The sequence below is a fragment of the Mesocricetus auratus genome, unplaced genomic scaffold, assembly GCF_017639785.1.
Source record: "Mesocricetus auratus isolate SY011 unplaced genomic scaffold, BCM_Maur_2.0 Super-Scaffold_100018, whole genome shotgun sequence".
Taxonomy (NCBI): domain Eukaryota; kingdom Metazoa; phylum Chordata; class Mammalia; order Rodentia; family Cricetidae; genus Mesocricetus; species Mesocricetus auratus.
In genome coordinates, this window is record NW_024429199.1 from 39,869,744 (window position 1) to 40,124,412 (window position 254,669).

Sequence of the window (254,669 nt, forward strand, 5' to 3'; positions counted from 1 at the left end):
TAATAGTTGAGCTGTGAGTTATCTGTTTTCAAGATGAATGTCTAAAAGTAAAATTGGAATCACCTGTTCCTTCTAAGCTTGCTTTCCACAGTCTGTGAGAATACAGTTAAACTTTCCACAATCAATCAAGCCCATTTAGTTTCAATGTTTATCATTTTAAACTATGGATATACACAAGAATATGCATGCACAGGGATGAAAAGAAGAAAGCACACTGCTGTCAACTTTAAAATTGTATTGCATTTGTGAAGTTAGACATGAGATCAAAAAATTGTTAATACATCCTTGTTCCTCAGTGGTCATGTTTGAGCTATGTCACCATCAAAGGAGCCGTGTGCCTCTTTTTTTTTGTAATCTCTACAAAAGAAAGAATACAACAGTGCAATTTCTGCTTCACTCAGTAGCCTTCTCCCCAGAAGCTTGTGAGCATGAAGGAAGTGTAAAAGCTAAAGGATAACTCTTTCTAAGCAGGTCCATGAGAGTGGCCGTGTGATCATTAGTGGATCTTACTGGGTATCACCCCTCCTCCCTCATTTCTGTAATGTGTTCTTGTACTTCCTCTTCTCTGGGATAAATTCAGATGCAAGGGGGCCATCTAATCTAAGATACATTGAGAGAATGGGGGCACAAGAAATAGGCATCCTTCACAATTTTTTCTTTTTCAGAGAAAGATCATTGGTGCTTTGAATAGATTTGTAGGGTTGAAAAGTTAAGAAACTGGAGTTATAATTTTTTGCTTCAGATACAGGGATCTAAGTAAAGAAGGACAAACATAGTGGGTCTCCAGTCCCAAATAGTTGCATTGGGGAGTTGAGTGGGAAGAATATTGGAGTTTAAGGGTCACTGAGATCATAACAGATCAATGACTTTCCTGCCTGATTAGAAAAGGAAAAACAGCGCTGGAAAAAAATGGGCATTGAAATCCTCTACCTTATGCATCCTTGTTGAAAAAAAAAACCTTAACTGCCTCTCTTCCCACTTTTCTCTGCCACGTCCGTTTCTGCCCCTCCTAACCCACTATACACACTCGTTTTACTTGGAAGTGCATGGAGACAGGGAGACTGACTCTGAGTTGCTTTGCGCAAAATCCACGCCTTCTCTCCTCCCTCCTCTCCAGCCTCTGGATCCCTCACAGTGCGCTCCCTCCCTTCCACCCAGAGAGCAGTGCTTTGGGATGCTAAGGACTGCTCTGTGTACTTCTAAGGTGGGAGGGGGTTACAAGCAGAGGAGAATATCAGACGCTCAGGCGTTCCCTTCTGGCTGACGCTTTTCTCTGGTTTATGCCAGGGCTTGTCTGTTTAAGAAACGGACGGAGCTGAGGCAGCTGGGAGAGGAAGAGGCTGGGGATCCCGAAATACAAAAAGTCTTGGAGCTCTCAGTTACTGCCCTCATCGAGCCCACAGCAGGCCTTCAGCACCATGGACAGCCGCGCTGAACCTGGAAATACCAGCGACTGTTCTGACCCCTTGGCTCCTGCAAGTTGCTACCCAGCACCTGCCTCCTGGCTCAACTTGTCCCATGTAGATGGCAACCAGTCCGACCCATGCGGTCTGAACCGCACCGGGCTTGGCGGGAGCGACAGCCTGTGCTCTTCGGCCGGCAGTCCTTCAATGATCACAGCAATAACCATCATGGCCATCTATTCTATAGTGTGCGTAGTGGGCCTCTTCGGAAACTTCCTGGTCATGTATGTGATTGTCAGGTAAGGAATGCCCCGAGCACCGGAGCTCCGCAAAAGGGGTGGGGGGAGGAGACAAAGTCTGTGAGTAACAGAGAAGTAAACAGGATACAACGAGGGGGTGACTTGGATAGAGCATTTGCTATTTGTGTGTGAAATTTTGCTGCTCTGGGTATTTCTCCCTCCCTTAATAAAGGAGTGTTCAAAATTCCAAAACCAAGAAGTTTCTTTGGGCAAAGCTTTTAAGATGTGGGTGTGGGTGAGGGGGCTGCATCTTAGATCTCCTTCTTATTCTAAGCTAAGAGGGACTTTGAAACATGTCTTAAAGTCAGTCATCCCTGTGCATGAGCTGTGAAAAGTGAGAGGAAAAAAATCTAGTTAGCTTTCCCTAATTGACGGGCAGAGGCTTCTCAGTAGGTTAAAGAGATGAACTCACTAACTTTCTTAGCAAGTGTAGGCTGGACCACAGCCCCACCCATTCTCCTGTGCTGGGGGAGTCTTATGTTACTCTTCTTCCATCCTGAGGCTGCCCCAGATGGAGGAAGCTTCCATGGCATCTTCCCAGGGCAGGGTGGCTCGGATGGAGCATGCATACTGTTGTGATGTTTAACCCAGTTTGCACTTTCTTCCTGCAGATCTGCTCAGGGGGCCCTGAGTGGCATCTCGAATTGCTGGGTAGCTCGGGGCATCTACAGGGCATAACCATTTTTCAGTGCTTGCAAACGTGGGAGTCAATTAGGGATCATAATAGCAGCAACACTGTATTACTGGGAGCTGTTCAGGATGTTCTGGAGAGGAAAGTATCTCTACCTTCCAAAGAGTTTGAGGTCTACTTTCTGTTGTTTGGGGTGCTCTAGATGAATTTGACTGAACAGGGTCTCAGTACTGAGAGTGATGTTGAGTGTGGTGGCATTGAGTCACGTGTTCCAATTCTGCCTGTTAGTGTGGAATACTCACCTATGGACTTCTGCTAAAGTAGATGGATATCCCAGCACGTTAAAATGGCTCCTGATTTGAGTCCTTCTTCCCAGTGGGGTTATGTGGCATCATGAGCATGGCATTGTTCAGGTTTAGTTACAATATTTGCTTCACCTATTCAGCACACATGTCACAGCTTCCACAAAGTGCTCAAGTCGTTGAAAGATCATTTCCCTCATTATGCTTTTGTTCCCAAGGTACTGCAAATTGCTTGTCTGATTTCTTTAATTAATGATTGTTTAAAGTAAAACTGATTTCTCTGATCTTTGGGTGAGGAATATGTCTCTGAGAAAAGAGCACCATCTATTGAGAGGAAGGCTAACAGCAGAAGGGAAAATACACGAAGGAGATCAATAGGAAAATGTATGCTTTAAAATGTTTACTTGCTATAATTCAGCCCAGAGATGGATTCAAATGAGAGATTAAAAGTCAGTCTCATTCCACAGGTAAGGCTGTAATTTAAAGATGGCTTCCAATAAGGAAAATATGATGTTCATTGTTCCTGGAGGGAAAAAAATCACAGAATCATAAAATGAAAGAACTAAAATGAACTGGGTATTATCCATGCCTGACAAGTGAACCAATACAAAAGAAAATCAATTGTTTATCCAAGAAAATATATTCATTAGTTCACTTAGCTCACATAATTTTCTGTTTATTAGGATAGAAATTGATTGTTTGAGTTAATTCTGTCGCTAGATCAACAGGGAAATCTTGGTTTACAGTAGTAATACTGAAATAACAAAATATCCCAAATTTATGGGTAGGTTCCTGGGTTTTAAAGGAGTGAAACCATTGCCAAAGCAACCAAGAGTCTTTTCTCCCTATTAGTCTGCAGTGTCTTCCTCTTTTTTTATCCCCTCTGGTTTCTATTTTCTATAAAGAGAACCAGTAGCACAAGGGCCAGCTGAGGCAGACAGTTTGGTCTTTTCCCAGTGCTGAGGAGGCTGCTGGCTGGGTGGATTCATTTCAAAGGCATTACCTCTCACTTGCTCACTTGGAGACACATGGTGACTCTGCCTTTCATTGAGAACATGGCATTATGCTTTATTCTCTGTACTGAAAGTTCTGACAAGCAGTTGGATTTAAAAGGTCAACCCAAACACCCACCTGTGGCAGAACAGGTGCTTAATTCCAAGGGCAGATAACCTTCTGGGAATGAGAATGTGAAAGAGAAAAATAGGCAGTTCGTTAACAGATGAACTGCTGGTGAAGCATCTTTGAGTTGAAGAAACTATACCTAGGTAGCTGAGCATATTTAACTGGATGTCTGGAGGCTGTAGTGTCCCAGATAATTTCACGGACTTCGTCACTCTGTTTGTTACAAAACAAAAGTACAGTGATGAGTCCATGAAATAGTGAGAGGGACTCACTATTATCCACCTGCTTGAAACAACAAACACAATTAAGTAGTCAAATAGCCACAGCTGCTAAAGGGATGAAGATAGTATCTTTGAGAATAGCTTAGGATGTTGAGTGAACCACAGATAGCTATAACAAAAACAGCAAGAAAAAAAATAATGTAATCCCAGATTAATGTCTCTTTTCTCAGGACCATCCTCATTATCCCTTCAATACCATAAATGAGCAAACCTTAAGTAGGATTCTTATAAAAAATATGTTCTAAGGAATGTAAGAAATAAATGAGGATTCTATCCTAGGTCAAAGATGTGGATCACAAGCTTGACTCCATAGAACTATCATAGGTAGCCATCACCTAAGACGACTTTGGGTTTTAAAATGGGGAAAACTTCTCTGTTCATATACATAATTTTTCCCAAAGAGGAATCAGTATTGTGGATTGATACCAGCAATTGACAGTTCACATACACACAGAGATAAGCATATATGTGCATAAATATACATACAGCTTCATCAGCTTTGAATTGAGACAAGATTGCTGCTGTCACTTGCTACGGGAATAAAAAGGAAAAAGAAATGAATACAGAGGTTTTCATCATTCATCATAGTGTACTCTGCAAAGTTTCCATGACTACCATAGTATTGTTGTGAGCTCTGGTTGAGAAAGTTCATCAACCAATCGATACATAAACCTTTTCCATGTGTGTTTCTATTTAAGGGGGTCCTGTTTAATACACATTACTGATCAGTTTCCACTGAACTCACAGTCCATTGTGCATGTCTGAAATCATGTTTACACAAAGTCTAACATGCATACTTTCTATAGAAAGCACTTAGTACTTTCTTTGTTTTTGGATCCTAGACAGCATTTTGTCACTATACATGAGGGCATTTCAAACAGCAACATTGCAGTGGCTGGTGAAGACTAGGAAAGTCTCAGAGACCAAATTGGCACCTCTATCTAGTGTCTCCCACTTCCTGTCATGATCAGAGAAATAATTCACAGAGGAAAAAAAGCAAAGACTTAGAATAAGGAGGAAATTTCCTTACAAAGCAAAAGTAAACCACCAAGAGGAAGGGAGGGCTTCTTGGGAGAATGTAGCAGCACCAGAATTTTGGGCCACTCAGTCTTATAGACAAAAACATTTATAGGGGAGAGAATTACTCATGAAAAAAGGTGAGGAATTCCAGGAAAGGGGTGGGATTTTCCTGGAATAGGGTTCTTCTAGCCTTATATGGAGTTTGGGGGTGTGTCATAGCATTAGATGCATGATGAAAACATCAAATTCTGGAAGGCTAGGAATGAGGTACCATACTGAAGCATAGTACTGTTAGTGGGGGACTTAGTCAGTTGTGTTGGTCTCAGCCAGTTTGGAAAGTCTCCATTTTTACTGTTTGAGCAATCCCATCACACCCAGCTCTGTCACATAGCTCCCTCCTTCAGACTTATAAACAAAACCTCCTAAGAAACAAATGAGGCAAAGCCTGGTCTTCAGAAGAGATGCTGGCTCACAGTATGAGAGCTCAGAGACAGAGCATCACCTTCTTTAGAGTCACCTGGGAATTTACAAACAGGGCCCTTCAGGTAAAGCACAGTTCTCTACAAACCCACATAAACCCTAGAGAGGATGCAAAAGCCCACAGTACATTTTGTAAGGCCAAATAGTTTCAGTTATGTCTCCTCTACAATTTCCTCCTGGAATAAGGATTGATGGCAAGCATAGCAATCTTCAAGGAAATAGTGTCAACTCTTGGTATCCAAAGGGAATTTGGCCCTAGGACTCCCATAAATACCAAGCGCAGAAGCTCAAGTCTTTGTGTTTAATGGTCCATTATTTGCCTTCAACTTTGATTCATTAAATCATATCTTGATTGCTTAGCATCTTAACATAATGGAAATGCTGTGCAAATTGATGAAGTGCTGCACTTTTTTAGGGAATAACAACAAGAAAAGAAGTCTGTTCCTGCTGAGTACAGTACAAAATCTCCCAAACGCCTTTGAACTGCAGTTGCTTAAGTCTACAGATGCAGGATTCTCTGGTACTCAGAAGTGACACAAATAAGACAACCAAGAGGTTCGACTGTGTTAAACACAACAGCGAGTTCACCACACAAAGACGAGTTCCACACTCTGAGCATACACTACCATCAAACGGAATAGCATGACAGCAAGGTGAATACCCATAATTCCCTCAGCAGTTCAGTACCAGATATCTAGGTGTACCACACACACTCAGAAACAGACATGGAATATTTTATTTTATATATTGGAATAAAACTGTCAAATTTAAATTGATTTCCATGTATTTCTAAAGACAGGGGTTAAGTAGAACTAAAATTGTGTGATGGGCATACAGAATGTCTGAAGAACATAATTTAGGATTCAGTTCCATTGTTTGAATCCTTGCCCTTCATTTCCAAAGCAGTTCTAAAATAAAAGGGGCAATTACCTAATAAATAGTAACTGGTCTATAGCTACACCATCACAATGATTTGATACTTACATTTAGAAAATTTTAGAAGCCATTTTAAGCAACAAAATCTTTATTCTAGTGTTTAATGCTTCACTTATCAGGGCTCTGCCTACAACTTAATGACTCTAGGTCTGTAAATCTGTCTGCTCTCTCCAGCACTGAAGATGGTAGGAGTGCACAATCAGCTACAGATTCAATCTGGAACATTAAAACCTAACTTAATACCTTAAATGCTTTCATAATATAAAGTAAAATATGAATTTAAACTACTCCAAGTATGGCTCACCTTGCTTTCAGAGCACTCAGATGCACACAGGACTTCTGCCCATGATATGAAGAATAGATAGCCATCTTGTCAAGCATTTCTTATAAAAGCCTAGAAAGTAAATGCTTTGTTCCACCAACCAAATGATCCCTGGTCTAATGACTGAGCTCTGTGATCAGAGCTTAGAAGAAGCCAAAGACATTGTGTGTAAATAAGTAGAAACAATTCTGTCTCAGTAAAACTTCATAGGGGCACCAAAGTTTGAACTTCCATATTGGATTCATATGCCTAAAAATACTTTTCTTTTGAATTATTTTTCAACCACTTAAAAAAAATCACAAAATCACTATTTGTTAACAAATCACAGAAACAGTCAGCTAGATTTGGCCCACAAGATCTCATTAGTCAAAGGCTGCTGAGAAGGTATAAAATTTTATGTTCAGGCAATGACCATGATCATAATAGATACAGAGAATTTTGCTGAAGTAACACATTTTTAAGCTCAGGAAAAATAGAAATAGGAAGTCAATACGCACAGCAAAATTGCCACAGATGGCGGCAGCATTGCCTTTCCCAAATTAATGCTAATGCTGTCTTCTAGTAGTAGCCACACAGGATTGCCTCCATTTCTCCCCAGACTTCCATGTGTCCATTGGTCCAAATGATTATCAACATTCCTGACTACCCTTGCCAGTGGTTAAGGGTGAGTGCTAAGAAAGAAGGATTTCTGAAAGTTACCCTCTCTTAAATGTGCTCATCTTGATTCCAGGCAGTTTTCTAGGCTTTTGCACAGCATTTTCACCTCCAATCACTCAGAGGCTTTTGGGAATAACTGAAATTGCCATGAGTGAATTCATAACAACTTCTTAGCGCATACCAAATCTATCCTCAAAATCAGGTATGCCTGCACACCAGCCATGCTGAACGCACCATGCCCAGCCTGATAATGATGGAAAGCTTCTGGGTGTCACCCTGGTTTTAAAAAAATTGATTTATTTCATTATTGATAAATATTTAAGCCCTGCTCCCCCAAGATTTTACATATGTTGTTCATGCATAAGGTGGGTTTCATTATGACATTTTTCATAAAGCATGTCAATCATATGCCCCTTACCCTCTCCTGTTTCTTTCCCCACCCACTGATTTTTTATAGTGACCCATTTGATGTCATTTGTGTTGCTTACACAAGCATTGACAATATTTTAGTGGCTACCCCACTTGAATAAAATGTCTCCCCCTCCCTCATCAACCAATAACTGCCTTTAGTTCCTCAGGGTAGGGTGGGGCCCTCTGAGCCTATCAACATCTTTATGACATTTGAAATACAAAAATTGTTTTTTTTTCTTTCTGACTTACGTAACACAGTTGCATTTTAAAAGTTTGATGACTATAGTTCCCAAAACTTGTTTTGAACACTGTCACTCTCTACTTCTGTCTTTCCAACTGGCTGAGAGGGACTGTTAGAGGAATCCCAGGTGTCCTGAGGCTATATGAGATTCTTGACTTCTGTCCATGGTTTTTTCATTGACTCTGTACACATTGTTTGAAATCCCCTCCCTAACCTCATTTCTGTACCTTGATGCAACTTCGTCCATCCACATCTAAATTAAAGGGGTGAGCAAAGTAAATTTGAGAATTCCATGCCCCCTCTCCCTACTATTGATATTAGAGGATAGTTTACACCTGTTAGTGTTAGTTTTCAATTATTTTAGGGTTGGGGTTGGAAGTAGGTGTTCAGATTTGGACATCCCTTTCAGATAAGTTTAAAATTTAGATGGGATAGATATGTTTAGCTTAGGATATAAGTAGATTATAACTTACTTATCACCCTCTATGTATATATGTTGAATATGTTTGAGTTTGTATCAAATTTAAATCTTCTATTCAGACTAAGAGGGGAATTATAGGAGTGAGCTCCACAAAGCTATCTGCCCATAAGGGCGGGGATAGGGAAATTTAGCACAGGTTAGAATAAAAGGAAGTGAAAGAGAAAACGAATCTCTCTTCTCTTCTCCTCGATTGGAAGCCTGCCACACTTCTGACTTCCCAGATTGTGTGTAAGTTCGTATTCTGGTAAATAAATATATTATATTCCATATTGCATTGACCTTCCACATCACTAAATGATCGATCCTCCAATCAGCCTTGCCCAGTCAACATCTCCTTGTAGGTGCCACAGCTCTTTAGCTTACTCAGATGGCTACCAGGCACTATCTGTGCACAGAGATAAATTTAAGTAGAGTTGTAGCTTGGCAACATCGAGCCCACTAAAAGCCAAACTCTTTCTCAAACATTCTTCAGTGAGAACTGAATCTAAGTTCTAGTGAGGAACCCAGCCTATATAAAAAGAACAATAAGATTTGATTTTCCTTTTAACCAACCATGGAGCATCCTACCCATTGCACAAAACCTTACAACACTCTTAAGCACATGGGAGAAGCTTTCCAGAGCTTCTAGAACAATGGTTCCTACTCTTGGTTACAAACTAACACAATCTAAGAAGTTCTTTTTGAAAAGAAGTTGGAATAGGAGGAAAAGGAGAAGATGGGGAGAAGGAGGAGGACAAGGACAAGGAGGACAAGGAGAGGCCACTATTCATAGAGGGCTAATTAATTTACAGTCTCAGAGAACTGGTCCTGAGAATTGGCATACAGAAAACTCTTCCGGCCTTCTAATGCACATCTGAGCTCCTACTGCTCTAGTCTGATCTACCTTGCTGGTCTTATGAATAAGAAACTGAGTCCTGTTTTAAGGAAGTATAAAAAATATTAACTCTAAGAGATGAGGTTGTGTGTAGTACGTCTAGTAAACTAACTTCCAGGAGGGTTAAAGCCTAAGAGGCTGTAAGTTTTTTCTTACATATGGCCTAGCATTTCTTCAGAATAGACACAGTAGACGGAGCTACCAAACCTGAAGCAAATAGCGTTTGAGTCTCTGCCCATTAGTAAATGTTTGTGCCAACTTCCTACCCAAACTACTTGAATCTTATTAGTGAGTGTTTGGTGAAGAATACTAACCGTGTTCAAGTTCACATGGATTTCAGATCTAAGTTAGATACTATAGCAAAAATCTTTGCTTACTCTGAAGTGCTCTGCAAAAGAAAAAAGATTTGTTGATTGCTTTCAAATTTCTTCACACTATAACCCACATGACACAGGCCATCATTATCAGCAGAGTGACATGCACCCGGAGTCTTTACCTACACTAGATCATAATTTTTATCTGTTAAAATGTATTTAGCTATCGATTACCTTTTCAGCCTATAGAAACAAAGAGAAGTGTCACATGGGTATCACTATGGTCAATCTTCTTGTACTTCCTATTAACTCTTTCTCAAGGCATTGGGTGACTCCAAACCCACCTTGTTGAAGTGAAGAAGTTCTGCAGATAGATTATGCATTTAGTTCCCTGTTGGTGAATCTTTTCATGTTGCCTAATACTTTAGAAGGGGGGAATACAAACAAACTCTTTGGACAAAATAGGTCCATGAATTCAAAGCCAGCTTGGGCAGCGTGATGAGTTCCAGGCCAGATGGAAAAACTGTCTCCAAAAATATCAAGCCAATATTCGATAACTTGATATTTAAATATTTCACTCAGATTTGTGCGGTAATGAAAGGTGAGTCCTGACTTTCATTTACCCAAGACTTGTTCATTCGCATCAGAAGAAATTACTTCTACCCACAGCTCTATCTGCATGTAAGCTATGGAAGTTTAGGCACTTACAACTTCATCCCAGTGAAGAGTCACCCTGACTTTTGTTGAGTCTGATTGTCTAATCAAAGTGAAATAGGTCAAAAGATGGAGTGCTTCTATGAGATAGTGGAGGCTCTGTGACTCCAACTGTCTGCTTGTTCCAAATGCCTGGACAATGGATTTTTCTAAGACTTGAAAACAGTGTCTGTCACCTGCCAACATCAAGGCAGCAACCCCTGCAAATAAAGCGAGCACTGAATGCGGTACAGAATGATACTCCTGAAGCACACGGTGCCCTCTCAGAATGAAGACTGTGAGGAACAGCAGAGCGATGGAAGGGACAGCTTTCTTTGTTTCTCAACATTCCTCCATTGAAATGCTGGGTTCCATGCCAGGGGGAAGCTGAACTTTCTGTGGGGGAAGATTAAATGTTAATTGAAAAATGCTGCCAGCAGTACAACCTGAACATCAGCACCTAACTGTGCTTGCCAAGAAGAATAAAGGAAATTATTACTGACGGTATTTCATTCTTATTCATCCCCCATCCGCTGTGGAAAGAAAAACACACGGGTTGAGTGAAATTAAATGCATGTGTTTTTTTCCTATGATGGGCTAAAGTTGCTATAATAAGTGACTGTATTAAAAGCAGATGGCACTGTTAAGGAGCCTTCTAAGGTTTTTTTTTCCTTCTGATGAAAAATGATTAACTCCTTTGTAATATAAAACATATATCTAAGGATTAAAGCTGGTACCTTTAAATTGTGTGGATTTTAAAGTCTTCATTATATTGAATAATGGAGTTCTCACACAATGTAACTATAATCAGGGGAGGAGAGGTTTGAGGGAGAGTTGCTTGAGAAGGCTCTCGTGTAACCAGGCTGGCCTCGAATTTTCTTTGCAATTCAAGGATGGCCTTGAATCCTGATCCTCCTGCCCACCTTTCCCACATACAGGTATTACAAATTTGTAATTTTGTGGCCACACCAGGTAGAAAGTTTTTACTTTACCATGGTGCTTTAAATAAGACTGTCCCCCACAGGCTCAGATGTTTGAACACTTTGTCCCTGGTTGATGGAACTCTTCATGCATGTTCAAAAGGTTCAGTTTTGCTGAAGGAACCTTGTCACTGAGGGTTGCCTTGAAACATTCCATTCTCTCTGTGTCTCTGTCTATTTCTCTGTCTCTCTTTCTCTGTGTCTCTCCCTGTGTCTCTGTCTCTCTCTGTCTCTCTCTGTCTCTCTGTCTCTCTGTCTCTCTGTCTCTGTCTCTCTGTCTCTCTGTCTCTCTGTCTCTCTCTGTCTCTGTCTCTGTCTCTCTGTCTCTGTCTCTCTCTGTCTCTCTCTCTCTCTCTCTCTCTCTCTCTCTCTCTCTCTCCCTGTGTCCTTGTGGCTTGAGATGTGCGCTCTCACCATGCTGCTCCAGCTTCTGTGACTGCTACTTGCCCATAATGGTCCCTCTAGAACCATAGGCCCCCAAGAAACTCTTCCTTCTGCAAGTTGCCTTGGTTATAGTGCTTTATGACAGTCACAGAAAAGAAACTTAAGATACGGAGTGATATAAAGAATATGAAACCTGGTCATTATGTTCATTGAGCACTATGGACAAAGTACTATCTTTGATGCGCCAGATTTAGCTCAGGGTGGCCAAATTATATGGCATCCTTCTTCTTACCCAAAGTCCAGTCCACAGAAGAACCATTTCACCAGCACTGCTTTGTCAGCAATTTAGAAGTTCCAAATAATATCAGGTGAAGCAAAGAATGAACATACCCTCTATGTGCCTTTGTTTTTGAACACCTTCAAAATGTGTCTGACATAAGGACATGTATTCTAAGCTATTAAAATCACTCTGACTCTGGAGCAAGGACAAAACCAGTATTTTCCAGTGCACCTGTTTAATTTTTCCCCACATAGATTTTTTAATTCTAAGTTGGTACACAAAATGCAATGTATTGATTAGCATTCTAGTTGGAATAGACAAAGTCATAGAACTGAAGAACTAAAGCGTTTTGGAACAATAGTTGCTCAAAGAAACGCTTTGAGAATGGTTGTGTTTTGAAAAAAACTATGGGTCAGGATGCCTATTATCTTTATTATCCATGAGCAACATCTAGAATCGATGTAAGGAAAAGCAAAAGTAGTCCTTTAGTACATCATAAACACAAGCCCAGAATAACAAACATGAGCAAAACAGAACATGTGGTCCCTAGAAATCTGTCCTCCAGAATAGTATCCCCATTATTAAAGCTGAATACCATAGGTATTATAATTACCGTTGTCTCCATTATTGGTATTTTCTGGATGTTACAATGTCCTCAGTTCCCTACTAGACATCCTAAATTACACTACTGTTTTGTACATTCCCAGATTTATATCAACAGATCAAGGAAAATGTAACATTTTCCAAACTTCATAGGTGATAAACTTATTAAGTCCAAATCTATCTTGCTAAAAAATTGACAGACCTAATATTTGAGTGAAATTCTATATGGCACTTAACTTTCCAGTCTTTAAAACTTCTGCACTCAACTGCATTGAGGATGGATGTGCGAGCCAGAAATTGAGGGCTCCTTTGAATGCCTACCTGGTATATTCTCCTCATTGCTGTCTTCCCAGACTATTCCCTAAGTAACAACCTACTGGTTACTATTTTGTTACTGGTAGACCCAAGGAAGTAGGTGATCTGGTCCCTGACAAGTCTGTATGTGCAGGGTTTTTACACTATGACATTTTCACTTAGCCTTTTTTTCTCAGGCCAGCTGGGTCTAGTCTAGTTTTCTGAGTCTGTTTCCTTTCAGCTTGGAAAAATAGACTCCATTAATAATTTGTGGACTTTTACTTGCAAAAGCCCAATATGATCTGAAGATAGTTCCACACATTATCGCTGCCAGTGTTTCATATCTGTGACCAGCAAAGTGGATACTCATGTCAATAAATGATCAGGAGACAGTCACTGTGCCAGACTCAGCTTTGTAAATCTATTATTCAGCCAAGAGCCATGGCTTTTTCCATAATTCCAATGTAAGGCACACACATGCACATGTGGTGATACCTTGTTTGTGCAAAGAAAGAGTGTCTGAAGATCAGAGGGTGAATCACACACACACACAGACACACACACACACACACACACACACACACACACACACACACACACCAGAAATTTACTATTTGGTGAAAGCAGGTTTCTTAAGAACAAAGACTGCCTTTCTTATCTTTCCCCTCTTATATTTAAACCCAGCAGGTCATGGGATGTAAAACAGCTGAACTGTTTCAGTATAATCTATTATAATATTTTAGTTAATTTTATTACATTTATTATTTTAAAATAAAAACACCACATATCAACATCAACCAGATCTGAAATCTATATAATTAAATAAGTTCTATACACTTAGACTTGGCATTTTAAATGGGAGCTGTACAGCTTCATGTTGGATTTTACATTTTACTATCAAATGTATTTTATTCACTTATCCATCACCTCCACCCTCCAAAAGATAACTAGAACTAGAGGACCAATTAGCTTCATCTCCACTTTCATAACTCGGGTCCATTACCTGCATTCAGTCCTTCCTCATTCCCTTATATTTAATATTTAGCCATTCTTGTTCTTTTTATTCATGTTATAGTATACCCATATGTATGTACATTCACTATGTATGTATATATGTATATATATATACATTATTGGCCAGATTATATTATGTTAATGTTACAATAATTTTTTGCCCTTTGCTTTTCAGTGTCCTGTTCTGTTTTGTGAAAAGAGCAGTGCTGGGCTGAGAATACAGTTCAGTGATAGGAAGCCTGGAAGGCAACTATGAGGCCCTGGGTTCAATTCCCAGCACTATCAAGAAAGAAAGAAGGAAAGAAAGAAAGAAAGAAAGGAAGGAAGGAAGGAAGGAAGGAAGGAAGGAAGGAAAGAAGGAAGGAAGGAAGGAAGGAAGGAAGGAAGGAAGGAAGGAAGAACAATTTTTAAGAGGGCTGCTTCTAAGCAGATAATGACTAAAAGAAACTTTAAATCCTCAAAGGTAAATTCTTGGGGCTAGAGAGAGGGCTCAGTGGTTAAGAGCGCATTCTGAGGACCCAGATTGGGTTCCCAGCACCCATGTTGGGTAGCTTACAACTACCTGTAACTCCGTTTCTAGAATATCTGATGTATTTGGCATCTTTGGGCCACACACACACACACACACACACACACACACACACACACACACACTCACTCACTCACTCACAGGCGCATAACCACACACAGACACACATGCATACACATAATTAAAACTAATTAAATAAATATTGTAAAGATAAAGTTCTTATAAAAGGAGTTTGCCACATTTGGTTTGGAAAGGTATTTTCCACATTTAGGTTGAAATGAGAATGCTGACCTACAGAGTATTTGCTCTATTTCATTGTCCAAAGACCCATGAAGAGAATCCATAGAAGCTAATAGTGACTAATAGGAGTTGAATCTGGAAGAATCACATCTGAAAGTACGTTTTAAAAGAAAACTATCTGGATGAAGAGGAACACTCCAGGATTTTGCTAAAGCACCCACCCAATTAAATAAAAAGACAAACCATTCTATTCTGTGTCTGCATCTCCCTACTGAAACACCAATGGGGAGGCTCTGGGAAGGTTATCTACATCACAGCTAACTCCAGGTCACAGACATGCCTGTGTGGGTCTAGAGACCCCGAGTCAGTAAGCAGATGACAAGACTAATAAGATCCTCTATTCACTCTTGCTCTATCTAGGATTCTCCTCCTCCTCCTCCCCTTCCTCCTCTTCCTCCTTCTTTTTCTACTTCTTCTTCTTCTACTGGTGGAGTCATTCATGAATAGCATGACAATAGAACCTCCTCATATCCCACACAGATTTCTTTTCATTCCACATTCCATCACTTAGAAGCAGATTGGAAAAACAAGGTATCACAATAAATCTTCAGTAAGTGAGATTCTGCTTTGTTGGTGGTAGACTACAAGCTAACATTGAGAGAAGAATTCCTAGCTTTGAGATTTTACCTGAAAACAAAATGCATATTTGCCTCAATAGAACAAAGAAGTTGAAACGGCAGAGGTGAACAGGAGAGGACTTCTTCCACAGGAAGCAGGAAGATATCACAAGGAAATGCATGAATGAGAGATGTGCACTGGAATGAGAGGTGTGCCCCACAGGAGTTTCTGTGAGGTGATGTCAGCTCTCCCCATTTCTGCTGAATGCCCAGCACTTCACAAATACCTGATGGAACACACTTGGGGCAAAAGGAAGTGCTACTTCAGAGAAAAGACAATGCCGTGGCCACAAAATTACTAAAAGTTCCCTGTCTGTAAAACTGAGTAATAAAATTTGTAAATTCCACTGCTTTTAACAGAGGTTTGTGTTTGACTTCAGAAAATGTAAAAGCCATCTGCTATGCAAGTTAGACTAACATGTGTTTCTGGAAAAACAGCAATAAACAGTTCAATGTAGGGCTAACCCTAAACTAATGGCTTTCAGTCACCATCAGAGACAAAACACTTGGCAAGCTGAAGCCAAGAAGATAACCCCAGATACACATCTATCATTTTCTTGGGTGTTCTCATCTACTCAAACACATTTTAATAACTACCATATCCAACCACTTAAATGCTAAATCATTGTCTTTTCACCACCACCACCACCACCACACACACATACACTTTGCCATCATATCTACCTTTCCATTTTAAAACAGTGTGGTTCTTGAAGGTTACTCCAAGGCAGATGTATCTCATGGGACTCCATACTTACCAAAACAGAATATGAGAATGCCTTATGTGATTGTATGTTACTGTGTCAACCACTCAGCAGATATTTGATGGGGGAACAAAGTAATCATGAAAAATGTATATTTTTTTGAAAACTTAAAATACAAATTTGGGTATCAAGATGCTATAAAGCAAAGTCCCATAAAATCTGCACCTAAAGCCTAATGACATTTTTCTTTTTAGCTAAAAGAAGCTGCGAAATATGTCATTTTTAATCACAGAGGATATTAAATACACCAAACTGTCCTCAGAGGTGCCTATCTACATTGATGGTGATTTATATTGTAGCATATACATACATACAGATCTTCAAACTCATCAGATTTTTTAAATAAACTATATGGTTGGGACAAAAAGTTATTAATACAAAACTAAAAGGAGAAGTTTCAAAAATAGTAGATGATCCCAAAAGCAATACAATACTGCATAGAGAGCTTTCACCGGAAAGAGTAAATCATCTTTGTGCTTGGTGTTTTCCTATTAAAACCACACTTGCACTCCTTATTTGTGACTGAAACATTGTTAGTGCCAAGGGAGTCCATTCCAAGTTGGAAGCCAACCCTGCATTGGTTTAATAACCCCATTACACTGTAAGACTAAACTTCCAGCCTCTAAAAACTAATGGGACTTCCTTGCTTTGCCAAATTACTCGTTTATTCATGAATCATATTTTCCCCTAACAAATGCTATTGAATTCTCCACAGGAGAAGGAAAATACCTTCCAAAAACTCTTTGCCTGAAAATACTTAGAAGAAAAACAAGCTCAATAAGCTGCTTTCTGCTTCCTAGAAAAAGTCCAGGTCAGAATGATATTTAAGTTCAAGAAAATTATGTAATTATTGGATGGAAAACAGTGGTCATAAATATGCAATTTTATGTAAATCGGGACCCCAGGGAGCTAAATTGCATTACTTTTATTTTTCTTTCAATTTGTCCTGAAAGCTACTATTGCAGGTACTGATGAAATGCTAAACTACTTAGGTAGCAGCAGGTATCTGGGCACACTGAAAGGGTAAGAAAGGAATGCCCAGCTGCAGTTTTGAGAAATGGGTGTTCAAATTAAATTGCCATGAGCATTAATCAAATTACTTTTGAAAATTTAGCAACTGTCAGAACAGCTTTTTTCCCCCACATTTAATTCCTCTCATTCTGAAACCTGCTGCATAGTTCTGTTTTATTTTACTATTTCAAACTGCATGTTGTTATAGTTCCAAAAATACCTAATTTCATAATTATAAACTCCAGACAACAAATAAAATAAATCCTAATTATTCACATCTTCTATTGGCCTAACAAAGAACATCAACATATTTCTAATTGCAGTGTTAGTTTCCTGTCTGAAATGTGTTAGGAATCTCAGTGGTATTTAAGCTATAGGCTTGCCACTGCTACCAGGGATTTTGTGAGCAACTATTTACACAAACATGGGTTGAGATGTTTTTGAACCTTTATAACCTTGGTGGAATCAATTATCATGCAGATAGTTCATGTTTTGGGTGTGTATGTTTTATCAGTGAAGTGTAGAGCTGAGAAGGCCAGACTTCACAACAAACAGATAACAGCTATAAATTCTGTCTTGATTATTCCTTTTACTCTGATTCATTTTTTCTTTCAAGTAATACTGGCACAGTATAGAAATTTATCATTTTATTTTTAGTTTTGTGTGTGTGTGTGTGTGTGTGTGTGTGTGTGTGTGTGTGTGTGTCACAGCACTTGAATACAATTTTCTGGAATTGGCTCTCTCCCTCCCTCCATCCTAGGTCATGAGGATCAAACTCATGTCCTTGAACTTGAACAGCAAGTGCTTTACCTACTGAGTCATTTTGCCAAGTGTAGTACGATATCCACCCCCCATCCCACCCCTCCCCCGCACATGTAGTGTTGACCACACCCATTTGGGCGTGGTCACAGGTGGGGACATGACAGAGTATAGGACTAGGTCTGGGGTCTAGAGCCCAGCTTGAGCTCTTCCTTCCCATTGGGTCACAGAGAGCAGCCTGGGTGGATCCTTGGAGTGGGAACTTGCAGTAGTCATCCATTTCTTGTGTAAGTTCCTTCTTCCCAAATAAAAATTACATTAACCTATATTGAGCCTAGTCCTGTGAATCTTGATCCGTGCATCCATAGCCAAGCCTATTTTAATTGTTTTTATAGATCTATTTTATTAGTCTTTGTGTGCATGTATGTACGTGTGTGTACAGGTGCCCACAGATGCCAGAAGAGGGCATCAGAATCCCTGGACTAACACGACATATCTATTGTTCACTGCAAATCCTGTTTGACAACGTTTTATTTAGAACTTTTGTGTCAGCTTTTCATGAGTTTATTTGCACATAGGTTGAATTTCTTTGCTGGCAGTGATTTTTCAAATGATGTCAAATCAGTTCTAGCCTCCTGAAAAGAATGAAGTGTTTATTTTCTCTTCTTCAAGACTTTAAACACATTTGATGGCTGGTAGCAGGTCTATCTAGATGTCTGACGTGCAAAGGTTTTATTTATTGGAAGAGTTTGATGGTTATTGACTCGTTCTCTTATTATTTATCAATCTAGTCATAATTCCTGCTTCCTGGTGGTATTTTTAAGGCATTGGCATCTTGTGTAGAAAACAAAATGTGGACTTCGAAAGCAAAGTTAGAGAAATATTATCTTTTAGACTGACATTTTCGCTGTCTTAGTTATGTAACTCATGAAGAAAACAGCAGTGTGTAGCTACAAACCGCTAATATAATAATGCCTGCTTTTATAATTGCCTGTTAGTTTTCTGTTAGTGAGAGCTTATCTTCATATGGCCTCAAAGTGTTATCAACTATATTTTCATTTCATCCTACAAGACCCCCTTTAGGATGTCTTGAAATGCAAGGTTAACAAATTTAATCAATTTTTGTTTACCTAGAAATGTCTTAATTTATCCCTCACATTTAGAGAAATTTGGTCAGTGTATTCTAGCTTCCAACATTTCTGATGAGAAATCTGCTACAGTAAATCCTTACATGTAATTAAAGCTTGATGCTTTTAAGCTTTACTTTGTCTTTGGGCAGGTTCCCTGTGCATCTCAAAATAAGCCTCTGACTCCATCCTTCCTAGGGTTGTCATCTTCCTGGATGCTTGTCTATTCACATCATCCTCCAGGTTAAGGAGTGCCTGACACTGTTTCAAACACCATCTCTTCTTTCTCTCTTTCTATCGTGTGTCTTAGTCCTCTTTGTAGTTCCCCCTCATCCCTTAGGTTCTCTGTTCTTCATACTTTCTGTTCTTCAACTCGGAGGACCCTCAGCACACTGATCCTTCTGCTCATTTAAATCTGCCGGAATATCCCTCTTGCTAATTTCCATTTTAGTTACCATAATTGCCAGCTCTAGGATTTCCCTCTGGTTTACGTTATCTGTTTCACCTCCATCCAATATCCTGCTCACTCATTCTTTTCCTGACTTTTCCATGTTAGTCCATCACTCTGTGGATCATCGTTAGGACTTGTTTTAAAGGTTGTTGTTTCCCCTACTTGGTCTAACACCCTCCCTCTTTCAGTGACAGCTTCTGCTCAATTTCTCTCCCCCCTCTGTTCTCCTCCTTCTCAACAGTCAACACTTCCCTGTGTCTGTGCCTTATGGTATTTTTGGCAGATATCTAGCTTAAATACAATAACATGTTAAATCTGGGAACCAGATTCTCTCCTTTCTCTGAGGTCCATAGGTATTTGTTTGGGTTTGGGTTTTAAATCACTTTGATCATCATCTGTTCCAAGCCTCAGCCAGAGATGAAAATTTATTGTCTTTCCTTTCTGAGTCTGTACTTTTCACTGGCCATAAATAGTCACTTTCTCATTTTCTTTATATATGCACTTTCTGTTGGCTGTCTTAATCTTTCATGTCTGTCTTCCAAAAAACAGTGGTTTAAAAAAAAGGAAGTGAGAGGGAAAATCCCAGGACCTTTATATTTCCCTGAAGTCCCTTCAGCTATAGGAGGAGGGATTTGCACCTTTGAAGGGATTTCACCAGTGTTCCATGCCCCTGTGCCTGTACACGTGGGACCAGAACACACACATTGATGCTTGCAGATGGGGATTTTGCTGCTTACCTTGCTTGGAGCTTACACACAGTGTGCCAATTGCTTGTGTATGTCTTGCCACTGGGCTGAGCATGGGGGTGGCCATTCAATGAGTGAAAACCGACCCAAATTAACTGATGCTCACTGCCCCCAAACGTTCCTATGGAAGCTGTAAGACTTTGATGTACTCCAAAGTGCCAAAATATTTGCTTCAGACAGATTCTGCCAGTGCAAGCATAGCTCAGTGGGGAGACAGACTCTTAGAACTTCCTACTCAGCCATCTGCTCTGATTCCTTGCCTTGGTTGTTCCTGGGTGGGTTATTCAGCCTCCATGAATCCTAGATTATTCATCTGCCAAGAAATAGTGATACATGTCTTTGAAGTTTGTTATGAAGATTGAGAAAAGTCCAAGAAACCTTCTTAGAATGACTCCTATAGGGCAGAGGGTGAGCAGGTCATACCTGCTGGCTGTCACTGAAATTCACAGGATTGCAGTGTGTAGCTCCACTATCTTTTTATTTGGTTCAGCAGGCATCTTTATTGGTAACAGAATCAATTATTTATAATGTGGATATCAAGGTTCAGTCACACAATTAAGGCCACAGACAAGGTTCTCGGACCTATAGGTCCTAATTCTCAGCACAATGTCCCTATCAGGCTATGCCTGAATGTTTACTTCTAACTTGATAAAGCATGAAAATTAAAAGAAATTAACAGAATCAAGAAAGTTTCTCTTACTCATTGGTCTATAGGTTTATAGCCCTTGAGTGGGGTTAGATTTGTTCTTAGGACAGTTGTTCAGGCATTCAAGGTGTTGCTGCACCTAAGATTTTTAACTCAGAGAATACGACACACTCATTGTAAAAGTAAATTATCCCTAAAGATATGAAAGCACCCACTATAGATACAAATCAGTTCATTGTAATTAAATAGCTCTCTGCTTTGAAGGCATATAGAATTAAAGTTTGGTTTGGGGTTTTGTTGTTGCTGGTTGTGTGTGTGTTTGCCTTGGCTACGATTTGAAGAAGTGAGAGGTATCTTATAGGTAGAGATAACCTAAAGTGTGGTAAAGATCTGGCTATGGGCACAGTGAATGGCCAGAGGTTCTGAAAAAGGGAGACAGGGCTGACAACATGGTGAGATGGAGAAAAATCCTTGCCTCCATAATTGCCTAGCTCCATCTGGAGAAGATATTTCCTATTCTACAGACACTGCTGAGTGCACATGCCAAAGCGTTAGTAGTACAGCAGCTGCCATAGTTATAGGGGCCCCCGCCCCCAGTGGCCTGTTCTCATCTGTTCGCATCACTGGAGAGTTTCTAATACCTCTCTCCATCACTGATTTTCTTTTGTCTCCTGGTGATGGTACAACCTCCTAATTTATGTTACTATGAACAAGCACACTCCATAATCGATGTACATGAGCCCCAAAACAGCATGGATATGTCTGTGATTCAAAAAAATAGAGATTTAATAAGCTTGCTATGCTAAGAAAGAGAGAACGTCATAAAAATTTGAGGTTGGTTATTGCAAGAGAATTCAAAGAATCAGGAGGAGTTTGTCTGAATGGATGTGCAAAGGTAACTTGATAAAAAGGCATCAATAACTTTGTATGTAGGAAGTATAGTTAAAATGTAAGGATGATGTTGTCTGCTTGAGAAACAGTTTTCGTGTTGATCTGGAGATGTTTCATGTTTTTCTGGTTGTGGGCAGATTCTACTTTATCTCTGTTATAAACAAGCTTATAAAGTCATTTTTTTGGTGTATGGGGCTTTTGGTGGTAGTGGTTTGTTTGTTTGTTGCATCATGGAAAATCTTCGTATGATGTTGATACCCAGTGAAACTCTGTTCCACACAGAGAACCCCATTGATTACAGCTAAACTACTTCTTTGAACCCTGTCTGGAGCCCTTCACTACTATTGCATCTCACTGTCACTTCTTCAGCAGCAATGAGAGAACTTAAGCATCAGAACTGATATGGGAACGGTAAGGTGACGTAGTGAGTACATTTTGTTCCCATAGGAGTGAAGTCTTTGAAAACTTTTATGACCCCATATGGTGGCCAAAACTGTCATAATTGATGATACTATACATGTGAACATCAGAGAAACCTTACAGGCTACCGAGGTTAAGCAAAGCACAACAGTCAGAACATTGCAAACTGCAGACAGCTCTGGAACATAGCAAACACCAACAGAGCAGCCAACATTCTGATGGACATTACTCATTTTCAGTGGAACTGTTTTCATGTGTGAGCATAAGGAATTTGAAATGGATTCTCAAGTCCATGGATAACACAAGATTTGCCTTTATTTGATTTTCCGTACTGTTTGAGGTAAATTCAATCTTTATTTTTAATGTGGTCCACTATGAATAACCAAAAAATTCTATTGCCTGCCCCTGTATCCAGACTACCTTAGAAATTGTTTCTGAAAGAACATAAGTAAATAGCATATCAATGGATGTCCACACATGAATTTATGAAAACAGTAAAATTCTTATTGGATACTGTATTAGATTAAGGAGTCCAATTTAAGTGTCACTGTTTATTTTCCAATGGGTTAACAGGTGAAGAAGGAGTATCATTGTCCTTGCTACTGATCAATACGATTGTGGTGGATGTGACTGTATCCTACTATCTTTCTGTTTCTAATCCAGACTGAAACACCAGCCTTCTCACAAACCTAAACTGGTGACATCTTTACAAGAGGAAGGGCCATTTAAGCCTTATGAAACAAAGATGTGGGACAAAAGGTGAATTTCCATTTGGAAGTCAAATCTCACAGAGAGGAAGATAAAGGAAAACTACACCCATGCAATTTTCTTTACCTTATACTAAAGATGGGTGTTTTTAATCCTTCTTTTTAAGGGGGCAAGTAAGAGGACTGAAAACACTGAAACTGTTAGAGCCATGGAGTTTGAAGGAAGAATGTTCTCCTAGGCAGACAAATAGATAGCCTGGATGAAGAGTTAGAACTAGAAGTGACCATCTAAGACCCAGGCTGTAGAGGAAACACCAATGTCATTACAGTATGAAAAGGGGTTCCACATAGTGGCAGTAACTGTGTCAGCTGACACTGTTGTCTTCTAGTTCCCAGACTGGACGAAAGCAACGGTGCAGTGATTGGGGCAGAAATGCTAGGCTGCATCTGGGAGATAGCAATGCTCTGGAGGATTAGAAGGCACTTAAAGTCAGATTAGTAGTCCTGAGCATATCAGGTGTTAATAATGCCCATCCCATCCACGACACATACTAAATAATTCCAGCCATGACTCCAGACAGGCTGCAATGATATTGACTTCAAAGATCTCCCTCAAATCTGTAGTCACTGTACTGCTCATGTCTGGCAGTATTACACCAAGAAGGAGACAAGTGGGGGCACAACCCAAAGAAGTCACAAAAAGCCATCATACAATGATTTTAAAATATTTAATATTTTCAAACGAGTAAAATCAATGCTTCCATGAAACGGGAAGAATCACATGAAATTGGACATGAGTAGATACCAAAGGCTGATAGTATCTACTGGAAACATGACCAGAGGGCTGCAAGACAGGCAGTATTTGTTGAAACAACTGCCCACGCATCCTGAACTGGACAGGTTGCCAGGTACCACATACAATGCATTTTTCAAATAAACAGACATTTTAAATAAAGAAAATTTAAAATACTGTAGGAAAGGAAACTATGAAAGCTGTATTTCTTAGGTCAATGAGTCTATTTCAATATGATCAGAGAAAAAAAGCAGTGAATAGACTACAGTCAAACCAAATGAAAACTACAGTGACTACAAAGTCAACTGGATGGCCTCTAGACTGCATCCTCAACATATGTGGGGTGCTTTTATTAGTTGTATTAAGTGAACAACAGCACCATCAGTACAAAATGAAGTGGAGAAAATGGGGCTGATGTTTTATCACAAGGAAGCTCTCATTTATTTATTTATTTATTTATTTTCTGCTCCTGAATGTTTTGCTTGGTGCCCACAGAGGTCAGAAGAAGGTGTCGGTTCCCTTTGAACTGGCATTATGGGTGGCTGCTAACCACCATGTTAACTGGGAACTTAGCTCAGGTCCTTGGGGAGATCAATGAGAGTTCTCAACTGTTGAGCCATCCCTGCAGCCCCAATCTTATTTTTGTATCACTGATATAGAATTCTGAGTGTCTGCTATGTACTGAAGAAATCTAAGACTCAATCCTGCTTTGGTTCCCTCTGTGTTAGAGGTGGACAGAGGGGAGCTACAAGCAGACCCCCATGAAATTCCATTTTATGATTTATTGGTGTTACTACTGAGGTCATTTTAATGACCGCAGAGTAAGGAAAGTATGAATGACATGCATATACTCACATACATACACAGATGCACACACACATAAACATGCACACTTGCACTCACAGATGACATGCATACATACACACACATGCAAACACGAATGTGCAAACAAATGCACACATGCACACACATATTCACAGGCACACATATTTGCACACACACACACACACACACCATGGGAAACTGATTTCAGTGATACCCTAAGAAAATACACCTTTGCAAAGAAAATAAATGTTTTCCACAGTTACCCTGATTTACTGAACCATGAGCAGAGATTTTCAGGGGCAAAGTGTTTTATAACCTTGTTGGCAAAGCACTCATAAATATGCAAGGACCACAAGGCAGTACAGTGGGGACATTTCAGTTCCCAGTGCAGTCTGGAGAAATGGAGCAGAGAGGACACTCTCACACTACCAGCTCTCTGTGCCTTGGGTCCTTTCCCATAACACAGGGTGTTCAACAATGTGGTCTTGAAATATTCTACCTCAGACTTATTCCATGAGCTTCTGTGACAAATGCAGTTGATGTCTTTGTAAGCTTTGATGATGAATTAGCCAGACAAAAATAAATACTCTCTACTCATTTTATTTCAAATTTTCTGCATTGCTAAGAAAACTGCTCGTATCACAACCGCTATACTCCTGTTCCTTTATGCAACCCCTTTCAACAAGCATCTGTTGCGTTGTTTTCTTTTAAAGGGTAGAAAATTTTTGTGTCGATTTCTATTGCCTTTTTTCCTTCTCTGTGTCACTGTTCAACTCCTCCTCATACTTGCTGACTACAACATCACCAAATTACCACCAAAAATAAGATCAGTAAACATCACCAAAAGTTCAGATGAGACATTAAACCTATTGAGCTTATTTCAAAAGAAAATTATTTACCAATAGCCTATGTTCTCTTTAGAACTTTACTTGTACATATACAAGGCTTTATATGATTCTACAATTTAGTTATCTAATATTGAAACTGACATTTGTTTCCAAAGTGTAGTAATAATGTTGACATTGTTTTATCAAATTTCAGAGTTCTCTTCATAGTTCCTTCAATATTAAAGGAACGTATATAGACACACCATTATTTGAAGTTATCAGATTCTATGCATTGTGGGTGCATAGAACACATTTCCTTTCCTCTCAGAAGCTCTGAATTTGAAAGCCATACAACGTTACTGTTCATGAACCAAAAAGCTGTAGCTCTGAAATAGATGGTCTGATGATGTTTTCAAAGTGTTTGTGTTGAGGGGGGTGTTGAGTGTATGTTCTGTTTATTAGCAAACAAAAGTTCTAGGTTACAGATGGGAAATTTTTATTAAATTCTAACTATTTATATCATACAATGCAACAAAGTAATGCTTCTCTAAAATATACATTTATCATAGAATCAAAAACTTCTTTAAGAAAAACCATGTTTTTTTCTTGTAAATTTAGGGTGTGACAGTCACACCAATGGCCCTGGTTAATCTTGGTGTGTCACAAAATAAAACAAAGAAATATGAATATGAGAGATGGACAGACAGACAGACATAGAGACAAAAACACAGCTTTGTGGAGAAGAGAAGTACACAAGAGTGTAAAGAGGTGAGGATGCAGTCAGTTTGCACTGTACACATGTAATTTAAAAATTAACAAAAATGTGCTCAGTAAAATAGAAAATTGCAGAAAAGAAGAAGTCAAACTTTCACTATTTGCAGATGATATGATAGTGTACATAAGTGACCCAAAAAACTCCGCAAGGGAACTCCTAGAGCTGATAAACACCTTCAGTGACGTGGCAGGATACAAGATAAACTAAAAAAAAATCAGTGGCCCTATTATATACAGATGATGAAGTGACTGAGAAAGAAATCAGAGAAACATCACCCTTTACAACAGCCATAAACAGTATCAAATATTTGGGGATAATGTTAACCAAGGAAGTAAAAGACCTGTATATCAAGAACTTTGAGTCTTTAAAGAAAGAAATCAAAGAGGATGCCAGAAAATGGAAAGATCTCCCATGCTCTTGGATTGGTAGGATCAACATAATAAAAATGGCAATCTTGCCAAAAGCAGTCTACAGATTCAATGCAATCCCTATCAAAATTCCATCACAATTCTTCAAGGACCTGGAAAGAACAATAATAAACTTTGTATGGAAAAACAAAAGGCCCAGGATAGCCAAAATAACCCTATACAATAAAGGAACTTCAGGAGGCATCACCATACCTGACTTCAAGCTCTATTATAGAGCTATAGTCCTGAAAACAGCTTGGTATTGGCACAAAAATAGGCAGGTAGACCAATGGAACCGAATTGAAAACTCTAATTTTAACCCACACACCTATGAACACTTGATTTTTTACAAAGAAGCTAAAACTATACAATGGAAAAAAGAAAGCATCTTCAACAAATGGTGCTGGCATAACAGAGTACTGGTATGCAGGAGACTGCAGATAGATCCATGTTTATCACCTTGTACAAAACTTAAGTCCAAATGGATCAAAGATCTCAACATAAATCCAGCCACACTAAAACTTTTAGAAGAGAAAGTGGGAGATACTCATCAATGAGTTGGTACAGGAGACCACTTCCTGAACATAACACCAGTGGCACAAACACTGAGATCGACAATTAACAAATGGGACCTCCTGAAACTAAAAAGCTTCTGTAAGACAAAGGACACAGTCAACAAGACAAAAAGGCAGTCTACAGAATGGGAAAAGATATTCACTAACCCCACATCTGACAGAGGGCTAATCTCCAAAATTTACAAAGAACTCAAGAAGCAAGTCTCCAAAACACCAAAGGATCCAATTAAAAGGTGGGGTACAGAACTAAATAGAGAATTCTCAATAGAGGAGGCTAAAATGACTGAGAGACACTTAAGAAAGTGCTCAACATCCTTAGCCATCAGGGAAATGCAAATCAAAACAACTCTACCATCTTACTCCTGTCAGAATGGCTAAAATCAAAAACACCGAAGACAACTTATGCTGGAGAGGATGTGAAGAGAGGGGAACACTCCTCCACTGCTGGTGGGAGTGCCAACTCATACAGCCATTTTGCAAAGCAGTATGGAGATTCCTCAGAAAAATGGGAATCAATCTACCGCAAGACCCAGCAATTCCACTCTTAGGCATATATCCAAATGAGGCAAATTCATACAACAAGGGCATCTGCTCCACTATGTTCATAGGAGCATTATTTGTAATAGCCAGAACCTGGAAGCAACCTAGATGCCCCTCATCTGAAGAGTGGATAGAGAAAATGTGGTACATTTACCCAATGGAGTATTACTCAGCAGAAAAAAAAACAATGGAATCTTGGAATTTGCAGGTAAATGGATAGCACTGGAAGAAACCATCCTGAGTGAGGTAACCCAGGAGCAAAAAGACAAACATGGTATGTACTCACTCATATATGGATTTTAGACATGGATCAGGATAGTGCCAGTCTGCACTTCCACTGATAGAGAGTCTGGGAAACAGGAAAGAACCTAAAAAATATGCATAGTACCCAAGAGAAGAGGAATGAGGCAAGATCCTCTGAACAGATGGGGAACACAGTGAGGGTGGGGGGAGTGGGAGCTGGGAAGAAGAGAGAGGGAGAAGAGGAAGAGATAGTAGGTCATGGGGGAACAGGAAGGTTGAGTGGGGGGGGTAGAATAGGGGGAAAAGGGAATCACAGGTTAGAAGACAGATCAGGCACCAGAGTGACCTCGAGTGATCTAAAGGGATGACACCAATTGGCAAGCTAAGCAATAGTGGAGAAATCATCTCGAATGCCCATTCCTGATAATGAACTTGATGTCTATAACCATCCTGGAGCCTTCATCCAGTGACTGATGGAAGCAGAGGCAAACACCCACAGTTAAACACTAAACTGAACCCAAGTAACCCAGTGACAGAGAGAGAGAGGAGCGATCAGCAAATTGGCAAAGAATGGGCTGGCAAAACCAGTAGAGACAGCTGATCTGAACAGGGGAGAGCTCTTGGACCCCAGACCGACAGCTGGGAGGCCAGCATGGGACTGATCTGGACCCCCCAAATGTGAGTGTCAGTGAGGAGGCCTGGGCAACCTATGGGGCCCTGAGCAGTGGATCAGTGTTTATCCCTGGCATACAAACAGACATCGTGTGTCCATAGCACAAAGAGGGATGCTCTCTCAGCCTGGACTCTTAGGGGAGTGCCTGGACCCTACCCTGAGTGAAATGACAGACTCTAGATATCCCCTATGTGGATGGAATTGGCAATAGGGTGGGAGGCTGGGGGGGGTGGGGTGCGGGAGGAGGGAGGGAGAAGGAACTGGGATTGACATGTAAAACAAGCTATTTAAAATTAAAATAAAAAATTTTAAATAGAAAATTGCAAACAGCCAAATAGAAAGTAAAATTAAATAAAATGAAGACTAGTATTAGTAAGAAACTTAGAACAATAGAAATGCATCCCCATTAGACTTCAAGCAATAGGAGTTATGCACTTAACTCTGACTTTATTAGCCCCAGTGGTAAGAGTAAAATTAATGTCAATTATTCATTTTAATTTTTCTATGCATAAAGCTCACCAACGCTCCAAGAAAGTAAAACTTTATGTAAGTCTGCCCGAATGATTTTTTGCTCATGACATCACTGGGGGAATCGGAGGTTGGAAAAAAGTAGATAAACATGTACAGAGTACGTGGGTAAAGTGAGGGTGAACTCAAGCAAGGGCTCCTACGGTCCCTTATTCTAGGGACACATGGAGAACTGCTAATTCGCCACTGGAAGGTTATGCTTCTTTAATTTTCTGGAAACTTCCATCTGTCTTCTCTTGGGGTCAAAGTGACAAATCAATCACCTTTCCGAGGTCACTGGACTATACTCTGCTAGTACTGACTTGTGGGAAACGGGATCAATAGCCATGGACCATGACTGTAGAAGATACAAATGAAATGCTTAAGCATTTTACAGAGGGATCTCTGTTTCCTCCTTAACTGAGGTAGTAGAAATAGTAAACTACCATATGTCCTCTTTCTAGTCATGGAAAACTATAGTTTTTCCTTTGTGACTTATTATAGAATTCCTCTCCCCCGCCTCATTTCCTGCCTCTCCTCAGCCCCATCCACTCATACACATTCCAGCCTGAATAATAATGGAGAAATTTAGGCAGGTGTTCACTCGACAGTGTCTCCGCTTGCATGATTACCTGCAATGTAGGACAAACACTTTTATTTCATTTGACTTGCCTCATTCATCATGAGATTGAAAGGGTTTCATTAGAGTGTTTCCTCCTCCATTAAAAATATGGATTTCTATGTGGGAGATATGGACACAAAGGTCACACCATCACAAGGAGGCTTTTCCAATTCCATGCCAAATTTACAAAAGAAACTCACCAGGCCTTGTTGAATTAAACCTCTTCCTTCCTTGCTCAAATTGATAAAATGTTAGAAGGGACCCAAGGCAAGGAGACTTTTCTTCTACAAATCTCATGGGCTTTACTGCAAATACCTAAAGCATGATGGGGGAATGGGTGAGCTCTGTGAAGGATGTAAGATAAAAGTGACATGAAGTCATCAAACCCAACTGGAAAATACATTCTCCCTGATTTCAGACTTCCTTTGTTGGTTCTGCTTCTGAACCAAGAGTCATCACAATTTGAAGAATTAACTCAAAAACAAAAACAGAAGAAAGATTGGCCAAGGTCACTGGTAGATCATCACACAGGTAGTTAAATTGCTGCAGTTTCTTTTACCCTTATTGAACTGAAATCAGTGAGGTCTTACAAAGTAGCAATAATTGGGGAAATGACATGAAGAACGCATGTAGCAACATATAGTAGCTGCTTTATAACCACATACAAAGGATAGACACTTACAAACAAAAGACATGCATGTGCCATGTGAGAGTAGAAATGTACCAATAAAAGAGACTTTGAAATGCCTCATCCCAACCTAGTACCTGGGTTGTATAGACAGATACGCTGGTAGTCAAACATTGATGGTCCTAAGATGAGCACAATATTTGAAGCAATTTTGTTTACATTTACAGAACATAGACAATCAATCATTTACAATACATGTTTTAAGTATTTATTATGAAACTTCTAACAAGATGACTAGAGAGACGGTATCTAGGTCACTGTTTAGTAGAGAAAGGTGCAGCCATCATCAAGAAGGGTCCAGAAGACAGTCTCCCAGGCCATATACCTTGCTCAGTCACCTTGAGTACCTGCTCATTTCCTTCACTTCACTCCCATTCACTTTGCACAGTAAGAAGCAGAAACATTAAAGGATGGAGAAGAGATTATATTAATCCCCTATGTTCTGTCAAAGGCAACGGCAAAGACAGTCCTTTATTTAGCTTCTTTCTTTGTCTGCTTACTAATTCTGGTTTGTTTACTCCTTATGCCATCTCGTGTGTGTCTAGTAATTCCTTTAAGTTTCTTGGGACCACGTTCATTCTATGCCTTTGCTGAGTAGCAATACCTTGCCCAAGCAAGCCATCTCTCCAGATGAAGTACGTTGAAGGCATCACCAAACCTCCAGGCTCTATAAATCTCTTTCATACATTTAGAAAGCTAGTGATAGGATTCAAAGAATGAGTAACTGGTATCAAAATTCCAGGTCCCTTCAGAGGAAGGATCTACAGACATAGCAAGAAAAATTAAATACCAGTGTTCCCATAAAATGCCAATGGAGAGATCTTTATAATATTTGCTTTGCTCCATTTAATTGACAGGTCATATTGCAGGTATTAACCACATAACATTTGATACTGTGATATGCATAGGCATTGTGGGATGGAAAAATTAATATACCCTCCTGTCACTTCTCTTTTCAGGATAAATGCTAATCAAATTTTGTTTCACAAACACCTCATTCCAAGGGAGGAAATGATTTTTTAACTGAAATAAACTATGCATTCTAAGTAGCTGGTGATCAAATAAGTTTAAAGAAAACGCTGAGAGTTTAATGAGTCAGGAAACTGCCGTAAGGTCCTCTCTCTAGAGTGTGACTAATGTCATAAGGTATGCCTTTGAATCACAAGCCTGTCATCAATAGTTTATCTTAAAAAATCATTTTCTGCCTTGGGGAAAATCTTTCCATATATCAAAACATCAAAACTGTTTCAATTTCTTGAACATCAAAGTGAGTGGTTTTCAAAGCTTAGAATCGCTATTATAATTTGATTTCCATAATGGTTGCTTCTGTTGAAATTATCTACTTTATGTTTGTCAGGTACGTGGTCTTTACTGAATCACACGGACTTATCTCAAGTTAACCAGCTGTCTCTACCCTTGCATAATTAAAACCCTTTCAGGAAGTGGTGGTTCTACAGCAACTCAGGGTAGCCTTGCCTCTGAAATCCCCCAGTCATTCTGCAAGTTCTGCAGAGGGAACCAGGTGTCCAAAGTGCAACTCAGGAAATGGTCTCAGCTGGTTGGTCCTGGTGATGTCTGGGAAATTGTCTAAAGGTTCAGTTTCCTGCTGTTCATGGAGACTAAAACAGTTTTGGAACATTGAATTAAGGCCCTCTACCCGAGGTTTTATAATACCATATCCCACAGAAATCAACTGTTTGGAGCTGAATGAGTTAGATTTCTAACCTCACCTGACAGAAAACCTCGAAGCACAAACTGAAATTTGGAAGGAGTTACCATCTCCTATAAATAAAAAGTTCAAGGAAGCCCTTGCTTCGAAGATTGCATTCTCTTGTGTTCTTTAAAATCCTTAGACAGGGTCTTTGAAAACCTGTTTTCAAATGAGTTTTCCCAACTATAGACTATAATATCTCTCAGGGTTGATTCCCTATTTTTTAAGCCTTCCTTCATGGGGGCGGGGGAGAGGAAACTCTAGCTATTGAATTAGCTCATTTCCCATATTTATGGAAAAATAACTTAGGCTTGATAATATACAACAGAAGGAGGTCTATGCAGATCACAACGTTAGAGGCCAAAATTCCAAATAGCATGACCCCAGCTCTGGTGAGAGCTCTTCTTTGTGTCATGTCAAGGCTGATGTTCATGCTAGAGGAAGGTACCGCAATGGCCAGAGGAAGCCCAGAAAGATGCTGGGCAGGGGTCATTCCTGCCCTTTTATAACACTCGTCTCTCAAGCACCAACCAGGGATAGAATGACTAGGTCAATTCATTTTGAGAAAAAAACCTGAACACATAGCCTAAAGATCTCTGCTACTCTTGTCTCTTAAAATACCCCTCACTATTACACACCATCACACTGGATGCCAAAGTGAACAAAGTAAAAAAACAAAATCAAACATCGTTGTTCCATTGAAACCCAAGGCCATCTCTCCTTCCTGTGACCCTCCATCTCTTAACATCTCCATGCCCTGAACTAATAACATAGCTCACAGATAGAGAATGGGAAAGGAGTCTTTCTCCAGAGTAAAGCTGGGATGCTACTGATGAATCTGACTATGTAAACACTAAATGGGAGAAACAATAGGTGGTAACTATATACAGGAAGTGTTCTGCCATCAATCTAATTTATTATTGTAAATGCTTCTGCACAGCATTCTGACCTCGTCATTCAACTTTCTGTAGGTTTTCAAGACAAACAACACTCCCAGTATATTAATATACTATAGCCAAAAGCTGTATGCCCATCACTTCCTGTTGATAAATGATTGAATGAAGAAGTTGGGGTATGGTCACGCAATGAAAAACTTCTTAGCAATATAGCATGGTTTTTATGCATGCAACCACACACTGATTTTGATGACAGTTATTTCACAGATACATGTATGTCAGAACTTACCAAATTTGTACCCACTATGTATAATTTCTTCCATGTCAATAACAATTCAATAAACACCTTAAACATAAAGCAAAAATCTTAAATTTCTATCACTACCAGGTGAAGGCTTATTTATCACAACACATTTCCCCTACTTCCTGGTCTCTGTATTACTCCCCCCTCACCATACTCACTGCCATTTCCTGGTAGAATTTCATGCATTGGCATGTCAAATATATTTATTGCACCATTTCAACTCTACCCCTTGGCTGGAGTTCTTGTTCTTCTAGAATGGTCTATTCATACCACCATGTTCTTACCTGAGCTGTAAGAGAAAATGTGTGCTTCTGGAATGTTTTCGCCTTACCAGCCCCTCACCTGTCCCATTCAACACCAATGATCATTTCCACACTCCTTAGCAGCCAGTACATGGATGTGCCTACGATGTGTATCTATGTGCGTGTAGAGAAACACACATCCTTATGCTATAAACAGTATTCAATGATTTACAATCTACCCATACATCTAAAATGTTCTCTTACATGTTTAGAATCACAACCCTCTCTCTGGTAGTTCCCCATTATAATTGCATCAGTCACATTGGTTGCCACATTAAAAAAAAAACAAGGAAACAAGCTAAGTGCAGCACTGCACACTTACGATCGCAGAACTTGGGAGTTATAGGTAGGAGGGTCATGAGTTCAAGACTAGCCATGCCATATAGCAGGTGCAAGGTCAGTCTGAGATATATGAGACTGTCTCGAGTAAATAAACAACAGCAACAATTGCCATGTTTTCTATTGTAGTAACTATTTTATAGAAAGGAAAAATTTTAATTAGGGAAATTTCTATTTATCTCATGGGTACTTAGTTGTAAACAGTCAACTATTACTTTGAGGTCTTCCATTAACAATTGATGTTTTCTTAAGGGAATGACACCTGTCTCTCAGGTGGTGTCTCTAATAACCCCTCCACTATTCTCCTGTTTCCTAGATACACCAAGATGAAGACAGCCACCAACATCTACATTTTCAATCTTGCTCTGGCAGATGCCTTAGCGACCAGTACACTGCCCTTCCAGAGTGTCAACTACCTGATGGGAACATGGCCCTTCGGAACTATCCTGTGCAAGATTGTGATCTCAATAGATTACTACAACATGTTCACCAGCATCTTTACCCTCTGCACCATGAGCGTGGACCGCTACATCGCTGTCTGCCACCCAGTCAAGGCCCTGGATTTCCGTACCCCCCGAAACGCCAAAATTGTCAATGTCTGCAACTGGATCATCTCTTCTGCCATTGGTCTGCCTGTAATGTTCATGGCAACCACAAAATACAGGCATGGTAAGGGTGAACATGGCCTGAGTCAGGGATGGGGATATATTTATAGTCTGATATGTTGGTGATGTCCTGAGCCAAGAAAAATTCATGGTACAATATCTTTGTCAAACTACACAATGAATTAGGAAATTAGTTAGTTAATTAAGAAAAAGAAAATGTCTTTAAATATACTGGCACAGGAAGATTTCTCTGTAATTATAGGCCTTCTGGGTATTTTAATAAGAACAAAGTCTGTACAGTGATGATTTCTCTGAACTTATTTCATCAAAATATTGAATAAATGGGAGCATAGCTTCTCCAAAAGTAGCTAAAGCCTAAAGAATGTTTCACTGAGGCTTGCTCTTAATTTCCAAAATTTGCCTGTCTTGACTTAACAACAGCTGCCATCCTGACATGGAAGGGAGACAGTCATTAGCAGGAAATTCCTGGACATCTTGGATAATGGTTACAGCTTTTGTAACAGCATAAACCCCACAAATGTCTGATTCATTGTGGAATGCACATAACTTCTGACTTCACAAAATCTTAATGTGATCCAACTGGGCAGAAAAAATGGGAAATGTAGGAGAGGAAGGAAAAAGGAAGTAAATTCTCTGTAACCTGCTGATGAGTTTCTTCCTTAATTTCGTTCATTCTTTCCTTGCCCGTCTGTGTAAGCAACAACCTTCATTTAGCTCAGATCAAAGGTATTAGTAGGCAACTCCAGTAATAGCATAATGAAATGTTGCTGCTAATTTTTCTTGAAAATTCTTTTCTTCCAGGGTCGATAGATTGCACCCTCACGTTCTCGCACCCCACCTGGTACTGGGAGAACCTGCTCAAAATCTGTGTCTTCATCTTCGCCTTCATCATGCCAGTCCTCATCATCACCGTATGTTATGGACTGATGATCCTGCGACTCAAGAGTGTCCGCATGCTGTCTGGCTCCAAAGAAAAGGACAGGAACCTACGCAGGATCACAAGGATGGTGCTGGTGGTCGTGGCTGTGTTTATCGTCTGCTGGACCCCGATTCACATCTACGTCATCATCAAGGCCCTGATCACGATCCCAGAGACCACCTTTCAGACGGTTTCCTGGCACTTCTGCATCGCCCTGGGTTACACAAACAGCTGCCTGAACCCGGTTCTGTACGCGTTCCTGGACGAAAACTTCAAACGATGCTTCAGGGAATTCTGCATCCCGACCCCCTCCACGATCGAACAGCAGAACTCCACTCGAATCCGTCAGAACACTAGAGACCACCCCTCCACGGCTAATACAGTGGATCGAACGAACCATCAGGTACTTGCTTTCTAGAATTACACGTAGTTTATAAAAAATAAAGCACCCGGTACTAGTCCAAGATTTAAATCCTTTAGGAGATCAGTAACTGGGGAATTGAGGCCACACCCATGAATAGGGAGGAGGGGAGCGAATTCTGCTCTTGGTGTCAGAAAGATGTGTCACATAAATGTGCTCAGTGTAAGTGTATATGTTCACCTAGGCATAAAGATATGATGACTGACAATCTACCAAGCTGCTAAAAGTTACTGTCCTCATAGCCTTGGCTTCGTGCCAAAATTAATAGTTTTAGCACAGCATGTAATCCTACTTTGGAGTCTTTGTTTCACACAAAAACTTTCTGTATCCCAACAACATCACCCTAATGTCTCTGCCACTTAAAAGCCAACTCTACTCCATTTCTGTGGTTAAAGAGCCTTGTCCACTGTGGTCACAGATAACAAAATATTCCCCAAAATCAGTGTCATGGCAAAAGAGAAAAGACAAACAACAAAAAAGTGTAGCCATCCCTATGTTTGTTAAGGCTTTGGTTTGTAGAGTCTGGTGTCTGAACACTAGAACAAAAACCAGCATGTTACCTAGCTAATATGTTAAAATCAATTTTAAACACTCCCTGTGCTAATCCCAATCCTATCCCCAATACTCTCAAAACTCCCTAATTCACCACCTTGTAATAATTCGACATCTAGCCTAATACGGCAGTACACATATGTCTTACTTATTAATACAAATTTAAATTAGTAAGTGTTCCAAAAATGTCTCCCACATCTAAAAATCAGTGTATATAATTTTATAACACAGAGTTGGAGTTCAAGCCTCCGGTGAAGTAAACACATGGGTCCACACTTCGGGTCCAGTTCCTGTTCTCAGGGGGCGGGGCTGTGAGGGCAGAAGCTTCCTACACAAAGACTCCAGAGGCCAGCTGAGGAGCAGCTAGAGGAAGACTTTGGGCAGAGGAGCAGCTAGGGGAAGACCTTGGGCGGAGGAGCAGCTAGGGGAAGACCTTGGGCGAGGAGCAGCTAGGGGAAGACCTTGGGCGGAGGAGCAGCTAGGGGAAGACCTTGGCCACTACAGTGGCAGCCGCTCCCACTTGCTGACTCAGCATCATGCTCATCTCTCACTGTCCGTTTTTAACCCCAGCTATGGCTACCCAGCCTAGCCAGGGCTCAGACTTTCTAACTGACCTCATAGTCGTGGAATACAGCCATGAGTCTACCTCAGGAGACATGAACGCACATACCTAACGGAGACAACGTGGCTAACACAAACATGTGAGCCAGTTCCCCTGGAGCACATGGGACGCTGGTAGCAGATCCATCCCCATCTCAAAGGCAAATATTAGCAAATTCATCTCCCTGCTTCCAGCTCAGAAATCGAAGCCAAAAATGAACCGGGTGTCTCCTCTGTCCCGCCCACCTCTCTCGTTGTCATCCACATTGGCATATCGCCTGAACCTTTTTTCTAAGTCCCTCATTTTTTAGTGGCTTTCAAACTCTTACAGGTCACTTTAAAAGGGTAAGGATTTAAAACTGATTTTTCCCCCTCAAACCTAAGGGTAACCTACTAGAGAACACAATTTGAAACCATTTAAAACCACCTGTCCCAAGCTGGGCCTCAAATTCTTTGCAGTGATATATTTTACTTTCATTCCAGGAAAGGATGAGAATAAGGAAACTTGGGATCTTCCTCCCCTCCCTAAATGTCACGCTGTGTCTTCCCTCCCAGGCTTACAGGGGTGTGGCTGCTTGGTAACTTCACTCTAGGACATGGTTGAGCCTTTCGACCCTGCCTGACCCACCCTGACCCCTCCTCTAAGGAAAGCACAGCCCCCACCTCTCTGGTTCAGCCCTTGGCTGCCTTAAACAGCTTCTCCAAGGCTGCCTCCGACTCCCCTCCAAATGCAGTGTTTGCACATCAGTGTAGTTCTTGCACAGCCAGAGAGTAGAGGGGGAGCTAATTGTCCTAAGCAACTAAAAGGTTTGCTTTAAAAATACATCCAATTAGCACTTATCATTACCACTGTGTAGCAGCCTCAGATAACACAGAAGCACATTAGCCTGGAACTGGCTACTTCCCAGGGGCCCAGCTGGGAGAGCTGGACCCAGAAGAGAAGCTGCAAGGAGCAGAAAGGATGCCCTGACACTTGAAAATTGACGCCCATCTCTACAGGCGTGCCCTGCTTTAGGGGTAAGGCAGTCAGGTGAAGGTGTCTGGAACGATGGGAAATCCCATGCTGGCCATTTTCAGGCAGACATTCCCAATCTGATCCGAAGGAGGTCGGGCCATGTGGCCAATGGGAATTATTAGATTCACTCAGAGTCCCAATCTGATGAGCAGGTGTGGTGTGGCTGTGGGTTCTCGTGTTTATTCATTCGTTCATTTGTTTAAAATAGCCACCCTGTTAGGAAGCGATGCTAGTTGGATTGGTGGGAACTTTTTAGTTACAAGTATGAGAAGTTTGTCATGGTGATCAATGTTTATGTTCTGTCTGTTTGTGTTTTCTCCAAAATACATATAAATTATATGCCACGTGTCACACGTCAAGCACATTAGTCAACTTCTGCAGACCAGAGACCCAATGTCAAACCTCCCCAGGGTGTCTATATTGTGACAGCTGAGCATTGAGGCCATGTCCACACAGCTCAAAGTGACGTTGACGATTTGGCAGTTACCAAGGTAATTTGATAAACCCTACAGGAAAGCTCTATGCTCAGCATAAACCTGGGGTCACACATTCCAGCTGAAGGCATCTAATTAGCTTTTCATATGCAACAAAGTATTCCAATACCTAGAGTCTAGAAGCAGCCATCTATGCAGACTACAACTCTATGGTCCATCAATTATTTGGGCCAGGCTTGCCCGTGCTTTGAGTTTTAGCTGTTTTCACTCAAGCCCACCACCGTCAGGCTATCAGTCACCTGATCTAAGACAGTTACAGCCAGAATGACTGGATCCACAGACTCTCTTCCTCAGGAATGTTATCACAAACTTGTTTTTATCCCGGCCACAGGTTCTAAAGAAGAGAAAAGAGAACAGGCCTTTTTAGGCCCGGTGACAGAAATAGACAAAGTGGCCAGGGCAAAAGTACTTGCTACACGGGCATGAGAACCAGAGCTCAGATCTTCAGAGTCCATGTGAATGCTGAGGGATGGGGGAGCAACTGTGGGAAAGCATGAGACAGGGGATCCCCAGAGGAAGCGGGCTGGGGAAACCAGCCATGCCAGTGAGCTCTAGGCTCAACTGAGAGACCCTACCTCTATTAGCAAGGTGGAAAGTGATGGAGAAGGACTCCCAATATGAACCTCAGGTCTCTGCATGCACGTGCACCCACCCACACACGCATAGTTCCTAAAGTAAATGACAAAGTGACACCCATGCTTACGATGCACCAAAACAACCCATCAGCCTGGGTTCGAATGGGCGGGAGGGAAAGACTCTGCCCCGTGATGACAGTAGCTGTGGTCACCTTGTGAAGAGATGGAGCAAGGGGAGTGCAAAGGTCACTGTGGTCACAGTCACTCACGCTGCGGTAAACAGCTACCCCATTGCTCCCTGACAGTAGGAACACATTCATCTTGCTTCTTCTTGTGCCTCTGGGATCTACCTAGCCCAGTCCCTGACACATTGGAAAGCACTTCACAGATATCTACAGAATGGCTGAGTAAGAGAAGAACTATGGTATTTTAGATATAGAGGTATATGAAAGACCTATTTCCAGTGTAACTGACTGACATTTCATGACCCATAATACTGATATTTTCTTAACTGGCTGACAACTCAAATGCCCCCATAACACTGAAATTTGGGGTCCACTGTAGGAAGTGATTTAGGACTCCGCCATTAGCCACGTGGCGCTCTAGAGACACATACAGTAAGCTTCCTCCACCCCAGGCTGTGGTGTTCTGATCAGAAGTTATACTCTGCAATTTGTTGTCTAATTTGATTTTTTAACAAGATGCTTTAAAAGGCCAAGGCCTGAACTCACTGCCCTGAAGAAGTCTTGTCATCACTGACAATGAGGCAAGGGTAACGTTCTCTGGATTTCTGGATTTTGTTCCTCCCAGGCTCAGCTTCCTGTCCCCTCTGCAGTGCCCATGGTGGCTTTATGTTCAGTGTGTCGTCTTTACGGCTTTTTTATCTTGCTTAGGTGGAGTCCAGAGAAAGCACTTGTATCCCATCTGTTCCTGTTACAATTGAGTTTCCACACCCACGTAGCATCCTGCTGTCCTGCTGAATTAGGCTTTGCTTCAGAACACTTCCCACTATGGACTCTAAGCAACATGAGTCTCATTCACACCTGAGATGTCACTGTCCACTCAATGCCTTTCCTGCCTGGTTTTTACCCCAACCTTACCCTTTAAAGCACTTTCTATTGATACCTGGGTGATTTTGAGAATGTTTAACATCATATAAGGACAGGGAGTGACTCTGTTAAGTCAGCATGCTACTGTTTAAATACAGAAACTGTAACCACAGTAGAATACTATGATACTTTCCTACACCATCATACAAACTAAAAGGTGACTATGTGTGGTCCAGCACATCTCTTTCCCATAACAGCTCTGACAGATAATCATGACAACGCAAATGCCCATGGAGGTCGAACAATCATACAACTCCCAGTAACCAGTAACAGGCACACTCCAGGCAAGCACCACTGGTTTTAAGAATAACTGGGAGCTGTTCTCTTCTGACCCCCAATCCCAATGTTATGCCTCTTTCAGTAAGTGTGGCATGACCATATCCAGATATTCTCAGCCTCCTTGGTGACCTCCAGACAATGCAAGCTCTGTAAGATTATCCCTCATCGTGTGGGTCCAAGAATCCATATTTTAAATAAAAGACAATACCCAAGTTTCTGATTTAAATAATAGGAAAGATGCTTGCTACACGAGCACAAAGATCTGAGTCTGCATCCTTAGCACCCACATAAAACTCCAGGCACATATCGGTAATCTACAGGTCACATGGCATGTACCTATAATCTCAGCACTAGGGATAGAGAGGCAGGCAGAGAGCTGAAATTGCAAGTTTCCAGTTCAGTGAGAGGCCCTATCCCAAAAGATGAATTGAAGAGAAATAGAGGAAGAGTGGAAGACACCTGAACTCAACAACTGGCCCACACACACACACACACACACACACACACACACACACACACACACACACACACACACACGTGTCCACATAGCATGCACATGCATTCATAGGACATACACACATATGCATATACAGTAGATAAATTGTACCTTTTTCCTCAACTACTATCGTATTTGATGAGCAACTGTCATATGCTTTTCTCACCAAAGGAAAACATCAGATTTAGGAAATAATATAGTCAACAAGCAGTCACTTTTAGCAATGAGCCTTACAGGGTTAAGGCCTGCATCATCAGTAAAGCTAACATCATGCTAATTTCTTCTCATTGGCATAGCAAGGCCATTCCTAAACCATTTTCTTGGCATCGCAATCCAAGGAGCAGGCCTAGCATTTTATAGAATCAACTATAAAACTATAAAACTACAGTCTTCCCAGAGAAGGAAATGCAAAAGCCAGACCTTTAAAACGAACTACATCACTCTCAAAAACTGGATTCATGGTTTTTTTTTTTTTTTGTAAGACATCTGTGGAGAGCTAATTTGGGAAGGAAATGATTTCAGTTCCACAACAAAAAATGCCAAATGAGAATAGCTCACAAAATTATGGTACTGGACGACATTAATGCATTCTTTGTGAATGAAACCCAAATGGCTTTTCTTTTAGCTCTTTGGTTCAAAAGGAAAATGGTCTAATCATCGTGTGTGCATGCGGGCAAGCATGTGTGTGTGCGCATATGTATGTGTGTGAGATGAATGAGCATATTTATATAGTCTGAAATTAGCTATCTAGGCTTACATGAAGGTATACCACAGATAAAAGAAGCAGCTAGTATATTCCATCATTTAACTATAATAATAATAAAATATTGTTTAATTAGAAATGGGTCTATTTACACACTTGGCTTTAATAACATTTACTGATATGTTTGTATCTGGGTATGTATATATTATTTAATCATATGCAATATAACCTATGACCTCTATAGTTGTGGAAAACAATGTTTGTGGAAGAATTTAGCCAGTGTCATAATTAAAATTCAGTGACTGAGAATTAACTAAATTACAATTAATTTTATGACCCAGGCTGTTAATCAATGTGTTAATCAATCAATCAACTTCCTGGCTCTCTAGGTTTTGTTTTGTGGTGATTTTGATGTGTCTTTTTCTTTTGGCAGAGAGAGTTTTAAAGGTTAGATAAACTAAGCCAGGCAGTGGTGGCACACGCCTTTAATCCCAGCACTCGGGAGGCAGAGGCAGGCGGATCTCTGTGAGTTCAAGGCCAGGCTGGACCGACAGCCTCCAAAACAAGCAGAGAAACCCTGTCTCGTAAAACAAAATAAAACAAAACAAAAAAAGGTTAGATAAACTGATATTAATAACATCTAATTCCCTTGTGCTTATTTTTCCCATTATTGTACATAACTCTTAAAAGGTAGCAAGTATTTATCTTTTTAAAACTATTATTGAATTAGATGTTATCATACTTGGCTAAACTTAAATGGTAAATTCTTAATTTGTAGTCATCTTTGATGAAAATATTCTCATTTATGAGATGTACTATTTTGAAAATTTTTAAATTGTGTGTGTGTGTGTGTATTACTGTATGTGACTGCTATGCATGCCAAGGCCAGAAGATGGCATCAGACCTTCAGGAAATGACTTCTCATTATGCTGAACTAGGTGCCCTCAAGATAGGTGATGGGCAAGCAGAGTTTATGGAAGATAACTTTAAGAAATAATATCTTAATCAAGAAAAAGTCTTGTTTTAATTTTTGACAAAATCCAATTAATCAATTACAGAATTAATAAATATGGAATTGGATATGACTTACGAATTTGACACTAAATCAACTTACAGCTAAGAATATATTGCTGCATTTTCTTCCCTGTGATTTCAGCTAAAATGCCATCATATCCAAAATACCCTAAATATAACTAAAAGCAGTCTCATTCGGGTCCCATAGACGTAATATTACTTTGAGTTTCTCCTTCAGAGAAAACGGCCTACAGCCTTAAGCACCATTCAGAAAGAATTAAAGACCAAGCAAAGTGTGTTTTTAGTGTTGGGAAGGTTTGAATGAGGCCAAACCTCCTGGTGATAGTAAAACCTTGAAATACTTGATGAAATATAACTCACAAAGTATAACTTATAACCCAAGAAGGAGAGAGTCTCTGGAATATCAGTGAAATTGGTGTTCCAAGATTAGTGGAGAAGAACTGAATGCCCACAAAATATCTAGCATTGTAAAGTTGTCCCAGACCTAGGGTGCTCAGAGAGAAGCAGGTACCTCTGAGAAACAAGATTGCCTATGGCAAAGTTATAGAAAATGTAATTAACTACTGAATGGCACAGTTGGGAAAACTCAACAGCCAGTGTTTTAAGAAGATTTGAAAACCAATCTCTATAACCCTATACTATGTTTAGTTCTGATCTGAATTTAATGATGTCATGACATAGCTTTATAAAATTTTATCTCATTGTATTCTTAAGAGCCTCAACCAGTAGAGAAATATTGTGAATAATCCTACTATTAGACAAGGTTCCAAGAACACTAGAATACAAAACAAGAAATATAGAGGTTACTAGAGAAAATTTGTAGTCCAAAAATTCAATTACAGAAACAAAACAAGTGTGAGAGTAGATATTTTAAGAGCATATAGAGGTTTTGTTTCATGATAAGCAACATGAAGCAAGGCACCTAAACCATGGTTGCTAGACTAGAAAGACGATTCTAGCATCTGGGACTGAAGAAATATAAGCCTCATACAGACAGACCTTCAGTAATGATAATGAAATTAGATATGCAAGCAAAATAGTGAAGGGAGTCAAAATATCTTCACATAGTTACCTGAAATATCTTCACATATCACCTGGAATGCACATGTCAGGAAAAGGCATGACTGCAAACGGCCTGGTAGTTACCATATACTTGGAGCAATGTGAGCAGTGGACTGGCCTTATCCAGTATCACTCCACTAATAAAGCCAAGAGGAAAGTTACAGGCGAGGTATTCCAGTATAACCAAAGAAATTATTTTTTAAAAAGCTTTTATTGGCATGTTACTGAGAGATAAAAAGCTGCAACTAATTCATATGTACAATTTGTTGAGTTTAGAAAAAAGAAATATTTCCAAGCTTTGAGACTCTGATATGTCCTTGTTACTGGAAGTTTCAGATAGTGAGAGGTGTGCCTTGCGCCTACATTCAAGAGACACTGATAGACTCTTCATGTTGAGACTTGAGGATTAGGGCAGCACAGGGAATGGCGATCTAATTAGGATGGTGTGTTTTGCTAGTTTGTCAGGTTCTTGTAGAACACTCCTATGGTGAACTGTTAGTACCATCTTTAAGAAAAAAACGAAAGGAAAATAAAAGCTCAACAGACAAATGCCAGGATATGTAACTTATTTTTGATGTAGAAATAATGCAATGTGTACAACCTATAGTCAGAAAAGCACCTTGCACTAATGACAGACCCAACATAGGTCATCAGGCCTGAAGCTGTGAATCCATTTGCAGTCCAAAGTTTCAAGAAAATAAATAGCAATGTCTCAGAATTCCAGACATTCACCAGAATTCTAAAATTGATTGTTGAAGCTCTCATGCTTGTCCACTTGAATGAGTTTCCTGAATACATCTGTATACTAACAAAATGATAAACTTTATTTCTCTGAAAGTGGGGCAGGTTGTGCTTTGTTTGGGTTTTCATTTTTGTTTTGCTTTGTTTTGGAGTTTACAAGTCTCTGGCTATAATTGTGAGTGAAACAGTCTGTGTAGCTTTAGGATATGTTTTTTATCTAATTAAATTGCATGTTGCTAAGAGTAACCCTTATAAGTGACACATTCATGTGTTTTGGATACAGTATCTTTACAGAAAATAGATCTATTTTGAAAAGGCACATACACAGAGCTGGGAGAAGCAGGCCAAAGATGCTATATCTCCTTATGGCAAATGCAAGCATGAAAAACAGGTGTCATTATTCTAGTGTCAACCCCACTGACAACCACTAACCTGAGTACATCGTGTGCTGGTAGCTATTGAAGGGACCTCTTTGTGACCAGAAGGTCACTGGCCTCATTTGCCCTAGTTGATGTCATCATTCAGAGTCTGGGGCCACCTCTCGGTGAACAAAAACCATCACTTAAGCTTTCCCCCACTGCCGAAAAGGTGCAGTGCGCAGGACAAATTCCATTCCACACTAAAAGCGTGAGGGACATCGGGAACATCACCTGTGGATCCTCTGACCCACTAGGTTCTCCTCTACTCCTTTACCACATTTGGTTAAAATGCTACTGCATTTTTTTACCCATCCGTATTAGAAATTTCATAACAAAGACTGTTATGAAAACTATGCAGTTGGCAATGTGCTTACCTTGCAAGCATGAAGACCCCAGTTCAGACCCCAAAACCCATGCAAAAAGGCTGGACATGAAGGTGTGCACTCTGGAAAGGTGGCCAGATGGGTTCCCTGGGAATTGTTAGCCATCCATGATGACCTAATAGGTTGACTTGAGGATCCCTGAGAGACTCTGCCTCAAGGAACAGTGGACAGCACCTGAGGAATGACACCGAAAGTTGCCCTCTGGGCTTCACATGCATGTGCACGTGTTCTTACATACACAGACAGAGACAGACAGAGGTGCTTAAACAATTTTCTTGCCCCATGCTGCATTAGACCCAGTGTGGAATGAGTGGTAGTAAAAGCAAACCTAGGGAATTTAGAGGAAAGACGCATCACACATAAACTTCTCCGGGAATGGAATGTTCTGCGCAAATCCCATCTGCATCAGTGTGCTTTAGAAATACCATACGAAGCTTCTTGCCCCCATCTCTGATATAAACCTATACTGCACAATCAGAAATAAGCTGAAATCCCACTATGCCTGACTCAGGCAATGAGCCTTGAAGAAAGGATGGGCTCCTGTTACTTAGGAATGCTGAGATCTTTGCCTATGAGTCATCAACTCCAAATGGTTTTGTGTGAATCTGTTATGATTTCTCTAATGAATGGGGTTTTAGAAGTCTATTACAGACAAAAGCTGATCAGTGACCGACTTGGTTACTGACTTTGGTTGCAACTTTAGATGGTTTTGCAAATAGAGAAGAGAAAGTAGGAGAGTAGAAGAGGATTGCAAAATCAAATATTAAATCAGCATTTTCATCCAATGTGCATGGGTGCATCCCTTCCCTGCTCAGGGGTGAATTCCTTCGTGTACACTGACAAAGTTGAGAAACGTAATCTCTCACATTTTCTCCAGTCCTAAAACTTCGGGAAATACTTCAACCTTTATATGGAGAGGAACTAAACTTCCTTAAATAAGCTTCACCTTGAAGCCTAAAAGCTTTTCAAACATTTTTAAATAGAGTAAAACAGAACTGAATGGGATTTTTCTAGTTGACTTCCTACACAAGTTACAGTTTAACAGACTGTCAATAGAAAATGAAAAATTAACAGAGAATTATATCTATGCCACTGATGTATGAATCTAAGCAACTGCCAGCTCCATGGACATGTGTGACTGCAAGGTCCTTCTTGTCAGGAAGAAGCTCAGCTACAGAGTTCTGATGGTGATGTCTGAGCAAGAGGTTTCCACAGATCTAAGGATGCTAGGAACAGATGCAGGGAAGCCAAGAAGACAGCAGAGCCACAAGCATGGTAGTGCAGTCCCCTTGCCCTGTGTCTCACTGTATGACAGTGAGACCAGACCACTGTCACACATGGTGAGCTTCACCACCACAGCTTGGAAACCCAGAGCAACAGGTTCTGTATATTTTATAGCAAGTAAAAAATAGCCTGATCTTCCTTCCCCGAGAACAAGCATCACAGAGCTATCCTGTTGTAATCCTTGTGTTGTTGGACAGTGATGGTTCTAAACTATGTGACTAGCTGTCACCACTCAGAATCACCAGGATTTGCAGCCTCACACAGTAAGCAAAGACTGACAGAGATGCTTAGGGTACTGCATCTCCCCAAGTCCACCTAACAATCTGCCATCTTCTAAGGCTGACATGCCCACATGGTCATGCCACACCATCAACAACTGAGACTGGATGGTTGCAAATGCTCAGACAGATCTGTCCCCATTGATTTCAATCAACACTTGATCAGAATCACTGTCAACAGAGTGCCATCCACAGAATGAGGCCTATGGGTAGCACTGAACTTAACTATGTACTGCAGTACACCAGGCAGATTCAACTACACCCCAGAGAAGATGAGTAGGTCTAATTTCAGATAACCATTTAGCTTCCTTACTCATAGTTTGTATATATTGTGCCAGCATGCTGTGGGTACTAATATAAAAAGGAAAAACGACAAGAAAAGCATTTGGAAGCCATATTAACCCTCCTGTTCAGCCAGAATATGGGTTAAGGCCAATCAGTGACCCATCCACCATCAAAGAATGTCAGTTGTGATGCAACTGCTCATTTCTGTGGTTCTTTCCATCTCATTGGCTAGAGTCTGTAGAGTGAAACAGATTCTTGAGTTGTCTCCAGAATCTGAACTCTGATATGAGGGACAGTGTTGGGGAAGTCTTATGCCAATAAAGCACTGTCTGGCCAATAGGGAATCTAGATAGGAGGGGCTAGGAGTCCAGGAGGATTCTGGGAAGGAGAAACAGAGAGTGTCGAGATGTAACGCCATTGGTGTAGGAAGCCCGGAAACCTCTCCGGTAAGAGAAATACTTAGATTAACAATTATGGGGTAATTGCTTAAAGCAGAGCTAGCCAGGAAGAAACAAGCAAGGCCAACAGCTTTATAATTAATACAGCGTCTTGTGTGTTTATTTGGGGACTACAAAGCGGCAGAGCCCAGGCAACTGGCAGGGAAAAACCAAAGCGGCTAGCAAGGAAGAAGCTTCTCTTAACAGGACAGTCCTCACAATGCTGTATGGAAGAAGGAAACAATATATTCACTGATATTTATTCTCCACCTGGGGTCTCAGTTAAAAGAAAATATACACAGAGTGTACCATACCACTGGTGAGGTCATTAAAAATGAACTTGAGTTTGAGGACATAGTTTGATGCATAAAGTGCTTGCTAAACAAACATGAGGACATGAGTTTGGATCCCAGTATCCATATAAAAGCCAGGCCCAGCAGGGACATCTGCAACCCTAGCACTGGAGGGCAGGGTGAACAGCCAGACAGCCAGCTTAATCAAATCATTGAACTTGGGATTCAATGTCTCACAAATAAGGTAGAGAACAAGAGAGGAAGTTAACACATGTTGACTTGCCTTCTACATGCAAGGACATACACACAAAAATTAATGATCCCAAGAGCAATCTTGCCCTGGAAGAGAAACCATATGGGCTCTCTGTCTTTCATATAAACATACAACAGAATGGAGTGGGGGTTACCCTTCTCATGATCCACTGATAAACTTGATTTGGATAGTCATTGCATTTGTTTGGTTAAGCCAGATGGCTGTGGTCTACACATATATACTTATGTTTGCATACATGTGTATGTATGTATGTATGTATGTATATACATTTGTTTATTTCCAGGGAAACTAAGTTGTCAAGAGAGGCATAAGAATATGAGAATAGTCCTGAGCATAACAAACATAACTCTCTGTAAGTTCACATACAAGAGGAGTTCGCTGTCTAGAGCTGCCTCTAATAACATCAGACACAGCAGGATCATTTAGGGCCAAGTCTGCCAACAGCAGCTCTTCTGCTCCCACAGCAGGTGGACAGAGGTGGTAAATGCAGCAATAGCACACTTGGCAGGCCGCAGCTTATTTCTGGTGAGTCATGAGTTTGTTCGGCCAGGCTGAAGCTGTGAGATAACAGGAATGTTATTATGTCCTCCCTATACCTCCAGGGTCTAAGGTGTACCTTCCACCGATGAAGTGGTTAGAGGCAGGGGTCAGGGCATCTGGGTTTACAATACCAATGGGTATTGCTGGCTAGGAGCTGCTTCCATTCCCAGAGACCTGAAATTCAAAAGGGTCTTTGGCTGATCTATTGGGATAGCTTCCAATGTCACCTGCTACTTCAGTTTCCAGCCAAATTTGATCAAACTCTCATTTAATTCAGCAGAATGGATACGCAGATAACACCTGAACAGTCCCACTTAGTGACAGGCTTCCTTTCTGATAGTGGCAAGCCAAGGTTAGGAATGATTTCATTGATGTCTCTAGGACTAGACCATGTTTTTTTCTAAGGTCTCTGACATAAATGGTTTATCGCTGTGTCTTATCAGAGCTAATGAGCTTCCCAAGACCATTTACCAGGAGCCTATGAACACAAAATCATCAATGTAATGGTGCCAGCTCAGGTTTGGATAAATGGGATTGGCTTGTGTTTTGATTCTCCAATACGGTGGCAAATAGCAGGAGAATCCAAACAGTACTTCATGGGCTGGAGAGATGGCTGAATGGCTAAGACCATATACCCACTGCTCTCAGTTACCAGGACACACATGGAGTGACTCACAACTGTCCATAACTCTAGTGTTTTGACTGCACAATAGCATGATTTAGAGTCTTGGGTAGGGAAAAAGTCATCTTTGGTAGTCAATAGGCTTGAGAAAAAATACAAGATGGAAGCTGTGGTGGTTTGAATAAGAACAGCCCGATAGGCTTGTATAGTTGAATGCTTGGTCCCTGGTTGATAGAATTTTTTAGGGGAAGGGTTATAAAGTGTTGCCTTAGAAGAGGTATCTCCCTGCGGTGGGCTTTGGGTTACAAAAGCCCAGTCTCTCTCTGTCTGTCTGTCTCTGTCTCTCCCTCTGTCTCTCTCTGTCTCTCTCTTTGTCTCTGTCTGTCTGTCTGTCTCTCTCTCTCTCTGTGTGTGTGTGTGTGTGTGTGTGTGTGTGTGTGTGTGTGTGTGTGTCTTCCTCCTGCTTGTAGACCATATTAAGCTTTCAGACACTGCTCCAGTGCCAGGCCTGTCTGCCTGTTACATGCTTCCTGCCATGGTGGTCATGAACTAACCCTCTGAAACTGTAACCAAACTCCCAAATGCTTTCTTTTATAAGTTGTCATGGTCTCTTCATGGCAGTATAAAAGTAACTAAGACAGAAGTCCAATGAAGCATAGCATGTGCTATCACAGTCAGTTGATTCGTTTACAATCACAGTGCCCAGGACTACAGGCTTTAGAGCAGCAGCCAGTGCTATCATGTTAACTGAATTCACTTGGCGACCATCCACTGTAAACTTCCAGATCCCATTAGCTTTTGTCACTAGCCACACAGAGTGATTATATTGAGATGTTGCATTTTTCATTAGTCTTGTCGTGTTAGCATGCTTTCATCAAGGCTGTGGTTTCCTATTCTCTTCCTAGAAATTCTAAATTGTTTCCTTTTAAAACATAGAAGAGAACCAGAAGATGAGCTATGCCTTCCTCGTACATCTCCCACAGTCAGATCTCTACAAGTGCTCTTACAGAAGAGAAAAATCTCCCTGCTTGAACATTGCAAGCATTCATAAGACAAACATGTCAATTATCAGTAGAAAGAGAGACTGTGGTGCTATGCAAAGGGTCCAATCGGGCTCACTCATGCTCACAATTACTCCATGTCCTATCATACTATTTAAAAATCTATCTGATTGAGTGTATGAGCCTAGTCCCACAAGAGAACCTAGTGCTTAGTGATCAGGTATATTTCAAAAAGAGATAGAGGTTCATCTTCTCTCCAACCCCTCTTGCCTATCTCCATTGTACATTTCACTGGAGGAGTCCTCTGGTCTCCCAAGGTCAGCAAGAAGAGCTATAAAGAAGCGATTGCTCTAAGACAGCCACGCATTCTGCCCTAACTGTTCTGGTGATCTTTACAAGGGAATCGTGTCCCATAGAAGTAAGGCTTTAGCCTGTGACAGCCATCTTCTGTTTTCTCAGAGCATGGGGGTCATGGAGCAATGACTGAACTGTGCTTCTCTCTGGTGCTTGTTCAAATGACTCTTCTTTGGATATATCAGTCTTCATGGGCATACCCACCTGGCCTTGGGTGTTTGTGGATGGGTTGGATGTTCCCCATTCTGGGCTCTGTTTTGGGATTTCAGGGGTGTCCCGTGACTTAGAGTGGTGCCTTCCTCCTGGGCAGCTTATAGCCCTAAGTGAGCATATTATCAGTGTAAGATGTAGCAAGAATAGTTGTGTGAAGGATTTGACTTTTCAGAGGGAAGGGCAATTTTATAAACTCAATAGTTATATGCCTAGGGAGGGAAGGTCTTTCCATTCAGCACTGAGTGAATTGAGAGTGTATTATCAGTCTTCACATTTAAAATAGCTTCTCCGTGGAATCATGCAGAGAAGCTGTCTCATGCTGGTCATAGGTAGTGATTAAAACAGAAATTCAGAGTAGTCATCAAGAGTCATCTTCACTGTAGGAAGTGAATCTGTCTTGATAATAGTCACTCTCCTTAAATACGGGTCTCATGTGAGGTAGTCTGTGTGCTCCTAGTGGCCTGTAAAAGTGTAATCTTTGTCCAGTCATCCTCACAATGATGGCAAACCAACAGCTCACAGTGTATATCCTACTAATCATAGCATTCCTTGTCTTCCTGGCTTTCCCTATCAGTACTGGTTTGGATCATAGCTCTCTCTTGAGGAATATGCTGACCTTCAGATGTTTCCACTTGCAACTTAGGTCTCCATATACCTGATAGGATTCACAATATGTGCCCCCAGGTGACAACTATAAACACTTGTTAAATTTCACCCCTCTTTCATCAGCCTTCATCCATTATCCCAACTTGTTTTTATCTGTTCCAGTCCTTGTCCTCTCCTATGCCACATTTCTACCAGCCACAAAAAAAATTTCAAAATGTGCCTGAACACAGACCACAGACCTTTGTCTTTTCTTTATTTACCTTGACATCCTGAATCTTGTATTACTTTGGGGGCTGAAACCCAACTTCTTAGAAGATGGCAAAAAGTAACAAGACTCCAAAGGAGATGATGACTAAGCAAGCAGGTGGCTTCGCCACAGTCACCCTACAGATTGTAGCAGGAAGATAATAGGACTCAGTTCATTACAATGCAGCAAACGACAGACCGTGAGCATGTTGGTGCCACTTTCTCTATCCACGAATCCCACAGAGTAATCCAAAGAGGCCAGATGGCAGCTCACACACAGTGGGTTCTGTCACAGTTGACAGACACAAAGCCGAAGTCTCAGCACATGAGGGAGCAATAACACAGCCTCCTCAAGAGCAAGCACCAACGTAGTGGTCAGAGTTGTACTTGTCTGTACTATCTCAGCTGCCTATGTGACAAATCACAGAAATGGTCAGCTCAGGGAAGGCTATGTCCTGGCACAAGCAGCAACAGTGTTCATTGACTTCTGGCCCATGGTGTGCTGCCCCACCTGATGGTGACATCAATCTGAAATGGTCTTCATTCTCAGGACATGTATACTGTCATGACATTGAATGGTTAAAAACACAGCATGCATGGATGCATGTACACACACAGACAAAAGGAGAGAAAGCCTATGGGATAACTGTTAGTAAATGCATCTGTGAAACTGGTGAACAAACATCCTTTGTGCCATTCAACATTTGCACCTTTCCTGAAGTTTGAAACATACTCAAACACATTAATTTTTGTAAAAGAAAAAAAAACAAGCAAAAAAAAACAAAAAACCTTGCAACCCTTTATGCTTACCACGCAAACACCTTCATACCTCGCCAGTTACAACAGGAGAAACAATAACTTGCTTCATAGCAAGGCATTCCATTCTCATAATCCTCTTAGCTTATTTGAAAATGCCACACAGCATTCTCACTTACCCAGGCGGAATTCATGCTGCTGCTCAATGGACATGCTTCATGGCCGGAGCTGAATGGTAATGTACTCCACACCCACTACTTGAAAGGAAAATAAAATGTTTTCATCTAGAAATGAATTGTAAAAGAAAGTCATTTAATTTTTTTTTGAGTTTTTGGTCCGGTCATTAATGACGTAATAGGAAAGGAAAATGTAAATAGAACAAGAGAAAGAGTTTTATTTAAAATGCATTTTCCTTTTTTTTCAAAAAATTTTTTAATTCTTGAATTATTTAAAATTCTAGCTAAAGAAATATAAATAAATTTTTCAAGAAAGACTATCAGTTACAGCTTTACAATGAGCAGTGTATGTACAAACATATTTATAATGACCCAAAAGACATTTATAATAACTACAATATTAATCAATGTCTGAGCACTTAACAAAGATGTGTCGCAGATGAAGATACAGACGACAGTGTTCAGCACAGTTCTTCTGTCCAGAAGATAACTATAAATGTATCCTGTGACCATTCCCCAAGTACTCACTGTCTTTGTTCTCTCTCTTCTTTCAGCTAGAAAATCTGGAAGCAGAAACTGCTCCATTGCCCTAACTGGGTCCCATGCCATCCAGAACCTTGCTGAGCTTGGAGGCCACCATCTCCTTGGAATCAGGTTGCTGTCGGGGTGTGTAGGAGGCTCTGGTTTCCTAGGAAACCTCCTGATCCTGCATCATTCAAAGTCTGTCCTCTCTGGCTACTTCACTTTGCACAGGAGAGACACTCATAGTGCAACAAGCACTCAGAAGGAAGAGATTATATGACACTACTGAGTCCAGCTTGTGTATAGAACCACCAGAAAAACACATGCAGTGGACCACAATACTCTGTGGTATGTGAATTGGGGTCGTCATAGAAGATGACCCTTCTGTATGTAGAATTTCTATTTTCAAGAAAATACTTATGACCTTATCAAAGAAAAACCATCAATTGTTAAATTCACTGTAGTAACCCATAAAGTAAATGCTACCTCTGACCTCTGACCCAGTCACCTTCTATGGAAAGTTCCAGTCTTTCTAGTCTTCTGTGAGGGAATACATTATGTTTGACCCATAGTGTTCACCTTGAAATCCTTGTCTAATTGAGACATGGATGGCACCTCCATTTCTTGGTTTTGTGTTGTTTGAAAGAACACAACCTATTTCTCCCCTGGCTCCATAATGAAAATGGAAGGGATGTAAAATCCAGTGTCAATGGCAGAATGGTTGATTCTCACACAAAAAGGACTTCCTGGGAGTTACAACATGGCGATGGTCCTTCCTAATTCCCTTGCTGTCCCCCAAGTGCTCACAAAGTTACCCAATGAGCTATGCCACCCAAGACAGAAGCCAAGAGTTTTACTACCTTCATTTCTCCGTAATTTCTCCACACTGCATGCTCTCTTCTATGTTATTTTATCAGATGCCCTCTGAATCAGCATGATAAAACAACAGATATTAGCATTAGGTGCCAGGAAAGTATAAGCGTTTTTTAAAAATATGAACCCAATAAATGTGATTACAAGACAGACTCAAACAACCATGTAGAAAAATATGTGATCCATTTTTCAATCCTATGTAGTTAACAAACATGAAATATTAACAATACCCCAAACCACTTTCCCTAAGAATTTGTCATAATCATTATCCTCATCTTTTTTGTTCTTGGATAAATATCAAGATTTCCTTGATAAGATGTCAATCTTCAATGTAGTGTCTCTAAGAAAAGCCCTGTCTGACTAGTTTTTGTGGACGTGACATGCACTGAGATTTAACAGTCTCCTATTTTTAGATCTGGAAGAATGGCCAGTCAGATGGCCCATGCAACGGGGAGTTCTCTACTTTGAACTTTTGTCAGCACTGACTAAATGAACTGAGTCTTTTGTCATCTTCTATGATGACAGAAGTAGAAAACGGGGCCCTGATCCTCCCACCCACCATACGGTTCCAGACTCTGCATGCAGCTGGCAGGTACCACTGTAAAATGTGCATCCCTTCGTCTATCCAACAAGACACAAATATGCCCACAGTTTCTGGAAGACAACTGTCAGAGATCAGAATAGCTGGATTTACTGTCTCAGATCTAATTGGCTATAATTGCATGGACCCAGCCATGCATCCATCCATTAGAAGAGGGGGAAAAATCCAAGTTAAGTGTTTTAATGTTTTTCTTCCAGTGATGCCTCTAATAACCTCCATTTCTCAGACACTGCATGCCAGGACAGATGGGCACTGTGTTGCAGTTTTTACATTTTCTGGTAGAAGTAATTAAAACCAAAATCTTAAAAAGAGTCAGAATTTTAAAATGGATAACACAAACGAGACTCACTAGGGAGAACGAAACATCTCCATGTAAGTACTGAGGAAGAACATTCTTGCTTCCAGTGTGCTGTTTGACACGCGCTCTCTCAAGGGGTAGCACAGTGTTGTCCCTGCTCACGGGCTTCTTTACGGCCATCACTGTTTCTGTATAAGGACCCACTCTTGGTGTGAGTCATCTGGCATGTGGCTGAGAGCAACTTGCACTTGACGTAGGACTTGACCCATGATTGTTTCCTACAAGCATCATATGTGTGTGCACACAGCTCTTCCATGTCATCTCTTAGCAGCTACAAAAAACACACAATGGAAGGGTTCATTTAAAAACAAAACACATTCTAAAGCCAGAAAGGCATCGCCAGGAGTTTTTATGGAAAGCCACTTTCAATGCATGTATGCTAGAACTAACTTGCAACTCAGTGGCGCGGAGAAGCGAGAGCCCACAGTCTGGCAGAGTTAATTTTCTATTGTGATCTAAAGGTAAATAAAATGATGAGCAAAAAGAAAAATTAGGATTAAATTATACAATGTTTTTAAAAAAATAATTTTGGCCTGTCTTACACTAAATGTTTTCTATTATAAATGAAAACTATCGATGTTGAAACAAAACAGTGACTGTGGGAAGCTTAGGAGCTTCACTGATTATATCCACCTTTGGGATAACATGAACACATCTTTGTTCCCTGCTTAGCGATGCCTTTCTGGCTGTGTCTTGGGCAGAAGAAGTCTGATGCTTAGAAATAGGACTATAAAAAGTGGGTGGGTGGTTGGACCCTTGGTGGGACACAGCAAGAGAAAGCAGTGACCTCCTGCCTTCCTCTGTGAGACACGTAAGTGCAGCCACAAGTACAGACTTACTGAACTTCTCAGTACCAGCTTACAGGAAGCACAAAGTGATCTGGTAAAGTCTGTTATTAAACCTATATTAAGTGTGCAATGAGAAGAATCTTGGAAAAAAATAGCTCTTTCTCAGAAAAATGTGCCCAGTGTCTAAAAGCATCTAACATATAACCACTTTCACTGATAGGTATATTTCCTTTCAAGGTTTTTCAACTTTACACAGTATTCATTGGATATTATCTGACAGGATACAGCTTTGGCCCAACCACCCCACACTCTTTCTTTTCCTTTCTCATTTCTCACTTCTTCCCAAGACAGGTTCATGGGCTGGGCTGTCCTCCAGCTCACGGTATAACCCCAGCTGGCCTTCAACTTAGGATCCCTAAGCCTGCTTCAGCCTATGGGTGCACACACCTGGAAGAAGAAGAAAAAAAACAAACTGTGTTGGTACAGTACAAACACAATGCTACTCCTTCATTCATCTAAACCACTCAGTGTTAACCAGGACCGTCCTGTATGGTCCAACATAAATGCAGATATATTTATAATGGTCAAATGACACTTTATCATTTCTGGTTCTAAAAGAATGGTAGCATTGATCCTATCTCACAAGAAGTTGTCTGCTTCTCTCAATGAGCTGCTGCCATCCAGAGCTGTAGCAACAGAGTTTGTTTTCATGGCGCACTCATACTCATGAAATCTAAGATTTGCTTAAAATCCCCCTAAGGACATTAGGCTTTCAGCAGTATATGCAACTCCTATGTAGAAAATGCATGTCTCTTTTGTGATTTCACAGAGGCAGAACAGAGGCCCTTTTGGAGAGAGGGGGCACATTTTTATCTCAACATTGTCACACGCACCATAATAGGAATATTTAGCAGCCAAAAATATCTTTCAGGAAGAGTGTTCTTAAAGGCTGTCTCTGAGTTCCTTCTTCCCACCTCTCTATTTTAATCAAAAAATCCTGAGTCTCAAAAGCAGGCTGTAATATTCCAATTCCTTCCAAACCTCTTGAAAGAAACTTCTGTTGTTTGGCCTCAAACATGAAGATGTTTTATTTTATTGGCATTATCCACTAATGTTGGGAAACTTTCCATGAACACAAAGTTACCAAATGCCAAATGGAAACACAAAGAGAAGTAGTGTATGCTGAGGGAGCCCCAAGAAGAGAAAGGGAAGACATGAAGGCGGTGGTAATTTCCCTAAGAATCGGTTTGGAACTGAACAGTCCCATACACGCAACAGCAGTGGCAAGCCGGGTGATCTAAGCACATTTAAACTAACGCACACCAGAGAGAAGGCAGAGGTTATGTTCGCTTGACTTTTGGGAGACGATCTCTCAAACATGTCAAAGCAGAGGACTCTGGGATTTTCTCCGTTTCAAGGAGAGCAGAAACACCACACCACGATACCTCACAATGTCTGAATCCAGTGTCTGATGCTTTCCGTGCCCTGGATCCCCCTAGTCTGCAGAGATTCTTTGTGGATCTGGTACAACGGCAGTATCATCATTTGGTGTGGCAGCCAAACAACCGAGTCTCAAATTCAATGCCTGTCTCCTCTAGGCTGCAAGTGCCTAGGTAGGCTCAGCTCGGCTGCCAGCATCCTCAGGAAAGCTCAGTGCAGGTGGCCAGCCCTTAGTGCACCCTCCAAAGATCTCCAGAAAGAGGTGAGCCCACAGATCCTGCTGGAATTCTTAGGGTCCTGGGACAAGAATGTGCCATTTGCATTGGTTTTCTTTCTAGAGCGCAGTGCTGAGAAGGAGTGTGTTGGACTGTGTTCTTTCTGTTAGGATAGCAGCACATGAGACTTTTCTTTTGCTGTGGATAAATATATTCATACCTTGAGTATCCTCTTAGGATTCTACCAGACACTTTCAAAAGACAGAAGGTTCTGTGGAGGTCAAATGTGGCCAAACTGGCCCACAAGTGTTTGTGAAGCCTGGTTCCCCTTCGCCCACTTGCTAAGAAATTCAGGCTGTTGCTATTTGATTGTTTGTTTTCTGGTTGGGGGATATGTTACTTGTCATTATTGTTCATCTTTTGTTGTGTTTGGGTCTTTCATTTCTGCCCAAAACGTGTCATTACACAGATGCACTCTCCATAGAAAGAACCTCACCCACCATCTCCCCCTCTGCCTTCTGGCCTAGATGGGTTTCCTTTTGTAATGGCCCCTTTCCGCCCTCCCTGCTTATAGTCCTGAACTCCCAGCCTGACTTCTTGGCTGGCCACTCCCCTTCGCTGTGTCTATTAATGGCTTGCAGGGCTCTATCATGTTAAATATAGAACCATTTAGCATTTAGTGTCTGATGTCTGTCCTTCCAACCCAGAACCCAATCAGCTGGTTCTTGTTCCCCTGAAGCTCTGCAGGTGGCAAAGCCGATTCCTGCTGCCTGCTCCTCCCTCTGCAGGGGTCCATACAGAAAACCTGAAAAATCACAAGGCTTCTTGTTACTCTCTAGAGCTGTAATACAATTTGTTCCCTCCTGCCCCCAGGCTCACCCCTGCTCTTACTCAGTGGGGAGCTGCTACTGATCAGGCTGTATTAACTCACAACTTGTTTGCTCTATGGAAATTCTGGGCTTTTTTTTCTCAGGGGAATAGAGAAACTCAACAGGCCTCCTACCCAGCTGCTTCTTTCCATGCAAGCTATTGAATCTATACAAATTAGATTCAAGTGACAGGTTATTTTAGGGATTTATAATCTCTGTACTGCTGATAGTAATCTGACAAGTGTTCCCAGAGTCCCATTTGTCTGTGACTCAACCACTCAACTTAAGACATGAACTGGAGCAAAATAAGAAACTTCTGAGTTAACCTGAGGAACTGTCAGTGGCTTTAGGTTCTGTTTGTTGGGTTCTGTTGGTTGTTTGGGAGAGGTTTTGTTTGTTGTTGTTGTTATTTTGTCCTGTCTGTTTTTTGAGATAGGGTCTCACTCTACATTCCACAGCATTCTGATGCTCACTCTATATCATAGGCTAACCTTGAATCTTGAACTCTTGGAGCTCCTTCTGACTTAGCCTCCTGAGTTCCAGGGTTACTGGCAAGAGCTACCAGGTTGTTTCCAGTTGGTTTTTGTTGTTTGTTTTTTATAAAACCTATCCATCTATTGAAGGAACCAAATGAAAATGACATTAATCCCAATGACACACGCCTAGTGACCTTTATAATGAATGCCTTCCTCCCAATCAAATATTTTAAATAATCTGAAGACAAAATTATACAAAATAATTCCCAGTAGTGGATGTTCCATCCCTATAATGTTCAATACAACAAACCCCAGTAAAATCTAGGCACTGGGATTGCCCATCGTGGCAATCTGTACGAAAAGACAGCATGGGTGTACATATAAAAACTGGTGTGACTCTTGTGGAGGGCTGATGTTCTAACAGCAAGACTGTAACTTTGAGTAAATAATTGAAAAATCAATTAGGTTACTGTTTTCTTATTGATTCTGAAGACAGAGGAAACATCCTGCTGGCTATTTTCTAACTAGCCTGGCTTCTCGGAGTCGGCCGGAAGCCAGCAGTCACGGACACCATGAAGAGAAGAGTTACCTGAAGAACTGAAGGAGAGAGGAGTCCAGTGAGTGGCAACTGCCAGGGAGTGGCTGGCTATCTCTGACATAAATTTTAAGTCAGGTCATCTTTCTGGCTCACATTTGCTTGGTGTTTGGACATCTCTGTAGAGAAAGTTAGGAAAATAATATTAGTTCGGCTGTCTATACAAAAGTCAGCGTGGCTCTGTCATGTTAAAAGAACAGAGGAGCTTAGACCTAGTTCTGCCTTTTATAATATTTTAAAGGATAACAACTTCATGTCAACATCATGTAAAGTCAGAGATTCCCACACAGAGAAATACAATTTGCATTTTACTGCACACTTCGAGAAAATCAATCACAAAAACTAACCAGAACTGTTTAAATATTAATATATATGTATGTATATGTGTATATATATATATCCCTATTACATGGCAATTATATAGGGATCATAGCATTAAAAATGCCATTATATGGAACCCTATATGCCTTTAGGAACATATCTACAATATAAAAGAAGCATATGAACAGGTAGTAATGATATTTTAATTTGATTAGAATAAAAAATGAAATGACACTTTCTACTTGGCAATACATTCCTGAGCTTTTCACCTAATTAGTAGTTATAATTTTAAATGTGCAATGGTCTTGTTCTCATCTCATTATGTTCCATGGAATATAAGTAAATAAGTTTGCAAATGGATCTTCTAAAAATGCATTGAACAACATCTATCAAATATAACAAATAAACAAGTTTTCATTTTTTTAAGGAAAAGCAGAAAAGCTTAAGTCTAAACATCTGGTGTGTTTTAATAACACCTACAGTGCATTCTTGATATCCAAAGACAATTTCTGCTAGAAAAAAGGAAAAAGTTGAACTTCATAGTTTTAATTACACTTGAAATTCTGGTAACCAATGACAGTGTTCAAAAATAACCCATAATGCTACAGAGGAGAAAAAGAACATATATGATAATGAATCTGGTTAGATTCTCATGCAGTTAAGTTCAAATATTTTAAGTAGATCATCACCTGGGAGCTGCATTTCTCTCCAGCTGCAGAAGTGGAGGCAGATACCCTTCTTTGGACCATAGCATCATTGAGTCTACTCTAATTGGAGTGTCTAGCCTCCCACCCATGCATCTCCTCCTGGCGCTCCGGGGTATGGAAGAAGACTGCAACTGACTCCTTTCTTCAAGTTCAGAGGTGAAATGAATCTGGAACCCTGCCACTCAGCATATGAGGTCAGCTTCTATAATAATAGAACATTTTAATTTATGGAGAAATGTCAGCAAGTAGCACACACAAAAACAGAAGTGTGACAGAGTTCGTGCTTTCCAGATTTTTGTGTCCATGTAAGTGAAAGCACAACCATATCTTCCAAAACTGCGTGTGAAATCCACGGGCACAGCAGTGAACACAGCATGCCGTCTAGCTGGGTTCTTTTCAGCAATCTCCCAACACACATCCACACATGCACTTTCATGCGCACACACACATGCACACACACACACCTCCCAAAAGTATGTTTCCCTAGGAATCTGTGTCATACCTCTTTGCCCCTGCCAGAGACACATGGTTTGCTGTAACGGTGCGCAGAGGAATGGTCAAAGGCATGCAGCATTCTTTCCTGGGAATCCCTCCTTTAGTGTTTGCTTATTTGTTTACATCATTATGCTGGCCCTACAATAATGTTACTATTAAAAAACAAACACCCTCACTTGCAGAAAAGAATAAGCTATCATTCCCTCCTTTGTGTGTATTTCCATGTAGGAAAAGATGATCAAATGTAGCTTTTCCAAAAATTATCTGAGATATCACAGTGACTTCTATATAGATTAAAGTATTGACTAGTACATCAAGCATTAAAAACATTGCTGAATTCTTTTTGCAGCATTCCTATTTGACTGTTTAATGGAAGTTGTGTGTAAAAACAACATGCAAACTCTTGCACTGTGTTACTCTTGATGTGCCAGACTCCATAAACATTTTGGGCTGTATTGTGATTTTTCTTGCATGTAATGTATGATTATCTGACTAATAAAGAAAACTTACTAGCTAAGCAAATATAATTTGTCTTTTTTTATTCTCAAATGATAACAGGTATGTTTGAAGTCATTAGTCTCATGAGGACCTGTGTTCAATCTCCAGCACCTTTGTTAATAAATAAATAAATAAAAGCCAAGTATGATGATATGCACTTGTAATTCCAGAGTTAGGAAGGTGAAGGTATGCATATCCCCACAGATCACTAGCCAGCCTTCCTAATACATGAGCTCTAGGTCCTAGTAAAAGACCTTGTCTCAAAAAATAAGGTAGACATCACTTGAGGAATTATAACCTAGTTGATTTCTGGCCTCTGCATGCATACATATCTGCATACACACATGTACCCACATATAGGCAAATGTGCACACACGCACACATACGCACACACAAATAATATATTGTATATTCTCCAGATAAATGTTGCAATGTAGGCTTAAGCTAAAGGATTATACTAATTGTATATTAATAACTAAAATCTTTTAAACAATATTAACTTTGGTATGCAAAGAAATGAAAGAAGTAGGATTCTGTCTTCACAATTTCTTATTTTAGAATCAGAGTAGCCCCAAACCTCAACAAATATAGTTTTATTAGATGAAATTGTCAATCAAGCCAAATAGCAAAACAGCAACAAAAATTCTCTGTTGTAAACTACAGAGTTGAAAATATGAATCACTAAAGTCATTCCTGATATGCTTTCTAAAAATAAGCATGTTATTGATAGACACTAAGCAATAACGTTCTTTGTAAGAAATAAGGGCTTCAATAGGTGAAGTGGAGAGCACATTTACTGGTTAGGTGTTATTTTGAATGTACCATGCTTGTACATTTAGTGAGAAAATAAACTACTTCAATACCTGGAAGACTTCATATTTTTTATTTACAGAGACTGCTATCTGTTCCTGTGTGGATTCTATAGACCACCACCAGATGCAGCTCCCTGACACATGCTTTTGTCACTCTTCTACTGCTCAAAGAGAGTTTCACTGGTGCCCATTCCCTAACAGTTAAGGACCAATCCTACCCATGACCTCCAACAGCCTTCATACTCATAGGAAATATACCAAAATAGACATCTGGGCTCCTCCCAATCTTAGCACCATTAGCAATCCTCATATGTACACATCTGGTTCACATGAGACAACCATTTCCCTTTACATTTCCCCAAAAACATTAGAATTCTTCCTTTTATAATATGCCTACATAAATATTTTATCTGTTCTTTACTAGGCTGTGTATTATGCTCAAATGGCTTATAGTTGTTTATATTTTCTCACTGGAGATATACACAGATAGACATGTGTATATATAACTGTGTGCATGTGTAGATATAGAATAGGGATATACCACTTAATTCTGTTCAGATGCCTACTGAAAATGAAGAGTTGCGTTGTTACCCAAAGACTAGAAATGAGCTACCCTTTCCGAAAGCCTGAAGCAGAGATGTTCCATCCAAAGGATTGGCAAAGAGCCTCATGGGATAGAGTCGACTTGTCAACACGCTATCCCTTTCTAATTACCAACATTCAATCCAAGCCTGTGTGTGTGTGTGTGTGTGTGTGTTATCCAGAAGGAAAGAGCTCAGATTTACAGGGTACAGATCTGATGATTGCAGCAGATACAACATCCCTGAATAACCCACCCTCAGCTGCTGGAACACTCCTACTCCCTCAAGGAGTAGCTGAGAAAGGTAGCATTCTAGGCAGTGAAAACACCGGAGATATAACATACCAGGAACTACACATCATATTCAGGACAGCAACATGTTAAAAGATATTAGCCATGACTCAGAAACTCCCTCCCCAAACTGCTGACCCAGATAGCAGGAGTAATCAGGTCACCCTGAACAAATATCCTTCCAGAAATTGGCCAGCTGAGGAGATTATTTAAAAATTCATGTTCATTTTCAGGGTAGAGTTGAAGAGAAACACTATTCAAGAGCTGAAAGTGAGAAGAGCTAACCCAGTTATCAAAAATAAGTGATAGAAATGGCTCATTGAAATGAGAGTTCATGTTGGGAAGAGAAAACTTTGGCCTTAAATTATCCAACACTTGTAATGGGGTCATAGGACTCCCAGGGGCAGGCTTGTGGATAGGCAAATCTCAGACCATTTCCCATGTCTTGATAAACTTCTTTATTGTTTCCTTTTTCACTGCATGTAATTAATTGAGGATAGATTTTGCAAAGACAAAATAGGTTATAATAATAAGATGTATATGAGAGCCACATTGTCCCTCCGGTTAGTAGGCTATGTATCCATGCCTGAAGATACTGTTACACTTGATCTCTGTCTACATAAGGGCAATGTTAGCTGCTATTACTTCTGTCTTCTCCCTAGTGACAGAACCCATGGCCAGAGCTGAACAATCGCAATACTGGTCTCTCTGGTTTGCTTGAGACTGAGGTCCTGAAGTATAGGCCTTTCCCAACCCTGCAGAGACCTGGAGCCCAAAAAAAATGAAGTCAGTAGCTACGGACACCCTCCAAAATTTCCCTAACGGAGCCTGGCATTTATGGTTGTCCTTGTTGAAAAGAAGTGCGTGTTTTCTAAGAGAAAACTCAAAGCAAGTATGCTAAACACTTCAAGACAGAGAAAGAAAATTAAAAGAATGTGATATGAAATATTCTCTAGAGCAGTAAACATAAACACACCTGACAGGTGGCATCTACGGCTGCTTTCTATACTGCGTCCTAAAGTGTGGGAGGGGCTGTTGTTTAGAAAGGATCCCAACATGTTGCTTGTGACGGAAGGGTGGAAGAGGGAACCAAGCAAAAAGTCAGTAGCTGCCACCTCTGCCAAAAGAAAACTCCTTTATTGCCATAACACAAAGACAAGATCATCAATACCAGCGGCCTATTGAGTGGTGCTTGGTCACACTCCCATCCTCACTCACGTGACCAGCGTGCCAGCAAACCCTCTGATGTGCGGGCCCTGAGGGTTCCATATCAAGTTCACAATTATCTTTCAGGTAAAAAAGGAATTGCTGTGGCGGCTGCTGCTTATGCAACCACAAATCCATGGTATATTTTCAGATAGCTGGTATATTTTCAGAGAAGAAATCGGAGAGAAAGACACTTAGGGACTCTGGCAAGTGTGAGCAGCCACTTCAGTCAACCCCTAGCATGCATCCAACTTGCAAGGAATGTTATCACATGCTTATTGCTCCTTTATTGTGTATATAAGGAAAGCTACAACGCAAAGGCCTCCCCAAAGTTCCCAGGGAGGTGTCACTGACAGAAATCCCACTTGAATTCATTGAACCCCAGAACAGTTGAGGAGGCAAGTGAGTGTACAGACTCCAACAAGACATCCCCTGATTTAGACACAAAATCAGCTCAGAGAGCCTGTGACATCAAGACGCAAGGCACTTTGGGGTTGTGAGTCAGTTTTCTTCTCCAGGCAATTAGCAGTTACCAGCATTTATTCAGTGAACGGGAGTCAGGCAAACAGACAGATGCTGACAGTCTGTCATTACCACACAAAAGAACTGCAGCTTTTATCCTCTCTGAGGAAGGAAGACTTTAAGAACTTCTCAACTTTCGGGCTCACACGCTCCCCAGCCCTATGATTTATTGCATCATCGACCTTAAAAATAATATAAAGCTCAGCCATTTCTATTTGAGGAGCTGCTTGCAGGTGCACCCCCCCCCCAAGGCTCCTGTGGAGCTCACAGAGACTGTTGACAGAGACTGGGGAGCATGGAGGCACTGAGTCAGCAGCCCACAGAGGGCGCCAGGCTACACCCCTCAGGCTGGCTCATTCCTAGGAAGGGCCCCCTTTCTAGTCTCATTGGTGTTGCTGCGGTTGAAAAGAAAACGCAACCTCGTAGAGGAAGAGTTACAGTCCATCGCTGAGGAAAAGTCAAAGCAGGAACTTTGAACAGCTAGTCACACAGCTTCCACAGTCAAGAGAAGAGGGGAAAGTTAAAGCATGCAGGCATACTCGCTAGCAAGCTGCCTTGCTTGAGGTGTCTGAGTTCTCCACCCACGCAACTCAGGCCCCCTGGCTAAGGAATAGTGCTGCCCACAGTGGACTGACTCATCGCACATTAATTAGCCTAATTGGATAATGCCCCACAGATATGCTCACGGGCCAACCCAATGTAGACAATTCCTCATCGAGCTCCTCTTCACAAACGCCTCTGTTTTGTGTCACGATGACAATAAAAGCTGGCTGCCCCAGCACCCTGCCTGCGTGTGTCCTTCCCTCACTATGCCGATTGTGTTTCCATGTGATCAGAACATACACAAGACCTGCTTGCCATGTGCCAGTCGTGAGTCAGCACTAGATACTTATAGAAGCCAAAATGAATGGATCATCTACCCAGGGACCTGGCTCTCTTCCGCCATAGACTTTCGGTTTGACCAAAAACTGAGGAAGGAAGCCAAGAGCAATTAGTCTGATAAAGTTACCATCCAGCACCATCTAACCACAGTCTTGTCTACCTTCAATGCTGGTGGGAGCATAGTTTGGAGAAACACTATTGCTGTCTCGGGGGTGGGGGGGCAGCCTCTAGCAGCACAGGGCTTTGACAGGAATCCAAGTAGTCACGAGGCTAAACTTTTCTATCTGAGGGGTTAGGGAAAAAGGCGCTCATAAACTCTCTGGATGGTTTCCTTCTTTATTCTCTTCTCTCTTTGTTTTTTACCTTTATTCTCTCTCTTTGCTCTCTCTCTCTTTGTTCTCTCTCTCTCTTTCCACACATGTTTTTTCACAGCTTTTATACCCCAACGGAATCTTCCAGAGAGTACAAGAGTCAAAAAAGTTGCATTTCATATCTCAAGTGAATGAATGATTATGGGTAAAAATATGTTTTTCGCCTCCCTCACATTATTAAACATTTTGTGTACTATAGGTAGAATACAAATTATCTCAAGAACCCACATACATTCATACCCAAGCAACTTATTATAGATTAACTGTGTGGGCAAGCAAGGTGTTCTTGTTAGGTCTTTTTACTGGCAGGCTGCATTTTGCAGTTACAAAGAAAGGATCAATTACTTTATTACTTTTCTTGAAAGGTAATCTTATAAGGAATTTCAAAGGAATCACAAACCTAAACTTTCATATATGAAAAAGAATCAGTCAACTCTACTTTAAATCTTTAGTGTATGCATCCATTCTTTAATAGATTTTTATATCAGGAGACTGGGGGCAAAAATGGGTATAAGGAATTAATCACCACCTTTGATCATCAACCAAAGCTAGCAAGGAGAGTACATCAGCCAGTAATAATTGGGCTTCTTTGTTCTTGTTCTCTGACCTTAAAGAGTTCCACATTTAACCATGTGCCTTGCTAAAACTTTAGATTGTCATCTTGGAGCCGGGCGCTGGTGGTGCACACCTTTAATCCCAGCACTCAGGAGGCAGAGGCAGGCGGATCTCTGTGAGTTCAAGGCCAGGGTGGACCGACAGCCTCCAAAACAATACAGAGAAACCCTGTCTGGAAAAACGAAAAAAAAAAAAAGAATAGATTGTCATCTTGGGTTTTTCACCTCAAAGTTATTTAACAAAAACAACTTAGTCTAACTTTATTATTTTCAAAGCTTTGTTTCAGCTGTGATGCATTCTGAGATCTGTGAACATATCCCCCGACATTAAGTTTAAAAATTTTAAACTAACTGGGCTACTGGGACTCAATTGCCAATCTTTAACTTGAGCTACAATCCCTGCAGATCCTTGGGTGAAACTCACAGACCCTGGCTGTGAAACATATCCTTGTACTTATTTCATCAAAACTCTGTATAAACCATCATTGTTATTATCAAATTAGACAGTACAGATAAGGGAGGGATCATCTTCTTGACAACCAACAAGCAAAAATGCACAGCAGAATGGAATGTTTCCAAGAGATCAGCACACTACATTACAGGCAGTGGAGATCTCCCCAGGTCCAGCTGCAAAGTCGTAGAGGTACAGCAGAAGCAAAAGACATTCCAGGGTCTGCAGCCCTGTGGCCTTGCCTAAATGAGATGGACCCCTCATAGGATTTCCTTCTGTGGGCTTTCACCTGCAACTTCAATTGCAACTCACTGCTTCACTGGCATGGTCACCAGCAAAAAGCGTTTAATCTTCCAGACTCGGTTCTGCTTTCTTATTTGACACAATCATCAAATCTTCCTCACGGGAAATTGAGATGCTGCTCAGAAAGCATGCTCCCGTGCTCACGATGATACGTGGGGAACACAAACAGGTATTAAAGGTAAGAGCTCAGCCTGCTATTTGTGAGCCAGTAGTAAAATATCCTTACCGTCGAGTCTGAGTGCTCTGTCCCCAAAACCTTAGTGTACAAAACTCCCAGTCCTTCCTATCCTTCACACCTGAATAATTGCCTTTTCGCGGGCCTCCGCGAGAACGGAACTCCAGGCAGGCCTGCGATCTGGTGCCCTCCAGAGCACCACACAGTTTTCTAAACCCAGGATCCTCTTGCTACTTCTCTCACTCCTGCCAGGGCCCATTTTTCCATAAAGGATTCCATGTAAACCGTGGCATCTGAAATACTATGATTATCTTCTTTGCAGCATGTTTGGACACTTAAAACATAGGGGGAAAATGCCAGTGTTCCTCCCCACCTGCTGTCATTCTGGCCCTGTGATCTGTCTCTTTCAGCCCATAGCCTTCTCTAGAGACTTCAGGTCTTAGAGTCCCACACTCTGTTACCTCTGTCACCCTGAACCCCCACAGATAGGTGATTGACAGTTGAGTCTGAAAGAACCTAGCATAATGAGCTGTGTGTGTGTGTGTGTGTGTGTGTGTGTGTGTGATTCACCCTCTGATCTTCAGACACTCTTTCTTTGCACAAACAAGGTATCACCACATTGGAATTATGGGAAAAGCCATGGCTCTTGGCTGAATAATAGATTTACAAAGCTGAGTCTGGCACAGTGACTGTCTCCTGATCATTTATTGACACTTTGCTGGTCACAGATATGAAACGCTGGCAGCGATAATGTGTGGAACTATCTTCAGATCATATTGGGCTTTTGCAAGTAAAAGTCCACAAATTATTTTTTTTAATTTTATTTTCCAGTTTAAATTTAGATAAGAAACAAGGTTTCTTCACAAGTCAGTTCCAGGTCCCTCTCCCATTCCCTCCCTTCCTCCCGAGCCCTCCCCCCCCCCCGTTATCCCCTCATTTCCCCAGGGAGGGTGAGGCCCTCCATGGGGGTGTGCATAGTCTGTCATTTCATATAGGGCATGGCCTAGACCCTTCCCCAAGAGTTCGGGGTGAGAGTGCACCTCACATTGTTCTATGGGAGTCCAAAGTCCGTGTGTATACTTGGGATGGGTACTGATCTGCTGCCCAAGGCTCAATAGATTCCCTAAAAGTCCACAAATTATTAATGGAGTCTATTTTTCCAAGCTGAAAGGAAACAGATAAGCATGTCCTATCAGACGTTTGTATCAGCTATTTCCACAATAATGCCGTGTGACAAACACAAAGGATCTCAGTAGCCTACAGTTCTTTTCATGCATCCACAGAGGTGCAGGTAGACTGGGATTCTGTCCAGCTGATTGGTTCTGCTTTTTGCTGCAGGACCCACATCTCCTGCAGCACCTCTGCTACGTGGCAATTCCTACTTGTGTCTGCAAACCCTCCAGAGGAAGAAAGAACATGAGGCATGGCTTTCACTTGCCATACATCAAAACAACATACCAAGATGCTAAACACATTCCTCTTACAGTGAAGCAATTACAATGGGGTAAAGAAAAGAATTAGGGACTCAGTCTACCATGCAGCCCCAGTGTATGTAGTCGGATATAAAAATCAATACAATGAGATGATAACTAGAAGCCAGGCATCCGTGGTTTTACTCTACTACAGGGCAGCTTTAAGGAAAACATTTCTGTTACAACCTCTAAACTAAAAGTGTTAGACCAAGTACATCTTACATCGACTTTAATAAGTTCTCACAGCTTTTAACCCCCATCTTATTTATGTGATCATGCAACATAGATCATCTATAGGACAGTCAAAATAATAATCATCTACCTCCCCCTTCTCTCTGAAAGTAGATGCCAACCTATTTTCCCCAACAAGTCAATGCATTAAAGTGGAAGAGGAGAATTTGACTCAGGAAGGCTGACTCACAGCATCTGGTCTAAATAGTCGCACACACTGCCTCTTCCGTGTGTATTTTCCTAAACCAAACTCTACTTAAATCTTCCTCTTCTGTTTGTTTTCATAATCGACAACTCCACTCTTCCTGTTGCATAGGTGATTCTCCCGTGCGAGAGCTCCAGTCTCAGCCAGACTTTGTCCAGTTTTGGAGTTTCCCTTTGCCGTAGGGTTTGATGGGTGAAAGAGACCTCCAGCCCCACTCTCCTCCTCCTCCCATAAAGAGGAGAGGGCAGAGGGCCCAGTGGTGTGTCCCAAGGCTGGCTTTGCCTGGGGAAGGGGTCAAAAATTCCCTGGGAAAATAATGGAAGTTGGAAGAAATCAATAAAAATCAGACCAAAAAAAAAAAAAAAAAAAAAAAGAATACCCACAAAGCTCTTCACTTCTCCCCTTTCTGTGTGTATAACAGTCTCCAGGTTCTATGGCTTCTGCCTTAGTTAGGGCTTGTTTTGCTGCGATAAAGCATCATAACCAAAGAGCAAGTTGGGGAGGAAAGGGTTTATTTGGCTTACACTTCAGCATCGCTGTTCATCACCGAGGGAAGTCAGGACAGGAACTCAAACAGGGCAGGATCCTGGAGGCAGGAGCTGATGCAGAGGCCATGGAGGGGAGTTGCTTACTGGCTTACTTTTTATGGTTTGCTCTGCCTGCCTTCTTATAGAATCCAGGACCAGCAGTCCAGGAATGGCACCACCCACCATGGGCTGGGCCCTCCGACATTGATTACTAAATGAGAAAATGCCTTCCAGCTGGATCTCAAGGAGGCATTTCCTCAGCTGAGGCTCCTTCCTCTGATGACTCTACAGCTTGTATCAAGTTGACATACAGAACCACCCAGTACGGCTTCCATGATTTTGAGATGCATTATATATCTACCCAATTCTGTCTACACCATCGTCTCCACCACATGCCCACCTCTATGTCCAATAGACAATTGCCAAGGGCCTTAAATTGCATTCCCTGCTTCAAGGCTTGTAGCCATCAAATCTGTTGTTCTCCTGCTCAAAGCTCAGTGGCTCCCAGTTTGGCCCTTGAATTCAGACTCTTTCACGTGACGTGTGATGTTTTCCATAGTCCGGTCCCTGATTAAGGCCATAGACTCACTCCTTATCATCTCACCTAAAACACAGACTATTGGCTCCAGCCACAAAATTCCTTGTTATTTTTCTTACATGCCATGTTTCTCCTGCTCGTGAGTGTCCTTCATTGCTTCCCATTCATTGAATCTGTTGCTTTTGTTTTCACATTTTTAAAAATGGTGTTACCACCTCTAGATCGCACTCTATGGTACCAGGTCCTGCTTGGTGTTCCCCAAAATACCCTGTACTTTTTCTTATCATGACACTTGGCATAATAAATTAGACATTTCCTTTCTAGATGGTTACAGCCACAATTTAGACTCCTTGAAATCAGGAAGAGTTCAACACCATAAGGTTATTTCAGCCAAACGAAGTCTCACAAAACACTATTTCCAGGAAGATGGCATAGATGCACTACTTTTCCCACAAAATGTAACTAAAAGTTGAGCACAAACACAATACATAAAATCACTTAAATTAAATTTTAATAGTGTAAACAGTAATTTGCAAGTCTCTAGCAAGACTGAAAAAGAAGAGTAAAGACACATTACTGAAATCTGTGATTAAAACAAGGGTTATCAGTACAGACCCCGCAGGCATAAAAATATAGTAATTACATAAAACAACAAAATTAAATATGGCAACTTCAGTGAATTGGGATAGCTCCTTCAAAATCACAAAGTAATACAAATTAGAAAACATGAAATAGGTAATGCAAGTATCCTAAATAAGATTTCTTGCTTAAATTTTCTCAAAGACAGGTATTCCCATGCCAAATTTTTTGCTATGGAATTCGACCACAGAGTAAAGAAATTAAATCAGTTCTACACAGTCTTTCCAAGAAAAGAGGAGAGACCTTTATAATTCATTTTCTAAAATGACTACTATACCACTGGAAAAAAGGCATACTATAAAATAAAACTACAGAACAACACCTCTCATGAATATAGAAGTGAAATTCTTACCAATATATCAGCCAATTAGATGAGCAATGCATAAAACAATCATTACACCAAGACCAAAACTAGTTTGATATTCAAAAACAAATTTAAAAAAAATTATTTCATATCAGTAGCCAAAAAAATCATGAATTTTACCAAATTCAGTATCTGTTCTTGACTAGAACATGAAAAAGAATAAGAAAAAAGTAGAAAGAAGAAAATTATTCAACTTGTTAAGAAATATCCACCAAATGCCCATCCCCGCCATTTCACTTGCTAGTGAAATGCTGAATGTTTTATTCCTAAAACTGGAAACAGGAGATATGCACTCTAATCACACTGACTAAGCCCGACATTGGAAATAATAGTCAAAGAAGCAAGACAAAATAAGTGGATAGGTCTAAAGGCATATGGCTTAGATAAGGAAAAACAAATTCCTCTGTTTGTAAATTACATAGTTGTCTAGAAAATTCTTAGAACTATTAAGAAAATATTTGTGTCCTAGCATTGATAAGGGACTTCTAAAAAAATCAAATGACTCAAGATAAAATATCCCCCAGATGACTATATTTCTATATATTTACAATGGACATGTAGATACTAAAATTAAATATACAATTCTATTTTAGTAGCTCAAAATATGTTGGACATTTATCTACCAAAAATACATAGGCTATATATGCTTAAAATATAAATCATTGATGACAAAAATCAGAGATTGAAAGACATATTTGTTTATAGATTGAGAGAACCAATATATTAAAGGTGTCAGATTGCCTTAAAATGGTTGTTATGTAGTTCCCATCAAACTCTTGGCAAGGTCTGCTTTACAAAGAGATATAGAGGAGATTATTCTAAACTTGACACTTAAACACAACAGAGTAAAATAGCTAAGGCATTTTGAAAAGGAAGAAGAAAGTGAGAAGAAGCAATTGGCCTATTATGGTAATTATTTATATAGATAGCTCCAACCATCAAAGATCCTAGTAGTAACAAATAGAGTTGTAGATCTAATGAATAGAGTAAAAACCAGAAAAAGACTCACAAGCATGCCAGCCTTGTTTGTGACAAAGGCTCGAAGGTGACTCAGTGAGAAAGGTGAGCATTGTCAACAAATGGAGGTGGAGTCATTGGACATTCATATGCACCAGAACAAGAGCCATGACTCATAAGGCCAAGAGCATCGCCCCTTACCTAAACCACCTACTCCAAGGCACTCCTAGGACAGAAGCTCACTCTAGTTTGTTTCTCTGCCGCTATTACAACACATTGACCAGAAGCAGCTTAGTGTGAGAGAGGGCATACTTTTTTTTCATCTTCCTTGCTATAGTCGATCATGGAGGGAAGCCAAGACAGGAACTGAAGCAGAAGGCATGGGGAAATGCTGTTACTGGCTCACTTCCGCTGCTTGCTCAACTAATTTCCTCAAATGAAATCCCCTCTTCCCGGGTGTCCTAGTTTGCTTCCCTGTTGCTGTAATAAGCTCTGGCCAAAACCAACTTAGTGGAAGGAAGAGTTCATTTGACTTACGCATTCCAGTCCATCAGTGCCACAAGCCCGGACAGCAGTACAAGGCAGGAACCCGGAGGCAGGAACCCAGAGACAGAGACCGCTGAGAAACACTTCTCACTGGCTTGCTCCGCATGGCTTGCTCCCCATGATCTACTCAGCCTGCTTTCTCACAACACCCAGTACCACCTTCTGAGGAGTGGTATTGCTCATCATGGGCCGGGACCTCCCCGTCAACCACTAGTGAAGAAAATGCCTTCACCGACTTACCTACAGGTCAAACATATGGATGCAATTCCTCCATTAAGGTACCCTCACTTGTGAGGAGTTAACTATGCAATCAGCATTTCTGCAAGGCAGCGACTCTTTGGAGAGGTGTTTGCTTCACTCGAGTGTCTTCAATTCCAACAAAAGCCTGTGAGCGCATAATAAAGCATTTTGTGCATAATATCTAAAATAAATGTTATAGCGTGCGTGTAATTGCTGGCCAGAGACTCTGAGATTCACTCATAGGCTCATTCACAGGAGAAGCTGTGAAAAGGGAGAGTCTGCACCGTGATTTCATTCTCAGGGCTGGAAACCTACAGAACGAAAGAGGATATGATGTCATCTTCATCGTGCTATGACTCCCGGGGCACCTTTATGAAACATGGGCAGAAGGACTCCCTTCTCCCATGCGGAGTCACTTAACTGTCCTAGGTTAGGTGTCACTAAAATAGAGTCAATCACGGAGACCTCTGTTGACGTGGTGATTTGAGGAAGGGGCAGAGGGTACAAAGGACAGTGGCAGAGGAAGGAGGTGACTGACAAGGTGAGCTAGATAGAAAGCAGCTCAAGTTACTCTCAAGGAAGATCTGGGGTTCATGGTGGGCACTTAGCCTCAGAGCTGGTCCAATCCTAAGACACAGGAAACCTCCTACAGAAAACAGTTTCTGATCTCCTACTGCTGGGGGTGGGATGGGCAAGAAGAGAGAGATGATGGACACCCTCTCCAGAGAGACAACTGTTCCTCAGCCATTGGTAAAGCTCTAGACAAAGGGGAAGGGGGGGGGACTGTTTGTAGGCATCATTTGCTGGGCATTTGGCCCATCTGCCTGAATAAAGAGACTCAAACAAGGCACTCATATCCAGTGGAACTACCTCACGTGCTGTTGACACCCTCTTAACTTTTCATATCAGGTTTTCTGCACAAGTGCAAGCTGTCTGCCCGCAATCACATCCTCTGAACAACCGCAACAGGCAAGTGAGGGGTGGTGAACATTGTGTTTCACTGCTCTTCAGGCATTAAAGACACATAGTCTCCCTCTACTTCTCCACATGCTGGATTCCTGTTTGGGTCTCAGACCTTCACCCCAGGACAGCTAAGCCCCTAGTTATCATTAACCTACCAGTCTGGTGGCTGTGCTTCTCTCTAACTACATAGGTAGTTATACCAGGGCCTGGGAGTACCAAGAAATGCCCCCAGCAAATCTGTCACATTTGTCACTCTTCTACGAGGAAGCAGCCATCCTCTCTCCTTGCTACCATAATCATCAGTGTCTCCCATACGGTACGTAATTTTGACGCCTCCTGTTCTCCTAGTTTGAAGAACCCAAAATGCCCAGTTAGTAGGCTTCACTCTAGATTAATCTAGATTCTCACTGTACCCTTTGGTAGAAGCAGGATCTATGAGTTCACAGAGTCTAAATTTTGGGGGAGAGAAACCATAAATCCTTAAGTGGATTCTGCAGGGTGATGGCAAACAAACTGAGCCTATCCTATGTTCACCTCTCAGTCCCCTGAACTGTGCAACTCAGTCTTCCGTGAACAGGATAGCCAATGGTGGCCACTTTTTAAATGCACTGTATTTGGGGCTGAAGAGGCAGTACAGTTGGCAAACTGCTTTCTGTGTGAGCATGAGGACCTGAGTTTAATCCCAACTACCCACAAGTAAAGATCCAGGTGTGGCTGCCCATGCTTGAAATTCCATAGCTAGAGAGGCAGACATAGGTAGATCCTTGGGACTTACTGACTAGGCAGCCTAGCCAGATCAGTGAGTTCTGAGCCAATGAAAGACACTCTCAAAGAAACAAAGCAGATATCCAGGGCTGACCTCTGACCTCAACACAAACATTTTTGCACACCCACACCACTTGAACAAGCATGCACAAACACATAAGAAGGAAGGAAATAAATGTAACTAACAATTTTAAAAATAAAGTCTATTGCTTGAAGGATGGGCCTTCATCAGCATCAGGGATCGTCCAATGAAAGTTCCTTCAGCTGCAGTGAGACCTTTGCCAGGTTTTTTCTAGACCAGAAACTGCAGAATAGAGCAGAGCAGAGCAGAGCAGAGCAGAGCAGAACGTGCTTGGTTCTCACAGACATTGCTCTGTGCCCCACATTCTTGCTATACTCAGGGATGTCGTCCAAACTGACACTGTGTGGAGTCCCGTGTGTGGACCAGATGGTCTGTAAGCCCTTGAACAGTAATGTTGACTGAGGCACTATGCAAAGGAAGGACTTAGACATAGGTGGGATTCTACTTGTTGGGTAAAATCCTGCCTTTTCTTAGATAAAAGATGCCATTCTAATCAACTTGGGGCAAATGACGGATTGGTTTTCCCGGAATAAAATACATTATTGGAACTTGGATGTTTTGTAATTGTTGCTTGCAGACAAGGTTCAGCGGCTATAATAGTTTTCACCCCTAGCTAGCATGCTAGCACGAACATGCTTGGGGACATGCACGGTAGCTTCTGTCTCTGCAGCTGAGGCTCCTCTGCTCATGAGCATGATGCAGAAGCCCTGAGGTAATCACCTACAAAAACTAGGAGACATTCCTTGGCTGACTTCTGAGCACTTGACTGCTCAGTGCGTCTCCTAGAATGCACACTGTCTGGCAGGTATTAAAATCAAAAGACAAGGATTGGGTCTTAGCACATGGTACTACTGACACGGATTCATGCTTTTCTCTTTCCCCTTAGTACACTGGTGTGCCTTTGGCTACTTCTCTCTCCACACAAAATGGATGGTCAGGTGTGGTATACAAGGCTCTATTCCCCCAGGAGAGCTTTTCTTCTACAGTGTCACCCATAGATAAGACTATAAGGCAATACTCATCCATTGCATAGCAAGTCAACCATTAGAGAATTCAGCTTCAGCATTTTCTTCCTCTGTCAAACAATGAGAAATGTTGCAGAATATTTGTTTACACTGTACATAGATATGTCACTGTTACTGGTCTAATAGAGTTGAATGACCAGTAGCTAGACAGGCAGGACTTCCAGGGAAAGAGAGAACTATGGGAAGAAGAATGGTGGGGATTTGCCAGCAGACTCGGAGCAAGTCGGGTGTTCCGTACTGAGCAGAAGCAACCAAGCCACATGGCAGAATGTAGATTTAAAAAAAATATGGGTTCGTTAAGTTATAAGAGCTAGTTGGAAATAAGTGTAAGCTAGATGCCAAGCTTTCATAATTAATAAGAAGACCCCATGTCATCGTTTGTGGGCTGGCAGTCCTGACCAGAAATTACTCCTACAGAGAAATGCCCCATGACGTCAAACATGTAAAGTGAGTCTTAAGTAAGTGTGCAGAAGGGAGTGTGATACCTGACAGAGGTGCCTGGGCCACCTGGTCACCCATTTTCTTTGTGCCCCCTTAGGTACTTAAGCCAATATTGAATGGACCATTTCCACTTTGTAATGGATTGCATCTGGGCTACCTCAAATTGCTGCAAGCAGTGCCTAGATCTTGAGAATTCTGGCTGCAAAGTTACCGACGCCCCTGCCTGGACACCCTACCAAGGCTAAGTAACACGCCAGAGACACGTTTTAGCGGCTGCCCTTTCTTTCTTGATGATGTCGTCTCACTCCAGAACCTTTGCTGTCTGTGCGGTAGCCCTCCTTGTAAGGCTGACTTCCAGGGAGTCCACACTGTGGCTTCCTGTACTATGTGCGTCTCTCCTACTAGACAATCTGAGACGTGCACCACTGGCTCCTGCCACACAGTCCGTGCTCGTTCAGAAGTGGAATCTTTTCATACCACAATTAAGGGAGTCAGAAAGCTCTCCGGTGTAGAATGCGTTCCCTGGAGGGCTTGGGCAGGCTTCACCAAGCACTGTGCTTCACTCTTACTGGCGGAAATGCAAGGTGCAGTAATTTGCCCTTTGAGAGACAGAGCCCGGCTTGCCCCGTCTCACTGGACCCTGATGTTTCACATAATTAATGGGCCCCTGAATCTTCACAGCACTTAATTCTCATTCTCTAAAGTTAGGTATCTAACCTTAGTCTCTACATTATCAACCTGATGGCTAGAGCCCCTTGTATCTTCCCATATCCTATTGTACTGGCAATTTCCCAATACCACAATTGATGACAACCTTGACCCTGACTATTGTTTCCAGACCTGGTTGCCATTACAGTAATTCTGACTCAATTGCTTCGACTGTTAAGTGTGGCCATCTGGTCTCCTCTCCTAGGATCCTATCATCCGCATTGCTACTAAACAGCGCATACATATGCTCCGTGGCAACCTCTAGTGATAGCTCCAACCTCCAGCAACAGCCAAGAAGCTTTTCGGAGGGTCTAGTAGGTAGCTCCTTGCCGCCTTGTCACTGGAGAAGACTGCATTGCCTCATATGAACATTTAATCTGAGAAGCCATCAGATGTGAGGGGCTGGGGGCTTCCACCTACCACCAAGGGGGCAAGAACTTCATACAGTCTGCTGCTTCCGAACACCTCAGGCATCCCCACCTCAAGTTGTAGGCTCATGTTCTTTCTCTCAGAATCTTTTGTCTTCTTTGAAATTCTGTCAAGTTTCCAGTTTAGTCCTGAGTCTGGCTTTTCCCTCTCTTCCTGCCCTCCGACTGTTTCTTTGGAGACTGCCAAACAACCTAACTGCATGCACTCAGCCGCTACCCACCACTAGAGTCTGTCAAACACCAACAGCGCCGGCCTTCCTGTCCTTGCAGGCAGACACTGTGAACAGCTGATGTGGCTACTCAACAGCTGTGGCTGCCTTTGTGTCTGTATACCTGTGATGGTTAAAAAAAAAAAAAAAGGAAGGGGTATTCCCAGCCAGGAACACACTTGGATGGACTTTCAAGCTTGCTACAGCTTTGAAAGCCCAGACTTTCTGGCAGATGTCAATGGTCTACGGGGGCACCCCACAAGATATTTGAAACGAACATTTGTGGCAAACGCCAAAAACTGGAACCTGTGAGCAGGCTGTGCGGGAGAACGGAAGACAGATGAATGTTAGAAGTGTAAATCAAAGGATCTTCAGACAGGGTGGCCTAGGTTATTCCTAAAGATCCATCAGGACCGCAAGTCTACTGGGAAAAATCAGCCTGAGGAAGATGTCATTCAAAAGGCACAAAGAAATAAGACACCACTGACTAGGAAGACAGGGGGAGCAGACAAAGGCGAGGGACACGGTGACTTCTGAGAGCTGTAGGGAATAACTCCTCCCAGCCTCCACAAAACGTGCCTGACCTTAGACGGGGAACCCCCGAGGTAGCTTCCCAACCTCAGAACCGTGAGGTGACAAACGTTCGTGATCTGTTGATGCTAATAATCTGCTACAGCAGCACTTGGAAACCCAGAGGTTGTTCTAGAAGAAGCAGCGCACTTATGCCATTTGCTAATCCTTTTCCTATGCCTTTTGCTAATACCTTTTTTTGTCTTTTTGGGGAGACCGGGTCTTGTGTAGTCCAGGCTGCAATCCGACCCAGAGGGTAACACTGAACTCATGGTCTTCCCATCACCATGTGAGTACATCCCCATGCCCACTCTAAGCAGCCCAAGGAGTCAAACCCAGGCCCTCACGAATGCTGGGCAAGCAACCTACCTTTGAACTCCATCCCCAGCCTCGATCCTTTCGGCCCAAAATAGCGTTACTGCTTCTGGTTGGGTGGGGGCAGGGGTGCTCAGAAATACCTGAAGACAGGATGGAGCTGAAGGGGAACGGTGCTAGACTGAAAAGGAGGGAACTGTGGGAGAGGAAGGGAAACAGGAAACTACGCCATCTGTGGACACCGCAACCCGGGATGTGTGAAACAGGTCTAAATGCAGGCCTGCTTCCTGTGGTCGGTGGGGGCAGGCAGAAAGCAATCTATTCTCCTATTTTTGCTATAATCTTTGTTTGTATTTTAATAAGCTTGTAACTCTTTTAAATCTGCATTTTAAAATTTCTCTAGACAGTGTAGATGGCCAATAATGTTATGTGATCGAATAGACAAGTCAGATTTTGTGGACCAATGACAAATTTTTAAATAATTGTACTAATCTGCCTGCAAAATGAAAGGCATTGACAAAGACGGCAAAGGTTTGTGTAGAAAAAAAGGTCCCCAGCATAACATTTTCATTTTAAAATCACCTCAACTCTGGAATCTGTTATCTTTATCTTGGCCACCAGAGGGCGCAATAACCTTTGTTGAAGCTCAAAACCCAGCTACAGGGTAGCGGTTTTTTGCTCTGTTGTTAGTTTGTCTACTTGATTTGGGTTTGTTTATTTCAGTCTTCAAAAAGGAAGAAATAATACAAGGCAGAAAATAAACACCAGTAGTGTATTTTGAATATTATTTTTTCATACCATTTTACTAGACAGTTCATTTTTATCGTTATCTTACAAGTTATCCAGGGAACGGGGCACAGGAGAAATGAGGCATGCCTCGTGTTTTCAGTTTAGTCAAAACAGACAGGTGACAAAGACCAAAAGCACAATGACAGTTAAGATATCAACCCCACGTTAACATCTTGTCTCGATACCATGCACTGTTGAACCCCATCCCCACCATGCAGGTATCAGAGCATGTGGTGACATAAACCATGGTTTTTATTACAGGATGTTAAATGTCTCCCCGGGGTATGCTTCCCTTTGGACTAAAGCTAAAGAGACATCAGTACAAAGCAATTAAGTTTCTTTACAACAGGAGATATGGAAAACCTTTTTTTAATGCACAATCCATTTTAATGTGCTCCACGTGGCATGGTGTGGCTGAGACACTTGGCTTTCTGTGAATGGAACATCCCCTCCCCTGCCCATTTTACAGAGACTGGAATAAAATCTAGTAAAAGGGGCTTTTACTATTATGTGTGACAAAACCTTAGGCAGGCAGTCACCCCCTACATCTAGGACTGAATTTCTCTTGTGGGTGAGTATAAAAAAGTATTTGAAAGGAAATAAACTGGAAATCTCCTTCATACAGCCCATTCTGTTTGCTGGAAACAGAAATACATTCTAAAACTGCATTTGGACACAGCAGCTCCTCAACATAATGTGACATTTGGACAGTCACCCTCTCTCTGTACCTAAATTATTTGTATTACTATATCAAAATATTGTCTTTCTTTTTTACAAAGAAGTCTGTGTCCATAAGATTAAATATGGCTTTTACTGGTAGAGTGCCTCTCCTCAGAAGACTTAAAAATATTTTTCTTTTAATTTGTTTCATCTCTATGACGATATGATCTGAAGTCTCCCTGAGGAAATAAACATCATTATAATCACGTGAGATGTAATTAAGAACTGAGAACAAGGGAATTCACTCCTAACCACTAACTCTCTTGTATCTTACATAACAGAGCTCAAAAGGAAAAAAAACATAAGAAAATAAATGTTTTCCATCTCTTTAAAGATACTGCTTTCCCCAGCTCTGACATTCTCAGAGTAGAAACAACTAGTGTCTTTAATAGATGGGAATAAATGGAAAAAAATCACCCTACAGATTGGCCAAGGGATTTCATGGACTAATGTTGCCATTAGACCTGAATGTCACTGAAGGAATTTACATCCGAAGGTCAGTTGAACACATATTAATGAGAAGCCTAAATAAAACACGTAAATACAGCAATAAGGCCAGATAAAAAGTGTTTGGGGCAGGGGCGTCGTGGGGCAGGGGCGTCGTGGGGCAGGAGGGTGACGGAAACGTGTAGATTGATGTCGCAAATAAAGAAGGGGATGAAGATTTTTTTCCCCAGGGCTAAGATTTGCCCCAATGCTAATTCACCTTCCTTTGGTGTTTCCTTACACTGTGGGTCCTGAGGTTGAGGCATCAGCCCCTCGAACTGCGTGCTGCCCAGATGGAGGAGACAGCGTGTCCTTTCCCGGCTCATCTTGAGACCTGGCCCCTCAACTAGAATCTTCTGGTTCCTCTTGCTTCTTGGTTAACTTTCCCTTTCTTGTGGCAAGGATTATTTTCTTTTCATTTCAGTGAACAAAACATCTTGGTAAAGTACAGGGAAATACAAGACATTACATTTACTGTGTAGATGTAGATCAGGTAGCTACTTCTCTTTGAATTTGTCAAACCACATTTGATGCTACGGAACGAGTGTTTATGTCAGCAACATGCAAAGGGTTCTTAGCAATTTGCAGTTATTTTTTGTAGTTTATTTATATCCCAGAAAATGGACTTGACTCAAATAATGGTTATTTTTATTATGAGACAATATCATTGTGACTAATATATTGTTTCTCTATGAGATTATTTGGGAATTATATTGCTTATATTTCATTTGGTCCAAGATTTCATGAGATGTGTTCCTTTGGGTCTACAATTTATAGCATAAATGTCATAAACTTTAAACTTCGTGAGTAGAAATAAGGTTCAAGTTAAGGAAATGATGTATAGTAGGCATTGAAATTTAAGAGCTCTGGAGCTGGAGGGGAGAGTCAGGAATAGAAGGAAAGCATTCAGAAAATGAATAATTATCAATACATGCTCCCATAGGTTTTTCATGGGATTTCCTGAGCATTCCTCACATACTATAGTGCAACACAACTTCAGTAAGTCACTAGTATGACTATAATTCTCAAGCAAAAATGATATGCTTCTAGAATATATGTATATATATATTGAACAACACAATAGTACACTGTCTTTCAAAACACTATAATTTGACTTCTATAAATACATTTAAATAAGAAACATAGATAGCTATTCACATTTCACACTATTTGATACATTAAACGTACAAAAATAAAACAATCCTGTTTAACTGTTTTGTTGGTCTAGGTTCTTTTCCAAGTTCAGAGCAATTCATAAATAACCATGAGAATTTGGATCCCGAGAAAACTGGATATAAATTCATACTGGGTTAGGCACCACTGACAAGGATGAACACAGTATACCATTCCTTGCAATGGGGATTACTATCTGCTACCACTGTTCAGAGAGGCTGGGTGTGGAAGACAAAGGTCTCCAACTGTCGTGCATAGTCTCTCCTAGACATTGTGAGGAAGGGCCACCTTAATCGGATCCCCCACCCCAGGCAAAGCGTGAACATAAGAAGATGTCCTCTGAGTGGAACAGAAAGCATGCCTTCTCCCTGGACTCCCCACTTTCCACTCCACTAAGCCAAACTCTTCAAATAAGTGCTCAGCGAGTCAAAAAGGCACCGCTCTCTGTACCAAAGGCAAGGAGAGCCTTGTGTCCCACAATTGCCAACACATGTCCAGCTCCAGAAGCTACTGCAGGAGGAATGCTTCCACTTGAAATGTTTTACAGAACTCTGCCGTCCACCAAAGGGGATTCTATATGTTTCTTTTGCAAAATGGAAATGTTCCTATGAATTATTATCCCTAGTAAAGTCAGGACTTCTGTCTATGGTAGATGGTAATTCTCTTGAAAGCAAAGGAGGAGTTACCCTTTCATATCCCACCTAGAGCCTAGCATTCCTACCTGCTCCTAGTGGGAGTACAGAAGATACACATGCTCAAATGAACTCCGTAACTCCAATATTGATGGATGCAACACATGGAAGCCAGGGCTTCCATCGCATCAGAACTGGCATGGCCTTGGTTTCGTCCTTAGCAGGGAGGGATGAAGCTCAGGAACTGGGTTTGGGGTTTCCTTGTAAGCAAAATGCATGCCCTGGCAGCGTCTTGTAGAACGTCACAGTCACAAGGAAGGGAGCAGTCCTGGCTTCTGCTCAAAGAGAATTTTCAACACAGTCAGAAGAGCTGGGGTTCTTGGGTTCCTGGGTGGTGACTTCAGGGTCCTGAGGTACCTGCTGCGGGTGATAGATGTCCTGGATCAGCAGTGTGTTCATGACCTTCCACTGTCTGTACTTCCTGGCTGTCAGCTTAGGGTCATCCAGCAGCTGGTTGATCATGGCCAGATCATGTTCTTTGCACTGGCCAAGAAGAAAACCAGTGTCAGAAAGGGAGAACTGATGGGCAAAGGAGTTTACCTGGGCTGGTTTAACCCACAGAAACAGTTGACCTGAACAAGGGGAAGCTCTTGGACCCCAGATTGATGGCTGTGTGGAAAACATGGGACTGACCCAGACCCCCTGAATGTGGGTGTCAGTGAGGAGGCCTAGGTAATATATGGGACCTTGGGTAGTATTTATGGGATGCTGTCTCAGCCTGGACTCTTGGGGGGAGGGCCTAGGCCCCGCCCTGGATGAAATGACAGTCACTGGAGATCCACCATGGAGGGCCTCACCCTCCCTGGGGATCAGAGTAGAGACTGGGTGGGGGACTGGGGGACCAGGTGGGAAAGCGGGGGAGGAGGGGGGGAGGAGGAGGAGAGGAGGAAGAGGGAGCTGGGATTGCCATGTGAAACAAGCTTGTTTCTAACTTAAATAAAAAAATTAAAAAAAAAGAAAACAGGAAGGAAGGGCATCATGAGTACATGAGGATCTGAACTCCTGTGAGTCAACTTCCTCAGCCCTTTCGCAGACACACGGACCCATCCACCGCAACAGGACAGAAGTGGTTTTGCACATTAACATTCTAATCTCTCCACATGCCTGAGGTCCGGCACAATATCCCCTCACATGTGGAAGCCACTAAGAAGCTGTGTATATTCACCCCCCCACACACTAGTGAAGGAACAGAGTGTCTTCTGTGCTGGCCCCTTGACCCGACTAAGACCCCACACAGCAGGGTGACTCGATCACAGTGTGTCGCTGCCCACCCTGAAGCTTGGTTAGCTCTACACGCGGGCACCTCATTGAACGTCCGAACTCCACTAAGTAAAACTGGAACATAGTGCTTTACCTAAGGCATAAGGTAACAAAACATCTTCTTAAATTTCGTAGATTTTTTAAATGATTTTAGCTAAGTCATATTCTATTAACATACGTATTTATATATGAAAACTATGGTTTCCCCTTTTATTCAAAGATGAGATTCCTACCTTCCAGCAGAACAGCGTGTGTGCCAGTATAAGATAACCTATCAACGCTGCTTCCTCAGCTCCACTGACAGTCAGTCATCTATTCACATTTAAGTGAAAGAATAGAGTAAAAGTGTCGTCAGGATCTAAAAAAGTGGATCACTCTGCTCTGACAATTGTTGGGTTTGGTCTGGGACTGGGTGTTTGTTTCAAGGTGACACTGAGACAGGTTTCTAGGGACTAAGGAGTTTATTAGGAGACTTGTAACACCATAGACAGACAGACGGACGGACGGACGGACGGACGGACGGACGAGCAACTGCATGGCAGGGAATCTGGCCGTACCAGAGAGACAGTTTGGAGGGTTCTCTGTAGAGAACCAGAGCCCGCGTGAGAGAAGTGGCGCTCCTCTCTTTTTACAGCTCTTTGAGGATGGAGGAGGTCTCAGCAGGAGGCGGGAGGCAGTGGAGGGGCGGGGAAGAGCATGTGCGTGGCCAGTACCAGATTCGGTATTAATTCACTTCCCAGGCGAGAAATCCTGTCTGTTAGCAAAGGCCTTGCAACGACCGAGTAGAGTGTCTGTCGGGATCTCTAAGAAGCAGCCTGAGCAGAGGCCTAGATCTAACCGTGCACTCTTAGAATGATTTCGCCACACATGACTCTTCTCCGTCTCTGGAATCATGGTGCTAACTGGGTTTGTGCAGTCCGGTGAGTCGCCCTGGTGCAGTGCTGCCCCAGCCCGCCAGGAGGCGCTCACCTCTGGTCCTCTACTTTAGAGCCACGGTCTGTATGGAAATACTGGAACCCTCCTCTGTGCTGAGCCTTCTTCATGGCTTCCCTGGCCATGCAAGGCTCTCGAGAACCTCAGCTGCATGCTGCTTCCTGGTAGAATAGTACTGACCCAAGTTTTCACGCACACACAATGCTGGTTTACACCTCCAAAATGCTGAGCTACCTGGAGCACCTCCCTTAACTTATGCTTCCTGCCAGCTATGATGTCCGGTAGAAAACTGTGAGCCCCCAACTTGAACAACTTGAACTGTCTTGTCTTATTTTCATGCTCTCGTGCCATCCGGTGCAGAGCCTAGAATTCCCTGTAGTCTACTTTGACATCTGACCCCCAATGCTCAAAAGGGGCTGGAGAGACAGATCTGTGGGTAACGGCACCTTGCTGTGCAATCTTGAGGGTTTGTGCACTGGCTAATTTTATTTCAATTTGACACAAACTAAATTTATCAGAAAAGAAGGGAGCCTCAATCAATAACTTGCTTCCAGAATATCAGACTTAGGCAAATTCATAGGGCATTTTCTTATTTAGCGACTAATGTTGGAGGGCCCAATCCATTGTGGATGGGGCCACACCCGGGTTCTGTAAGAAAACAAACTGAGCAAGCCAGTAAGCAGTACTCCTCCGTGGCCTCTGCATCGGCTCCTGCCTCTAGGTTCCTGCCGTGTTTGAGTTCCTATCCTGACTTCCTTAGTGATGAACAGGGGTGTGGACGTGTGAGCCACATAAACCTTTTCCTCCCCAAGTTGCTTTTAGGTCAGGGTGTTTCATCTCAGCAATAGTCACCCTGACTAAGGCAATCTGAGTCTGAACCAGCAGCACCTACATAAAAGGTCAGGATAGTGGCATGTGCCTGTAATCTCAGAATTGCAGAGACAGGTGGATCTGGAGGGCTCCTGGTACAGTCAGCCTCCCGGAAAGGCCCCTTCTCATTCAGTGAGTGGCCCTGCCTGAGGGCAACAAGGCATAAACTGATAGAGAAAGACATGTCACTTCTGGCTTCCACATGAGTACGCATGAGCGACCCACATGCATGCAACACACACACACACACACACACACACACACACACACACACTTGGTTAATTAATTAACCTAAGACTAAAGAAGATGATGAAAACACATTTCCTCCCTCCTTAAATTCTTGGTTCATAACACAATGCCAAGTACCATGTGGACAGTAAGAACCTATTTACCATCTTACCCATCTCTGCCACCCCCATGCAAGCATATGCACAGCTCAAATGTCACTCACAGTCATACTCGCTGCTCTCAACTCAAGTTCACGACCATCAACCATCATTCTCACCCCAAAATGTCAGGGGGTTACACTTTTGTCTCCCCCTTCTGAACTGAAAGCCCGTGATGACTGACAGGTTTGTCTGAAGGGCCACTGGCCCCCCATGCCTGAGAGAATGACTGACAGTGTACATTCTTATCATACTTGTTTAAAACCTGACTACAGGTTTTACATACAGCCATGAAGAAGAAGGGAATACTGTCGTTCAAGGCACAGAACTAGAAGGTATTGGGCTAAATGAAAACAAAGCAAATAAACACAAACATCCCATGCTCTCCATCATATGTAAAATTCTGTAAGAAACCAACATGAGAGTAAAAGAGCAATTTCTAAGGATTGGGAAGGCTGTTAGGAGGGAGGGGCAACCAGGTAACAAGAGCAGAAAGGTGGACGTCCATGGTGAATGTATAATGTGTAGATGTGAAGGATATCACATAGGATCATGCGGCATTAATTAATAGGTGTTAATATTAATAAAGCTGTCCTCCATGCCTCTATTACTAATCTCCAAGGAGAGAAGGGTTGAAAGGACAGTCACCAAGAGTCATCCAGTAATCACACTCCTCCTTTTTCTCTCTCCGCCTCTCCAAATGACTATTGGAAACTCCCTCAGGTTGGAAGAAGGCTCAGCGTGTAAAGAGCTGCATACCAGCCACAGAAGGATAAAGACCTGAGTTTGGACCCTGAGACCCATATAGAGCCAGACATGGGAGCGTGTAACCATGATGCTTGTGTTCCTAGAGTGAGACGGGGAGCAGAGGCAGGAGAGTCCCTGGAAGCCAGCAGGCCAGCTAGCCGGAAGAGACAAAAATGAGCAGAGACCTGTCTCAAACAGGTTCTCTGACCTCTGCATAGGCACTGTTGTACATACATGCCCACACTCAGACACACAAACATGTTCACACACACGTGTATATGCACATACAAAAATCAGAAAAGAAGAAAGCCCTTCTTATTGTATTTCAAACCTCCTTGTCATCATCACTCATTGCTGATAACCTTGTTCTGCATTTTTGGAAGAAATGAAAGCGACCAGAAAAGCACTCTCAAGCTTTTCGTGCCCACTACCCACACCAGCAAGAACACACGCTGCCTTCCTTCCTGTTTGTGCAGGTAAAGGTCTGTGCTCTGAGCGTAGGCTACCCTCTCCACCCAGCACCATGGCTTCTGCTCTCGTGATCAGGACACTGGCTCATTAGTCTCCCATCTCCACTGGGGTCTTCTCACGGACACACATGTGCCATGTTATTTCTTCTACCTTGGAAGTTCTCTCTGTCTAGGTCAGGTTCCACGCTCTGCCTTGTCCTCAGTGACCATTGCTTCATAGTCTTACTTCTGGTCCACCGGGCTTTCATCCCCACCACTTCACCAAACCAGGGATGCTCATCAGTAACCTCCATGTTGGCTCATCCAATGGTTAATTATCCATCTTCATATTCATCGACACACCTAAAACTGCTGGTCATTGTCAAACCTTGAACATGTCTCCCTAGTTGTTTCTCTAAGAGACTCTCTTGACTTTCCTTGTCCCTTGACAGTCACCTTACTGGTTCCTCATTAGTCAAACTCTTGACACTGGAGTGTTCAAGAGTGCCATTCTTTGTCCGTGCCTATGTTCTCTGAGTGTTCACACTCTTGGTGGCCTCCTGTAATCTCTTCTACTTCTGTATGATCCCATGTTTATATCTCCCCTAAACTGCATTAGCTCTGGTTAAACAGCTAATTGTCATGTCAAATACAACAGGTGTGAACCTGAGGTCATTTTTCCTACCTGACACCTTTAGGTGTCCACACTCTAGACTTCAAGTATCTCTAAATAAACATTTCATCCAAATGCAGCCCATGTGAAGAAAATTGCACAAAGGGAAAGTTTTGTGCATGAGAAATTATCTCAAAGTGAACACATCTCCATAACCAACTCCAAAGTCAAGAAAAGGCCCTTGCCCTGTGCCCCCCTCACAAGCTCCCCTTTCTCAATAGCTAAGAAATAATTATGATAGCCTTGCTCATGACTACACACACATACACACAATAATCCAGTCAATAAGTTACAGCTTATTTTCGCTTCTTGTTCAAGGGAGCCGTAGTATTTTGTTGTTGTCATTTTTGTTTGGCTTGCAGTACTGTGGGGTTGGACTTAGACCTGTGTACATGCTATGCACACACTCTACCATAGAGCTGCATACCTACCCTTTGTTGATATTTTTTCAACACAGCCACTGTTCACACGACAGGGGCTTGCTGCCCGTTGAGGATCACTAGGCAACATAGCGTGAGCTACAGGTCATGGGCCTCCAGCACTGCATTTCTCTGAAGCCTAAGTGAACCATGGAAGGAGTACTTTCTACAGAGCAGAGAGCAATAGACTGGGTGTGAGATGACCCTTGAGGTGAACCCTGCCATTCCCTGCCTCCTGAGATTCATCTGCCTGTGGAATCCTCCTCTGGGTTATTGGCTGACCTGATGCTCTGCTTCTGTCCAGCAGAGCATCACAGAAGGAAGGCGGCTTAGCTGTGGGGACTGGGTTGTCACTCACTATCACTATCTTCTTACTTGTGAGCTGCCCCACAGAGTCTACTTGACAAGAACCTGAGATCCGCTCCACGCATCAGGCATGCCCAGAGCCACAGGATACAAGGTGCTGAATGCTGTCAATGCCACCATGGGGACTGAGAAGCCGTGGAGAAATGAACAGGCTGGAGTTCACACACTCACACAAGAGCTAATGGAAGAATCTCGTGTCCAGGCCATGCCCAGACAGTAGATCCACAGAAATTCTAATGGAATAAATGTTTCTCACTTGACACTCCTGAATCTTAATGGTGAGGACTACTCTACTAAGAGAAAAGAAGTCACTGGGGTCATTCATTACATGACCTAACTATGAAGAACAAGAATTCACAGGAAACCAGAGAGGCTGGCAAAAGCCTCTGTTCCTTTTGTCAGAGCGCACAGGGTGTTGTCAGGCCTAGAATCTTCAGTCTGTTGCTCTATGGAATCTGGAGTCACAGTCTTCCTCTATAATATCATTAACTATCAATAACCCCACTGGCTTCTACTTCCTGCTACTCTCAACTTGAAACAAAACAGGTCATCCTCCAGTAGATGTTCTATGTCCCTGAGGGCCTTTTCCTTATCCCAACCTGAAACAAAACAGGTCGTCCTCCAGTAGATGTTCTATGTCCCTGAGGGCCTTTTCCTTACCTTTCCCATAGTCTAACTTCTTACTTATGGACCAGCTGTCGGCTAAACATAGACAGACACTCAGTCACTTCCATCCTCTGGGCTATTACAGCTCTCAAAGCTTGCACCCACTATGTCTTCATTGTCCTGAGCATCCCACTCCATGGTCACAGTGACCTAGGATGGTGCCTGGTACACAGTAATATTCAGGAAATAGCTCTCCAATAATGAAGTCATTCATCCTGCTAGATGGTAAAGTCTCAACCTTCTCTGGCATATTACACTGAATAACCCAACACATTAATCAGCTCTGAACACACCACAAAACGAGTGCTAATGATATTTTTTCATCTTTAACTATTAGAGAATTTCTCTGAACCTGGGGATTCTTTGTAGAACTGAACCATTCTTTCCCTTGCCCTTTCCAGCCTTATTGTTGCAGCTTTTTGTGGTGCCTGGTTTTTCTCTTGACTAGCTGGGACACCTGATTACCAGTACCCACTCAGCTGTCTCAGTATTGTCCTCATGATTGGTGACATTTCTTCCTGGAAAAGGACTCGGATTTTTAACATGAAAGGACAATACACACTTCAGAATTAGATCGCAGACTCCAGTGGGGCTTTTCAGAGCCTATGAATCTTCTGCGAATTTAAGATGTCTGCAGAGCGCCCTGCCTGCTGGTGTTGTAGTCCAAATGTGAAATTAAGATGCCCCTGTTGTGAGGAATCCTTCGTTAGGGGGAGCTCTGAAAATAGCATCAGTGCATCCTGCACAAGGTCCTCTATTCCCATGTGACAACATCTGTTGGTTTATTGCCACAGAATGTGTTCCTGTTGCCTGGACCTCACCATGCTTCTCAGCTGTAGTGACTACAGCTGACAATTAGAAAACAGTCTGTTGGCCAAGTAGTGGTGGCACATACCTTTAATGCCAGCACTCAGGAGGCAGAGGCAGGTGGATCTCTGAGTTCAAGGCCACCATGGTCTACATAGGACAGCCAGGTCAACACTGAGAAACCCAGCTTCAGAGAGAGAGAGAGAGAGAGACAGAGACAGAGAGAGAGAGAGACAGAGAGAGAGAGAGAGACAGAGAGAGAGAGAGAGAGAGAGAGAGAGAGAGAGAGAGAGAGAGAGAGAGAGAGAGAGAGAGAATTCTCCTGATCTAATAACACACAGGGATAGTACCCTTGAATGAGTCAGGTGAAACCCTTATTTCTATTACTGTCTGTTTTTGCCAAAGGTTGCTACCTGTTGCTAATGAGCAAACGCTTGTAAGAGCCAGTGATGGTGGGTGTCTGCAAGGAAAGAGTACTTTCTGGACGTGAACACATAAAGTAACAGTGACTGGACTCTATGCATAAGACCCCAACAAGATCAAGCTGAGGCCAGATCCCATCATGGCCCTAGAAGGGGCTCGTGCATTCCACCCCTAGCTGAAAAGGTTGATTGCTGAGGTGGCAGGAGGGATAGTTAAGCTTGCTTCAGGGACATGGCCCTGAGCGGCTACCCATGCTGCAGTTGATGGTCCTACCCCATGCACATACAGGCAGCACTAACGACACTTGGTGGGTTTTAAGACAGGAGATAAAAAAAGAACACACAAAGTTGAGTGGGAAGAGTGGTGGGGGAGAGGCAAGGGGAGGGAATGGGCGTGGGTTTTGACCAAAATATATTGCATGCACGTATGAAATTCTCCAACAATTAAAAGCCTTTAGAGCCAAGTATTGTGCTAGACACAAAATTACCAAACCAAATCACACACAGTCCTTGCCATCTGGGATTTGGGAATTCAGACTTTGAATCAGACTCAACGTAGAATTGAAGCCTGTTATGGACGGACGCTGCTGTGTGAAGGACCTGGTGCTTTTAAAAGGTCATAGTCATCCCACTGAGAAGACGGTACTTTCTCTGCTCCATCCTCCTCCCACACAAACACTCTGAGATGGCCATGAATCTCTCTCTCTGCAACCAGCCAGACAAAGAGTCTGCCTCCCCTCCAGCCTCTAGGCAGCACAGTCTGAGACTGCTTCTCTCCCCTCCCCAGGCAGCACAGTCTGAGACGGCCCCCCCCCAGCATAGTCTGAGACTGTCTCCCCTTCCACAGGTAGCATAGTCTAAGACTGACTCCCCTTCCTCTCCCAGCTTTCACAGTCTGAGACTGCCTCCCCTCCCCCCCAGGTAGGCCAGGCTGAGACTGTCTCTGCGTGCCCCCCCAGCCCCGCCCCCCAGGTAGCACAATCTGAGACCACTTTACCTTTAATGTGCTATTCAAGGTTCTGATCTTGTGAAGCTTCTCATTGATGGATGGGTTTTTGCACCGCTTCACAAAAGACTTTCTCAATTCCTTCTTGGTTGAAGGTCGACGGTCCCCGAGAGGAGACAAACTAGCTTGCTCCAATGATTTGTAGAGTTTCTCCATCTCATCATCTTCAGACACTTTCATTTCTTCTGTTTAGAAAAAACAGTATCCACAAACCCAGTTAAAACTGAAAAGTGAACATCAGAGAGCAGGATCCTAAAGCATTCCTGTCCACACCTTCATCTCTGACTTCTGGTCTCTAGAAGAGTAAGGTGGTAGCGTTCTGTTGTCTAGCTACTCATGTCATGCTACTTGGCTACTCAAGAGATCATGAACCATTTATCAACGTATGATTGTGACCTATTCTAGTAAGGTCACATGCTGACCTATTGCATGGAGAGTTTGGGGGTACAGTATAGGACTTTAATGCTGCAAATTTTTGTGGGACACAATTCACTTCTAACCCCTTAAAATCCATCTCCTCGCCAGGCAGTGGTGGCGCACGCCTTTAATCCCAGCACTCGGGAGGCAGAGGCAGGCGGATATCTGTGAGTTCGAGGCCAGGCTGGACCGATAGCCTCCAAAACAATACAGAGAAACCCTGTCTCGGAAAAACCAAAAAAAAAAAATCCATCTCCTCCTCACACACGCATCTCATTTCCACACCTCCTTAAGTAGCAAATCCTTTCCACATCAACTCTGAGATGAGTATCATATCCACATATCCTTAGAGTTAGAAACTGAGAGGTTCAGAGATAATTCATCTAGGTACAGCATTCCTCTACGTTCCTGAACCTGTGAAGAAGAGAAGCTACCTCATAGGCAAGCCCTGTAAGCTAATGTTTACCATAAAGTCTCAGCACCTACTGCCCTGGTGCCTCCCTGTGTTTTCTGGGGAAGAAGCCTGCCTGTTTCCTGGTGATAGAAGACAGTATTTCTCATCCTGCCAAACACTATCTGCCCCTTTTTACTCCACCTATCTGGTCTCAGCCCTCCAGAGTCTAGAGAGCAATGAACCCCTGCAGACTACTAAGGGATAGGCACATGACTCAGGTAGGACAGTTGGAACCACTAAGATTCCATCCTAGAACACTTGTTTAGGGGTGTCAGAGAGTCTTTCTACATAGCTACTAATAATAGCATTGTTCAGGAGGGAAAAGGAGAACATAATGATGAGTGGATGGAGGGAACGAAAGTAAGTTTTCATCAGTGGGTGAGTGGGTGGAGGGAATGTGGTGTACACACACTGGAGCACTAGCCAACAATTTAATGGAGTGCTAAATCACCCACCTCATTACAACATGGATTAAACCTGGAATCATGATTCTGACCAAAGAAAAATCAGTCACAAAAGACCACAGATTCTGTCACATGAACTGTTCAGAACAAGCGAGTTCATGGAGACGGAAAGCTTTCACCTGGGATGATAAGGATGCAGACAGTAATGAGGAATGCCAGTGATGGGTAGGGCTTTGTTTCGTGGGGCAGAATGTTCTCTAGCCATGCTGTGATGATATCTGCACAGGTATATGAGCAAACTACAAGCCACAGAACTATAAATCTAAGGCTATATGAAGTATGTCACCATAGTGATAAAAACTAAAGTAGGCTCTTACAAGGTATTATGATAGCAGGTGATGTGTCCACAGAACAACCGCTAAGTTCTAGAGACAATCTAGAGGCAGGGCAAAGTCTTAAAAAAAATAACAACAATAAATGGAGGCAGACACTGTGATCCTAGCAGTTGGGAGGTAGAGACCGGAAAATATCAACTTCAAGGTCAGCCTGGGCTATGTGGAAGATTGTATTTCACAGAAACAAAGGCAGAGACATACACCTCGTGAAGCATTAGGGTTGGGAACTTGTCACAAACATAAGGACAAATCACCTGTTATGACATCTTTTTCACAGCCAAGAAGGTAGTACTCTACTTGAAAACCCCTAACTGTACTTATTTCACAAACAACATCTGCAGAACAAACTTTAAGGAACAAGCAAACATATGAAAAACCTAAATAAAAAATTGTTTCATTGAATTGCCTTGTACTCACCAAAGAGTAGTTACTAAAGTCAGCAATAAAAACACAATTTGTTTTCCATTAATATATCATGTGCATAATTATGCCAGGATGAAATTGTAGTAAGATAATTCATCCAGCAGAGCGGTGGTAACACATGCCTTTAATCCAGTACTTGGAGGGCAAAGGCAGGTGGATCCCTGTGAGTTCGAAACCAGCCTAGTCTACAAGAGTTAGTTCCAGGACAGCCTCCAAAGCCACAGAGAAATCCTGTCTCAGAAAAACCAAAAACAAACAAACAAAAATAATTCATCTGGTTCAACTGATATTGAATCACAAAGATAAAATAACCTTAAACCTTAGAGGTCAGGGATGACAAGGCACTGAGTGTGTTCTCCAAATTAAAAAAAAATGAATAGGATTTATTTTTCAGGTCCTTTTTATTTTCTTTTAACATATTTGCATAAAATATGTGTTTATGTTAAAAATATCAGAAGCTGCATCCATGACCCCCCACACACACACAACACACACATACACATTTCTTTCCCTAGTTTAGACTTTGGGTTGTTAGTTATGTAGGTATTAATTAGCTTGTGTGTGTACATGTGCATGTATGTGTGTATATGTGTGTAAAAGCTAATACCCGGTTCTCTGGAAGTCATCTGCAATATCTGAAAGATAACCACTTTCTGCTTCAACCCATCCAGAACAACACCAGTAAGGAGTTGGCGTGTCCAGTTAAAGACCACTGGAAAATGAAAACAAATCAGCAATTAGCTGCTTCTTCTTCAGCAGAAACCAGAACCTGAAAGATGAAATGTCAGTCCTCTAATAACACAATTCTGAGGTGACTCACAAACTTACAGAAAATGAAAGAGCAGACAGTACCGTTGGGAGTAAAGAAAATACCTCATTGGCGTTCCAGTGTGTCCTATTCTAGGAGAGGTACAGTGTGTTACCAGACACCCAGGAGACATGTCTGTGACTCAACCAAGTCCACAGCCTGGACAGGGGATTTGTATCATTTTTACTGGTGTTAGCGGCTAGTGTTTAGGTCGTTGTGGACCATAAAGTGAAAATCTAGCAACCACAGACACAGGTGATAATGGAAACATAGGATAAAGGGGAGCCCAAAGCTACACATGAGTGGCAATTCAGCCCCTGACCATGAAGTAGAGGAGAGATGAGTCCTTCTAACCCGGATACCTGCTGTAACGCCCCTGGGTCACCCTCTCCAGGCACTGCTGTACCGTGACCTGATTGATCTCTGTATGAGTTCAGGCTTTGCCAGTTAAGCCTCTCTGGATTAGGATTTTAGCATCTTCTTAATATCTATTTATTTTATTTTATGGGTAAGAGTGCTTTGCCTGCATGTCTGTATATACACCGTGTGCATACATGCCAGGTGCCAGCCGAGGTCAGAAGAGGGCATCAGATCCTCTGGAGTTGTAGACAGTTGTGAGCCCCCATGTGGATGCTGGAAACCTAGCCCAGATCCTCTGCAAGAGCAATCACTAGTACCCTGAACCACTGAGGCATGTCACCAGACCCTCTGCATTAGTCTCGTAGTGAAATAAATTTAACAACCCTTTCTGAGTACACATAGTTCTTTTCTGAATTATCATTCCATTGTAGAGAGCACCAATGTATCTTTCTTGTCTTACCAGATTGCAAAGACAAAGAGGAGAGGGTTGGCAGGAAACATCCCTCATCTCTCTCTCCCATTGGAAATGGAAGCCAAGTGAGTTATTTCCGCCTCCCTTATCTCCCAAGACAAAAACAAATGAAATTTTTTCTGACAGTGAAGTGTCTCCTCTCAAGTGTGTATCATAGTCTTCCCATGTGGGACAGAATGACTTCAACTCCCATTGATACATGGGCATCTTGTGGCCTATTGACTCTCAAGTCACTAGTGCTTTGTCAAGGTTAAAGGCATTATCATATAGATGAGGAAAGTAGACAGTCTTGAAAAACAGTCCGTGATGTTCCCCCAACTGCCAATTAGTGGTGGGTACTAAAAATAAAAGCTCCATTCTGTGTGGGCCCATGTGTTTCTAAACCATTCTTCACAAATTTGAACAGAGAAACAGTCTCCCGGGGAGCTTAGGAAAATTCAGGCTCTGCTTCAACCATCTGGGATGGCACTCATACTGTGTGTGTGTGTGTGTGTGTGTGTGTGTGTGTGTGTGTGTGTGGTGTGTGGTGTGTGTATGCATGAGTCTGTGCCTATGGATGTGTATGATGAGTGTAGGCACATGTGCACGTGTATGTAGATGAATGCATGTGTGTATGCGTAAGTGTGCATGCATGTGGGTATGTACGTGTGTGTGCACATGCACACGTGTGTGCTCTTGTATATACTGGTGCATTGAACATTTGCATTCCAGTATATAGAGGCCAGATGTCAATTTTGATTGTCATTCCTCAGGCCACAACCATTTTGGTTTTGGATTTGAAATCTTTCAAAGGGATCTGAGACTCATAGAGTAGCCTAGGGTGGCTGGTGAGTCACAGAACACCTCTCTCTACCTCTTCAGGCCTGGGATAACAAACAATCCACTACAAATGGATTTTCACAGGGGCACTAGGGATCAAATCCAGGTCTTTGTATTTGCACAGTTATTTCCCCAGCCCTTTTAACCTTCTAGATTTTTGGCAAGCTCTTAGGTCCATTGACTATACTTTGAGTAGCAAAATTGGACCACCTACTGGCAAAATCTCATCAGCCTGGATTCATTGGAGGGGAGTGGGGCTTGAATGACAACCAGAAAATTGAGACTAGTCCACAAAACTGCCATGGCATGGCTGTCTCTGGGCGATATACTAATCAAAGAGAAAGGAAAATAACCCAGCTTTGTTCAAATGAAGTACACCTGAAACCAGTGCCAGAAAGCACCTCACGCTACAGGGTGAAGAGAAAGGAACTTAAATAACTGTTGGTGACCCTCCCTGTCAGCTAGACCAACTTAGGATATGTCAAAGACTTTCTCCAGATTTGAGTCAGTTAGAGTCAGAAATGGATGGCATGCATAGCTCCCAGGTCCTTAGGGCTCAGTGCTTAACAGCACTTGTTGCAGTTAGAGAGGACCAGGGTTCAATTCCCAGCACCCACATGGTGACTCACAGCCATCTATAACTCCAGTTCCAGTAGATCCCGCCCCAGGAAATCTTCTGACCTCAAAAGCACCAGGCACACATGGTGCACACACATACAGGCATGCAAAACACTCATATACATAAAACGAAATGAATAGATCTTAAAAAAATACAGTAACTACATCCAGGTCCTTTATAGCAAGACTGAAGATATACCAATGTTTTAACTAAGGCTTACAAGTTCTCTCCTTCCCAAGACTGTGCTAAATGAATGTGTGGCTCCCTCCTCCTCATCCTCCTCCTATGTGCCATCCTATTGTCTGCTTCTGGCAGGACAGGACAGCTCCTGGAGGCCCAGAATTTGCCTGTCGAGAGCACTGTATGCAGATTACCCCTTGAAATACCGTGTTTTCAACTCTGCCTCCCCCACTATCTTATTTTTGGTCTTCCTTGTGCTTTCTAGAATGAGGCTGTTTATTTTCTATTTAGAACATAAAGGCTGGCTTCAGAAGACAGAAGAGAAATTCATACACCAGATTTCATGCCAGGGTTTGAAAAAGAAACCTTTGTAGAGAGCTGAAAAGTCCAAATAACGTTCCAAGGGAGATCATTTTAACCTTCAAATGAAATGAATTTAGAAAGTACTGGGGAGGGAAAAAAAAAACCACTGTTAAGTTCCACATACCGTGTTCTAGTGTTCAACAACAACAAAAAGGCCACGGAAGACACCTGTCACCAACAAAGCAAGCAAGAGAATGGTGATCTGTGCATACTGCATATCCTGAAAATGATATTTCGCATATAGCACCTGATGTCTACAGATTAAAAGGCTTTTATGGCCATTCTTTATGTGGTAATTTGACAGTCCTACAACACAGCAAGGCTTGAATTACAGCATACTTCAATTTACTCAAAGAACAACTCTGAACAACTAATTTGAAAATAAAAGTGTTTCTGACCAAGCACATGACAGCAGAGCATGCCACTGAGGGACAAGTCTCCAGTCTCTGCCACTGTGCGTGTGGAGAGCTACCATGCACGGTGTTTTCCTTCTGTGACAGGCACTGCATTAAGGGTTCCACCAACAGTCCCCAGGGTCTTCCCACAGCCCCGTGAGGCAGCCTCATCAGCACTGACATCAAGGAGAGAAGATCAACATAATGAATGATCACAGAGCTTGACCACAGGCACAAGGAGACAAATGTAGGTTATGATAGCCTGTAAACACGACATGGTACAAACAGGGGTTTTATACCCAAGGTTATCATTCCCTATATTATGATATCCTGTGAATACAGTCTGGACAGTGCAGTCTAATCACATAAAGCTCAATAGAGATTCTTGAGTCAGACAATCTGCAGATATTGGAACAGTAGCTGAATACTCAGCCCCCTGCTTTTGCTATTCCTCCTGCAAAAGAAAAAGGCCTACTCAGAGCTTTGGATGTTGAGGTGCCCACACTTCCTGCTTAAAGGATAGGAAGTGCATAGGATGGCCACAATCTAGGACCACTCCATCTGACCTTGGCAGACAGGATAAGGAAGCACTTCCATTCTGCACCAGGAGAGTTGCGTGCACAGCCCGTGTGTGTTAGCAGCAGATGGGAATACAATAAAGGCATGAGTGATTAGAAATGAGAATGAGGCTGCTAAATGCATGGTTCAGTGAGCAAGCATGAGGACCTGAGACCAATCCAGAGAAACCGTGTAAAAAGGAGAGCTATGGGGTTCACACTTGCCAGCCCACTGCTGGGGAAGGAGAGATAATGTAAGCTCCCCACAGGTGCGGCTATGGAACAGACGGTGACACGGGTGATACAAGCTTCTAGTGTTCATTTCCCACTGTGCTTACTCTCACACAGGAAGATGTATATCCCTTTCAAATGTCTGAGAATAATTCCAACAGTCACTTTGCATTTTCATGCCCAAGGGTTAAGGTGTGGATTGCAGTGGGCCCCAGGTGCCACCACTCAACCCCAGACACCAAAGGCCTGTTAAAAATAGGGTCATATGGCTTAAGATCTCACTTGTCTGGGTGGTACCACATGTAGCATATCAATAAGTATGGACATGAAATGGACAACATTACAGATTGTCTTTGTGTTCTAATCCAAAATATCTCAGATGCTTTTGACAAACACACAATATCAAGTTCCGTATTACATTGCACCTCTTCCCAATCCTTAGTCTGTTGAGATAGAAACAGTAACGCCTTTCCTGGCTTAGCCTGTAACATTTGACCTTTCATTTCTTCTAAAGATTCTGGGAGTCCTATTCAGTCTGAGCACTGCTGGGGGGAACCCCAGAGCTCAGAGCAAGACTGAAACAGAACTACATTTCCTGGGGTATTCCCACCTTTAATACTTACATTACTGTTTGAAGCAGTTTACCCTATCACCTTAAATTCTGCTGTCTTCATTCGTAAAGAGAAAGTGAAAATACAATGCTCCTCTCTAAGTTTGTGGTGACAGAGAAACATTGCCTATGATATCAACCATGCCACAAAAATGTCCATTATACCACTTCCAGCCACATGGGCTGCACAGCCTTCCCAAAACATGAAAAATAAATAAGGCATATGCTGTCTGGAGATAAAAGAGCAAAACTTTCATCATTTACATAGACGTTAATATATATGCACATGGATTATTACAATGGAATATAAATATATTCATATAACAAAATATAATTGATTAATATAATAAAATACAAATATATGTGGGATATATATATATTTATATTTACAGAGACATAAATACAAGTAAGAGGTTTAAAAGAAAAAGTTGAAATTTTTACAAATGTGCTTCATTTTAAATGCACTTATGTAATCATGAATGAGTGTGTGGGGCAGACCGCCCAGTTAGCCTATGAAAGGCTGTGGGGTCAGTCATGAGCAGGGCAGCACATAAGCAAGGGAAACCAATTGCTCAACTCCATGTCTGTATACCAGTGATAAACAGTTACACAAGCAAAATAAAAACAGGCCTTAAAGTAGCATTTGAAATACAACCTGTAGAAATTAACACAATAGATTCATGGCTTCTGTAGAGAAAAGTAGAAATCATAAAGTTTTTCTACAAGATGTAAAAAAGGTTAAAAGAATAATTTCGTGAATTGAAAAAATTTAAATCATAGTAACTTATACTTCCCCCAGGTTGACTCTAAGGATACAGTAGTATAAAAAGTATCTGGACATTAAAATGATCAATGACATACCAAACTCTCTTTAAAAAGAACAAGGTAAAAGATGTTTTCCTAGATGTTAAGATTTCAATAAAAACTAAAAGAATAGTCTGGGGCAGGGCAGAAGAGCAACAGAATAGACAGAAGAAACAGACTGACAATAAAAGATGTCACTGAGGACTTAGGAGAACATCTGGGAGAAGGAGCATGTTTAAATAGAAGCTATTGAGGGGTGTGGGATTACACATGTGGATTGAGGAGGGGTGGGATTACAATGCGGATAAAGCGAGGCAGGACTGCATCTCGTTGACAGAGCACAGAGAGGTGATTTCAAACCATTTACCCAACAGGAAACAGTAGCCTCACAGAACGGGTACAAGCAGCTGGGGACTTGGCTCAGGTGGTAAGGTGCCCGGTGAGCAGGAATGAGGGTCTGAGTTTAGATCGACAGAATGCATAGAAAAAGCTGGGTTGGTAGGGCAAGACAAGCATCTGTAGCCCCAGCATGGGGTGAAGAGAGGGGTAATCTCTGAAGATCATTGGTGGGGGCAGCCTAGCCAAGCAGGGATCCAAGTTCAAGAAAGGAGTCTGTGTCAAAAGAGAGACTCAATATCAATCTCTGCTTCCTCATGCATGTGCATACATGCACCTTCACACAGACACACACACACACAACACAATAAGAACACATACAAACAACACTAGCACACATAATATTGGTGCTGAAAGGAGTTTCTTTTCTTTTTTTCCTTTTTTGTTTTTTTGAGACAGGGTTTCTCTGTATTGCTTTGGAGGCTGTCCTGGAACTCACTCTGGAGACCAGGGTGGCCTTGAACTCACAGAGATCTGCCTGCCTCTGGGATTAAATGAACCCGGCAGGAGTTTCTTATTTAAGATATAAAAACATTATTAACCCTTTAAATTGCTATAGGTCCCTAGCAAGCAATTTCCTCCCACTAGCTGCCCTCATCTCAAAGGTTCTACACCTCACAATATTGTCACAAGCTGGAGACTAAGCTTTAGCACATACGCTTCTGGGGAAATTTTATCCATGATACCAGACAACAGTAAATATTACTGAGCCTGAGAAGCCAAGGGAACTCTAACACATTGCTAGTGGGAATGTAAAACATCAATGACCTGGAAAACAGCAGTCTATCATTTCCTACCAAGTTCTTACTATACAACTCAGCAACGGCACACCTTAGTGTTAACCCAAAAGAGCTGGCATCATGTAACTGCACACAACTGCACACAGGTGTTAACCTGAAGCCTTTATTCTCATTTCAGAGACACAGAAGCAGCTCTGATGTCATTCATAGTTAAACAGATAAAATGAGATCAATCCGCACAATGGAATATTGTTCAGTAATTGTTTAAAAAGAAAACGACAGTTGGGTGGTGGTGGCACACACCTTTAATCCCAGCACTATGGAGGTAGAGGCAGGTGGATTTTTTGAGTTCCAGGACAGCAAGAATGTTACACAGAAAAACCCTATCTTGAAAAACAAAAAAACAAACAAACAAAAAGGACATATCAAGCCATGGAAAGACATGGGAATATCTTAAATTCCTACACCAGATGGGGGAAAATGTCCATCTGAAAAGGCTACATCTCTATGGCTGCAACCATGTAGACATCAGCAAAGGTAACACCAAAGAAATAATAAAAAATATTGACCAGGGCCGGGCAGTGGTGGCGCATGCCTTTAATCCCAGCACTCGGGAGGCAGAGGCAGGCGGATCTCTGTGAGTTCGAGGCCAGGCTGGACCGACAGCGTCCACTACAGAGAAACCCTGTCTCCTAAAACCAAAAATATATATACATATATATTGACCAGGAATCATGGTACATGCCAGTAACACCAGCATTCTTGGAAACTGAGACAGGAGGATTTACACAAGTTTGAGGCCGGCTGGACCACCTACTGAGTTTCACAAAAGCCTGGGCCATAATATGAGACACTGTCTCAGGAAAACTAAAAACAACCCCCAAAAGATTAGCAGTTGTCTGATGCTTGCAGAGGCAGAGAAGCATAGAGGATGCCAAAATGGTGGACCTCTGAGAGACACATGACATTACATATCATCGAATGCACAAAGATGTACAGCCAAGAGTGAACTGTCTGCTATAGACTTCAGTCCATACGAATGTATCTGTATTTCCGTGGGGTGCACAGCCCCAGTTGATACATCTATAATGCAACCCTCATGCCTGGGGCTCAGAGCACATTCCAGAGAGAGACACAGAAAGATTGTAAGCATGAGAGAACCAAGATGTCTGCTGTGAGGCAGTGTCTTTTACACAGGCGAGGGAGCTACCTCAACAAGACTTGCACAAATGACACCGACTGACATGCCAACATGGATGTCATAAGGCCCTACCCCTAGGTGCAAACTGTTAATAGCTGCTAAGATAAAAACAATCCATTTTCTCCAGGGATTCAGTAGGTTGAATATAAGCATGTATGTGTGTATATGTATATGTATAGGTATAGGTATATGTATATGTATAATACAACAATACTAATTGAAAAAGAGGCCATGAATTTGAGATGGAGTGAGGGGCACTCAGAAGGACTATCTCAATATTTGGCCTTGGCTGTGAAAAGTGAACCACACTCACGCAAAGAGTTGGACAACAAAGGATTGTAGGGGCAGGGAGGAAGGAAGGTACAGTGTATTCACTGCTCTGTTTCTGTACATGTGTAACATTGTTTTAAAAGCTAAGCCTATGAATTTGAAGTGTATGCTTCCACCAGCATTATATGTAGCAGCCCAAAGCTGGGTAAAATGTGTTCACCAGCAAATAAGACTTCTCATGGTTTTTTAAGACAACGGAGTGCTAGAAAGAAAGAAATTTCAATAACAGAGGAGAGGAAAGCTAAGATGGTGACTACTGTGTGTGGGGGTGTGTGTGTGTGTGTGATGTTATTCCATGTATATGATGCCTTCCACCATAACAAATTATCCTCAATATAGAAACACTAAATATATAAATGTGCAGAGAGACATGAAAAGAACTAGAAAACCAAACATGTATCCATACACAGAAGGAAGTGATAAGAAAAAAATGGAAATGACCTAGGACCATCGCAGTAATTCCCAAAGCCACTCATGTCCACTAGACCTTGTGATGAGCCAGTGACAACTTCTGCATAATTGATAGCCCAACAGTGAACTCAGAAATGACTCTACCATCAAGTAGCAAAATGTCCCCTAACTTCCCTTTCCGTGTGTTCTTCTAAACTCTATTCATAGAAAAACACAAAGGAAAGAAAAAGAAAATGTTCAACAGTAGTTGATAAGCCACAATCTGGGTAGGAGAGCCCTGAGAGGGATTTCCAGTATGATGCCCGTCAGAGGCTTCTCTTCTCTGGGGACTAAATTTGGTGTTCTGAGAAGGAGTCACAGCCATGAGCAGGGGTATATCTGGTATAGTTGGTGCCCAGAGATGACTTCTTCCAATGCACTTTTGAAATTCATGAAGGTACTTACATAAAACCTTTCCCTCTTAACGCTCCCTTTTCAACACAGGCATCCTCCTGCACCTTGGCCACGCATGCTTTCCTCTGGACACACCCATCCTCCACCTTTAACTACACCCTCTAACCGCACCTACTTCTCTCCAGCTGTCCCCTACTTTCCTGCTTCTGGGATCTAGACTTCACTCATCACCAGCTTCAGAACTCCTGTTCCAGTGAGTTCCCACAGCCTCCCACTTCCTTAGGAAGCACGGCAAGATGTATAAAACCAAGAAGAAATAAAAAAGGCGATAAAGATCCAAGTATCATAAATGACCTATTTATATGGTATGGATGGATTTGCAGACAACCGGATCAGTTTATTCTATGGTGATTAAGAGAGATCTTTGGCACTTAACTGGGAGCAATGAAAGATACAGTGAGTCAGTCATCCATGCCTGAGATCCGAGCCATGGCAGCCAACTGTCACATATACAAGATGTTCCTATTAGTAAATATTTATCACCAATCTAAGATCATTTCTCATCCTACTACAAAATAATATCACTTGGAAATACTCTATGAACTAAATTAAATTCTAAGTGCACAATGACTGACTGAGATGAGACAGGACAGAATCCTCCATCTGTCCTTTGTTTCCAGGATCTACTTTTACCCTGAGTACCACAAATCCTTCTTAGTTCCTGCCTCCCTTCATCCTAGGATAGCCTGTGATCTAAGACTAAAGGAACCCTTTGAAATCACAGGTTCATCTATGTTACATCAGGTACAAATGGTCATGCATTATCTGTTGGATAATGATGCCTAGTCCATCATTCAATATTGTCCCAATTCCCCTCCTGCCTCCCTTTCCTATGCCCCTCCTCCATGCACAGGGCTCCCTTACATGTGAGTGTATTCTATGTACCTGCTTTTGTAAGTCCTTGTATATCTCCTTTGTGACACTCTTCTGCCTTGCTTTCTTTTGTTAATCGTGTCTCATCCTCCCACTCAGTGAGTTCCCACAGCCTCCTACTTACTTCCTTAGCCACAGCAAGATGTATAAAACCAAGAAGAAATTTTAAAAAGGCAATAAAGGTCCAAGTACCATAAATGACCTATTTATATGGTATGGATGGATTTGCAGACAACCGGATCAGTTTATTCTATGGTGATTAAGAGAGATCTTTGGCACTTAACTGGGAGCCATGAAAGACACAGTGAGTCAGTCGCCCATGCCTGAGATCCGAGCCATGGCAGCCAACTGTCACATATACAAGACTGGATGTGAAGATGTCTTAGCACAGTCATCTTTAGATTTGAGTTGTGTTAGCACAAAGAACATGAGTACATGTTAGGACCATCTCCATAATAATAACAGAAATGCTGAACTGAGTGGAGTTCAGTGTTAGGCGTAGTTTCTTTTTAATCTGCTTGTTAGTCTTATATTTCATAGCAGTGTCAGAAAAATGTCCATAGTAAAACAGAAATGAGATGAGCACCGTTAGCCCCACCAGCTCCTTTGCAGCTCCACTGTACCGAAAGGCTTGTTGGAGAATCTCTAGAGTTGTGGCAATCTCAAAGTTGCAGTAGAGAAAGGCAAGTCAATGTCATTCGCATCCCCTCCCCTTTCTCTAGTGGCTTACATGATAGGAAGAAGTGTCTAAAAGGATATTTGGATTCAGAATAAAATTCTAGCAACCACAATTTTAATTGCATACCAACTGCAAAATATTTCTTCCATTGTCTAAATAAAAGAAAGGCTATAATACATGCTGTCTGCTTTTTTTTTCAGAGCTCGGTTATTAACCTCTAAGAGTCTTTCCAAGGATAAAATTCTCTTTCCCCAGAAAATGTGTCATGAGACTAGATCTTAATCTTCTAAAATTTTAACTCCTCTCATGGATGACACTGAAACTTCAAGTCTGTTCTAAAACCCTCAGCATAGTATTTTAGACACTGAAATTTCAGAGGTTCGTCCTCACATTGAAAAGTCAAAACAATAATTTTTAGAAGTCACACACAAAAAGCTACCTTCTTCACCAACAGGCAAACATATACATGTGCAACACCCAATTTGATTACTCAACAGCAAGTCACAGCAAACACAAGGGAAGATTGGGCTGCCGTTTCCATGGAGATGACTCGTTGTGGTTCAGCTCTTCTGGGAATGAAACCAAATCCCCAACAGCAGGAGAAAATCAGCAGCAAGAGTTCTCTAACATATGGCAACTGCCAACAAACCAGTGAGGGGAAAATACCTTCATTTTCTCCTCCTGTCTGCCCAGAGAAATACCTTTCCATCAGGCTGTTTGAAAAATCACCTAGATTTTGTTGGTCATTCTGTGTGATTACTACCAGGTCTCTTTATTCTTATATTAAAAGAGCTGTTGGCTCCCAGCTGGATCCTCAGCACATGAATTCCCAGGATGGCACTTAGACAAGGATGAGAAACACATGTATCTTCCCATGACTCTGTTTATAATCCTAAAGGGAAACTCAATCTGCACGGTTGTCTCTTGGGAAAGAATGCAAATGGAATTTTAATATCTCTGATGCTTTGGAAGTCTTCATTGTCACGGAGAGGAGGCAGTTATTTCTACATGTTTTGACACTTATTATTATTAATATTGCATGTATATGAGGTGTGGGTGTGCACATATGTACCATAATATATGTGCAGATAGATTTGAAGAACAACTTTTTGGAGTCAGTTTTTTTTCCACCTTTATGTTTGTACAGGGCTCAAAACTGAGTTGTCAGGCTTATATTACAAACACTTTGCCCACTAAGCCATCTTGTCAAGCCCTCTTTTATTTCTTCTTCTAATGGAATAGTTACAGTAAGTTCTTAAAGGAGAACAATAGTTTGTTTGAGTCCCCCATTCTTCAACAACTGTATCTTCTTTTTTACATTTATTTTCATTAATTTATTTATTCTGTGAGACTTTTGTACAGTGTTTCCATCATATTAATTTCCTCTTCCACAGCTCTTCCAAGTTCTACATCTTCATCCCCACCCTCCCAATTTTGTGTCCTTTAGAAACAAGCAAACAAAAACCTCCAATCTAATTTGTGCCGCCCATATATTCTTGGATGTGTGCAAGACCATATCTGCATCTTGTGAGCACCAAGCTGAAGGTCACTTAGGGTCAACACTTGAAAGTTCTTTGTGACCTCACAAGAGCAAAAAAGCTATCAATACTCTACACTCAATGAAAATGCCCTTCTTCAAAAGGATAAACACCTCCAATGACACGGACACAGGTGCACCTAGTTTATTTTGAACAGCTCATAGCTTCAAAAACATAAGTTTCTTAGCTCATGTTTAGACCTCTAATTTAATTATACCACTGATCTCAATTGCATAAGCAGAAGGAGATATAATTAAGCCCAATGCTTTGTTCGCACAACATCCCGTAGTGTATCTGTTGCCAGACAGACCACACGCCTTCCATCCTAGAACAACTCTCATCTCTGTGCTCTTCCTCGGCGGTGATGCTCCCTGTCTCTTGCACATCCTAATTACTCAACTACCTCTAGAAACTGCTCGGCTTGTCCAATAACTTCACTCCTTAGTGAAGGTTTTCTAATGAGAAGTCAGTAGTTGGCCCACATTGGAGGTATCAGTATAAAATACTATTTAATGTAAAGCATCCACAGAGAAAGTCATAGACAGCAATGACAACTGGGGTGACTTCGAGAATGAGTTACTACTAGCCTGGCTGTTCAAATTCACATATATTAAAATAACACACATGCACGCAAAATTGCACCCTAGCCTATGGCTGTGACCTCTGCCTAAATTATTCTCTTTGAAAAATTAAATTAATAGAGTGTATCTGAAAATTTGATACTTTTTTAAAGGATTGACATTATTATCCATGTGTGTATGTGTATGCCTCTCTCTCTCTCTCTCTCTCTGTGTGTGTGTGTGTGTGTGTGTGTGTGTGTGTGTGTGTGTGTAGGATATAAGATCCCCCTGGCTGGAGGTACAAGTGATACAAGTGATTGTAAGTCACCCAATGTGGGTGCTAGGAACGGAACTAAACCCTGGTCCTACAAAAGAACAGCAAGTACTGGGCCATCTCTCTAGCCCTGAAACTCAAGAACTTAAGGACAGCCTCCCTGCTTAGGGTAGGGGGGAAAGAGTCATCATTCATGTCATTGGGCAACTCCTGCAAGCTAGCACAGGAATTTGGCAAGCCCACTTTCAGCAGCACACTGAACACTTACAGTGCAAATCCACCATTCTCCAGTGGCTCACTGCCATATCAGATAACCTTGTTTGCAGCAGAACAAATGAGGCACAGTCAGAAAATACTTGTCATGAATGGACAATAATAGAGCCAAGTCTGTTCTAAATCAAATATGATGATTATCATAGAATATGTCTGATATTACTGATATCTATACACAACCGTTTCCTCGGTTAAGAGCAAACTGTTTTCCAGGAATCTAAGAAGTTGCCTCTTCTATAGTAAAGGTGCTTGTTGGGGGAAGTCCTGTGCATTTGTCAATAAAGCACTGCTGGCCTATAGGGAACCAAGAGAGGTGGGACTAGGAGTCCAGGAGGACTCTGGGAAGGAGAAACACAGGAGAGTCAACATGTAACGCCATGGGGTAGGAAGCCCGGAACTATTCTCCGGTAAGAAACATACTTAGAGTAACAATTATGGGTTAATTACTTAAGTCAGAGCTAGCCAGTAAGAAACAAGCAAGGCCAACAGCTTCATAATTAATATAGCCTCCTGTGTGTTTATTTGGGACTGATGCGGCTCTAGAACCAGGCTGGCGGGAAGGCTTCTCTCAAGGAAAAGGTTTCTCTTTACAGAGGTGCTGCCCTCCAAACTGCATTTGAAGTTTTGCCTTCCATTAACCACGCAGATCCCCTTAGGAGACCACTGATTGGCTCTCTACAATGGCTGCTCTAAACCCATTTGACAACATCCAAGTGATATAAATCCATCTCACCAATCCCTGGGTCTTAATTACCACAAACCCCCAGAGCATAGACTATGGAACCAAAATGTAAGCATTTGGAAGGTTGAAAACCACTGGTTGAAGCTTTTGGCTATTGACATTTACAACAGGCAATAACTAGTGCCAAGACAAGAGGAGCTACCATAGGCAAACTCTACAAAAGGAGTTAGAAGCTAAACCCCATGTGACTAATCAAATTGCCATTCATGGGTTTATACATTTTAGTTACAATTTATATCAGAGGTCTATAATACTCCCACAAACATTCACCATCTAAAGAAGAGCAAGCAGTTTCCTAGGTTACCTCTGTCCACCGTCCTTGGTCCAGCAGCTCTGTCTGGAACTGTCAGGTGGTCTTGATTGTTGCTCAATGAAGAAGTGTCATCGCTAGATAAAGAGTTCAAAAATCCACTTTCTGAAGTGATGGAGCTGTTTTCTGGGACCGGGCAATTGCTTGCCTCTGAGGATGCAGGTGTATGGACCTGTACAGTAAGTGCCAGGGGGTGCCCCACATCTTCAGCAGCAGGCGCACTGTTAACTATGTCGAGCCAGGACTGTCTTTCCTTAGATCCCGAGGAAGAAAACGGGCGGGGTGCCTTTACTGCACTTTCCAGGGAGGAGAAAGAGCACGATGAGTCCCTCAGTTTAGGGGAGGAAGACGACGCCCTCCGTGCAGCCTATTTTCCACAAGTGGAATCAGGAGGAAGAGGAAGAGGAAGAGAGACATTGTGATTAAATTATCATTCTCTTCATTTTGCTTTTATTAAAATTCCCCCAGAAATACTTGAAAAAGTGACCAGAAATAGAAAAAGTCAAAGGATAAACATATGACACTTGTTATTGTGTGGCAGCCACCAGGGACCAGTCTCTAGAACTGACTAGTGTCATTTTCAGTTCACCACATGACATCTGAAAAATCTCCATATCAAAAATTTTAAGCCTCTCCAACAATTCAAAGACTCTCTTACAACAATTTTTTATAATGCTTGTGGGTACAATGATAACTTGCCATTCACAATAAAATGAGCAAAAACTGAGGAAGGTAACTTATAGAAGGAAAGCAGAGGTTTGGGGTGTGGCCCAGTAGAAGAATACTTTCTAGCAGGTGCGAGACCATTGAGCAACATTTATGTATTCCTTAGCACATGGCCAAATATCCATCCGTAACTATCTAGGTTAAAAAATGCCAAACATAAATCACATAAAAAGTTTCAGCTACAGTTTTTCATGTTATCACTTTGTGACTAGGAGGAGGGAGTTCAGATACCACAGCATGCGTTAGAGGTCAGAGGAATCCATTTTCCCTTCCACTATGTGGGTTCCTTGTATTGAGCTCAGATCATCAGGCTTAACAGCAAGCATCATTACCTATGGCAGGCACTGTCTTGCCAGGCCCAATCACTTAAAAATTTTAGTATAGTTTCACTTAGTGAGACAAGAACATATTTATAGCCTCTGCATTCATGAGAGAGAAGCCAAGGCTGCCCCACTGATGGTGATAGGCAGGTTGCTTCAGCATCCTTCTTCAGATTCCTAGCATGCCCTCCAAGGGCAAATGACCGCCCTGAAGGACATTGCATCAATCCACAGACATAGTACCTAGGCCACAGCACCAATAAGGACAATCTCTTGACACAGACACCATTTATGCTGAGATTTTATATGTGTTCCATTTTAATGTTGCAATATTTTGAGAATTTGGACAAATGGTAGTATAAAAGCAGTTGTTTCAAGGGAGTTTACTTTTTTAATGCAATCCATCCAGACCAGGAAAAAGATCTGGCAATTTCTTCCATTTTTAACATGATTCATCAATAAAATGAAAATATCTAGACTCATTGTTCTCTGGGTTACTTTGTATCTACTATGGCATAAGACCGAGAAGGGAGTTTATGGTTCAGTTTCATGTCATCATCCTATTAGATGATCCTATCAGAGAAGTGGCATGATGGAGATTATTAAAAATACAAAACTGAAGAAAACATTTGGATCCTCTTCAAAGTCTCAGAAACATGGCAACCAAGTCAGAATGCTTGCCTATGTTCAAATTCAGTAAATTTCTGTGAATTTTAAAGGCCCTGTGCTCTGAGCATTTAATGGGAAAACTGTTACTAATATGTATCTTCTTCAGTGCTCAGTGAAAATAGACTACCAAATGTTCAATAAATCTCCTGTGCCCCATTTTCATAGGTATGTGTTGTACATGAGTGTAATGTGTATTTCCACATGTATTCCTGGAAGCCTGGGGATGATGTTGGGAATTGTCTTCAATCACTTTTCCACCTTAATCATTAAGACAGTGTCTCTCAATCAATCCCCTAGCTCAATGATATGGCTAGTCTCCATCTTCTAAAGCTAGAACTACAAGCAAGCCACCACAACTATCCATGTCTTCATGTTTTCACAGCAAACATGTTAACCACTGATCCAACTTTTCAGTCCAGAAATAAACCTACTTTGAATATTAACATGACACTAAAATGCCTAGATATAAGATATGAAATTTCATATCACAAGATATTAAATGAACACAGGCATGAAAATGTTTCATTTGGCCAAGTGTCAAATAGTTTGACAGTTGGCCATCTTAAGCCACCTAGACCAATTAGCAACTAAGAGATCCAAAATCTATAAATCCTGCTTCTCCAGGAGAGGAACATACAGGGCCCCACACTATCCAAATAAAAGCAGGTATATTTTACTCATAAGATAGATCTACAAAATAACTGTTAACCAAAAAGCACGCATGTTGCTCCAGTCCTGGCACGTTCTCCCATTGTGAGCTATTTTGTCAATCTCGCTTTCTGTTTGGTCAGCTTCTCTTTGTTACAGAGAAGCACATCGCCACACCAGGATTTTTAAATAGATTCTGAGAATCAGACTCAGGCCCTCATGCTTACAAACCAAGCCCTCTATCAACAGAGCCATCTCCCCTGCCCTAGATTTTATTTTAAAATAAAAAGAAAACAGGAGTGGATAATGAAACAGAAAGAAAAAATGAAAAGAATTAGGGAAGGTGGAAAACAAAATGAGAAGGGGAAAATTATGTGTGTTAGGTGTTGGAGGCCAATGAACCAGAAAGTGGGAGATTTGGAACGAATTGGACATGGAGTTCATTTCAAAAGACCCACATCTGGGACTACTTTTTGTAAGCAACACAGTACCAAAAACAAGGCTTATTATTTCTAATATTCTGTAGCTCTCAGTAGGCAACACTGGGCATGGCATCCTAGCCTTCTGTGAACCATCTATATCATATACTCACAAAGCAGCAGAGGAAATGAAGGCAGCAAGGCCTAGGTCCCTTCTCTCCTCCCCATCTCTGTCTGACTAAAGCCTCTCTCCCCCAGAGCCAGCTCACATGCCTGGTTCAGTGAGAAGTCTCCCCAATAGCGCCAGGGTGTGAAGTCACGATGCCTGATGCCTTCTTCTCCCAAACCAGAGGAACACCATTTTATTTGACAACTTATATTGCTAATGCTGATTGATTGCTAAGTCTTTTTTGGTGAGCTACTTGAGAACAGACTGTTTTTAGTCATTTTTACACTTCCATTTTTTTTTCTTGCATCCGTGCCCAACACACAGTTGACAATACATCACTGCCGGGAAAGAATGGGTCGGAGGACCAGCTCTGTGAAGAGAATCTCAGCACAGTAGTTGATCTCTTACTGAGGACCTCAGAGTTCCATCAACTTCCTGGATAGAATTGCTAACTTCAGAATAGAGAGGAATTACTACAGAAGATAGATCCACAGAGCATTTATAATCTCAATCAACATGGCTTCCTTTAGTGAGGGAATTGTTGGCAACATATGATTTAGTTCATTTCTGGATGTTTGAGTTTTAAATATTTTCAGTAAGGAAGCTGGAGTCATATTAATGTCATATTAATGACTGCAGCTTTTACTTATTACATTCATCTATGTCTCTGTGGGAGTAAGTACACACACACACACACACACACACACATACACACACACACATACACACACACCACACACACATACATACACACACACACATACACACACACATACACACACACATACACACACACATACACACACACATACACACACACACACATACATACACACACACCACACACACATACATACACACACACATACACACACACACCACACACACATACATACACACATACACACACACGCACACACGCACACACACACACACACACACACACAATTGGACATGGCCTCTGACTCTAATAATTTGGTAACTAGGGTCTAGAGAGATGGCTCAGAGATTAGGAGTGTTTATTACTCTTACAGAAGGTCCAGGTTTGGTTCCTGGAACCCACTTGACCTCCATAGGCTGCTTCATGCATGTGCCATACATATATACACTCAGACATACATACATACACATAAAACTGTAAACATGTTTAAATGAATGTGGTAACTATATAAATAACACAGACACATACAGCCCCAAGTACAAGGTCAATTATAGTAACAGTATGAAAAGGCATTTTTTAAAAAGTGTTCCAGAATCACAGAGAGAATTCAGAATAAGAACAAAGCAGAATGACATACGTATATGAAAACAGCACAATGAAACCCATTACTATGAATGCCAACTATAAGGATTAATAGAAAAAAAACCTAAAAGAGCAAATTTGTCATGGCTTGGATGGCAGGGAAGAGCTGCTTGAAGCAGACTAAAAGATTCCATTGACTGTGGAATTGTGGTGGCATCGGAACCAAACTTCCCAAGAGCTAAGAAGCTTTCTCCCTGCAGATGCAGAAGGCAAGCTTGGAAGACTCAGGGCAGAGCAGGCATTTTTTCCGCTGATGACAAAGGAGGGACTAGTGACAAGAATGTAGCAACAAATGTGAAATCTCAGTGGAGTAAAAGGCCAAAGAGTAGGGCCAGGCGTGGTGTCGCATGTCTTTAATCTTAGCACTTGGGAGGTAGAGGTAGGCAGAGCTCTGGGAGTTCAAGGCTAACCTGGTATGCATGGTGAGTTCTAGGCAAATCAGTGTTATTAAAAAGCATTTTTGAGGGTCATTTTAAGGAAAAGATAGACTAGACGCAGGGAAAGGAAGAGCCTGTTGTTGCAATGACTCAGGCAGGAGCTAATGAGGGGGTTGGAGTTGGTCTGTGGAAGCAGAAGGCAGGAAGGGGTGGCGGGACAGCCGCCATGCTGGCGGGCTGTGGAAAGGAACTGTTAAAGCAAGGGACAAAAATACATAACACCAAGGAATAGTGAAGTTTGAAAATCAGTTCAATTTCCAAACACAGAGCCTATGATTATTTTTCATATCCTGAGTAGAAAGGTGATTTTCCTTATCCCTACTTCTTGCATGTACATATATATTCTAGGTTTGGAATTATAAACTATATTTGCTGGTAAGTCTCCCTATAATGACTCACTTGCAAACATCTGTACCATTCAGTATAGCGGATATTGATTGGCTGAGTGACATTTGGTAGACAGCTATTGAAGACTTAGCCTGTTAGAATGAACTCAGTATTTCTAAAATTATCCTACCCGTGTTTGTTCAGCTTTGACTTCCTCCTCTAACCCTGGCCAGCGTGCCTCTTTTCAGAGCTTATTTTTACTTCCTGCTGCTTTGGTTTGCTTTAGATGGCTTGTTTCAACATTCTCAGGGACAAAAAGGAATTATTCTTCTGAATCATCGAAGTATGAGGACTGGATCATTCTATTAAAATAATCTGAATTATTAGCTGAGCTGCCTGAAGCTGGGGCTATACATATTTATGCCCCTCTTCATATCTGATCCAACTCTGGGTGTCTACATTCCAAGTGCACTCAAGTCCTGCTCACCTCACCTCCTCAACCGCCTGAGTGCCGTCCAGGAAAGCCCACCACCGCCTCACACCACAGAACAATGTACTCTGTCCTGCCTTCTGTGAAAATGTGCTTCTCACTGATGCACTAGGTGACTCCCATATACCAGCCTGGGTCTCCTCTTAAGTTCAAAACTGACTTCACAAGCCTTCTGCTTCTATCTCCCAAGTGTCCCCTGAATCACTCGGAACAGAGCATGAAAAACCTTAACCGGCTCACAAGCCCCATGTAGGATGGCAACCATTACCGTTACCCTGACTTTACATCCTATCTGTCTCATCCAGACTCAGGTGCTCCTGCTCCGGTGACATCTTGGCATCACTTCTCACTGATGAGAGACCTCGACTCTGTTTTCTGTGGTGTGAAACTCCTTCTCAATGGGTCACCCAGCTGACTCGAAGTATCTCTACAGACCTGTGCTCAGATCTACGCTGTGTGGGACCATTCTGACCCTGCACACCTGTCGGCTGCCACAGCCCACTCTCTAGTCCCATCTCCCCTGGTCTCCTCATCCATCCTTCTCTACTTCTACAGTACTAGATCTTCCACCGAGGATGGTCATCTGCATTTATTTCTTTGAACAGGAAGTTTCATCCCACAAAGAACATGAACCATTCACTGATGGATCCCAAGTTCTGAGAAGAGGGTTCACAATTTAAGTAAATCGGCATAACAGACCAGGTTATCAGACCATGCGTTTAAAATTAAGCTTGGAAAAAAATACATGGTGAAAACTTTAGTGCTATTAACAGCTCTTAACACACTTAGTAACTGATACTCTAAGACTTGACAAGTTGGTTCCTTTTGTTCTCTTTGAGAAATTAAAGAAATCCGAACAAACAATGAGATCTACAAATTATCTTTCTAAATGAAATGTACAGAACCGCCTTCTATTTTTAAACCTTTTTTAATAAGCCTCGGAAAACAGAACTAACATTTCCTTAAGAATCGGGTCATGTTGGGGCTGCCGAGATGGTTCAATGAACAATGTGCTTGTATTTCAAACTCGAGGATCTAAATTCAGAAATTGAGACCCCCCCAATAGAATGCAGAGCACAGCAGCAGGCAAGGGCATGCCTCAGCAGCTCTGGGGGACCCTCTGGAGCTTCCTGGCTAGCCACCCTAGGGTACCAGAGAGTCCTAGGTTCCCATGAGGAATGCTGAGGTCAGTTACTGAAGAATGACACCTGAGCTGGGCCTTAGCATGTATACCCGCATGCCCCACACAGGGACACACAGAGGGGAAAGTGAATGCCCTCCACTGTAATTCCCATGAGGCCTTTTCAGTTTGAAAGAACAGAATTGGAAACTTGTCTTCACTCATTCCAGATCCTATACTACGATCTCTTGTGGAGTTCAACCCCTTGTGATTCAGCCCACTAGAAGCACAAGTCCAAACTCTAGGGCACTGGAGATGAAGATAACATCTACTTTCTATATTTAAGCAAGCATAGACACTGAAATACTTACTCCAAACCTGGCAAGTTGTTGAGACAAGGACAACTTTCCAGAACAATGTTATTTTATTCTGTTGGGTTCTGCTTCAAGAGATAAAGTCATTGCCCAACTGAGAAAACTTGGAAAAAATTATTTTCACCCTAGGCTTGTGTATCTGATTCGTGGCTAGCCTATATCACATTGAGTGAAACACTAACTTGATTCATGCCCAGGTTAAAGTTACCCAGATTTTTTTCTTTTACTTCATCTGTTTAAATAGTATGCCTAATGCTATTTTAACCAAGTGTCTTACATGTCTGGTTTGTTTTTTTTCCAGAAACAAGAGAAAACAAAAACAAAATCTGCCCAGGAAATATGTGAGCAGAAGGAACATATTCTATTACTAGGAGAAAAAATTCTAACTGTTCAACATTTGCTTTTTGTTGCTGTAATAACCACCATGACCAAAAACAACTTGGGGGTGGTTTGCTGGTCTTACCGGTCACAGCCCATCATCAGGGTAAGCCAAGTCAGAGACTCAAAGCAGGAACCTAGAAGCAGAAACTGAACCAGAGGCCACAAAGGAACACTGCTTCCTGGCTTGCTCTCAGTGGCTTGCTCAGTCTGCTTTACTATGCCACCTGCCTAGGGATGGTGCCACCCACAGTGAGCTGGGCCCTCCCACATCAATCAACAAAATGCCCCCACCGGATTGCCTACAGGCTGTCTGATGTTCGTGTGTTCCTAATTTGCAGATACTCCATGAGATAACAGTAGCTTGTATTACGTTGATAAAACACTGCCAAGACATTTGTCTGACAATTTATCTTATAATACTTTAGAAAATGTCTGTTTTAAGTCATCCGCTTGCAACATTTTGTTTGTTTGGTTTTTTTTGTTGTTGTTTTTTGTTTTGTTTTGTTTTGAGACAGGGTTTCTCTATGCAACCCTGGCTGACCTGGTACTAGTTCTGTAGACCAGACTGTCCTCCTCAAACTCCCACCTCTGCCTCCCAAGTGCTGGGATTAGAGCCGTGCATTTCCACCACCAGCTGACGTACAACTTAAGAAGCAACATTTCAGGGCTGGGTAGTCAGCTTAGTTGGTAGTGTACTTGTCATGGGTTCAGTCCCCAGCACTACATAAAAACCAAGTATGGTGGTGTATGCCTATAATTGCAGTAATCGTAATGGGAGGGAGTGAATGAAGATAAGAAATGCAAAATCATCTTTGGATATATTGCAAATTCAAGGCCAGCTTGGGCCACATGAGACTCTGCCCTAAAAAAACAAACAACATTTGATTAACGACTTGGAAAAATATAGAGAATCATTCAAGTTTGATAATCTAATTTTTAGGTCTTAGGAGACTCCCTTCATATCTTTAAGTTTGAACATTCGAACATAGAATGCTGGACTTGAGGTCTGTGGTTGGGCAAATATCATGGTACAGTTCCAAAAAGGTTTTCTCTGTCCGGAAATGAGGACAGTAAGATCAACCTCCTCATGGTCTTGGGAAAGGAAGCAATTTTCAAAACCAGAAAATAAAATTGACACTAAGTTCAATTAAAAAAAAAGGCTGGGTAAATCTGAGCTATTAAACTCACAAACAGCCATTTATAAAAAGAAGCCATGAAAGCGTTGAAAAGAATGAAAAGTGAGAATGGCTCACTTTTAGCTGACAAGTATGCCTGACAAATCCGTGTTATTTCAGATACAGAGAGGGACAAACCGGGAGAGCCTGTCAATCAACAAGAACGAGCAGGAGGACCAGGGAGGGGAGGCAGGAAATACAAAGAGGAAATACAAATGGCTCTAAGCATAGAAAGGGGATTGGCCTCACGTGATCCACAGAGGGGAAATAAAACACTACTGTTTCTCTGGGCTGCTTGAAGAGTAAGTGATTTAAAGCACCTGGGACAAGATAGACCTAAAAGCTGAAATCCGGCTGTTTGTGTGGGTCAGATATAAAGCATATATTAGCATGCAGGAGGTCATGAGTTTCAAAGACATACACAAAATAATAATAATAATAATAATAATAATAATGGCCTGTTAATTAATTTAAATTTTTAAAAAATTATATCCTCAATGAGCCCAGTATGCCCCTTGCTAGGGACCATATATATCCAAACATGAAGCAATTCTCCAAAGCCTTGGCATCCATGACCGCCTGAACTTCCAAAGCTCAGCATACAACTTGGACCCTCCTTTGGGAACACACCACACCAGCCCATATGCAATCTTAATGAGAGGACCCAGGCTGCTGTCTCTATTTCTCTTTTTATGCTCTGTTTCTCATATCACTTTTAAATTCATTTTGCATGGTTGGATCACAGGCTCCTAGGCAAGGCACCTGACAGTCCTTCTGAAAATAAGTAGGGCATAATACGCACTGCAAAATCAGCCTCTGCGGGCGGCCTTTGCATCTCCGTACATCCTCTGACTGTGATGCAGACCATCTGTGGGTCATGAAAACATACATCAAGATTGTCATCCCTGTGGGTTGCTATGGAGAAGGCTCTACATCAGCACCCTGAGAACTTGACTTGCTCTCTGGAAGGCACCTTAAGTTGGTCGATTCTAAACATTTATTGGCCATGGTAGTCTCTGTATAACTGGAAGGAGTGACATCCACACATTGGATCAGTGACCAACAGGCTACTCACATCTACGCGTACCACAGGAGAGGAAGTTGCGGAAGCATATGGAGGGGGAGGTGTCTCCGAGGCTACTTCAGGGTCTTCCTGCTCACTCTCACTGTAACATTCTGTAACCGGAAGAAAAAAAAGATGCTTCAGGTTTCAAGGCTCTCATCACTCATTCCATAATGTATGAGCAAAGGTTTTTCTCCATCTGCCTATTACTATTTCAATCTAATTCAAAAAGAAAGCATCCAAAAAAAAGAAAGAAAGAAAGAAAGAAAGAAAGAAAGAAAGAAAGAAAGAAAGAAAGAAATCGACAGCATGACCTGATAAAAAGCAACTCAAGAATGGGAGAAACAAGTGTCCCACCCCCATGGCAGTTTCTGTTGTCAGACAGCATCTAGTATGCAAGATGGAGGCTACTGTGACTCAGAAAAATAAATAAATAAAAGAATTCATTTAAAATACGTGAGTCATTATAACACCATCTGCGGTGTAGATGAGAGCTGAGTGACTGATAACTCAGCCATGATTGGTATCCCCAAAACAGCGAGAGGAGGGCCAGGCTGAGCAAATGGGCCGAGCCACAAAAATGGAGATCCCCGAGGGCGATCCTGGAAGATGAAGCTTTAGAGGTATAGAGGCAACATCGCAAAAGGTCTTAAACACCATGATAAGTCCTTATATGCAGGTCTCTCTTCCCCAGTTGATAACCAATGGAAGCTTACCTTACGTCAAAGAGAACCAACATGGTAGTTAGATGTTAGCTTCACAGCATTGTAATGAATTCCCTCATTGGTTCACATTTGCCACTTTTCCATTTCTAAACTTCAGATTTCATCATAATCAAACACATAACTTTCTCCTTACGATGCCTGACTGTCCCGTGATCTGTGTGTTTCAGCACCAGTACATGTCAGTGACCCTGGTGTCTACAGCCCCTCTGTTCCCTACACTGAAGGCTAATAATATTACGAAGATGTAGACTCGTGAGGCCCAAACATGGTGTGTCTCCAGCCTGATCTTCAGGTTGCAAGAACAATTTCAAAGTCATTAATGTCAACACACACCCGTCAGAAAGGTTAAACTGTCAGAGGAAATGGTGGGATGCAAGTGATCTGACTAGATCATGACACATTCAGGTCCGTGAGTAAGCGCTCTGTAAGGAGGGCACTAAAGCATTTGCATTGGCAATTGTCTGAGTATCAGAGAAGCCTGCAGCTGCTCCAGTGTGGGTGAAGTGTGAAATCTATTCGAGTTGGCAGGGAGGCTCGGTTCCATGCTGAGTCTGTGTGACAATGGCTGTCTGCACCTTTTAGATCATTTCAAATGTCAAACTATGCTTCCCCAGGGTCAGCCTATGCATAGAACTGGAATTGTCCCTTTCTTCATCCTGACTCATTCTGTCCTAATATACTTGCTAAAATTTCAGAAATGTAAAACAGAACATACCTTCATCCTTTGTAGTGGACTCCTGGTGGATGACTGCAAATCCAAGTTTGTTTAACCACCTACGATTCAAATGGGAAGTAAGTGTTTGACCAAACAGCCCGTCTCCTCATCCACTCACTCTTCCCCTTAGACCCTGAAGCTGCTTCCTGCATCGGACTTTACAGTGAAATTCACTCCTTATTCTACACTTAGCCTGAATGTCTCCTAAAGCTTCGTGAGTTTGAAGCATGGAGACCTAAGATTTCTGGCTTCACAATACTTGGCTTTCCAGGAGTCTAGGTTGTAAGGGGAGCAGGGTGAAACATTATCCTGTGGTTAAAGCAGAAAGCTAAATAAGATATTTTAACTATGAACAAATGTGTCTTCTTTAGTAACTATATGTTTTAAATCTTCAGCCACCATCAAACCACTGGTCATCAAATTCACTTATTTGACCATCAAAGCTATATCTCTATCGATTTTAACATGTATTATCATTTATACACATGCACTATGTATTTGGAGGCCAGGAGACAACTTTGGGGAGTCATTTCTCTCTTTGTGCCTGTAAGTGGGTTCCAGGTGTTGAACTCAGGCCATCAGGCTTGTCTGGGAAGCTATTTTACCCATAAAGCCATTTAATAATGTCAATTGATTTCAGAAAAAGAAAAAAATATTCTTTGTTCAATAATTGTAATTGTTAATATCTATTTTGAAAGAAACATACCTTCATGTAGAAAGATGTTGTCAACAAGGCTTGTAACAGTAGAAAAAATTCCCTGAGTTAATAATTGTCCATTAACAAGATATCAGATATATAACAATCTAGATTATATGAATACAATGTTATCATGAAACTAATAAAAAAAATACTCACAAGTGAATTTGTAATGACTCAGGAAAAAAAGTACTGTTAGTTGAAAACAAGTCGAAAGCCATAAGTTTTGCCTGTCCTATATACGATAAATTCTCATGTATGTAATGAACTGGTAGATACATTCATACCTGTGCATGAACTAGTGCACACAGTGTGAGGAAAGAGAAGCGTCACATTGTCAAACGTGGATAACCCCTAGGGAGAAGCTAAATAGAAGGTGAATGTCAGAAATCTCATGTGTTTTCTATGTTTGTGTCATTTAATTTTTACATGATGCTGAATACATTGCCTAACTAAAATTTAAAGTACATAGTAGGAAACTGGGGAGATGGTTCCATAGGTAGAGATCTTGCCATACAATCATGAGGACCTGGTTTTGGGTTCCCAGCCCCCACATAATGAGGTGGACAGTGGCACTTGCCTGTAGCCCCAGCATTGGGGCAGTGGGCAGAGACAGACAGATCCATGAATCCCTCTGGCTAGCTAGTTCAGCCAAAGTGATGAGCTCCATGTTCAGTGAGGAATAATGTCTCAAACAATATTCCTCAAACAACAGAGGAAGGCACCCATGGTTGACCTCTGGCCTCCATACACAGAAACATACATGAACATCTGCATGCATATGTGCACACACATTCAGACATGTATGCTACAAAAACACACAAAAATCTTAAGCACATTTTAAAAATAAGATAAAACACAATATACATCATGGTTCGCTTTAAAAGGACTAACAGTTTTCAGTTTATATCTGATTTTATAATTATATAAAGCTGGTCCTTCCCTCCCCATAAACTAAGAGAATATAAAGGTAAAATATCAAAAAAATGAAAAGACAATGAAGAGTTTGAGTTGAGAGTAACTGAAACAAGCAAAGGTGTTTCTAAACTCCATTCCAGAGTATGAACATACATCAAAATAGAAACTCCACCCCTCCCCAAAACCCAAGTCCTTTCCTTGCCACTGTGAATTACTAGCTGTGATAATCTAATAATGGTTTAGACTTCTACTTAGAGCTCCTCCTCCATTAAGAACCTTCTGTAAACCTCGTGGAGTACCCAATAGTCTCCATTTCTGGATAAATGCATGTATACACAAGAGACTTTACATTGGCATGAAAGATAGCAGGTATTTCCTGAGAGTCTAGTGTATACTAACTTGTTGGGAATGTGTGTGTTGGATGAATACACGCGTGAGAATGTGGAGGCCCAAATAAGAGCTTTCTTCCTGCAAACACTACCTGAGACAGGCAGCAAGCCCACATCTTTGCTTAGAATTGACCTTTCCATTACTCGTGACAACTTACTCCTACATCTGGAAATTGAGAGTCATCGCAAAGTATGAGAGATTTCTACTAAACTGACTTCTCTGCTTATCACCCTTGAGAGAAATGTCACCCCCCCAAAAAATATAGTTAGCCAAAGAGGTGAATGACTGACAACTGAAAAGATTGCTCCTCCCTCCTGTCAGCCCCTCCCATAAGTCACTCCTAGATTCATTATTGACTAGTTTCAACAGGCTCCACCAAGAGAAAAAGGAAGCTTCAGGGGCCACTGATAAAAAACCATCTGCATAATCTTGTAAGAGAAAGGACAAGTTTGGTAGTCCAGAGAGGTTCTCCCTTGTTGGCTCTTGGAAGAATTGTCTTAATAATAAGAAAACTCAGGAATCGTGACCATTAACTTTGTGAGGTTGGCACAGCTTAGAGTCACCAGAACAGAGCATCTCAGTGAAGGCACTGCCTACATCAGGTTGGCCCATGGGCATGTCTCTGGAGCATTGTCTTGATTGTTACTGATGTAGGAAGACCCTGCCCACTGTGGGAAGCACCACTCCCTTGGCTGGGGTCCTGAACCGTGTAGGAATGAGGAAAATGAGCTAAGCAAAAGACAGCAAGGAAGCAAGGACCCAGGCACTTGCTGTCTCTGCTCCTCATTGTGGATAGGATGCTTGAAGTTCCCGCTGTGACTTCCCAACAACAATAGACTGGAACCTAGAACTGTAAGTACAGTAAACCATTTCCTCCTTAAGCTGCTTTCTGTCAGGACATTTTATGACAGAAGCAGAAATGAGACTAGGTCAACGGTATTACAAATATAAGAAATCATCATGTGTCCAGGCACAGGTAGATGGGTCATGCAGCCCTGAGTCAAGAAGCGAGCAATTTAAGGACTATGATTAAAATCATCCTTTAAAGTATAAATTTAAGTGGCAGATCTCTGTGACTTCAAGGCCAGCCTGCTCTACAGAGGGAGTTCCAGGACAACCTCCAAAGCAATACAGAGAAACCTTGTCTCGAAAAACCAAAAAAAAATTTTTTTAAATATAAAGGTAACTGGAGAGATTCAAAATCAGATCCCAGGCCACCCAGAATTCAGATTTCTATTTATAGCTTGTTTGTGGGTTGGAAAAGGACACACTAACAGAATTTCAAGCCAGTTAATGCTCTTCACAGTAAACACTGGCAATAAGATTTAACCTTGATTGTGGTGACAGGTGTTGAGTTACTAGCCAACAATGGAAAAGATATCTACAGCTAGAACTCATACTAGACTTGCCATTAAATAGGAACTGCACATGGATAGAAATCCAATAAAGAGTGAAGATGGAAACAAAGGCTGAGCTGGTGGCAGCCAGGGACAGGGAGCTAAATAGCCTTGATGTGTGACTTAGAGTGTCTGAAGTACAATGGATTCCAATAATCTCACAAGAGTCTGACCTCCTCTTATTTGAAAATGGATTGTTCTGTGTAAGAGACACTCGCTAGGTAGCAATGCACTCAGAACTATTTCTCTGGAATGCTTTCTTTCACTCAGCCCTTGTTGAGAAGATGAAAACTGTTTTGAAAGGACCAACCCCAAGGTGGGTGCGAAAGATGGTAACGGGGTAAAGCTAAAGATGCATGATGCCCAGGGTGCTGTTAGAGAAGCTATCGGGTGGGATGGTGGGCAGCCCTGTCTCCCTGCCAATGCAAGCCAGAGGCAGCCCTGTGAACCTCAGGAGTGACTCAGCTGCAGACTGGCAGTCACCATCTCTGGTTTGTAAGTACCCCTAGGTGAGAGAACTACCCTCTTCTGGACACTTGCAGAGCATGGGACTGCAAATCAGCTGGACTGAGTCATCAGCGCCATCGGAGATGAGTGATTGTATTTGAAGAATATGCGCCCTTTCTTGATGTGTCTGTTTTTCTTCCCCCTCAGATAGTTAAGAAAGGCAAGGGAGGAACAAAAGCTACAATAATAGAGAGTGTAGAAACAGACACTTTCTTTGTTTGTCAAAGGCATGTTTCAAAGACACTGTTATCAATTCCTTCTCTATAACGAACCCATGGTTTCCCAACTTCCTGCGAGCGATTTGTCCTCATCTACAGAGATGAGGTGAGGGTAAGCTAAGTGGGCATAACAAATAAGAAGGCTCCTAGACAGACAGTGCTGTAGAAGAGGTGACCTGAAGGGGGTTGGAGGTGTATGGTGGAAGACAGCTTCTACTTTATTTCATTTTGTGAAACAATAAGGCAAAGATCATGTATGGAAGATAAGCAATGAAATTCTCATATGCAATAGACAGCAGTGTTTCAGTATAAACTCTATGAATGGAGGAATTGTGGGGGTGGGGGAGTGTACCCCCTTGGCAATGGGGTATACTATAGATGCTCTGCAAGCATTAAATTATTATGTGGTGGTCTTGAAGACATCAATAACAGTCGTTTTAAGAGGGTGTCTCTGTTGCCTCAAGGCAGCCCCTCACAGGCCACTTCAGCCAAATTACAGCTGATGCAATGCATCTTCATCTAAACCAGGAGGGAATTGGGAATTGAGTGCATTGTCTTAACAGAGCAAGCTGGAAACAGAGCTAGGATATTTTTAAAGCCGGGTGCACTAGAAATAAATGTTCGGATGATACTCGGAGAAACAGGCGATAAGTCCATGAGCCTTTAGATAGTTACACAGCTCATCTAGAAGCTGCAGGTGGGAAGCTGGGAGACTGGTTCCTCAACTCCTTTGGGCCCTTCTCCTTGTGATGCAAATGTCCCGCATCACCACACCTTCTGTCTACTCTCTCCTGAGTGGCTCCTGCAGAAGACTCTTACAACTACGCCCTAAAACAGCCTTTAGATAGGTGCATGTCCCCAAATGACTACGCGTGCTAGAGGAGAAAGCAAGATGGTCTTATAGTTGCTAGGGGAATTAACGGAACAAACTTAAATAGCAGAAATAAATAGGACAATAGCTGACATGGTTGTTGGCTTTAAAATTCTGATGCCTGTCCGAAGTAAGCGGATTCTTTTAGGGACTGGATGCAGCAGTCTCCTCTACTTACATGTTCATTTCCTGCAAATTCTCTGCTGCAAAGTAGAAGGCTTTGATCTGTGGGTGGTTGATCTTGAATGCACTAGAAAGGAGAAAAGCACATGTGTTAGTGTTTTTAAAGTAATTATGTTAAATACCTATTATCTAGTCCCTAGTTCACTTAGTGAAGTGAGAGTCAATTTATCATGTCAGAACTGCATCTTAGCCACTCAGTAGTTTCCATTTAAATGTGTGTGTGTGTGTGTGTGTGTATGTATATATCTTTTTCACCTGCTAACTATTTAAAGGTGTAGAGACAGTACATTCAAGTTGAGAGTCCCTAAATTGCCACTGAACAGTATTTAGATCAATTCATTCAAGCAAGGCATTATTTAAATTCAATATACAGTAAAATTTTAGCTATATGAAAATAATTAGGTATGCATCTTCTACACCACATGACTCTTCAGAAGCCATAGAGATAAGGGGCTCTGTATTGGTAAAGGGAAAGTACAAGTAACATTAGCTAAAGGAAATCTGTGGCCCATGGGTGATAGCAAGCAAAATGTTTCCACTCACCCAGTCACACCAGAAGTTCCAAAGAACAGGACACAGTTGTTGTTTTGTTTAATGACCAGTCAAAAGCCACAAGCATCAACACAAGCAATGCAGAACAAGACACAGCTAGTACACCAGTATAGCAAAGAATAAAAGCTAACACTGGTTCCTAAGAAAACAATTGATTGCTTATCAGTGAAGAAATGCTCCTTTCCGGTAATAAAGGAGAAAACACTGAAGAAAGAATCACGGTGGGATGCGCTCTTGAAATGATCATGTGACCAGAGTAGATACCCAGCTCTCTATAGAGAGCTCTTGGCTGTTCCCAGGCCCTCCTTGTTCTCTTCTTAGCAGAACAAGAGCCATGGAATTGAGCCAACTTCAACCCCATCACTGTTCACACTTATTCTATAGCAGAGTACAACCCCACCCCAGATGCATCAGAGCACTGAATGGCAAGGCTGGTATTAATAATAGCACGAACCAAGATGACCTGGTCTTATTATAGGGTCTACAGCTCTGTCTGGTGACCCCTGCTTAGCTATTTGTTCTTTGCAAGGTCAAAACCTTGACATTGATTCCTTTGCTTTCGTGTGTATTGGGCACAGGGGGTAAGGTAGTTAAAACCCATCCACCCTCTGGGTTGACATGCCAGAAAATGAGAGGTTAACATTTCTATATACATTTTCTATGAGCACATATTTTACAGTGTCAACTCATAATGTTCAAAATTCCCAGACATTTGAATTGTACCTTCATCCACTTCCAAATCAACACATTTCTATGTGAACATTGAAAATGGCTACAATCCTGGCCCAGGGCTTTCGGGGGCAGGAAAAAGGAAAGACAAGACTCACTGTTTTTTCTTGCATTCGGAGGCTCTTTCCACTGTGAAATCTGGCAGGTTGACAAATCCGTCAGCTTTCTCTGCCTGAAACAAACACAGCACACACAGTAATAAATGTTCTGATGATAGACGTCCACATACTGGCAGCATGAACTAGAGAGGGTGTAAGTAAAATGAAGTAGAATGTCTGTGAAACAGCATTAACTAGCCATGAACATGGGTACACTGTTTATGGAAGAAATGAGTATTCTAAGAAGACAGAAACAGAAACTTTTCAAAGCAGTACCATGAGAGCCAAACAGTGGTGGTGCATGCCTTTAAGTCCCAGCACTCAGGAGGCAAAGGCAGGCAGATCTCTGAGTTCTAGACCAACCTGGTCTCCAGAGCGAGTTCCAGGAGAGCCAGGGCTATACAGAAAAACCCTATCTTTATAAATAAAAAATAGTAAAAAAGAAGTGACATGATACACCTTAGGTATGGCCAATATACAGCAGGTTCTGTGCCTGCCCCTGCTCCCTTCTGTCCTCAAGAAACCCACAAAGTTAACCCATCCTGCTTCCTGCTGAACCCAGAGGCGTGCTCAGCATCATTTCCCCGCCGCAGTGTGGCAAGCCACCAGCACAGGAGGCTAAACCTCAGCAGCAGCCTTGAGATGGTGGACAGAGCCCAGACCAAGAAGTTGGCAAACACACAGATACACATTGCTGGTTGTCAGGACTTGAGGGAGACCACATAAACACAGCACTTAACAGACACTCAACAGGAGTCGCTTCTTCCCCAAGTCTGTAGGCAGAGTTTGGAGGGTTCGGTAGAGCGGCATCTTGTAAAATCCTAGGGCCATGACTCTTGTAGAAGAAAGTCCCCAAGAAAGAATGACACAGCGGATGGCATAGGATGCATGTTGCTTTAAGTCAACAAAAACTTCACAGGAAATGTCACCAAGGCCCCACCTCTCTATGAGCCCGTTGGTCTATAACAAATGAATAAAAGTCAAAATGATCCACAAAGAAGTTGAGTCATTTGTCATGAATGGAGCTCGTCTCCTTTCAGGCACACTAATGTCCCTGAGCAGAGAAACACAATTAATAACCAAAATGTAAATGAGTTGGCAGATATTAGGAGACAGATACAATTTGATTTTGAAAACACAGTATTAATTTTAGAATGAGCTAGCTGTTAAATTTATTCCAGGGTGATCTTAGTTGATTTCATTATTTTGTCTCTTTTTCATATCCTTTTTTTTTTTTTTTTTTTTTTTTGGTTTTACGAGACAGGGTTTCTCTGTATTGTTTTGGAGGCTATTGGTCCAGCCTGGCCTCGAACTCACAGAGATCCGCCTGCCTCTGCCTCCCGAGTGCTGGGATTAAAGGCGTGCGTCACCACCGCCCGGCTCTTTTTCATATCCTTGAGAGAACAATTTATCTTTTCTTCAGAAAAATTAAACTGGTCAACTCCATTCCTAGCCTCTATCTACTAGATGTCTCATTTTATCAAGTATGTACCTACGTGTGCTCTTTTACAAGAACTAAACTTCAATTCTAGTGAGAACTTCTCTCTTTAAAATACACACACACACAAGTATACACTGAGTGCATATATAGACAATAGACTATTTAGTTGTCACATGGTTGTTTCAGCAACATCTTTAAAAACAAAAAATGCATAAAGTGTTCACAGAATATACAATGTTAGTTGGTATTTTATATAATTTTATATAACATACAATGTTTCCTGTGATTTTTCAATTACAATAATATGAATAAATGTACTTTTGGAAAACCTATATCTCATCAATTCCATGGCTAGAAACATACCTAAAGCAACCAAATACAGATGCTCAGGTGTATATGCACGGTCACAGAAGCACTCTTCACAACAGGCAACAGACCAAAACACAAGGTAACCATCAATAAACAAACTGTGTCGTAAATCCATACAGAGAAATATTATGAATAGCCATAAACCCTATGAAAGACTGACATATGCTGTATAGATAAAACTTGAAAACGTCTTTTTAAGTGTAATATTTTAGTCACAAATTGTTTGATTTCATGTATATGAAGTATTTGAAATAAAAAATACATAAAGAAAAAGATAGAGATATATTATAGGCCCCAGGGAATGAAGAATTGAGCACAACTGCTTGAAGAGGGTGAAGTTTTGTCTTGGAAATGTTTTGGAACTAGATAGAGATGGTTGTACAGTATTGTGAATGTACTAAATTTCCACTCAAGTATTGACTTCAAAATGGTTGATCTTATATAAAATAGCCATATTGATTATGCTATGTAACATCACTGTTATATCTCCCTAACATGTGTTTCTATGCCAACTGTTCTAGACTTATGAAACCTAAATACTTTATTGTTAAATTCCATCCAACTCTTCCATAAGTCCTGAGTCAGCACAATCCAATCCTCCCCTGTGCCTCCTATCTTGGCTTCCCTGATACACAACACTGCTGCTCACCTTCCCTCTAACCACCCCCTCTTCTGAAGCTTTCATGAGTTCTTCTGTTATTTCTCCAATATCAGGGTTCCTCGGAGTTTGGTCCATAAACCTTTATTCTCTCCATTTCAGCACATACACACACACACACACACACACACACACACACACACACACACACACACACACAGACATCCAAAATCTACAACATGAATTGAGATTCAACCCTGGAGTTCCTAGCCTAGATGTATAACAGCCTAGTGTGTTTATTCACATGGACAAATGATGAGCTCCTGAAGAATGACCCAAGCCAAGCATCGTCTTACTCCTAGGGTGCCTTCTCCTCTTCTGTGTTCTCTGCTTCAGTGAGTAACATGACACTGTCTATCGGGACATCAGAGAAAAGGAGGGTGGAGAAGGAGACAGGGAAGAATAAAGAAAGAGAGGACAGTAGAGAAAAAAGAAAAGTTCTCTTATCCTAGCTACATGTTTGGAAAGCATCTGTTACCATCAAACTTCATGCTGAGGCTTAGTCTCTGATAAGAAAGAACCAAGTCATTAAAAGTTAAGTGAATTGTCTTGTTAAATGGACAGTATCAAACCAACCTCTAAATTAATACCTCTGTAAAATGGCCCACACTGACTCATAGATTTGAATGCTTGATTCCGAAATGATGGAATTATTTGGGAAGGACTAGGAGGTGTGGTCTTGTTGGAGGAGATGTATCACTTAGGAGGTGGGCTTTGAAATTTTTTAAATTCCATTCCCAGTGTGCATGCTTTGTCTCTCCCTCTGCCTCCTGCTTGTGGCTCAAGGTGTGAGTTCTTGTGACTCAAGGTATGAGCTCTTGTGACTCAAGGTGTGAGCTCTCAGTTATTCTTACCACTATGCTCCACCGTCACAGACTCTGACCCTCTGAAGTTGTAAGCCCAATCAAATGCTTTCTTTTACAAGTTGCTTTTGGTCATGGTGTTTTATCACAGTAATAGAAAGCCTAAGTAAAACGGTTCCTGCACCCGTGGATTAATGCACCCGTGGGTTAATGCACCTGTGGGTTAATGCAGTGCTCAGACCTCACCAGAGAAGCTTCTTTTATATAATATATGGTGGTTAACACAGAAATTTACAACTGAGTAAGTCAGGGTAAAGAGACTAGGTGACCCAAGCAGAAATGAGCAGAAAGACTGTAGGAGTCAGAAGTCAGAGGTCAAGGAGGACTACAGCAAAAGTGTCTTTGAGACATGACAAAGCCATTTCACTCTTGAACTCAGAGCTGTGGTTGCCTACACAAGACCTGCACAAGATCAAGCCAGTCAGCATGGAGATGAGATGGCCTTGTAAGTCCCCACCCCTAACTGGGAAATGTTTTATCGCTAATGGCTTCTCAGGGAATGAGAGTCAGTCTTCTTCAAGGGTGTGGCCCCTAGTAGGTTAACCACCCCCAGGGAATGGTCTTACACCCTGAGTATCTGAACTGCAAAAACTGAGTTATTAAAAATAAGTAAAAGAGAACAGGAAGTTTGTTGGGAGTGGGGAGATAAAGGATTATATCAGAGGAGATAGTCATTCTCAAAGAATTAATAAGATCTTTTTTAAAAAATTGAAGTAAAAGCTAAATAAGTCATGACTAGAGAGATGACTTAAGAGATAAGAACATCCACTGTGTAAACATGACAGCATAATTTCAAATCTCAAACACCCACATGAAATGCTAGGCATAGTTTCGTGTATACCTATAACACTAGTGCTCTGGGAGACAAAGACAGGAGGTTCTCTGGGGCTATCTGGCAGTCATTCTAGCTCTAGGTTCTGTGAGAGACCCTGGCTCAAGAGAATAAGGGGAAAAGCAACGGAGTAGGACAGCTGAGACTCTCCTTTGGATCTCCATGTACAACGCACGAGACTGTACACTCCACAATGCTCACACAGGAGACTGCACACGCCACAAACACATGATGAGCAAATGAATGGAAATGTTAAATAAGTCACTGGGAACTAAGGTTTTTCTCATGAGAGTGAATTCTTATTTTCTGGAGGCTGGTTTCCCTGCTGAGTGAATAGGTTGTTGTAAGAAAGCACCTCACGTGTTGGGCTCCCTTTGCACACAACCACTATGCCTGCTGCTTCTCCATCATACAAGCTGTATGTGGTCCTTTTTGGAAGCCAAGCAGGTCCCAGCCCCAGGCTTCAGGGTTAGGAACTAAATAAGCACCCCCCTTCTTTATGAGCCACCAGCCTTCAGTATTTTGTTATAGAAGATGAACCAAGACAATCCTTCCCAGAATTCACGTGGGTAAACACAAAGTTGTGTTATGGTTGCATCTTCCACAGATGGTTCCTTCATCCATTCCTACTACGTAATGTCTTGTCCATTACCATTCTTTTAAATTACTGTGAAGGCCTCCAAAGCCAGTACCGCGCTTTCTAATTCTCTCCTATTTTTTTTTCTAATTCTCTCCTTTAACCCAATATAGAATCCAAATAACGGCCACAGCAGATCTCTACATCGCGAGCATGCTTCATGTCACTCCTCTAATTAAAGACTGTGTGGGTCCTACTTGCTCTTTGAATGAAGCCTAAGAATCTCAGCAGAAAGCCCTTTAAGACTGAGCCCTGATTAATTCCACAGTTTCACCTTCTCCAATAGCCCCGTCCTCTACTCAACCAAAAACAAACTGAAAAAACAAAGAAAACTATGTTCTTGTAGAGCTAAACTAGACACCCAATTCATGTCATGACATGTGCCCCTCGGCAATACCATGAGCTTAGTTCATGTGGAAATAACATAAAAATCAATTGAAAATGAATGGAACAGCAGCGGGTGAGGAGATGGCTCAGCTGTTAAAGTGTTTACCACATAAGCATGCAGATTTAGATTCAGCACCAAGAGCCCATGAAAAGAGCTGAGCATGGTGACTACATCCTGTCATCCAAGCACTGGGGAAGCAGAGACAGGAGGGTCCCTGAGCCTTGCAGACCTGGTCAGGGAAAGAACACACTCCTGCAAGCTGCCCTCTGACGTCCACAAGCACTCTGTGACATGCCCCCAATAAACAACGCAATTTTTAAACTACTGAAAGACAAACTATGTATCTTCATTTCCCTTTCTGCATAACTGAAAAGGTTGAGGTTCTTTCAAACAGAGATCCTAAGAAACTTGAGCGGGGCCACTGCACAAAGTTTCCCCAGGAACCCTCCCTCTCATACACAGCAGCTCCCTGTCACTATTCTGAAGACAGCTGAACTGTGCTCAATGTCACAGAAGCTGCGTCAAAAATGCCCCTTGCTTATTTAACCTGCAAGATAAAGTCTCAGAGGGGACGATCACAATGGGTAACTTCTCACGCAATGACAGCTTTCTTCTCCTCATCCTTGTCCTCCTCCTACCCTTTCAGATCTGTTCCTGCCTGATGCATTTTTTAAGTGACTTGAATGGTATCCTTCCCTTTAATGATTCCTAACTTTCTAAAAACTCACAGTCACGTAGTGGGACCGGCTAATTTCCCCAGAACCCTAGCGTGATCTCTAAGAGCCTTGTCCTCCGGCCACTGTGCAATCTCACCAGTCTTAAGGGAAGCAGCACATAGCACTGGGCCAGCTGTCGTAAGGTACTCTGTGGCTGCACACCAAACTGCCTTTTAAGTCAGCCTACCTACTTCCCCTGCCCACCCTCTACCCTGCAGCAGACCATTAGACAGAACCAGAGTCTTACTGTGCCAAAACTGGCAGAGTTCAAACATCAAGGACTGGAGCAAAGCTGCTGATCCTGCCTCCAGGGTCAATCTCTGTGTTCGCCTCTCCCTTAGACTCTCTCTTCTGTCTCACTGAAAGCTTCCATACATTCATCTAGTCAACAACTATCTTCAGAGCCTCCTCGCTGCGTCACATGTGTGAGGATAGAACAGCCAGCAAGGTAGAGACCTTGTCTCTTGAGAGAAAGGGGACAAGTTCAACATAAAGACGGCGATTACATCTTGAGGATGTGTAATCATGTAAGGCTGATTGGGTGAGCACCCCAACGGAACTGGGGGATTTGAGCAGGGCAGAGTGCCTGACGACACTAAACCCCACCACCTGGCCCTCTTATGTGACTTTCCAAGAGTCATAATGGATGGGCCCTGTTCCCACAAGTCGGGGACAGGTTCCCTCCTATTTGTCTTCAGAGCTGGGAGTGGGCTTCCTTCACAGCCCTCTCAGGGTGCTGTGATCTGACTCCCCTACAGATCAGAGTATCTTGAAGGAAGTAACTGTTTCATTTATATATTCTTTATTTATAAGGCAACTGTCCATTACGTGCGGAAAACCTATACGAGTGCTAGAAATGTGATTGAGTGACAGAACATGATTTTTATTTTCCCTTTGGCAATAAGGAAAATGTTAAAATGAGATGTGGAAACTGCTTTGGAAAATACTTCAGCATTTTCTAAAAATCACAAGCATATAGTTACCGCACAGCCCAGTAATTCCACTCCTGGACACCTACCCACCGCCCCCTCCCCCAAAATGAAAACTCATGCCCACGAAAAAGAGTTCCAGACAAATATTTACAGTATTTATAGACGCATTAGTCATAGTATCCCAAAGCAGGAAACAATCTGGATGTCCATCAGTAGGTAACCCAACAGCGTAATGTGTGCGTGCTCATGTGATAGAACGCTATCAACATTAGAAAGAAACAGGTATTCACAGTAAGCTGTACATAAGCCTTGAGAACGCCACACTGAATGACAGTACAAAAGACAATATGGCACTCTATGTCTCCATTTTTATGAGGGTCATGGAAGTAGAAAGTGAAGCAAAGGCTTGGGGTGGGATGTAGGATTAACGGTAAATGAGCCTAAGGAGTCACTCTGGTCCCAAACAGCAGATCTAAAATCAGTTTGTTATCATGGTTACATCTATGAGTGGATGTGAATGGAGCAGGTATTATGATAAAATAAACATGCCTCAAATAAGCTGAAAACATGAGGTGCAGCACAAGTTTGGGGTCTAAATACTGTAAAATCCCTCTTCTGTGGTTATTATCCTAAAACTCAGAAGGTGCAACCCAAGGCCCCTGAGGATCCCCTGGGACTGGATGAAACTGGCTCAAACATTCACACAGCACTGAGTCCATGCTCTTTGGGTTAAAGGCTAATCATGCAGTCAAGTCTGGATTGCAGGAACCCAACACAAAAATATTTTACATAAAGTTTGCCATACCTTAAAAGTTTAACTGAAATGGGTTATCAAATCCTGGTATTTAAATTTAAGGCCACAGAAGCTTTGGCAGGGTGGGGGGGGGTCAGTGAAAATATATTTTTATAATGAAGGGCCTACTTTTAATCCAAATTATGTTCAACATCGGGAATGAACACTAATATAAACTATGGCTTCTGCAGCCATCTATCTAACGACATGTCATAGCAGGATTGTTAACTGTAACTAATGTGATGATGTGTCATGGTAGGTTTGTCAGCCGTAACAAATGTGCCTCTCCACTGAGGACATAGATGCAGAGGGCTGGGCAGGAGTGTCTGTGTCTGCGTAGACTCCAGAGATGAGCGGGAAACAGTACCACCCACCCCTGAGGAACCACAAGCATGACGGTATGCAAGGAAAGTTTGTTTGGCTTGGTCCTCCTTCTTTCTATCTTCCTCTCTTCTCTCCCTTCCTCCTTGGTCTTCTAGATACAAGAAGTGTATCTAGAAGTGAGTGTGGCTGAAATACCTCAGGAATGTGCTTGACAGAAACAGCTAAGAGCTAGCATTGGCTGAGCACTAAGCATGAGAAGGTACCATTCTCTACCTTGCAGAGAAAGCTAATCCTATTCTCAGTATCAGAACTCATGAGGCAGGTGACCTTCCATCCCACAACACCCAACTGATGAAGAAATCGTACAGTACTCATACATTTCCAGAACACAGAACAGTCATTCTAACATGAGGCAGATGATCTTCCTCTGCCCTCCAAGGAGAGCTAAAGGAAAGAATCGAAGACTCCCGTTAACGCCTGGCACAGGAAACAGAACCCTGACTGGAATAGGACATCTATCGCCAAGCCACTCACTTACTGGCTGATCTTAGGCAGGCATGTGAGCTCCCCGAAAGAAATGTTTCCCAGTGAAATGACAGGCATAACCAGTGTCTTCAAGCTAAATGCAATCAACGTGCATGTATATTATATGGCAAGATAGTCCCGGCCATAGAATGTTAAGAGATTATTATCATTCATCCATAAGAAAAGGAAAAGGGATATAGCTCGGAAGGAGAAAGCTGGCATCAAACAAGCTTCTTGACTCCATCTCCTTTACTGATACCTGGAGCAGCTGTGTCTGTCTCAGTTTTTCCTTGTCATTTTTGTATCAGACCAATGACTGTGAGGAAAAAATTAAATTACTGGGAGCATAATTATGGTTGCCAGCTTGCTAATCTGTTTGTGTCCTATTTGTAGTGTATTTTATTAAAAATAATATTGCATTTGGGCTTATATGATATCATCCTATAAATATAATTAGATTTTGATCCCTAGAGGACTTCATTTCACAGATACCTAGAAATATGTATTCTACACAGAAAACAATTGGTAGATGTCTTTGGATAATAAATAAAAGCCACAAATTCTTGTGGAATACAGAGATTCTCAATGTATTCTGATTCTAAATGTTGACCAAGGTGATACCAGAAAGCCACAATGGTTCTGGGTTGCTAAGGTCCCATAAGAGAGAAAATCAATGGCTCTGGGGTAGGCAGATAATGGGCAATTGATGCTGCTGGTGACTCAGGGAACCCTAGCCAGACTTCCTACTGACAGCATTGCATCTCTTTGCTGGAAAGGCCTTCTAGGATGTGATTCCACTCTTCTGACTTGCAGAGAGATTCACAAACCAAAGCCCTGAATGGGCTCCCGGCTCATGACTGAGAGGACTTGGTGTATAAATAACCCAGTCATTGACCCTTGGCAATCAAACTCTGGGTTGTGTGTTTTTCAAAAATACTGAAATCCCCAGGTTGACTAAGCTTGGGTTACCTGCAGCTATCCTTGGCTACTCTCTGCTTTCTCCCATTTGTCATTGCCTTTCCAAGCCAGCTGTAACTCGTAAGAGCTACATGCACACATTGAACAGATCACCAACAATAAATATGCACAAAAGTGTCCATACCAAGCAAACACAAAATGTTCATGCCATTGTTCTCAAAATAATACAGTAGCAATCCCTCGATTAATCTTCACGTTGTATTGGGTATTATAAGTAATGTAGAGATGATTTAAGGAATAAAGGAGGATGTGTACAGATTGTATTCAAATGCTACACTGTTTTGAATCTGAGCATTCAAGGCTTTTGGTATCTCCGGGAATCCTGGACCTGGTCCACCACACAAACCAGGAAACAACCGCTTTTCCTACAGTCCTTCTCAAACAAGCAAGTACAGCCAAATCCTCTTCTTGGGGTCTGCTTCTGAGAAACCTAAACCAACTTGCCTTCCCCCACCCCAGGGGGGTTCCTACTCATAGTGACCAATTGTGATAACACAATTATCCTTACAGTCCCTCCTCATTATCACCTCCTAAGAAACACCCACCTCACTACCACAGTAGGTCCTCCTGGAGAGGGGACCATGAGGTAGCTGGTGTCGTATCGCATGTCCATCCCAGTTTTCCTGGCCGCTCCACTTAGAGTCACACGTTCTCTCCCCCATGGTGTCGGGGAATAAAGGAAAGCATGTTGCTCTTACAAAGGGATTCACTTCAGAAACGTTAAGATGGAACCTTCATCGTTTGAAAGATCAGCAACTGTTCTCTGCCATGAAAAAAATCTCAGTACATAATGCCCTTGCATAAGCTACCCCAGCCAGCCTCACCTGCTCCCTTAGAAGCCTCTAACCCAAGGGACACTTTTCCTTTTCATCAATGAAAGATAGCTTCTTCACCAGCGTAGCCCAACCAAAGTTAGGAAATAAAGGTGAAAGGGAAGTTTTTGAAAAAATTGGGTTGACTTCCATTATTATAGAATAAATAATATATCTTGATAGCTAATAAATTCAATGTGTCATCCATAGTTAAAGCAAAAATAGTGAAATAGTTGCCCACAGGACAGCCCTCAGTCAGTATTGCAGCTTGGGCAAAAGAGATATTTAGAAGACCTCACTCCTAGCTGAGAAGTTATCGATAATTGACGCCTCCTAGAGGAGGGAGAATCTGTTTTCTTTATGGGTGTGGCCTCTGATGGGTGAGCCACAAACCCATAAGTCTGTGACTAACACAAATTAGATTTGGGAGATACAGATATATTTATATATACACATATATATGTATATATTTATACTTAAGACAAAGTTAGGAAAGGGAGCATGGGGGATGAAAGGACTTAGGAGGAGTGAAAACAAATATAATCAATATATATTGTTTGCATGTATGCAGTTCTCAAATAATTAGTCAAAATTAAAGGAATTCATGTTCACATTGAAAAGACTAGCGAAGAAAAAAGGAACATCATATAAGATTTAAATGATGTGTGTATGTGTGTGTTGATACTAGAGAGATTTAGGAGCAATAAAAAATAAGTAATAGTAATAATGGTAATCCAGACAGGCGTTGGTGGCGCACACCTTTAATCCCAGCACTCAGGAGGCAGGCGGATCTCTGTGAGTTCGAGGCAAGCCTGGTCTACAGAGGGAATTCCAGGACAGCCTCCAAAATAATACAGAGAAACCCAGTCTCGAAAAACAAAAAAACAAAAACAAAATAATAAACGGTAATCCTTGAGACATCACAGTTATGAGATAGCACATAATCTGCCATCATACAATGTATATTCAATCTTCAATCTTTCCAATCTCCCTAGGCTGTTTTCCTGAATTCCGTGAATATCATTAAGATAATATTGAAGGCCAAGCAACAGAAACAACAGCTCGGCTTTTTAAAAAAAGAAGAAGAAACACTTATTTTAAAAGACAATACACACATGGACAATAAGTGTGCGGGAAACATGCTCATAGGGCATTAAGGAAATGGAATCCTAACCACAGTGAGATGTTTATCACCTCGAACTCATTAAGATAGCGAGTACCAAAAATAAACCAGTAATCTAATCTTGAGAGAGTTCTAGAAAAGCTGCAAGCCCTGTGCACTACGAGGAGGAAGGGAAGAGGGCAGTTACTACAGAAAACCATTCCTGCACAAACTAAAAAATATGATTATCCTGTAATCCTGTAATTTCACTCCTGCATATATACCTAGAAGAATTCAAAGCAGACCCTCAAAGACATATTTGCAGGTCGTTATACTAGGAACATTTGACAACAGATAAAAGGTAAGAATAACGAGTACTCATCAATGGACACAGACGGATGGCCAAATGCAACATGGGAGTGCACTAGGATGTCCTTAAGAAGAAAGGAAGTTGAAACTTGAAGGTGTTGTGCACTGTGAAACAAGCCAACCACAAATGAATAAATATAATGTGACCATACTTACTCTGTAGATATGCGGCAGTCAAATTCACACTCAGAAAATCTTTGGCAGTTGCAAGGGACCAGCAGAGAAGGGGGTTGGGGGAGAGTTTCAATTTGGCAAGATGAAAAGAGTTCAGGAGATGAAGGCTGGGGACAGCCGTGCAATACTGTGAATTATTTCATGCCACTGAAATGTACCCTTTGAATCGCTCAAGACACCTTGATGTGTGTGTGTTTGTAAATATATGTAGCCAATGTCTTAAAACAGTAACTTTTCAGATTTGCAGCCACTATTCTAAAGTCATTATTCTTCCATAGAGAATGGAAGTTGGATAAGATTCAAAGTGTGGAAACTTGAGAGGATCATGGGTTGATGATGGATACTACCTCACTATCTCTTTACTGGGATACAGACTCCTGTCCATTCTTCTCTGTAGTAGGGAAAGAAACTGAACCTCCAAAGAAGGTGTGTGCAGCATCATAGCATGACATGTCCCCCAACTTTGAGCCCAGGACCATCTTTCCTCCTCGGCATGCCATTTCCTTGTATCCTTCCTGAAGACGCTGCTTCAAATATTCAAATATTGTCCCTTAAATTCTGATCCCTTAAACATATTCAATCTTAGGTTCTTTTTTTTTTTTTTTTTTTTTTTTTGCTTGCATGGCTTCCTTCTGAAATACACTGTATAGAAGAGCCCAGTGACAAATGAGCTTAACTGCCAGGCTGTCTGTGGTATCAGCTGGTTCTGTCCCTTAAAGGGACTCCTGACCGTGGGTGATAAATCTTCAAGGAAAGCATTCTAAAGAATCCTCGGATCAGAGCACAAGTTCAGCTTCCACAGATCGCTTCTCCTGCCATCTAGGAAGCATACTTATGCCCACATCAGTCTCCCCTCCAGCCCCAGGTCACCTGACCGACTCCTCCAGAGGAGCTACCACCCTGTGGGAGAACACCTGAGACCTTCCGCCCCACCCACCTGTTGTGTAGCTGAGAATTAACCTTCATGTGAGTCAGTAGGTATCTTTTCAGGATAGGAGGCAGTCACCACCAGGAACTATTTCTGGGAACCAAAACTCCTTAGCAAAGCCCTGCATCCTAAAGCCACAATGCCCGAGCAGGTGTATTTCTGCTAAAGCATGCACAAAATAGTTGTTCTTTGTATGTGTTTCTTTCTTGTCTTTATGGTGCTTTTTATCTGCAGTCAAAGCTCTCAATTAGCTCAAACTAAAGATAGTGTTCTTGGTCGGTTTATTAAAAAAAGATGGATGCACATAGAGTTACTTCAATGAGCTCCCTGATGATACATATATTAATGTACATTAATACTTATAAATATGTATGATGCATATATATAAATAAACTATATATTAAATATATATCACTCCTTTAGGTGAGCGTGTGTTTGAGCTTTCCATCTGTTAGCGTGATTTTAGTAAAAAGCATTCTCCTTTTAAAACCTGTGGGTTGACATTAAATAAAAGAATCATCATGGTGTGGTCACCTGGTCACTAGAATGTCCTATGTAACTTTTACAAACTGTCAACATTACCTCTGTTCTAACACAAATTCTAGGCTGGCATAAAACACACCAGTTTCATGTCATTTAGTTTTCTCACGGTGGAAATGCTTCAAAACCCTGAAGTTTTCTTTGAGATGCACTCGGAAATGGACTTGCAGCTAAGACAATAAATGCAGAGTCCTGGCAGATGAGACACCTACAGTTCTCATTGTAATGAAACCTTGTCAGTGGAAATGTGAGAAAAATGTATCCAACTCATGGATAAGTAATGTAAAATTAAATAATCCCCCCAAATACTGGTATCTACTATGTATATTTTACTTTCAAACTTTAAAGAGACAGTTTAAATTACACAAATGGCCCAAGAAGATGACTCAGCCAATAAGGGTGCTTGGCACAAAATCCTGGCTACTTGAGTTCAAACCCAGCAGCCTATAAGAAAGTAGAAGGAGAGAACCATTTCCTCACATCTGTCCTCTAACTTCCCCATGCCCCAGGCTAAACACACACACATACACACACACACACACACACACACACACACACACACACACACACACCATGCATAATAACAAATAAAATAAAATATTTTTTTAAAAAATAAGCTACATAAGTAAAGAATGTGTCAATGAAAAAAAAAAACATTTTCCCGGCCTATGACAAATTCACTAAGATATTTTCTCAGAATTTATGTGTAGAGCCAATTACTCATAAAATTAATCGTGAAGGCCAGGATGATGCCCTCTTCCCAGTGAGAAACTAACCACTCTGTTTTTTTTTGACAGCTGAAAGAAAGGCTCTCCATATTCGCCAAAACATTCAAGACAGTTCTCTTATACATAGAGAAATTCTGGCTTTCAAGAATTCTGGAAGGGTCAATTCTGCTCTACCGAGGGATTAAAGCACAAAGAGAAAAGATTCTCTGCTTCCAAGAAAAGCGCTTCTGCATTTAAGCTCCTCTGAGAGCCACTTTTTTGTTCTCATGTGACACAGTTACCATGGTGCATTGTCAGTGCAACTGTATCGACATGTGGAAACAGCTACCTTTGCAGAGATAAGTGGGAGCCTCACAAGACCGAGAACTCTGCAAGGTGTCTGTTCCGCCAGACACTGCCCTGCAGAAGGCAGGAGTTGACCTGAAATTTCCATGAAACAGGGTCAGGTGGTTTACCCAACAGCCCCACAGCTCTCCTGATCTGTTGCTGCAGCAGCACAAATGACATCAATAATTAGTTGATCTATACAGCAACCCCCTCAAGTCTCTAGTAATTTTAGACAAAACATGGATAACACAAAAAATAAACCAAATATGTAGGCAACAATGAACTGATACAAAATTCTACATTTTGCCCACAAACTCTTCCTCAATTTTCCTGTTATTTTTCCAGGCACTAAGACTTGGAGATCAGTCTCTTTCTAGCCTCAACTACTACGTCCATACTCTCTAGGTGCTGCTACTTCTCGTGGGTGTGGTGTGTTCCAGCTCTCACTGCTAGGAGCCACATCTCAATGCTTGCATTTTCTGACTAGCTCCTAACCAGGTTTCCAGCGATACACTCCTTCATGGTTGATTGCTACTATGTTCAGACTATCACGTGCCCATTTCTTACCAATCTGAGAATCTTCCTTAGATTCTTACCCCACCTGTCTGGTAGTCCTGCCTATTTGTGAACAGTGTGTCTGAATTCCCTATTTACTGGGCCCAGGTCACCTGTCAATGGAGGAGTCACACAGATGACAGAAAAGAGCCCGACTCTGGTACTGGAATATTTCAGGGTTAATTCCAGCTCTGCCATTTACCTGTCCAGAGGCTCTGAGACTGTCCCTTCAGTTCTTGGTTTTTGGTAATTGGGACTACTAAAATCAATGTCAAGCAGTTATGTGAAAATTAGACATAATGTCTACAGTATATGTTGGTTCCCTTCACCTATGCAATCTATCCTGCCTTTGTTCACGTTAGACCTCTGACTCTGATGCTCACCCTTCCCCCATCTTCTACTCCCAAAGCTTCAAAGAAGGTGCTAATCAAGGATAAGAACAGCTATATGGGATATAGTACAGTATGGAGATCCTCTCGAGTAAACCCCAAATTAATTTTTTTAGTGTAGAAGTGGAAATCCCATTAATAGGAGATTATTTCCTGTCAAGAGAAACACTTGAATAAGATCTCATTTCTCATAATCCCCTCAGCAAAGCAAGCATCAATGATTCCTCATTCCCATTTGCTTGAGAAATCAACAAGCACTAACCAAGTACTTATAAAACACCAGACACTAAGGTACTAAAATTAAAACCCATGATCTTGCTATGTAGACATAATGAGCAATTACAAAAGACAGGAGTCTGACACACATTCAAAGAGAAGGATGTGTGTGACAATCAAACTATCATAAAATAATATAAAAGGAAGAAGAAGACGGAGCGGCTAAGTTAACTCAGAAGAGTCCACATGATAAATGCACATAGAAAATGTGCTATCAAATTCAAATGTGACTCTTAAGAAGAGGGGAAGACTTGCTGAAACTGGGCAGGAAAAAAAAGGCTTCCAGGACCAGAGACAAGTCTTTCTGAGCAGGATAGACAAAGGTGTGTGTAGAGCTGGTCACATCAATGGGAATCAAAAGTCCTATCACTACGGCTTAGGTTGGGTTAAGATGGAAAGTACGAAGAAGAAAGAAAAGGGACAGTGCCCCGAGCCAGGGAATGAGTTTGAACTTTATCCTAAGAGCACAGGAAACTGAGAGCGTGGTGTGTAATTCTAGGTCTTTCACTAGCTGAGATTTTTTGAGGCTTATATATGGTGGTGTAAAACTACATGTGCTCTGACACATTCTAAGCCATTGAAATGCTAAGTGAGAAATGGCTGGTGATCTTTCCTAAGGAAGCCTGAGTCCTGGTGTTGGGAGAAGCAATGTGAGCAAAAGGAGGTGAGCCATTCACTGACTGCCGGGAACCAACAACAGACAAGCACATAGGAAAGGATGGCAAAGTCCTCGGGCAATATCGACAGCAACAGGGATGAGCAAGCGTCTAATAGGATAGTTTGTACATCCACAGCAGAAAATTGTCACTTCTAGAGATGTTCTCTCAGTCTCCCTCTAGAATCAGGATATCATAATGTCATCATTTATCTTGACTCTCCCTGGGGACTTAGGACTCAAAGGGACCTGGACATGGAGAACTTTTTGTCCACTTCCTTCATGTATGACTCCAGCAGTTTGCCAACTTTTAAAGCATGCCTCAGATGTCTCAGCATCTCCATCTCTGTCTCTGTCTCTGACTCCCTCCATAGATTGAACCTTGGACCTCATGCATGCTAGGCAAGCATCCTATCACCGAGCTACATCCTCAGACTTTTTATGTTCCCTTTTCATTTTGAGATCGTGAGTCACTAAATTGACAGGACTGTGTTTGAACTTACTCTATAGCCCAGGTTGGCTTTGAACCTGCAGTCACCCTGCCTCAGCCTCCTGAGTGGCTAAGACTATAAGCCGACATACTCAGCTAGAGGTTTTTTGAAGAATAGGAAAGAGCCTGCGTGCAGAGTACCTAGAACATTCCTTGGCATATGGCAGATGTCCCACGGGATAGACTATCCTGATATACACAAAGTCACAAAGAACAGGGATGGCCCTCCAAGAAGAATAAGGAATAAAGAAAGGAAAAGAAATCAGTCAACTCTTAAGTGCCTTTGCTATTAAATCTAAATTCTTCAAGTGGAGACAGTAAGTGCCTATTTTTCTGTGAGGGCGTGTTTGACTGTTACTTTGCAGTTGGTGTTAACACAGATAACAGGAATATGACTGGTAATTAAATCTTCATTGATGTCTACCCACAACAAATATACAATTAAGATGTCAGGGATGAGGGTGGGAAAGAGAAAGCAAAGGAACATGAGAAATCTTCTATGAAAGACCCTTCCTTTGGTACACCATTAATAACCCTCTACTTCCCTGGCCAACTAAGCTTATTCTCAAACTGATGCTGCTAATGGTGCTAAAATACATGACCAGCATCCTGACATGTACTCTCTGCATCTGATAAAGGGACTCAGGGATGGTGAGCCTACAGGCATCTAAGACTCCATCTTTTCCTCTCTCTAGTCCAAGCCAACATGGCTGCTCCATGCAGAAGAGTGAGATTCCTGATGCCTAAAATTAGGAAGCTCCTATGCCTAAAAGTAGCTGGAGAAGCCAAAGTAGCCAAGTGGCAATTGTGTGGCTCCAGGAAGGACTTCTTTCATCTTCTACCAAGACAGAGACAGTGCCTTCTGGCCAAACGATGAGATGAATTGACTGCTTAATCCTGAGCCTGTTACATCCTGTAGATGCAACATGTTCCAGCAACACACAATCTATCCTGCAGGCTCAAGAAAGTCCTCAAGGCTGTTTACAGGGTAACTCAGATCAGCTCATTGTAAGAAAGATGCAGGTGACAATTACTTGTGATAACTACCAAAATGCCACAGCCTAAAATAATAGGAAATGGAAAGCTAGAGAGATGACTCAGGTGGTGAAGGTACTTGTTGCCATGGCTAACCACTTGAGTTAGAACCCAGGGACTCACATGATGGGAAAAAAAGAAACAAATCCCTCTTGAAAGTTGTCCTCTGACTTCCACTCATGACTGATAATACTTGTATACCCAAACACACACACACACACACAATGAGTAAATAAATATAACTCAATAACTAAAAATAAAATAACAGAAATCACTAAGTACTTATATCAACCTTAATTCCCCTTAAGAAGGAGGCTGTATTTGTTTGAAAGACCACGCAGTCCCAGGTTAGCTTAATTTAGTACTATTCCCTTAAATGATTAAACAAACCTTCTCTATCAGTCTTCCTTCCATCACAAAGGGACCCCAAACCTGCAGTGGCTTCCCATTACCCCAGAGTCAGTGACAGAACATCTGCCTACAAAGCTCTACAGATTACTTTTAACAACACCAATGTCCCTCTCAAAATATCTCCAGTCACAAAAGACAATACAAGAACATCATTCCCAGCTCGTTTTCAATAGTCAGTCCATGAAGCTGACCACAGTGCCGCGTGGCCATCAGAGGACAAACTCAGCAACCACCTCTGTGAGTATTGTCCTCACAATGCATATCTAAAGTCAACATGGAACAATGTCACCTGTCTCTACCCAAGGCTGGCATAGGGGTTAGCAATCCCAAACCAGCCCATACCTGCAAAGATCAGGAGGAGAGAAGACGGTGGGAGAAGGGATGGATATCGTGTCTCTGAACTGATAGATTTCCACCCTTAGTAAAGAGGGATGCTGAGTCCCTTTTTAATAAGCTCTTAGCAAGGCAAAGTTCCCAAAGCAAATGATATCCAGACAGATCGTGGAACTATGAGGATCTCATAGAACAATAACATCGGTAGAACCCCAACATCTCCTTCCTTAAGCAAGGATATAATTGGAGTCCCTTTTCCTTCTTCTCTAATAAGAATAGTAAAGCCAGATGGCTTCTCCCCGGAGCAGCACAGCTCACTAACCTACATAGTTCCTGGAGCAGAAATGAGTTCTCTATCAAATCTGCTGATTTGCTCTGCTCCAACTCCCAGAGATCAGGATCAACTTCCCCAAGGGGACGCCTGTTCTGTGCCCTGGAAGCCACTCTTTGGTAAAGAGGCTGGGGCAGGAGGAGGAGAGACCACTCACCATTTGATTGCTGTACCAGTACAGCGATGACCCCTTCAGCACCACCCAGAACTTTTTCCATTTGTTGCTCAGGAAAGTTCCCTTTTCCTTTTTCTTGTACAGCCAACCCTGGCAGTCAGCGTGGCCCAGATCTTTACACGATATCCTCCTCCGACTCATGGTGAAAAAACCTGCAACAGTTACGCGAACAGGTTAAGTGTGACCCGGTCTGAAAAAAAAAAGAAAAAGAAAGGGAAGGAGGTAGGGAGGAAGGGGAGAGAGAGAGAGAGAGAGAGAGAGAGAGAGAGAGAGAGAGAGAGAGAGAGAGAGAGAGAGAGAGAGAGAGAGAGAGAGAGAGAGAGAGAGAGAGAGAGAGGATCCCATATATCTGTTCTATTTTTAAACATTCATTCGGTACCTAGAAAACCCGGGCAAAGAGGCAGTGAGACTTATATGCAATCATAGGTCTGAAAACCTTAGTCAAAAAGAGTAAGTTGAAAACGTTCAACTCTCAGAACTAGCAAGCACATTGCAGCAGACACATGGGTCCTTCCCACAAGAACAGCGGCAGTTATGCAACAGACACGGAAGGGTTAAAGCCCACCTAGGACCCCTGGGGATGTCCTGACTCAGTGCCAGCTTCCCCATGCTCTGTGGACAAAGCACGAGGGACTAGTCCCAGTGAACAGCATGTCATTCCTTCTTAAAATCGGTCCAAAAGCAACCCAAAAAATTAATCTGCCATCCACCTCCAGATATTAAATTCAGACAGACAAGAATCTGATCCCTTCCCCAAGAAGGCACCCAGGAGAAAGGAAGAAAGAAAAAAAATCACAATCACAGGCACAAGAAAGGAATACAGGAACAAAAGGGATCTAATTACCTTGAGTTTTCTTCCTCGGCTTCTGACGCAAGGGAACCTGCTGGAAATGCAGGAAGGAAAGAAAAGAGGCAATTTCTGATTGTGTTGTAACATTTGTAAAGAGAGAAGAAGGGAGGGGGCGGCAGTGTTTATGAGCAGGGTGGATTCTAAAAAAAAAAGAAAGAAAGAAAGACAGAAGAAAGACTCTCCAAGCAGAGCTCAAGGGGAGCTACGAGCTGAGGCACAAAATGTGCTAATTGGAATCGATATACATCAAGCTGAACCTGGGAAAAGGTAACGGCATTCATCTGTAGGGCTTCCTGTTTCCTCCCACAAGCAACTCTCGCTACTACTTGGGTTACTGAGGGCACCGTGCTTGATGAAGTTTTAGAAAAATCATGAAATACTTTACCTACACATTTTTGTGAGAGAAGAAACGTCTCTTTTCTCTCTTGCTTTCTAAATGATGTTGATTATTTAAATAAACCCCGAGAATAATTGTTTCCATCTCAAGCTGTTAAATGTTCACAACAGACTAACTTCATGGTCCTGCTAATATACAGGGCATTAACCGCCTGAACCACAGGCATTAAATAGCCTTGAGAAAGAAATTCCTTATCGTTCTTGTGTGACCTCAGGGACTCTAAAGCCTCCTGATTGGGAATTTCTTATTCTCGGCCACATTTACATATCTTATTCTATCTTTATCTCTGAATATTTCTCACATGCTTTATAGATGATAAATATTCAAATATTCAAATCAGACATGACAATTTATATAAAATACACACATTTTCCACAACACATTCTCATCAAGTCATGTAAAGCCAGATTCCAAACAAAACTGGAAAACCCAAAGAAAAATTATGCTTGCAAAAGCCTTTCTCTCTCTCTCTCTCTCTCTCTCTCTCTCTCTCTCTCTCTCTCTCTCTCTCTCTCTCTCTCTCTCTCTCTCTCTCCCATCTCTCTCTCACTCTCACTCTCTGTGCAAATATTATAGAGAACTTTAGCTTTAAAAAGTTTCATTTTTCTTTTATAGCATCTAAGCTGAAATTTTTTGTTTACATAATTTACATTTATTGTTAGCAAGCAGAGACTTTAACGTTTAAACACGCAATTAAAAGTGGCTCTAAAAGTTGGTATGGTAGGTAATCTCATGAATTTTGTGATACTCTAGATGCATTTGACTAGTAGTCCACATTTCCAACTGCTGATGAATGGTGCATGTGACTCTGCTGTATGTTTGGCAAGGGAATATGATCTACAGTAGAACTCGGATAGAATTTTTAAAGCCACAGGCCCAGAATTAACAAGGAGATATACTACCCAAAGAAACTCACTCTAAGCCTATTTCCTCATTTGTAAAAGCAAGATATATACAAGAAATACTAAGGAGGCTGAGACAGTGGAATTATCACCTGACTAAGGGCAGAATGAACTATAGAGCAATACATATATATATATATATATATATGTGTGTGTGTGTGTGTGTGTGTGTGTGTGTGTGTGTGTGTGAATTCTAATCCCATAAGTCTTAAGGAGATCTGCCAAAATTTATTTGTGAAAATATTCTGATAAGCAAAACTCATGTTTCTGTGAATGCATCATGGAGATATGCAAAGATAAGCCAACACTTAATAAATGAAACTCATCGTTTTAGAGTAAGCATGATTTGTGTTTCCCTCAGTAGGGAAGATGGGGTTAAGGTCAAATTGTGTTTCTTCAGGGACACAAAACCTGTGCAATCATGACCTGGCTTTTTACTTTATGAACATCTTTTCTTCCTTTGGATCGCTGTTCTCTTTGAGAATAAATAATGCTTAAGCAAACTCAACATATGTCAATCATGGCATGCTACTTAAGTCTAAACATAAGACCCTGTTAAGGGGCTTATCTCCCTTCCCTCTCCCTAATATTTCCCACACTGCCAACTTCTCAGTCTAAGATCCTTACCACTCCTTAGTCTCTGGGCTTTCTTTGTTTCTTATTATACCAATATCCTGAGATCAGTAAACCCAATTAGTACCTACTGGTTATGTAATACAGTTCAATTGAGAGCTGGGGCTAAAGACCAAAAGAGTAAAGGTTTGATAGTCAGTAAGGGAAATCTGGAATCCCAAGGAGCAAAAGCAGCAACTGCGAGCAGGGGAAGGGAGAAAGCAGAGGTTATTCCTAGAAGTCTGGAGCCCCAGGTAAACAAGATGAAAGTACATTACTTGAGACAACACCAAAAGCTCTAAAAAAGAACAAGGAAATGGGAGGCAGTGCCTAGGGGACAGCTATGGAGTCCTGGGAGGAAAACACAGGGGTGACTTTCATTCCTTGGCTCCTCAGCCATGGAACAGGGAACTGAGTCTCAGCAGTCATTGGTGGTTGGCTCCCAGTGGCTCTACTTAGCTCTTTAGCTGCCATCAAGCCTATAGCGGTTTCCAGGGAAACCCCCAAGTCAAAATGTGTCTTCATTCATCCTAATATCAGCCCTAGATCTACAGCTGGGTTCTTGTACCTAGCCTGGGTTTAGGAGTTAGGAGTCCACATCAGGTCAGTGCAGCCCCCCTACCCCACCCAGGCAAAGTGTTCCATTCCTCCAAGCAAGCTCCTTGTTTGTGACTCAAGCCTGCTGATAGTCCTCCCACAAAGCCAGCTTACTGATGTTCAGTGTTTTCCCCTGGCCAGAGGCAGGCTGCACATTAGAGAAATAACAAATTACCAAGGGTTTCGGTTTCACTTGGTAGATGTGCATTTGAAACCCCAACCGCTCTACAAGAAGTCGTGAAAACAACCTCTGAGAGCTTTACTGAGTCTAAGACACATTTTCCTCCTCACAACAGGAAGTGGAACCCATGGACTAGTCAGTTTCAAGACCTTCATGTGGCTTTCTCACTGGGTAGGTGAAAACATTAACAGCCGCCTGAGCGTTTTAGTAGACGATTCCAACCGTCCCTGACATTTAGAGTTAAGTAAGATACTCCTCCCAACTTATTTTCTTCCTGTCTGGATGTTATAGAGAAAAGCGACGACTTATTCTAAAAATGTAAATTTTCCCTAGGATAGGTCTAAAATTTGGGGGGAAGTCTCATTGAAAACACATCCGTAGTTTTTATTGGAGGAAAGCATACTTTTCCTTTGGCCTTGGAAAGATGGCTCAAATGTTTCATTTGAGAGCTGAGACAACGGCTCAGTCAATGAAGTACTTGCTGTACAAGCATGAGGACCTAGAAATCATGCTAAAGAGCCAGCTATGGTGGTGTGCTTATAACGTCAGTGTTAGGGAGGCAGAAACAGGCAGATCCCTGGAACTTGCTAGCCCGCCAGACTAGCCTATTCAGCGAGTTTCAGGCCAGTGAACAACTCAGATAACAAGATGTATTGTTCCTGAGGAATAACACCTGAGGTTGACCTCTGACATACACATACACATCTATGCACATGTACATGCCTGCACACATGCATACTATGCTGATTAGTTTCATTTCTGTTACTGTGGTAAAACGCCATGGCAAAAAGCAGCTTGGGGGAGAGGGGTTTGTCTTGACCTGTCGTCACTGTGGAGGGAGTCACGATTGCAGGAACTTGAAACAGTTTGGTGACATCACATCCACAGTCAAGAGTAGAAAGAAAGAAATGTAGACAAGCTCACTGGCATCCTTGTGCTCAGCACACAGTTCAGGAACCCCTGCCTAGAGAACGGTGCCACCCACAGTTGGCTGGGTCTTGCCACATCAATTAACTTAAGGTGATGCCCCCCACATACATGCTCCAGGCCAGCCCAAAGCTCAACCCCTGATTGAGATTCTCTTCCCAGATAATTCTAGATTGTATTAAGTTGACAATTAAAGCTAACCATCAACTTGGACAAATGTTTCTTCATTTCTGGGAACACTGGCTTGCAGCATCTGCCACTTCTTGTGGCATTTTCCTCACATGCCTGACAATATATACTGCCATTACTAAGTGACAAAGGGTTTGGGGTTCTCTGGGCATTGGCGTCACACGCCTATAATCCCAGCACTCGGGAGGCAGAGGCAGGTGGATCTCTGTGAGTTCAAGACCAGCCTGGTCTACCAAGCAAGTTCCAGGACAGGCTCCAAAACAATACAGAGAAACCCTGTCTCAAAAAAAAAAGAGAGAGAGAGAGAGTTGGGGTTCTCCACAAATACTTGAAAACTCCACAAGTTTCTCTCTATATTGTTGGAAAACTAAACTTGACTTTTTAAAAGGAATTGAAAGGCATTTGATTAGTAAAAATTTACCTGTGGTAATACGCTTAAAACTAGGCTTAACTTTTTCTGGATGCCAACCACTTAAACACTATGCAATACCAAAATATGGAATGAAAATCTCTCTCTGATAGTGAATAACAGAGAAGGGCAGTGGGAGTTTGAGCTTGGGTATGATCTCCTGGAAAAGCTATAGAACGGCAAAGGCTAGCAATAAGAACCCAAAGGAAGACCAACACATGAACAGTAAAGCAATAAAAAAAAGGGTCACCTGAGGAAAAATAAACAGGAATACCCATGGTCAAACTCAGGAGAAGAGCATCGTGAGAGTAAGGGAGAGACTCTGGAGAAAAGTTGGTCCAAGCCACCAAATTCTGATGCTTTAAAGGGAAGGTTTATTAGAGATTTTCTGTATCATTATTTTTCTCACCACTGTGACACCATACCTAATAAGAGGAAACTGGGGGGGGGGAGAGGTTGTTTGGGCTCACACTGTTTCAGGAAATGCATCTTGATAGAGAACTACTGTCAGTGCAGTAGTGAGGTCTGGGGCAGCAGGAGCTTGAGGCCCTCACTTCAGGCCAGGAAACAAAGATCCAGGACAGGAAGCTGGCTCTCGCCCTCAAGGTTCACCCCAGAAGCCTACTGAGAGTGTGTAGGTCTTATGTCTCAAGGATTCTACAGCGTCACCAAACTGTGACCAGCTGGGGACCATGTGTTGAAGGACACAAGTCAGTGTGAGACACTTGAGATGTAGACCATCCCAGAAATCTTGACTACACAGTCTTTGGAGCCAGGAGACAAATTCCAGCAGGGTCTGGGAATAAGTGGGAGCTAAGGAAGTGTACGCAGTGTTGATGACTACAGGAAAGAGGAGATGACAGAAAGTGCCAGGCAGGCTCAAGGCTGGGATGGATAGAGCCATGTGCTTCCTCTCAAAGCAAGCTTTCTGCTTAAACTCACTGTGCCCAGTGAGTGACACACGGGACAGCAAGCTGACAGGTCAGTGCGAGGTGCCCCGGCTACACCACATCCTGAGTTACTGAATGCCATGTAACTCCTTTCCTATGGTTGACGTTTTTAAGAAAATAAAATATAAATACTGCAATCTCGCCAAGTGTCTTCCCTCATCCACTTCCCTCTCAGTAGCTCCGCCTTACTCTAACGTGAGCACGTTTTCGTTCCCACATACATCTTAATAACTGTAAGCAGTAGCTAAACGATAGCCCTAACGTGGACGCTTTCCCTTACTTCATTTTTTGAGGTTTTTTTTTCCATATTAATGCAGATAGCTATGGCTCATTTTCAGTGTGACAATGTGATTTCTTTATCCAGTCGCTTAATAATGAGCTTTACAGCTTTTACAGTTTTGCTATCAGCTATAAATCGGCAGTTAGCAACTCTGCTTAAGTGTATGCGTACACATTGTATGTATCTATGCATGTTACTATGGATTTGGTATTAATCTGAACTGGAATTACATGATAATAGGATATGTGTATCACCAAATGTTTAGTTATTTTCAGATTGCTTTCAGAGAGCCCATTTACAATCCCTCATGAAACATACAACTTTTAAGCTTTTTATTATGCCCATTTATTTGTGCGTGTGTGTGTGTGCGTGCGTATGCGTGTGTGTGTGTGCGTGTGCGTGCGCGTGCGTGCGTGCGTGCGTGTGCATGTGTGTGTGTGTGCGTGTGCGTGTGCGCGTGTGCGTGTGCGTGCGCGTGCGTGCGTGTGTGTGTGTGTGTGTGTGTGTGCGTGTAAACAAGGACAACTTGCAGATGTCAGTTTTCTCCTCTGCCGTGTGGAATCCAGGGACGAAACTCCAGCTGTCGGGTTTGGTAGCAAACCTGTAATGGTTGGCTGAGGAGAGAGCTCGGTCTATGAACTACTTACTTTGTAAGCATGGGGTCCTCAGCTCGATCGCTGCTACCCACGTAAAACTCTGCCATGGTAGCATGTGCCTACAATCTCCATCGTGTGCAGAGGGAGACAAAAGGTATCTGAGGCTTGTTGATAATGAGGCAGGCCTACTTGGTGAGCTCCAGGACAGTGGGAGGCAGCTCCTGAGGATTGACACTCAAGGTTGACTTCCATGTGCACACACACACACACAGAGAGAGAGAGAGAGAGAGAGAGAGAGAGAGAGAGAGAGAGAGAGAGAGAGAGAGAGAGAGAGAGAGAGAGAGAGAAGTTCAATGTTGATTTTATCTCATATATTGAGCTTTCTAATTTAAGAATTATATCTCCTTTTTAATATTACTAAATAATTTCAAGATTCGTTTATACTTTTCCATTTGGATCAAGGTTTTGAAAGCCTCCAAAATATTTTTTTTAAAAAAAAAGATTCTTAGATCCCCATCCTTGATTTTTTTTCCATTAGAGATTAAAACTCTTAACTCATTGGGGGGGGGGGCTGCATGCCTTCAATCCCAGCACTCAGGAAGCAGAGGCAGGCAGATCTCTGTGAGTTTGAGGCCAACCTGGTCACTCAACAGAGTGAGTTCCAGGACAGCCAGGCTGTTACACAGAGAAACCCTGTCTCAAAAGTAAAAAAAAGAAAGAAAGAAGGAAGGAAAGAAAGGAATTCTTGGCTTAACATGGCATCTCCTTTTTTATTGTATATCCTGTCTTTCTTGGCATTATTTTAAATGTGTTTTAAATTTTTTCTTAGTCAAAGTGGACTGCTATAACAGAAAACCACAGACTGGGTGACTTAAAAAAATATATCATCTTGGTTCTAGAAGCTGGGATAGGTACAGTCAAGTTGCTGACATGGCGATGACCTCTTTCTGACTTGCAGACAGCTATGATCTTAATGTATACTCACATGGCCACTAAGAAATTAATCTTCAGGTAAGGGAGCACATGCATGAGGGCACCATCCTCATGACCTTTCAACACATTGCTTAGCAGCATCCCGTCTTGAATTGGATTGGGACTTCAGCATATGAATGTGGCAGAGAGAGGAGACACACATACCCGTCACTTACCAAAAAATGTCTATAAAATTCCTCTCCCCCTTCTCCTCCTTCCTGTCCCCTCTCTGGTGATTTCAGATTGCCCTGTCCTTAATGAAAGCTAGCCCTGCAATCACTTAAAGTCCTCGTTAGAAATCTCAAATATCCAGCTGACAGTCCTCTTTAGGTCCTGGTTTGGAGCCTGCCTGTATTTCCTTCCTCCCTAAGATGGCCAAATGTGTTCTCTATTTTCGTTCCCATGCCCTATTCACACACCAGTGAGTAAATCTCACTTCCCCCACATTTACTGAACGTGCCATAGAACCCAAACACTTTTCAGATCACCAACCAGGTACCCATCAGGCCCTTGGCTTCAGCAACACCTACTGCCTTTCAGGTTTGGTGTTCAGAGCTGTTTAGCAAGCTTTTGACTCTAACCATAGCTACCTGTCTTCCTGTTTCTCTTTGTCCACCACTGATACTTGCTTGAAGACAACTAGAATATTGCTAAGTGTGAACTCAAAGACTTGGATGGAAACCACATATTTCATTTAAAGTAATGTATCTTAAAGTTACAATTGAAATGTCAACCTACTGTCTCTTGTGGTCATACCACCAAATACCTGCTTTTTCTCCTAAAACCTTAATTTTTCCTCTTTCCTGCAGAAGTCTCAGGCACTTTAGCAACTCAAGTCTATCGGTGCCTTTCCTTCTTCTGTGTGTCCCCTGGTTAAGACCCTGTCCCCTTTCCCTTCGAGACCCTGTCAAGTGCAGCTTCGATGTGAAGACTTCTCTGGTTTGGAAGGCGGTTAATTAGCACTTCTATGGCTGTTAACTTCACTCTTAGTGTTCTTTATTTGTTGGAATGACTGCTCTGTGTGACTTCCCAAGGTCCTTCAAGGCATGTCCTGTTCTACTCTCTTTCACAGATGAGGAACCTTGCCACTGTGGTTAGCACAGACATCACTTATAAATAGTAGGTCAGACCAAGCCTTTTGCTCAACTGTGTGTTACTTGGTCTCGGTCCCCAATCTTGTTAGCATGTGCTGCTGATGCCTCCAACATGGGTATCATGATTTAAATGTTTACTGCTCTGTGTGGCTCAAAGTGATGCATGTATTATAGTAACACTGCCCACCCAAAGCTCAACCCAGAATTGTGAGTCACTTCTGTGGCCTTTCCCCTATCCTACACACATGCTCCATCACTGACCTGGCCAGGTTGCCTGCCACTGTCTGTTTAGTCTCTCATCTGTGTTAAGTTCCACTACTGCTGCCTCTGCCAAACTCTCATTTTACTCTCTCTGAAACTAGCAGTGCCAATTGCACACCTACAGTGTAGACTTCAGACAGCCTGAGTAACATACCATCATGGCCCTACTAAAATTAGTTTGGCTCATAATTGGCTCCTGGCCGTCAGGCTGAGCCCCTGGTCAAGACTTCAAGACAAAACCAATGCTCTTGTAGACATATTACACTCAGACATATTGAGTCTGACACACAGTAATCAAAACGCCATGTCTTGTATCTATTTTTGCTCCGTATGATGGTTGTAGGACATATCTCCGTGGTCCTGTCACAGGGTGAGCTGACAAGCATCTGGAAAGTCTCCTGCTGCTGAATTACTCCAGACAGCAAAGTATTCACGCTGGAAATGGAGATTGGTGATGCTAGGCAATCTAAAAGTTACCCCAGTACATGTATTGTTCCAAAATGGGTACATTTATAGAATAAAAACTCTCCTGAGGTCAACTGGCACTAAACTCCAGCCCACCCAAACAGTGGCTTCAATTTTTCCTTGACAATAAAACAGACTTGTGCTAAGCACACCTCTAGTTTTACCTAACACACTATTTTCACAAAAAAAAAATCAAAAATCACAGATATGCCACGGCTTCGCTAGCAACCAACTTTCCTCAGCTGCTTGAGCGGCTCCAGCACCTTCCTCGGGAGCTCGCAGCAGCTGGCTGGCTCCTGCTCCATGGTAACCATGTGCGACCCGAAGGCAGTGATCAAAAATGCAGACATGCCAGAAGAGATGCAACAGGACTCGCTGGAGTGCGCTACTCGGGCGTTGGAGAAGTACAACATAGAAAAGGACAGTATGGCCCATTTCAAGGAGTTTGACAAGAAGTACAACCCCACCTGGCACTGCATTGTGGGGCAGAACCTGGGTCAGGTGGCCATTCTTCTGTTCAAATCTGGTTAAAAGCATGGACTGTGCCAAACACCCAGTGATCCATCCAAAAACAAGGACGGACTGTGTCCTAAATTCCAAATACCAGAGACTGACTCTTCGACTTGCTAAGGGAACACCTCATTTGAATCTGTTGTGTTTTGTACAGGGCATCATCCTCTGAACGAGTTTGTAGTTATAAAATAATTAGTAAAACAGCTTACATTTGTATTTATTTTGTAATCCATACTTCCATACCCTGTTTTTTTTTTCTCCCTTAGGCCATTCCTTTAAAATAAATCTGTTGGAGATGTGAAAAAAAAATTACAGTGCCTTTTTCAGCTTGTCTCAGCTGTCCCATTTAAGTGCTGAGAATCTGAAACCCAAGACAATGTCCTGTGACAGGCGCCAAATGTTTCCCAGCGGTAATTAGCGCCTCCCACCCCACCCATTAACCTATGTCTAGCAGCCCATGGAGCCTTCCTAACTGAGGCTCTGTGGGAGGAGATGTGTGACCCAGACTCCAGGGCCTGATCTGCCTGTCAGGCTCACACTGAGCAGATCTGGCACTGTCTTCTGTTCAGTGTGGGCCCATGCTGATGTCACCTGCAACACAAAACTGCCATTGGTTTCACACCCTTTCACATGGTCTGATGTGTGAAAATTAACTCCTTCCTTTACCATGACTATTACCATCCCTGGTGCTCACTCATATCACAGCCCAGAGAAAGGAAGGGTCACTAGGCTTCTTAAAGACAGCACAGTCTAAGGTATTGGCTGTCTGGATGATGTAAAAACTCGGCAATAGCTGCCTTCCGAGGAGGGGGCCAATACAGAGCCTTTTGGGAAACCAGCACAGGAAGTAGCACAGGAGACAAGCGCCCCCACTCACCCCATAGCTCGGTCAAGACAGCATCAGGGAACACAACCACAGTGCCAGACACAATGACTACTGGAACAAAGGGGCACAACTAGAGTGGCAGACATAAGTGATCATGGGACAAAGGAGGCATGACTTGCTTGAGAAAACTTTGTTTCAGGAGAAACCTTTTACCTGACATTTCATCTTCTGGCACTATTCAGTGAAGGAATGGTATTTAAAACAATTCCTTAGAAAACACAGTCATACAGCTTTGAACTGAGTTGACTTTAGGGTTTCTTCTCCATAAGAAGCATCTCCAAAAGCAAGACTCTTTTGGAGTCTTAGGTAAAACAGCAGTGAACAGCAGTAAAGGCACTGAGCCAGCCCCATTGCCTATGAACCTGATATATCTAAGTGTAACTGCTATCTATTCTTACCTAAAAACTTACCACTAAAATTATCCAAGACCAGAGCATTTCTAATTAAGTCTTAAAGAATAATACATGCTAGATCAATTTATTGATTGGTTGATTGATTGATTGATGCTGTATAAATGCCAAGGAATACATATCTAGATTCTTAGTCATGTTAAGCATCTCCCAATAAGCAATAACCCATATCCTTAATTATTTTTCTTAGACAACTATCTATAAACTGTGGCCCTTGGTTATGCAATAATCACTTATTAGAAAATTATTCATTGCCAACGACCAGATATTCATTGCCAAACATGCTCTCAGACAGCTTCCAGACACACGTGAAAGAGAGACAGAGGCTGGAAAGCTGGCTCAGCAGTAAATTTCTCACTACACAAGCATGGGGACCTGAGTTTGATTCTTGGAACCCAAGAAAAAAAAAAGTCAGGCATAGTGACGCACATCTGCAATCATAAGCAAGGGAGGTAGGGACGGGGGGGTCTTCTAGGGCTTCCTTGCCTCTCTAGCCAAATCAGGAGTCTTCATTGAGAGACTCTGTCTCAAAAAGTAAGGTGTAGTGTAATTGAGGAAGACACCTGATCTTGACCTCTAGCGCCCACAGGCACACACACACACACACACACACACACACACAATCACTCATATACTCACACACATATACACTCACACACTCGCACACAGAGGCAGCAGAGAGGCAAGAGATGGATAGGAACAGAGAGTACAATAGATCAAGGATAATAAGGTCTTCGGGTAAATGTTCAAACAGGGCAACAGAAGCATGGAGGATGGAGGAGAGTTCACCAGAAGCATGTGGTCAAGGAAGACAGCCTGTGAGTCGATTGCATCAAATGCTTAAAAAAGAAAGACCCAGGCCTAAAAGGCTGTGACACAACAAAATAGGCATGGCTGATCTAGTAAGTATCGACCCAGAGTGACAGATAGCCACCCTGAGTGACAAAGCCATGTCACATGGGGCCTTGTAAATCGTGTTTTAAATTGTCAGGTCTATAGGAAGTCCAGTGGGTAGCCATCAAGTCAATGTAAGCTAATAAGTGACACCATGGGAACTGCATTTAAGAAAATGCACTCTGTCTCTCTCATTGTCTGGTGTGAGTCTGCAGTCACCGATACCACAGCAAAAGAAGCTCCCTAGTCCTTTACAGCCAGCGACAGCAGCATGGATCATGGACTTCCCATGGTTTCTGGTGACAGCATGGACCGCAGACACCCACATGGCCTCTGGTATCAGCATAGTCCATGGACCTCAGCATGGTCTCTGGTGCCAATACAAACCAAAGACATCAATGCAGCCCTGGCTACAGCAAGAACCATGGACACCACCATGGCCCTTGACAGCAGTACAAGCCTCTGGCATTAACATGGACTCGGGTGATAACACAGGCCACCACCACCACCACTCCTATCTCTCCCACACACACCCCAAACAGGGAAAAACAGTTTAGGCAGGAAGCCATCAAAGAGAACTCTTTAAAAACTGTGATGGGTGTGAAGTGTAGCTCTGTATTGTTGAGGGCTTGGGGGTGTAGGGATGGGGAAGAACTCAGTTTTAATTAAGGGGCTGGCTGGCCACTGAGAGTTTGACCATGCTCCGGTGAGTATGTGGGCAACGTACATTGGACCCGGTATTTTATTTATTTATTTTTCTTTCTTCCTGCTTCTCTCTGGGGGAGGTCACAAGGAGGGGAGAGAACCTGGGAAGACTAGGAAATGAATGTGCTCCGGGGTGCTTTATGCGAAACCCCCAAACAACCAATAAAAAGATTGTGTTGGGGAAGAAAAGAAAACCCACCCTAGCACTTAGGTGGCTGGTGGACTGGGAGAAAGAGGTGCCCAGAGGAAAGCCCGAAGAGAAAAGGGAAGGACAGGTGTCCGCTCTGCAGAAGGCGGGACACCGAGAGGAAGTCTTAGAACTTGGTGAGTTAATTATTTCATGCTCTAACCCCAGCTTCAACCTTAAAAACTCCACTCTTTCCTTTAGAAGAGAAAAAAAAAAGAAAGAATGCTGTCAGGTTACAAACAATTCAGCTTAGCTGAAACGAGTAATCCTACACATATCAAAATTTCAAATACTTCAACCTAGTTTTAAGTTGTGGGCACTATCTATTATACACGTGTGGCCAGGAGCACCTATCGCTTTAGGTTTTTTTTTTTTTTCCTCCTTTGCACGCCTGCCCCAGGCAGAGCGTTCAACTCGTGAAGCTCAGCAAACATTAGTTTAGGGGAAATGAAGTGTAACCCAGGATGTGATTAGGTCAAGTGTATCAGATAAACCTTGTGCTACAAAAGTAGGTCTCCTCGGCCACATCTGACTTAGGGGACGGATGGCAGCAGGAAATGGAACTAATTTTCTGAATGGAAAAATAAAGGAGGGAAAAGCCAAAGAGCTGCTGGGAGAGATGCTGCAGAGCAATTCGGATAGAACCGCCCAGCGCTGACAGCAGTGAGCGAAATTAGAGGAAAATAGAGCCGCAGTGGGAGCTGGGCCCAGGGAGGCTGCAGTGCAGGGTGGCTCGGGGAATGAGAAAGTCCATAAATAGCCAGTCTCCACCCGAGAGCAGAAGTCATCGGCGCCCAGGGCCAAGGAAAGTGGGTCACATGCCACGGTGATGATGGCTCCAGGTCAAAGGTCACACAGATGACCCCGTAGACTTCCGGCAATCCCATCAGCCTTTTTCTGCTAATCCCTGGGAATTACGTCCTAAAGACGTGAACATCAATTTGTCTGTCTTAGTTAGGGTTTCTCTAGCTTGGTAGAGACACCATGACCATGGCAACTTTTATAAAGGAAGATATTTAAGATTACAGTTTCAGAGGTTTAGTCCATGCTCATCACGGCAGGAAGCATGGAATCATGGTGCTGGAGAGGGAGCTGAGAGTCCTACATTTGGGTTGGCAGGCAGCAGGAAGAGCGAGAGAACCACTGGGCCTGGCTTGAGATTCTGAAACCTCTGAGTCCATCCCTAGTGACGCACTTCCTGCAAGGCCACACCAATACAACAAGACCTTAATCCTTTTAAACAGCACCACTCCCTGTGAACCTATGGGGGCCATTGTCATTCAAAGTGCCACATTATCTGAAGTCAACTAAGTCTCTAGTTCTTACCTAACACAGACCCCAGCAGGTAATAGATTCTGAGTGTTTATTAAATGGATTTTTTAAATTTTTTTTTAGTTAGAATACACAATTAAGTTTCATTATGGCACTTTCACCCAAAATGTTCCTTGCTGCCATTTCTGTCTACTGGGTTCTCCCTATCCCCTCTCCCACTCACCTCCTATCTTCCTTTATACATTCGTGTCCAGTGTCTTACCACCCTCCCCCTCTTCAACACCCTTTCCCTTTCATTTCATTTCTAGTCTCAGGGCCTATATCCACATTTACACCCACAAATACATACAAACCTCATAAGCAGATTCATATATGAGAAAGAACATGCGATTTCTTTTTTCTAGACTTTCACGAATATTTCAGTATTAGATGCACTCATGTTACCTTAGCTTTCCATTCCTATACACACACACAAAATTAATTTCTCCCAGTTGGAAAATTATAAACTTTCAGTGGAAAAACTGAAGTAATGCAAGGATAATGTTCAAGGCCCTGGTAACAATTTTTTTTTGCTTTTCTTTTGTTCTTTTCCCCATTTCTCTGTCCATATAACACTTATAAATATGCCTATTAGCACAGATATTTTTACAATTTTCTTGAACTTTGAGGGCTGGATGGATGGCTCAGCACCTAAAGGCAGTTGCCACCAAGAATAATCACCAATTTCCAGGACCCACATGGTCAAAGGAATGTACTTACTCATCAAACTGGAAATATCTAAAGCCTGGGTATTCCAAGGGGAATGCATACAGGTACTCACATTGCCTTCAGTAGCCATAATCGAAGTCAGGCTGCCAGAAACAAACGCTGGAAAAGGAAAATAGCTTCAGTTAAGTGTAGGTTTATGCTGCTCATGAAAACACATCCCTCCTTATGTAGAGGGAAAGGGTATTGACACTGTGATGGAAAAACCTCACAGTAAGGATAGTTCCTCAACTTCAGTAAACCAATGTCCTAAAATTCAATTCATAAAACAAACCAGTTTTATCTAAGCATTGTCGGCATTTTCAAGATATCGAACATGGCACATATGACTTGCACACCTTGTTGCCTATGGGGGTTTGGGGATTTTTGAGGTAGGAAAGTGAAGAGCAATATGGACATGTGGGCAACATAGAATTATTTGACCACTGCTACCATCAAATCTCATAAATGCAAATAAATGCAACTGGCCCTCTCAGAAAGTCCCAGCTACAATACCAAGAGAGGCCTTTTTTTTTTTTTTTTTTTTTGGATGTGCCTGCTTTGTAGTGGATTACCTGACAAACAAGACACCCTGTGGCTTCAAGAAACATAAATGAAAAGAAAAGAGGACCCGACCTCTGAAGACCCAAAGGCCACTGAAACCGCCTGAAAGCAGATAGGTCTCTCTTAGCCTGCCCAGTGACACTGACTCAGATCCATTCCCACTGACTTGATGTCTTACCACACAGGTCCCCCAAATTTGAAGACTGACACCACTTTTGTAAGGTAAATATGCCATTATACCTTGTTGTTTGTTTGTTAATAGATAGATCTTTATTAGAAACTCTGATCTACCAAGTTAGCATTTTCCACCAACTCGGTGGTAGAGAGCCACCCAAACATAAATATTTTGAGAGAAAATAAGTCTGAATATATTCCCAAAAAAAGAATATGCCTACTGTGATTATCCATGGGAACTTGAATAGCCAATCATTTATTTTTATCACCTTCATTTACTTTCTATAATAAGCTTTTATGTATAAAATAACAATGTTGAGGGAGACTCATATGAATATTTTATTGACTAAGGCGATGTGTTTTTAGCATCCATTGATTGAGAAAATGGATCATAAGCTAAAGATAGCTTGAAGTCAGCAACACTTTTAGGTAAAGAGGAAAAACCGTAGATGTTAAGAGTGAATATTTTGGACTAGGCTAAAATAGAAGGAAATGTAGTCTAGCACCTTGCTGACTATATGAGATCTCGGGTAAGTAGTTGGTTTGAGGTCTCAGAACACCCACCTGTGAGGTGGAGTTACATAATTCATATTTCTTTTTGGGGACTGAATGAAAATTAAATGATGACAGGTCTTCATAAGGCTGAAGGAATGACCCAACACATAATAAAATCTCGTAATAATATATAATAATATATTCATCACTTAAGGAAGAATGTATTAGTGGTCAACTGTGTAAACAGTATAATAATATACAATACAACCCTTTGAAAGCTGTCCTTATTTATCTTGAAAGCTAATTGGTCTCTTTCTTATCATAATACAGCAGCCTACTTTCTCATGTTTCTTAAATATGTGCTATGTACCAAACTCACTGGAAATTTTTCTGTACCAGATCATATAATTATCAGAGTTTCTTATTTTAAAAATACTATTATTACTCCCTTCTTAGATGAGGAAAGTCCAGCGACTAATGAGGAAAGTTGAGTCTTAATTTTAATCTAGACTTCCTATTCATTCAAAGTCAGTCTCCCCACTTGCTTCCTTCCCTTTCCCCCTCCCCTAATACACAGGATTTTGCTAAGTTACTAGGTTGTCCTAAAACTCGCTCTATATTCCATGCTAGCCTTGATCCTCCTGCTTCAGCCTCCTGAGTACCTGGGATTACAAAATTGCATCACTAAGTCCTGCCACAAGTTCTATCCCAGCCACTCCAAATTCCCCACAGGGCATTGTTCATGATGACTACAGAGTTAGAGCATCATTCTGTGGGTATTCCTGCATTCTGCATTGATAAAGAGCCTAGTACATGCATTGGCCAAGACCCAGTCTTCTTTGGACGCCGCTGACCAGCCTGGTGCAGGGCCCAGTCTAGGGGACAGTGTTCCAAGGTTTTGTTGAGCTGACAAGTCACACCCTCAGAAGACTTCATTCCACTACAATTCTGAGTTTGTTCTTCAACCAGATTTCTAGAAACAAAACAAGCCTGGAAACAATGGAAGGGCATGGAAGACAAGGATGATATCTCCCTCATCCTGCTTCCCTCTCAATACTGGCTTTTATGGGAGACACAGCATTAGAACTGCCTTAGACAATAGAGAATATATTGCTTCTGCATATTTCAACTCCTTCCAACCCACCTCTCTGAGGGTATGCCCCTACCTGAGCATCATTTCCCCACCCTTCCCAACACACTGACTCTTTCTCCTTGATACAGAAAAAACATTCTAGCAGAGAGCTGGTCTGAAGACTTAAGAAAAGAGACCATGTGACCAGTCATTGATTTTCTTAAGTCTCTACAGTGGTCTTGTGATAAACACCAAAATTCTGAAAATCTTTTACAAGGGAGATGAACACTCTTTGCTCAGGACTCTTATCTGCCATTTTCTGGGATGGTTTTCATGTCTCTCTTCCTCCATCTCTCTGAATCACTTGCCTTTTCAAAATAAACTTCCTTAAACATATTTGTCCTAATCACAGGACTTCTGTGCACACTTGCTTTTACAAGGTGGTTTATACCATCTACTTTTTCCTCCCTCTCACCAAATAACTCTCAGCCAATTCTCGAGAAAGGTCAATCCCTTTAGAATCTAAGTACAGATGTTATCCAGGAATCTGTGCTTTAATTCATGAGGGTTTTTTATCGTTGTTAGTAATTAATTCTGCGGTTGTTTCTTTAAGACACCCCATCACGATGAGTACCTATGTCAAGTCTCATTCACATATCTATTGATACATCCCCAATCCTTATCCTCTGTGTGTTTCATTAAATATTTGTTGAACAAATGAGTCAAATATACCAACAATAGTATCACTTAATTATGAGTTTTTCATTCTTTGATTCATGGACCACTGTCATCATGAATGATGGGTTAGAAATTTGTTTTCCATCTTCAGGACCTGGGCATGAAACAATACTCCTGCCACTATGTCTCTGGTTGAAGACTGAATGGTAGAAACAAGAGTCATTGGCATGGGTAGAGTGGGCAACAAGGTCAGTGGGGATGAATATTCCCTTTGTTAAGCTCTCCATCTGTGAGAATTTGGTTAATGTCCCCAGAGCTCAAGAGCTCTGCTTCTTTAAGAACACGGGCTAAACCTAAATGGTAGGGGGCTGGGGAGACGGCTCAGCAATGAAGAGCAACCATCCTTGCAGAGGACTCGTTTTCAGTTCCCAGCACTGGCATGGTGACTCACAACTGTCTGTGACCCAGTTCTGGGGGACCCATTGCCCTCTTCCGGTCTGCATGGGCACCAGGCACACACATGGCACAGGTAAACACTCATACACACAAAATGAAAATAAGTACAGCCTTTAAAACCTAAAATATCACAAAATTGACTCAAAGTTAATTTGGAGAACAGTGAAAATAAGCTAAACTCAACTCATGTTTCTCTTCCGTGAAAAACATTCAGGCTTAATTAGGAAGAAATGGTAAGACTGGAGTCGGTGGTTTCCTAATTGACAGTAAGAAAAAGCTTCCCAGCCACACTAGAGAGAGCATGGGCAGAGGTATGCTGGTGATATGACCATGTAGTTCCAAGGTTTTGGTGGGAATATTACTGTCCACACAATGGTTTATGAAAAAGAATGATAGCAAAACTATGTGGAAAATGATTATTAATTACTATTCCCCCATCCATCTGAAATATCAAGTTAGGCAAGGTGCTAAGGAAGATACGCAATTCATTTGGTATGCCTTGATAAATAATTTTTACATTATCAGATATTTTTAGAATGATTAAGGGCCCAATGAAAATGTCATAAGACACTTCTGTGTGTTTATTACTATTATTATATTTGTTATTATTATTATTTTCAAGTACAGAGAGATGCCTCTCAGGGATTAAAAGCACGTTCTACTCTCTCAGATTCTTTCCTCTGACTTCAGTTCCAAGCAGCCATGTCGGTCAGTTCACAACCATCTCTCACTCCAGTTCCAAGGGACCTGACACTTTTTGCTGGCCCCTGCAGAACCCTGGCCTCCTGTGCGTACACCCCCACACAAACACATCATTTTAGAAGAATAAATATTTTTAATTATTTTCTTTCAACAAAAATCAAAGGAACATCTACTTGAGCTATCTGCTGACCGTTAAAAGTAATCGTGACTGATCATCGTATGAGATTCGGTCCATGGCTGGTAACATTTCAAAAGTGATGAATAGGACATAAAAAAGAAGGCTTAAAGAACATGAGTGCTCAAGGAAGGGGGAGAATGCTGTAGAGAGCTGCCATGACAGGGCTGAGCTCCCTTAGCTACGATTCCCAGCACAAGACAGACACAAGATCGGTTGTCAACACACCAGCGTGGAAAGGGGAGGGGCTCCCAAGGCCAAGCTCCTCCTTGAGGTTTTATAGCCATTTACCAATTTCTAGGGAGAAGTTCCACCCACATCCATGAGGAGCTATAGGCAGGTAATGGCTGCTGGGAGATTTTCTCAGTGGTGTAGACACTGGCAGGTTGCCTATCCTCCTGTAACTAATTCTCCTCTATGTACCTGGACAGAGCCCTAATTAAACTCACTGGTTTACCAGTTTCAAACAACAACAGCAATAAAAAAGAAACAAGTCAAACAAGTCGAAGCAGAGCCAGCCAAGAAGAAGAGTTGCAGTCAGGGTGGGAAGGAGACAGAGAGGGGAATGGGGTGAATGTGATCAACCACACACATGTATGAAAATGTCACAATAGAATTGATTATTATAGGAATTAGTATATGGTAGTGCAATCTTTTAACGTGCCCAATGCATTTTATTCATGTGAAATCCTTTTTAAATTTTCACATCTATAAAGACCGACAGTAGGATTATGATTAGTTTTGAAGTCTTTTATCCTAGCAATAAGCAACATTCATTCATGGTTGTGCTCTGCAGTTAGAGAGGAAAAGCCACCTCTGTCCTTCCGAAGCACATACTGAACAAAGATATTTATCCAGGTACTGTTGAGCAAGCGTGTAAGTAAGTTCATGTCATTTGCTAAATTATTTATGAATTATTAATATTAATAAAATATATGTCATATATCATAACATAGTGATCAATAGCTAACTCAGAATGAATTTGTATAACCGTTCCACCAAAAACTTTGATTAATTTTTATTTATTTAAGCTTTTATGCTGTAGCACAGATGTGAGAATTACCAATAGATGACCAAGCCTACACTTATTATGCATTAGGATAAAAGTTCAGGAAGAAAAAGATAACAATTTGAGTTTCAGGAGAAAAGAAAAAAATCAAATTTATAAGTCCTGAAGATATTTTTTAAAGATAGAACTCATCAAATCTTTGTGGCATTTATTATATATAGACAATTATGGCTACCATAGCATTCTAAAAGCCACATTTTTATATGTATGATATAAACCTTGTGTGACAATTTTGGGGTGTCAGGACATCCACAGGGCTTCCAGATTATTTTAAGGTACAAAAGCAAAACTAAATCTTAGCCTATTAAACTAAAGCATGTGTACTAGAAACATATTTATGTCTGAATCTCAACCCCATCGCTTGCTAAATATATAAACTTGTGAAAAAAATCACTTAGTTTATCTGATTAAAGGATACTTCACCAGTTAAACAGAAATAATAACTACCAGCTCATGAGGGGTTTGTAAAAACAAAATGAAACAGCTTATGCAAGCACTCAGGCACAGTGACTATTCAGTGGGTGGGAGCAATTATCTAGGAATAGGTTTGTTATACAAAACTGCTCTTCCAAATGGAGCGGAGTACACACTTAGGAGGTTTAGGCAGGTGTGATAATGGGCCTCATCAGATGGAACTGCTCTCACGCTCTGAGGCTGATTAAAACCCCTAGCTGGATCTCCCCACAGCGTTTTTTTTTTTTTTTTTTGGAGCCTTGTTTCTGATCTCAAGAGTACACTTTACTCAGTTCTACCAATAACAGTCATCTTCGTCAGAGAACTTCTTAAGACCCAACAACACGTGGCATAGCCAAACCGATGATGCCATATGCATTTTTTTAAGTTGGTGACATGAAACACTTTGCATTCCTGACAGGTCTGCACCTGCAGAGTAGAAAGCATAGTTCATTGTCAATGAATCCTAGAATTTATGCTTGAAGAGGCTTTACTTACATGTACAGATGAAAAATCATTCCATTCTGTTTTAAGCACAAACATCCATCTTACGCCAAGTGCATTCTAGATGCCTTAGAAACTGTTGGGTAAGTTGAGTCGGAATTGTCCACTCTGGTTCCATATCATTTTGAAACCAGAAAATAGTTCAAGAATATGGGTGTGCAGCAAACAATTAATAAAGAAGGGTGGTATATTCAATATGTTTTAAGAACTAAGGATAAAAGTTTCATTTCATGGATTTGCAGGCTCATGAGGCCTAGCAACAGCTGTTTGATTAGTACCCTCTGGACATGATACTCTTTAAGATGATGAAGTTTACTGTATAAAGGTCCAGCATTTTAAAGTGTTTTGAAGAGGAGACTAAGGTCGGTGACATGACTCAACGGGTTAAAAAACATTTGCAGCATGAGTGAGCCTGGTGACATAGTCCAACCATTAGATCCCACAGTGGGAAGAGAGAACAGATCCCTAATAGTCATTCTCTGATCTCCACACAATTGCTGGTGCACTCAAGTGTCCACACTCACATACCATGCAAACACACGCACACATATACACATACACTCATACATACAGACCATATGCACACACATACACAGGCACACACATATACACAGTAATAACAATAAATATATTGTAAAAAGAACCTAACCGTGACTTAGAGATCATTTTCCGACTTCGACACAACGTGGGATAGGTTCATTCTCCATTTCCTGAGCCTTAAGCAAAAATACCAGAATGCCAAACTAATAGTTCTGAAAGCACAGAGTAACCCGTAATTCATTTACCCTCTGAAATCACAGTGCTAGCATTTGGTAAGGAATCAGAACAGCTACAGGCAAACTTATAGAGAGTCCAGGAATGTGGGTAAACTGGGAATCCTTGTTAGCCTTGGAACCAGAGGAAACAGGGCGTGAACCACTCTTCTCAGGGCCTAAGACCCAGGCATAAAAACCAAGCAGTACAGAGAGCAGAGAATACTCCCCCTTGACTGGCGCTGGAAACATTTGTTCAGCGGGCATGTGATGTAGTGGCCAATCCCAGTGACACCATAGAAAAGCAAAGAGGACACTCGTCTGGGCTCCTGTGCAAAAGCATGGGACATGAACTAATCCATTCGCCTTAGCAATCAATGTGGAATTTCTCCCGTCACAGCAGAGCGGGTGTGAAGAAAGGAAATGCAGAGTGACCTGCCATTGGGATATGAATGGTGACACGAGTGTGCGAGCTGTCTGGGGACTCTTTATCTGGGAAACGGACGGGAAAGAACGCGGATTGATACAGATTATTTCCCCCCCCCTTTTTTTTTTTTGGCTTTTAAATTCAGTTCTATCACTCTGATTTCAACCCACTTTTCTTACTTCGGGAAATTCTCCTTTTTGGTTTTCTTTTGCAGAGCATCTTTTCTGTTCTCTCCACTGTGGTGAAGAACTGACAGATGGCTATAAGAATCGCAAGCTTTTTTATGAAACAGGAAAACTGTGATGCTTAAAATGACTTGGTTTCTCAACACCATTAAAACCCTGGATGGAATACACCATCTCGGAGACTGGCAGGCTCCTTCCTGCCTTGCTCGTGTGTCCTTATAGACTTGACAATCAAGGCTCAGGCACACAGATCTCATACACATGAGTGAGAAGAAACCCTTCTTGCACTCAGTGTCAAACCTTGCTCCCTGCAGACCATATCAACAAACTAGCTGCAAGAGAATCCCAATAGGATTCCTCCATTGCACCCTGGAAGGGCCTACCAAGCACCAGTGACTGTTGGCCATGTTCTTCCGGGAGGCATGAGACTCCTCTGAGTTCCTCATCTACAGGAGTTCTTTGCTCTTCTTTGGACTTACTGAACTCAAAACTTAAAGTCTATTGGCAGCAAGGTATTGGCCACAGGAGGTACCTTCGAGGAAGCGTCTCCTAATCCCCAGAGCTTGAACATGACCATTCCCTTCACATATGTGTGGGGCTAACCAGTACCTTGATGCGCATAAGGACTCAATTCTACAGTTACTCACATGGACAGAATCTCTCAAAAGTTTATGTAGATTCCAGTTCTAGAGGGCATGCATAAACACTTAGGTGCACACAAACATACCCCACCGGGAGCTGTTGTTCCCAAGTGCATACAACCTGTAGGTAGCTTCATTCTCTCTCTTATTCTGGCTCCAAATCCAAGGGACTCGGGATTTGTCACTCTAAGATCCAAACTCACTGTGTGCCTAAGCATAATATGATGGGGAGGGAACCCAATGATTGTCTTCGAAGGTTTATACTTGGCCTAACTCTTCATTCCATAATAAATAGAGTTCAAAGCCCACAGCAGGTTTATACTTGGCCTAACTCTTCGTTACATAAGAAATAGAGTTCAAAGCCCACAGAAGGTTTATACTTGGCCTAACTCTTCATTACATAATAAATAGAGTTCAAAGCCCAGAGCAGGCATTGTGAACAGCTCTTAGGCCCACGACAGACTCCCATTCACTGAAGCCTCGGGAACAAGAACAGATGACTGACTGCAAAGTGGGCCAAGCATGTCATTTAATGCTGCTTCTCTTTACGTCCACTCCCCAACTTCTCCACAAACTCAATCATCATATTTTCTCTCCACAGAAGAGAGTTTGCTTCTTTTTTGGTGAAATCTGGGTAGTGTGTGCATGCTCTGAGGCAGCCAATCACTTTACAGTCTTTTGACTTCACAGTCTTTTACCACAGTGAATAGATAGATGTTCCCTGTGTCGCTGGGGCATCTGCAAAGGAAGAAAACCTAACATGAAATCTACCAGTATCTTACACACATTGCTCTGGAGTTGGAACCAAAATTCTTCTTTTGTCTAGTTCTTTTCCCACCTTAATGAACTCTGTGGCTTTGCAAACACGGTGTCCAAGGCCTGTTGGTGGGAAAGGGGGACCCCATACAGAGTTATACCTGTGCATAGTCAGGGGATGGACTGCGTTTGTCAAGAATGGAGCCACTTGCCGGGCGGTGGTGGCGCACGCCTTTAATCCTAGCACTCGGGAGGCAGAGGCAGGCGGATCTCTGTGAGTTCGAGGCCGGGCTGGACCGACAGCCTCCAAAACAATACAGAGAAACCCTGTCTCATAAAAACCAAAAAAAAAAAAAAAAAAGAATGGGGCCACTTGTCTGGGAGGCCCCTAGGATGACATACAACAGGGCTCTCACAGTCTTTTCCCAGACTTCACAGCAAACCTGTATGGTATCATCCCCTGCACCTGTGGGTGGGAAGACACAACCTTACTGACAGGCACACTAACCTGTTTTCCGAATTAACAGGTTAGAAAGCCAGAATTCACACTCAGGTCTTCCCACTCCGGGCCCAAAGCCCTTCAGTCATCAGCCGTGGTATCTCCCTCAGTGTTCTCTCCCTTTGCTGCTTCTTTGTCATAAGCTTGAGTTCTCTGAGAGCAGTAAATCTTAACTCAGTCTTCCAGATGGGTGACTCCAACAAGGGACCAGCCCAGACAAACAGCGGGGAGCTAATAAATCTGTGTAGGTTTATGTAGACTGTAAAAGTGGGCAGGCGATTTACTGATAAGGTACCCAACATGACCCACAGTTATCATGTAGACATCCAGAGGGCTAAATCTGAGCTCACAGGTGTGCTGCCACGGGGTGGAATGGAGGATTTTGTCAGAAGAACATAAACTCCTAGGAGATCCTAGAGAGCCAGACATGGCATCATATGTCCTTTCAGGGACTTCATTTAAGAAGAGTGGGCCTGAAATCCTTAACCGGGGCTCTGAAGTCTAACGTTTCCTTCCCCCTGCTCTGTCAACATTGCCAGTGCAGGGACCTGAGTTTTCTGTTTGCTGCCAGGTGTATGCTAGTGTCCCCTAGGCTCTAACACGAGAGTTAAGACAGTGCTTTCTTCTTCTGGATGAACTATTCCAATAAGCTAAAGACATTCCTCACATCATCCAAAATTCAGATTAAAAAAAAATACAGTCCACATAAGCTAATGCATTCAGGGGTAGCACAGTTTTCTCTGCAGTCAGAACATGTATGAAAAGAGACACCTAGTGGGAACAAAATGTATTGTTGGGACTAAGAGAAGCTCCCTTTGGAATCTGTGAGTTCACATGCATTTGGGTTCAAGACGGTACCTTCCAAACTGCTAGAACCATGAACCAGAAACACTAAAATTTTGCAAGAGCGCATTTTCTGTTTGTTTCTGAAGAAAGTGTTTGTTCTTTTGTCTTCTGAATTTGACCACCTTGCTAAATCAAGTCTTGGCTTAACACAGACATTGCAACACAGACAGCACAGAGCAGAGGACAGCTGAGCACCTGCCTTCCCCTCCCTCTCCTGTATGTGTGAGTGCTGACTTTTGTTTTCACAGACGTGGTGTGTGAGACTTTCCATTTGTCTCTGGGTTGATGTATTCTGGTTTAAAATTAGGTAAAGCCAAAGCGGGTTTTATTTTCCACCTGGCTTCCTGTGGTCCCTGCAGCTTCCTGTGGTCCCACCCACCCACTGCCTTTGCTCCATCACTCACTTGGGCTGGCTGTCACTTTCTTACTATGCCCACCCCCAGCCTTTAACTTACAACTTGCTTTTTCCTCTCCTGGCCCTCCTTAATTTCCTCTAACCTCAAATTAACTGCCATCTGTGTGACCTCATGGGTTTGAACTCACGGGATTTTTACTTTTTATTTTACTTATGTATTTGAGGGTCTCTGTAAGTTGTTCAGGCTGGTCTGGAGCTCACAGCCTCAAGGAATTCTCCTGAGTCAGCTTCCCCAGTATCTGGGACTTTAGGCAAAGGCCACTGTACCCAGTTTAGCTCGGGGGACTTCCTTTAAGCTCATAAGGCTTATTTTTCTTGCTTGCTTTTTTTTCTTTTCCTTCTCCATTTCTCATTCCCTTCTTTCCTTTACATGAGTGCACAATTCTCAGGTTCAAACATACCACTAAGCTATACCCCACGTTACCATTCCTAAGATTTTACATCTGAAAGAGGCCATGTCCTCTCATGAAAGCTGAACTTCATTTCAAGGTCCACATATTCTAAGAGGGCCCTGCAGACAGACCCAAGCTTCAGGTATAGATCTGGGCAGTTGAAATACCTGACAGGGAAGAATTTCTGCCCAGGGACCTCAGGGTCCAGGTATGGAACTACAAACATGATCTTAGTAAGTCAACGTTCCAGCTCCAGCTACCCAGCCAAATTAACCACAGAGAGATCTGAGGTTAACTGTCAACCAGGCAAAAAATGATTATAATCAAGGCAGAGGTCAATGAAGAAAGTTATGGGGAGAAGTAATAATAACAAAGGCTGTTGTTCTGAAAAAAATGTAATGAAATAGAACTCTAGCAAGACTTATGAGAGGAAAACCAAACATAAACAAAAAGCCTTCCCGTTACAACTCATAATCTGTCAATTATTCAACTTAGAACCATTAACTTCAAAAATTGCATTTGGATGTAGGTTAAAAGTAAAGATAAAATAATAGATGTGTTGTTTAACCTAGTATAGAAACATTGCCTACCAGCTTACCATCTGAGAATCTATCCTGAAACGTGTGTGTGTGTGTGTGTGTGTGTGTGTGTATGTGTGTGTGTTTCAAATCATTTATGTTTTCATGTATTGGTTAGTAAAAGTCAAAATTCTAATTGAAAGTTTTAAAATATATATATAATCAGGAAATCAGGAGAAATGATTGACCCTATAACCTTCCCAGGCACAACTGTCTAGCATTTAAAAACTATCATAACATGTAAAGGCAATTGCATGAATTTAAAACTCAGAATCAAGCAAATAGGACAATCAATCAAGTTTCAGAGCCTGCAAACCTCTTCTACTTCCAATGCCAAACCTGTTCAACACAAACCTCCATCTCTTTTGTTTGCTTTGCTTTCCTTTTTAAGACAGGGTTTCTCTGTGTAGCTTTGGAGCTTACCCTGGAACTTGCTCTGTAGACCAGGCTGGCCTCGAACTCACAGAGATCTGCCTGTCTCTGCCTCACGAGCACTGGGATTAAAGTTGTGCGCCACCACCGCCCAAATCTCCATCTCCTAATGTTCATCAGAAGCACCTTTGTTTTGGACACTCAGTTTTCACTCAGACCGGCTCCATTTACTTCAAAACCTGCCTCTTTCCACCTCTGTCAACCAGAAACCCACCTATCTGACACAAGAGGGAGGATAGGGCTTCAGGTGGAACTCATTCATCATCCATCCATCCATCCATTCATTCATTCACCAAATGATGAACCATGTGCCAAGCACTGCATTTGGGGCTTAAAGATGCAACGCTAGGCTCAACAGGGAAAACCTCTTATTTTTACATTTCATGGAAGTAAACAAAAAATTCCCTTCTCAGGAACCTTTATTTTGAATCTGTTCCTATTAAAGTCAGAAGTTTAAAATATGAAATTACAAGCTGGGCGGTGGTGGCGCACGCCTTTAATCCCAGCGCTCGGGAGGCAGAGACAGGCAGATCACTGTGAGTTCGAGACCAGCCTGGTCTATCGAGTGAGTTCCAGGACAGGCTCCAAAACAATACAGAGAAACCCTGTCTCGAAAAACCAAAAACAAAAAAAAACCATGAAATTACAGAGAGCATGTATTTACAACTGTCTGCAACTTTACCTCAGAGACAATCTGCTTCCCTCTTCTACCCTTCCCTGGTCCCTGCATGTATGTATGCACATAGACTCATGCAAGCTCACACCCATACACATAAATAATAAAAACTAAATAGCCATTTAATGTGAAATTATTATTGAAATATCCAAATAGCTCAACTACTTAGGAAAGCACGAGAACAGATATATGTGAAGGGTTTGGGAAAGAAAGTTACTGCATATAATAGGTGCAAAATTTTTACAGTAAATGTCATCAAAGAATAAATGACTTCCCAAAGCCTCTACCTGGTTCTCTCTCTCCTCCCTAAGTTTCCTGTGTGTTAGAAAAGACAGTGTGATTAACTACAGCCAACAGTCTGGGCAGCGGTGATGCCTGTCACAATCTAAAGAAGGCTAGCATGCTCCATCCTGTCTTCCTCCATGGTGGCAAACCCTTGAGGTCACTTACTAACAAGATGGTGCCACAAGATGGCAGAGTTTGCATCACTCCAAATCCTTGATGGACTCCAAAACTTCTATCCCTCCCTTCCTCAGCAACTGGCACACTGCATGGATTTCTTATCTTTTGGGTGTGGGTAAGAAATAAAGATTTGCTGTGTGGAGCCTCTGATATCTAGGGGTTAATTTCAATAGCCCCTCAAGAGCTCCTGTGGCTTTAAATTATTAACAAAAGCCCTGAGGTCTCTTTAAGATCTGTTTACACTTTTTCCTGTGTAAACTGACACTTACGACAATTCCCTTTTTGTGATTTTGTTGGGAACGATGCTGATGTCTCTACACAGAGTAGCAAGCTTAGTAACAGTGGAAATGTTAGACAAGAAGAAACATTTTGGACTTGGAGACCTTTACCCTCCTTCACCCGATTTTTCACTATCTACAAAGTAGTAAAGAACTTTTTTTAAGATTTATTTATTTATTACATATACAGTGTTCTGCCTACATGCCAGAAGAGGGCACCAGATTGAATTGTAGATGGTTGTGAGTCACCATGTAGTTGCTGGGAATTGAACTCAGGACCCCTGGAAGACCAGTCAGTGCTCTCAACCTTTGAGCCATCTCTCCAGCCCAAGAACTTTTTCACAGAAAAAATAATAATAAATCTCTGTTCACTTGTAGAAATAACTTCAAAAGATTTGAGATTTCCAACTAACACCTCATCATTCTTGGAACTGGATTCTGCCCCTTAGAAAGATATTTTCATAGTTTTGAAAGGAAATATAGGAAGGAAAAATTTTGTTCGCTAGAAAAAAATAGCCACCCAAATGTTAATCTGCCCCCTAGATAACCAAAACAGCTTGTGGATTCTGTTTTTGAGTAATAGTTTCTATGTCTTCAGCTTGCCAATTCTTGCCTTATAAACCAGCTGTCCTCATTCCTGTTCATAATGTCATTTTTTGCAAAAAAAAAAAATAGGCACCTTCAAGAAAAAAAATGTGGTCATCTACTCCTTTACCACCAGCACACAATATTTTAACAAAAAGTTTCTTTTAAAATAGATCAGAAACCTTGGAACGAGACTTGGCCCCACACTTTCAGTTCTGGAAAAAGTTCCTTGGCGCCCTGAATCACTTGGCAACATAAATCAAATTAAGTAGGTCTTAGAACGTAGCACTGACAGACACAACAAAAAAGACAACGTAGGGAAAGCACAACCCTGTGTTCACAATCGCACCCTCACAAAACTCACAATATTCACTGCCCAGCAGGGACATGTCAAAATAATTAGACAGGCATTTTATGACTAAGAAGCCTGGGACGGACTCAAAATAAGCATGGGCTGGGAAACTTAGACACATGTGAGTGAGAACTGAGTATCAACTACGCACGCTTAGACTGGGAGCCAAGCCCGTGGCAGCAAGTTTCCTTCACCACTGCTCAATGACAACAAGGATGAAAGTTGTTAAAATACTTCTGCACTGGCCGAAGGACCTTTCATAAGCTTAGGATCTGCCTCAAGACCTTCTCTTGGAAACAGTTGGTTAAACAAAATCATTCAGACCTCTTTTTCATAAGCGGAGTTGCAGAGGCATTACAGCTTTTACACCCACTGCTGATACAGAAACCATCATCATTAGCAATCTAAGAACACTGTATGTACCGGGCAATGCTCTAAATACTGTGCTCTCACTAACTCATCAATACCTGTTCCAGCCTTAAGAGTCACTACCTCCCTCCCCATTAAAAAGGAAAGAAGTTGTCTGACCTCCATATACTTGTCTTGGTGTGTTCCCCTCCCCACAACAATGATAATGAAGGTTAAGTGCCAAGGCCGAGACTGAACAATTGATAATATGTCTGAGACGAGCTTCAATCCCAGCCATCAGCATCTGGAGCCTTCTCTTTGCCCTTGTACTATATTCCATTGTTCTTCAAGGTAAGCGTTTTGACAATACTTCTACAGATTAAATTATCCAGTTTGGTTGTTGATGGGAGAGCCAGTTATTATCTTCCATCAACACAAGGTTTTATATACCAAGAGATGTTAGAACCCATCTAATCCAGTTACCGATCAGTGAAGGCTTCCCTCACAACATTCCTTTCTCTGATGAGTCAGCCTCTAACTAGATGTTTTTCAAGATGGAGAGGTCTCTCACCTAAACATTTTACTAGAAAAAAAGTAATTGACTTTTGAAGATGGTTAAATTGCTCGTTTTCATCAATACCTTAGGAAACCAATTTTGTAAGCCATCAGTGAAAGTATAAATAAGAAAGGTATCATTTAAATTACTTGGTGCAGCATCCAATTTTATAATAAAGCATTCTTTTCCAAAGAAGGCAAAATCTAAATCATATTAAATGTCTCATCAAAAATGATGTGTATGGGACTAAAGGGTGGCTCAATAGTTAAGAACCCTTAGTGCTCTTGAAGAGAACCTAGGTTTGGTTCCTAGCGCCCATACTAGGCAACATACAACTTGTAACTTCAATTCCTAGGGGTCTGAGACCCTCTTCTGGTCTCCACAGTCACCCGCATGCACGTGACACCCACACAAACATTCATATACTCTTATACATATAAAATAAATGTTTTAAAATGCCTCTTATATACTCGTCAGAACAATGAGTATACACATTTGAAGACATCTGAACACCTGAGCTACACACCAAAACTGACTTTCATTTCATTGAGTTGGACATCTAGCACCATGGGCTTTAGCTACTACAGAATAAGAAGGGAATGGTGCTTTCTCTTTTAAAAAGATCATGTGTAACAATGCCTCAGAGATAGTAGCCAACTAATTGGAAATGGTAAACACTTCGTACTAGAGAGACTCATGAATATTATCACTTCCTGGCTCAGAAAAAAAAAAGAGCATGACGTGAATAGATGAACACACTCTGATCAATTGCCGCAGTTTTAGCTTTAGTCACAGAGTCACCAAACGAGGTGCGTTTGATAGGTAACTCTGAAAGTAGTTTGTCCCTCGAATTCACCTGCAAGCTTAGAATTATGGTTCGTCTTTTTAAAAAGTAACCAAACCAATAAGGACTTGTATGACACAATTGGGAGCTAATACATGTAATTTTTCTTGTCAGTTTACAAATCAAAACTCAAAGGAATAACCAAAAAACAAACAAACAAACAAAATGTTTATACCTGTAATCACAGAATCTTGGATAGGCCATTAGAGTTGAATTTTAAATATATGAATGTCTTAAGGCTGTTATGCTTTTGTATTATAATTCATTTCAACTTGATTATTAATAAACTTATAATAATAAATACCCATTTATATAATATCTAAACCCATGGTTGTTTACAACACAGAATCTTCCTATGATATCATCCTGTGGTGCTACAGTAAGCTTTTCTCAGACTGAGAGGAAAATGAAAAGAGACTAACCCATAAATAAATAAACAATTCTTTCTGTGTAAAATAACCACCACCCAGAATCCATTTTCAGAGGAAATTAAAGGTAAATGAAGTTGGTAATTTAGGAATACTATTATCTTTCCTTTTCATAATGTTAGCCTGGGGATGAACATACTTAGTTTATTCTGATTTGGCTCATAAATTAGGATAACAGAGGGGAGAGTGGGATTTTCAGGCTTTAAATGTTGCTTCAGAGAGCTGTCACTTACATACCAAAATGTTAGGAAGTGTCTCAGTCCAGGTCTGCTGCCGACGATCTATATAAGAAAAAGAAAAAAAATAATAAAGGATATCATTGAAATGTCAACTACCTGTTAGGAAATCAGAATCCTGCATATCAATCTAAGAACAGGAAACAAAAAAGTTGGCCAATATGGAATGGCCAGGGGCCTCTCCCCTAGGACTAGATGTATAGTTTCATCTCCTTAAAAGGAAGACATGAGTGCTGAACTGTGGGGAAATCACTGGTCCTTGAAAATGAATGTTCAGTGCTGTACTGAAAAGCATGTTCTAACCCTTTGCATGAATACCCAGGAATGTTTTTACTTGCTTTGAAAATGTGCACATGGAGCTAGAGAGATGACTCAGCAGTTAAGAGCACTTGCTGTCCTTTCCAAGGACCCAGGTTCAGTTCCCAACACACACACACACACACACACACACACACACACACACACACACACACACACACACACACACGGTAGCTCACAACTGTCTGTAGCTCTAATGCCTTTTTCTGGTCTCAAAGGTTACCAGGAACTACTCCAAGGATACCAGGCACACACGGTATATTTACATACCCAAAGACAAAACACTCACACACATTTTAGAAAAGAAAAGAAAAATATGTTCATGAACTTAGAACTTCCATCCATTTTCCTGGAATTTTGCCAGTGACAAAGTATTTGAAATTAGTAATAATAATCCACTCAGTGTCTAAATTACATATTTGTTTGAAATACATATTATTCTTTTTTAAAACCTGTGCAATTCAAATTCCCCTGTCTTAACAACATCCTTACCGATCCGGAGAAGTCATTGCATTTCATTTTAAATCCAGGTTTCATTCAAGGATCACTATTTTATGCGTGGTGTATCTTTAATACCTGTCGGTGGGGGGTGGTATGGATACCACAGTCAAGGATGCTCCAATGTCTTACATAGAACGAAGCATATAACACCCTCCAGTGTGCTTTAGACTCCTGGGTACTATAGCTAACGCCGTATGAATGCTTTGTAATAAGATACCACACTGTGTTGCTGGAGAAAAAAGAACAGAAAAGCAAGTTCCTCGTCCTATGCAGGTGCAATTCTTTTTCTAGTCAACACTAAAATTGCTTGAATCCTTGGGTGTAGGAAGCATGGCTGCTGCAGAATCGACTATATTACTAAGTATCTGCAGTGTCTCCAGTTTTGGTTGCTGCATCCCTCCTTGGGTTCATCTAATTGTTCCCTCACAGTTAGACTGGGGTTGAAACATTTCCAACTCATGGGTCAGGATACTTCACATTCTTTATATACATACATCTTAAAATTAAACAATAGATTGTACAAACATTTTTACTTCAGTCCAAGTTATGTTGAATAATGGCCTCCTATAAAATAAACCTAGTGTCGGTTTTTAATTAATAAAATCCTTCTGACACGGAGGAATGGGATTAATTTGTACTGCCGTTCCCCTAAGGTGGGTATTTTTTAAATGATATTTTCCTTTTGAGTGGAAGTTTATATGCATTCATATAAGCAGTAAAACTGTTTCTGGGGCCAAAATTTAAATATAGACCTGCCATGCCTACTACCCTAAAGCAAGACACCTTCTATTTTCACACAAAATAAATCAAAATCATTTTTACTCCTTTTTCTATGGTACAAACACTGTGCTCCTCAGTTCTTGCTTCGTTGTGCTAAATTACAGAGCAGCGTGACGCTTTAGCTAAACACTCTCAAACTGCTTTTTGAAATGGTTTAACTAGAAACACCACCAAAGTCAATGAGGATGATGGATCTAAGATGCCTATTAATTATATCAAACGATCAGTGATCAGCTTGTCTGCACATTCTTGTCTTTACACTGGATGCACATAAGAGCTCACATCTCCACTTGTCCCCGGGAAAGAGTGTATGTCACCTCTTCCTTCTTCCCCAAACAGCATTTCGGGATAAATACCAGGATTTTTACAAGAGTTTATTTGCATGTTAAACCAGATCAGGTTTTTTTTTTCTGCTCCTCCCTTTACTTTGGACCTTAGGATCCCTCTGTTTAGGTTAGGATTAAGGCAGGAAAAGTTTAAAAATGCATGCGTGTAACTTGAGTCAGACAGTCCAGCCAGGCAGAACACCAGCAGGTTCCCATCCTGCATGTCTAGGGTCCTGGCCACCTCCAAGCTAAACAAGGCTTCTAGGGATGCTAAAATTTAAGGTAATCCCACCCAGTCTGGGAAGGAGAGACTACGGTTGCTATCTGGGTGGGATGAGACACAGACATACTGTCTATGGCGTTCTGAGTTTGGAAAGATCTTGAAGAAAAGCAGGTGCTCTATTTCACTGATGGAAACTACTTCATCTCCAGAAAGCCTCTGCTGAAACGGCAGACAAGGATCATTTAGTCTCTCATCCATGTGCAATTTCCTTCACACTCCGGCAATTTCAATAGCTCATTTCAAAGGGAAAAGAGTAGTTCAAATGGGCTGAGAAATGAGTGTGGCATTGCTGTCCTTGTCCAGTGCCCAGTTTCATAGAGAAGCTAGGACAGGGCCCTAAAATGCATCCCAGACAGGAACTGAATTGTCTTTTCAATATTCAGAGTTCTTTGCATGTAACAGTATTTTCCTTAGATTTGGCATATGATGAACTCCATTAAAAGAAAAATTTCTTTGTTCCAGTTCTAAGAATAACATCCTAGCTCTTCATTTGAATTGGGTTGTAAGCCGAATGCAGGAAAGGAAGCTGCAGTAGGGACTATGTCTCGAATACACAAGTTGCTTCAAAAGCGATGAATGGGAGATGTTTCAAATGTTGAAGCCCTTACTAGAATACACATCATTCTTCTTTCCTGTCCAGCACACAGAATACTCATATTATCTTCAAATAATAAGGGTGGCTGCCTGCAGTGTAATTTAATCGCTGTGATTTACTGAGAAATGAAGACTGACGTCTCTTGAAAGTTAGTCCAATTTTATCTTTTAACATTAGTTTAAAACTGTTAAAACTACTACTTTCAATAATATATCAACCTCCTTGGGGGTTCTTAGTTATTCTTATAACTTTCCTAAATCAAAAAAATTATATTAGTGCCCAAATTTTTTGTTCAAAAAAATTCAACTTTAAGATACAATTCCCTTTAAAACTTTGCTTAGGTTTAAACCCCTTCATGTTTCATTTAACCTTTTCCAAGTGAATCTTAAAAATCAACTTTTCCTTACAAAATGGGAACAAATCCATTTTATTATCTCATGTAAAATCAAATTGAAATTAAGTAGAAAATAAATAGGAAAAACCTTGGGGTGGGGAAACGGTTTCAGTCCATAAAGTATATGCTTTGCAAGCAAGCATGAGGCTGAGAATTCAATGCCTAAAATCCACAGTAGGGGAAAAGACCAGGTTTAGTGATGTGCGCTTGTAATTCCAGATCCAGGAGGCAGAATCTGGTAGATCTCTGACCTTCTAGTCTAGACTACTTATGAATTCCAGGACAGTTAGATACCCTGTCTCAAAAAACAAGGTGGATGGAGTACAGAACTAAATAGAGAATTCTCAATAAAGGAGTCTAAAATGGCTGAGAGACTCTTAAGAAAGTGCTCAACATACTAAGCCATCAGGGAAATGCAAACCAAAATAACTCTGAGATACCATCTTGCACCTATCAGAATGGCTAAAGTCAAAAACACCAATGACAGTTTATGCTGGAGAGGATGTGGAGAAAGGGGAATACTCCTCCACTGCTAGTGGGAGTGACAACTCATATAGCCACTTTGGAGATCAGTATGGAGATTCCTCAGGAAAATGAGAATTCGTCTACCACAAGATCCAGCAATTCCACTCTTAGGCATATACCCAAAAGATGCACATTCATACAACAAGGACATCTGTTCCACTATGTTCATAGCAGCATTATTTGTAATAGCCAGAATCTGGAAGCAACCAAGATGCCCCTCAACTGAAGAATGGATAAAGAAACTGTGGTACATTTACACAATGGAGTACTACTCATCGGAAAAAACAATGGAATCTTGAAATTTGCAGGCAAATGGATGGAACTAGAAGAAACCATATCCTGAGTGGGGTAACACAGTCTCAAAAAGACAAACATGGTATGTACTCACTCATATATGGATATTAGATACAGAGCAAATATCCTACAATCCACCTCCAGAGAAGCTAGGAAACAAGGAGGACCTTAAGAGAGACATACAGGACAAGATCTCCTGAGAAAAATTGGGAGCACAGGGGGAGGGGAGAGGAAGTTAGGAGATAGAGAAGGGGTAAAGAGGAGAGGGAGGAGGACATGAGGGACCAGGAAGATTGAGTTGAGAGAAGAATAGAGGAGAACAAGAAAAAAGATACCATAATAGAGGGAGCCATTATAGGTTTAGAGAGAAATCTGACACTAGGGAAATGTCCATAGATCTACAAGGATGACCCCAACTAACAATTTAAGCAATAGTGGAGAGGGTACCTTAAATGTCCTTCCCCTATAATGAGATTGATGACTACATTATATGCCATCCTATAGCCTTCATCCTGTAGCTGATGGGAGCAGAAGAAGAGACCCACAGCTAAGAATTGAGCCAAACTCCTGGAATCCAGTTGTAGAGAGGGAGAAGTAATGAGCAAAGGGGTCAAGACCAGGCTTAGGAAACCCATTGAAACAACTGATCTGAACAAGGGGGAGCTCATAGTCCCGAGACTAACAGCTGTGAAACCAGCATAGGACTGAATCAGGCCCCCTGAATGTGGGTGTCGGTTAGGAGGCCTGGGCAGTCTATGGGGCCTCTTGTAGTGGAACAGTATTTATCCTTAGTGTATGAATGGACTTTGGGAGCCCTTTCCCCATAGAGGGATACTCTCTCAGCCTAGACACACGGGGGAGGGCCTAGGCCCTGCCCCAAATGATATGACAGATTTTGATGATACCCCATGGAAAGCCTCACCCTCCCTGGGGATGGTATGGAGACTGATGGGAGGCATGGGCAGATGGGAAGGAGAGGGAACTGGGATTGAAATGTAAAATAAGTTTCTAATTTAAATTTAAAAATCTAGAGAGAAAGAAAAAACCAAGGTGGAAGATAGCTGAAGAATGACACCCAAGCTTGGCCTCTGGTCCCCACACCTATGTTCATGCACACTCATGAACACACATATAGACAAAAGGAATCTTACAAGAACAGTAGCGATAACAAAAATAACAGTCGAGTGTTTGTTCTGTTTGTCAAACAACTTACGTGTGTGCATGCCAAATGCTGGGTATACGGCCATTCTATACTGCTGGGGAATGATTCCCCACATGGTCCCCAACCCTCTTCACACACATACACACTACACACACAGGCACGCATACATAAGCACATGCACTCACATGCATGCATGAATGCACACATGTGCACATGTACACACACACACACACACACACTTCCTGATGATTATTTGGACAACTTTGTACAGTGCTTCATACTTTCCTTTGACTCTAGTTGAGTGAGAGCAAAACAGCAGAGAATGTAAGCTAGTGACCTCTACACCAGGAGCCCCTGTCTCTTCCCAGCTGCCGGACTTCTTGCTCACTTTGGCTTTGACCAGGCTCCCTTGGCTCTCCCTCCAACACCAGATTCCTTAAAGGTATTTATTTCATCAGTCACATGTGAGCATGTTGAAACTACAGGGGCAGAAACATTTAGTCCTTCTTCCCAGGTCTCTCAGACTCCCTACTGCATAACTGGCCATGCCTCTGGGTCCCTGAATTTTCCAAGATGGTCCAGAATTCACCAATATTCTGTATCAGCCAAGAGACAACCTCACTTATGCATGCACCTATTTAGTGATTCGCTTGTCCTCATTGCAGCTTGGTAAGTCAAGATAGATTTTCTTCTTTGTCACTACTCAGAACACTAGGTTTCTAAATTCATTATGTGAAGACACCCCCAATCTTAAGACTCTGTAACTTTTCAGTATATATTTGCTAAGGATAAAGGAAAATATGGGAGGAAAGACAGACAGACAAGGAAGATTGTACTGGCTGGTTTTGTGTGTCAACTTGATACAAGCTAGAGTCATCAGAGAGGAAGGAAATGCCTCCATGAGATATAGCTGTAAGGCATTTTCTCAATTAGTGATCAATGGGGGGAGGGCTCAGCCCATGGTGGGTGGTGCCATCCCTGGGATGTTGGACCTGGAATCTGTAAGAAGGTGGGTTGAGCAAGCTAAGGGAAGTAAACCAGTAAGATGTACCCCCTCCGACTGATCCAGACTCCATGAATGTACTCTCAGTGAGAAGGCCACAGAAATCACTGAGGCCTTGGGTAGTAGATCAGTGTTTATTATGGTTTATAAATGATCTTTGGGAGCCCTTTCCAAATAGAGGGATGCTCTCTCAGCATGGACACATGGGGAAGGACCTAGGTCCTGCCCTGGATGAAATGACAGACTCTGGAGATGCCCCCAAGGAGGGTCTCACCCTCCCTGGGGAATGATGTGGGGATTGGGTGGGGGGCTGGGGGGGGGCTGGTGGAGGGACAAGGGAGGAGGGGTGGAGAGGGAGCTGAGATCAACATGTGAAGCATTTGTGTTTCTAATTTAAATTAAAAAATTAAAAAAAAAAGATGTACTCCCTCTACGGCATGTGCATCAGCCCCTGCATCCCAGGATCCTGCCCTGTTTGAGTTCCTGTCCTGACTTCCTTCAGTGATGAACAGCAATGCTGAAATGTAAGCTTAATAATCCTCTCCTCCCCAACTTGCTTTTTGGTCATGGTGCTTCGCCGCAGCAATAGAAACCCTAACTGAGACTAAGATGAAGGAAAGGGGCACTCTGAGGTTTCAAGCTCAGTGAATTATTGTGAGACTGACCAGCCAGCAGGCCACAGAAGGAAGGAACGTCGGAGAGGGGCTACTGAGTGATGAGAGCATGAAGAAGATAGGAGAGCTACCAACAAGGCACTGCACAGTTTGGCACCTCTGGTCTTTAGCTCCCTCTCACGTATTTAAACATCCTTAGCTCTAGGGTCTCCCAGGGTAAAGATTCTTGGGTACCATGTTCAAGCATCCGGAAAAAAAAAAAACAAAAAGCTTCTCCAGTATCCCAACCTAAGTATGTGTGGCACTTGAGGCCATCGATGTGAAAACCAGTAGCAATGGCTCGGGGCTCTGAGAAGGATTGTGAAGAAGCCAAGAGAGCCATGGATCAAGCATGGAAGAGAGGGTGGGATTGTGTCTGATAGCTCTTAGGAGTACAATCTATAGTGATTCTGTTTTCTACTCTTCCCATTGTCCCAACCCCATTACATCTTTAAATGTTTGGTCCTTCATGGAGCAGGCTCCCGGTTTACCACTCCTTGCAGGGTATGGACTTAGGCACAGAATTCATACAAACACATGATAATTGTTGCACACCAAGCCAGGTGCATTTGGATGTGTCTTTAGCCATTTGTCCTGACTCTGCAGGTGCCCCGTCATTAGCTACAGCATCTATTTCACATCAGACAGTTAAGTTGTTTGGATATTTACAAACACATATTTGTACTGTTTTAAATTTGAAACTGCAAAAAAGAAAATCATGAAATAGAACAGAAAGTATGTGTTATCTCCGAAACCTCATGTGGAGCTATGCGGCATAGCAGAGATATGCTGTATGCAAGACTTGTGTCTACATGGCTAAACTTAGACATCTGCAGGGAGGGAGCGGTAATGGGTGATATTTGATCTACTTGACAAGTCACATTCAGCTACTTTCATCACAACAGAGACCTGACAATACCTGAGCTTTAGCAATCATGAGGTTTAGGGTGGCAGTCATGTTGTAGGAGGCCATCCATTCTTATCTGAGTTGCTGAGTGGCACCCTGAGGAATGTGAAAGTCCATGTCTTCATTTGCAGGGTTTGAAAGCCAGTACCAGAAACCCAGACATACTCTTGAAAGCAAGACCAGTAACACCTTTAAAGCTCAGTGAACAGGCTATCTCACAAATGCCATTAACCAACAGTCCCACATTCTTTTGGGAAAGAGCTACATAAAAGAACAGAGATTGGACTAGAAATCACTGTTAGTAAGAAAATACAGGATTTGTGATTCAATGTTTCAATTTTTACTTTTGGAGTGGGGAATGATTGTTTAGAGACAGAGTCTTACTCTGTAGCCTAGGTTGGCCTTGAATGAATTTAGTAGCCAAGGCTGCCTTCCAATGTGTAATTCCAATGTGTAATCCTTCTGCCTCCGGAGAACTGGGATTGCAACCATGCAACAAAGCCCCTGGCTTCCCAACTCAGTTTTAAAGACTATTAAATGTTCATCCAAGACGAAGTGTTGAGAACACCTACTGTCTGTTATACAGAGCATCCACAGCCACACCCTTTGACCTAACAGTTTCCTAAATTGTCCTAAAAAGAGATTCCTTTTACAGTCGATTTACAAAGAACATCTTAATATTTTCAAATTACTTGAAGCTGGAAGCTTAGCTTGAACTTTGCAGGCAGCTCAGGAGTCAGTAGAGCGACCTCTATAGTCACAAATCAAGGGGACATCTTTATTTATTCATGACAACGCAGACTGTGCCCAGCTAAACATGACTCCCATCCAAATAAGGCAACGGAAAAAATGAGAGCAACCTTCTTTTTCAAAAAGCAAGAACTGTCCGTGTCCCCTTCACCCAACAGAGAAAGAAACCTTATGAAGTTTACGAATCCTGGCATTACGTGTATGAGCATGGACTGAATCAAATGGAGATGCAGCATGCCGCTGCAGACAACTCATGGGGACACCACTGTTCTCTCATCCCACCTCAAAACGCCGTTGTCAGTGGGTAGCCTCCTAAAGCCACCAACCGTCCTCCACGAGTGGTTTTTAAGTTGTTCACTGCCCCAGACAGCAGGAGATGAAGCTGAAGGAGGCCATGCTGCCCAGAACTGCCAACGCGTATGGCTGCCCCTCAGACCAAGGAGTAAGCTCGCACAGAGCAGTCTGGGTTGTTTTTCCTCTTGAAAACTGTGAGCATTCTGCTTGATTTTTGCAAAACTCAAATGTTGTGCCTCCATTGTCTGCCAGATTCATCAGTTGCCTCGCTATTTAAAACACAAAGACCCATCTCTCTAAGTGTTTTGGACAACTAGTGCCAGTGTAGACTCATTAGCATTCCTTGGCTTTCCACTGCGGGGTGAAGGGCATCTCTCCCATGATGGGTAATCATGGCTGTCAGGTTCATCTAGAATTACCCGGAAGACAAATGTCAAAGGGCATCTGTGAGAATGTCTCCACACAGGCTCACCTAAGGAGGGTAGACCCACCACTTTGTGTGGAGCGTACCCTCCCACAGGCTGAGATCCAGACCCCACAGAAAAGCACACTCGTTTCTCTACTTCCTGACTGTGGTCACAATGCAACCAGCCACCTCAGGTTCCTGTCACTGTGCCTTCCTCACCATGGTGGACAGGAGCCCAACTCAACCGTTGCCTCCTTGCCTTTGTCAGGCACTTTTGTCACAGCAGCAAGGAAAGTAAGCAACAGAGCCACGGGCTGTGCTGTGCTCCTTCCAAGGAAAGAACAGGTATTGTTCAGTGTGTTACATCAAAACACACAACAAAGTCCAGAGCAGGAAAATGCAGTTAAACACAAAGTATTACTAGTTAAGATGACTCACTAAGCCTCAGAAGATATTCTTCAACTAATTCAAATATAAATATTAAGGCTGGACTGTAGCTCATTGGAAGAGTGCTTGCCTTGCATATATTTGTAAGACCCAATTTTGATCTTCAGAAACACACGCACATACACACTTAGTGACTGAGAAATATGTTCCCCTTTACTAAGCAAACAGAATAAACCCCCTCAGAAATATAAGTACAGTCAAGAATGGTGGTTCATGCCTGTAATGTCAGGGTTGCTGTGGTGGAGAGAAGCCCAAAATAGGAGTGGGTCCCAGGCCAGGCTGCACAGTGAGATCTTGTCTGAAACACAACATCTTATGTGTGTGTGTGTGTGTGTGTGTGTGTGTGTGTGTGTGTGTGTGTGTGTGTGACACATAAATCTTAAATTTCCCATGGGCTTTGAAGAGACAGCCCTTTCACATTCTTTAATGACTTATTCTTCTCTCAGATGATCAATAAACATTCCTTTTTTGGCAAGAACATACTATACATGAAAGGCTTCAGTTGGCTACTTGGACAAAATTGTTTCATTGTCATGAGCAAGGAATTGTTTTAATACCATGAAGGAAAAGCACAGACCAACCACCCCAACTGCAAAGCCATCATCTATATTATCCACTCCACACATAACTCCTTATAGTCAACAAATAAAGTCACTTATTGGAGCATATCTTACAGTTAATTGTCTTTAGGCAGGCACAAAAAGTTCTATCAATTATAGATAAAAGTCTGCTGTGTTGAACAGTTTATAATTGAAATTAGCATTATTTCAGCTATGTCAATCTTCTAGGCTAAAATCACGGTACCAAGTGTGAATCATCCAAGCTCCTCAGTCTGTTTGCTGACACTGTAACAAAATACCATAGATTGGGGAAACTTTTAAGCAATAGAAGTTTGTTTGGCTCATGGCTTTGGAAGCTGAGAAGGATCAGAAGTGGCATGAGATTTTTGTCATAACATGGCAGAATATCGTGCACACAAACTCAGGACAGGAATAATGAGGCCAGACTGATCTTTTTATCATAAGCCCATATCTGGGACATCAGATCCATCCCACAGAACAGCATTAACACATTCATAAGGGTAGACCTTCATAACTCACCCACCTCCTAAAGGTCCGCTTCATAATACTGATACAACGACAGACATGAAAACGACATTAACATCATAGCAGTACATGCCTAATTAACATCATAGCAGTACATGCCTATGGACTTTGCAGTTCACCTGTGAGCAACCATGGGTCCCAAAAAGTTCCAAATAGTGCTTTTGCATGCACTGCATTCTTGGGACACTTATTCTGTTAGGGCCCATGGTAACACCACATCCCTGCAATTGAGACTGAGATCTTTCTAGAAGAGTATATACCCCTGTTATCTACAAACTTGAAAATCCCTGGTTCCTGCAGCATGGTAAGGGACATGTTGTTCCTCCCTCTGTCCGGGGGGCCTTGCCTTCTGCGACATGCACTATAAGAACTGATGGAGATGCAGGAAATCACAGATGCAGCAGTGACATCTACATGTGTGTCTGGGGGAGGGGAAGGTCATCTCCTGGGGTCAGACGGGAGTAGCAACCAGAAACCTGAGCTGTACTCCAAGGAGTGTGAGAGTCTCCAGCACCAGAGAATACGTGATCCAGGCACTCCTCCAACCCTGAAACGTGAGTGTGGCGTTTTGTTAAATGTGCCTGCAAGTTTCCTGTTCTCCAGACTTTTGGAGTGCTTAATCTGCAGCGTAGAATTAGCCACATACCAGTCCTTGCCAGGAACATTAAATCCAACCAACTGGTTCTCAACCCAAATGCTCAGCTATAAAATATGTTTAGAGGTATATGTACTGCTCTATGCTCTAGACCCTGGCCCTGTGGAGTACTGTGGTCTTTGAAATTATGTGCAGAATCTAATGTAGTACATATTCAGGGTTCTCATTGTGGGCTCACATTAATCTATAACAAATAAGAGTCACTAATATTTATGTCAAGAGTTAAGTGTTTCCAGATAGGTGACACTAAAAAAAAGTAAGTAAATAAATACCTTAAAATCCCAAAAGACATTTTAAGGTCCATTCCTCTATTATCATGGCCCACAGAAATACATCTCTGCTTGGTATTGAGAAATCATAAGAAGCCCCATGACAGTGTGCTCAATAAAACACTGAACTTTACTGTGCAGAGCAGCATTGTGAACCGGACTGGGTCCCCCAAATGCATGTGACAACATAGAAAAAAAGATATCTACAAGCCTGGAAGAGAACCCTCGCCAGAACCCAACTGTGCTGGTTCCCCTTCCAGCCTCACAAACAGTGAGAAACAGATAGACCACCCAAGGCGCCCTCTGTGGTGTTTTGATATCTCAGCCCAAGTCAACTGAGATGCACGAACTAAAGTTCCTTCTAGTATTCAACTGTGAAACTAACATTTTCCTAATTGACTGATGTGATCATGAGTCTGTAGCTAATTATTCCTTACTTTTGACATTGAAGTCTTAGAAATCAGAATTTTAAAAATGGAAGAAGGAAAGATTTAGTGCTGAGAGAGGGTCTCAGGTAGATCAGGCTGGCCTCTAGCTCCCTAATAGCCAAGGGTGACCTTGAACCCCTGATCCTTCTGCTTTGAGTTCCCAAGTGCTGAGATTAAAGGTGTGTACCACTGTGCCAAGCTAGAATCAGAATCCCATCCCATTTTAGTACAAAATTACTTCACATCTTAATTTTATTCCAGGATATCTCTTAGTTTTCCAATTACTCTGCATTTCTTTTTCTTTTTCTCTGCTTGCTTATAATTTTATTATATTGACTTTATGCATTTGTGGAAGCTGCCTCAAACCCTTTCATAAGCAAGCCAGTTATAAACAAGAATATACATAAGGGCAGTTGAGATGGCTCAGCTGGTAAATATGATTTTTGCATAACCTGATGAACTAAGTTCAATCCCCAAGGCCCATATGAATATGGAAGGAGAGAACTGACTCCAAAAAAATGCACAAATAAATGTGCACAATTACATTAAGGTTATATACAAACAAATGTGCACAATTACATTTAGGTTATATATAAACAAATGTGCACAATTACATTTAGGGTTATGTACAAACAAATGTGCACAATTACATTTAGGGTTATATACAAACAAATGTGCACAATTATATTTAGGTTATATATAAACAAATGTGCACAATTACATTTAGGGTTATATATAAGCAAATGTGTACAATTATATTTAGGTTATATATAAACAAATGTGCACAGTTACATTTAGGTTATGTATAAACAAATGTGCACAATTACATTTAGGTTATATATAAACAAATGTGCACAATTACATTTAGGTTATATATAAACCTTCCTTAAAATTTACATCAACCATACTCATAAGCTTTCATACATAATTATACTCCAAAGGTCCTAAATATTGGGTTCATGGGTATTCAATCTGTACATTTGAATGAAGAATGTATCTTCAATTGTCACTCGCAAATCTCTAACAGAAATTTAACACCCTCAATTGGGCATATCAGCCACAAGCCATGCATTGTAATACGTATTTATTTCCCACTGTAATTCCTGGAACCTCCATCCCCACTTTGGTTATCCATAGCTATCTTAAGATATTAAGGTTGCTACTAGATTATGCTATCAGATATGTTAATAAAGAAGCATATGTTCTGATTCCATCTCTGTTGCTCTGATATAAAACACCTGGAAAAAAGTAACTCAGGGACGAAGGGACTTGTTCAAGCTCACAATTCCAAGTTACAGATAATCATGGCAGCAGGAACTTAAAACAACTAGTCATGTCATACCCACGACAACAGTGGAGAGAAACAAATGCGTTCATGCTTGGCACTCAACTAGCTCTATCTACTCGTATACAGTCCAAAACAAGGGAATGGTGCACTCACTTTTAGGCTGGGTCTTACCATATCTATTAAGGCAATCAAGTCAATCCGCCACAGACACACTAGTGTGCCAAATTTATCTATACAATCTCTCATTGAGACTCTTTCCTGGCCAAGCCTAGGTTATGTCGAGTTGACAAGTAGCACTGACCATCACATACACTCCTCTTCCATGAGTTCTTTTATATCTTGATCATTATATTTCATTATGTTTTCCTTGAAATAATTTTGTGTTTTGCCTTATGCATTGAAAAACATTACTCTGAAGAGCCTTCCAGTTGTAAAGTGCATAAAATAAGTTGGCTCTAACACACAAAGTCATGTAAGTGGCATCATAACAGATGGTTGGCCACTCTCATTGAAATCTGTATGTGACTGACTAGGGGATGGCAGCTTCTCCTGTTTAAATCACTAATGGGTCTTTTATTTTAAATAAAAGGGAATGTATTAGCTGCAGGAGTGTGCTAGCCCCTTTGATGATAGAAGGCTATGTCCAACACACAGGCAATTCAACTTCTACGGCTTAAGTTTCCATTTACAGCTTCTAAAAAGCCATGGAAGGGCTCCACAAAACTTTGTTCATCATTTCTGCTCTTGAAAGAAAAGCAATCCTGTTTGGCTAGCACTTAAGATATCTCTGTGAAGACACCATTCAAAAGCCCTTCCTGTGTTTTTCAAGTTATCTACATCCCTTTCTATTCTTTTCTCCTTCATGTGTCAGGCTGCTTCTGCATTTTCATCAGGCATTCTGACACTTTCGCACGGGGCAGAAATACCACGAACTGAAACGAAAGGCTGGTGGTGTGTTACCCACACACACTGGAATAGCATATTTTTTAGACGCTATCCCAATGGTTTCTGCTTAGACAGGGTCCAGAGACTGTATGCTTTGGGCATGTGTTGGTGGACAGTTAGAAAGGTGGTGTATGTATGATGAGACCATCCAGTGAAGGGGTGGTCTGGGTCCACCTTCTCCAAGAATATCTCATCTGAGATTAGAAAAAGAAGCAAGAACTGGTTGTCACCAGGGGTAAAAAGAAAAATGCAGGTAGAGACTCCAAAGGGATTGACTCACCAGAAAGATCTCACTTAAGTCTCATGGTCCTGGATTGTATTTGTTTTTCAGATACAAAGCTAAGCTTTAGAGCAAATAATTTCTCCCAAAGTCTTGCCCCTGCCCGGAGACATGACTGATGTCTGGAGAAGTCAGCTTTTCTCTCTTCTTCATCCCAAACTGCCTGCCTTATACCAGTAGAGCTGTGGCTGGGAAATGGTTTCATAGCTAAATAAGAATGCACCAAGTTGTTAGAGAATCTCTGAGTACGTGTTACTGAGCTTGCTAGACAGCTGGGCTCCTATCACTGTGAGCAATGATATTTTCATGTCAGTGTTGAACACTGGAACTTGTTATAAATGTACTATTTACCTTCTACCTAGTAGGATAATCAGTTTGAAATTCATTTCTATACATAATTGCGGTTCAACAATAAAAACTCCACTTACTTGCTTGGACATATTATAAGAGTAATACTTATGACTCACCAGGGATCTTTGACCCTGATCAAAATTAATATTGAGATCTCTGAAATCTTTTTTCTTTTCTTTTCCCTTCCTTTTTTTCTAATCCTTTCCTTTCTCTGTTCTCTGATTTCAGTAATCCCACTGAAGACTTCCTTTTACCCTCCCATCAATATGCAAATGAAACAAGCACAATAACAGTTCCAAGCCAGGGCTTCGGGGTACGTTGAACAGAATGAGCATAGTTTGTAAGCACTGGTGTTTATACATCCATTTGCGTGTCAGCAGTTTTGCCGAATTATTATTGGTTCTTTGCCGTGTGCTAGGTGTGTGTATGTGTAACAAAGATAATGTCCCAGTAAATGAGACTCCATGATACTTAATTCTCTGTGCAAATCACCCAGGCATGCCTCTTATCCTGTGTCTAGCCACTGACTTCAGTTTATCCTGGGTTTTGGCTAAAGGTAAGCCTCTACTGAATTAAGATCTCCTAAATCAAGTAGCTAAAATGTTCACAGACCTCCAGTCTACAACCATTAGATAGTGTCATCAAAAATCTAGGTCACGCGTCATTTTCAAGAAGAGACAAAACCGCACTCCCGCTTCCTCTTTCATTTGTACTTTATCTGTCTCATTCGGTTGTAACCACAAAAAAATGGACTATGGACTGTGGATACTGTAGACCTTGCTGCCTCCAGCTATCTGCGGGACTTTGGGACAACCGATACACACATTTTCAGCTTCTCTGTCTATACAATCAAATTAGTCAATACAATATAATACAATAATACATGCAATATGAAACAGGGTGTTTCTAAAGACTTCATAATTTCTATGAGTTTACCCAGTTGGCATTAGACCCTTAGTATATATTGAATTTTGTTTATCTTTCCTTTGCCCGTTTATTACTCTGTAGCACCCAAATGCCTAGGCCACCTTCAACACTGTTATGGTTGTCTCTGAGTCACTGTGGACCAGCAACCCAGCAGCACTAGGAAATCTAATTCCTGTTCAGAACTGGAAAGCAGCTGCACGCTCACACGTCTTATGCTGTCACGTGGTCACAGGTAGATGCAGCTGGTGTTCCCGGCACTGAGCTTTTCTTTTTTCTTTTTCCTTTCCTGCTAGCTCACTTTGAAGGCTTTTATGTCATCAGTTTTGATGACGTAACATTAGGAGAAAGGACACTGAGGTGGCTCATTTACAGTCCCTTTTACCTATCATTTACCTTAAAGGGAACTTAAAATAGGGCCAGTGAGATGACTGCAAATGCTTCCCCGTGCATTCATGTTCTCCCTGGTAATGAACCCATGATACAACTCTGAAACTCAAGCAGAGGAGCCTTTCTCAAAATCATTGCCAGACTCCATTCTCAAAACTGGGTTTAACTCAGAATCTCCTTTCTCATATCTCAGTTTCCCCTCCTACATAACCTTTTTTTACATAAAATCTCATCTATGCCCTGTCCCTCCTTGTGTGTACCGTGTCACTGGAAGGCTGTATTGGTGCGTGAAGTCTGTCATAGTAGAATACTGCAGACTTAATAGTTCAGCCAACACAAATATATTTCCCCAAATCTATAGGCTAGACCCTAAGGCCCTCACTACCCTACACTTGGACATGATTCTCTAAATACAGTCACATTCCAAGGTACTAAATGTGGGTTTGAGGGGACACAATACAGCCCATTGACAGGCTACTTCTGTCTTCTTTACTCTTATACCCTCCCTCACCCAAGCGGCGTGGTTCTCTCTCATCAAATTACAAGGATAGTCACAAGCACTGCACTGTCGGGTGGATCTTTCTCCTGTGGGTCTCTCGACGTACCCCATCTCCTCTGCAGCCTGTACCACACTCCCTGCTGAAAACACTCATCAAAAACAGACTAGAAAGCATGTCTGACTGTGTGAAGCTGTTTTTCTGTGCTAAGTTCTGTGCTATGAACTGACAGCCCCAAAACCCAAGTTCAACTCATGTTGAACATTCTGCCTGCTGACTGGCCAATTCAAACTTTGTTCTATGATTTTACACAGCTGTAATATTGCATACTTTAGCCAAAATGGTCTCGAGCCAAAAAGCCTTACTAGCTATTGATATTTGTATTGACATTTGTATCCAACCTAACATCCTTCCTACCACTGGGTAAAATCTTTGGAATATATTAACTCCTGACAACCCAAAAACTAAAGCTTTCACCAGATAACACCTGAAACCTATTCAGTTGTAGCCTGCTCTGCTGTAACCCACCTGATGGGGGATGTCCTTCTGTATGCTGTAAATACATGTTTCTCCTATTGGTTGATGAATAAAGCTGTTTCAACCAATGGACAGGCAGGATATAGCCAGGCAGAAAATATAGGTGGGGCTACCAGACGAGGAGAATGGTGGGAAGAGGAATGTGGAGTGTGAGTTGAGAGTGAGACACCATGTAGCTACCAGGAAGGTAGGACATGGGGCATTCTCCAGTAAGCCAAGACCATGTGGAGATACATAGATTAATAGAAATGGGTTGGCAATTAAGAGAGAACTAGCCAATAAGAAGCCTGAGAAATAGGCCAAGCAGTGTTTGTTTTTTCAAGATAGGGTTTCTCTGTATTGCTTTTGGAGCCTGTCCTGGAACTCGCCTCTGTAGACCAGACTGGCTACAAACTCACGGAGACCCACCTGCCTCTGCCTCCCGAGTGCTGGGATTAAAGGCATGTGCCACCAACGCTCCCAGGAAAAACAGTTTTTAATTAACATAAGCCTCTGGTGTTTATTTGGGCTGAGGAGCAGCAGGACTGTGCTGGACAGAAACTTCCATACACATTTGTTAAGGGCATTGATTTATGTCTGCCACTATGGCATATGTCATCCTGGATGGCCTGAGTCTGTCTTCTCAGACCACAATCACCTTTCTTGGCTTAGAACACACCACTCTTTGGAGTGAGAGCCTGGTTTCTTGTGGACTCACTGAGAGAGAATGCATATGTACTACCTTCCCAAGCAGCATTCTCCACTACTCCTGACACATTATGAGATTATGCATGTGTGCTACCTTCCCAGGAAGCAGTCTCCACTACTCATTAACAAATAGCAACAAGAAGCAAGCACATACGTACTTCCCACGAGGATTCCACCACTGAAAAGACAAAAGGCACTTGCAGACTGTCATTCATGGTTGCAAATATTTGTCTGGCATATCTTATGGGGAACGTGTGTAAGGAGAAAGCAGTGAGCTATGGGAAGAAACGAGAACAGGGCAAAGACCCGAAGAGTGGAATGGACTTGCTTAAATCCTTCCTAAGATACTTTAATGAAGGCTCAATTTTAAATGTTGGCTATTTAATCCTAATCCATGTTTGTATTTACAAACTTATCCAGAAACCAACCTTCTTTCCCCCTCCACTGGTAGAAATGTCATGGAGAGCAAAGGGTCATGTATGCTTTGTCCCCACTTCAGATGTCTGAAAGAATATGCTAGGTCTTCAGCAAAGCCTGTCTTTGCTTTTCTTTGTTGTTTGTTTTAGAGTTGATTAAGAAAAGGGTTTAATGGAGATTTAAGCCCAGGTATTACTTGCTGTCTCATTCAAAAAGTTATATGAACTAATAAAACTCTGTGCCTTTCTGCCTTTGGAATGAATTTCTTCTGAACACAGGGATGAGCTGGTTGAAGGTAGTTTGAAGGTAGAAGCTACAGAGAAATCATAAACACTGCAGCCCTGTTACAGACAGTAAGAGAAGATATCTTCCCATAACTTTTACTCATAAGGGGTTAGTATATAAATGGCCTAATGTGTTGTCTGGTTTACATTTCTGAATGTTTTCCTATGAATGATTGAGCTACCCAGAGACACCCTATTAAAAATAGTTGCATGGTCTTCTGTGGACATAGCTCTTATCTTTAAATTTTAAGTGTGTTCATTTGCTTAAAAAAAAATAAAAAAGGAGCCAGGCTATTCTAATTCAAGAAAAGCGGCTCCCCAGAGAAAGATGCCATGTGACAGGGTTCAAGCAGAGGGTTTTTGTTTTTTGTTTTTGTTTTTGTTTTTTTAATTGGGGAAAGGGATCATAAAAAGGGGAAAGGTAAGGGGAGAGATCAGCCTCCAGAGACAGGAGCAACAAGAGAGAGGAGAGAGAAAAGAGGGGGGGGGAGAGGAGAAAGAGAGGGAGAGAGGGAGGGAAGGGGAGAACAGACAGAGAGAGGGAGACAAAGAGAAGAGAATGGGAAGTGGGCAGGGCCCTTTTAAAAGGGAACATAGTAAATGTGCACACATGCTGCTCTTAGTGGGTGTAGCTGAGGGCGTATCCTGTCAGAACCCCAAGGACAGCCCAGTACAGAAGCCTGAATGATAACACAGGTAATGGTGATGCCATGTCTTTAATCCCAGCACTCAGGAAAGCAGAGGCAGGCAGATCTTTGTGAGTTCAAGGCTAGCCTGGTCTATAGCGGGAGTTCCAGGACAGCTAGGGCTACACAGAGAAAACCAAAAGGGAGGGAAAAAAAAAAAGGAACTCCTTATAAAGCTCCTAGTCATCTTATATGAAGGGTTTTGTTGTGTCACTGAGAAGAAGTTTCCTCTAAATGATGTAATTAATAAAAATAAAGAAAAACTAACATTTATTATGTATCTAGTGCCTCTCCATCTCTTGAGGGCAGCTTCACCTGAGCTTAGTGATAAAGTCTAACTATGTTACACATCCTTGCAACCACCTGGAACCCCTCAGTAATAGGCTTTATCAATGTCATGAATGTGGGTGTATCTGCTGAGTAAGGACTATGTCTGTTCTCTTGCTCTTTGGTGATAGAGTTCACAATGCATTCTCTACCCCAGCTTGACCAATGGAGAAATCATCCCTTACTCCAACCAACCAGTCACTCCATCCTTCCTCATGTTTTGCCTTGAAACATTTCATGTTTTCACCACAGGGGGCCACAGGCTGTCCTTATTTGCCTGCCCCTCTTCCCTTCATGGAAAAACTGATCCCTCCACTGAATTTGGGAGTTATTTGGAATATGGATGTATTGTTCGTTCTCTGCCTTGTATCTTTCTGTAAGTATAATTAAATGAAATCAATTTAACCCAAGTTAAGTAAACTCCCTCCAGTTCATGTAGGGTTTGTTTTTTGTTTTATTTTGTTTTTCATTTTAACCTTAATTGTCAAGTCATGGCTTAGTCAAGGTGAACTAATGCTCCTTGTCTTCTTTGAACTCAGCAAAGATTCTTCAGCTCATGGCTTTGTTGATATACTCTAAGGCTCTATTATTGCTTCTACAATTCTAGCACATCTCAATTTGTATAGTTAAAGACACACAGGTTATTAACTATTGGGTCAGGCCCAGTGTGGTTTGAGGGTCACTGATTTTTTTCTCTTAGAAATAACTGAGTCTTTGGAAATCTCATTCATGGTCACTGCCATTTGGGAAGTTTGTCCTAGGCAGGATACTTCCATCCCAGCATGACATGACTTTATACAATCCTTCTGTAGTTAATTTCCTCTTTGTTCTTTATCATTTCTAAATCCTACATGCAGTTTGTGGTGATATGTTATTTATGATGTAATAAAGATTGCCTGAAGTGTAAGAATGCAAAGCCAGCCACACTAGTTAGCTATAGAAGTTAGGTGGTGGTGGCACACACCTTTAATCCCAGGCCTCAGGAGAGAGACAGGTGGATCTCCATTGGTTCAAGTTCACCCTGGGCTACACAAAATCAGTCCAGTCTAAAAGAGAAACAGCTCTCACAAAGGTGATCCCAGCACTTGGGAACATACACCTTTAATCCCAGCATTAGGGAGGTAGACACAGGAGTGACATGGCTGGGTGAAGAGAGGTATATAAGGAAGAAGCAAAGTCAGCCTCAGAGATTTATTCTCCGGCTACGATGAGGACAGGCCTTTCAGCCTGAGACAGAGGTAAGAACTAGTGGCAGACTGCTTTGTTTTTCTGATCTTCAGACAATCTTTATTAAATCGCAAATGATATATCACCACACAGTTAAAAAGTCCTCCCCACTAAAGCCTCTTTAGTTACTACTTTAACTTTCCCGTTGGTCAAGCTTCAGGAGAAAGCTGCTCCAGTTCTTGCCATTCACTCACCTCTTTAAGACCTTCAGATTTACTTTCCAAGGCCAAGAAAGGGGAGGTGCATGAGGAATTACAGTAATGTGCTGGAAGGTGACTACCATAAATTCCCCAAACATAGACCACCTTCTTGAAGAAGTCAAACACACTGTCTTCCAATTGTCTCGTACTAAGTGAAAGGACTGTGCTATCATAGCTTAGAAATGCCAGAATACAGACTTCCCAACATGTCCAAAGTCCCAACTCCTGCTTTAGGTAGCACTTAGTCAAATGCTGGTTGGGTTACATTGATACTAACCTCCCTTTAGAAAAGGTAAGCACCCTTAACCTCTAGCAGGGACATCCCTCTCCTTTTGGTGCCTCTCCTATTGGACAAGAATTATGCCCTTCATTTGGTGAGAAGACAGATTGTGAGATGATTCAAACATAATTAGATAAATAAATGGTTTCAAATTAATAGTCTCATGTTTGAATTTTAGATGCTTGGGTTCAAACAAGACTTTCCTTTCCACTTTTCACCTCCAGAGTTGGGAAGCCCTGTGTTTTCAGATGGAGGTGTGTATGGGCATGCATGTAGAGACCAGACCTTAGCCTCCACCATTCCTTAAGAGGCACTCATCTTGTTTTTGAGACAGTCTCCCCAGGATTCATTGATTAGCTAGGCTGCTGGCCAGCAAGCTCCGGGAGTCTCCTGTCTTTGCCTCCCCAGCCCTGAGTATTTAATAGAATACTTGCAAAGCCCATAAGCATGTACGTACATACCGCCAAGTCTAGCTTTTGACATGGGTGATTGAACTCAAGTCTACATGCTTGTGAAGCAAGCAAGCATGTCACCAGCTGAACCACCACTCCAGGAGCCCCCAAAACAATGCTTTGTTTTACAGAAATCGGGATGGGCAGCATGCCATACCTCATGCTCATGGCAGTCTTCAAGTGAACTTCTATTTTAAGTATTGCTTTTCTGTAGGAATTTGCATGACTCCCCTAATCACATAATCAAAAATATATATTGCATCCATAAATACCAGGCCAAGAATGAGAAGGTGCGTGGGAGATTACCATAGTATGCTAGAAGATGACTACAAACATAGACCATCAATTAGAAGGAATGAAATTTTTAAAATAACAATACATTTATGCAATATAGTTTATATTCCAGATGGAATTTTGGAACTCATGTGTACATTCATAATTTTGGGAAAATTCTATTAAAAGAATACCATACCCAAATTGTTTTGTATTACTACCAAGTCAAATATATTACCTTCCAATTAAGTATGTCATATCCATGAAAGGATTGTGTTACCACAGTTTAGAAATGCCTGAATGTAGAATTTTATTTAACATAATACTTGCATATCATGCTAACACAAATAAAGATGATAAAATATTAGTACTCTCAAACATATACAAATAACTTTAAGTATAATACATAATAATTTAAGAATATATACTCATACAGTTTCTTCCCATAATACCCTCAGAAATGTACAGGGAAATTAATTCTATGTTCTGCTCAACTGATTCCTAAAATACCTCATGAGTTAGGTTCCGTGTTCCAGTGAGGGAAGAAGAAATTCTTTCAAGCTATTCTTACGAGGCTAGCACAACCCTGTGTCCTAGTTAGCCTTCTTCTGCTGTGATGAACACTGTGATCAAAAGCAACTCAGAGGATTGGCAAGGAGCATCTCTCACCTGACATGGCCACCCGTCACCTCAGGCTCCAGCATCTCTCACCTGACATGACCACCCGTCACCTCAGGCTCCAGCATCTCTCACCTGACAAGGCCACCCGTCACCTCAGGCTCCAGCATCTCTCACCTGACATGACCACCCGTCACCTCAGGCTCCAGCATCTCTCACCTGACATGACCACCCGTCACCTCAGGCTCCAGCATCTCTCACCTGACATGACCACCCGTCACCTCAGGCTCCAGCATCTCTCACCTGACATGACCACCCGTCACCTCAGGCTCCAGCATCTCTCACCTGACATGACCACCCATCACCTCAGGCTCCAGTGAGCTTTGAGCTGCCTGGTCTCCTCCATCTGAGAGACATTCCTGAAGGCTGGAGATGGGCCCTGCAGTCTGCCTGCTTTTCTTTAGGTTGGAGGAGGGGCCCACTCTGTTATCTGGTCCCTTCTCCTGCTGCAAACCTGACAGTAAGGCAGGGGAAAGTCTACATGGCAGTGTTTGGGTCAACTTTAAAGGCTCATTCAAAGAAAGATACTAAGAAAGAACCGAGAGCAATCTCATGGAGATGCAAGTGATGTTGAGCAGAAGCTCAAGCAGGGCAGAAATTTGATGCAGAAACCATGAAGGAACTTGCTGCTTACTAGTTTTCTCCTTAGCCTCTGCTCAGCTAGCTTCCTTACACAGTCCAGGATGCCTGCCTAAGGATGGGACCACACACAGTGGGCTGGGCCTCTTACATCAATTAGCATGGCCCAGAGACTTGCTCACAGGTTAATATGGATGGACAAGGCAATCCGCTAAATGAGACTCCTGAGATAACTCTGAGTGCCATCAAATTAACTAGGAGACCCCCGTTACCAAAATCAGGAGAGAAAATAATACTATAGGTAAATAATCCTAATAGATGCTAACACAAAAAAATCTTATAATATCATCAACTTAAATCTTGTGATATGTTTAAAAGGTAATATAGCTCAGAATGCAGGTTTAACTTATAAAATACAATCAGCACAATTTTACCCAATGATGAAAAAAGAAAGAAAACAATCTCAGTAGATTTAAAAGATGCATTTGATAAAGCGCAATACTCCTCCTCTGTGATTTTAAAAAAATGTAATGGGCTCACAGAAAATTATGAACTGGGAAACTGACAAATGACATCACTAAAACTCTATGCCATATCATACCAAATGGTACAAGATTGACCATTTACCCACAGAATCAACAACACTACCTGGGTATGCAGCCTGACCACTGAATTCCTCCATTCAGAATTGTTCTGGAGACATAGCCAGTGTAAAAGTAAAGTACATAAAATACGTCAATAAGGGTTGGGACATGTAGCTCATGGTAGAACACTTGCCTAGCACACACATCCTGGGTTCAGACTCCCCAACAAAGCAAGGGAAAGGGGGGGGGAAGGGGGAGGAAGGAAGAAACAACACTAAGCAAACTAATATTGCCTTTATTTACACAGAAAAAAAGTTATGGGTTGTGATAGTTAACACTGGTTCTCAACTTGACAGGACCTAGAACCACCAGAGACAAGCCTGAGTGTGTCTGTGAGGATTTATGTAGATTAGGTACATAGCAATAGAAAGACCCACCCTAGATGTGGGTGGGACCATTCCATGGGATAGAGTTCTGGACACCTGAGCTCCAGCATTCATTTTTTTCCGTTTCTTTTTTCCTTTCTATTATTTTAAAAAATGCATTTTTCATTTTACATACCAACCCCAGTTCTCCCTCCCTCCCCTTCTCCAGCCCCCACTTCTCCCCTCCCCCCCATCCACTCCTCAGAGGGAGAAGCCCTTCCTTGGGGAGTCAACAAAGTCTGGCATACCAAGTTGAGACAGGACCAAGCCCCACTCCCATGTATCAAGGCTGAGAAAGGCATCCCACCATAGGGAATGGGCTCAAAATAAGCCAGTTCATATACCTGGGATGGGTCCTAGTGCCACTCCAGCGGCCCTACCAGATCAAGCCACATAACTGTCACCCACATTCAGAGGGTCTAGTTCTGTCCCATCCAGGTTCCCCAGCTGTCAGTCCATTGTCCTTGAGCTCTCACTGGCTTGGGTCAGCTGTCTCTGTGGTTTTTCCCTTATCCACCCCCCCTTGTTCATATGATCCTTCCTCCCTCTCTTCATCTGAACTCCAGGGGTTCAGCCCAGTGTTTGGCTGTGGGTCACTGCATTTGCTTCCATCAGTTACTAGATGTAGGTTCTATGATGACAGGTAGTCACTAACCTGATTAAAGGGAAAGGAAGGCCCCTTTAGACACCCTCTCCACTATTGCTAGAACCCTTCACTGGGGTCATCCCTGTGGATTCCTGGGAATTTCTCCAGTGCCAGGTTTCTCTCTAACCCCATGATGGTCCCCTCTATCAAGATACCTCTTTCATTGCTCGCCTCCTCCATTTCTCCCCCATTTCAGTCTTCTTGATCCCTTGGGTTCTCAATCCCTCCCTTCTACCCATCCCCTGCCAGTTTACCCAGGAGATCTTAACTATTTTCCCTTCCCAGGGTCCTCCGTGTGTGTCTCTCTTAGGGTCCCCCTTTTACCTAGCTTCTCTGGAGTTGTGGATTATAGCCTGGTTATCCTTTACTTCATATCTACATCCACTTGTGAGTGAATACATATCATGTTTGTCTTTCTGTGTCTGGGTTACCTCACTTAGGATGACTTTATCTGCTTCCATCCATTTGCCTACAAATTTCAAGATGCCATTGTTTTTTTTAACTGCTGGGTAATACTTCATTGTGTAAATGCACCACATTTTCTTCATCCATTCTTTGGTTGAGGGGCATCTAGGTTGTTTCCAGGTTCTGGCTTTTACAAATAATTCTGATATGAACACAGTTGAGCAAATGTCCTTGTGGTATGATTGTGCATTCTCTGGGTATATTCCCAAGAGTGGCATTGCTGGGTCTTGAGGTAGATTGATCCCCAGTTTTCTGAAAAACCACCATAAGGATTTCCAAAGTGGCTATACAAGTTTGCATTCCCATCAGCAATCTAAGTGTCCATAATGACTGTGGATACAATGTAAGTGTCCATAATGACTGTGGATACAATGTAAGTGTCCATAATAACTGTGGATACAATGTAAGTGTCCATAATGACTGTGGATACAATGTAAGTATCCATAATGACTGTGGATACTAGATCAATGTCCACAAAGACTATGGATGTAATGTCAGTGTCCACAATGACTGTGGATACAATGTAACCAGCTACTTCACACACCTTCCATGCCTTGATGGACTTCTTGTTCCAACTATGAGCCAAACAAACTCCTCCTTTGTTAAGTTGCCTTGGTTAGATATTTTACTGCATCAACAAAGAAAGTAGTACATTGACCTAGAAAAACTCAAAGGAACCTGCAGTCTATTCAACTAATAAATAAATTTAATAACAATCACTGCATATTTCTATATGATAGATATGAACAAATGGAAAGTGAGATTTAAAATAATCTCTTTACAATAGCACCAAAAAGTGTAAAATGCTTTTGGGTAAATCTAGCTAGCAAAGTACTTAAAAGTGTTCTCCTAAAAACTGCAAAGCATGGCTAAGAAAAGCTGACAAGTCTCAACAAAAGCTAGAATAATCCAGGCAATGTAAACACTGGAGTAGGTAATGTGTCTCACAACAGAATGAAAGGGAAAGAGTCCAAAACGCATGTGTCATCAGTTTCCAACTGTCAGCAGAAGCATGAGAGCCTTTCAGTGAAGTCAGAAGTCAATGATCTGTTCATCAAAGTGACACTAACCAAACAAGCAAGCTGCACACTAGGAGAAAACATTCATGAAACATACAAAGTCCATATGTGAGAATCTGTATAGATTTGGACCACAAATACGTATTCAAAGCACACAGAGACTTTTTCACCAACACTGGGGCCAGGGAGATGACAAGCCCACAGGCTGCTCTTCCAAAGAGCTAGGGTTTGAGTCCTGGAACCTACATGGTGACTCACAACCGTCTGTTACTCAGGTTACGGGGATCTGACACCTCTACAGGCACCAGAGGGGGGGGGGACACTCATAAACATAAGGCAAATTAAAAAAACACTTTCACCAATGTAATAATAAAATAATAAGTATACTGATTAAAATGGAGCCAGGGATAGAAAGTAGATATGTGAAAAAGATGTGCTGATGAGAAAAAATGTAATCAAACCATGAGCAAGCACCACACGGCAATTTAGAGCAATTGATGCTGGTAAGACACAAAGCAATCATCAGTCTTAAACATCTGTTTTCACACACACACACACACACACACACACACACACACACACTCATGCACTCCCGTGGACATGGGTATAGGTAGAAGCCTGAGGGGAAAGTCGATGCTCTAATTTCCTGCTCTCTGTCTTACTCTCTTGAGACAGGGTCTCTCAGTGAAGGCAGAGCTAGGCTGGCAGCCAGCAATAACCCCGCCATGATACTCTTGTCTCCATCTCCCACAGCAGGTGCTGGGATCCAAACTCAAGTGCTTGAGCTTGAGCAGCAAGCTCTGTAGCCTTCACAGCTGTAGCCCAAGCCCTCTCTCTTACACATTTCTCATGGGAGTGTGAAACATTATGACTGTTGTTTTGGATGTTTGAGGGAGTCTCATAACCATCAAACACCTTGTGACATCAGTCCTGTCCTTTACTCAATGAAACAGAAAATGTATACACACACACACACACACACACACACACACACACACACACACACACACATATATATATATATATATGCACAGTCACATGTTATGTTAAATACCTGGACACTAGAAGCACCAAAATATCCATCAAGAGATATAGATGTGACAAATTCATATGAAGGGACACAATAGAAACAGAAAGGAACTACTACATGATAAGAAATGTGGTGGCTTATACAGTGAGCCAAGAAGCCAGATATCTAAGAGCAAATGTTCTGAGATGACAGCAACGTGAGTCTCCGGGCCAGTCAGGACTATTGTGAGGAGGAAAAATAAGAACACTGATCCCCTGAGGTAAGAGGAAAGGATGACACAGATGGCTATGATGGGCACAGAGAGAAGCATCCTTTCTTGGTGACCATGTGGATTCCACGAGTGTAAATTTGACAAAAGTAACAACATATATACATTACTATATGTAGCCCATAGGTGGATGATGTAATAATGTAAAGCACAGAGGACAGTCACAGACCTCTATTTTGATGAACCTGAAATTAAACTTGAAAATGAAAAAACTAAGTAGAGCATTTGACTCTTCCCCTGGAGAAAACAAGACTCAGGGTAGGACGGCACAATCCCCGTTCATTTCCACCTTCAGTTACAGAGTGCTTCTACTCAAAGGCACATAGTGGGCACTTGATATCCCTAATGCCTTTCCCTCTACTCAACCATAAATGAAAGCCTATCTCATCATCTGAAACCAAAGAATGTGTCCAACACTGGAGTGTGAGCAGCATGTGGACATGTGAATGTGCACTTGCATGTATGTGCATATTCATGCATGTTTGTGTGTGTGCCTGTATGTATGTGTCCATGTGTGTGCACATGTGTGTGTGTATGTGTGTGTGTGTTGGTGTGTCAGACAAGTCACCTCACCTCCTATTTTCCAGGATGAATTAACAGATCTAACTTTGCAGCATGAGCAAACTTCAGACTGCAAGGATAAACAGTTGTCTCCACTATTTCTCCCTGCATGAGGTCATAACGAATACCCCTGAAATGTCCACAAATGACTAAATTCCTATCACGTCACTCTTGGTTCTCTAGCTATAATTAAACGTACTGATTGGGACTGGAATGAAGTACACTAATTTTCTTCCCGAGCCTTTCCCTTTTGTCCTCGACCAAAAGAATCATGAGCTATTTATAAAACTTCCAGTCTCCTCATTTGGTTCTACTTAGCCAAACTCATAAACCATGCATGGCAAATTTCAGACCTATAATTTGTGGCTTCCTGTTTCCCGGGTTACTCCTGAGGAGGCTGTGTGTGATTGTTTCCCTAGTAAAATATTTACACACATACTTGGGGTCCTTAGCAGTTCACATTTGACTTAACAGCCCCTACATCTGTTTCTCATCATAACGACCAAAAAAATGTGCCAAATAAACATTTTCTTAAATTTATTTGTACAAAAACATTGTCTCCACACTAATTTTGAAACATTTTCTATGTAAAGGAAACAGAAATAGCCCCTCTTGGCCCTCCCCCTTCTCAGTTCCCATCCTCCAGCTTCCGGGTTCTGTCTGGCCAGCAGAGTGATTACTTTCCAAGCTTCGTCATAGAGTGTTTCCAGTCTTATTTTTATCAGTGTATGCAAAGCAAAAAAAACTCAATTGTGATACAAAGGGAAAGAATGTTGTATTTACATCTTACAGGGCCTCGAAAAGGAACAGCTGGCTTTGGGATTGACACTTTGGGTTCAGCAAGGTCAAATTCGGACACCCTCCCTTCTGGTATCAACTGCCTGGGGTCTGTTGTACACTCCAAAGGTTTAGCTCAAGCATGGGCTTCTGAGAAAGAAAATTCTCAGCTTTTACAAGGGTCCTATCCTCATTCCTTAGTCTCCAAAGATTCAAATCAGAATATAAATATTTGTTTTAACTCTCTCTTAATAGAAGAGGCCAATAGTGATTTTTGACTCAGGCATTCTCTAGCACACAGAATACATAGTTTAGACATGACAATATGCCTTTCACAACACTAATTCAATAAATTGGTTTGAGCTGACTTTCAGTCCTGTTGTTCTGAGTTTCAATACGCAAATCTGACTCCTCATGTTTATTCATATGTGGTTGTCCAAGCAACAACAAAGCAAAGTAAGGAAGAATGAAAACTGAAAGCTGACCAAAATTTGTATGCATCAAAGAAGTGAAAAAACCAAGAAATGAGTGTTTCCAACGATTTTGAAATAGAGTTTTCCAATCTGTGTCTAACTCAAAGCACAGCTGTTTCTTTCTTTCATGTGTGCCATTGTTTACCTTCCTTCCAGACACTTCACAGCTCACTAGACTCTGGAGAAAAAAGGACGGGGAAAAAATAAAAGAAAGTATAGCTTTGAAGAAAAACTCTGTGTTCAAGGAGCCTTCAAAACCCAGCTACAATAAGGAGTGTGACCCATGAGAATTTACATATTCTATTAAGAATATTAATTGTTGTCACACTGACAGTAGATGTTCAGATATTTTTGTCTGCAGACAATCTAAATTATGATATAGTATGAAAAGTACTTATCCATGTTTGGTATCTCAATAAATCATGGTCTCAGCCAGAACTTAGGTACACAAATAAGCGGTACTTGTAGACACCCAAAGTGTCTTATGTTGGCTGTAGGGGAAGGCATGTAGTTACACTTTGTGAATAAATAAAATCTGTAGATGTTGTAAAATATTTGTACTCATGAATATACATTACAAAGTAGATAAACATCCAAGGAAATTATTTAGGTGAACGTCCAGATTTCTTTGTCAGTCTTTGAAGAAATAAAATATGGCGAGCATCAAGGCAGGGGAAATGGCTCGGTCTATGTAAAGTGCTTGCTGTGCACGAATAAGTACCTGAATTCTGCCTCCTGAACCCATAAGAGGTGCGGGCATGGTGGCAGGTGATTGTAGTCCCAACCATAGGGGTCACTGTGCATACAATCTAGCCTAACTGGAGAGATGCCCAGTCTCAAAACAGGAGGCTGTTAAAATCCCCACATACTAACTGTGGGAATTCAAAATGGTTTACTCACTTTGAAGAGTTGATAACCTTCTTTGGGGTTTTTTGTTGTTGTTGTTGTTTTATTTTGTTTTTTTCAAGAAAGGGTTTATCTGTATCGCTTTGGAGCCTGTCCTGGAACTCCCGCCTGGAACTCACAGAGATCTGCCTGCCTCTGCCTCCTGAGTGCTGGGATTAAAGGCGTGCACCACCACCGCTCATCGAGTTTGATAATTTATTAAAGTTTGAAGTACTATGGCAATCCAGACAGTTCTCCTGGATGTTTGTCCAGTAGAAATAGAAGGATGTATATGTTTATTCATGGGATTGTTTACAAATGCAGGGACTTGACTTTTGGTAGCCAGAAGCTGAAAACTAACTTAAGTATTCATAGCTAAAAGAAATTATAGTTTACTTCCCCCAACACTGTCAAACTATGTAAGTAAAATATTAAAAGTAACAAGATATTGCTACATCTAACCACATGGACAAATCTCAACATGGTTACGATGAATGAAGTAAGTCCAACAATAAGTAGAAAATTCAAACTCAGACACAGTAAGAGGAAGCAGGCCAGTGAATTCATGAGGATGCAAAGGCAGAGATGGAAAGAAGAAGGACCCATTTTTCCACAAGGTGTGGACGGCTGCACAGGTGTACACACATACGGCAGAAATGACCAAACTGTCCATTCATCCATTGTGTCTCAGAAAACTGTTTGGATCTCCTTTTAAACATCCTGCTTGCTGTGTGGGATTTGGCTCCATAAATTAGAGAAGCAGGAAAAAGACGGGAAGGAGCAGAGTGTGGGAGACATGTGAAAGACAAAGCCACAGGGGTCAGTGGGACCTGCCATGTGCCCCAGGCTCTCGCCAGATGCCCAGAGTGCACTCACGTGGAGGGTCAGGATGCCATCTTGTTCATCTGAAGTGATCCTTGAGCAGACTAAGAGAGCTCAGTCCATCTCTGGCTGGGAACTCTTTCCTATTGTTTTAATACTGCTCATGAAAAAACGAGAGTAATTACGGATCATGATGGTAACTTATTCCACAAAAATGACTTCTCTGCCTCCACACCAAAATCTGTAAAGAATATATTAGACTTATGAAATAACCCATTATGAAGTCTACCTGTTGTTGTCTCCCAGGTTTTCGGCCTTTATTAACCAGATTGTTCATTTTTTCATTATTTAGGTTTAAGAATTTATTACATATTTTGGATAACAGTTCATGACCAGACATGTCTTTGGCAAGGATAGCTCCCAGGCTGTGGTTTGTCTTCTTGTCTCTGATAGGATATATTTTATTACAGCACGTTTTGAGACTTACTGTGTCTCCAGTTCGCCAAATCAAAATATTACAAAAAACACAAGTAAACTCAGTACATGCACTATCATTCAGATGGTCCCTGCTATTTCACAAGCATACAAAGAAAATATCGGCATGCATTTACATTCTTTAAAAATGATTGAGTTGGGCTGGGGAGATGTTTCAGGTGGTGATATGCTTTCCTCACAAGCCTGGAGGCATGAGGTCAACCCCCAGAACCCACACCCGAAATCCTAGTGCTAGAGAGGCATAAAGGGGGGATCCCTGGGGCTGACTGGCCAGCCAATCTTGCCAAATCTGTCATTTCTAGGTAAAGGTGAGAGACCTCTGTGTGATGCTTAAAGAATAACACCTGAGATTGACACTGACCTACACACACTGATTAATCTTGTTAACATTGTTCTTTGGGAAGGTAGATTTTTTTTTCTTCCATAGGCTGCAGCATTTCCAAGACCACAAAGCTTGGTATCAATGGAAGGAATAAAAAATCATGGCATCTAGTAGCTACCTCACCCCTAATAATCCACTATTTCAGCACTTCAAAAGTCACAGAACTCTGGCATTCTCCTTTGTGGAGACTGTTGGTTTTCCATTTTGTTGGAAGCAATGTGAATCATATAGAACATCTTGGCAACTTCTAAATTATTCAGCTGAAGGTTCAGACTGAAAGCAAATGAAAATGTCCAGGCTCAGGCAAGAACAAAACTGTCAAAAAGCTTGCCTATCAAGCGCTATGTGACCCTATGTATCAAAGAAGGCTGAGGATAAAATAGTTTTTTCTATTGAATTAAAGCTACTCTGGTGAGTTAAGGGCCTCATACTGGTAAGGAAAACCCTATATGGCCATAACCTCACAAGTCTTCCATGGCTAGTCTGTTCAGGTGTCCTTGGGGCTCAGTCCCGTGGCCTTAGTGGGCATCCTTAGCTCCTGGAAGACTGATGCACCTGAATAAGATCTCACCCATCATCCTTATGTATCCAGTTTTCTCAATAATTAAGAATTCCTAAAGAACAAGCATGGTCCTGTTCTGTTTTACACTTACAATGTGTAATTCTCTTATGTCCTTGACAGAAGCTGGGCTTGGTTCCACTGAACATGTTCAATAGGTTCTTCTAGAAGGATATATTTTTCTCAAAATAGTAACATTAAAAAGAAAGGATGCTTAGAATAAAAAATGCTATACAGCACTCATTCCTATGAGCCAGTTTTGCCCTAACACCAACCAGGCCATTGTCAATCTGGGATTGATTATTTAGCCTGTCTGCCTGTTTCTCTGTGGAGAAAGCAGACTCATATTTTTAAGACATACAACCTGGGGAGATTAAGTAAGAGACTCGTGCCAACTGCTTAATTTAAATCTGATACATTTATTTTTTTATTCGATAAATGTTAGCTACTATATTTTGAAAGTTTCTTTTAATAGTTGATAAGGCTTTTCTGAACAACACATAAGAAGACCTAAGTTCCAAAGGGGTTAGTGACTGTAGGGGAATGATCAACTGGGAGAACTATTTCAGCACGTGACAGTGAGCTAGCTCACTTCCTTAATAAGAGGGACTTGTCAGAGACCAGTTCTAAAACGCCATAAACCATGGAGAAGCTGACAAAGAGCTCACGGAGAAGAGGAAGTGGCTTGTAAATATGAAAAGACAGCCACTCCCCCAAGCACAAAGACACAAAGAATAAAATATTAGTGAAGGCATTTTTTTTCACTTACTGGAAGGCAATCCTCAAAATCCAGTCACAAGATAGTTATTATGTAAAAGAATCATGACACCTGCACAGAACACGCGAGCACACACAAGCATGTGTGTGCATTTCTATACACACAGGGATCCAGAGGGGACTGATTTCAGGACCCCATCAGATACTAACATGCACCACTACTGAAGTCTGTTGGATACAGTGATAGCATTTGAGTAGATTCTACACACATCCTCCTGTGAGGTTTAAATTCTCTCCAGGCTGCATATAATGCCTAATGTGGTAGAAATGTAATGCAGATAGTTCTTATGCTGCGTTATTCAGTAGATAAAGACCCAGAAGAACTCCATGCATACTCATCACAGGCATATTTTCCTAAAAACTATTTTCTACCCAAGGTTGGTTGAATCCCTGGAGGCAGCACTCAGATATGGCACTGGCAAGACGGCTTGGTGGGTAAAAGCTCTTGCCTGGTTTGATCCCTGGAAACCACGATGAAAGGAGAAAACTGACTCCTCACAGTTGTTCTCTGACCTTCACAAATGCACACTCCCGTGTTCATGTGCCTGTGTGCAAACAGATGCGTGCGCACACACACACACACACACACACACACACACACACACACAAAACCACTCAGTGATAAATAAAACTTTAAGTAAATGGTTTTCTGTTTGTTTGTTTTGGTTTTTCGAGACAGGTTTTCTCTGTGGTTTTGGAGGCTGTCCTAGAACTAGCTCTTAAAGACCAGGCTGGTCTCAAACTCACAGAAATCAGCCTGCCTCTGCCTCCCGAGTGCTGGGACTAAAGGTGTGCCCCACCATCCACGTTCTTCTCCAGGGACTAGCCTGACCTAAACTTTCTGCATACCCTCTCTTCTGTCCAAACTGCCCTGTCCATGTCAGACTTAGAAATAACAAAAGAAATCCATGTGCCTAAATCTCATTGCAAAAAATACCAACAATATGAAAGATCAAACCATCTATAAAAGTCCACCAGCTGTATAATAATGTTTGCCAATGAGAAAAACCTGTGTGAACCCCACGGATATTAAAAGAATAACCAGTGCCAGGTGTAGTGTTGAAAGCCTTTCATTTTAATCCCAGCACTCGGGAGGCAGAGGTAGGCAGAGTCTGTGAGTTCAAGGCTAGCCTGGTCTATAGCATGAGTTCCAGGACAACCAGAGCTACACAGTGAGACCCTGTCTCAATCAATCAATCAATCAATAAGACAAAGACAAAGAAAAAAGAAAGGAAAAAGAACAACTATAAACTTCATCAAAGCAATCAAGGAGCTTAAAGAACATGCAAAGAAACAGTTCAAGGAAAATAAAAAGAAAGAGCTTCATGAGAACTAAGTGCCTGAGAAAAACACCAACATAAGGCTGGCAGAAACAGTCTGGGGCCTGAGACTGGAATTCAATAAGGAGATAGAAGCATTGAAGAGAATTCAAGGTGAAATGAAGACGAGGTGGAAAAACTCAGTAGAAAACTATACTCAACTAGAGAACTCAAGTGAAAGCCTTACACACAGAATGAGTCATGCAGAAGAAAGAAGATGAGCACTTGGTGATAAAGCAGAGGATCTAGACAAAATAAGCACAGGATGTAAAAAAAAAAAAGGGGGGGTAAAAACACAGGAAAGGAACATACAGTTTCACATGTGGGAGACTCTGAAAAACACGCAATAGAAGGGAGAAGAATCCCATGTCAATAGTGTGAGATCATAGGAGAAAATTTCCCCAAGCTAAGGAAAGACATACCCATTCAGATAAAAGAAGCACACTGGACACCAAATAGGCAAGATCAGAAGAGAAAATCCTCAAGACATTGAACCTCAGTGATTGTTGCGTAATTGCCTAGTAGGATATTCAAATGCATCATGAGGTAGGGAAAAAATTAATACCTTTATGGGCAACAAAGCACACATCCCAAAAGAGGAGAGGGTGGAGCCCGGACACTGAGCTCCACAAAAATTGTCAGCTCAGATTCCATTCTGAGGGGCGAAGTGAAATAAAAAACTGTCTTTCAAATATCGCAATGGGCAGTGTCACTTATCCACAGGAGAAACTACTTAGCAAGCATTTTCTACAGCCTAGATCAATCGCCAATCAGTATCAGCTGATCTTGAGCCAAGAAAAGTCAAGTGCTTCCAGAGCCAACATTAGAGGAAGACACTAAGTTCAAATGAACAAGTCTCAGTTTTAAATATTTGCTTTCCTTCAGCAAACTCCCAAGTCCTTCCTGGTCCAGTCTGGGGTCTCTGTACAAGGAAAAGTTCTTATCAGCTCCCAGCTAACCTGCACCTTCCATCTGTAAAAAAATGCCAGAACATACCTCTGTCCCAGGGAGCACACTCAGATCCCTGGCAAGAAGCAAGTGAAAAGTGCAAGACTGTGTGGCTGGGAGAGGTTGAGACTCCCGGAATTCCCACCAGATTACTTCCTCCTGAGGGTAATCCTCCTGGATGCTGCAAGAGCAACAATGACCAGAGCAAAATGCAGAGCAAGTAAACAAAAACCAATGACACAAAAAGAGACCCAATCCCTGCCCCTCCCCCATTCCTCAGCAATGCATGGGAAACATGGCTTTGAACAGACCAGCAGGGCTTATGAAATTATAGCTTCCCTTTCAGCTCAGCACTCTGCCTGCGGAAGTTGTAGTGTGTGCAACATGAAACCCGATCCAAGAACTTTCTCCTACCGAAAGCTTTGTAAGCAGGTTCAGCTGTGGAAAGGGCTAGGGGTGGGGGTGGGGAGGGCTTCACACCTTTGCCTGCTCTCAACTTTATCCGTGTCTAATTTCTAGTCTTCCCTGGAGGGGATGGAGAGTGGAAGAGCTTGTTTATTCCTGAAGGCTGGCAAAGCATTTCTACACCCTAAAATGGCCAAAGGTGACCACGACAAAGAAACCCTTTGTCTCCTATTTAAAAGCTCTTAACAGGAGCCCTTGCCAAGGCTTTCATTTAAAAGGTGCAGTACAAAGCAACTGAGACATCAGGAATTGTGGCATTTTCTTATGCCTTTCTTTGAGCTTCAACAGACCTTCTGGTCATGTTTTGATTGTTTGGAACACTTACTTTCTTTTAAAAGCCTCTGCAGGACAAATAGGTACCTCACTGTTTCAGCTAAATGTGTTAAGATGCTAATGTTGGTCATTTTATGTGACTGTTTCAAAGCCTCCTGATTAAAAACTCCTGAAAAACTTCGAAGAGTTTCTCTCCTTTGTCACACTGAACTGAGGACCGGACGGCAGCTGCTCTGCTCCTATTACCAGAACAGCTGCCTATACTATGCTCATTAAAATGCTATACTATACTATACTATACTATACTACACTATACTCATTAAAATGCTCTCCCACTTACAGACCCCTAAATCGCTGATAGGACCACAAAGTGGAGAGTCAGCATAGATGCCCTCTGGGTCTGAGGGAAGTTGTCACTCTGTGATGGAGGTATAGCAGAGCCATGAAGATGAGGCAAGGGGCTTTGTTGTTAAATGGGTGTGCCAGAAGGTCAGGAAGAGATGCCAATAAAAACATAAAGGGCCTAGGACTAAGAGTGTAGCTCAGGTCAGCCTTCTTAGCAAGCATAAAACCTTGAGTTGAGCCCTGGCATTGGTGGCGCACACCTTTAATCACAGCACTCAGGAGGCAGAGGCAGGCAGACCTCTATGAGTTCGAGGCCAGCCTGGTCTACAGAGTGAGTTCCAGGACAGACTCCAAAACAATACAGAGAAACCCTGTCTCAAACAAACAAACAAACAAAAACCTTGAGTTGAACTTCCTAAAGTGTGTGTGTGTGTGTGTGTGTGTGTTGTCCCCCAAATACCCTACAATGTCTCAAACATCTGATCTTGAGGCAGTACTACAAGGCATCCTGGAGAGAATTAGGGATAATAAGGGGAAATTCCATCTAATAGAAACTCCAACATTTGTTACTCCTTTCTTCTGGGATTATAGGGAGCCTGGGCTCACAAAGTTACACCAGTATCATTGCCTAATTCTTGTCAGGGTGTACTGAAGTAAACTCACAGGTCAGGTGCTAAAGCAAGCCAACTCATAGACATTACAGACCTCCAAGGTCAAACAGACCTAGGTTCAAATTTTGTCTCCAGAGTCAAAATATTGGTGCTGGAATTCTCACCGGGCTGTTTCTTCCAGGTCTTTACCCAGGTTCTCGGTTTTGAAACCTGTTTTCTCATCAGAAAAGAAGGCAGCTAGCTAATAACAACAGTGATTCCTGGAGCTTTCTGATCAAGAAACTAGATAATGGGTATAAAACGTTTACATTTTCCCTGGAGAAGCTAAGTATTCATTTACCCTTAGAAATAATGGCAGTATTAAGTATGTCTATCTCTGGAAATGTGGTGATCTACATAGTCTATTGGAGAACTGTGGCTAGAGACAGAGAGCCACCTTAGACTCTACTGTCTGCCTTTGCTCTAGGGATCACCTCGGTGCTCTCACTGCCCAAAAAGTTCCAGAAATGATCTTAGACAGTTCTCTGCTTAAGGACATGCATCCACTGGCATGGATGGCTACATCCGGGAATGCTGCAACAGTTTTATGAACCGAGTATGTGCAGTAGAATCAATTTCTTAGACATGGTGGGAGGTAAAAAAAATTGATTGCAACAGATAAATTGTATTCATTCATTCATTCAGAGTACAGGTCTTCTTATTCATGTATACAGGTGTGTAGACATGCATAGGCACACAAACAGCACATACACAGAAAGAGGAAGGAAGAAAGGAAGGGAGAGACAGAGGGAAAGAGAGAGGAAGGAAGGAAGGAAGGAAGGAAAGAAAGAAAGAAAGAAAGAAAGAAAGAAAGAAAGAAAGAAAGAAAGAAAGAAAGAAAGAAAGAAAGAAACATGACCCCAATCTTATAAGTCAGTCCAGGAGGGAAAGCTCTCCTGTGTGCAGCATACAGAGAGACCAAAATCAGATTGGAAAATGAGCAAACCCCACATCCAGGATCCTAATAACACCAGGTTGAGAAACTGAAAAGCAAAGCCACTCACCTGGGAGTCCACAGCTGCTGAGTCCCACTGCTTATGCTCTTACTCTGCTGTGGTGAGTCCGTGGTGATTCTCTTCTCAGCTCAAAATAACCAGGGGGTCTGCTCCTGGTCTCTAAGCTTTGGAATGTTTGCCGGTGTTCACAAAATAAAACTAAGTAGCGCTCTAGTGCCCAGTTCAAACCTTGCTGGACAAGTCCCCAGGACCTAGACAAAGCTGCCCTGCTTGGCTAACCAAGTTGAAAATTCAAGTGCAAAACAATCTCAGAGGCTGTGCTGTAAGGTAAAGCCCAGCTCTAGCTGGATAATACTGACCTTATTTACAAAGTAGTTCAGCTTCAGGTCCTTCTCTTGGACATAGTAGCTGTCAGAGGACCTGACCCTAAGGAAGCAAAGTTAATTTACATGACTACAGCCGTGCGGTGGTGGTGCACACACCTTTAATCCCAGCACTTGGGAGGCAGAGGCAGGCGGATCTCTGTGAGTTCGAGACCATCTGGTCTACAAAGTGAGTTCCAGGACAACCTCCAAAACCACAGAGAAACCCTGCCTCCAAAAAAAAAAAATTTACATGACTACAAAGAGACTGCAAAGGTGAGTTTGTCATTCTGTTGCAATGAGACTTTCTACACATTCCCTTCGAAGTGTTGGATATGCCACAGTAGCTCAGTAAATGTTAAATGCTCGTAAAGCAACCTAGGCCATTTACAGGAAGGTGCTGGCTTTCATACTCACAAAGGAAACCCATTCTTTCCATCTTTGGTCACGGTCACAATGTGTAGAGAGAGGTTAGGGATTTGTGACCTAAGGAGGGACTAAAGAATAAAGTCTTTATATCACATGCTTCAGGTTCATTGTGAATGGAAAGAACACAGTTATCATGAATGACCTGCACACTGAGTGAATGAATAAAACACTCCTGTCGCAATCATTAATTTTCTACATTGATGGAATCTCCCATCATATCTAAGAAATTGATGCAACTACACATACGCCCATCAGCCCATCGAAACATTGCAACATTTCCAGTCTGAGCTATCCAAACAGATTAGTAACAAGGAGTCTAAAATTATGGTCTTATGGTTTTTTTTCAGGCATTTTTTTAATTTCAAAGAAATCAAGGGTTCCTCCTTAAAACACAATTCAAAATGTCACCCAAGCACCTTTTGAGTGAATTGTGATACCTCGCATAGAATTACTGCAGGTTTTAGCAGACTAAAGAATGTTGAGGCTCCCAAAGAGTTATTTTGAGTTGGTTCCCTTCTGAGAGGTCCGTTTTTCTCTACTTACACCAAGACTCAGTACTATCTGTCATCTCTTTACCTATATAACATCACGGCCATCATCTACCTAGCTGTAAGATATCTGCATAGAAGTAGCTAAATCCTCTGTTTCTTTCTGACCTTAAGTATCAGGACAAAAATCACCTAAAAAAAAAAAAAAAAAAAGGAAGCTTCCTTCCTCACTGAAAAATAATAATTCTCTCCTGTTCAAACATGAATCTATCCAGTCACAAATTCCCACTAGGTATTTCAAAGCATATTATATAATATCAATATCAAGTTGAAAGAAATGGAAACGCAGCCTGATGGACTAGGCTCGCCATCCCAGCTCCTGGAAGTGGGGGAGGGGTGCTGAAACAGAAGGCTCACATGTTAGCTTGAGCCCTGTCTGCACTGCACAGTGGACTCAAGACCAGTCCAGGTACCTTAGTGAGCCCTTGTCCCGAAACAAATAAAAAGAAACCCTGGTTTTAGCTCTCACCCCCCCCAGAAAACAAGAAGGGGAAGGAAGGGAAAAAGGAGGGAGTAGAAGGAAGGGGAGGGAGGGAGGCAGCAAAGGGGGAGGAAGAGACAGAGACAAAAAGGAGAAGGGAGGGGAGAGGGGAATGAAAGAGGCAGAGTAAACAACTGTTGTAGCTTTGCACAGATTTGATGCTCCAGGTTCCTGCAAGGGTGTCCTCCCATTACAAGTCTGTTGCTCTGCTAGTGATATGTGTGGTTTAGTAAGTAGGGTCATTTAAATTCTCCTGAAAGGAGCCATAAGAGGTTCTGATGTTGCAGAGGAACCCAAGAACATGCTGGATGTCTTAGCCATGGAGGCTAAAATTTCTATTGCAGTACCAAGCTAAGCTTATGTTGATCTCCAAGTGATCAACAACTATAGAGAGAAGTCCTATAAGGATCCAGCGTGTGTCAGTTGGGAAATCTCTGCCAACCGCATACTTGGACTACAGCCTTTTTTGGGGGGGGGCGTTGGAAGCCAGAAAGGTGGCTCAGGGAAGAAAGGGGCTTGCTGACAAGCCTGAGGACCTAAGTTCAATCCCTGGGATTCACATGATGGAAAGCGAAAATTGACACCTACCAGGTACTCCCTGGCTCCTACCAGTTGCTCTGTGACCACACGTGCGCACACACACACACACACACGCATGCACACAAATAAGTGTGAATAAAATAAACATTTTAATTGTTTTATATTTGGAACCAAGTGCCATCATAGCACCTCATCTTTCAATTCATATTTGAAGGGAAGTACGGTGTACAGCATGAAAGAATAAATGCCCTCCCCAAAAGAGACTGGTGTTCTATGTCTAGCCAATGGCCACAGTGGCATAACAATCCAAGATTCCTATGTCAGCTGCTTTTATGGAAGGATGCCATTTACAATTGCCACATTAGCCCAATTTTCATTCTGTAAATGAGTTTCATTGTTTTGTCCTTACTCATTCCCACTCAGTAGTGAACTGAGTCTACCAATACCCAGTGCCACAGGTGACAGTCACAGAAATGAGTCATTTTTGAATCCGGTCCCTGGAAGTTCTTGCTAGTGATATTGATGGGTTTACAACTAGCACTTGAAATTATTGGTATTCTTAATTCACCCTCCGTGGGTTTCCCTGGGCTGTGTGAACCAAATGACACAAACTAAATAGCTAAACTAGCCAAAACTTACTGAGCCTGGAGTAAAGGTGCCAGCAGAGCTGGGGTCCTCTGAGACCTGCAAAGGACCCTTCCTGGCCTCTTTCCAACTTCACAGGCATTCTTGGCTTGCTGCTGGCTCACCCCACCCCCTGGCTGCATCCTCATGGGGCAGCCTGCATATCTGCTCTCACAGGCTCACCATCAGGAGGATGCCAGTCTTATTTGATTGGCCCTCACCTGATGCAGTGTGACCTCATCTTCATTTAGCTAATTACATCCATGACTATCCCACATCCACATAAGAGCACATTCTAAGAGACTTGGGATAAGACACTAGCACATGGTTTTGAGATAAGGGTACCATTCAGCCCACTGCATGTACACACACGCACACAGGCACGCACATGTATCTAATTCATTTTTTCCTAATAGAACTCTTGAATCCCAGGTGATTCTCTATATGATTCTTTTTTTAAAAAAATGCCGGGCGGTGGTGGCGCACGCCTTTAATCCCAGCACTCGGGAGGCAGAGGCAGGCGGATCTCTGTGAGTTCGAGGCCGGGCTGGACCGGCAGCCTCCAAAACAATACAGAGAAACCCTGTCTCGTAAAAACCAAAAAAATAAAAATAAAAATAAATAAATAAATAAAATCAATTAAAACGGAAGGGCTCCACTGGTTTTTAGTATGTTTTTCTCTTTTTTTCAGAACTTGTTTATTCACTTTGTTCATTAGCTCCACACAGTAAAACAGATTGGTTAGATATGTTTATCTCAGGTCTCACAAATGAGAAAACTTGAGTGTGAAGTCCAACGCCTCGCTTGTAGCTCAGAGCTAAAGCTTATGGGAGGAAGGGTTAATTTTAGCTCACAACTCCAAGTAACAGTGCATCGTTTCAGGGAAATCAAAGAAGCACAAGCTTGAGAGAACTAGCCGCGTTACCTCCACAGTCAGAAGAGAAAGAAAAGCATGTATACATGCTTGCTTGCTTTGCTCTACTAGGGCTCTCCTCTCTTATTACACTTCAGGACCCCTGCGTAGGGAATGCTTCTGCCCACAGTGGGCTGAGTCACCCAAGGTCAATTAACTTAAGACTGTTCCACAGACATGCTCTCGGGCCAACCCAGCATAGACCCTTCCAGGCTCTTTCCGGGTGGTTATATGTTGTGTAGAACTGACAATTATAGCTAACCATCACACTAAGCTTAATTAAGTTTTCGGCAAAGATCTGTTCATTTTGTCCACTTTTTTTAAAAAACCTCATCTGTGTTCTAGTTTAGCGTGTGTGCGTGCGTGCGTGCGTGCGTGTGTGTGTGTGTGTGTGTGTGTGTGTGTGTGTGTGCAGTCTTCTAATGACTTCCATTTCTATGCCTCTGTCAACTCAGGAGGTGAGCCCTTTGCCAACTGTCTCATTCACTGGTCTCTAAGACAAATATGGGAGATTCCTTAATACCTGCAAGTTAAAGTACTTCATTCTGTTAAAGGCTCCATAGTGGCACAATGGTATATTGAGGTGACAGGAAAATTTTTTCTTTTTTACTTATGTGCACGTATGTGTGTACATGCACCTGTGTGTGTGTGGTGTGTGTGTGTGCACATGCGTGTGTGCATTTCTGTGCATGCTCATGAGCAGCCTGTGCACTCACCTGTGCAAGCATGTGGGAACCAGAGGTTGATGGCAGGAGTCCTCCTCCATCACTCCCCACTTTATTTCCTGAGGCAGGGTCTCTCACAGAACCTGAAGCTTGCCAATTACCACTTTATTTCCTGAGGCAGGGTCTCTCACAGAAGCTCACCGATTCAGTCAGACTGTCTAGACAGTGAAGCCCCAGCATCTGCCTGACTCCTCCACCCAGCACAGAAGTCACAGGCTCACACTCCCTTGCCTGGCTTTTACACACGTCCTGGGGATCTGAACTCACATCCTCGTGCCTACACAGCAAGCATGTTCCCCACTGAGCCATCTCCCCAGCCTGTCAAGATCTTCCTAACAAAAGCATATTGACTCTTCAAAACTTGTGTTTTTACCCTCTCCACACGTGTCCTAAGTTGATCAGGCATCCCTATCAATATTCCGTATGAAAACAAGTCACTCTTCATGTCTGAAAAATCTAAACTTAACCAAGAGCTATAAACTATTGAACTAACTATAGAGCTTTCTAGAAAGCCATTCACTGCAGTCATTCAGAGAAAATGGCCTATTTTCATGTGAGTCTAGGAATTAATCAACAGCCCCAGGTGGAGTCTGGCTTGGTTGTTCTCATTTGAGAGCAGACACATGATTCTGTACTAGCCCTGATTGCTAAGGGGATCCCCCACAAAGCTAAACACCGTGACTCCTAGTCTTTTCTGAGATGGCAGTGACCCATGAACACAGCGTCCCTGAAAGATGATTGTGTTTTACCTTTAGCAGAGGACTCAAAAGGGGCTAAGATTTTGGTCATTTGTTTTCATGTGTTACCTATTTTTGTTTTTAAGATTATTATGGCAAGCATGTTTCACCAAACTTGAAAACTGAAGAAAATACACTGATGGCTGCCATCTGGAGAAGCCCCATGACGCGAGTAGGCACTTTATCATTCCATTTTTAATCCTTGCACAACTCAGAAAGAGCATTAGTTTGTGGTTCACAGAGACAGTCGGCGGTAGACATAGATTTTGTCATCACCCTCACCACCATCACTTCCAACAACATGCCCACGATTTCCACCAATACCGCTACCACCACCACTATCATCTCCGTCATCACCGCTATCATCAGTCGCTTCCTCCCTCATCACCGCCCGCACCTTGCCTTCTCCGTGTCACCTCTGTTCCCCCTATTGTCACCTTTACTGTCTGGTCTCCATTATTTCCACTGTCGTTACCAAAATCTTTACTGTCATGTCTACCATCTCGGCTCCACCCCTGCTGCCATCTCTGCCGTCTCTATCGTCACCTCTTCTGTTACCCCCACCACCTCCACTGTTACCTCTGCTGCCCAGAAGTGTAATCTGGGTACCAACAATCTAGGTGTGATGTACCACATCACCCATCACTGCCGCCGTCACCTCCCCGTTCCTACTCTCATCGTCACCTCTGCTGTCCCCATCACGTCTACCATGTCCACGTCACCTCCTCCGTGTGCACTATTACCTCCTCCGCCTCCATTTCTACCGCCATATCATCCCTCCCTCTACCGTCCTGACCTTCTTGTCCTTGATTGTCTACACATCCTTTCTCCTCTCACACTTTCAGATCCTGGCATGCTTCAACCTAACCTACTCTAACTTTTACTTTCCCAGTTGCCTCGGTAACAGAAAGATTGGCTGGCTACCTTTCTGTGACCTTCGCGGATCATCTTAATCATTCCTTCATCCAACAAAAAAAATCACTAAGAGCATGTGCTGTGAAAGTCACTCTTCTTGGCCTTAAAGGTATAGTGAACACCCATGGTGGCAGTATTTTCTTCAGCACACAAATCTTATTCGCTTTAGTATTCTCTTCACACATGCACACCCATCATTTAAATATCACAGCTACTAGAAAATTGTCAGTCCATGCTTCAGCCGCCAGCTCTCATGGCCTGGCCTCCAAGCTAGATGGAAAGCAGAAGTGATCTGCTCAAGAAGGATACACAAGTCAAAAGGAAAGTCTCAGGCAATAGCCATGAAGTAATTTCTTATCTCTTGTTGCCACAGCACGCTACCGCAGGAAGGAACTTCCTATTTCCATGTTCTAGTGATGCGCGTTTGCCCGATGCGACTTGCCTGAAATGGTCGCACATGGACCTTCTACAGCAAGGACACCTGACATACAAGCGCAGTAGACAAAGGGGACAAAGGGCAGAGTAAACAATAAGCACACCAACACAGCTCTACAGCCACACTCGTACGACATGATCAACAAAAGAAAAGCCATTCTGTTTCTACTTTACGTGTTAGAACAAGTCACCACGTAAGAACCAGATTCTATTACTATACTCTGCCTGGGTTTGGACTAGAAACTCATGAGCCCCTAAAGTCTAATGAAGTCTACAACTACAGGCAAAGATGCCTTAGTGGGTTATAAATCTTCCTCCATAATTAAATCCTATTTTTTTTTACATACTCACAGGCCTTCCATAAAAACCTTTGAATGACTAACACCTAACCCTAGTTTTCCAACCAGAGATGGTCTGTCTAGCCTATGACCTTCATCTAAAAACAAAATCCCCTCCAGTTGATTGTATGCAAAGGGGTATCCTCCACAAAGAACACACTTCTCTACTGTAGGGGGTGGGTCACAGAGTGTTCCCCCAAATGAACCATTCAGGGCTGAAACAAATGCTGAAATGAGTGTTTCTAAATCAAACCATGGGCTGCAGTCCAAGCACCTTTCAGTGCAAGCCTCGCGTAGCAAGAGCAGAACAAACAGCAGACGCACAAACTCTCCTCTCCACAGCTCTGGCAGAGCCAGAGCCCCGCAGCCCCTCAGCCCCTCAGCCCTGCAGCCCCGCAGCTCGGTGCTTCATAGTGGTGTGCTTAGGAAGAACCGAGCCACCTTCCCAACCCAACAGCACGGCTGTTCTAAAGACGGTTAACGAGTACCTTCCTGTCACCCAGCAATTGCTTCTAGATCGGTCCAAGAGGGACTTGACTTACGTGCAATATAGAGAGAGCCAATCCAAGAGCTGCCTTTGGATCCCTGACTTCAGAAAGCTCATAATAGCCTAGAGGCAAGACTGACGATTCCACTCCACGTATCCGCAGCCCTGGAGGCTCTGTGCACATAAGACTACCATTGGAAGCTAGCCAGAAAACAAAGCTATTTCGAAAGAAGGGGAAGTGTCACCTCTACTTCCTCAATTCTCTGTCTTCCTTCTCGTTCTTGCTGAACCCTCCTGGATACAGCACATCTGAGCAGGCATGTCCCCTCTGCCTGACTTCATTTGTCAAGGAAGACCACCCAGTGTGCTCCTTTCCAGAACATGGACAAAACCCTCTGCGGTTTTACCTTCCTGTCTAGGAGGCAATTCGTGAGCAACCGGAGGGCAGTATGAGCAAAGCTTCTCTTGCCTTGTTGGGTTAAGGGCTGGAGAGATGACTCAGCAGTGAAGAACAAACACTGCTCTTCCAGAGGACTGAGGTTCGATTCCCAGAACCCACATCAGGTCACTCACAACCACCTGCCACTCCAACTTCAGACAGCTCCAACCGCATGTCGGGTTCAGACATCAGATTTTATCATCTTTAGATTCAATCATTTCTATATTTCCATCACTTCTCTCCCAGCCATTTGGGATCCATGGAAAGGAAAGCCCAGATGAACTTGCTAAAAGCTGTTCTTAAACAGTAAGTCTTGGGATGGAGAGATGGCTCTGTCGGTGATGTGCCAGCCATTCAAGCATGAGGACCAGAGTTTGGATCTGCAGCTTGCATATAAAAAAAACTAAACACAATGCCACAGAAGCATGCCTGTCTGCCAAGCAAGCACTGTGTCAAGAGAGGTGGGCACAAATACATCCCAAGAAGTTCACTGGATAACCACTCTAACTATTGGTAAGTTCCAGGTTCAGTAAGAGACCCTACCTCAAAAATAATAAAATAATAAGGGGAGATATCCAGTCACCCTCTGGTTTCCATACCCACACGCACATGTACATACACACTTTCTAGTAGACCCCACCTCATAATGACCCACTGCTTCTCAGTCCTGCTGCACTGGGATCAAGCCTCTAGCGTATGAACCTTTGAGTGATATCCTCAAACAATGCCCAGACCACCATTTGCCTTTCACTGCTTAACAGCTTTGACTAACAACAAGCATCGAGCATCTTGTGGTTTCTGTGGACTCAGAGATGCTGAGGACTAAGGGCCCAGTTCCACCAGGTTCTCTGGCTCAAGAGGCTTACACTGGGTGACGTCAGGAGGAGCAACCACATCAAGTCTCGATGGTGAAAGCAATTTCTCCCAAGATCACTCATGTGGCTCTTGGCAGAATTCAGTTTCTCATGAGCGGTAGGACCGGAGGCCTCAATCTAATGACTACTGCCTTCAAGCCCACCCGAGTTCCTTCTCACATGGCCCTCTCCTTAGGACAGGCTGCAGCATGGCAACTGACTGCAACAGAGGGACTGAAGGAGAAGGAGCATGAGAGAAGAGAGTGTGGGTGGAACACAGCTCACTTCTACAATGTAATCCCATACGCTACATTCCCTGTACCGTATGGATTACAAACGAGCCACTTGGTCTTTCCTGCCTCACTAGAGAGCTGGGGGTTACAAAGGGCAAATTGCTGGAAGGAATAACTCAAAGGCTTTATCACAGAAGGGTTCCTGCCGTGATACATAAAACTTTATCCAAACTCAAGCTGCACCTGTCAAACCAAACATCAGTCCGTAGAAGGAATCATTCAGTAGGGAAATCATAAACACGCCCATGATGGGAAGAAAATCTGACCCTTTCATGGGCATCACTGAGCACACACAGCAAGCCTACATTGTCAGATCATAGACCTGACAATCCTCACCAATTCATCTCTAAGAAGGAAGTCAGCATACAGGCTGGAAGAGGCTGCGAGGTTTTGCAGTCTCAATGAAAAGAGTAACTTCTTACCTAATCGCAACATATGTGAGAAGCAAGTGTGGTATTAAGTCACATACAGCCCATTCTGCTTCCTTCATGTCTCCTTACATCTCTCTTCTTCCCAGAGTCCTCTCTGTCCCTGGAAATTCTACCTAACACCTTCCTGCCTAGCGATTGGTCATTCAGCTCTTTATTAAACCAATCAAGTAACATATCTTCACACAGTATACAAGTATCCCCAAGCAATATCAAACCTCTCTCTGTCTCTGTCTCTGTCTCTGTCTCTGTGTGTGTGTGTGTGTGTGTGTGTGTGTGTCTGTCTGTCTCTCTGTCTCTCTCTCTCTCTCTGCCTGCTGCCAGCAGATTAGGATATAAAGTTGACAGCTACTGCTCCAGGTCCATCCCTGTCTGCTACCCACCATGATGATCATAGACTAGACCTCTAAAATTGTAAGCAAGGCATAAGTGAACTCTGTAAGAGTTACTTTGGTCACGGTGTCTCTTCACAGCAATACACTAAGACACTGACAATACACTAAGACACTGAACATTTTGGCTAGAAACAAAACTAAGATTCTGCAGTACATTTGCATGTACATTTCTGTTTCCAGGAGGCGCTATCTTGGCTCCTCCCTGTGTGAGGTTATCCTCTAGCTCCCTGCTTTACATAGGATAAAAACATAAAAATAGCAGAGGCTAACTTCGAAGCATATCTTAGACACCATCATCAAAGCCAACCACAAGAGCTTCATTGTTGTGTGATATTTTCATTGAATTCTGATAAATAAAGTTTGCTTGAAGTCAGAGGGCAGAGCTAGACACTAATTAACTATAGACGTTTGGAGGACTGCAGACAGAGACAGGAAGTGATAAGGCGGGTTGTAGAGAGGTTCTCAGCACTTTTGGATGGAGGAAGCAAATGGAGATTGCTCCCAGTTCTCTGGAACCTTCCAAGTTTTCACCCCAATATCTGACTCCTGGTTTTAATTGATTAAGATTAATTAAATTAACATATCACTTCATTATTTACAGTTACATAACCAGGATTAGAGTTCCATAAATCCTCAGAGCACAGCATCTGACTTGTAGAATTAGAATCTTCTCACAGTGGCTGTACTTCAATGTGGTAGTGTAACTACAGGTTCATCTTTCTCCCTTGCTTCTGAAAAGGCTTCATTTAAATGAAAGGAAACATATTAAAAGGTTAAAGATTCTCAATAACAAACACAGTTCTTCTGAGGAGCAGCATCAGAGCTTGAGAGATGTCAGCAGACTTAAGACATGAAGCTCGTGGGTGAGATGGAAGGTGAGTACAGGCAGGGTACCACAACATCCCAAGAGCAAGGAGGACGGTGTGGTGAGGAACGGCATGTTCAAGGTGCTCACAAATAGAGAAAAGCAGCCTCACCACAGAAGCAAGGGGTTGAAAGTTAGGGGTTCTCCTAAGCCTCTCCTAAGAAAAAATAGGTACAACCTTCACAGCTCCAAAAGAATCTAAATTCCACTCTAGGATTTTGTATTCCTTCCTTCAGCAAATCTTTTTGACTACCATCCTAGATCTGAAAATATAATGGAGAACTTCTCTTCTTATATTTGGATTAAGCTGGAGTTCTGGGACCAGAAACACAACTGTAAAGTATACAGTGGAAATAGTTGTCAAGGAGAAAAAAAAAAAAGAAAATAATGCAAAACAGGAAATACATAGAGTCTAGAGCGAAGGTAAAAATTTGGATGGATAACCTAGAAAATGCAAAGAGGATGACAGCTGGACAAATGACCTAAAGGGAGTGAAGGGGACCCTGGGGACAGCTGAAGGAAGGGCTGGAAACCATCAGGGAAAGACAGAAATGCAAACACCCTATTGCCTCCAGAGCCTTCTGGGGCCAGGAGAATGTGGGATAGCAAGACTGAAGAAGGAAACAGAGAAGTAGGGGGGAGGTAGAGGAGAGGAGAGGAGAGGAGAGAAGAGGAGAGGAGAGGAGAGGAGAGGGGAGGGGAGGGGAGGGGAGGGGAGGGGAGGAGAGGGGAGGGGAGGGGACGGGAGAGGAGAGGAGAGAGGGGGAGGGGAGGGAGGGGAGGGGAGAAGAGGAGAGGAGAGGAGAGGAGAGGAGAGGAGAGGGGAGGGGAGGGGAGGGGAGGGGACGGGAGGGGAGGGGAGGGGAGGAGAGGAGAGGAGGAGAGGTAGGGAGAACAATAGCTCAGCTCTCTGAGGGTCACAATGAGAACTGGGTTCTCACTGACTGACTTTTTCCATAATGGATCAGATAGTAAATACTGTAGGGGTCTGACAGTATCTGCCAGTTGTTCATCTCTGCTATTAGAGTTTAAAACTAGCCATAGGGGACACATTAACAAATGAAGAAGGCCAAACTTTGTCTAACAGACACCGGATTTTGAATGGCATACACTTTTCAGGTGCCACGAAATGCTCTTCTTCATCTTAGTGTATTTCAAAGAGCAGAAAACACGTGAGTGTGGAGCACTCAGCCCCAAATAGGACCTCTCTCTCTCTCTCTCTCTCTCTCTCTCTCTCTCTCTCTCTCTCTCTCTCTCTCTCTCTCTCTCTCTCTCTCTCTCTCTCTCTCTCTCTCTCTCTCTCTCTCTCTCTCTCTCTCACACACACACACACACACGTCTCAGAGATGGCCGTAGAAGATGGGGCAGAAGGTTGTGAGAGCCAGAGATGGAAGGGAGTGCAGAGAAGCAGTGATCGCAAGCATCACGGGGCTGTAGCACGCGTCATCTCAGAGCAGCTGTGAGTACATGCACGATGACATGCACAAGATCATGCTCATTGAAATCCTAGCGTGGACTGGGAAGGGGATCATAAGGCCCCACCCCTATGGGGAGGAGCTTTAGTCCCATCCCCCGCTAAAAAGCTTTTGGAAGTTGAGTCCATTTTCATCAGGGATATGGCCCCCTGTAGGTTTCCTATGCTCCACTAGATGGCGCTACATTCATGCACATGCTGGCAGCACTAATTGGACTGCCCCTGTAGGCTTAAGAAAAGAGCACTGGGGTTGGAAGAGAGGTTGGGGGATCTGTATGGAGGAAGTGCAGGAGAGTGTAAGATAGCCATGATTGGATACGCTGTATTCAGACATGACATTCCCAAAGGATACGCAATATGTATGTATGTATGCATGTATGTATGTATGTATGTATAAGTAGAAATATATATATTTCTATAATGTTAAAAAAAATCTACAGTTAAGCACTGAGCCGAACTCCTGGAATCCAATTGCAGAGAGGGAGGATGGGCAAGCAAAGGAGTCAAGACCATGCTGGAGAAACCCACAGAAACAGCTGACCTGACCAATTGGGAGCACACGGACCCCAGTCATAAAACTGGGGAACCAACACTGGACTGAACCAAGCCTTCTGAACATGGGTGTCAGTTAGGAGGCCTGGGCAATCTATGTATGGGACCTCTGACAGTGGAACCAGTATTTATCCCTAGTGCACAAATGGACTTTGGGAACCCATTCCCCATGGAGGGATACTCTCTCAGCCTAGATACAAATGATATGACAGACTTTGATGATCCCCCATGGAAGGACTCATCCTCCCTGGGGGGTAGGATGGGGGGTCGGTGGGGGGCATGGGAGGGAGAGGGAACTGGGATTGATATGTAAAATAAGATTGTTTCTAAATAAAAATAATAATAATAAATTTTAAAAACCTACTATAGCTTACAACAGCAACCACTCTTGGACCCTCGACATAGTTACCAACCCCTGAACTGAAACATAAACTAAGCATGAATGGGAACCAGAACTATTCTGAGACAGGTGAGAGGTGACTCAGAAAGATGACCTCCTTCATGCCTTTTCTTAGGAAGTTACTTCATGATAAAAATATACCATAACAAAGGAGTAACCAAAAAAAATGGAACCCAGGGGGTAAGGAAGCATTCACGTATCCAAGGAGTGTTGTAAGGGGAAGTCCTGTGATGAGGGTGAGCCACTGACCTGAACACCAAACCAAGAGGCTGGACAACACGGGAATGTTCTAAAAGTAAGGCATCCTGGGTAAAAAAGAGTCACGGAGACCGGGCCAACCTTTGAAACTGTTTAGCAAACTAAAAAGGGAAATAAAGTCAAGGCAGGAATAATAGAAAACAAAACTAGATGCCAATCCAAAATAAAAATCTCAAGATAAGATATGGGAGGGTGGAAGATTAGAAAAAGACTCCAAATAAACTTTGCGAATAGCAAAGCAGAATAATGCCAGGCTACAGATAGTATAACTAGCATACCCATGAGACAAATACCTTGGGTGACAGCTTAAGGGTTTATTTTGACTTGTGACTTCCTAGGTTTAAGCCCCAGGTCACTCAGCTCCATCACTGTGCCAGGACAAGATTTATCCTCCAAAACACGCTCCATGACCTTCTTCCTCTAACCAGGCCCTGTCCTGCCTGGTTCTACTTTCTCTCAATGGTCTGTTCCCTTTTGACCCCAACAGTGAATTAATCTGTTTGAAGACAGAATCCTTGGGATCTGGTGAGTTTGTAGGACTCTTGCCTCTGATCCCTGTTTGCCTCAGGAGTCAAACCTTGAGTATATAAGCCATTTAGGGGGACACTGCATACCCAAACCATCACAACTAGTTACTGGAAATTCCAGTTTAATTAGTTAGCAGTGGAAAGATGGCTCAGTGGGTAGAGCACTGGCTGCTCTCACAGGGAACCAAAGTTCAACTCCCAGCACCAGCCTGGTGGCTCACAACTGGCTGTAACTCCTGTTGTAGAGAATCTGACACCCTCCTCTGATCTCCAGGGGCCCCTAGACAGACACATGGCGCACTTACATACATGCAGGCAAAACACTCACAAACATAAAATAAAACAAATAATTTTTTAAAAAATGAATTAATTAAACGAAATTAAAACTTTAGCTTCCGATAATTACTAGAATGAGTGCTTGTATCCAGAGCCTGCCATAATGTACATAATGTATGGCCCAGATGTAGAACATTTCCTTCAACACAGAAGGCTCTGGTGGGGGACAACGGGGGATTTGGGAGGTGGTAAAAGGTATGTGAGGTGCCGACTTCCAATGTCAAGAGCACTGCACAAACAAGAAGCAAAAGTGTATGCTTATTGTTAAAATAATGCTACCCCGCAAGTTACGGGGACAGTCCCGGAGGGTGAATCACAATGGGATGTGATTACAAGGGAGCTGAGGGCATCCTCAAGCTCACCTCTCAACCCTTGTCTCCTCTTACCTGTGGTTGCCAGGCAACGTCTGAGCTTGGCAGAGTGCCTCCCAGAGCATGACCTGGGATGCCATGATCTGAAGATTTCTCTGCCAGACTTAATGACGAGGTGGCAGGAGAGAATTCGCCTCATCTCTCCTGTACTAGTTAATCCTGTACTAGTTACTCCTGTACTAGTCACTAGGCGCAAGATACCTGAGAGAGAAAGCAGAAAAAAATTGAAGGAAGGAGAGCGGATTTATTTTGGCTCATGGTTTCCATGGTAACAGTCCACCACGGAGGGGAGTGAATGGCTGAGCAGCTTGGACCAGATCACGTTAGAAGGGTGTGTGGCATAGGCTGTTGGCTTCATGGAAGACCAGGAAGCAGAGAGAGATGAGGCAGCAGCCAGGTAGAGCCAGCAGAGACCCACTCCTGCTAACCAAGTTCTGTCTGCAGACCCCACTTCCCAGGGAGTCTACAGGCCCCCCCAAATATAGTACTGCCTGCTGGGAACAAACTGATCCCATGGGAAACAGTTCAGATTCAACCCAATAAATCCCCCCACCCCATGTAGAGCACTCCCAGAATGCCAGTTGTCTGAGGAACGGGACTTTATTTTCAAGGTAAAGCTCCATTCTTCAGCCTCAGCTGCTCTGTCTATCTGTCTTATCTTACAGTGTCCTCTGCGTGTCATTAAAATGTTTAAGCAAGGGTGTGTGTTGTGCTGCCCATCCCTCTGGCCCGACTTTAGTGGTGTCCTATACTTGCTGTCATGCTCTGCTGACACCACACTGAAATTCCTAATCATTTTGGGGAACACGGGCATCACCCAGCGTCTGCCAGCAGATTGAATAGCTGGCCTGTTTTAAGCCTCCTAACTGGACTTGCAGCTCTCTGAAAGCAAGGATGGCTCATTGCTTATATTGGTACCTTTGTGTGCTCTTCTCAGTAAATGACTGCTTGCCCAGCTGATACACACATGTATTTCACTTATGAGGGTTATAATTTAGTACTGTAGGAACCTAGAACCTAAAAGCTATGATTTGTAGGCTGCCTGGGGCCGCTCTAACAGCATCTATAAAACATCCCGACTCTCTTCTGATGTCTGAAATTCCATAATTACAGTTTTATTCCTTTATTTTTTTTCACTGTATCTCCTTCTCTTGTACTGCCAAACCTTCTGGGAAAGGCAGGCTTTTAAGTTTCACCATTAAACTTTAGCGAATGTGAATCTGTCAAGTACTTTTGGCCCATACAGAAGCAACCCCTTTCCAAAAACAAGTAAAATCATTTTAAGATGACTCTGAACATACAATATATAGTAATGTCATTATTTAAGGGAAAACATTATGCATATATATATAGCCACTTTCTAAGCCTCAGATTATTTACATCAAAATAGCAGTCTACATGAAAACATATCAACTCTTTCCTGAATGGAAAAGTACACATTATCTCTAATATATCCAGCATCAAGCATTATTTGACCTTTTTACTAATCAGATATTAAACCCCCTTATCTGATTCATCTGTGCTTCTCTGTATTTGCGGAATGTCTCGATCCTACGGGGCTGAAACTAGAAAGAAGGTTACAGAAGTTTATCGGACCTACCTGGGAACCAAGCAGAAATTCCAGGACTCGGGAATGGGAAAGTCAGAAGATCAAAGTTACCCTCTAGCTAAACAGCAAGTTCAAGGTCAGCCTGTGATACCTGAGACCCCATCTTAAAAAGTCAAAGGAACATGAAGGAATGTTTAGTATGTGAAGGGTAATCTTAAGAGACGTGCGTGTAGTTTACTTGCTCACAGTAACTCTCCTGCCTCCCCCACTTCAGAGATAAGGAAAGTAAAAACAGGGAAACCAAGGAATTTGCCAAGGGTCCCAGGGTTTTCAAACTCCAGAGAATGTGACATGAGGTGATCAGGAGGATGCCAGAACTTTACAGAAAAATCACTCTGAGTGGACTGTATTTGCCCAGCATCCCACTGTTTAAATGCAAAAATTCTGTGAGATTGTCAAAAACAGAGACTTTCTATGTCTTCTTTCTTTCCTTTCTCCCCAACCCTCCCTCGTTTTTAAAGCTCTAAACTACAACCTGTATGCAAAGTAGTGCCCATGTGGCCATGTACTGTTCTATAGATTAAGTACATTTTCCAAAATTAAACAATAGAACCCTAAGTATTTTCCTCCCATCTGCCTGCCCTGTTCTCCACCTCAGGCACACACTTGATTAGAAAACGGAAGAGCTCCATTCTGATACCTTCAGGGACATCTGATTTGCCTATTAGTCTCACCCAATGGGTTATCTTAGCAGCTTAATATACTTCTGTTTGTAAGAATTCCAAGGCTTAAAACAGCCATTCCCTAACCCCATAAATGAGATGGCAATTGGGGTAATTTGAGCCAAGATTATCTCCTCAAAAAAATAAATAAAATTATTTATTTCTATGTTAGTGTATATGGGAGTATATGCCAGATGTGTGCAGGTACTGTTGGAGGCCAGAAGACCATGTCAAATGGCCTGGAACTAGAGTTACAGGGAATTGTGAATATGGGTGCTGGGAACTGAACTTGGGTTCTCTGAAAGAGCAGCAAGTGTTCCTAGCCACTGATGCATCTAACCCCCAGAATTATCTCTTAATGTCCCCTAACTATGTAAGACACCACAGAGACTATGTAGGACTGTTGTTTAAGGATCTCCTACCCCATGCCAGTGCCAAACTTTACTCAGTAATGAGGGAGACACTGTGCCCAGTCAGGAAGCAGCTTCTTAGCCGTGTTTTCCTGCCTTGGTTTTGAGAACAAATCTGAGCCAAGACTACATAGCCAGAGCTCAACCAAGACACATGAGCGCCACTCAGGCATGATCTTGTAAGTGAGTCAGGTGCATAACGACTTTCACCCAAGCATCCTCTCCACACTTCCTTAGGCTTTTCTGGTGCAGTGGTAAAACACCATGAGCAAAGTGACTTGGGACGCATCAGTTCAAAGCTGAGAGAAGACACGGCAGGGGCTAAAGCAAGGCAGGAACCTAGAGGCAGGAACGGAGACAGAGACCATGGAGGAATGCTGCCTACCATCTTGCTCACTATGGCTTGCCCTGCCTACTTCTTATACAACTCAGGACCGCCTACCTGTCCAGGGGTTGTACCACTCCCATGGGCTGGACCCTCCCACATCAATCATTAATCAAGAAAAAGCACTTGCCTACAGGCCGTGTGACAGAGGTATTTTCTCCACTGAGGTTCCTCTTCCCAAATAACTCTAGCTTGTGTCAAGTTAACAAAAAACAAAAGCAAAACAGGACACCAGTGCACACGGAAGTTCTGGTCCTCTGGTCTTGTGACTGCTAGTGACAACTGTATCCCTTGTGGATTAGCTGCCTAGGCAACCATCCAGTGAGTTTGATCATTGGCTTAACCTAGAATGAATTCTAGATGCCTGCAGCTTCTGCACTACTGAGCACGATGAAGGCAAGGTTTGAAGACACCAGCAGAAACTGCTAAGCAGTCAAATAACAATGAAAAGAAGAAGTACTGGAGTAGGCACCAGCAACGTCTTAAACCATACATCCACAGTGATATTTCCAGTATAAATTAATTGTTGAATTCCCAAGCTGTTGCTAGCAAACGCAGTCAGTACAGAGGTTGACTGAAATTGAAGCATGGCTCGGAGCCGCTTCAATCTCCACAGGTCTAACAATTCACTGTGCTGAAACCGGACTAGCTTCCCTGATGACAGCTCTGCCTCATTCTGAAGTACAAGAGGCCAGGGTTAGTGTCTGGTTCACAGGAAAGCTTATGGGTGCAGTCTACAAAGACTTCGGGAAACATGAAGGAAAGATGGATGAAGGGACCAGGTGAACAATGGAAGTTTGGGTGCCTAGAGTCCCTCATTGACACAACCCTGGTGATTCACAATACCAGATTTATTATCTTACAGTGATAAAAGTCAAAGTGCCTGATGGGTTGGCAGGCCTGTGCACTGTGGAGATCCTAGGGGCATTCGTGTGCTCACTTGCCCGGATTCTAGATGCTACCGTGCTCTCCGCCCATTGTTCTGTATCACTCTGACCTTTGCTCCCTCTTCTCCTCCATCACGTGACCTCCCCGTCTGACTCCCTGTCTTATGAAGGTCCTTGTGATCACACTGGGTGCACTCAAATAATCCAAGAGAGTCTCACATTTCAGCGTCCTTCGTTACATCATAATTGTAACACCTCTGCTTTATATAAGGTAATATAGTCACAGGTTAGCGGGCCTTTTTTTTTTCTGCCTATCAACTGTCTTCTAGGGTAGACTCCCCCTCTTCCCTCCTCCCCAGTTCTAGTAGTTTGTAACACACACTTGCTTGTGTATTCTGCAAGTCTCTGAATGTAGTCAAGCCTCAGAATGAGGGGCAAAGGCATTTCATCCAGTACTCCATTCCATTGGCATAAACAGAGCTGAGATACAGCCTGCCCTAGATCCCCCCACTCCGATCCCCTCTGCCTCACAGGAAAGTCATCAGCCACCCCAGACCCGCACTGCCTCACCGCTGCTTTTATCATCTTACCCCTGCAGTATTTCTCAAACTCCACCCCTCCTGCCACATCTCCTCTGGACTGTGATATTGGCAAAACCGCACCCAGTCCCGACATTCCCCTGCCTCCACATGAATTCTCCAGACACCCCTTGTAACTCTCTGTGCTCTCTTTACAGATTTGTTGGTCCCCAAAAAGATGACTACGGGCCCCCGAGAAGTATTTGCTAAAACATTTGGTGATATGAGATATTGACTTGAAAAAACGAAGAGCTATCAACAGAGATTCCCAACAACAGTGCTTACCAAGAGGGGCGGTTTTGAGTGAATCTCACCTGTGTTACTTGCAACAGTTTTTAAAGGCATCCTACTAGTCTGGTAAGTTAAATCGTGCAAAGTATTACATGAGTTACATTTGCAATCACAGAGTCCTGAGCTGCAGAAGGTAGATCAGGAAAGTGACTCAGTCCCTTCTCAGCCTGGTCTGAACCCATCACTGCCACCAAGTGGCAAATACTGACATTGCCTCCAGCGAGCAGAGGACAGTGACTTCTGTGTGTCCTGTTACTAAGGAAAGACAAGAAGCACATCCCAGACCTGCAGCTTCCCGGCAAGAAACGGGGCTTCTGAGTATGATTAGCATGACTTTCATGCCAAAGCAAGAGCCGAGGGAAAAAAATGATGTCAAACTGCTTGGGAGCGATGCCGCGGATATAGTTTGTTCGCCTCCTTTCTTAACTTAAAAATTTAACACAATGTCTTGTTTACTGAACGCCAAAGGAGATACGATGGCGTACAAAGTTATTGCCAAGGTGACTTAAGGTTGTGTCTCTAAGAAGCAAAACTTATTTTTCCGTTTTAACCATCTATAGCGGTCATTTATAACACCCGTATGCAATGATGGTTGGAATGAGGCAGCGTGTACACCGCATGGCCTGATCCAGCTTATGCCGACTTGTGACACAATTCCCCGCAGCCCAAGGTCCAGCCCACACTCTTGGGCACAGATTCCATTTGCCCCAGCTCTGGAGTTCTGGGCTGCAGGGATACGGACTTCTCCCCAGTAAGACGCACGAGAAGCCCACAAACGTCTTCCTTTGAGATAAGAAATACAACACATCGTATGTCAGCACTAGTCTGGCTGTATTTTCTGTTCCAGGGAATGGAGCCAGGGGCAGAGGAGAGAGGATGGGAGACACAGATGTCCCTGTTGGAAGCGCAAAGAGCGGCGTACCCCATCCACTCCGATGGCATTTTTGTTTGTGTTTCCAGCTCTCCTGGTGTGGCCATATGCCTCCTTCATCTGAGGGAATTCACACCAGCCTCACATCCTTGCAGACCAAAGGGTAAGATAAACATGCTGCTAAACACATATTAAGATGGTGCCTTATTGGGCTGGATTTTTATTTAATTTTTTCTTTTTAATTTTATATTATTTGAATGTCTTTATTATCACTATTTACATACCTATCATTCATTTCTAGTTCCCTTACTTACAACATAATTGGACAATGCAGCCTATATAATTCATGCTTGGAGAAAAGTGACTAACAAGTTATTTTTCAAATATTTACATATTTATGTGTACCTGTGTGTACAGCATATGCAAAACATGTGTACAGGCGTTCATGGAGGTCAGAAGAAAGTACCAAGTCCCTTTTACAGATCTGAGCCATCATGTGCTGGAAAGAGAACCCGGGCCCTGTGGAACCAGTGTTCTTGACCACTGAGCCCTCTCTCTGGCCCTTTGAACATGTTCCTATTGCTCAAACATCTTATCCACTCTTTTTAAATGTTTCATCAATAGCTTTAGAAGGACATATTTCTGTGTTGTAAACAATTAATATGCATGATTTAATCTTTCAAATGTTACCATTCCTCTTAACCAGATCCTTAAAGACCTGTTTATGTATTATTTTTGTCTGTGTGTGTGTGAATTTGTGTGGGCTATGAGCATGCCAGAGCCCACAAAGGTCAGAATAAGGCTTCAGATACCCTGTATCTGGAATTACAGGCAGTTCCTAGCTACCATGTGGGTGCTGGAAACAGAACCCAGGCCCTCTGCAAGAGCAGCCAGTGCTCTTGACCACTGAGCCATCTCACCAGCTACTGGGTCTTTATCTTTGTCGACTTAATCTTATGAATGCTGAAGGAAGTATATGGAGTTCTATGGCCTTTGAGTATTGTCAGTTTGGAATGTTTTGACCGTGTACGTTGAGTTCACAATGGTTCTTCACTACTATATCCCCAGTGGAGCTCACACCTCTGTCCTAATGCTTTTGCTATAAAACTTATGTCACTTGAAGTGAGGGTTGCCACTTCCTTTTCCTTCCTGATTGTGTAACTAGTCATCTCCCATCTTTATTTATTCAGTTATTTAGTTAGTTAGTTAGTTTTAAGTATTTCCCTTATTTATAGCAGAGTTTGATGCTCTGTAGAAACACACTTTGGGACATCGTGTTTCATCTGTTTGTGTTTTCCACAGCCTTGGTGTTTTTTTTTCTTCTGTGCTGTCACTTCACACTTTTAACTCTTTCTTTTTCAACTGAACCAGTGAACTCCATGTGATCTGAGCTAGAATCAGAAGGGTGAGTGGCGGCATTTATACTGGGACTCTTTAGAAAGAGAGTCTTCCCTGCTGGGGTTGACCAGATGGAAATTAGTGCAGCTGTGGCCACCTCCCTGCTCCAGCTGTAGAGCCAAACATAAGAAAAATAGTTGTATGTAAAGAGGAACCAAAGCCCTAAGGGCATTGTGAACATCTACTCAATCCAGCTGAATTCTAAGACACATCTGCCTGTAGACTAACAGTGGCCAGCAGAACATCTTCCAATGACAGACATGTGTCATCATTTGCACTGTTCAGAACATAAACCATGAGACACACTGTGACTCCCATTACTTAGCAAGTACAGCAAAGGAGTTGGCCATGATGGTATTAGTAAGGGATGGCAAATGCAAACCAAGATCAGTATCTTGACTAACTACACAGAATTAGTGGCAGTGCCAGAACTGTCAATCAGGTCTCATGGGTGTCTACTCCTGTGTCCTGAATTTAGGAGGTGAGATTCCCAATAATTTGCCAGTAAGGCAATAAGCAGAAATTGAAAAATAAGTGTGTGGTGCATGAGTTTCTAATCACTTCTTTTTCTGTTCTTCTCTGTTTATGTTCAGTGGGGTCAAATACAAATAGCAGACTCTAGAGCTAAATTATCTCTAATTATGTCAACTATAAACAGATAGCTTTTTTCATGTTTTCTCTTATGACACTAATGAGCTAATTCTTGTCCAAGCAAATCTTCAACATATAGGAGGCTTGTTTAGAAGACCAAATGAATCTGATTGCTACATCCTTATTCCTAATTTATATCAGACAATGATTCTCACACACAAAAGGTGCCACTCAAGAAATAATTACATATTTAATTAGTTGCTCAAGAGTTGAGATTGACTATAATGAGATGATTAGACAATAAGTCCCACAAATATGTCCTAAGTAGGTTCTCAATAAGTCAGAAAATCCAACTAATAATAAAAATGGGCATTGAAATGTAACTAAGACTCCTCTCTCTCTCTCTCTCTCTCTCTCTCTCTCTCTCTCTCTCTCTCTCTCTCTCTCTCTCTCTCTCTCTCTCTCCTGTCTGTCTGTCTGTCTCTGTGTATGTGTATGTGATACCCTGTTTTTGAGACAGTCTCTCACTGGGACCCAGGCTTGTAGATCAGGCTAGAGCAGCTGGCCAGTAAGCCTTGGGAATCAACCTCCTTCTTCCCAGCACTGGGATTACAAGAACAACCTATGTCCTAGTTAGGGTTTCTATTGCTATGATGAGACACCATAACAAAAAGCAAGCTGGGGAGGAAAGGGTTTATTTGGTTTACACTTCCACATTGTAGTCCATCACTCAAGGAAGTCAGGACAGGAACTCAGGCAGGGAAGGAACTTGGAGGCAGGAACTGGTGCAGAGGACATGGACAGGTGCTGCTTACTGGCTTGCTCAACCTGCTTTCTTAATAGAACCCAGGACCACCAGCCCAGAGATGGCCCCACCCACAATGGACAGGGCCCTCCATAAATCTCTGATTAAGAAAATGCCGTACAGCAGGATTTCATGGAGGCAGTTTTGAAAGTGAAGCTCCCTCCTTTCAGATAACTCTTAATTTCTCAAGTTGACAGACACTATCCAGCACTCCCCATGGCACCTAGCTTTAAGAATCACAACGGAAGTTCTGAGTGCTGTAGCCTCAGCTGGAGATCAAAGCACCATAGTGGCTACAGCCCCAGAGCCTGGGAAACAGGAAGGACCTCACCCTGAAAGGTGGGAAAGGATGCTCAGAACTCAGAGGCATTCTGCTCTTGAGTGGATTGCTAGCAAATTCCAGAAATCTTAGAAAAAAGTTCCTCTCTCGAAGTTGTCAACATCCCCGCTAAGGGCCAATCTACGCCTGTTTTTCTACAGACTTGGCAGTTGCGCTAAGGTCTGAATTTTAAGAAGAGATTTTTAAAAAGAGAGAGAGATACCCAGCCCCTTCCGGATGCTTTCATCCACGCTAGCTACTCTATTCTGGCATCCAGACAGCAAAGGGGAAGAAGGAAGAAGCCAACCACCATATGGCTAAACTCACAAACACAGCCAAAGCACCACCACCAAGGGAGAGGCCAAACTTCTGTCTCCACCCAAGGGTGGAGGAGCCCAGTTTATGCACCCAGTCAACAGCAGATGGCCCTGGGGCAGGGTGGTCTAAGAAACTTGTCTGGGATTCACAAGGCATCCGTCTCCCAGAGGAATTTACAAAGAGGCCCACAGGCTCCATGAAAAGGAAAATAAAGGGTATGTATGAAAGTCTGAGTCCAAACAAGATGATATGAAAAGGACCACATTCTGCACAGTGCATTGCATTTGTTAAGTTTCAATTCCATTTTTTTTAAATAAAAACTAGAGGGAGGGAAATACTATTTGGATAATGTTTGATTCCGTGAAGGAATTTGCAGAATAACAAAGGAGGGAGCGGTTAGGGGAGAAGAAAGAAACACCTAATGCTGAGGAGGTCAGACCTGGGGAGTGCAAAATCAGCACATCCCCCTCAGCCTGTCACTCATTCAGGGTCAACTTCCTCTCCAACTCCAGCTTTCCTCTCCAGTAGATCTCAAGACTCTAAACTCCTCTGCCCTGGGGGTATTAAAGATCATTACCCGCAGTTAAGAAGCCTGATCTCACTCATCACCCCCTCTTCCCCTAACCCTCAAACTCCAATTTTTCCCTGAGAGGAAACAGCCTGTGTTGCAAATAAAGTGAGTCACTTTAAGGGTTAATGTCACTCGAGCCCCAATCCCACCTGGTTGTACTTGCCTGAGCTCAACTTTTTTTCTGGGAGGTGTTGGATGAGAACTGGTCAAGGGAATGGAACATCTTACTTCATTGATTTCTTTTCCCCTAATTGATAGGTATAAATAAAAATGTAACATATTTATGTAAAATGTATTAGGAAGCACAATCCTCCCCTTAGACTCTTACGACAGCCGGGGCCGTCTTGTTTTCTCCCGAGACCCAAGAAGGCATGAGCTTAAACTGGCTGAGGGAGGTGACTGGAGGGACCACTTGTCTTGGCATGTGATCCCATGTTCTCTCATCGATGCTCGGTCTGTGAAGTACTAGGCTCATGTTAGAACTTGCCCCATTCGAAACAGCTCTGTTCTACCCGGGGAAACGTTACAACTGGCAGCCCTACATTCTCTTGAACCAAGAAGCGCACTATCATTGTTGTCTTCATGATGACTCAGCACACATTCAGCTTCCTCAGCATCTAGGAACTCCTGTGGCTATGGATAGAAGTCTGTGCTTTTATAATCTGTGTCTCTGGTCTTGTGAGGAGTCCCTTCTTGCTATTATCTAAGAAAGGGTCACCACCATTTCATTTTATGTGCTACTAGCCTTTCAGAGCTTGTGATCTTGGAAAGTTTCAAATACCAGCTATTGTGCCTTAGAGAAGGCAAGATGGCTTCTTGGTTCTTTGAAGAGCTGTGTGCTCTGACCCACTGGCTATTTCCATCACCTGGGAGCAGCTGTGTCATATCCCTACTGCTTGAAGCCCAGCCTCTGTGGTTTTCAAGTGAACACAGGTGGTCTGCTAGTCTAGTCTTCAAGAAATGCCCATGGCTACCGAGATCTACCTTTTGAGTCTTCTTTATTAAGAAAGATGCTTGCGGAAGTCTAAAAATAACATCTAAACCTACTGTGTCTCATTTTCTGCTTACAAACCCAGCTCCAAATGTCATTTTTTTTTTGTTTACTTGGTTGGTTTTTGAGATGAGATCTCCTATCTGTACAAGATATTTTGTGTTTGGTACAGGATCTGAGGACAGAGATACTATAAACTTCCTAAATACCCAGAGATAACCTGGAACTCCTGATTCTTCTGTTTCTGCTTCCAGAGTACTGGTATTATGGATATGCAGTATGTCATCTTGCCTAGGTTATGCAGTACTGGGAACTGAATCCAGGACTTCATGCTTCCTGGGCAAATACCTTACCAACTATGCCACATCCCCAGTCCCAAAAATTATGTAATGAAGGGATACTTTATTAACTGAGCTTGTGCCTAACATCATTGTTTGTAATGGCTCATTTTAATTTCTAGTTAATAATGGCTACCTTGCATATTAGCTAGCAATTACTGAGCAATGGATTCTCCAAAATTTAACTGTTGGAGAAAATAGAAACATTTACTTTCTCATCGGTTGAAAGCACACACCACTCTTACAGAACACCCACCATCCACATCATGTAGCCCATGATGTCCTGTAACTCCAACTCCAGAGGATCTGGTGCCCTGCTCTGCCCTCATACACACGCCCACATATAACACGCACATTTACTCATAATTGTTCTAAAAGGAGGGAATTCAGGACGGGCTGAGTACAAGTAGTCAGGGATCTTGTCCATGGAGGTTGCCAGTCGTGTTAACAGTGGAAGGGTGAAAAATAACTTCCAACAGGATGTAGGTGACTGGCAAGTCAGTGCTGAGAGTGGCTGTCACTAACTTCTAGGCGCATGGTCCCCTACACATGACTGTTGAATGTCCTCACAATATGCCAGTAGCCATAACCCACCTAGTGATGTGAGCCACCTTGACAACCACAGACCGTTCTTTCCTGATCCCCTATTAGGATCACACACAGGTCATGTCTATCTAAAGTGGGTTAAAAGCACAGGAGAGCTGAAGAAGCAAATGATGGAGATCATTGCTTGTGTGGGGGGAGGGGTACTCTCTGAAGACTGATGGTCTACTGGGTAAACGTTTTTTTCATTTAAAAGGGCACAAAGTCAAATAAGTGAAACTCCCACATCTATAATTCATGGAAAACCACAATGCCCAGAATAAACAGCAGAGTACACACTTGTGCCGAGGATGGATTCTACCAATGTGAGGGATGTTTTCTTAATTTGAAGTAGGAATATCTCACCTAATCTGCATCTTTGAAGTAGGAAGACACACCTTTAATCTGAGCCACACCTTCTGCTGGCAGCCTATACAAGGGTGTGGAAGAAGGAAACTTCTGTTCTTTACCTGCTTGCCCTCACCTTGCTAACACACCCATTCCTTCATTGGCATTAGAGCCTACTTCTTGAGGATTCCAACATACACTGAAGACCAGCTGGGACATCCAGCCTTGTGGACTGAACAACTACTAGATTCTTAAACTTTCCATTCACATTCAATCATTGTTGGATTAGCTGGACTGCAGCCTGTAAATCGCTCTAATAAATCCCTTTTCTGTAAATACAGAGAGATCCATTCTGTAAATTCCGATACTCTAGAGAACCCCAACTAATACATATAGTTTTGCAAAACAACTCACAGCTTTGAGGCTCATCCTGTCTTTTGTTGGAGATCCCCAAACTACAGTTGCACCTTGTGACAAGAACATGGATGTGTGGAAACACTGAGGCAGGGAGGGGCAGAAGAAACCCCGTGGAAGGTTCTTTGGTGCTTCTGGTTGGTGTTACCACAGAATAACAAAATCATCTTGTGCTTCTGCTTTTGACAGTAACTGTCATGGTGGCATAATGCCAGGCTGCATTTTATTTTGTTTTCTTAGCTCTCTGGAATGCCTGAAATGATAGAACCCACAGAATTTCTGGAATTTCCTTATGACCTACTAGGGAGGCAGAAGCCCTAAGTCTAAAGTTAGCAGAGCAGGACCCTGGCTAAGTTCAACAAAGCAGTAACCCAAGAAAAATCCATAATAAACCTTTGTTTAGTTGCCAAAGCCCTGAAGAACCAGTATCTTTTCAACATGGTACAGAGAATCGCCAAGTAGTATTTTCTAATTCAAGAGAAATGTGTGAGAGAATCTCCTGCTAGAATATGCAAGACATTCTTCCAGGCTGCCAGGAGGTAGCCCCCATGTTCAGGAGCTAGCTGGCCTCTCAATGCTGACAAGCCTTAGAACCTTTCATGCCTCCCCTTAGAAGCCACAATGACATTAAAAAAAAAAAACACACACACACACAAAGAGGGCCCCTTCCTGACTTCCCCACCCTACCCCACCGGCTCTAGGATCTCTCTGCCTCCTGATGGGCCCCATCCAGAGCTCCAGTCTCCCTGTTTTCCCAGACTCTGATGCACACAAGTGGCAAGCCTGCTCGGACTTGACTCCCCGTGCAAAACCTTCATCCTTAGGGTGTGCCAATTTTCAGATATAAGACATTCAAAAGCAGACCTCAGTTGCTGGCCATCTGTGCAGACAGAGTATGTTAGGAAGAGGGCCTGGGGGCCTGTCAGGGTTGGGTACAGTCTGGGGACCTGTCCTGGGGACAAGAGACAAGTTCCTCTCTGAAAAGGTCTGCAGTAACCATAGTTCCCATGAAGGCTCTTCTTCACCCACCCAAGGACTTTCCTCTGCCTTACTTGGAGAAGAAACACAATCCTCTCCCATGCAGCCAAAGCTCACCAGATCCCTTCCTTGCACAGCCCCCGGATGTGTCAGCTCCCCTGCCACTCCAGTCTTTCAAATCGCTCAGAGTTCTTTGAAAAACAACAAAGTGCAATGCCCAGGCCTCAGAATTCCAAATTCCAGCCTCTAGTGTGCCTCTTGATCGAGAAACGTGCAAGTCTCCTAAATGGCTCTATTCGCTAAGGATCCCAACCCCCACCTGTGGAGTAGCTTCAACCCTCTTCCTGATTGCAGCCGAACACAGCCACACCACGCAGATTATCGGTATTTTGCCCTTCTTGGTCTCAGCTCTCAAATAAGGTACATCATTTCCTCCACCTTACCTCCTCCCTACTTAGAACCAAAATGACAACAAGCATCCCTGAATTACCCGAGGCAAGGCTGCCCCTAGGAAAGGTCCCTTTTCAGGTAATACTGAGGCATCAAGGCCTAGTCTTCATATATATATAATTATCAAGCCACTGAAGGCAAATTCATCCTGCTTGGGAAAGAATTATTAAATATGCATTCGTTGTGGTAGCAGCTGCCTCCATGTGTGCTGGGTCTTTCCATTTGTCTCTTCATATCCACTCTGCACTCCCTAGACCCCCCTCAGCTGCTGCTTCAGACCCCAGCTTAGGCCCTTCCTGGCTTCTACCATCAATAGTGCTCCCCCTGCCCCCTGAACCTGGGTCCTGATAATGTGTGTGACATTCCCCTCCTCACTGACAGTGATGCTCACTCAAGACCACACCTCCAAGCAGGGTGCCCATTCTCCTATCACTGGGTGTTCTCTGGGTTCCAGGGACCTCTTCCTACCCTCTGACCTCTTTAGCCCTAGCAGGCAGCCTCAGTTGGGATGCTTCCACACCCTATGGGACCTCTGTGCCTACCCTCATGTTTGTAAATAATTCACCCACGATACCAGTTTCTGACTCTTTAATAGAACCTACCGTTTCACACAGTTACTTACGATGTGTGACCCACCCCCTCCCTTTTCTAAACCTTCACCTTAGTGGAGGAGCATCTCTCTCTCTCTCTCTCTCTCTCTCTCTCTCTCTCTCTCTCTCTCTCTCTCTCTCTCTCTCTCTCTCTCTCTCTCTGGTTTTTCGAGACAAGGTTTCTCTGTATTGCTTTGGAGGCTGTCCTGGAACTCTCTCTGTAGATCAGGCTGGCCTCAAACTCACAGAGATCAGCCTGCCTCTGCCTCTTAAGTGCTGGGATCAAAGGCGTGCGCCACCACCACCGGACAGGAGCATCTCTTTTTAAAAAGTGAGAAAGAAACCACAAGAGAATAAGCTGACCCCGGGGTCTACAACCTCATTAAAACTAACGAAATAGCAGGCACTGTGCTGCAACGAGAACTGAAGGTGTTTGGTTATTTAGATTATTATGCCATTTAAATGAGGCGATGGGAAAGGAATGCTGAGAAAAACAGGAGCAAAAGTCAAGTCCGTGGCCCATGATAACCTCAGATTGCTACATGGGATGGGAACAACCACAGCTAACAGGGATGTATGCACTAACAAGTTCACTTCTAATAGGACTTACGGTAAAGTCTTGGAAAGTAAACACACACACACACACACAGAGAGAGAGAGAGAGAGAGAGAGAGAGAGAGAGAGAGAAACAGTTGTTTTTAATAATTAGGCCTTCCTTAAAGAAAATAGTTTTCTGTGATCAAATATTTTCTTCATTAAGATCTGAAATAAGCAGCCATTAATAAAACTGTTCAAGAGACAATATAACTTAATTGTTACAGGATAGCCCCCATCTTTGCTGTCCCTTAAATAATTTTAAATGAACTTTCCTGGCAGCAAAGGAGAGCGAGAGGCTCCCGGAATGGAAAAGCAAGTGCTCTTTCCTTCACTTGTATTATGTTATTGTGATAAGTGACGCTGCTGTTGACTGTACAGTACAATGCTTCAGACCCCTGCCTGGGAGACACTAGTCTGTGTCTAGTTCACAAAAACAATGAACCATCACAGAAATCATAAATGGCTGTGACTTACCTCACAGCCCAAGGTTCATTCGTGCTGTCGTATTTTGAAGTTTCTTGGGTTGTTTTTTCTTTTCGATTTTTTTTTTTTGTTGTTGTTGTTTGTTTTGTTGGTTGGTTGGTTGTTGCTTCTGTTTTTTCTTTCTGCTTTTGTAGTATCCACAACTAAAAGAATTCTCTTGTTATGCACACATTTTCTCTATCCATTTGGCTATTGAAAGACATCTGTATTTTTTTATAACTGGGCTACCGTAAATTGTGTGGTGGTGAACATAAGCATGTTAACATCTCTCCAGGATCCTGGGTTTTAAACCTCCTCAATAAATTCGATTAGTGGTGTTTCCTGGGTACACCAGAAGCTCCACTTGTAAAATCTGAAGGCCTTCTACATTCTTTTCCAAGGAGTCTGCCTACTTTGTATCCTCATCAGCAGCATGCAGGCATCCAATTTCTCCACATCCTCACCTGTAACGAGCATTCTTCCCACCAGCCTGATCCCAGAGCCCCATCAGTCCCAAATGACCACGCAAGACGCTATGCAGCTATGCAGCGTGTGTGAGTATGCAGCAGCTATGCAGTGTGTGTGTTAATATATAGTAGCTATGCAGTGTATGTGAGTATGCAGCAGCTATGCAGCGTGTGTGTTAATATATAGTAGCTATGCAGTGTGTGTGAGTATGCAGCAGCTATGCAGTGTGTGTGAGTATGCAGCAGCTATGCAGTGTGTGTGTTAATATATAGTAGCTATGCAGCGTGTGTGAGTATGCAGCAGCTATGCAGTGTGTGTGTTAATATATAGTAGCTATGCAGCGTGTGTGAGTATGCAGCAGCTATGCAGTGTGTGTGTTAATATATAGTAGCTATGCAGTGTGTGTGAGTATGCAGCAGCTATGCAGTGTGTGTGTTAATATATAGTAGCTATGCAGTGTGTGTGAGTATGCAGCAGCTATGCAGTGTGTGTAAGTTCCCTTGAGAAAACTCACCAGTGGAAGGGAAACCTCCAGAGAATACAACCCTTCCTCTTCTGATATCAAGCACATTGACCACTCTGTAACTTCCCACAGAGTCCCACTCAGTAGTACCCAGTTGAGTCTCTCCAAGGTTTGTTTTGAAGTGGTAGTGAACAAAACTGTGCATTAACTTATGTATTAACGTGTTAGGACTATCATGACGCAACACCACAGGCTGTGTAACTTAATTTAAGAAATTAATTTGCTGACAGTTCTAAGGCTAGAAGTGGATCCGGGTATCTGTGCTCTGGGGTCTGTCATGTTCACTTGTATTTGGTTAGATTCTGCATTTGTTTTCACGTGGCCTTTACTCTGAGTGTGCACACAGCTGTGCTCAAATGTACTCTTCTTACAAGAGCAATCGTTTCCTGGGATTGAACCGACAATAATGACTTCATTTTGACTTACTTAAAGAGGTACTTACCTCTTTAAAGACCCATCTTCCAAGCACAGATTCATTCAGAGTGGCTGGGTAAGACAACAGTGTTCACTGCAGCCCATAACATGCTATTTCACTGCTGTCTTCAAAATAAAGAAAGCATCAGTGGTTTTGTCCCTGATCTGGCTCAGCTTTCAGAGGTTGGTGTGTGTGATGCAAGTAATTGTTACATACGTGTGGACCCTTCCTTTGCTGAGACCTCAGCAAACATGGCCTTCCTATTAAGGGGAGGCTTTCATTAATATGCCATAAATAAATAATCTATTTGTCAGTTTGAAATGTTTAGGGATGCTGTAGTGTGTCATCTGCTGATGCCTACGTTTTCATTTATTGCACTGTTCACATACTTTGTCCCTTTGGTGTATAACAAACAGCATTCCTTTCCTCTAATATGAACTATTTCATTAAGGATATACTACAATGTAAGCCTTCCTTTGTTGATGGGCACTGGTTTGTGCTGTACAAAATGCTTTTTAGGATGCTTCTATGTTGCTTTGTCATCCTCTTGTTTGCTTATTTGGAAGAATTACTTCTATATTCCTAATGCTAACCCTTAAGATTTCTATTTTCAGCTGGACGTTGGTGGCGCACACCTTTAATCCCAGCACTGGGAGGCAAAGGCAGGCAGATCTCTGTGAGTTCGAAGCCAACCTGGTCTACAAGAGCTAGTTCCAGAACAGCCTCCAAAGCCACAGAGAAACCCTGTCTCAAAAAACAAAACAACAAAAAGATTTCTATTTTCCCTCTAATTTGTAGCTTTCACTTTTTTGTTTTGCTATGAGATAGGGTTTCTCTGTATAGCTCTGATTGGTAGCTCTGGCTGTCCTGGAACTTGCTCTGTAGGCCAGGCTAGCCTCAAACTCACAGAGATCTTCCTGCTTCTGCCTCCCGAGTGCTGGGATTAAAGGCGAGTGCCACCACTGCCTGTCTTCATTTCATTTTCTTAAAGCAGCTTTTGATGCAAAGAAATTTCTCACTTTGGGATAGTTGAATGAAGCAGCATTTTCTGTTATAGCTATCCATTTTATTATAGTACATACATGTCCATGTGTGTATATAAAAATACTTCCCTATACCAGGGAAATAATACATCAACTTTGAAATGATATGTGATAAAGAATAAAAAATAACAGAAATTTAAGATTAGTTAGACTGAGCTAGACGGTGGTGGCCCACATCCTCAATCCTAGCACTAGGGAGACAGAGGCAGGCAGATCTCTGAGTTTGAAGATAGCCTGATCTACAGAGTGAGTTCCAGGAGAGCTAGGGGTACACAGAGAAACCCTGTCTCAACCCCCACTCCAAAAGAAAAGATTGGTTAGATTGGAATGATAATAAAAATATTACCTTAGGAAACATGGCAAAAGTTAACAGGTCAAGGAAAATGTGTAGTCTTGACCATTATTTTTAAAAATACATATTATGAAGTAAGCATTCAAGTAGAGAAATATGGAAGACATCATTGATCTTACCAACATCCCTTTCTTGTCCTCTGTGCAGGCACAGTAGTGATACTCATTGCTTAGCCAAAGGGATTGAATGAACTTTCCCATGGCCTATCCCCCAGCCAACCATGGTGATGGCAATGTAAGCTCACAGTTCCAAACCAGAGAAACTATAGAACCAACCCAACCCATCCACCTGCTCCTATGTTAGAGAAAGGCCATCACCCAACTTAAGACATCTATGTGGACTTTGAACGAGGAAAATAAAAACTTTCAATGTGAGGGAAAACTGACATTTTGAAACTGTTATAGCATGAGTCAAACATGAGTAAAAACGAAGGAAGAAGAAAAGAGGGTGACTATTGTCACCAAAGGAAGTAGAAAAGGGGAAATATAAAGAGTGAAAATAGTGAAATACAGAATAACAGAAGAAGCCAACAAAAGGGGCTTAGGAAAGTTAACAGTCATCACCCATTCTGTTCCAAGACCTCTTGTCAAGAAATCTCCCCATGTGGTTCAAAACATACCAAGAGCCTGCAAAGAATAAGCCCTATGGGAAGAACTGTTTGTTTATTCTTACAATTGCCCAGGAAATTGTCCCCCATCCTAGAAACACCCCCAAATGGTGGCATGGTTTCCACTAGGGTAACCTAGAAGCCTCAAGTTGGAGAAATCATAAGACTTCCTTAGCTGCCTTACAAATCCCCCAAGCCTAAAGAACAGAATAGAAGGCCAGAAGCCAAGAACCACAGGTACAAAGCCCAGGGGGAGAAAGACTCCCTGGGTGAGAGCAGAGCTTCCAGCGAAGCTCTGAGAGAATGTTCTCCACACAGGAGGAGAGCAACACCGTTCTGATTAGCATGCACCATTTTCCACTGCCAAGAATAGAATTCAATCTCAGTCCCCACGTAATGAGTGAGGAGTCATCTCCATTCTCCGCTAATTCAGCAAGAGTGCTTTCAATAACAGCACTCCAAAGCACTAATCGGGGAAACACAACCAAGTGGTACCCCGGTGATAATCAACATCGTTAAACACCATTTGCAAGCGAGTCTATTTCACTGCCGTCCTTTTCATTTTCTTTTTCTTCCTTGGGTCGGATCATAGCTTAACTAACTTTTTTGGTATTTACCACCATTTTCAGAATGTAGAGTTCACGGGTACAGAATTTCTGATGATTTACTTACAACCACACAGTAGATTAGCCATAGGCAGAGTCCAGAGCAGCAACGAGCAGAGGCCATTCTGTTCAAACTCAACTTTGTCTTAGACAACTTCAGTGGTGTAGTTTGTTGTTCCCAGAAATATCTCACACGGAGTCAACAAGGCTTGAGGGTTTTAAATTGTGTGTGTGTGTGTGTGTGTGTGTGTGTGTAGGTCAGAGGGCCACTTTTTGTTGGTGGTACTCGCCTTCCCCCTTTATTCGTGTTCTGGGGCTCAAACCCAGGTTGTCAGGTTTGTGCAGCAAGTGCCTCCCCACACTGAGGCTTAGTGTTTGTGTGTATACATGTATTTTTGGGTTCAAATTACCCTCCTTCAAGATTCAGATTAAGGGTGAATCTGCAAATGTTAGGCCAAAGGTTTAAGGAAAATGCACCAGCTAAATTTGACTAGTTCCTCATTAGAACTAATAGACACAGCAAATCTCCAATCGTGGCATTTGCATTTATGTTGTCAATGGAAACCACTGAATGTCCCCTCAGGGTGGCATCCTCTGAAGTCCTTCAATAAGGAAAATTTTAAAATGGCACAGTCACCTTTGAAGTAGAATGCAGTGCTAGAAATGCCATTAGCCTAAATCTTCCACTCACTCAAGTGCCCGAGGAGTAAAGTTAAAAGCCTTAGAAGGTCCTGGCTTTCATTTCTTCTTAAAAGTCCTTCTAATTTCCAATCTTACTGATCTTTGACATGTCGGTAAGCACAGAGCACACAGAAGCAAGCTGTATCATGATGTCACCATTGCCTTCCCTGGTTAATAGACATTAGCAGTGGTGGGTGGGGAAACTAATAAGATCAGACCTGGGGGGTCCTCACCAGGGGTCCAGTGGAGGTGAAGGGTCCATGGAAACAATCAGTACAAAGTGTACCTGGAGCACAGAACCAAGAACAGGCCTGAGTTTTGCTGGGGAGAAAAAAAATAAAATTAAAATACTATTTCTGTCTTGGGCATTTCTGATTTCTTAGGCTGCACCTTATGAACTGTGGATTGTAGCCATGAAATATGGCCAAATACCCACCAAGTCACCTGGTTCCGCCTAACATGACAGGGCACAAATGAAGCCCTCTGGCAAGGAAGGGACAGAAAAAGTTACCATAAAAAAAAATACAGCCATGGCCCTGCCCCAGTCCAGTGGCACAGGTAATTAAACTGATTTATAGGCAGTGGCCATTTACACAAGTCCTCCCATTGCCAACAGAAAGGCCTTGGCATCTGCACTAGCTAAGCTTCTGAGTTTTCTATCAGTGTGGTTGAAACTGCACATGCCCAGATTCTTTTTTGTTTGTTTGTTTGTTTGGTTTGGTTTGGTTTGGTTTTATGACACAGGGTTTCTCTGTGGCTTTGGAGCCTGTCCTGCAACTAGCTCTTGTAGACCAGGCTGGTCTCGAACTCACAGAGATCCGCCTGCCTCTGCCTCCCGAGTGCTGGGATTAAAGGCGTGCGCCACAATCGCCCGGCTACAAGCCCAGATTCTTGAATGTCACACAGTGCTCAGCAAACCAAACAAAAGAACACTGACCAAACAGCCACTCTTTAGTTCCTTTATCGTTTTCATGGTTTCTTTTCCCCTTTGCCTTTCTACATTATTCCCTTAAAAAAAAATCAAAAACAGAAGATAAAAATGAGTTTGGGGTACCACTGTAAGACAGAGATGGGTGATAAAATGATAAAGCCTTCAGGGCTGGGAATCAGGCTCAGATTTCCTTTGCTTCCATCTATAACTGATGAAGGAATTGGTGGGTGGGGGTAAGCTGAGGATAAGCCAAGCCCATGGTTGGAACAGAACTCCAGTGTTCAGTGTGTGTCCAAGCATAGACTGCCATCCTTTCTTGGGCTCTGACTCAGCCAAGCATCTGAGTGACAAAGATATGTACCAATGACAACCACACAGCCAAGCCACAGACTCCAAGGCAGCCTCTGACAGTGGACAAGGGTATTATTTTGTGGGTTATAGACAAAATGGTGAGTAATTCCCTGTTGGCTGGCCCTGAATGCTTCATTTACAAGAGGCTGAGATGAAAAAGCTCCGTTGTGACCACAAGACAAGACTCAGCAACTAGATGCTCCTGAGAAAGGACCTTACATGCTGTCATGTGACCAGAGGGAGCTCAGACAGTAGATTCTAGGGTCATTTCCACACTGCAAGTAACTACAAAACAGAGATAAACAACTCGATTCAAGGCCAAGATCTGTAAGTGACATGAGATGGATTGAATGACAAAAGCCAATTTCTCAACTGTTTTTGGTTTCTTGATGCCAGTTTCCAAAAGTCAAAGCTTTCTACATCACACTAATTCCCCAAGTCCCTCCTCTCTTATCCTGGTAGAGCCTCACTTGGGAAAATGAAACACAGCTCTTAAACATGCAGAGCCTGACATTTCCGAAATTAGGAGGACAACTTCACTCCACAGACAACATTTTTATTAAACCTAACTTGAAAGCTTTGATTCTTCTTAAATCACCCGAATGTTCCAACCAAGATATGTCAAAATGGCGAAGAAATAGCCAAGTTAAGTTATAAGCCATTTAGCATATCTACTCAGTAGAATGGTATTCCTCTCCGTCTAAGTATTTTTCTCCCTGATACTTTTTCTCCTTTACGGCAGCCCTTCGCAAGAACACACGTACTTACAATGCTCCAGGGAGGGAGGGAGGGAGGGAGGGAGCGAGGGAGGGAGGGAGGGAGGGAGGGAGGGAGGGAGGGAGGGAGGGAGGGAGAGAGAGAGAGAGAGAGAGAGAGAGAGAGAGAGAGAGAGAGAGAGAGAGAGAGAGAACACTTGGGAGGAGAGAAGGGTGAGGGTCTTACCACCTCAAGATGTCAGGGCTTACTGTCTTTCCTAGCTTTGTAAAAATCCCTTAAGGATTTTTTTGGTTTTTTTTTTTTTTAATCTTCTCATGAAAAGAGACTTCAGTTCCACAATCTTCCAAAGAAACGTGACACTCAGGGAAGAGGGTTCCCTCAAAACATGCCTGAAGAGCTGGCTTGGATGCTGCCTCCCTCAATGCAACTAGGCCAACACACTCAATAACAAGAATGTAGGATTTGCAAACACTTCCCATTACACATCACCTCTCATCCATGAGATCAGTCATCAGTGAGCAGCATACAGACACAGGACCCATTCAAAAGATGAGCTCAGAAACAGAGCCATGACCTTTTAGAATATACACAGGCATAACAGGGTACAGCAGGAGACCTATACCATATGCATGCATTCCTACAGAGATCCCCAAAAGTTTTCAAAAATTACATGACCTCTTGTATATGTGGCACTATTTTGTAGTTCCAAATAGAATTTAATCTCTGATCTCCAAATGGTGGGCCATTGGTCATTATTTAAGAAAGGCTATAGCAGGAAAATTTTCCTCCATAGGGATGTAGAAATACAGAGCAACAGAAATCAGGAAAAATTACACTGCCTAAAACTGGAGAAAAACAAGGCTCTTTGGCAAACCTTAATGTGACTTTATTCTTTCTTTCACTTCCATTAAATTTCACACTAAGCATTGTTTTGTGATGTCAGCCCACTTCTAAAAATACTTCTAATCCGAAATAAATAGAAGCACTGTGAAATAGAAATTGAGAGCTTTCAGGGAATATTGTTAGTATTCAGGCATCTGTACTGGCCTATCCTTGGGGTTCTGATGGGATACGCCCTCAGCTACAGGCACTGAGAGCACCACCTGTGCACATTCACTATGTTCCTTTAAAAGGGCCCTGCCCACCTCCCATCCCTCTTTCTTTCTCTCCCCCTCTCTCTCTGTCCCTCTTTTCTTTCTCTTGCTGCTCCTGTCTCTGGAGGCCAGTCTCCCCCATCCCCTTTCCCCCCTTTTTATAACCCTTTCCCCTAATAAAAAACCCCTCTGCTTGAACCATC

The 254,669-nt window shown here is 42.3% G+C and overlaps 2 protein-coding genes across 8 annotated transcripts; one reads left to right on the forward strand and one right to left on the reverse strand.

The window, feature by feature from the left end:
- The first annotated feature begins 1,110 nt into the window (after nucleotides 1–1,110).
- On the forward strand, nucleotides 1,111–61,588 carry Oprm1 (opioid receptor mu 1). Its single transcript, XM_005065903.4, has 4 exons — nucleotides 1,111–1,702; nucleotides 34,334–34,686; nucleotides 35,445–35,965; nucleotides 53,366–61,588. The coding sequence occupies exons 1-4, from the start codon at nucleotides 1,419–1,421 to the stop codon at nucleotides 53,402–53,404; spliced, it is 1,197 nt and encodes a 398-aa protein (XP_005065960.1). The 5' UTR covers nucleotides 1,111–1,418; the 3' UTR covers nucleotides 53,405–61,588.
- An 18,197-nt stretch (nucleotides 61,589–79,785) lies between these two features.
- On the reverse strand, nucleotides 79,786–224,207 carry Ipcef1 (interaction protein for cytohesin exchange factors 1). Of its 7 annotated transcripts, none has more exons than XM_040728401.1 (12): nucleotides 224,098–224,207; nucleotides 177,988–178,031; nucleotides 161,033–161,079; nucleotides 146,508–146,547; nucleotides 145,646–145,815; nucleotides 126,578–126,651; nucleotides 125,194–125,265; nucleotides 120,018–120,076; nucleotides 118,602–118,690; nucleotides 108,951–109,323; nucleotides 91,857–92,050; nucleotides 79,786–83,344 (listed from the first exon to the last, which is right to left on the reverse strand). In XM_040728401.1, exons 3-12 carry the CDS (start codon nucleotides 161,048–161,050, stop codon nucleotides 83,141–83,143), a joined length of 1,293 nt encoding a protein of 430 aa, XP_040584335.1. In that variant the 5' UTR covers nucleotides 161,051–161,079; nucleotides 177,988–178,031; nucleotides 224,098–224,207; the 3' UTR covers nucleotides 79,786–83,140. The 7 variants fall into 7 exon arrangements, with proteins under 7 accessions (XP_040584335.1, XP_040584334.1, XP_040584333.1 ...); XM_040728400.1 differs by having other exon boundaries at nucleotides 118,590–118,690; nucleotides 146,508–146,544; nucleotides 224,098–224,205; XM_040728399.1 differs by having other exon boundaries at nucleotides 118,590–118,690; nucleotides 224,098–224,205.
- Between the last annotated feature and the right edge of the window lie 30,462 nt (nucleotides 224,208–254,669).

What these genes read in the sequence shown, in the direction of transcription:
- Oprm1 (XM_005065903.4), top strand. Translation starts at nt 1,419, where the DNA reads ATGGACAGCCGCGCTGAACCTGGAAATACCAGCGACTGTTCTGACCCC. An exon ending in GTCATGTATGTGATTGTCAG is followed by an intron (nt 1,703 to 34,333) that starts GTAAGGAATGCC and finishes CCTGTTTCCTAG; the next exon opens with ATACACCAAGATGAAGACAG. An exon ending in TGGATCGAACGAACCATCAG is followed by an intron (nt 35,966 to 53,365) that starts GTACTTGCTTTC and finishes CTCTTCTTTCAG; the next exon opens with CTAGAAAATCTGGAAGCAGA.
- Ipcef1 (XM_040728399.1), bottom strand. An exon ending in TCCGAATGCAAGAAAAAACA is followed by an intron (nt 125,266 to 126,577) that starts GTGAGTCTTGTC and finishes TCTCCTTTCTAG; the next exon opens with TGCATTCAAGATCAACCACC. An exon ending in GTCCACTACAAAGGATGAAG is followed by an intron (nt 118,691 to 120,017) that starts GTATGTTCTGTT and finishes TTCCGGTTACAG; the next exon opens with AATGTTACAGTGAGAGTGAG.